The 227950-nt window shown below is 40.9% G+C and overlaps 7 protein-coding genes, 1 long non-coding RNA gene and 2 other non-coding genes across 12 annotated transcripts; 7 read left to right on the top strand and 3 right to left on the bottom strand.

Annotated features, from left to right (window-relative positions):
• The first annotated feature begins 3238 nt into the window (after nucleotides 1-3238).
• On the top strand, nucleotides 3239-5796 carry LOC133140138 (uncharacterized). Its single transcript, XR_009709991.1, has 2 exons — nucleotides 3239-3416; nucleotides 4512-5796. It is a non-coding gene; the product is annotated as an uncharacterized LOC133140138 (long non-coding RNA).
• A 16132-nt stretch (nucleotides 5797-21928) lies between these two features.
• Nucleotides 21929-33671, top strand: ark2cb (arkadia (RNF111) C-terminal like ring finger ubiquitin ligase 2Cb; the record flags this gene model as incomplete). The annotated part of the gene is made up of 8 exons (XM_061260531.1): nucleotides 21929-21938; nucleotides 24227-24536; nucleotides 27027-27152; nucleotides 27931-28060; nucleotides 28486-28590; nucleotides 29602-29697; nucleotides 32085-32188; nucleotides 33304-33671. Coding segments are annotated over 8 exons (999 nt in total), but the record flags the coding sequence as incomplete, so codon positions are not given.
• Nucleotides 33672-40311: 6640 nt separating this feature from the next.
• Nucleotides 40312-91539, bottom strand: loxhd1b (lipoxygenase homology PLAT domains 1b). Its single transcript, XM_061260532.1, has 42 exons — nucleotides 90759-91539; nucleotides 87991-88105; nucleotides 84021-84101; nucleotides 83243-83427; nucleotides 81339-81437; nucleotides 80739-80887; nucleotides 77333-77456; nucleotides 76696-76946; nucleotides 75009-75144; nucleotides 73564-73724; nucleotides 73381-73467; nucleotides 73007-73142; nucleotides 71886-72040; nucleotides 71162-71322; nucleotides 70208-70284; nucleotides 69770-69966; nucleotides 69488-69680; nucleotides 68516-68676; nucleotides 66659-66775; nucleotides 66448-66523; nucleotides 64370-64521; nucleotides 62128-62261; nucleotides 61109-61254; nucleotides 60686-60790; nucleotides 60198-60326; nucleotides 57387-57551; nucleotides 56671-56852; nucleotides 56184-56300; nucleotides 54427-54589; nucleotides 53694-53848; nucleotides 51880-52089; nucleotides 51573-51684; nucleotides 50673-50881; nucleotides 48515-48700; nucleotides 47770-47897; nucleotides 47347-47464; nucleotides 47029-47206; nucleotides 44088-44273; nucleotides 43401-43571; nucleotides 42066-42204; nucleotides 41604-41759; nucleotides 40312-40792 (listed from the first exon to the last, which is right to left on the bottom strand). The coding sequence occupies exons 1-42, from the start codon at nucleotides 91537-91539 to the stop codon at nucleotides 40312-40314; spliced, it is 7164 nt and encodes a 2387-aa protein (XP_061116516.1).
• Nucleotides 91540-99055: 7516 nt separating this feature from the next.
• On the bottom strand, nucleotides 99056-108698 carry LOC133141106 (alpha-2,8-sialyltransferase 8E-like). The gene is made up of 7 exons (XM_061261508.1): nucleotides 108240-108698; nucleotides 105870-105962; nucleotides 104824-104910; nucleotides 104296-104440; nucleotides 103026-103138; nucleotides 102099-102191; nucleotides 99056-101392 (listed from the first exon to the last, which is right to left on the bottom strand). Exons 1-7 carry the CDS (start codon nucleotides 108365-108367, stop codon nucleotides 100930-100932), a joined length of 1122 nt encoding a protein of 373 aa, XP_061117492.1. The 5' UTR covers nucleotides 108368-108698; the 3' UTR covers nucleotides 99056-100929.
• Nucleotides 108699-108709: 11 nt separating this feature from the next.
• Nucleotides 108710-113171, top strand: LOC133141108 (large ribosomal subunit protein eL37). 2 transcript variants are annotated; one of them, XM_061261509.1, is made up of 5 exons: nucleotides 108710-108753; nucleotides 110265-110361; nucleotides 111202-111337; nucleotides 111641-111725; nucleotides 112915-113171. In XM_061261509.1, exons 1-5 carry the CDS (start codon nucleotides 108725-108727, stop codon nucleotides 112982-112984), a joined length of 417 nt encoding a protein of 138 aa, XP_061117493.1. In that variant the 5' UTR covers nucleotides 108710-108724; the 3' UTR covers nucleotides 112985-113171. The 2 variants fall into 2 exon arrangements, with proteins under 2 accessions (XP_061117493.1, XP_061117494.1); XM_061261510.1 differs by lacking the exon at nucleotides 108710-108753 and adding an exon at nucleotides 110100-110134.
• On the top strand, nucleotides 111040-111119 carry LOC133141360 (small nucleolar RNA SNORD72). The gene has a single exon (XR_009710084.1). It is a non-coding gene; the product is annotated as a small nucleolar RNA SNORD72 (small nucleolar RNA).
• LOC133141361 (small nucleolar RNA SNORD72) lies at nucleotides 112449-112530 on the top strand. The gene has a single exon (XR_009710085.1). It is a non-coding gene; the product is annotated as a small nucleolar RNA SNORD72 (small nucleolar RNA).
• A 909-nt stretch (nucleotides 113172-114080) lies between the features above and the next one.
• Nucleotides 114081-123316, top strand: LOC133140192 (5'-AMP-activated protein kinase catalytic subunit alpha-1-like). The gene is made up of 9 exons (XM_061259841.1): nucleotides 114081-114285; nucleotides 115521-115662; nucleotides 116044-116137; nucleotides 116674-116818; nucleotides 117641-117728; nucleotides 118224-118448; nucleotides 119033-119528; nucleotides 120399-120525; nucleotides 120950-123316. The coding sequence occupies exons 1-9, from the start codon at nucleotides 114189-114191 to the stop codon at nucleotides 121210-121212; spliced, it is 1677 nt and encodes a 558-aa protein (XP_061115825.1). The 5' UTR covers nucleotides 114081-114188; the 3' UTR covers nucleotides 121213-123316.
• Nucleotides 123317-141735: 18419 nt separating this feature from the next.
• Nucleotides 141736-145705, bottom strand: LOC133141179 (prostaglandin E2 receptor EP4 subtype-like). 2 transcript variants are annotated; one of them, XM_061261613.1, is made up of 3 exons: nucleotides 145565-145705; nucleotides 144623-144791; nucleotides 141736-142977 (listed from the first exon to the last, which is right to left on the bottom strand). In XM_061261613.1, exons 1-3 carry the CDS (start codon nucleotides 145594-145596, stop codon nucleotides 142405-142407), a joined length of 774 nt encoding a protein of 257 aa, XP_061117597.1. In that variant the 5' UTR covers nucleotides 145597-145705; the 3' UTR covers nucleotides 141736-142404. The 2 variants fall into 2 exon arrangements, with proteins under 2 accessions (XP_061117597.1, XP_061117596.1); XM_061261612.1 differs by having other exon boundaries at nucleotides 144623-145705.
• Nucleotides 145706-181351: 35646 nt separating this feature from the next.
• LOC133139852 (microtubule-associated protein 1B-like) lies at nucleotides 181352-201341 on the top strand. Its single transcript, XM_061259289.1, has 7 exons — nucleotides 181352-181564; nucleotides 186082-186183; nucleotides 191407-191489; nucleotides 192260-192400; nucleotides 192576-197217; nucleotides 197388-197626; nucleotides 198156-201341. Exons 1-7 carry the CDS (start codon nucleotides 181384-181386, stop codon nucleotides 198309-198311), a joined length of 5544 nt encoding a protein of 1847 aa, XP_061115273.1. The 5' UTR covers nucleotides 181352-181383; the 3' UTR covers nucleotides 198312-201341.
• The last annotated feature ends 26609 nt before the right edge of the window (nucleotides 201342-227950 follow it).

The raw sequence follows: 227950 nt of genomic DNA on the forward strand, positions 1-227950 counted from the left end.
CGGCAGTGCTACCCACTGCACCATCCGTGCCGCCCCTTCCCTTAATAATAAAAACCTTAATTTAAAAACTGCATTTTGTGTTTACTTGTGTTGTCTGACTAATATTTAAATTTGTTTGATGATCTGAAACATTTAAGTGTGACAAACCACAGGAAGGGGGCAAACACTTTTTCACACCACTGTATATAGGCTATGAGCGTATTCAGGAAACAGTTGTATTTTAAAACACAAGCTTGCTTGAGTAGCCATACCAAAGCATATAAACAACCAATTTCATTAATTTCTTTTAGCTAGCTTGCAGGGCTAACACCACCCATACTGACTACAGAGGAATGATTTATGGAAACTCTGGTATTGTAGCGGTGGTCATTGTATGCATTTTTATCAGTAGTGCTTCTACTTCTTGTCAAGAGTTTAGCCAATGTTGATAACATTAGCTAGGTATGATAATGGTTTATAATAAGTTTTTTCATTTTTGCAACGTAACAAAATAGTAACAGTATTGGTTGTAATCTGTAACATATTCGTAATACCATTCCATGCATAGGCATGTCCTTACCAAATTAGAGACAAATGTCTCACTTTCTACTCAAGCAAACAAACCGTTGAAATAAAACAATCACTATGTGGAAGTGCAGTTTTTACATCCATATTGGGTGACCCATGTTGGAATTACAGCCTCCCCAATTTTAGGGGACCATAGGCAATTGAAAAATGAACATACACTGAAATAAAATATATTTATTATTCAATATTTCATTGCAAAGTATTTGCACTGAATGACTGCCTGAAGTCTCCAACCCATAGACATCACCAGATGCTGGGTATCTTCCCTGGTGATGCTCTACCCTTATCAGCAACTGCTTGTTTTGGCGAATATTTGCCTTTGATCTGGTCTTCAGCAAGTGAAATGCATGAAATGCAATGGGGCGACCTGTAGTGTAGTGGTTAAGGTAAATGACTGGGACCCACAAGGTTAGTGGTTTGATCCCAGAGCCACAAGATCCGCAGAGCCGTTGGGCTCTTGAGCAAGGCCCTTAACCCTGCATTGCTCCAGGGGAGGATTGTCTCCTGCTTAGTCTAATCAACTGTACGTCCTTCTGGATAAGAGCCTCTGCCAAATGCTATTAATGTAATGTAACGTAATGTAATGTAATGCATACTCAATTGGGTTGAGGTGAAGTGATTGACTTGGCCAATGAAGGACATTCTACTTTTTGGCACAGAAAAAATCCTTGGTTGCTTGGGTGGATGTTTTGGATCATTGGCATGCTGCATGAGGAAGAGTCATCCAAGGTTTTGAGGAATTTGCTTGGATCTGAGCAGACAGGATGTTTCTGTATATTTTGGCATTTGTCCTGCTGCTGCTCATCAGGGACATCATCAGTGAACACAAGTCAACCAGTGGCAGCCAAACATGTTTGACAGATTATGTGCTATGCTTTGGATCATGAACTGTTCCTTTTTTTCCTCCACACTTACCTCTTTGCATCATTCTGGTACAGGTTGATCTTTGTTCCAGAACTCCAGAACTGTAACCTGGCCATTCTGTTCTTGAGGCTTGCCAGGGGTTTGCATCTTGTGGTGAACCCTCTGAGGTTATGCTGGTGTAGTCGTCCCTTGATGGTTCTTGTTCTTGATCTTGATCGGTTGAGTTACAAAGGGATTTTTCTTCACCATTTGAAGGACTATTCTGTCATCCACTACACTGGTCTTCTGTGGTCTACCAGGTTATTTGCCATATTCTGATTTCTGATGCAATTTAAATTATGATTGACTGAAGGTGCTGTGGTCAGATGAAACCAAAATTTAACTTTTTGGTCAGATATTCATTTTTTTGTGGATTGCCAGCAGGGGGGGTCAACAATACTGGAGCCCAGTGTATTCAACCCATGTGTTCCCTTGAAAACCAATAGGCCTACTAATAGTAAATTCTAAATCTAACTTGAAGCCAGAGTAGGAATTTCATTACTAAGGTACTGTGATCCAGATTGGGTCTTTGTCAACAACCTGACTACTAGTCTACATTTTGTACCAGCTGCAGTTTTTTAATGGCACGATTGAGGAGGTGAGAATTGAAACATTGCTATGCAGGTATTTTAGTGATGATAAAACAATTTTCATACTTGGCTCTTGAGTTTTATTTCAAGATCACCTCAATCTTTCAGACCTCAGACAAAGTTTGAAATTCTATGAACCTGATACATGCAAAACAGTTACCTCGATGTTTTTATAGCATAAAAGCATTTGGTTACAACCCTGAATGAAGGGTTCATTTACTTTGCTTCACCATAGCTATAGAAAACTCACCAAGACCAACAAACAGTTTTCAATCACATAATAAAGATTCAAACTATTTCAAGAAATGTCAGATAAACCAACCCTGTTTTTTGCTGCTGGGGTATGTGGTCCACTATATCAAAAGCAGCGCTTCGGTCTAAAATAATAAAAGAATGTGAAAACTAAGATGGCAGCATATGCATGAAGCTGCCAGTCTTTACTCTTTTGGATATTACCAGTCTTTAATTTGACAGGAATAAAAAACAAGGCATTTTGGAGCTATAAAGACCACATTAGATCTGCTAGTTTATAGATCCACAAGATGGCACTCGCACTCGCTCGCTTGAAGAGAGGATTGTTATACAGAAAAGGCGCTGCTACTACAAATTGGGACCGGTGGGACCATGTCATTATGACATTCGGAAGACTTGTTCCAATATTGTTCTTGCTGTAGCAGGGAATTAACTGCCGTTTATTCACCGGAATAAATTCTCAAATTAAAATCAAAGTCCATTGCTGTCTTAATGAGCGAATGCCAAATGATATATTCACGTAGAAACCTTCTTTCAGAGATAAACTGGGCATTGCGAACTGGAGCGAGACGAAACCTTGAAGCGATGAAACCTTTTTGGAAAAATATGAGTTTAAAATACGTTCTTACGGATTTTAACAAATTGTGCTTAATAAAAGGTTTGGTGTTTGTGCGAATATTTGTGGAAATGTAACCTATTCAAATTCGAACACTTTTGTACGCGTTAAATTATTTTATTTTGAAAATATAAAAAAATGTATCAAATTAACTGGGGAAATGTTTTAATCATTGTAGGGTACATTTTAATACAGTTAATTATTGGCGTGAGTACAGGCTTCATACCTGGGATTTTGATCTCGTAGTACCGTCTTTCCTAGGACCGGAAGTTAATGCTTAGTGTGCGATTGGTTGGTTCTGTCTTTGTCCGTGAGGCAGCTGTATGATCTGCCCCACATTTGAATATATAGGAGATTGGAAGGGATCATTTTTCATGGGCCATATATAACAGTGGAGAAGGCTGCGGTACTATCAAAGGTTACCAGAATGGTTCTAGTGCATGTTGGATATCTGGTTCTTCCTGTTTTTGGCTCTGTAAGACATAGAGGTATTGTAAAATTATTTTTATTTTCTTGGAAAAAACTGCATATCTATATAGGATACAGTATTGTTAGCTATTCTTTATAAAAAAGGAAACAAGGCGACAATCGCGTCTGGGTTTGTTCCTGGTTTTACGCTTTGCTAACGTTAGCTGTTAGCTACCCAGTTAATCATGAAAATGCGAATTTGATCATTTACGAGCTAACTAATATTAAAACCATCACACCTGGTTGTTCTCGCCCATAATCTTGCTAGAAAGCAAGCGAATGTTGGCCAGTTTGCTTCTGTTATACATAATTAACTAACGGCTTTAACCAGCTAAAGTTAGCATTGCAATTTTATTTGCTGATGAGACGGCTATGTTGATACATTAGCTAGCTAAGTTAGCCAGCGACAAGACAAAAATATATCTAGCTATGTTACCGTTGCTAGCTAGCGCTTAGTTCAACAGAATTATCGGGACTTGGTTAGCTAGCTAACTAGCTAGCTAACTAGCTAGCTAAGCTAGGCTTGCTACCATGAGCCAATCGGTTGAAACGCCACTTGTGTTTTGTCTGCAAATCTGGTGTTTACTGCTACAGTGGCTGGCTATCAAGTAGTGGCTGGCTATGATTTTTTGGGCTAACATTGGTTCATACAAAATTGGAATTGGTTTAACGTTACATTAGAATTCAAAGCCTGGTATAGCTGGCTAGGTTGTTAGCACAAGCTAATTTAGAACGGTATCCAGTAATCAACATGATTTTCAAGTAGCTAACGTTAGCTGGTGTATCAATAATAGCTATTAGCTTAGAGCTAGCTGATAACTGGTTTACGTAGCTACATCCCGTGGACACGGCTAGCCCAACACTAGAGTAAAAGGTGTCATGCAAAACGCAGCTAATCTGACTGCATAGCATTTCCTGTTGTCTGGTAAACCAAGGTAACATCTTAATTTTAGCTATAATTTTCAGACTGTTCTCCTTTTTAGTGAACCATAGCTAGATAGTATTCCTGTAGATTATATAATACTAGCTAGAAAGAAATGACGTGCCTCTTGATATACAGTGGCATCAACAATTTCATTGTGCTTTATTTCTGTTCTTTTTTCCCCGTTTCATAGTATGGAGGCTGGCTCTACATTCTGCATTTATCAGATCTTTGTCGTCCCCCTCCATTGTGTAGCTAATGACCATCTGCTGCTGTGTGGTGTGGCCTCTGCCTGTACTCTGCATTTAGCTGTATTGTGAATCCCTTCTTCCTCATTTCCTCTTTCCATCAGAAGACGACATTGGTATTTAAAAAAAATATATTTTAATAATAAATTATCCTCTTGTGGAAGTCTAAAATATAACATCTTCTCTAGAAAACTGTCTTTTTCTGTCAAATTGATGTACAGTTAATAACCCATTGTAGAACTAGAAGTTAAAACAAATGTCATTGTGTACCCCCATCCAGTCTTAGGTAGACCACATTATACTGTAAATCCCTGTAAAGTGGATACATTTTGTGTAGATTCGATTACAGCGCTGCTTGATCGAACACCAGGATTTGTCTCATTTTCGTTTTCATTTTTTTCTTTTTTCAAAAAAGGTGCATTGTACCGAGCCTCACGTATAGCCAAATTTGTCCATTTTGAAATTGGCGTCGCGTAATATCAGTTAAGTTCAATGTAGAATCTGTTGGTATTTTCTATTAAAGGGGTATGATGTCGCAACGGTATTTGCTTCACCTCTTTTTATTGTCTAGCATTTTCAATTATTTTAATCGAAACCGGCTGTCTGAAACGGTTTCAGTGGAAAAATGCGATGGTACACTGCACCTATGTCAACTGTTAAATGGCCAGTCATAATCCTGTCCGTGTGTGTAGCCCTTTGTTCCTTTTGAAATGTGTGCTCATGAAACCCGTGTACATTTATAGCTATAACCGGCTTGCCAAGCCCAAACGATTTACTAATTCTAAACATTTCCCTGGTGATTCATTGCTGTGCAAATTCTATACTTATTTTCAAAGCACAAAATGCTATCCATTCCACAGGGATAATTATATAGATATTCCTGCACTGCTATAGATCCTCAGAATAAAAATGTCTTTATTCTTTGGTTGTGGTTTTCTACCTTTTTTTGTTCTTGTATTAGAATTTAAAAGCATGGTCATATTTTATTCTTATTTTGTTTTTACATTGAATAGTAAATTCCAATGTAATCTTCCTGTAGAAAATATGTACCCTGCTGTACTGTAATGTGCTATAGCATACACATCTGCTCATTGGATGCGGCTTTTGTTCTGTTAACCCTATACGAAGCATGGTGGGCCTTGTCTTTGGTTGTTTTTGCATGTAATTATTATTATTACACAATTCCACATTTACTAATATTTTCAATAAAGAATATAGTATTTTTCCTAACCTTCAGTGTGCTTCTTGCTGAGATCCATTTATTGTCTTACCCCAACACCCCTCCCTGCTGTGACGGATTGACTGTTCCCTTGCTTTTTCCATCACGAGGCCAGAGTGAGTTTTATCAGCAGTCATCTATGTCGTAATTGTACGGAGACACTTGAAGGTGCGGTGCTGTCCTGATGTTAAATTCGCAGGATGAAAAAAAAACAAAACAAAAAAACGGCTGTTTGACCGTGAAATTGACTGTGAATTAAGAGGTAGCCTACACGTCAGTCAATGAAAGGTTTCTGCTTGTTGCCACCCAGTCAATCACCTGGGTCGCCATGCATTCTTTTTATATGCTGTGGATGCCTTCACTCTGATTACTTGAAGTGAGCGTACTTCTTTTGAATATTTATGAAATTGAACCAGTCGTGTTGATGCTGATGTGTTAAAACGCAGGCAACAGATAGCTACGTGTTTTTGAATATAAATTGGGTGTATTCCTAAATCGACCAAATTGATTGCGAATAATGTGCTAGAAAGGAAATGCGTTCAACTGCACCTTTAAGTCTCTACTTGACAATGTTAATACTGATCAAAATGCAATGTAGGCTTGCCTGTTCCTTCTAGGTTTTAAGGGGTTAGTCGTTTTAACCATGGCCTAGAGCAATCTCCCTACTTCCTCCATCAGTTACATTACATTCTCTCTGTTTCAGGGCAAAATGAATATTCTACAAATTGGAATCGTAACATTGCAATTGGCTGTTGGAATAGCAAGTTTAGAGTGTTCAAGGACTGCTTTCTATGTCTGCATTACCCAGAAAGCTTTAATCGGAACCATCTTATGTTTTCTTGAAAGCAAACTACTTCACAAGAGTACCTGGCTAATGTGTGAACCATTAACACCCCTTTTACAAGTGTTATTTGTAGGGATGTTATCAGAGTTCACATAATGGATGCATTGATGTTTATCATTGGGCTAAATCAGATATGCAGATGCTCTTGTTTGGTGATTGGATGAAAATACATGCTGGGCGTCTTTCCAGTTGCTTTGGCATTGCTGTGGGGGGCCTTTAGTATCATATTGACTGTAGAGCTTAAGGGCAGTTCATAAATCCTACAGGAAGTCATTCATAAAAGCATTCAGAACTTTTCTGTCCTCTTAAAACCAAGGTAAGAGCCAAGGCCAGACTCTCAGGAGGACTCCCAACTGTCTTGGTGTAATAAGAGGTCTCACAAAAACAACATTTCCTTTGTCTTGAAAGTAATTTTTTTATTTTATTTTTTTTAAGCATTTTTGCATTAGCATTAGCATTTTTAGCATTATTGTGAGGTCTGAAAATCTACCGACTTGCTTGTATTTATAGTATTTTGATTTAAGGACAATTCTGATACGGTGTATTCTTATTACTGAAGTAATAAGATAAGTAAGACCATATATATATTAAATAAAATGGTGTGATAGTAGTTAAAATGTATTTACGAAATGAACACTCAGTGATCACTTTATTAGGTAGACCTGTACACCAGCTTGTTAATGCAAATATTGAATCAGCCAATATTGTGGCAGCAACTATGCATAAAAGCATGCAGACATTAGTTATTTTGCTGATGGTTTTATCCAAAGCAACTTACAGGTGACTAGACTAAGCAGGCGCCAATCCTCCCTGGAGCAATGTCGGGTTAAGAGCCTTGCTCAAGGGCCCTTATTGTGGCTGCACCGGGGCTTAAACCACCAATCTTCTGGGTCCCAGACAAGCACCTTAGCCACTAGGCTACAGGCTGCCATAATCCTGTTTTTCTGACCAAATATGAGAATGGGGAAGAAATTACTTTGACCATGGAACGATTGTTGCTATCAGACAGGGTGGTTTGAGTATCTCAGAAAAGGGTGGAAAACAAAACAAACAAAATAAATCCAGTGAGAAGCAGTTCTGGGGCCAGAAAAGCATTGTTAATGGGGGAGGTCAGAGGAGAAGGGCCAGACTAGTTGAAGGTGACAGTAACACAAATAACCATGCATTACAACAGTGCTATGCAGAAGAGCATCTCTGAACACACAACACCTAAAACATCTTAAGTGGATACGATACAGCAGCAATAAGTAAAAAAAAAGAAGTCATAAATACCTAATAAAGTGCTCACTGAATGTATATGTATATTCTATATTATAATTATATACTATATTATATACTACAACTAAGGAACAGTAAGTGGTAGCCTTGTTTACAGTTAGTCCCTGGCTGCTTTCATGGTTTTGGAACAAACATTGCCGGCGGTAATCTGACCAGTCATTAGTAAGCATAATTTTACAGAAAAGAACAGGACAATCACCACACTGGGGCATTGTATACACTTCTGTGAGGACATAAATGCTGTCTTAAGGTAATGAAGTATAAAGGGGATGCGTGCAAGCTTATGATGGACTTCCGGTCATTTTATATAATTAATGAATGCGCTATTGTTTCTTATGTCAAGGGCATGTTAATGAGCTGTGCTTCTATTAAGCCAATGCAATATTGTAACATTTTCTGTATCCCAGGATTGAGCATATCACTGTATGAAATTCTCACTGCAATGACCCGGTGTGTTTCCTCACTTACAGACACATAGAATAATGTCACCTGAACAACTGTCAGACAGTGGCAGCATCATTTTCAATATGGATCATTAATCCATAGTTTAACTGATGCGAAACTCCAAAAGTGATAGCACTTTGCCACACATCCGGCAAAAGGCAGTGTCAGATCAACACTGATCAACTTAAAATTACAGACTAACAGAAGAGCTATTGTTCCACTCAGTGGAGAGCTCCAGTTAGGAGATATTTTTACATTGTGGGGTAGGCTCGTGCGTGCTATGTCTTGTTAAATTACTTTCCAATACCGTTTCCTGCTATTTTCCCCAACACTTGCATGTTGAACTAGAACGTAGCACATGTAGCAGTTGAAATTGTACTTCCCTCTAGGGTCTTTCAGCGCGCTTATCCCTGGTTATGGGTATGTACTTTGTTGTACGTCGCTCTGGATAAGAGCGTCTGCCAAATGGCATTAATGTAATGTAATGTAATAACATGCAGTGTTCATGCAGTACTATATTATGGCGAAGACACACTCTTTTGAAAGTTTTCGTTCTGTAGATGTACTTTTCCATCACAATTTTGAATGCAGACCCCTTGTGTTTGTTGACCTTTCCCATCCGTGAGTTCTCCCCTCTGGAGAGTCCAACGCCCTTCAAAACGCATGCATCCAACTGCTGTTTCCACTCTCTCTGCTCTCTCTGCTGTCTGCCAGCAGTGAAGGGTGGCCATTACTCTGGGAGAATGTTGCATAGTAGCTAAAGTACATGATTGGGACCCACAAGGTTGGCAGTTCAATCTCTGGTGTAGCCACAATAAGATCCCCACAGCCGTTGGGCCCTTGAGCGAGGCCCTTAACCCTGCACCAGGGGAGGATTGTCTCCTGCTTAGTCTAATCAACTGTAAGCTTTGCTCGCTTTGGATGAAAGCGTCACCCAAGTGACATGTCATGACATGTAATGTAATGTAATGCTTGCTGGCTCAGGCAGATTTCCATTGCCCAAGTAACCAGAGGAGGTGCTATTGCACAATGAAGCGGGAATATTGTGCTGACCCAAAGTCCCTGGTTGATCAGTGCTAATGGCCTAGGACAGGGGTCTTAAACTACTTTCCCAGAAGGTTTCTCTGTCTGCAGGTTTTTCTGGTCTTGCTTGGCTCAATCAGCTGGCAACGAAGGCCTTGCCAATAAGGCTTGTTGATTTGTTTGCCACTAGTGTTGAGAGCACCCCCCCCCCCCCCAGAACTGAAATCTGACACCTGTGGCCTAGGAGGTCATTAGGTTTCTACCAATCATTTTAATTCTGTCAACTGTCCCGAAAACCAGCAGACAATGCGACCAGAGGGAATTGAAATCTGATGCCTGTGGCCGAGGTCATTAGGTTTCTGGCAGTCATTTTAATTCTGTCAGCTGTCCATGCTAATTACAGATTTGAGTAATTAAAATCATGTTCAAATATTTTTACGGGTTCTCATCATTATACATCAGTTCATAGAGCATGTAATTTTGAGTGATACACAATAGTTTATAAAACAACAAAAATGTGAAACTTAATATAATATCATCAAGATAATTAATCAATTAAAATGACATAAGAGAACAATTTAATGTCGGGCAATAAAAGCCATTTATGTGATTTCCACAAATTATAAAGCCTATTATTGTGAATGTCTTCAAATGTAGTCAAAAGCATTTTTCTAATAATAATAATAATAATAATAATAATAATAATAATAAACTTTATTTATATAACACCTTTCATGCAGCCCATACAGGCCAGTGTTTTATTATAGATTTATTAGACATTTTTTAAAGGTATTTATACATGTTTATTTATTTATTAAGTCTTCTACTGCTGTAGCCTATCCACTTAGAGGTGTGATACATTGTGTGTTCAGCGTTACTCTTCTAATGTGTGGTTATTTGCGTTACTGTCACCTTCCTGTCTTCCTATTAGCTTTGACCAGCTGCCCTTCTTCTCTGACCTCTCTCATTAAGTAATGACAGGTTTTTGCCCGCAGAACTGCTGTTCACTGGATGTTTCTGCAAATTCTCTGCAAACCATTCTCTGCAAACCATGGTCAAAGTCACATACATCACATTTCTTCCCCATTCTGAAAAACAGCTGAACCTCTTGACTATGTCTGCATGCTTTTGTGTATTTAGTTGCTGCCACATGATCGGCTGATTAAATATTTGCATTAACAAGCTGGTGTATAGGTCTACCTAATAAAGTGCTCACTGAGTGTCAATTACAAAAGTAGAGATTGACATAAAAATATGCATTAAGAACAGTTCAAAATTAAAAAAAATAAAATCCATATTCAAATTCAAATCATGTTGACACAATAACATGATATGTATAACACTAAGATTAATGATTGATACAGTGTATTAATAATAAATAAATAAATAATCAGTTAGATAAACGCTAAACTAAAAATAGAGTCTTTAGCTGGTGCCTAAAAGCTCAGTTTGCCTGTCTAGTGGGTGTGCCTCAGTCTTGGGGCAAACTCTACAAAGGCTGCTTCACCCATCATTTTTTGTGCTGTGGTATTTTGAGTCCAGCAAGCCGGCATCAGTTATCCTCAGGGCTCAGTTAACCAGGGAATCTGCAATATATACAGGGCTGAAACCATTAAGTGCTTTGTAGACAAGTAGATGCCCTGCTGAAAAAAAACTGCTGGTTGACCAGTTCAGACCAGCTCCCAGCTCTACATGGTTTAGCTGGTTGACCAGTTCAGACTAGCTCCCAGCTCTCCATGGTTTAGCTGGTTGACCAGTTCAGACCAGCTCCCAGCTCAACATGGTTTAGCTGGTTGACCAGTTCAGACCAGCTGCCAGCTCTCCATGGTTTAGCTGGTTGACCAGTTCAGACCAGCTCCCAGTGCTCCATGGTTTAGCTCATTGACAATGTAGGGAACCTAAAACTGGACTGATATGCTTCATTTTCTTTGTTGTGAGTTGTAACCCATGCAAAGAGTTTTTAGGAAGCTCAGTTAAAATAGTATTGCAGTAAATCCTGGATGTCACAGGACTACATGGCCTTGGAACTGTATAATAGATGTAATTGTACACCATACGCACCACACCCATAAGTTTTACTTTCTAACCACAAAGGATAGAGTACAATGTTATTGTAGAATATACCTTCTTCCCCAGTGCACATTCTAAAAGGTTTTACATGTATTGCAGTACAGATTCTGTGATGGTTGAGTGTTGCAGGGATCATGCAAAAAATGGTTAATCTGAGGCTTAAAGCAGAATTTAGCCAGTCAGCCCAAACCATGTCATATTGATATTTTCAGATTTTTTGTTTAGCGGCTAATCCTATTCCTCTCATTGTAACTGCTCTGTATTCTATTGTATGTACTATTTTCCCCAGTGTCATGGCTAAATTCCCGACCCGACTCTCTGAACCTGCCAGCTAATCACCCCCCAGTTTAATTAGCTAAAAAATCTCTCTCCCTCTCCACCTCAGCTGGTGTGTGGTGAGCATTCTGTAGTGCAAAATGGCTGCCGTGTATCACCCAGGCAGGTACTACACATTGGTGGTGACGAGGAGATTCCCCCTACTCGGTGTAAAGTGCCGCATCAGGACAACATCAATTGCTGCACGTCAGCAAGGTTTATACCGTTGCGCAGGGGCCCCGTGCTGTGCTGTAATTTCTGCTGGAGTGCGAGCCGCAGTCGTATTATATGAAAGGGGCTTGAGTTCGACAGTGCGGAGGAGAGAGTTCCCATCAGGGCAGTGAGAGAAGGCGCTCTGCAGTGCTGCAGTAGTGTATGTTATTCACTGGGAAGCAGAGAGCTGAGATCTAGAGAACTCCCTAAGGAACCTGCCATTGACAGATGATGTCAGAGGGGAAGGAGAGGTGCGTTCGGAATGCACTTAAACTGAAGGATTGTGGGGGGAGTGGTGTGGACTGTATTTCTTATTTATTTCTCAAGCTGATAGCTGCTAGCTGATGAAATCACCCCCGAGGCCACTTTTACCTCCAGTCTGGGAATGCGAAAGGCCCGATTAGTTTGAAAATGCTGTCTAGGGGAGACAGAGCCGCGTCCGAAGAAGGTCACGGTCTAATATATCTGTAGCCATGCATTTTATTTTCTTTCTTTCTGCAGATTGGGTGTACTGCAGTGAAGCGTATGTCTGAATTTGTGTTGGTACATGCAGGCTCCAGCACCTATTAATTCAGATGAAGACATATGGAATGTGTCTTGTACTGTACATTTCGGCAGGGCAAATCGATGCCGAAACACAAGTTGTAATTTGTACGGCACCAATATGTCTTAATGAAGCCACAGTCACTAAGCTGATTGTCTGTCCATCGCAGAGAGCCTATACTCTTCCTGATTGCAGTTTGACACTGTGTACATCTGCCTGGAAGAAAGACTGGCTGAGAAAAAATGGAAACGTGTTGCTAATTATCTGCTCTGGCCTTAAATCAATGTGTGCCTTTTGAAATATCGCACCACAATGATATTTCAGCAGAAAATATCAGTACTCAATATTTGGTTGAAATTCAAATGGTGAATTTGCCGTTTTTTTGGCCTATGGCATAAAGGCAAGCGTTATTTGTCAATGCAAAAAAAAAAAAATATTATTATGAGTCAAGGCTAAGCTCAGAGTTGATGAAACCTTACCCATTGTGATATCCATGTACAGTGCCGTGAAAAATTAATATAAATATATATTCCTTATTTCCTCTATTACTGCATATTTGTCACACTGAATGGGTGACAAAACGTAATATTAGACAAAAGGAACCTGGGTAAACACAAAACACATTTTTAAAATGATGATTTCATTTACTTTATGAAAAAATGACCCCTGTGAAGAAACAATTGCCCCCTTAAATATAATAACTGGTTTAACAGTAGGTGCAGTAATTGTAGCCAAACAATTTCCATAATTTGATATCAGTCTTTCACATCACTGTGGATTCATTTTGGCCCACTATTCTTTGCAGAACTGCTTACAATCAGACAAATTATGAAGTTTTGAAGCATGATCTGCTCATGAATCTTCCAGGAGTGGCCGGCCAGGCAAAATTTATCCAAGAGCACAGCAACAAATGATCCAGGAAGTAAACAAAAGATCCTAGAAGAACATCCAAAGGCCCCTCTAGTCTCAGCTAAGGTCTGCAGGCCTCTCTAGTCTCAGCTAAGGTCAGTGTTCATGAAGAATGAGACTTGGCAAAGATGGGGCTCATGGGAGAGCAGCAAGGCAGAAACCATGCACAGCTAACCGAGAGAAACATCAATGTTTGTCCCACCCCTTTTGGGATAATGTTCTATGTACAAATGAGTCAAAAGTGGAACTTTTTGGATGACACATGTCTCATCATGTCTTGTATAAAGCAAATACAGCATTTCATCGTACGAACATCATTCCAAAAGTCAAACAGGCTGGTGGTAGTGTGATGGTGTGGTGATGCCCTGGGATCTGGGCGACTTGCCATTATTGAAAGAACCATTATTTCTGGACCAGAAGACTCTTAAAGAGAATGTCCGGTCATCTGTCTGTGATCTGAAGCTGTGTAATTGGGTTATGCAGCCATGCAGGGTTATCCAAAACACAAAGGCAATTCCACATCTGAATGGCTGAAAAGAAATGAAGTGAAAGTTTTGGAGTGCCGTGTCATGTCCTGACTTGAACCCAACAGAGATTCTGTGACAGGAACTGAAACGGTCAGTACACGCTCGAAAACCAACCAATTTGTCTGAATTAAATCATTTCTGCAAAGGAGAATGGGCCAACATTCCTCCAGAGCAATGTGAGAGATTGATATCAAATTATAGGAAACATTTGGGGGGCGGCACGGATGGCGCAGTGGGTAGCACTGCCGCCTCACAGCAAGGAGGTCCTGGGTTCGAGTCCCCGTCGGCCGGGGCCTCTCTGTGTGGAGTTTGCATGTTCTCCCCGTGTTTGCGTGGGTTTCCTCTGGGTACTCCGGTTTCCGCAGTCCAAAGACATGCACGTTAGGCTGATCGGAGAGTCTAAATTGCCCGTAGGTATGAGTGTGTGAGTGAATGGTGTGTGTGCCCTGCGATGGACTGGTGACCTGTCCAGGGTGTATTCCTGCCTTTCGCCCAATGTATGCTGGGATAGGCTCCAGCCCCCCTGCGACCCTGTTCAGGATAAGCGGGTTAAGATGATGGATGGATGGATGGATGGAAACATTTGGTTGCCATTATTGGTGCTAATGGTGGGCAGAGGTGATTTTGGTGTTTGATTTACTTTATTAATTAAATAAAGGAAACTGTTTTACAAATATGCTCTGTTTACTCAGGCACCCTTTGTCCAACATCACATTCTGTCTAAAGTCATGAACCCATTCAGTGTGACAAATATGCAGTAATGGAGTAAATCAGGAAGGGGGCAAATGCTTTCACAGTACTGTTCACTGAGGCTGATTTCCGCTGCGCAGGCCAACAGAGGCAACACACCATGAGAGAAACAGTGTATGTACATGTGCCCTCAGTAGACACCATATATCTCTTTTATTGATGCTGAGAATTGCTGACAAAATCACATTGATCACGTTGACTTCTGACAGTTCTAGACTGAAATTATTTTTGAAGCTCAATATAGCAGTAATGACAGTTCTGCTACAGCAGGTGATCTTCTTGTCTGATCACATCCATTGCCTCATATTTTGTCGCATCCATCAATTCAGTGACATGACAGATCCCACTATGCAGTTTATTTGACAGCCTCAGAGAATTGCAGGAAAATGTAATGTTTTTAATGGCAGAGTTTGTTTACTATCGATGCTAGGAATGAATGTTTTGATATTTTCAGAAGACAATAGAATGACAATAGAAGGCTTTAGCTCTGATCAAATAATTGTAAGCAGTTAATCAGTACGATATTTTCTGTTGCTGAACATGAATCTAATAAAAATGTAAGTAGCTTCTACATACAAATAACTTAATAATCAGAACACAAAAAGTAAGGACATACAGTGGGCTCCATAATTATAAATAAATATGCACAAAAGTGCTGTGAACTAAAACATAATACTGTTATTGACATAAGCTTTATTTTTCAACAGGTGTAAAGTAGTGCTCTTTATTAATGGTTCAGTGGAAAGTCTCAAAGTCTTACATAAAAAATAAATAAATATATATACATATATTTCTCCAAAAAATTGCAAACTCCCCTGACAAAGATAACAGCCATGAGTCTTAGTCTGAGATAAGGTTAGAGAACACATTTGGAGGGATCTTTGACCATTCCTCTATGCAGAATCTTTCAGAAACATTGATATCCTTGGTATATACACCCCTCTTTAATTCAGGCCACAGGTTTTTCCATGGGATTTAAGTCTTTCCTGTATGTTTGAACATTAAATATAGATCATTATTACATTATTACATTACATTATTGGCATTTGGCAGACACTCTTATCCAGAGCGACATACAGTTGATTAGACTAAGCAGGAGACAATCCTCCCCTGGAGCAATGCAGGGTTAAGGGCCTTGCTCAAGGGCCCAATGGCTGTGCGGCTCTTATTGTGGCTACACCGGGATTAGAACCACAGACCTTGTGTGTCCCAGTCATTTACCTTAACCATTACACGACAGGCCACCCCTGCGTTGTTTATTATTGCAGCCTTTTTTCTCCATTTTTATTGACGGTGCCAATAATACCAGAGCCCACTGTACAGTCCCCTCAAAAAGTATTGGAACAGCAAGGCTAATTCCATTTTTTTTGCAGTACACTGAATACATTTGGTATCAGACCAAGCAAAAGTATTGGAACAGAGAGTATTTAAGTAAATTACACTTAATATTTGGTAGCATATCCCTTGCTTGCAATAACTGCATCAAGCGTGCGACCCATTGACATTTTGTGATGCTTTTCCAGGCTTTACTGCACTCTCTTTCAGTTGTTGTTTGTCTCAGAGGGGTTTTCCCTTCAATCTCCTCTTCAGGATGTGAAATGCATGCTCAATTAGGTTAAGGTCTGGTGATTGACTTGGCCAGTCTAAAACCTTCCACTTTTTCTCCCTAATGGAGTCCTTTGTTGTGTTAGCAGTATGTTTTGTCATAGTCATAGTCATAGTCTTACTACATGATGAAGTTCCTCCCAAAATGGCAAAACCAGAGGTACAGTCAGGTCCATGAATATTGGGACATCGACACAATTCTCATGTTTTTGGCTCTATACACCACCACAATGGATTTGAAATGAAACGAACAAGACATGCTTTAACTGCAGACTTTCAGCTTTAATTTGAGGATATTTACATCCAAATCAGGTGAACGATGTAGGAATTACAACAGTTTGTATATGTGCCTCCCACTTTTTAAGGGACCAAAAGTAATGGGACAAACTAACAATAAATCAAACTTTTACTTTTTAATACTTGGTTGCAAATCCTTTGCAGTCAATTACAGCCTGAAGTCTGGAACGCATAGACATTACCAGACGCTGGGTTTCATCCCTGGTGATGCTCTGCCAGGCCTCTACTGCAACTGTCTTCAGTTCCTGCTTGTTCTTGGGGCATTTTCCCTTCAGTTTTGTCTTCAGCAAGTGAAATGCATGTTCAATCAGATTCAGGTCAGGTGATTGCCATTGCATAACATTCCACTTCTTTGCCTTAAAAAACTCTTTGGTTGCTTTCGCAGTATGCTTTGGGTCTTTGTCCATCTGCACTGTGAAGCGCCGTCCAATGAGTTCTGAAGCATTTGGCTGAATATGAGCAGATAATATTGCCCGAAACACTTCAGAATTCATCCTGCTGCCTTTGTCAGCAGTCACATCATCAATAAATACAAGGGAACCAGTTCCATTGGCAGCCATACATGCCCATGCCATGACACTACCACCGCCATGCTTCACTGATGAGGTGGTATGTTTTGGATCATGAGCAGTTCCTTTCCTTCTCCATACTCTTCTCTTCCCATCATTCTGGTACAAGTTGATCTTTGTCTCATCTGTCCATAGGATGTTGTTCCAGAACTGTAAAGGCTTTTTTAGATGTTGTTTGGCAAACTCTAATCTGGTCTTCCTGTTTTTGAGGCTCACCAATGGTTTACATCTTGTGGTGAACCCTCTGTATTCACTCTGGTGAAGTCTTCTCTTGATTGTTGACTTTGACACACATACACCTACCTCCTGGAGAGTGTTCTTGATCTGGCCAACTGTTGTGAAGGGGTTTTTCTTCACCAGGGAAAGAATTCTTCTGTCATCCACCACAGTTGTTTTCCATTGTCTTCCGGGTCTTTTGGTGTTGCTGAGCTCACCGGTGCGTTCTTTCTTTTAAGAATGTTCCAAACAGTTGATTTGGCCACACCTAATGTTTTTGCTATCTCTCTGATGGGTTTGTTTTGATTTTTCAGCCTAATGATGGCTTGCTTCACTGATAGTGACAGCTATTTGGATCTCATATTGAGAGTTGACAGCAACAGATTCCAAATGCAAATAGCACACTTGAAATGAACTAATGAGGGAATAACACACACCTGGCCATGGAACAGCTGAGCAGCCAATTGTCCCATTACTTTTGGTCCCTTAAAAAGTGGGAGGCACATATAGAAACTGTTGTAATTCCTACACCGTTCACCTGATTTGGATGTAAATACCCTCAAATTAAAGCTGGAAGTCTGCAGTTAAAGCATATCTTGTTCGTTTAATTTCAAATCCATTGTGGTGGTGTATAGAGCAAAAAAGAGGAGAATTGTGTCGATGTCCCAATATTTATGGACCTGACTGTATATCTAATTGTTCATTACAGCAGATCAGTAGTCAATGTATACATGCAATTTCCCTCATTCTTTTGTTTTTATGACTAGGGAATTCAAAGAATCTCAGATGACCAGCCTATATACAGATAATATCACTATCATATTTCGTCCTTTGACAATCCTAAATACAATGTATCCATGTCCCGTAAAATATATATATATATATATATATATTAAATCGTATTGATTTGGAAATTCTTATTCACAATTTACATCAAACATCATCAATTTGTGTCTGAATGTGGTCCATAATCCACGATGCTACCGCTGGCTCTGTGTGCTTTTATGCAATAACATAATATGTAGCCACATACTCTTGGGTTTCCAATCTACAAATCACTGACCTGTCCTGTTATTGTTGTCTCACCTTTGAATCACTGTCTGTTCTGCTACAGTGGTAGTTTTATCTCACTGACATGAAAAATGACCTATTTGCAATTTTCTCCATGTAGCTTTGAAATTATCTGACACTTAGGCAATTTTATCCACAAAGTAACATCCCATTGTGCAATGGTGTATGGGCTAGACAGTGGAATCCTTTGAAATGCTAAATTAGTTCATGCTCAGGGCTACACAGGGCCCAAAGCATTTGAGTGCATGTTGGAGTCATCAGCGGACGTTATGTTGTCCTTTAGTCACACCATTTGAAGGCAAACTCTGAAAAGTTCTCACTACATTTACAAAATGTGGTGTACATCCATATCTTTTCTCTTTCTTCTATAATATAATCCCTAGTATGCTAGACCTTAGCTAATACTCTGCCGTTTGCAAACGAATGGGACAAAACATTACATTCAAATAGATTGATTGTCAAATTACTGAAATTCCTCAATGTGTCAATGTACTTGAATCATTACTGCACTCACTATGTACTGCCATCATTAACAGTCGTGGAATAATCTATAAAGGACATGTTATAATTTAGAGATTGTTCATTCCATTATCATTAACACCATGTGTAGGGTACAGTTTACGCTAAATTAATATTTTCTATAAAGAAATGTACAACAAATGTATGACATAAAGGTCTGAAAAACCCAAGAACTTACACTTACACAATCTTAGAGGAAATGTGTTAAACTATTACACATTAACCCACTGACCTGTGAGTATACACAGTGCTTGCTTTGTGAGTGTACTAAGGCAAACTGGTCTGGCCCACAGGTACTGGGTCAATTATGTCAATGGTTCAATGTACAGACATTTTATAACATGCAATTTAGTCTATGTCAATAAGTTACATTACATTACATTACATTACATTACAAGGCATTTAGAAGACACTCTTGTCCAGGGTGACGTACAACGAAGTGCAGATCGAACACAAGAACAAGTGTGAAGAGGACCGCGCAGTTCCGAGTCCTAGCGTGACCAAACAGATACAATTGGAACCCTTAAAGAATACATCAATTTATGAATTAGCATACGACAGTTGGCAGCTAAAATACCCCAAGTACAACAATACAATATCTAATACAATACAAACATAAAAAGTTACACGCCATCTTAAATTATGCTACTTTAGAACCAGCTAAATTAGACTTTTACATGGATTCCTATGATTCATTATAATGTGTTTACTATTTTTGAGTTTAAAAAAGCAACAGAATTTATAGACACTATAGACACTGTTCAAGCTATGCCTTCTATTATACCTTATATTTTTCTAATTTGTAATTTTTAATTATCCACACTTTTTTAGGAAATATGACAACAACAATTCTATTATACTATTTATAATATAACACAATATGTACAGTAATTGAATATACTGTATAATGCTTCTGTGCACAACATTTAATGACATGCCATTATCAGAATCACAGTCTTACCCTTTCTGCAAATCTCACTCTGAATATATTCATGTCTTTCCCATACTAGGACAATATATGGTGTATTTGATGTGCAATGATAAAGTCATATCTGAAAAAAATATGGCAGCGATCAGCCAATTTAAATTCAGCAGTCATTAAGCGACAGTAATTTGCCAACCTTCTGAGTGCTTCAACACATGTACAGTGGGCTCCAGAATTATTGGCACCCTTTGAAATAAATTTAGAAAAAAGGCTGCATATAATGAGCAACGTGGATAATGATCTAAATTTCAAGTTCAAATACACGGGAAAACTCTCTATGTTTCAATGTTTATTAATTATAAATCTTATTTCTTCTGAAGTAAGAAAGTATCTACTGAAAAGTACTCTAGTTATTTTTGGCTATAGGATCTGATTTAATATTCAATAGAACAAGCAGTGCAATGGCTACAGAACAGCAGAAGCACAGCCTGATACACTGCACTCCATACATACAGTAAGATCAACATAATTAAATCCAAAATATAACATTTAAATGTGCACTTCCAATGAGATAGTAATAAAGGAAATATTAAATAGCCATGGGCAAATTAAAACAGGGACTCAATCAAATACCATTATAATAAAACAATACACAACAATAAATTAAGATGTAGACAATTCTCGGTACTTGAGTACTTTTTTCAGTAGATACTTTCTTACTCTCACTCAAGTAGTCTTTTGGATGACTACTTTTAGTCTTACTTGAGTAATTATTATTTTAAAGTAACTGTACTCTTAATTGAGTGCAATTTTTGGGTACTCTACCCACCTCTGTGTATTTATATTATATATTGCTGGCTAGACATACAATTGTATGTACTGTGGTGGCAGGAAGGGAAAGTAGGGTGTGTCCACCAGGTGGCAGCACCAGCCCTGCATGCAGGTATGGCCACAGCCGTGATTCATTGCAATCACTGTAGCTAGTCCTTGGCTCTTCCTTTCCCTGTTGATGACTTTTGTACAAAGTACTAACAGGTTTTGATTGCCTTTTCTGTTACTTTTTCTTTAATAAATGGCAACAAGGCAATTTTTCTTTGCCTTTCTGTGTCTGTTCACCACATGGTGCCAAGGCCCTACCCAGCCCAGCGTTACACTGTCTATAGGGTACCACCCCAGCGACAAGTATTTGTACCTTTTTATGCACTTTTTGTACAATTATTTCTGAGAGTGAATATTAGTCAGCTGAATGTACATACTGTACATGTTTCCTACAAAATATTCACTACAGTGTATTCAAGAGCCTCTGCTGAGTGAATGGATTATAATGCTTTGTAGCTTTAGTTTCAGCTTGAATTTAATAAAACACTATTCTGGTCTTATAAAACAATAATAGAACAGACATTTGAGCCAGAGGACAGCACGTTATATTCCACACAGGCCCATGGTTATTATTAAAGCGTAACTACACCCTCGATCAAACTTTCTTAGCTCTAAACATGTTTGTATACCGACTTTAAAGTGAAACATTTCATTTATCCATGCCAGAGTGAAACATTTAATAATCCATGCCATTATTTCAACAGTTATGAAATGATATCATTTTGACTTGACTGGTCTGAATATGTGTTCTGCTGCAAATAAAATTAGAAAAATGTGATCTTCCGTGCATTCTGGCCCTGCCTGAATCGTGACATCAGTGTACCCTTTTCAGGGTACGATGACACAATATATAGATTGGATATCCAGTTGGAAAATTGTTGACAGCCAATTAAGGATTTGTCCGTTTAATTTAACAACTCGTTTTCAAAGTCGGCAAACTAACTGTTATTAATCACTACCAAAACAGAACAGTGCCGGCACCTGATTGATTAGAGAATACTTTCTGCAAATGAGATGGTCACACCTACTCTACCCGCCCCAGAATGCTTTTTTTCTAAATTGTTCAGCAGGCGGAGCCAGGCAGAAATAGAGCAGCTAACTGACTCTGTCTAAGAGGGCTCAGTGCTATATGATATTTGTGACCTTCACGACGAGGTATGTGTGTGTGTGTCAGTACGTGCATGTATGCGTATTTGTGAAAGATAGAGGCTGTGTGGGAGAATCATATTTTCATGGTCTGGGTGGTGGAATAACAGATGTTGGTCTGACAAGCAGAATATATGTGCATTCAAATCCATGAATTGGGCGGAAAATAATTCTTAGTAATGGAATGGGGCATAATTAGTTGTATTTAAACTGTATGTAAGCACAATTTGGTTCTATGGTTTCTCTTTAGTGAATGCAGATTATTCCTACAGCCAAAATACTCACAAAATACTCATTGCGTTATATTGTATCTCTGAATCTATACCAACATATTCAGCTCCTTTTATACATTTAATGTTATAATGAAACACTACATTAAAAGGCTGTAGGGGCAGCCTGTAGCCTAGTGCTGAATGTACATGACTGGGACCTGGTGTAGCCATGATAAGATCCACACAGCTGTTAGACCCTTGAGAAAGGCTATTAACCCCGCATTGCTCCAGGGGGGGATTGTCCCCTGCTGAGTTTAATCAACTGTACGTCACTTTGGATAAAGAGCGTCAGCTAAATACGAAAATATTTATTTATTTGAAACAATTTAATAAGCAAACAGCAGTCAAGTATCAGTTTTCCATATCCCATATCCTGTATAATTTTTTATCATCTTGGATATTTAATTTTGCAATATCAGGCTGTTCTATTGACATATCAATACTACTTCTGCCACCATCACCACCAACACTTGGCCTGCTGGTGTTGTGCCCCTGTCATTAATTAAAGCTGGACTACAGCTGCAACTTGCTTTTATTTATACATAAGCACTCAGATTCTTTTTAGATATCCATGCCTGACTGATCTCATTATATTATTATTGTTACCAGCCTAAGTAAAGTCTCAAATAATTGAAGCATGCTCAATGAATTACACACCGGCACGGCCCTGATTTCCATCTGGTAGATGCCAGAGACTTACACAGTGAGGGAAATGCCTCTGATCTACTGCTGAGGTGAGGAGCTTACACCGAGACCAAAACGTGACATACTGTACCACTGACACCAATCCACTCCACATGACGTACTATACCACTGAAACCAATCCACTCCACATGACGTACTGTACCACTGACACCAATCCACTCCACATGACGTACTATACCACTGAAACCAATCCACTCCACATGACGTACTGTTCCACTGACACCAATCCACTCCACATGACATACTGTACCACTGACACAAATCCAATCCATGTGACGTACTGTACCACTGACACCAATCCACTCCACATTACGTACTGTACCACTGACACCAATCTAATCTACATGATGAACTGCACCACTGACACAAATCCAATCCACATGACATACTGTACCACTGACACAAATCAAATCCATGTGATGTACTGTACCACTGACACCAATCCAATTCACGTGACTTACTGTACCACTGACACAAGTCAAATCCACGTGACATTCTGTACCACTGAAACTGATCCAATTCACGTGACGTACTGTACCACTGACACAAGTCCAATCCACATGACGTACTGTACCACTGAAACCGATCCAATCCATGTGACGTACTGTACCACTGACACCAATCCAATCCACGTGACGTACTGTACCACTGACACCAATCCAATCCATGTGATGTACTGTACCACTGACACCAATCCAATCTACGTGATGTACTGTACCACTAACAGCAATCCAATCCACATGACGTACTGTACCACTAACAGCAATCCAATCCACATGACATACTGTACCACTGATGCAAATCCAATCCACATGACGTACTGTACCACTGACACTGACCCAATCCACTTGACATACTGTACCACTGACACTGATCCAATCCATGTGATGTACTGTACCACTGACACCAATCCAATCCACGTGACGTAATGTACCACTGACACCAATCCATGTGACGTACTGTACCACTGACACGAATCCAATCCACATAACGTACTGTACCACTGACACAAATCCAATCCACGTGACGTACTGTACCTCTAATTCACTCCACGCATACATATATGACATGCATCTCATTAATTATTCATACGTACCTCAGCAGAAAGCCTTGCTAATTTCACATAAATGCAGTGCCATAAAAGTTTCAAGAGTATCCCCAGTCGCCACCACTCATAAACCTACCATCATAATGAATTACTAGCAATAGCCCCAGCCGCATCGGGTAAAACACTGACACAAACCTGAGATAGAGACAGAAAGAGAGGCAGGGCCTTTCTGTGCCGTTGGACTGACCGCCCCCACGCCTTTGTTCCTGCAGGGGCTCATTTCAACAGGCATCAGCACAGTCACGCTACCTCCTGCCGGCACTTCCACCTGGGTCCCCAAGCCCCGATGTCCGCTGATTTCCCCCTGCCCCACCCGGGCCAGTCCCAGCCGGGCATGGCCCCCCACCTGCCCGCGGCCCACCAGCACGCCGCTCAGCTCCACCAGTCCCTTGCTCCCCTGCCGGGCCCGCAGCTCCAGGAGGTCCCGGGGCCCCCGTTCCTCACTCAGGCTTTCCAGCAGCAGTACCTCATCCAGCAGCAGCTCCTGGAGGCCCACCACCGGAGGATCCTCCCTCACTCCAGGTGAGCCCCTCTGCTAGGCCTGTAGCCTTGGGGCTAAACTACATGAGTGGGACCCCGCATATGCCACTTGTATCACATTTTTATGAAAACGGAAGGAATTATACTTTACACACACACAAAAGCCAAAGCTGATCTGGAAGTAATTTTTCGTCATGAAAGATGCACTGTTCAGAAAATGGTGAGTGTACGTTGCATGAATAGGACCCTGAAGGTTGGTGGTTTGAGCCCCGGTAATTCCACGATACAATCTGCACAGCTGTTGGGCCCTTAACCCCCCATTGCTCCAAAGGGGAATTTGTCCCCTGCTTAGTCTAATCAACTGTAAGTAGCTTTGGGTAAAAAGTGTCAGCTAAATGATTAATTATTTTCTCAGTGTGCAGCTCAAAGGGTCAATGTACTGTACTTTCTGTTCCATCAATCAAGGGCCTATATCACAAAGCAGGATTACTGAGTTAGCTGGATAACTGCACTGAGTAAAACCCTCTGGACTGAAGTAAAAACATTTTTACCCAGTGCAGCTATCCAGCTAACTAATCCTGCTTTATGATACAGGCTCCTGTTCTATTGGCCTAAGTCAGGGGTCTCTAACTCGTTACGACATAGGGCTGTGTGTATGCAGATTATCATCCCAGCCAATTAATTCTGCCTTAATTCATTCCAATAACTCATTCAGCCATATGCATTTAACTGCATTAAAGCACATAATATAAGCAGCAGTCGTTGTTCAGACAACACAAATAGCACATGTCACTTTATATAGTCAGGTCCATAAATATTGGGACATCGACACCATTCTCATCTTTTTGGCTCTATACACCACCACAATGGATTTTCACCATTCAAATCAGGTGCATGGTGTAGGAATTACAACAGTTTCTATATGTGCTTCCCACTTTTTAAGGGCCCAAAAGTAATGGGACAATCGGCTGCTCAGCTGTTCCATGGCCAGGTGTGTGTTATTCCCTCATTATCTCATTTACAAGGAGCAGATACAAGGTCTAGAGTTAATTTCAAGTGTGCTATTTGCATTTGGAATCTGTTGCTGTCAACTCTCAATATGAGATCTAAAGAGCTGTCACTATCAGTGAAGCAAGCCATCATTAGGCTGAAAAATCAAAACAAACCCATCAGAGAGATAGCAAAAACATTAGGTGTGGCCAAATCAACTGTTCGGAACATTCTTAAAAGAAAGAACGCACCGGTGAGCTCAGCAACACCAAAAGACCCGGAAGACTACGGAAAACAACTGTGGTGGATGACAGAAGAATTCTTTCCCTGGTGAAGAAAAACCCCTTCACAACAGTTGGCCAGATCAAGAACACTCTCCAGAAGGTAGGTGTATGTGTGTTAAAGTCAACAATCAAGAGAAGACTTCACCAGTGTGAATACAGAGGGTTCACCACAAGATGTAAACCATTGGTGAGCCTCAAAAACAGGAAGACCAGATTAGAGTTTGCCAAACTACATCTAAAAAAACCTTTACAGTTCTGGAACAACATCCTATGGACAGATGAGACAAAGATCAACTTGTACCAGAATGATGGGAAGAGAAGAGTATGGAGAAGGAAAGGAACTGCTCATGATCCAAAACATACCACCTCATCAGTGAAGCATGGTGGAGGTAGTGTCATGGCATGGGCATGTATGGCTGCCAATGGAACTGGTTCCCTTGTATTTATTGATGATGTGACTGCTGACAAAGGCAGCAGGATGAATTCTGAAGTGTTTCGGGCAATATTATCTGCTCATATTGAGCCAAATGCTTCAGAACTCATTGGACGGCGCTTCACAGTGCAGATGGACAATGACCCAAAGCCTACTGCGAAAGCAACTAAAGATTTTTTTTCGCCAAATAAGTGGAATGTTATGCAATGGCCAAGTCAATCACCTGACCTGAATCCGATTGAACATGCATTTCACTTGCTGAAGACAAAACTGAAGGGAAAATGCCCCAAGAACAAGCACAAACTGAAGAAAGTTGCAGTAGAGGCCTGGCAGAGCATCACCAGGGATGAAACCCAGCGTCTGGTAATGTCTATGCGTTCCAGACTTCAGGCTGTAATTGACTGCAAAGGATTTGCAACCAAGTATTAAAAAGTGAAAGTTTGATTTATGATTGTTAATTTGTCCCATTACTTTTGGTCCCTTAAAAAGTGGGAGGCACATATAGAAACTGTTGTAATTCCTACACCGTTCACCTGATTTGGATGTGAATACCCTCAAATTAAAGCACATCTTGTTCGTTTCATTTCAAATCCATTGTGGTGGTGTATTGAGCCAAAAAGATGAGAATTGTGTCGATGTCCCAATACTTATGGACCTGGCTGTACATGATGTGCAAACCTACAGCCCTAATTCAGCAAATAATTGAAGTAATTATATAATAAATGTCTGAGGCTGGATTAAAAACCAGCGTACACACGACCTGTTTGAAAGCACTGGGCTACGTGACGGTAATGAAAGCTTTCGATGTGTGGCGTGTCTGCACAGACGTGCCCAGGAGCGTGTGCCCCTGAACCCACACCGGCTGCGTGGAGGCTACGACTACATCCCCTCGCTGCACCTCCCTCAGCCAATCACGCAGCAGCCCCGCTACCTGGCAGAAGGCACTGACTGGTAATTTTGACTTCAGAATGCTTCCATCAAAACTTCACTTTCAATTACACTTCCAATACACTACAATTGCAAATATACAGTGCAGTCCATATGCATTTGGACAGGACAATGTCTGTTATTTTGGCTCTGTAGTCCAGCACATTGGAGACTCTCCCCTTTAGTTTGGGGGTAATTATATCCATAAGGGGTGATCTGTAGGAATTACCAACTGTCCAAATACGAGCACTGCTGGACTGTATCTTACTGTAAATCATAACAAAGAGGAAGTGCTGATGGTTTTTTTGGGTCAATATTTACACAATAAAATGTGTCTATACATGAAATGCACACACAGACACACATGCAACACATGTATACCTACTCAAGAAGATGAGCAAGATTTTTGGAGAGATAATCAAATCATTCAATAAAAACTGTTGTTAGCACTTGTCAGAAACATATGGATCTAATGTATATCGCTAACCCATTCTAGAATATACTTGGCCAATGATATTGGATATAATCCAAAGGTAATCAGATATGATTATACTTTTTGAGTAATCTAAAAGATTACAGAACTAACTATATTTTTTCTCAATCCGTACTAGATATATCATAGCCTGTATATATACATTCAAAAGTTAGAAATGCAGCATTATGCTATATGACATGTGTATAACGTATTTTTTTAAAGGATATGCATGTTTTTGTATCATTGCATTTGCTATGATTGTGCCAAAGTCACAGACAGAAATCAGAAATCAGATAGAGAAAAGTGTGGCTTGTGCTCTCTCCGCAGGGATCTCAGTGTGGACACAAGCCTCTCTCACCACCAGTATCACCTCCGACAGCTCCCCCAGCACTATCAGCATTACCTGGCATCTCCCAGGTTGCATCACTTCCCTAGGAATACATCTTCAGCACAGGTGGTGAGTTTATCTGTTTATTTTCTTCCTGAAGGAGAAATTCTTCCTGTTCTAATTCACCCTAACAATACAAATGCTCAGCTGTGTTGAGAAGTATAGCCAAAAAAAAAACTTTAATCTTTCTCGGTTGAAATATGGGGAGGGATTCTGCCGTTCTTACAATGGTAGGCAGGTCATTCCACCACTGAGGAACCAAAACAGAGAACAAGTGTGAACATGCAGCCTAACCCCCTGGTGCTTGTAATGAGGTGACCACAAGGTGACCAAAGCAGACCGGAGTGGTCTTGCTGGGGTGTAAGACTTGGGTGTAAGAGAGGGAGTCTGGATGTAAGGTGGGGCAGTCTCCTTAGCAGCCTGAAAGACAGACAGAAATGTAAAACCCAGCCCCATACTACCACTTAATCAGAATGTTTGTATCTTTTTCACAGGTTGTCCATGAAATCAGAAACTACCCCTACCCCCAGCTACACCTTTTGGCTCTTCAGAGTCTCAACCCTTCTCGTCATGCGACTGCTGTTCGGGAGAGCTATGAGGTACCGTCAGATCACTTTTCATCTCCGCCATGCCTGTCCTCTCAAATGTTCTGCTCGCTCTGTGACCATGAATGGTTTGGGAGTGAGCTGGGTGCTTCTCTGCCGTCCCCTCATCCATTAGGGCCCTGTCTGCATGCTTATCGTTCTGGGCGTTGGTCAGTTGTCTTGTTTTTATTTCTTTGTTTCTGTTTATCTCCATTTGTCCTGCTTCCCATCGTGCAGTAGTGGTGTCAGGGCGCATGTGAAAGTGTCATGGTTTGTGCTAGAATTTCCGAGTGCCTATTATGATAGACTGGTGAACCTGAAAGAGAAAATAAAGATACATTGAAAACCATGATATTTCTGGCAGCTGCAACAAGGCTGCCTGGCGTATATAAGTGGGATCTATTATGAGGTGTGTTGTGTGGTTCCAGCTGGTCTGTCAGAACAAGCTCCTTGCAACTACACAGTAAAATGTCCAGTAAAATCAGCTCTCCAAAAATCTGAGTCCATATGCGCCCTGTTGGACTCGTGTGTGAGTTCTGTTAGAGTTGAATGAACACTGGGCATTTTACTGTGTGTACGGCAGGATGTGTTGAATTGATTTAGTGTAATCCTAGCCTACTGTGAAGCTCTTGGCTATATTTCCGTGACCTGATTTGCTTCTCTGGAGCTGCTTTACTGACTCAGCGGATATACTGGAATGTTCACAGATGTGCTTCTCATTATACTCCCTGCTGAAAAAAACCAGCTCAAGCTTGGTTTTGAAACAGCTGGTAGCTGGTTGACCAGTTCAGACCAGCTCCATACCCAACATAGTTTAGCTGGGTGACCAGTTCAGGCCAGCTCCATGCTCAACATAGTTTAGCTGGTTGACCAGTTCAGACCAGCTCCATACTCAACATGGTTTAGCTGGTTGATCAGTCCAGACCAGCTCATAGCTCGACATGGTTTGACCAGCTCATACCCAGCTGGACCATGTTGTGACCAGCTCGATATTACAGCAGGGCTTCCGTGTGCTTCTCCCTGCAGGAGCTGCTCCAGCTGGAGGACCGGCTGGGCAGTGTGAATCGAGGAGCGGTGCAGACCACCATAGAGAGGTACACCTTCCCTCACAAATACAAGAAGGTGAGAAATTCCTCCTCTGGCATGCTATTGCTGCTAGTCGCTTATCAGTGCTATATGAGGTTTACAATTGAGAATGAAACCCATGAGCCTTTCATTTGAGGTAGTTTACATCCATATCAGGTGATGCAAATAGGAATAGGAATAGGAATACATTCTGAAAAGTCAGATGTATTCAACTGCTTTCTTAGTGCAGGTATGAGCAAGCTTTCCGTATCTAGTTTTGATTCTAGGCTTTTGATTGCCTTTGGAGTCTGTTATTGCCGTTTGTCAACATGAGGACCAGAGTTGTACCAATGACAGTCAAGAAAGCCATTATGAGGCTGGGAAATAAGAAGAAAACAGTCAGAGAACTAAACAATCAGCTGATATGGATATAAATAGCCTGAAATTAAAGGGGACAGCCTGCACTTAAAACTCACATTTACAAATCCTTTACTTAAACCTCACATTTACAAGTACTCCAGAGCCAAAAGAGCAGAAATTGTACCAACTGTCCAAATCCATACAAACTGCACTGCATGTCAATATGCATGTGTACTTGGCATGGCAATATATCTAGGATAAAATTAAAGACATTAATCTTGTTATTCGTGATAGTTGCAGTGTTGTTACGCTCCAGCAAGGAGGAGTGACATTTTAATTCTTGGGAAATCATGTAAGCCTCCTGTTCATCCCTGAGAGAGAACAAACATTGAATTTAATTTAGTCTGAGTCGACCAAAGCTCACACTGACAGCCTATACGGGTCTTGTCCACAGACAGAATATTTGAGTGCAGGTAATAAAATATCCAGTCCTGGGGATTTTGGCTTGACTTTTAAGAGGCTGTAAAGGGAATTATTGTGCCCCCCTTCCTCGAGGTAGGCTAATCAAAAGGTTTCTAAGAGATAACGAGAGTGCCCCAGTTGTAATCAAAGAATGCTTCTCAAACCCTGTTCACCAGGGAAACAGAAAAGAGATGCTGAAATCTTTCTGTGCTTTAATTAAAAGCAGGGATTGAGGTTTATCCGGCTCTGAATGCAGCAGTTCGACAAATTCATGGGGTAAAAAAAATGAGGGGAACACTGGACAGCTTTCGCGGATAATATTTATTCTCTACTGGGTACAGTACATCTTTATAAACAGCACCAAATGCTGTGGTAGAGGCACATTTTTGTCATTAGTGCAAGGCTACAGGAAACAGGAAAGAGGCTTAAGCATTTGGATTTCCAAAGGATTCTCTTGTCATGGTACACTCCAGCCAAAGCCAGAGTGTGTGTGTGTGTGTGTGTGTGCGTCCTTGTGTGTGTGTGTGTGTGCGTGTGTGTGTGCGTCCATGTGTGTGTGTGTGCGTCCTTGTGTGTGTATGTGTGTGTGTGCGTCCATATGTGTGTGTGTGTGTGCACGTGTGTGTGTGTGTGCACGTGTGTGTGTATGCGGGTCTGCGTGTGTGTGCACTCTTTACAGAATGTTCCTGTGTGTGTGTGTGTGTGTGTGTGTGCAAGCATGTGCATCGATGTGTGTGTGGGTGTGCACATGTGTATGTGTGTATGCGTGTGTGTGTGTGTTCCTGTGTTTGTGCACTCTTTACAGAATGTTCCTGTGTGTGTGCGTGTGTGCAAGCATGTGCCTCCATATGTATGCACACAAGTGTATGTGTGCATGTGTGTGCATCCATGTGTGTGTGCATGTCTGTGTGTGTGCTTATTTGCGTGTGAGTGTGTGTGCATGCATGCATGTGTGTGTGCATGTCTGTGTGTGCACTCTTCACAGAATATTCCTGTGTGTGTATGCAAGCATATGCCTCCATGTGTGTGCGCACAAGTGTGTGTGTGCATGTGTGTGCATCCATGTGTGTGTGCATGTCTGTGTGTGTGCTTATCTGCGTGTGAGTGTGTGTGCATGCATGCATGTGTGTGTGCATGTCTGTGTGTGCACTCTTCACAGAATATTCCTGTGTGTGTATGCAAGCATGTGCCTCCATGTGTGTGCGCACAAGTGTGTGTGTGCATGTGTGTGCATCCATGTGTGTGTGCGTGTCTGTGTGTGTGCTTATCTGTGTGTGAGTACGTGTCTGTGCATGCGTGCATGTGTGTGTTTCTGTGTGTGTGCGTGCACGCAGGCCTGTGTGCACTCTTTCCAGAATGTTCCTGGAGGTGAGCCGGGGCACATGGCTCTCCTCACCCAATTTAATCAACAGACGAGGCATTTACATAACCGGGTCTGCATTACTCAAAATGAGCCTGCATTTGCTGATGACCCAGGTGCCATCTTCATGTTTCCAATACCGGAGTACTGAAACATTTATTCACTCATTTCCTTCATTAGACAGAGCACTTAACTCATGTTCCTGTCCCATTGTAAGTAGCGGACTAGAGCCTAGCGACTGATTTATATGCTTCTATCTCAGAGAAAGCCAGTGGACATGAAGATATCAATGGATGAAGAGGAGTCGGACATTGATGAGAAATGCACAATTTGCCTATCGATGCTGGAAGACGGCGAGGATGTGAGGTAATTCACCCGTGTCCCAGAAGCACGTGTGCAGTGTTTATGTTATCGCCTGTTCCGTCTGACTGCTTTATCAACTCTGTTGATATTTGTTGTCTGTTCTGCATAAAAACTGTATATTCAATATTCAGGGACTGGGTGACAAAACATTAGTGTTATAGTTCGAAAATATCAGTGATTCATTGGTGTTCATATCATATAATGTTTATGGGTGAGCTTTGGAGTCAAAGTAGCTTCAAATGTGTCACACGAGTCGGGAGTCTCCAGATAGGGCTGGCCGCCCTGCCGTAGCGCTGACTTGGCGGTTAATGTAGCGGTAATGCAATAACAGGGTGTGTGCGTGTGCGTGTGCGTGTGCGTGTGCGGGTCGGGTCCAGTAGCCCCGCCAGCTCTGCATGTGAGCTCTCCGTCTCCCTTCCCCCCAGCTGTCTCTGGGCCAGAGCATGCAGACGTCTCTGGTGACCTTGTGTGACACAGAGGGAGAGAGGGAGGGGAGAGGAGGGGGGGAGGGAGGAGGGGAGAGGGGAGAGGAGCCAGATGCAGAGAGGCCCTAGGTTCTGTCATGCAGTAGGAGGAATACGCAGAATTTTAATAGCCTCCACATTTAGCATCCTCCCTCTGGGTATTTTGTTTTTTTTCCTTTTTTAGATACTGTCGGCTCACAAATTAACCCTGTATGACGACTGAAAGGAGGTTCAGGACTGAAGGACCACTTATATTGATGTTTGATAAGGCTACATTTGTGAGGCTTTTTGGCAGACATTACAATTATTTAGCTGACACTTCTATTCAAAGCAACTTACAGTTGATTAGACTAAGCAGGGGGCAATCCCCCTGGAGCAATGTGGGGTTAAGGGCCTTGCCCAAGGGCCCAATAGCTCCTCTGATCTTATTGTGGCTACACTGGGGTTTGAACCAACCACCAACCTTCTGGGTCCCAGTCAAGCAACTTAGCCACTAGACTAGGCTGCCCGCAGACTTCGCATATTTCTAAATGGGATTGTAAAGTTTCACTTAAATTGAAATTGAATTGATGTGTACTGACTTGTGCACACTAATATCAAGGCGTATTCAGTCTTGTGTGAATTCATTGTTCTTGTCGTTGTTTCTTTTTGCAGGAGGTTACCCTGCATGCACCTCTTCCACCAGGCCTGTGTGGACCAATGGCTGGCCACCAGCAGGAAGTGCCCCATATGTCGGGTGGACATCGAGACCCAGCTGACGCCGGACAGCTGATGCCCGCGGGAGCCTGGAGGTTCGGCCAGCCGCTCCTCACCCCCCTACCACACCCCCACCCCCCCGCCCCCACCTCCCTCAGGTCCTCCGCCAAACGTCTCCTGCCTTCACCTCCGCTTCCGACCCTGCCTTCCGGGCCGCCGAAGACCACTGGAGGAGAAGCTGCAGGCTCAAAAAGAGAAAAGCACACTCACAGAAAACAGAAGAGGAGGAGTACGAAGAGGGAAAGGGCTTTCGTCATGGACTGGGAAAAGATGGGAATCTCAGTCGCTGTTGCAAAGACCGGGGGACATCGGGCGGTTGTTTCGTGGAAGAGGTGGGGGCTGGTTTTCCCTGTAGATTTTTTTTGGGGGGGGGGGGGGGGATGGGGTGGCAGCTCACAGTCTTTTAATAATGATGGTAATGAACAAATGCTGCACAGCATGCTGTCCTTAGTCCAGGACGTGTAGGAGAAAGCAGGTTTAGAAGAGAGAACTAGCTTGAGGCCGTATTTGTGTCAGTGGTGGTATGTATAGTATCCTGGACCAGGATTTTGCTTTTAGAAGCCTCCGGTCTTATCGACGAGAGAGATTATTTAAATCTATACGATCGTGTATTTCAGGATTACGGGATGCTGTACTTTCCTGGAAACAAGTCTGAACTTTGTGGAGATAAAGATTTAAAAAAAAAGATCTAAGAAGGGGTCACGTATTAGATGGGGTTGCGTATTACGAGTAAACTATAATGTGGTATACAAGGTAGCTTAATCCCAAAGCCAAATGCATCTCCTCTGCCAGAAAACATAGGTCTCTCTGTCTCTCTGGTTATTGTGCATAGTACCAGTGGCAGAGTGGTTACTTTGTGACTGTACATGTCCTTGGTGAACGCATGGCCATCCAAGCTTGTACAAATCAGTATCTTGTTCTAGTGCCCCCTAACCCCCCTTCCCATTCCCCCTTCATATACTAGCCACTTCAGAATTTGTCTATCAGTGTTGGCATGGGCTGTTTGTTGAGTCTGAGAAGGAGAGGGGTTGTATACGCATGTGATAGCTATCAGAGCATTGTGACTTCCTTTTACACACTAACAAATGCTACGAAGAATTCCACCCCGACAGGACGGTGGAAACCGACGTTAAGAAACGTGACTTCATCCTGTTGCTTCAGTGGCCACCGGTGGAACTCCATTGTAACATTAACCTTACTGCCTAAAAAAAAAAAACAAGCACATGTGATTTTTTTATGACTGTTTCAATATATATATAAAAAAAATCATAATAACAGCCGGTGTTTGCAGAGAATAAGCAAACGTGTTTCTTGTATTTCGGTGTATTGGATTGCCCATGTGGTTGTTAGCCTGTATTGCTCTAACAATGAACACTGCGCTGTGATAGTGGCCGTAGTTTCCATGTAACGCGCATGAACGGTTTGGGTGCTTTTCAGCCGCTGAGACGTGAGAGGGGGAAAAAAAGCCATCTGTTTGAGAAAAACCAAACGACATCCCTTGTCTGTCTAACCCGCTGCTAGGTGACCTCTTGGACATTTGTCTTCATGCTTCCTTTATGTCTGTCTGTTTGTCTGAATGTCTCGTTTTAAAACTGGACGTTGGACAGGTCCATGTCCGTTTCAAATCAATTTGAAATAATAGCCGCAAAGCTGCTGTTCTATTTATTGCTTTTTTTCTTTTTTTTGTAATGCACTATAATCTTACGTTGCCTCAAATTGATTTGATCCAGAGAGTATTTCCTCGTAACTGCTTGTGCGTTTGCACCCGGTGGTGTTTTATTTACTGTAAATCCGTCCCAGTGCATGCTGGGAAAAGCAGTGCTTTATGATTCTTTGTTACTCCTGCATGGTTTTCCTCATCCCAAAAATATGAATGAGAAAGTCTAGGGCTGGTCATCAAGCTAACCTGGCTCACAGCTCTGTTTTCACAGTATCGAAAACATTCTTTGCTGAGAGCCCTCGTTCAGCCTAGAGCAGCAGGAAAAACAAACTACCAACTTATTTTTTTCAAGGGAAAAATGAAACTATTTAGTGGACTGTATTACCACAGACCGTGGATATTTCATTAGGGCTGTTCGAATATTTAAAAAGCCATTGCATTAATGCAGCAGTTCTCTGTTAAATAGGCAAGACATGGATACTATATATAAAAATGTGACATTAATTGTCCTTATGCTTGAAGAATATGAGCCGGGCACGTTAGTTGAGTTGAGCTGTGAATCGGCCATCTCCCCCAAATTTATTGGGAGGGTGTGGTGTCTAAACTTGACATTCTTTAAAAGCAGCATTTCTAAGATCATTTTACAACTCGTCAGTCACACAAAGGGTACTGTATCTGTGTTTGGTAGAGCAACTGTGGAGGTAACAAACTTTTACATACTGCACAGTGTTGTGAGTTGAAAATGCCTTAAATATTACACAATCATGATTTATTACTAACTGTAGATATGCATTTGGGCATGCATTTATTTTTTTATAGTTTTGCAATTTTAATCATTTAATTTAATTAGCAGCAACACAAGGTATTAGCATTTTGAAAAACCTCCTTGTATTGCTTATTTGGGATGCTTTGCATGCAGTTGTATTTTTCAGAAAAAAAATAAAAAATAAAAACAAAAATAGCTAAAATATTTAATTTGACCTGATCAGGGTATGTTTATTAGTTTATGTATGTGGTGCTGTTAATATTGGTTACATTCCATTAAATGCAATTTCTATTATTTCCTATGCTGTGATCTTGTGCATAAACTGCAATAGAGTGGGAATGGTTTTAGTACGTATGTCCGATTTTGCACTCTTTTGTTAAACATAGTCAACCATTTAATGGAATTAACTCTGTTGTTCTCTCAGCATCTATATTTACTGTCCCGTGTGTGTGCTCAAACGCCATTTCTTCCACATTATGTATTTCATCCATACACTGCAAAAAAATTTCTGTCTTTACAAGTATTTTTAATCTTGTAATGAGACTTAAGATCTTATTTTCTTTTCTCTCAATAGAAGCTATTAGCATGTTTTAAGTTACTGCTGGCTTGACAAGCCAGATGTTCTGATTCCATTGGCAAATCTTTAAATGAGTCAAAACCTCTTACCTCACCTTATTTAGTAAAATAAATAAGATTTTAAGTCATAATATAACTACTGAAATACTTGTTGAGATTGAATTTTATTTTTTTTGCAGTATAGGTTCTGACACCACACCACCAGACAAGACAAACTCTAAGTGCCTCAACTTGAGTGGCAACAAGTGATCCATACTGTACATACTGTTCTGTACGTATATAACTGACAATATTCCTGGATAGGCATCCTTTTGAAAATCCTTGAAATCTCTGAAAGAGATTTAAAACCATACAGGGATAAATGACATTTACAGGATTTTAGGGCACTACCAGGAACATTATTTTATTTACGAACCAAATGAAGAATAGTAGACACACTTTAATTTCATTTCATTTGTCTTACTTTAATTTGTGTCGTTCACACTTTATTTAGTTCACCGGCTTCCTGCTTTTGTTTTAGATGTGGATGAATTTTGTTTCCTCATCTACTACAATGATAAGTATATAATAATATTAAACAATACCTCTTTGCCCAAGGGGAGTATAGTGTAATCATAGAATCTGGTTTTGATTGTTATAAAGCTCCAGTTGTAATCCCCAATAACAAATTAATACCTAAAATATGTTTTTCTTGATTTATTAAGAATGATTTGTTTCCAACAGGCTTATTTTGACTGTGGTTAAGTCATCAAAATTATTAATTAATTTCCCATGGATATGTGGGAACCAGATGTGTCCACAAACCAAACAGAGGTTAGCGGAGTTAACAAAATGGTGTGCTATACTTTGAAGTCTCCCTGCACACAAAGGATACTGGGAAATCTTTCAAGTGCACCATTGAAATATACGACCAAATTGTCCCTATACTTACTTTATCACTCAGTGCAATAAAATAAAAACATTTCACAATTTAAAATGCATTAGTGATGTATGACAAAAATACATTATACAACTCTACAAGGAACTAAAGTAGATAAGCAAACACAAATAAAAGTTAACATGAACCCTCAGTTAAACCTAATTCCAGAATTGTTTCTTTCAAACATTCAGTGAGCAAGCTGTGCTGTTTTGTTTTTACGGAAGGTTTTGAGTTTGACTATTATTGAAAAAAATCCATCAGTTGCTGACATTTCACTTTAAAAACGAAGTGATTTAGGGTGAGGCTGAGTAGAGGATCTGAGTCACATGTCCCTTGTTCATCAGCGCTAGTTCATAACCTTCACTTTGCTTTTGGCTTGATTTCGCCATCTATCCTTTTCCATATTCAAATGTCAAATCACCACACTGAACCATAGCATTATGTCATTGTACAAACCCAGTAGCCTATGAACAGTATCTTGAAGCACAAGCTATTTAGGTGTACAGTATGTTGTTCTCAGGTTTTAATATATACATGATAATAGATGCATTGAAATTGTTGCAGCTATACCTTGAATATTACCGATGTTAATTTGCTGCTGTTGATGCTGAAAATGCTGAATCGCCTGCCAGTAAAAGAGATGCGGCCCTCTTTCTCTCCTTTGTACGAGATTCTGCTGTTTGCTGTTATTGCGCAATGTTTTACCATATGACATATTTTACAAATAAACATAGAAATTTCTATCATTAATATGAAAGCAATAGCTCATTAATGATGATGGTTACCATTACGCAGAGTATCTAGACAAATGAAAAACGTGTAAAATCTTAGATTCGCATTTGTTGGATTTTGTACTGTATTTATATCTAATAAGAATGACTTAAAGAAGAAACTGCATCGCTAAACCCAAACTGTTCTGTTCTTTTTTTAATTTTAAGGCTTGTACATGATTCTTTTGTATGTGGTTTTCAAATAAATCGTCTGAAACAAGCAACCAATCTTCCTCGTTATTTGGCAACATGAAACTATTCCAAGTACACAATATGCAATTTAATATCATACTTATTTCTGACAGTCTCTCTCACCACTTGACATTTTTTCACTATTCTGGCTCAGAAAAGTGATCCCATATCCTGTAATTCACTCTTGTGGAACATGCAAATAATGTTTTCCAAAAACATTTTTTATTGACATTTTTTATTGTCATTTTATTTCTGTAGGTCACTGTAAGTCACTGGTTTTGTTCAAAGGCCTCAGTCTGTGGCACTGATCCCAAAAGCAGTGTTCAACAAACTCAGTAAGCCAAAACTGAATTTTGAACTTATTTATAAAATACCTGCTTTGACATACTTATTATTTGTAAATTATTCATCACCAGTGTAACAGCCAAATTCCTACAGGCATCTACATGTGATCATATTTAACCAACAAATGAATTGTTACACTAAATGATACTCATAATGATTGTTTCCATGGCTCTTTGGAGGCAATTTCAACAATATATTAATAAATATTGGTGATCTTCAACACATTATTGCATTAATTTAACCACAAGTATTTATTCACCCAGGACATCTGATGACCCATATTTCACTGACATAATCTACATTCTAGTTTTGGATTAGCAGGCGGAGTGTAAATGTGTCACATACCTGATAGAGTGGGGATAAACTTGCATTAGGTGAAAGCTTCATGATTAAATATACAGTATTTGAGTTGTGGGCTGTGGCTAAATTATACTGCAGACCAAATATTTGTATCTAAGTTCACCCTTAGTGTAAACCGGACACTGAAATATTTACAATATTTATATGAAATAAGGATTCCACTTGCTGAGTGAATCTCCATAAAGACAATATGAACATTTTGAAATTATTTGTAAAAAAGGAACATTTCACTTAATTATGTTTCTTGGTCAGTAATGACATCTTAAAATTCCCAATCCTTTCCTACCTTAGTGTAAATGAATTATGTAAAACAGATCAGATTATCCCATACATCAATCAACTACTGAAGTGCAATTAGCATATTCATGCAGAATTTCTCATTAAGCCATATTGTTCCCTGTGACAAAAATCAGGAGTCAGGGTTCAGATAAACGTGAAGGCACATCTGGGTATATGATCAGGCAAACAAACATGGGCCTAAATCATAACAGGTTCCTTTGAGAGCATTCAATGTAAAAAACACACAAAGAAGAAAATTTAGCAAAATGGGAATTCAAAATAAAAGTCCTCTTACAAACAATAGAATGCAATCAAAATACTTCCCAGTGGTCCTGGACTAATGAGGCTATTACTGAGCCAGTGTTTCTCATTTTGACAGACGCCCAGCATCCATGAGTTCCAGGAAACATGAGTCTTTCTTACAGGAGCAGAAATTGATTTTTTTATATGCTCAAGTTCTTTTTTAATACCTTGAAAAACTTCATCAAAAATCATACTGGTTCGTCCACAATAAATATAGGAACATTTCACTCAAAAAAGGTATTCCAAGGAACATGGCCTTCAGCAGATAAAAAAGTAAACAAAGCAAAACACTGATCTTAGAAGCTCTCTGGCGGGCAGTACCAAAGTCTGAACTGGTATGCAGCTGGCCTCTAAGGCCGATGCAGAGAGGCGGTCAGGATTTGGGGTAGATCAGTACTTGGGGTAGATCAGTATTTTGGGTAGATCAATACTTGGGGTAGATCAGTATTCGGGGTAGATCAGTATTTGGGGTAGATCAATACTTGGGGTAGATCAGTATTTGGGGTAGGGGTAGATCAGTACGTGGGGTAGATCAGTATTTGGGGTAGATCAGTACTTGGGGTAGATCAGTATTTGGGGTAGATCAGTACTTGGGGTAGATCAGTATTTGGGGTAGATCAGTATTTGGGGTAAATCAGTATTTGGGGTAGATCAGTATTTGGGGTAAATCAGTATTTAGGGTAGATCAGTATTTGGGGTAAATCAGTATTTGGGGTAGATCAGTATTTGGGGTAGATCAGTATTTGGGGTAGATGAGTCTCTGGACCTGTCCGTCAGCCCGCTCCGTGTCCAGCCACTTCCCGCACAGGAAGACGGTGGTCACCCCGTTGGCCGTGTTGGTGACCTCCACCCGCTCCAGCAGCCAGCCGCAGGAGGAGCTGGAGTTGTCGTGCTCCATCTTCACCCTCTGCAGCTCGCCCAGGTCCAGCATCTCCAGCAGGAAGCGGTCGGTGCGGCCGCGCTCGAACAGGTTGCGGAACTTCTGCTGGAGAGCGCGCTTGCCGGAGTCCCCGTTGGAGCCGTATATGGTGATGAAGACGTTGGCGTCGGTGCCGGCCCCCTTCTGGTCCGCCGTGACCACGATGATCTCGTACTTGACCGGGACCAGGCTGCGGACCTTGCTGGCGAAGCTCTCCTGGGACTTGGTGCACTCGAAGGTTAGGGCGTCGTCCTTCTTGGCCGAAAGAGGGATCTCCGCGTCACAGCGGAATATAAACCTGGGTGGGTGCGGTGGAAAGAGGTGTCAAAAAGTGAAATATGCCATAGAAAAATTTAACAAAAAAAAAAAGGACTGAATGTAATTTCTACATGCGTTGTGAAAACAGGTACTTAAAACAAATAATTCATTAATAATGAGATTTTTACAGTTTTCTCCAAATTTTGTAGCCAATTATACCCTATCTATTCCAACTGCCCATGTGTTAGCAAGGAATACACAGGCTACTCCCCATCCCTCGATGGCCTGGATGGATCAGGTAATCCTGAGAACGTCAGAACTTCTCCAAGCTGCATTGTCCCGCCCGTGACCGTGATTCCGAGGCGCCCGGGGTGCTGTTGTACGCGGCAATCTCACTAACCCCCCCCTTTGCTGAGTCCTCCCCCCGCCCTCGGGGCGGCAAGCCAATTATGCCGCTCCATGTGATCTAGCCAAACTCAGCTTTGGCAGGACCGGCCTGTATCAAGGTCCATGAGCCGTGTGCCATGGCAGCTCAGGAAAACAGGTTCTTTCAACAAGGCACTCAAACAACTGTATCTGATCAAGGAAGAACCTTGTGAATCCCTTTGTGCGCCTTTCAGAGCACAACACAAGAACTGGAATTTAAGAGAAGACGAAACAACAAATGAGCAAGGCTTCACTAGCAAAATGGGAAAATGATAAATGCTGGGAACCTCAAGGTTCAAAACAAAGTAAATATCATAGGAATTGGCCCAAACAGTTCTTGTCCCGGATCTGTACTGTTGATAATATTGTGATTTAACTCCAGAGGCCCGTTGTTGATAAAGTATATCTGCCCAAGCTTCACTCACTTGTTTCCCAACTCTTGCTCTGTAACAACCACCTCCAGCACATGCCAGGATGATTCAGTCTTCACTTTCTTGCCATCTTTTGGAGCATGCCCCAGACAGATACTGGCGATTTCACCAATATTTTTGCAAGAAAATTCAAATGTGTCTGTAGCTCCACTGTTGGAAAGAAATAAAATATATATTATATTTTATATTATTATATAAAACAGGCACGGCAATATTCACATTTCGCAAATCTGTGATTTCATAACCAATGTTCTATAATGTCTAGGAACTAGCATTCTTATTTAATTTAGCTAAATTGGAATTAAATTACAACAAGAAGTTGGAAATATAGCATATTAAACATCACAAAAAGCCCTGAAATTAGTGAAATCTCCAGTGATATCCTCAACAATCCGCTTTATTCCTCAACATTTACAGAAGAAACCATTGTTGCCTGAAAGATAAATAAATAAATACCGTTGGAACTTCTTTTTCTTTGAGGAATTTTCCATCACAAATTCCTTCGAACGTGCCTTCCTCCCTTCCAGCACAATCCACACATTCTCTTTTGTATCCGCATCAGCTGTGTCGGCTGTTGTGGTGGCAATTTCATATTCTTTGAAGGCAAATACAGAACACATGCATTTCAGCATTGTAATACAGCTTGAAGAGTTCGCACATAAACCCCTGAACTTCAAAACACGCATACTTTAACTGTCAACAGTTGTATCCCTCATAAAGTCACAATAGGACAGATGAGCCAGATGTTCAAAGGCTGTTCATGAAAACACACAAACAGTGAGTGGATGCCAAGAATTATAACATCTCAGAAGGTGTTTGTTCAATCAACTTCCAGTATTTTGACACAGACACACTTAATCTTTCAACATGGTTGCTTAATTATTCTCAAAATGTCAATTCACAATGTACTCGCTGATACCAATACCGTCCCTCATGCAACATTTATCTTCATTTATAGCGAAGTATTGGTAGGCAGGCAGTACCGATGGCTTTGGCCATTTTCTTATGAGAATTTTCTGTCAGCGGAAATAACAGACTGTCTGTCAGTTATTTCTGCTTGAGAGGTCTTTTATTGCACAAGACATGACCCTGTCTTTCTGGACAGATTTAAAGCTTAGTGAGGATCTTTTTAAGAGCTGGGCAAATCTATATTTAAAGTACTACTGGGACCAACACATTAAATCAACCTTGTCTGTTTCTTTTACTGCATTTCAATATAGACTCTCGAGGATGTCTGCCTGCCAAACATTCATGAAATCTTCTAATATGTTTCAATATTGTGGATAAATCTATTGAGGACACAATCATACTGTGGATAGTGAATTGTCCCATGGAATCTTTAATTCAGTAAAGGTTTCAGTAATACATTACATTAAGATGCTGCTAATGAAGTGTTCATACATACGTGACCTGCTCTATCAAAATCTGTTGTATTGACCCCAAAATGTATTTTGAGTTTTAGAAACTCATTTAGAAAGCATTTATATAGCGCTTTAACCCAAAGCACTTTTGCAATTGATGCCTCTCATTCACCCATTCGCACACACCAACAGTGACTGTTTGCCATGCAAGGCACCAACCAGTTCATTGGGAGCAACTGGGTGTCTTGCTCAATGACACTTCGACACACCCAGGGCAGGGGACTGAACTGGCTACCCTCCGACTGCCAGACAACCACTCTTACCTCCTGAGATAATGTCGCCCGTTAGAAAATGACTGAATACATTGTAAACTGTAAACGATCCCCGGTGTTTGATAGCACTCTGCTAGAATCCTAGCTACGAGACATACTCGTCTTCTCATTGAGGTCCAGGAAGTCATGGTTGGCACAGGGCAGCTCCCGCATGATCTGACCGTCGTCCTCGTTCTTGGCCAGCCAGCGGTCGCAGGGGAAGCGGAACGTCTCGTCCATAGCTTCGTCCTTCACGTCGATGAACTCCAAGTGCCAACCTGCGGCAAGACCTAATGTCCAGAAACAGTTACAAGTGTTACATTGCCGCTCTGGTAACTTTGAGTTTATGGATAGCGTCTATTTACTTAATTTAGTATGTGGCCTGTGCTGTTAAATATTTCTGCTTCTTCAAGCATATAATTATTTAGTTATTCATCCATCACTTTACATAGCTGTTGTTGTTTTTTCTTGAAAAGAGTACATCAACTTTGGGCTTATCTGCTTGGCCCTTACCTATCGATCAACACAAAAACAGGAAACACTGATGCTTTTTACCTCGGTGTCTTTTGACATTTCTGTGTATATCACCATTCACAGCATTCATTAATAGGACACCCAAGTCAACCACAATTAATCAATCAATGTTTATGGTTACATGCATCCATGGTACAGAAAGACTTCCACTGTGGGTGTTTTTGGAAAAACTCTGGTCATACAACACTACTTTAGATGAAACACATGACTGTACAAGGCATGAGCGCGTATGCAGTTGAAGGTTATGAGCGTTTTGTGAGAGTCTGTCCCACCTTTGTTATCATGCCACACTCGAAGCTTGGACAGCTCCCCCAGGCTAAGCATCTCGGGGAAGCGGAAAACGTCCAACTGCTTGCGCTCGAACTTGTTGGTGTTGCCGCTCACTTTCAGCGCCATGGTTCCCGTATCCCCGTTTTCTCCAAACAGGATGAGGGACACATTGGCATCTGTGCCTGCCGCTGTGGGAAGGGCAAACAAGGACAAACAAAGACACGCACATGAATAACGTTATTTTCAGATAATCTGCACACCGCAGTATGGGCTGCAGCAGTCAAATGCAAAGGGGCTCTCGTAGTGGGACGAAACAGTCAAAGGAAGGCTGCTCTGTCAGGTTGAATTTATAGAAATTGTGTCTTGGAGGTCTGTTGCTGTAATCCAAAATTAGGTAATCCTATTTTCCACTAAATAGGCTGGGTCAGGGACGCAGTCTGACACTGAAAGTCTGGACAATTGAAGACATATAAACTAAACCTTTTCTAGCTACAATTTCTGTTGGATTGTTTCCCTTAGAATGAAAGCTAATTGGCTAGGAGTGCTAAAGAGCAATCAGTCTTAGTTGTAGACAAGTGTATCAAAGTTGGGAAAAAGCAGAAACACATGAACTAAACCAAAATCACATGTTGCAAGTCATTAATCTTTCAAGTAAGGGACTGCTGGATAGTCAAGTAGAGACAGTTATTTGACTGTTTGCTGTTAAAGGTTTACATGAACACACACACACACACACACACACACAAACACAAACACAGACTAGTAAAGTTGATTAACTTTGATTCTTTAATGCCCTAAAATTAAAGGGGACAGTCAGCACTTTAACCTCATATTCATTGTTTCATTTCAAATCCAATGTGTTGGACTACAGGGCCAAAAGAACAGACATTGTACCACTGTCCAAATACTTATGGACACAGTTATTAAAAAGTAAATTTAGGCTCATTAATCTCACACACTAGAAAAATTATTAACAAGAAAAACCAACATTATAACTTTTAATTTACTTGTAAATTAAGTATAAACCCTATCGTTTTTATACAAATTTTTATGGCTGTTCAAATAATTGTTTTGTTGCTGATGAAACATTCCTGATTGTATGCTACATTGGTTTTATACCTCATCATTGTATTAGTTCTTGTTTGAGTTTAGTATTGTATTATTTCTTGTTTCACCAAAATGACAGTCGCAGTGATGCAAAATCATTTTCAAGCAAATGTTGTTCTTAAAGTTTTGACTTGTGAGTCTCAAGTGGGAAATAGGAAGCTGGCTACAAAGGCAGACATTTTCCATTATATCATCGCTGAGGGTTTCAGAGCTCTCATTACTGTTCCCTTTCATCTACCTTTGCTGCTGTTGTTTATAACAAATGGTATTGTTGCCATATTTGTTTACTTTAAATTTGCAATAATGTCCTGAAGTCAGCCAGGCTGCAAATAAGACTGCATAACAGAACAAGTAATCCACAATCCTCTGGCTGTGTAAAACTCTTACAGAGTACATACTTTATCAGCTTGTAAGCCCCTAGAACTTCTATTTAATAAAAGTTTGATTAATTCTTACCCCCGCAACTTGAGTTTATTGTCCCCTGAGCTTTTACTGGAGAGAAAGGCCAGGACAACAGACTGCTAGTTTTAGTGCTTTATTGCATTCAGTGAGTAGAGGTGCTGGCATTTAAGTATTGCCCCCTTTTCTTGAAGCTTGAAAACAACATGTCCAAAATATGTTTCAACCCTTTTGACTAAAGGTAAAGGTTGAAAGGGAAGCCTTGGAAGTCTGTTATCCTAGAGTCAGAATTACTCCAAATATTACAGAAACAAAGTTAGACAAGCACGGTAGAAGTGGAAGACTTGTTTTTTTCACCTAAAATATTTTTTGTGTTTGAGTGGACACACTGAAATGCTTAGAAACACAAACAACAACAGCCACAACACTGGACAAATCCCCTTTCAAATCTGATGACAAGATCACCATTGCATTTTGCATTGCTTTTTCTAAGCTATGTGTAGGCAGGATTCCAAAAAGGCAATTTGGAGATTCCAAAAGGACACATGGTAACTAAATTATATTATAGGTATGTACAATTACGCCAATTTATGAGGTCTAAAATACTATATATTATATCCTAAAATTATTCTGGAAGAAGTTTCCAGAAATACACCTGAAAAAAGTTCTTCCCCATCTCAGCCCTCCTCTCTGTGTTCTCCCCTCTGGCAGCAGCAGGTCCACACATACTACAGTATAGTATAGTATACTAATATATAGACTGAGGTCCGTTGATTGACATATTTGCCAAAACCATCATCAACAAGTTAAGCATCCCAACAATTTCACATGCCATTTATTATTCAAAAGCAAGCCTGCACCGTATCTACTACAATATGCATATTGGATAATCATAAAATATTTTGAGAATGTAGATACATGCTCACCAATATAAAATGGGGACAAGTCACTGAAAATGCCCTCTAATGTCAACGCATTTTCACTGTCCTCCTCAGAAATATTCACTCAAAATCATGGTTTGCTTACACAGGTGAAAAAATGTGTGATGTTTTATGCAAGCCGTACAAGCTATAGACTGTTGGAAACCTTCAAATTAATTTAATTCCTTAAAATCATCACTGCAATACCATTCTCCCAACTGACTCAACTGTATGCAGAGGGGCATTGCCTATAAGATGTGACTACTTTACTGGTACACAGGCCAGAGAACCTCATAGTTGGGCTGATCCTGTTCCAGAGAGCCTATACAAAACATAGATAAAAGTATTCCTATGTACAAGTACTTTTTTACAAGTATGCAATGGCATAACGGAAAAAAAAAGATAATTCCAGAGAAACTGTAAGTAAACAATGGACATTCTATCGATGTTTCGATTCACTGCCGTGAAAGCAGGCCTGAATGGCGAAACATCAGACCCGTCTCCATGCAGCACTGACCTCCAACGTCACTGGTCTTCACGTTGATGGTGTACGTTGTGGTCTCCACCATCTCCTCCTCGTCCACCACGGCAGCCAGTTCGCAGATCTTGGTCCTTTTGGGCCCTTTCGTTTTGGAGAGCCACTGCTCGTAGGTGAACACGCACACCTCTTCTGTGGTCATGTTCCTCATGATCATCTGGGGGTCACAGCAGCCGAAATCACACCAACTGCTGTTAGTACAGCATGGTCACCACATTAAAGCAAGCGGATGATTAGATGGGTACCTACTGGGAAGCCCACGTACTCTTTATGCAACAAAACACTCAATGTTCTAACCTTGTCCAGGAACCAATCAGGACGGCTTCCAGACCCATCAATGCGAACCCTCATCTTTTTCAAAGGAGCAATGTCATCCATCTCCAAATTGAATGTGTCCTCCTGGTCTCTCTCAAACCTGCAAAGCAGGGAAATGAAAGTAGTTCTGTCATGCTGAGCGGACCCCCAGGAAATCTATGCATATTCGCATACATTTACATATGCATTAGTTGCTGAATTAAAAAATAACTCATAACACATTTAGTATTTCCAGCTACAATTTCTTTGTAAAAGTAATTCGCTGGAAATATGATAGATGCACAAAAAATAGCATTTTAATGTTTGTTTAATCTGTAAAGATCCCTGAGAGACATTTGTCCATGCTGCATCCCTTTCAGAGTCATTGTTTACTCCGGTGGAATGAAATGTACTGGAGCTGGGCACCTGTCCGCCATTTTCTCCAGTAGAATTTCCTCTGTGGTCCCATTGGCTCCAAAGACCGTGATGTAGATCTTGGTGTCAGTGCCCGCATTCTGAACGTCACCCGTAGCAACAGTGACCTCATAGATGATCTGGAAAAGGAAGCGAGATTCTGAAGATATTCCTCTGGACCATTATCTTGAGAATGCTAACTGCAGTCACAATACACTGTTCATTTCATAATACTAAATCTGACTGATTAATAGTATGCAGAATATTGCAAGAAGTAATGAGAAGCACAAGAACAAGTATTAATTGGCATACAGGTGGCAGGGATTGTATTTTTTTTAATGTTCAAAGCCTTTCTCAAAGTGTCAGGGACATATTTTTGACAAAATTAAACTTTTTAGCATAAAGGCAGCAGTTTCCCCAAATGAACAGCTGAACAATAGAAGCCTTAGTTTGAAGTGGAGTTGCGTATCTAAGAAAAAGGTAATTAAATTTGTGTCATGAAATGATTTTAATTAGGGACTGGAATGAGCATCACTTCAATGTAAAATGTGAATAAATAATTTCCCATTAGAAAGCAAAAAACAACTTATTGGAACTTAGGAACAGGGTTACATGAACTGCAGTGTTTGAGGAGGAGGGATTCAAGTCATGCGTCAGTGCTCACTCAGGTGATACCACAGTGAATTATGGATGAACTACATAGGAAACCTGGCTCGTCGCTGAACAGGCTGTGTGTGTAGGATTACATCTCCCTCACCTTGTGTGCAATGCCAATACAGTCCGCGTCCAGCACGTTGAACACCCTCGCCGTGAGACCGTCGCCGCGATCTTTGGCCAACCAGCACTTGCACTGGAAGACAAACTCCACCCCTTTGGTGGGCGCGGCGACAGACAGCTCGTCTACCAGCCAGCAGCTTTCAGGCGTGGCCCCGTCGTGCCCAAGCTGAAAGGAAATCCCAGAGTTACAAAACAAAATGGAGGCCGACGTCGGCTTTCACCCACCGGTGTCCTCGTCCACCGACAGCAACAAACATTTTTGTTTTGTTGAGGATCTAAAAACAAACCCCTGAGGAACAACAAATGGGATGATTGAGTCTGGTGCACCATCAGTAGTTGACTCGCTGTGTGATTACAGACAATGTAAGGTGCATAACACGCCATCAACAGATATTTTGACTGAGCAAAAAATCTTTCAATCTCTCTCAATTCAATGAAATAGGATACAATACTGCTACCCCTGTGGTATTATACCGCTCTCTTGAGCAGACAGTATTGGTCACAATTATGCTGTAGTAGCCACATTATTACACCAGCACCTCTTAACCACCGCCCACCAGGCTATCAGATCAACGATATGCATCCACTGTCTGATACAGCGATGTGACAAACACAGCGCTCAGACCGTCTGGGAATTCACAGTCGAAATTACCCTACCCTTTTTCCCAGACAGCCACGAAGATACCTTTGACACCCTGCTGAAACGTTGCCAGGAAAAGAACAACACAAAAGCAAAAGCTTGGTTGACTCTCCATTATTCTCATCCTGGAGGCTTTCCAAATCCTTTCAGAGAGAACAAGGGCCAACCAGACCTCCCACACCCTGGGAGTGAACGGAGCAGAGACGGGTACCAACGAAAAGGCACCGTGGCTGCCGGTTCTCCGCAGATCACCTCCCCCACACAGGCGGAGATTGACAGGGGTTTCCTGCAGGCTGTGACGCAAGGCACTGCAGCTATGTGTGGGCGTGCAAAACCCCCGGCTCGACGAGGCTCTTTGACAACAGGCACATATGAAAGCTGCAAATCACTCACATTCACTCAGTCACTCAGGAGCACCACCTCCTGTGGCTCTATAAATACCTGGTGCCCACGCTTGAAGTATATTAAGCAACCGCAGCCTTTATGTGAGCTAGCCGTCACATCTAACCTGTTCTTTCAGGGAAGTGAAGAAAGCAAAAGTTTCTCCTTTACACAAACTTTTTTTTTAACGACTTTATGATTAATAAACCTATATTTGACATTTGATTTTCTTTCTTATTCTACCCACGGCTGTTTTCTCTGCTTCCGATTTATGCCGTTTCAGTTTCCTTTGTTCGGCATTATTTCTAAGAGGCTATGAAGGTGCGGATTTACGGATTCTGCTGACTTGAGATTGTCCTCTTTAAGCAACAAATACTTTAACCTCTCCAGATGTTGTTTGAACCTCACATCCTGGTGGAATATTGTGTTTCAACAATGGAATGGTTTCCATATAAAATGTTATTTTTTCTCCATAAGAGGATAGTCATGGGTGTCACTTGAATTTAAATGTGAGTTTGGGGAGGTTTTCAGAGGAACTAAGGGAGCCTGAACTGATAAATTAAGTCACCTCTGTATGTGAAATAATCAGTTATAGGAAAAAGCTCACAAATAAAGTGGGATTCTCCAGGTGCATGTAACAGCTCTCAAATGACTTCATTGATTTAATTTTTCAGCTGCATGTAATTGGGGCACTAAAACCCAGATTATTCTGTGCCACTGTTTTGTACTCATGTTGGCATAGTGTCCTTGTTCATACATCTGCGTTAGCAATTGTTCTGTATAAAGTGCTTAGTAGTCAAGCTATTGGGTTCATGTACAACAAACACTAAAATCCCTAGAGTAAGTAAAGGGCTATTTTCCTTGGTGCATCCTTATAGGCTACTGGTTCAGATATAAAAACCAACATAATATAACAAATGCTTTCAGAAAAATGACTGATATAAAACAGGAAAGCACATTCCCCCACTTACTTGAACCATTATTGATGCTTTTTCATCTTCATTAAAAATTATAATGACTATAATGAATGACTATAATAATCATATAAATCATAATCTCCCTTCCGCTATACGCAAACAGCTAGAGGAAAGCTTCCTCCATTCTCTACCACACTGACCTCCACTTTCTTGATCTCCCCAACGTCGGTGCCGTAGCACTGGAAGTTCTCCATGGTTCCGGCGCGGAAGCACTTCTTCCCGTCCGGCAGCTCCAGCCAGAGACGCTCGGTCTCCACCGGGCTGGGCCCGATGATGATGACGTAGACGCGGCTCGCCGTGCCGGCGTCCCGCTCCATCCCCGTGGACACAGTGATGTGGTACGGGATGGCTAGACAAATCACGGACGTCATCGATGAGTTATCCCGCGGGGCCGATGATCAGCCAGTACAGTGCATGTCAGTGGTCTACAACTCCACGGAGTGTCATGGAGGTTTGTGTATATGCTGGTTTTTATACAGTACTGAAGGGAGACATAAGCGCAGATATACTCTATAGCGTAGTTCAGTGTCAATAATAATGATATTAATGAGAGTGAAGACATAACTGGTTTCATATAAATCTGTGGTCTCAAACTCAGTGCCTGTGTGTCTGCTGGTTTTTATCCAGCCTCAGATCTTGATTATATAATATAATTATTTGTTGAGTTAGGCGGTAGATTTGCACATAATGTACTGTATATAAACTGTAATGTGTTATTTGAATTGTCTAAATAACAACTGTTACTTATATTATGTACTTAATGCAGTGCATACACATGGCTGAATGAGTGTTTGGAATCAATTAAGGCAGCATTAATTTGTTGGGTTGAAAACCTGCATACACATGGCCCACCGGGGCAATGAGTTTGAGACCAGTGGTTTTTGTGTTTTAATACTTATAACTGGCTCTGCATTTACAATTGAAGCATCAAACGCAATAGCTACAACAAGCTGACCGCTAACAGTGCTTGGGTTTTGAGGAAGTAGTGATTCCTGATGATGTTAAATATGTGTTGAAAAGTGCAGGCGCAGGATCAGTACTGGGGCCTTCCTCGATGACCTCCTCCTTCTTCTTCTTCTTCTTGTTCATGTTGTTGTCTAAACTCTTCATTGTCTTCTTTGCACTCAAGTTATTCCTATCTCCTTCATAACCCTTCAAAAAAAAAGAAGAAAGTTTTGAGTCAGTTCCCATTAAGAAGGACATCTGTGTTACGTTGGACGTCACTTGTCCAAGCTGAGGTTCAGATATTTCAGATATTTCTTGATGTTGAAATATGTTGAAACCTTGAGAAATCTGTTCATTACAAACAATCCAGACTGTACAGCAAAATGGCCCCCACCGCAATACCTTGACAAAGAAAATTCTCTCAATCCGTCGATCCTCCTTCTTTTTGGAGAGCCAGCGCTCACACAGGAACAGGTAAATCTCGTCCGTTTCCATGTCGACGATCTCCACCTGATCAAGGTACCAGTCGGCCCCGATCATGGTGTTGTCATGGCGAATCTTGATCTTGAAGATCTCGCCCAAGTCCACTGCTTCTATGCTGAATTTGTCCACCTGGGAGAAAGGAGCAGCTCTTTAGTTCAGCACTAGACGCTTACTTCAGACAATGCAAGATGAATGAAACAAAATCCCCACATGAAATAGAAATGTGTGTATGTTTTCCAAAACAACATTTACAGTCTCACTGTTTCATACTTTGAAAGGACAGCTACTACAGACAGGGCTTAAATTCCTAGGCCTGAGACACAATTATATTATTATTATATTCCTGAACCCATTACATTACATTGCATTAATCATGATTCCTCCTGTGTTATCCGCTTCCTTTAATGCAGCATTCCTTCGAGGCACCCCACTAGTGTAGAAATGTGGATTGGAAAAGGAACAGCACAGCTGCCGAACGGCTGCTCACTCTTGAGGCAGAGAGAGGGAGAGGGACTCCTCGAGTCAGAAGCCAATGAATGCCGTCCCAGCTTGACTCTGGCACCAAGAGAATTCATCCTCACACTGCAGCACACATAATCATTTTGCTGTTTTGCTATAGTCCGCCTTTTAGTCCCCAGTGTCCTGGTAAAATCATACGGAAATGGCATGCGTTTTTAAAATTGGCAGCTACGAGCCAGAGCCAGACTGTGAGGTTGAAAGGAGGGGGGAGAGTGAGAATCTGCCATTCCCACATGCACAGTAAAATATCCAGTGTTAATTCCAACAGGGACGGTACATTCAGTGACCACTTTATTAGGTAGACCTGTACACCAGCTTGTTAATGCAAACATTTACTCAGCCAACCATGTGGTAGCTAAATGCATACAAATATGCAGATGTGGTCAAGAGGTTCGGCTGTTTTTTAGTCCGAATGGGGAAGAAATGTGATCTAAGTGACTTTGACCTTGGAATGATTGTTGGTGCCAGACAGGGTGATTTGAGTATCTCAGAAACAGTCTGCAGAGAGTAGTGTGAAAAACAAAAAGCATCCAGTTATTAATGAGAGGTCAGAGGAGAAGGGCCAGACTGGTCAAATCCGACAGGAAGGTGACAGTAACGCAAATAACCAGAATTACAACAGTGGTATGCAGAAAAGAATCTCTGAACACACAACGTCAAACCTCTAAGTGAATAGGCTACAGCAGCAGAAGACATCAAAAAAATAAGTCTGATGAATACATAATACAGTGCTCCCTGAGTGTAAGTACTTGATTCAACACTGATTGTTTTGCTGTATAGAGTATGACGTCCTTCCAGTGAACACTTTAGAGCTTGACTTCACGACCACAGGATGTTGCTATCTCAGAGATCAGAATCTCCTGGAGCACACACTGTCTCTCTACAGGGGCAGTCAGACCTCAGAATTCATCAAGTGCCCCTTCTTGTACACGTGTAAGCAGTGACACAGTACCAGACTAGTTTAAAAGAAAAATGTGTTGTTAGAAAAGTTGTATTGATCAGTTCACATTTAATTGATAAGAACACAACCAAACCATCCTTTCTGACAATCTCATGACAGGCAAAGGTAGATTTGTCACAGACAAACACCAAACACATTCCAGCATTCTCAAGATAAAGGGAGCAGCAACGACTCAATGGTCAGCACATAGAGAATACTATCCAGTATTACATTTCTTCAAACAGAACACTGTGAGAAATATCATGAGACTTACCGCTCCTCTCTCGAACTTGTTTTTGTTGGTCTCTGACTTGCTGAGCTTGCGGTCCCCCGTGTCTCCCATATTTCCGTAGATGGTGAGGAACACGTTGGCATCGGTGCCGGCCCCTGACTCAGTGCCCGTTGTTACAGTCACCTTGTATGTGTGAGCTGAGTGGAAACACGTACGTTGTTTGTGTTTGTGCACGATAGTGGAGTTCAGTGTCAATAATAATGATATTAATGAGAGTGAACACATAACTGGTTGCTTTTAAACCAGTGGTCTAAAACTCAGTGCCATAGAGGGCTGTTTACATTGTTTAAAAGAATATATAATCAGATCAATTATTTGCTGAGTTAGGGAAGTAGGTTTGCACATAATGTGTATAAAGTCAAATGTATTATTTGTGTTGTCTAATTATCCACTGTTGCTTATATTCTATGCTTTACTACAGTTAAATACATATGGCTTAATGAGTAATTGGAATTAATTAAGGCAGCATTAATTGGTTGTAATGACCTGCACACATCCAGCCCTCCGTGGCAACAAGACCACTGACTTAAAGTTCAATTGAAAACTCGTTCACAGGGTAAAAGAAAAAGGTAAATCATGAACGTCTCGGACATTAAACATTTTGAAAAAAGTGATCATTTTCATCATGCATGGATCCAGTACATAACAGCCATTAGCTCAGATTTGCATAAAACGCATGAAAGCAGTAGCTCTGTGTATCGGCAGAGTGACCTACTCTCCAGGGCGTCCTCGACCTCCGTCTCCGTGTGCTTCAGGGTCCCGTCCCTCAGCAGCTTCTCCTGGATGATGTCGGACGGCACCAGCTCCCTCACCGTCTCCCCGTCATCCTCTGATTTCGCCAGCCACCGCTCGCAGGGGAAGATGGTGGTCTCAGACCCCTGTCAGACGAGACCAGAGGAGACCAGTTCACTCAGCAATGAGCATTAAACCCCTTTCAGAAGAGTGCAGAGGAGACCAGTTCACTCAGCAATGAGCGTCAAACCCCTTTCAGAAGAGTGCAGAGGAGAAGATGGTGGTTTCAGACCCTTTTCACAAGAGCACAGAGGTGACCAGTTCACTCAGCAATGTGCGTCAGACCCCTTGTGCAGAGGGGGAAGATGGTGCAGATGGTGGTGAGGAGACCAGTTCACTGAGCAATCTCAGGAAGAAAGTGTAGGCTGTAATATTCATATAATCATATAACATATAATGCTCAACTCAGATACAATGGCTTGCTTTTAACTGTTTTTGGTTCAATAAATGCAAGAACCCCATGCAAGAAATGCAATAAACCAGGAAACTGCTGCGAATGCACGTATGACAAAATATTTTTTGCTGTTCATCTTGATGTTAATTTGGCTTAGCAGAATCATTGAAATAGCCTCAGACAATGCTTATGCAATTTTCTTCTGTCTCCTGCTATTTTTCATTGTGTGACTGACTTAGTAAGCTCAAGGCACACTGGACTCTGATTGGCCTAACCACTCCACGTTATGTATTTGACACAATCAGTGTTGAATACACATTTAGGCTCAATTTTTGGCAGCTAGGGGTAAGTGGTGACAAGTCCAATTAAATCAGGAAATGCCAAAGAGGCACAGTTTATTCTGCATTTGGCACCGTGCTGCTTACACCAAAAAGTCCAAATCTAATTAGCCTCATATTGCTTAAATTTCCCTCAGGTTAAGTAAATAAAAATCTAATTTATTCTACAGAGGGCTGTATCAGTACTTATTTTCTAATTACATAAGCCCTTATTTAACCAGGGGGGTCAATTGAGAACAAATTATCATTTACGATGATGACCTGACATCCATAGCCCCTCAGCTATAATTAGCGGGAGCTAAGTGAGATACCTTATCTCCTCTAAATAATTTACGCACCAATTTGGGTTTGACTCTAGTAAACATCTGTCATTAGAGTTGCAATGAACTTCTTAATTAGAGCATATCCTGTTTTCCGTCGCTATATATTTGTAATCAATCATCTCCGAGCCTTTTCAGAATGGCAAGCATTTGGCTAGCGTTATTATTATTATTTGTTCTTTCATTGTTAATTTCATTAAAACATACAGCTCTAGTGGCTAGTGCGCAAAACGGGTTGTGTCATTGTGGTGGCAGAAGGGAAAGAGTAAGGTGTTGTCCACCAGGAGACGGATTATAATCACTGTAGCTGTGGCCACTTTCCTCATTATTAGGCTATAAAAGAGGCCTGGGCTCCTCCAGTTAAGACAGTTTGGGTTTGGGAGACGGTTCAATGTCCTTCTGCATGAGTTGAGTTTTGGGCGAGTATTTTTGTGATTTCTTCTCTGTTTGGGTTGCCAGTTTTGCACCGTTTTGTTTTTATTAACTTTTGTTATATTTTTGGACAAATAAAGGGCCAATAATAAGCCAACCCTTCCTTTGAGTTTCTCTGTCTGTTCACCACATGGCATTGGCCACCCCCAGCCCTGCATTGATGTTTCCTGACCCGGGGCAGTAGAATATGCAGTACCTTCCCCTTTCTCAGAAGCCTTCTAATTTCCACTCGGTCCAGATGCCAGCCGGGATTCGTGCCCTGGTTGTCGTGTCCAATTCGGATCTTTTCTATCACATCGCCCACATCTGCCAGCTGGAGACAACACAGGCATATGTTACAAAAGGCCCAACTGTAACTTTATACGTACACTTTATACTCACGTCTAGTCTTCAACCAATATGTTTTCAGAAATTTCAAAATACTACAAATTAAGTTAACCTGAGTTTTTATTTAAATTCTTTACCCTGAATTTTTTAACCTGAGAATCAATAATGAGCTGCCTGTCACTGAGTTGAACTAAAACTACCTAAGAATCTAGGAAAACTGTGTTTGTTCTTATATTATAATAGCTAATGGGTTTTGTTCTCATGAATTAATGTTTTTATTATGGTTTAAGAAAGTCCACACATTAATATTGTAATTTATGGTTTAACTGTGTTTCAAGGTGTAAGCATTCATTCACCTCCACAATGAACTTGTCTTCAGAGTTTCTCTCGAAAAACAGACGCCTCTCCCGTTTGTTCACACACAGATACTTCTGCTGGGTGCAGAATCCCTTCCGTCCGTAAAGCACTATGAACACGTCCGCGTCGGTCCCAGCGCCGAAGATATCACTCGTAACCGTGGTAATCTCATAAGGTACAACTGCAAGAATAAGCCAAAGGTTCTTTTCATTTCATTTCTTCAAACTTTTGAAAGCATAGATTGGCGAGTTATGCAAAGCCTATGACAGGCATCAGAAGTAGAAGCTACCAAGCGACACCTAAACATTATTGAGGCATGAAAGAAGAGATAGGAGAGCTTCCAAAACAAGGTCAGAAACCTACGTAAAGCTAAAGAGATCTCAATCAAATATGTCTGATTCTGTCAGGAACGGGCTTGGCCATCAACATTTTAGTGAGTGATTTAAATATTAACATATGGCGGTTCTTAAATGCATCCCATGTGAAAATATAGTGTACTTAGCATACTTGATATAAAATTTGATATAAATGTATACTTCCAGTATTCTAAAGTATAAAATTTTGTACCAAAGGACTATGTCGTCAGCATCCAATTCATCACATGGGAAGGAAGCAGGCCCGAATATGAGCCCATTTTAGCTCTACGAAAGCTAATATACCTTATAGTATTATGGTTCAGATTTGGTACAGGGGTAAGGGGGGAGGGGGGTCTCACATGGGGTATACAGCTCAGTCTGCAGATCAGCAGGGTACAGGTCTCTGACAATCAGCCCGTCGTCCTCCGCCTTGTCCAGCCAACGGCCGCAGGGGAAGCGCAGTTTCTCCCCCATGGAGGGGGCATCGATCTCCACCCAGTCCAGAAACCAGCCAGAGGATCCCCCTTAAACGGAGTAAGTGAGTAAGGTATGGTTAATCAGCTAAGGGGTAAGGTACGGTTAATCAGCTAAGGGGTAAGGTACGGTTAATCAGGGTAAGGGGTAAGGTACGGTTAATCAGGGTAACAGGTAATGTACAGTTAATCAGAGTAAGGGGTAAGGTATGGTTAATCAGGGTAAGGGGCAGTTAATCAGGGTAAAGGGTAATGCACGGTTAATTAGAGTAAGGGGTAAGGTATGGTTAATCAGGGTAAGGGGTAAGGGGTAAGGTATGGTTAATCAGAGTAAGGGGTAAGGGGTAAGGTATGGTTAATCAGGGTGAGGGCCGGTTAATCTGGGTAAGGGGTAAGGTAAGTTAATCAGAGGTCTCATGAAAGGGAGAAAAGTGAGGGGTCCCAGCAGGAAGATTGAATAGCCAAGCCATGGTCCTGGACAGCCACAAGCTCTGCTGGTTTTTGTTTTCATCTTAAAATCACCCAATTCAGACCTAAGTAATCAGGTGAGGTGAGTTAACTGAGCTAATTATCTGCTCTAATTGATCTATAAGTCCAGAGTAACAACGAAGAACAGGCTTTGCAGCACCAAGCCTGTCCCCCTGCCTGACAGTGCCACCCATAATAGTTCCTGCCATCCCTCTACATGACCGGAGTCATCTCCACTTGGACTTAATTCATTCGGATCGGACATGTATGAACTACAATTCCTCTGTTTATATTTACAACATTTGTAGAACAAACCAGTGTCAACCAGGGGCAGGTGGGTTCCCCCACTGAGTCAGGTACTGCTCAAGGTTTCTTCCTGTTAGCCAGGGAGTTTTTTCTTTTTTCACTGTTGACCTAGACCAGGGGTCGGCAACCCTGGTCCTGGAGAGCCGCAGGGTGTGCTGGCTTTTGTCTCCACCTTAAAATAAGCAACCGATTCAGATCCAAGAAACCAGGGCCCTCATTTATAAACGTTGCGTATGCACAAAAGAATGCGTACGCCACTTTCTAAGCAAACTTTGGCATTTATAAAAAACGAACTTGACAGGAAAATGTGCGGTCCTCCACGGAAACTCTGACCCATGCGTATGCACATTAACGGGAGAAATGAGAAACTGCGACTCCGATGGCAATGGGATGAAACGCGAGAAATGGTGTGAAATTGATACCACGGTGTAAAATAAATTGAAATATTACCTCTCACGTATCATATATGAAGAGTTAATTTGCAAAAACGGATAAAAGCCTCTCCTACAACGAATAAACAAACAGCTGTTTGATTGATGTTCCCTGGAGTGCCCAAAAAATATGATTTAGGATGATAAATATAAACGGAGATGTTGTTGTAAAAGAATCCCTCAAATATGTAGACGAATTGTTAAACAATACTTCATGTTATTAAATGTATTCTCATAAATAATATGGTGAACAGTTGGACAAATTACGCTGCACTGATGCCGTTTACAATGCGTCAGTCGGGCAGATAGGAGTGCATAGTTTCATATATTGTTATCATATTCATATATTATGTTTTATAATGTGTTTATTGTTATGGATTTTTGTTCGTTTTGTCTCTTAATTTTGTAACTGTCATTTACAATCAATCAGGATAATTCCCACACCTGTAGCTTTTCAGAGGCAATCAAATGGCTGAAATCCCTTTTCTTGGCCTTCTTTTCAGTGTTTGCCATTGTCGTCTTTGTGAAATGCATATTCATTAGGGGTGTTTCACTGCCTATTTATAGGCAACTGTGGGCGGGACATGAAGCTGGCAAAGGTACGCCACATTTAGAGTTGATTGTGACTTATAAAGGAAAACTGGCATGGGACGTGCGTGTGCACTGTTTTATAAATCAGAATATTTTTGTGTGTACGCCCGTCCTGGGTTTCATGCGTACGCAGCCTTTTGACGTGAATCCTACGCACAGTTTTATAAATGAGGCCCCAGGTGAGGTGAGTTAACTGTGTAATCAACGGCTTTCATTGATCAATTAATGCCAAGTAACAACGAAAGCCAGCACACCCTGCGGCTCTCCAGGACCAGGGTTGCCGACCCCTGACCTAGACATACTCTTTGCTTTGTGACAAAGCCTCTGAGTTAAAAGCGCTGAACAAATAAAGATTGATTGATTGATTGATTGATTGATTGATTGATTGATTGATTGATTGAAAACCAGCAGAGCCTGTGGCTCTCCTGGACCAGGGTTGCAGACTGTTGGCCCAAGCAGATGCCATGCCATTAATCTCCTCCTCCGATCTTTATTTCCAAATTGTGTTCATATCAATAGTGATTAGGCTGTTTATCAGCCTTTGTCAGCATTTTCGGCATGTTGATGAATATTCCTGGCCTTCAGTCTCCTCACTCTAAACTAATGGGTCTGCTCTGTAATGTACTTCAAGTTTGCTTTTGCACAAAGTATAATCTCTTAATGCATGGCTAATGCATGTCTGAAAATATCTTGCAATTACTTGTATACAGCCTTGAGTCTCACAGATCTTTCCAACATTTAGCGAGTGCTTTGGATAGATTTAATGCACAGGGTTATATGCTTGCCATTGTAGATCATTTGGAATCACAGACATACTGTATATACAAGCTGAACTCAGACTGAACTATGCCTGAACTATTCCATGTGTTTGTGTGGACCGATCTATGAACTGCCAGCTCACCTGAGTTGTCATGTCCGATGCGTAATTTGTTCAATGTACCAATGTCCACCGCCTCCACTGTGAACTCATCGATCATCGCCTGCTCAAACTTATTCTTGTGTGACTTGCAGGCCCTCAGGTTTATTATTCCTATAGGGAGGGGGTTTTCAAAGACAAATCTCACTGAGAGGAATCTAAGACATTTATAAAAAAAATATTAGTCTTTGCAAATATGTCATGCTGTCCTACAACCACAGGGTTCAGATTTGTAATGTTAAAAGGTAGAAATTATTATACATTGATTTACCCAATTACTAAATTAGTAAATGCTGTTTTAGATTATGCAGAACTAAAATTAAACTAAATAATAAATTCACAAAATAAGAGAGCAAATATTAATATTTTACAAATTGCTTTCTTCACTTGATCAATCATTGAGAAAATAAATCTCAATACCTCATTTTTCATTTTTGTATTGCTATATTCCATACCTCTTGCTTATACCATACCTGTGTCATCATTTTCTCCAAAGAGAACAGCAAACACATTGGCATCTGTTCCAGAATATTTCTTATCACCTGTCTTAATTCTGAGTGAATAGGTTCGTGACATGGCTGTAAAAATGGGAAATAATCACAACTTACAATTATATGCAATATATGGAAATAAAGTGCACAAATGTATGGTTACCTCTTTGAAATTAAAAAACAGAAATACTGTAAAATGTAATTTTGAAAGTATGTATTTATAAACTATATTCTCTAAGTGACTAAAACCAAACAAACTGTTCCTTTGGTTTCCATGGTTGTGAAATGGTGGACCATGGATGTGAAATGGTGGACCATGGTTGTAAAATGGTGGACCATGGTTGTAAAATGGCGGACCATGGTTGTAAAATGGCGGACCTGCCCTGTCTGCCACCCCTTTCTCACCCTTCTGCTCCAGCCCCAGTGTGGCACTTGTGCCCTCCTCGTCGTCGTCTTTCTTCATGAAGGCCTCATCCACTGGGACCAGCTCCCTGGCGATCTGGCCATCGTCCTCATCGACAGCCAGCCAGCGCTGGCAGGGAAAGTAATAACTACACAGGGGAAGAGTCACAGCCATTTAACTCTAATAATCTTTTACTGTGCATATGCGTGGCATAATGCTTTAAGACCGTAGTCTTCACTCCTGGTCCTGGTGCTGGAGAGTCGCTGGGCACTTTATGCATGTTATTGAAGTGACAACTGAAAATGACATTATGTTTCCAACAGTGTATAGTTTGTTAGGCTTGCATAAAACAACACTCCATTTTTTCATCTACATAATGAAACCATTGCTTTTTCAATAAGACTGTTCCACTTCGAAAAAACTGTTCTTAAGATTTTACGCCAAAAAAGGTCAACGTTTTACGACAAAATAATTGTTTTATGATGCCTACGTTAAATAAAGGACTTCCAAGGAATCTCTCGTCTCAGTGAATATTTCCGAGGAAGACAGTGAAAACGCCTTTGACTAGATAGAGGGCATTTTCAGTGACGTGACCCCATTTTACATAAGGTGAGCAACATAGTACATTCTCAAACTATTGTATTATTCAGTAAGCGTATAAATAAGGAGCCAGCCTGCTTTTGAATAATAAATAGCATGTGTCTGTATTTATTTATCATAAGGCTATTATGGTCCTAAGGTCCTCACATTTGAAATTTATTCTCCAGCATAGCAGTCGGTCATATCTGTTGATTTGTTTCTGACCACAGATATGCTGTTCTCCAAGTTTGATGCAAAACTGTGATCCATGGGAACCTTATTGATTATAAAATGTGTTTTATAAAGTCTTATCTTGTGTTCAAAAAATATATATATAATTCCTGTGAAGAAAAGCTACTGGGCCTAAATTCTCTGAACATCTAGAACCCCCATCACTCTGATTCCCTCTTATCTGCTATCTCCCTGTTCCAGGGATACTCACATGGTGTCATCCTTGCCATCCACAATCTCCACGCGATCCAGAAACCAGGCTGACTGGGCCTGCGAGTTGTCATGCCGAATTCTCAGCTTCTTCAATGTGCCCAGGTCAACTGCAGTGAGGGTGAAAATGTCCTCCTGCACGTTGCACCAAAACAATGGGAAGTAAGTCTCCAAACAACAAGCACTCCTTCAAACTGTCATCTACTCTTGTCAGCCACATTATATATACACAAGGCTCATCATTGTTGGTATTAACCGATTTCCCCTGAACAATTCCCGGATTTTTAAAAAAGGACAGTTCAGATTAAATGATTTCCACCTGAATTTTTGATTTTCTTATTGACGTTTCTCCACCATTTAAATGTTTTTGGAATTAAACTCTATTATGGATTTGGTTCTCCGGACCATTGCCATTGTTGGCAAATGAGGATGTGCAGCTTTAAGAGTGGGAATCACGGGGATTGTTGTTTTGTTTCTGTTTTTGAGTGTTCCGATTGGTCCATGTGTGTTTGTGAGGCCGCTGGGAATGGCTGTGTGTGAGTGAGTGGAGTTTTTGGTTGTTGTGTGTGCATTTTGAAAGAGAGCATGGTCGCAGAGAAAACCCGGTAGTACAAGGGAGTTTCTTCGGTGCATTAAAGGAAAATTATACCAATTTTAGCCTGATTCATGTACATAGAATTGCTAGTTTTATTGTTTTTGCTGTTAAAAAGGATTCAACGCATTCTGGCCATGTGGCTTAAGGGATTAAACAGGCTTCCTTAATAATTTGTATTAGAATGACTTAATCATTATTACGGCAATGTTTGGCCTATTTCTTGTACATGGCACTGTGCAAACATCATTTCATGTGCAATTTAAATAGCAGGTACAACAAATCCAATCTTCTGGAATGTGCACTATGATTGTTCCATTAACCAAAAAATCCCCCAAATCATTGTTCCACAAAAAGTCTCCCCAAAATGTATAAAATAAAAAATAAAAAATGATGAGCCTTATATACACATTATATGCATCTATACACAGAACATCTGAGTCTTGTTTAATAACAGCGGAGTCCTGTGAGCTCAAAATTGGTCAGGTACAATACTTTCCTTTAACACTCAGAGAACTAAGAATATTTTGCCTGAATTTTATAACACACAGCCAACACATAATGTGTTTCAAGGCTTTTTTATTCATATTTCAGTCACCCCAAGGTCTTAGCATGAGAAAACAACCTAAAAAGACATCACACATCACAGAAAAAGATACAATATTTATATAATTATATGCAGAAATTGAAAAACAAAAAACAATGCTTTGCATTGGTAGACTTATGGTAAACCGCACCCCCATTTACAAACCTAAAGGACTGGCTTGCTTTATGAGGAAAAAAACGTGATAGTGTAAAAATCGGCTCCGCAAGAATCTTAGCTTAGCATGATTTTCACGGATTGAAAATGCATTAAGAAACAATGGTTTTAGTAAAGTTTGATTAGGAGAGTATTAGGAGGGCATTAATGCCATCGGCAACCCGACAGGTCTCAGTGGGTTAAACCAATCATTGATTTCAACCTTTTCTTTCATTTTTATTGAGTAGTTGACTGGAGTAGGGTGGGGAGTGGATCCGGTTTTTGCATTCATTCTTTTTTTCACAGTGCAATTTTCAATCAGTACGAAAACAGGTTGAGATAGATGATTCGTTCAAAGGAAAGTTTTGTGTAATTTTGAGCTCAGGACATGCCATAGTATTATAAGCCTTCTTTCATGTAGATGCGCCAAATCATGCAATGAATTGGACAACCTGTATCAACCTTTTAAATACATACCTAATTATAGCTATTATTCCTTGCCTTTGGAACACCATTTGTTTAATAATATATATTTTTTAAACTAATATGTTTTTGATGCATTTCCAATTTTATGAAATGTGATAAGTTGTTTTGAAAGCAATAACCTGTGCAGATTATTGTGCCACTGAACAGGGTTTGTTAATACTAGACACTATGAGTTCAAACAACAAATTGAGGGTGAATAATTCAAGAATTGCTTTCATTGTATACGGTCACACAAGCATAGCATTAATGTTCCTGTATGAATGATTGATGTGGTAACATTAACAGATGAGTAAAAGTATACCCGTATGACTATCATGATCAGGTTCTCCTGGGCCCAGACACAGGAACCTGGCAGCCCTGACTGTGCTATAGTAATTATTCACACAGCTACCGGGCGGAAGTGCACGTAACCCGACCACACTCTACCTGTCCATTTTCAAACTTATTGAGCTGGTTGGACTTCCTCAACCAGCGCTCTCCCGTGTCTCCGTTTTCTCCATAAATATTAATATAAACGTTGGCGTCGGATCCAGCTCCCCACACTCGTCCCGTGTAGACGTAAACTTCATATGTGTTTACTGGGGGGGGGGGGGGCATAAAAAATGCACACACATTATGTCATTGCAAAGTTTGTGTTAAAGGCCTGCTAAATGCCTGATAAACCATCATCACGACTATTTTTCCACAATTTCTTTCAAATTGTAACCTTTTAATTATTTCAGTGATGTAATAAGTAAAGCAGCCAAGTTGCAAATGTTGTGGTTAACAACAAAATGAGAAATGAGCGGCTTGTAGCGTAGTGGTTAAGGTAAATGACTGGGACACGCAAGGTCAGTGGTTCTAATCCCGGTCTAGCCACAATAAGATCCGCACAGCCGTTGGGCCCTTGAGCAAGGCCCTTAACCCTGCATTGCTCCAGGGGAGGATTGTCTCCTGCTTAGTCTAATCAACTGTACGTCGCTCTGGATAAGAGCGTCTGCCAAATGCCAATAATGTAATGTAATGTAATGTAAAATGAGAAACGCTGCACAAAATGTAAAGGCTTGACAGTTTGTGCGGCATTGTTTGGGCCACAGTTCCGATGTTACATTACATTACATTGCAGTTATTTAGCAGACGCTCTTGTCCAGAGCGACGTATAATACAGTGCAATTCAGAACCAGGGACAAGTGCGTTGAAGACCCTAGAGGAAAGTACAGTTCCAAGTCCTAGAGTGATCACATCGATAAAACTTGAACCCTTGAAGAATAAATCAACTTTCCAACAAGCATACCATGGTTGGCAGCTGGAATACCCTGATTACTAAAATAATTATACACAACTGCAAATAAGCTAATTATAGCAGTGAGGCAGGGAGGGAAAGGTCTGAAGAGGTGAGTTTTCAATCAGCACATGAAAGTGGTCAAAGTTTATTTGGAAAACTTTATTTGGAAAGGCAAACGTCCCAGAATTACACTAGAAACCGTGCAATGTGAAAAGTCAACTGGAGGGCTGCCCCTCCCTAATTTTATTTTTGGTCTTTTATCTTATGCCTAGTTTCACCATTCACTCACACACTCATACACTCATACCTACGGCAATTTAAACTCTCCAATCAGCCTAACATGCATGTCTTTGGACTGTGGGAGGAAACCAGATTCCGGAGGAAACCCACGCAGACACGGGGAGAACATGCAAACTCCGCACAGAGAGGCCCCGGCCGACGGGGATTCGAACCCAGGACCTCCTTGCTGTGAGGCGGCAGTGCTACCCACTGCACCATCCGTGCCGCCCAGTAAGATTTCATTTCAACCCTAATTTGACACACCTGATTCTGTTAATTAGCAGCCCCTCTAGAGGCGTGCATTGTTAGGGTTGTAATGAAAGCCTACAGGACAGTAGGTCTCCAAGAACAGATCTAACACTTTCTGTCTTATTTTTAATATTTTACTTTTCTTTTCATAAAAAAGCCTAACTAGGGACGGGAGTTGGAAACTAGCAATAGCTATAATCTCTGTATGCAGAACATCAGCTACATGAGCCTGGGGTAAACTGGCAGTAATGATGCTATGTCTCTTGGCATTGTCCCTACTCAAATAAACATCCGTCCATCCATCCATCCATTATCTTAACCTGCTTATCCTGAACAGGGTCGCAGGGGGCAGGAGTCTATCCCAGCATACATTGGGTGAAAGGCAGGAATACACCCTGGACAGGGCACACACACCATTCACTCACACACTCATACCTATGGGCAATTTAGACTCTCCAATCAGCCTAACCTGCATGTCTTTGGACTGTGGGAGGAAACCGGAGTACCCAGAGGAAACCCACGCAAACACGGGGAGAACATGCAAACTCCACACAGCGAGGCCCCGGCCAACCGGGATTCGCACCCAGGACCTCCTTGCGGTGAGGCGGCAGAGCTACCCACTGCACCATCCGTGCTGCCCACATCAAATAAACATTAAATTAAAAAATAAATAACACGTTTGGGCAGCCCTTGCTCTAGAGTAGTCCCTCACCTTCCAGCTCTTCGTTGTCCTCAGGGAGAAGCTCCACCACCAGCTCGCTGTCCTCCTCATCTCGGGCCAGCCAGCGCTGGCAGGGGAAGGCGTACATCAGCACGATGGGCTGCGGCTGGTCCGAGGCCTCGTCCTCCTCCTCTTCCTCGCCCTTCTTCTTTTTCTTCTTCTTCTTGTCCTTTTTGTCCTCCTTCTTTGGCTCCTTCGGGACCATGCCCATGATCAAGTGCTTGATGCAGACCGACTCCAGGAACCAGCCGCTGCCCAGGCCTGCCCCGTCGTGCCCGATCCGGATCTTGAAGATCTTGCCCACGTCTTTGACCTCTATCTGTGACGTTCATGTTTTGGGGTTTTGATAATGATAAAAAGAAAACACATCAATGTACAGTGAATGGTCACCCTTGTTGTGAGCAAACACTAGTTTAACCCCAGGATGTCCTGTTTATTTTTTATTTAAACAATTGTTTTTGTTTCTATTATGTTTTATTTTTGTATAGCCTAAACCTAGTAGTGAAAGGGTTGACTATTATGTAAATAGAGTAGGTATAATAAGCTAAAGCTTTAGCCTACACTTTTTCGGTCAATATCGTTAGTTATTGGGGTGTCTCGGTGGTGCAGCCTGTTGAGCACCATCCATGTACTCATCACGAGTCACAACCTTAGCGGTTTGAATCCAGCTGTCTGACATTTGCCGCATGTCTTCCCCACTCTCTACACTTTCTATCCAATAAAGCTGAAAAAGCATTAAAAAATATATGTATATTGTTATTCATTATTTCTCTGTGCATTCATTCTGTAAAAATTGTTAATAAGGACCGAAATAAATTACTACTACTACTACTACAACTACTACTATTGTTTATTTGGTTGTTTGGTTCCATCAGCTGTTGCCAAGGCAACCTGTAATGTCATGTTTATGCATTAGTGGTAAACTGCATTCATGGGGGATAAAAGAACCCTGCTTCTTTATTCTGGTCAGTGAGATGTTTTCTCAAATATTCGCAGGGTGCTATTATGTCCACACTATGAACAAGAACCCGACTCGAAAGCATATAATATATCACTTGTACACTGCTCCTTCTGAACGTTCAGAAGCTGGGTGCTTAGCATGGCTCCAGTCTTGGACTCAATTATTATTATTTTTTATATACCTTGTTTTTGGTAAAATTAAAAAATAATGAATTAAACTTCTGCTTCTGAATATTGAAAAAAATATTACAAAGAGCACACTGTCTAGCAGTTTTATAAGAAAATCAACTGTTAAGTTGTTCCAAATATATTGGGGAACAATTAATCTGCAGATTTGCTTGCTCCTGGCTCTGCAGGCAATCCCAGACAGCCTTGATCAAGTTTGTATCTGAAAAGTGGTCTATTATGATATGTTACTTTTTTTAATGAAATACAAAAAAATCAGTATACCATTATATTTTGGGGAAAATACATTATTTTCTACTGACACATGAGTGCAGAAAAAATAAACATATATGACTAAATTCATATGATTTATGTAAAAGACAAAGGATTTTCCTCTTCGGAGAACAAATTACATTTTACAGCGATATCTATTAATACCGGATTAGTATGAGTTTAAGACCTCGGAGTTTGACTGAAAAACAGTAGGTAATTTGGGTTGGAATTTTTACTCTTCCTATCTGCAAAAATATGGACATAGAAGATTCATGCAGGAATCACAGGAATAACAATGAATTAAAATCATAAGGTTAATGGGTATTAATTAACGTACAATTAACTATTACAGTAATTACAGGATGCACTGGGGTAAGACTAGTCCTCTGGAAATAAGGCTTATGTCAATATTGCTCACATAAAGGATGGTCTGAGGTAACAGAATAGGCTGATGCCATTATTTATTTTTTGCAATTTAGTTGCAAATGAGTTCACTATTTCTTCTTCTAAACAATAATTCAACTCGAGTGAATGAATTCAGCTCTGTTGTTATATAACCAGATGCTTGGCTCCAATACATAATTCCACCCTATTACGATTCAGTGCAGGGAGAACTAATTATCTCACCCCAGGAATCGAGCCTAATTAAGAGGATGGCTACCTTGAATATCTCAGTGGTTCCTCTCTCAAAGTTATTTGATCGGCTCTTCAGGGTGGTCACATCGGTTTTTCCGAGGTCCCCGTAAATCTGGATGAAAATGTTGGCGTTGGTGCCCGCTGCGCGCACATCGCCGGTGACAACCGTGACCTCATAATTCACCACTGGAACATCAGAGGAAGACACCATTACAGGAACTCCATAAATGAAGTGAGTTTGTGTTTATGTTGACTTCCAATATCCAATATGTTAAATATTTTATTTAAAAATTCACTTTTACAAGTTTTCTGAAACGCTGCTATTAATTAACTTTCAGTTATGAATTTGTAACATACTACATACGCTCAGTGATCACTTTATTAATGCAAGTATTGAATCAGTCAATCATGTAGCAACAAATAAATCCATAAAAGCATGCAGACATGGTCAGCTGTTTATCAGACCAAATGTCAGAATGGGGAAGAAATGTGAGTTTGGAATTATTGTTTGTGGCAGACAGGGTGGATTTATTAACTCAGAAACTTCTGATCTCCTGAGATTTCCAAGCACAACAGTCTCTAGGGTTTGCAGAGAAAAAAAAAAAAAAACCTCCAGTGAGCAGCAGTTCTGCAGGCAGCAACACCTTAATGTGAGAGGTCAGGCTGGTCTAAACTGACAGGAAGGTGACAGTAATGTAAATAACCACACATTACACCAGTGGTATGCAGAAGAGCATCTCTGAACACACTCATTAAACCTCTAAGCGGATAGGCTGCAGCAGCAGAAGACTTAATAAGTCTAAAAAATAAGTGTAATAAATACCTAATAAAGAGCTCACTGAGTGTATATGGCATATCAGATGGGGTCAACCATTCAGCCCTTCATTATATTCAATCTGTCAACACTTCATTAAATGCAGCGCTTGGTTATCATTATTACATCATTATTGCTTTTAAAGGAGACATTTAACACAGTTATTTGAGTGTGTTTTCCTACTTTTTTCAATTTCCAAAACCTCACTGGGGTAGATCTCCACCTCCACCTTCCCATCTGCCTCATCCTTGCACAGCCAGCGGTGGCTTGGGAACATGTACTGCTTTCTATGGACGGGAACCGTAATCTGCACACTGTCCAGGAACCAGCCAGCCCTTAGGCCTTCATTGGTATGTCCAATCAGGAGACGATTGATCTATCATGGAAGAACATAGAGAAATTCTTTTTTGGTATTTGACTGACACACACGGTTTTCATTATATTAACCAAATTAAGATGGCGTACTTGTCCTATATCGAAGGTATCAATGGTGAAGACATCAATGCGTCCGGTCTCAAAGTAGTTGCTCAGGTTGTTGTCAGAGACAACCAGCATCATCTTGCTGGAGTCTCCCTGGTCTCCATACAGTTTGACGAAGACCTTGGAGTCAGAACTGGCACCACTGATGTTGCCTGTCTTGACTGAAATGTGGTAGCTTGTGGCTGCAAGAGTATTAGCAAACACAAAATGAGTCACCTTGGAAATGCGTCAGAAAAAAAGAACAGTAAATCAGTTAATAAAGTGCTATACTCTATACTTACAGCACCAATACACCCCCATACAAAAACTTGTGGCTCTGTATATCTTTTAAGCAACCTTCTGAACTCTGAGTAAGTGCAGCTGGTGGTTTGTGATCTAGCTTTCATTTAAGGTTAATTGGGTGAAGTGTTGTTCTGTGCTTACTGTAAAGACTCTGTCCATCTGCAGTTGGCACTAACTCTCGAACTATTTGTCCATCATCCTCGTTTCCATCGAGCCACCTGGAAAAAGAAGCACATCTTTAAAACCGGATTGCCACACAGACCTGGACAAAGTTTGTTTCCAGAGAGCAATGGCCAGGAAAGGAGAAATCTTTAGGTGAAAAAGTGTAAAGCTGTAAAATGTTTGTGCAAATCTCCTGAAAACTTTGGAAAGAATATAACACATATAGTGGTTTATATTCAGAAGTATTCAGACCACTTCACTTTTTGCACATTTGCGTTGTAGATTCAATTGGATAAAATTATTTTTCCCCATCAATCTACACTCAATAACCCATAATGACAAATTGAAAACATGTTATTAGAAGTTTTTGCAAACGTATTAAAAATCAATGGAGACCTCATTTATATAAGTATTCAGACACTTAATTGAGTACTTTGTAGTAGCTTTGAGTCTTCTATCACAGGGGTCTACAGAGAGTTCCGTGGACTTCATGGCTTGGTTTTTGTCCTGACATGCAATTGTGAATTATAGAACCTTATATACACCAATTTGCCAGAGGCAGACCCCAATCAAGTTCTAGACACATCTGAAGGATGATTGAAGTAAACAAGATGCACCTGACCACAATTTGGAGTGCCACTGCAAAGGGTCTGAATACTTATGTAAATAAGAGATTTCAGTTTTTTGTTTTTAATATATTTTCAAAACATTCTAAAAACATGTTTTCATTCTGGGTTATCGAGTGTAGATGGGCAAAAATATTTATCCATTTAAAATTAAATCTACAATACAATAAAGTGTGCAAAAGTGGAGTACTTTCTGAAGCCACTGTATATGCAATATAGATTTCCATAGCTCATTTAGCATTTGTCATGGTAAATCCTGATGGCGTTTGTCGTGAATGCTTTGTGTGAGCAGGTGTGAGCAGCTTGCCTGTCACATGGGAACTCGATAGCCTCGTTCTCGGTCTTCCCCTCCTCCCTCACCACCACCTTGTCCAGGTACCAGCCAGCACCTCCGCCTTGGCCGTCGTGACCAATCCTCACTCTCTGAATCTTCCCCAGGGAAACGGCCTCAATCATGAACTCGTCCATCTGCAAAAGAAGTGCGGTAACAGCATGTACATTCATATTTAATTTGATTTCTTTTGGCTGACAGACAGCCAAAATGAATTTTACAAGAAATCTTACAACAGTATAACACTTTCTATCAAATGCTGCGTTGCTGGGCGAGCATATCTTTCTGACTAACATGGACAATAAACATCACTATTAAAGCATAATGAAGTTTAATACATCATAATGTCTTCTGTTCACTTCTAAGAAATCAATCTTGAAGGACTGAGTGTAGCAAGGCATTCATTTAAAATCAGTTTGGTTAGTACCTATTTTATTTTGATAGGTTGACAGCAAAATTACACAGAGCAAGTATTTCCACTTTTAATAATGCTGTGAAAAACTATCTTTCTAACAGGACTTGATCAGTTTTGTTAAGTCAGTAAACATTAACAAACTGTCTGTATAGCAGACATCATTATTCTGGCTCTTCAGTTATATTTATATTTACAAAAATACTATAAGTGGCAGAAATGTATTTATTTTCAATATTCAGCTACTGTACATGTCCATAGCTTTGAAAACGGGAGGCTGGGACTCACGTTCCCCTTCTCAAACTTGTTGACGTTGTTCTTGCAGTTGAGCAGGGTGCGGTCGCCGGTGTCTCCCTTGCTGCCGATAAGGCAGATGAAGACGGTGGCATCAGTGCCGCTGCCGCTGACGTTCGCTGTGTGGACCGTAACCCGGAACTTCACAACTGGCAAACAAGACATTACATTACATTACATGGCATTTAGCAGACGCTCTTATCCAGAGCGACGTACAACAAAGTGCAAATTACAAGAACAAGTGCAAAGAGGACCTGAGAGGACATATAGTTCCGAGTCCTAGTGTAAACATGCAGAAAATCAGAACCCTTTAAGAGTGCAATCAACTTTCAAACTAGCATACCACAATTGCAGCTAGAATTTAAAAAAATCTGTTCAAGATGAGCCTCGCATTCTTCAGCAAAACACAATTATGACTGAATATGTATCATACGAAAAAAGCCGGCTCGGTGGCAGTAAATATGTGTTTTCCTCCAGTGAGTAAAAAGGTCACGCAGCAATACAAATATATCACATTTAAGGCTCTGTGTTTTGTCACTTCTTTGAGGATATCAAGCTCTATTTCTTAGCATTGTGTATATACCCATTAAATTAGTTTTTGTGCTGCAATGTGTGCCGTCATAATGACCTTCTGTGTACCAAGTACCTGTATCGGAAATGCCTCCGATACAGGCCAAAATGCTGGATTGGGTATCGCCGAGTACGCAAATCTATGCACCGATTGCAATGTCATTTATCACGTGATAATAGCTCATTTACGCTACACAGGCTAACAACTACTTGTGCGGTGCTCGTGGAGAGTGTAACGTTAGTCAGAGCTAGCAAAATGTCAGCAATTTAGCAATATTTTACACTGGAAATTATTCCCACATGTATTTATTTTTGTTCTTTTCAAACTAGATACTAAAAGGAAATTCTATGGCATTCATATTCTGTATGTATTTGTTCATACCAGTGTGTTTTTTTACGCGCTGGCATCGGATCGGAATTCGGTATCGGTCGATACGCAAGTTCGGGTATCGGAATCGCTATCGAGCAGGAAACAATGGTATCGGAATGGTATCTCTAGAAAAAACATGCAGAAAAACTGAATAGCTGAAGGCTGGTGGTCCTACGTGGCAGAGGCGAAGCGATAAGTTCCCCTGTGGCAGGAAGTTCCCGGATAATCTCGTTGTCATCCTCGTTGATATCCAACCAGCGGGCACATAGGAATGTGTACTTCTCCTTTGTCAACGTCTTCATTAAAGTGAGCTTCATCAAGACACAGAGGATGACATGGGAGACAGCTTTCTTACTTTTCTTTCTAACACATGTATATGCATGTACACATGTAAATATCTTAAATATTTCAAATATGCAGTTAAGTATGATGAAATAGGCAATAGTGTTGCAGGCCAGAACAACAACAATGTGTATTATCTGGTTAAAGAATAAAATAATAAAAAAAGAGGATAAAATTCTTACGTAAGATTTTTATTTTCATTCTCACCTTGTCTAAATGCCAGCCTGCAAAGGGGTGTCGCTTTTCATGCCAAATACGGACTTTCAAAATCTTCCCCAATTCAGCCAGTTCAATCTGCATGTGTCCATTACAAATAGAAAGCCAACAACAGGATTACAAGAGAATGGGACCCACGTGTGCCAACGGTTTCTGCAGACACAATAGACCTACCATGAACTTATCTAACTGAGCCTGTTCAAAGTTGTCGGAGTTGTTGTTCAGCACGATTTCATCCGACTTCCCTTTCTCCCCGTAAATCTGCAGGCTGATGGGGGCATCTGTCCCTGCCCCTTTCACATCCGAGGTCCAGATCCACAGGGACCAAGGGTGCTCTGGGCAGGACAGGGGGACAAAGGTCAAAGGTGAGGAGCTTCTGAATAGACCTCAGTCCATTGCTGGGTGCTAAGACTCAAACCTTCACCAACACTGGTGATAAGCACTCTCGTTTGGCAGGGACACTATTTGGCAGAATACCAAATGGGATTGAGTTCTGGTTCAGGTGACAGAAGATTCCCAGAAATGGGAACACCAAAGATGGCTTAAAACCTGTCAAATGGTCATTTGATAGTGGAAACAAGTGGACAGACGGATAGTGGAAACTACAAGATTAATAAATGAATACATATTTGCAGAACATGTTTGGCCTGTGAGGATCTTTAAACATCCAGTAATACAGGAATAAATCATGGCCAATCTATTATCACTTGGGACATACAATGAGAGTGTGAGTCAGATTGAAGTTGCCTACACAAGGGAACAAGATACTGTTGTTGAAGGAAGTTAAATTGCTTTTACTGAAATTTCAATGGCTCCCAGCTCAACATGGTTTGACCAGTTTTGAAATAGCTGGTTGACCAGCTCAGACAAGCTACCAGCACTTGCAGATTAACCAGCTCACACCCAGCTAGACCGGCCTCATGACCATGTCCACAACAGCATTCAACATGGTGTGACTAGCTATGCACATAATTATAGAAATACTCTGCTACATCAGCTTGTGCACAAACCAAGGCAAAGTTTAGTTTCAGTCTGCAATATCAATGACTTTGTCTCTCTCCCTAGTTATAAGGAGCAATATTCAAGGGTATTTGTTGAAGCGTGCATACACAGCAAAATATATGAATGCTTTTATAAGGGAATTGTTGAAATGGGAGCGTGTCTATGTTCCCACAGCCCTATGTTCAGTTGACTTCACACTCAGCAGGCTGCTTGCATGGGACCTGAAGAAATCCAGTGTATGTTTGTGCAATTTAGACACAGTACACGTTCAATTATCTATACGTTTTTAATGAACAAGCAAACAAGCGAAATAAGAAAAAAAAAATACACTATTTATGCAGTTCACTTAAAACTGGAAAGGGCTCTACATCAGTACTTTTCAACCTTTTATGTGCCAGGAACAGGCATCTGCAAGTGCTGTCCTTTGAGGACTATTTTGACATCTAAATATATAAAGTTCAGTTTACACGATCAATAATAAACATTTAATTTTGAAAAAAAATTAAATCTTAGAAATGTGGGAACATAGGGCTGTGGGAACATAGGGATGACCCCGTTGAGGGAGAAATAGAATGGGTGAATATGTGAGAGAAACCGCTACTGGATAAACCACCCACTCTTCTGCCTCTTCTGACGCAGGGAGACCATCTCGTAGAGCTCCCTCTCGATCAGTCCGTCCCCCTCTTTCTCGTCCAACCACCGGCTGCACAGGAAGGTCTGCTCAATCCCCGTGAAGGGGCAATATATCACCACCTGGAACAGAGAGGGTAGAGCAAACACTGCCTTCCCCTGCTGACAATCAAACAGTTCAAGCAATATCCCATCGAAGGCTAAAAGTCCTATTTCGCACACCATAAGACACTCAACTCTGCTGTGAAACTTGACAAAATTCTTGGGATCATGGGATATAGTTAGGGAGGCTGAACGTTGGGAATAAATCATTTTTAAATAAAGATGTGAAATGAATAAGCCAATTACAATTAATGTAGAAGGTAGAAGGCGCTTATAATGATAATTAGGGTATAATAAAGACAAAAAGAAGCTAATTATTGACAATAGAAAATATTGGTTGAGTTGTCCCCACAGGGGTGGTTGGTAAGGGTTTGGGGAAGGAGGAGGAGAAGGGCAGAGAGAAATAACAACAACAGCAAAAACAAAAAAAACGTTCAAGCTAGGTTACCCGCAGTTGCTGGTTGACCAGTTAAAACCAGCTCCCAGCTTGACATGGCTTGACCAACTTAAGCTATGTTTTGAAATAGCTGGTTGACCAGCTACCAGGTCAGACAAGCTACCAGCACTAGCTGGTTGACCAGCTCACACCCAGCTAGAACAGCTTATGACTAGCTTAGCCATGCTGGTTGACCAGCTCATATCCAGCTAGACCAGCTTATGACCAGCTTGACCAGCACAATTTCCATACTGGTCAAGGTGGCATAGCTGGATTTTACAGCAGGGATCCTTTGCCCTCACATGACTGCAGGACTGCCACAAACTTGCCCTAACACTACCTCAAACACTGCCTCAAAGATATCCTAACAAAGCTTTGGTACAGTCTGAGCATGGTAAAAACATACACTCTGATATTTCCTTAACACTCCCTCAACATGGTACTGACACTGACCTAGCATTGACCTAACTCCGCCACATTGCAGACTCAGCACTGCCCCTGTAGCTCTAGATCATTAATTTGAAAATGGCCATTAGAGTCTTTACTACCCCATGTCACACTGTGATTTAGTATAATTATCATAATACAATCACATTCAATTTCTTATTGACAAGCATTCAATTTAAAATCTCATAAACGAAGTCACAGTGCAATATATATAATAATACCAACATATATTAACCAGACATTACAGACGGATGACAACATTAAAAGGGGCTTAGTAAGGTGTTGGGCTACCACGAGCCAGCTGAAGTGGAAGTTAGAGCAGCACTAGCTTCCGCATATGATGCACACAGGAGTGAAACAGATCTTTTGGGGGAATATTTGAAGGGCAGGGAGACGATTTGACTGACGTCAAATGAGGAGGGGGACGTTAAATGAGGATGTTCGCCGCTGGGTGAAAAGGACACTGATTTGAGGGGAACTGAAAATTGACAGACATTTCATCAACATACGCACCCACGGGTCGCGATTATCTAAAATCTTGTTTCCCAGGAATATATCCTGGTATATCTACTTTAGGATGCGTTTGTACGGTTATGAAGAATTGACTGAATTGAGGAAAAAGTTAATTTTGTCTTGAGCTTGTCTTTAAGCAAAGGGAAGTAAAACATACAAAATGGACGCCAGCCCACCTTCTCGCAGAACCACCCGGCGCTCACGCCGCCGTTGTCGTGGCCGATGGTGACGCGGCTGAGGGGGCTGAGCAGGGCGGAGATCTCCACCTTGAAGATGTCAGTGAGGCCCCGCTCGAACTTGCCGCCCTCCAGGAAGATCTTCCCGCTGTTCTTCAAACCCTTGGAGCCGTGCATGAGCATGTGAATCTTGGAGTTGGTCCCGGCGCCCCTTTGGTTGCCAGTTACCACATGGACGTTGTACACAATGCCTGCGGAGTGTGGTTACACGGCACCACAGTCAGCTACTCTCAGCTCTGGCAGCTAGGCCTCACTGTGTGAGCCAGCACAGATTAGCTAACCTTTAAATAATGTAGCAGCGGGAAAGATTATGATCTGTTATAATGTAATCAAAACAAAATCTGGCAGTTGAAAACTGAGCCGTGACCCAAACGCCTCTGTGACTTATATCTCAGGATGTTAAAGTAACCCGTAACATATTCGAAATGCACAGTAGCTACATAACTGAGATAAGTCAGGTAAAACAATCAATTATGCATCAGATTACACAGGACAACTGTGCTGGCTTTTGAAGGCTGTGTAGTGTAGTTGTGTTCCCAGGAGTTTTAGGGTTAGTGGTATCTCTCCGAGATCTCACCTGTGGGCTGACTGCCCCCCACCAGTATATCTCTCTGGATCTTCCCGTCATCCTCGTCCAAGGCAAACCAGCGGTTCACTGGGAACTCGTACAGAGACTTGTTCCCCATGTCGTCTACCAGCACCTGGAGAAAGGGCAGGAGAGGCAATAACAACCAAGCCTCTGGTTCAGAACCTGAGAATGTATCAAGCTTATTGCAAAGACTACTTTTCTTGTAATTCACGGGATTTCACAAATAAAAAGTATTATTCTTCTGTAGGCCTACCTGCAATCCTTTTAAATATGCATTAAATGCGTAGATTAGTGCCTGGATTAGTGTCTGGAACAATCGATTTGAATTGATTGAGGGCTGAAGGTAAAGAACCTGTCTTGCTGCACTTTTTTTCCATGAAATCAATCTCTCATTTAATATATAATCAGCATTATTTTCAGACCAATTTCCACTATGTACCATGGTAATGCCAGATATAGGAATTACAACATGGAGTCAAACTAAGTTGAATTCTAAGGACTAACTACTTTTTCACTTTTTATTTGGATGGATTGAGGTATCCATTTTTTTTTTTTAAGTTAATTTTAAGTCTATGCAAGTAAGGAGGCATCACAACTTTGTTTTAGGTGCCATGTACAATCTATGAAGATGTTAGATAGATCTTATGAGGGGCCATGTATAGGAAGTGTATTATAAAGATATATACGTGCTTTAGTCTCCAAAAGCCTTCAAAAGAGAAAAAATATAATCTGTGCACTATTTGAGCAACATACAGTGGTGGCCAAAATTATTAGAAAATATTGACCTTTTCTTGCCTCCAAAACATGATTTCATTTCATAATGTTCATGAAACATGTAGATGGTTGCTTTGAGCACAACAAATATCAGATGAATTGAGTCCTACTGTTTTTATCCACTTTTAACTTTAATATTTGGTATGTCCACCTTTTGCAGCAATTACAGCAGCACATCTCTCTGGAATAGTGTCAATATATTTCCTGAGAACTTCAACACTAATGTTATCCCATGCCTTCTGCAACTCAAGCCAAAGGCTTTCCTTTCAAGGTACAATAGATCTGTTCAGTTTATTGTCCAACTCGCCCCAAATTTGCTCGATGGGGTTGAGGTCCGGACTTTGAGGGGGCCAGTCCATCATTCCAGTAGATTCCTTCTGTCGCAGGTAGTTCCGCCAATAGTTAGAAGAATGTTTAGGGTCATTGTGCTCTTGGAAAATAAATCCAGGCTCAATAAGACGACTCCCAGATGGTACTCCGTGCCTCACCAGAATGTTGTGGTATACTTTCTTATCCATGATGCCATCAATTTTCACTAAGTCACCTGAAATGGCACCCCACACCATAATACTACCCCCTCCGTGTTTAACTATTGGCAAGACACACTCATTTTTATATCTCTCCCCCTCCCTCCGTCGAACATATACTCTTCGCTTGTTGCCAAACCGTTCAAACTTGGACTCATCAGTCCACAACACTTTATACCAATCTTCCTTTGTCCATTTCTTGTGTTCTTTTGCAAATTTCTGGCGTTTCACTATATTTTTCTCTCTCAGTAATGGTTTCTTTGCTGCTATTCTGCCAACAAGTCCTTCTTCTCCCAGTTTCCGACGCACAGTTCTTGAAGACACTGTTGCACCATTAGTCATTGTGGTGTTGATCTCGTCACGCAGTTCTCGTGAGGTCTTTCTTCGGTCCTTAAGACTGAGAATTTTGAGATGCTTCACTTGTCTGTCTGAAAGTTTCTTTTTTCTACCTCTCCCCTTTCGGTTCTGGTGTGAATTGGTGGCATCATGGCGGTCTAAAGTGTACTTTACAGTGCTTGGACTGCATCTCAAGTCCTTGGCTATGGGCCGGTAACTCCAGCCAGCATCAAAAAGGGCCTTTATTCCAACCCGTTGCTCACTCGTTAGCTCCTTCTTCACCTTAGCCATGTTCAAAGAGCAAAATGTGCTTCAAGACTACTTCTAGAGGCTTTGAATTTATACCAATTGGTGGTGTGGCCTCAGTGACAAAACCCTGATGTTACCAATCACTTAATGAGCAGGATAGGCCTTGTACATTCAAAAGAATCACACAGCTGTGTCCTAAGACTCTTGCATCACCATCAATTTAACCACGATCACACCTGACAGTGATTACATTGGTAATTTGGCTTCTTCTGTGAAGGAACATGATTGTGTGACATTGACAGTGAAAATAGGCTTGTTTTTTGTATGGAAAATGATGTAAATCTCCTTATGATGGCTCTATTCTATGGTTTATAGAGCATAATGATGACTTTGTAGATATTTGATTTGTTTTATGGGTATTTTAATGGCCAATTCAACAAAAACAATTGAAACCTCTTAAATATGCCAAGTGTTCTAATAATTTTGGCCACCACTGTATTTCAGAAACATTTTACTAAATATAGGTTCAATGACTTACATAGGATAAGTTCAATTAGATCATTTAAAAAAACCTAGTTGGAGTGCTGGTATAATTCAAAGAATAACCATTACATGCTCTGTATAATGATTAGCTTGAGTAAAACCAATCTGGTAATGAAGCCTGGTGCTTCATCACAGGTGGAATAGAATGACTGTTATGGCCAGATGACCTCATCTCATTATTGCATTCATGATTTAGTGAAGGGGTGGGGCAACCTCCTAATAGGGTGTGTATGTGTGTGTGTGTGTGTGTGTGTGTGTGTGTGTGTGTGTGTCAGAGGAGTTGTGGGCACATAGCTTGCATACCTGCCAGACCTTCCACATCTCATGTTTCACAAGTGTCACTATCAAATAACGTTACCTGCAGTTACATGTTCATGAAAGTACCTTGTCAGCCTAAGACTTGTTTACACAATGTACTTATTATACAAGAACACTGGTGCTGTCTGTCTCCAATCCCACTCTACCTCCTTATTCTCAGTTAAACTTCCACGTCAATTATTTCAACCAGCCCAGAGTAATCATCATTTTTATTCTCAAAAGAAAGGCTGGATTCAGCCAATGTTGAACCACAATGTCCGTAACTTTTCTAATTTAGCAAATTGACATTTTCCTCCATGGCAAAATAAATTCAATGTCTGCATTTAATTGTGAATGAAATGAAAAATGTGATTGAAACCGGGCCTAATACTGAGATCAGACAGATAGAAACCAACATCAAAACCACAATATTGGCCTTGAGGCTTAAAACCATCTAAAGAGCCTTGGGGCCCGATTTACTAAGACCTTCAGCTCAGCATGCGCAAAACCTGTTAGCACCCACAAAGCTAGTAACACAACCAATGATTGGCGCAAAGCAATACCATGACCAGTCATTGGTCGTGTTATTGGTTTTGCGTGGGCTAAACGGTTTTGCTCAGGCCTGAGTAAACCAGGCCCCTGGGATTCAGGCTGGGAGACCTCAGTACCTTTTCCACAAACCAGCCTGCAGAAGTGCCCTTGTTGTTGTGACCGATGGTGATCTTCCTGATTTTGCCCAAGTTTGGAGCCTCAAGGGTGAACTTGTCTTCAGACGCACGCTCAAAGTTGTCTTTGTCATTGTCCAGCCTCCTCTCCCCTTCACGGTCGGTTGTTAAGAGAAATACGTGTCAGCGGAATGATGGTCCGTAATAAATTTGTGTGGCAAGAATGAGTATGCACCACTTTAGGTACACCAGTACACCAGCTCATTAATGTAAATATCTGATAAGCCATTCATGTGACAGCAACTGAATGCATAAAAGCATGCAGACATAGTCAATAGGTAGCATTGTTCTTCAGAACAAACATCAGAATGGGGAAGAAATGTGATCAAAGGGACTTTGACCGTGGGATGATTGTTGGTGCCAGACTGCCTCATGCTATCATGTCAACAAGGTATGCTGTTCTGGGGCAAAGGGAGGCACTTCCCAGTACCTAATAAAATGATCACTGAGTGTATATATTGGATATATAAACAGAAGACAAAGATATAGATATAATGTAGAAATATTCCAAACAGACTAGTGTCTGTGAAATACAAGGCTGACCTGTATCACCATTTTCTCCAAAAATATTAATGAAGACATCAGCATCGGTTCCACTGCCCTTCACATCCGGAGTGAAGACGCTCACAATGTATTTGTTGTCTGTGGATTGAAAAATACATTATGGATAACACAGCTATTCTCTATTCTCTCCCAACCTTGTGAATTACAAGCTCTATGTAGTCAAGATTTGAGTCACATACAGCATGTGACTGAGCATGTTTGCACGTTTGTCTTACTTTCGGCCCATGAACTAAGCTCCCATACCATGGCTATCCAATGCAAAATAACTGAATATCCGCATAGCAGGTAACCATGTTAAAATTTCATGCTATTTGTATCCCATTCAATGTTACATTAGATTGCTCCATTAAACAGGAGGGTTTGGAATTACAGTGAAGATGTCTATCACCCTCTGTAGCCATTTGCTTCAAGGAACATTAATCTAAATGCTTCAATGCACAACTGCTAGTGGAGGCAATTGAGCAGAGATCGAATCACTGCACACATTAATTCAATTTCCATCAAAACATCTTGTAACTCTGCTCGTGTGGAGTTACTGTTCAGAAGAAAGACAAAAAAACTGTTGTGCTCATTGAAAACGAGACAGCACTCAGTTTAGTGACTCACGGTGACATTGTCTTTTAAGACCATTTTCTCTTTCTGAACATAAAGGACTTTTGCAACAACACTTCTTCTTTTGAAGGTAGCCTTCAGTCTGACACTAAGGAGCCTTTGTCTTTAACTGTGTGGGAAGGGCGGCCTGTAGCGTAGTGGCTAAGGTACAGTACTGTGCAGAAGTCTTAGGCACCCTAGACTTTATTATATGTTGGTTTATTTTTTGTGTTAGTATAAAAGAACACATTTGAGATTTCCAAATATTCATTTTACAAAAGATTTAATTTTACAGAGACATTTTTGTATTTAATTTTAAAAAGTAACATATTACTGTAAGCAATTGACTACTTTTTACATACTTGATCAAGGCTGTCTGAGATCAGAAGGCAGGAGTCAACCTAAGTCTGCAGAAGAACTGCTGATTGTCTTATAGAACTGCAGGACAGCGTTGGCTATCATAGAGAAGTGATGCAGTTTTAACGCCGAAGGGTGGTCACAAAAAATATTGATTTGATTCAGTTTTTAACTATTCTGCCGAATTAATAAAATGTAATGTAAAACGTTTATTTAGGATCTTTCATTGTATTATTTCTGAAAGAAACTTATCTGTACAGAATGTTATACAGGTGCCGAAGACTTTTGCACAGTACTGTACGTGAGTGGGACCCGGTTGGTGGTGGTCTGAGCCCCGGTGTAGCCACAATAAGATCTGTGCAGCTGTTGGGGCTATGAGCCAGGCCCTTCACCCCACATTGTTCCAGGGGGGATTTTACCCTGCTTAGTCTAATGAACTGTAAATCGCTTTTGATAAAAGTGTCAGCTAATTAGCTGTAATGTAGCATGTGAAGTAAAGCAGGGCCCTGGAGTGGCTCAATAAGGAAAGGCTCTCAATAAGAGCACAGATACATATATTTTGAGTTCAAGATCAGGTATCGGGTTGCCAGACAGTAACGATTCCTGCTGACTTCCTCCTTAGCCCGGGGTGGTAGTACCACCAATTATGTGTTGCCCTGCATGGCTAGCATTTACCGTTGGCACAAGCATGCTGGGAATTTGGTTCTGGGCCATGGGGCCAACCCATGCAATAAAAAGGAAACAGAGCCTTTACTGGGTGAGTCACCCAGTAATCAATCCAGGTTGAAGTTAAACACTTTTGAGTGATGTTTATTTAGGGGTTAACAACACTTTGGTTGGCCTGGACTCACATTATAATGTACAATAACTTTGTTTCGAAATGGCTAAAAGCGGTACTGTGTTCTGTGAAGCTCCGCTTTACGTAATCCACCTACATTTTGGCATATCCATGGGGTCCAGGGTGCCCAGCAGGTCACGCACGAAAAGGCAATCGCCTTCTTCTTTGCTCAGCCAGTTGTTACAGGAGAAGTAGAAGCGCAGATGGGGCCGGCTCATGTCCGTCACCACCACCCGGTCCAGGAACCATCCGGAACTCATCCCTGTGTTATCGTGTCCAATCCTGCGGGAGACGGGAACCACGTGACATGACATCACCAGCTTGCATCAGAATGAATGCTGCCGTGTGGGCATTGTGCAACCAATGACAGTGCACAACTGGCTATATATGCATGCCTAGCGATTTCAGTAAGCTAATATTTAACCAGAAGATCCAAAACCAAAAAAATATCTCTAAAGAAACAAGTTTCTTAATTGGAAATCCTTTTGAATCTAGACATTCGCATTCAACAACTTTTTGTCTTTTCAGGATTGAAAGTTCTGTCTCTCCTAATTAAGGAAAAATAATTCCATGCTGATTTAACCTAGGCCTGTGCATGAATATCAAAATACTAAACATAGGCGATATTTGTTATATCCCCCGACACCCAGCGGAAAAAAGTATTCACATTTTTGACACATTACATGTGTCTTGGATAAGAAAACCATGTTTCAGTTATTTTTTATATTCTTGAATTCATTTGTATTTAATGTTATAATATTGTAGGGTAGGTCTTATCATAGTCCTCTTGAGAAGACCAGAGACTCAAAAATGACTTGCTGGGTCTTGGGAGGATATATTCACTTTAGAAGTCAAACATTCTCTGAGCAGCATACCTTATTTTATAGATTGGTCCAACATTATTTGTTTTGACTCTGAAAACATCAGTTTTATTTTTCTCAAATGCCGTTCTGTTTCTGAAATGAGAAATATGTAATTAATGGTTTGTAAAGAGATTTCTTTTTCACCCAAAACAGATATGGATCACCCAGAAAATGCACAGGATCTTAATACAGAGGAATACTGAGCTAGCTTCATCATTAGTGATTCTATAACCAAAGCATAATGTGCTATGAATGGCATTACCCTTCTGCAACTTCTTATAGGGAAACCCTCTACACAGTGTACAGGCTCTGAATAAAATATGCAGCCTCAACAAAGATTGGTAAGCTGAAGTTTGCCATTCGCACTGACTCACATTTAAACCTATTATTTGCTGCTTAATACTTACAGGCAACTGGTGCTCAGTCAGACAACTCACAATGAATTAAGCGATGTTTATTGAGGTTAATAAATATTGCCAAACAGCATGCCAACGAGCACTGCAGCAGCATGCAGAATGAGTCAGGCAGGGCAATAGCAACATGCAGAATGAGTCAGGCAGGGCAATGGCAACATGCAGAATGAGTCAGGCAGGGTAATGGCCACATGCAGAATGAGTCAGGCAGGGCAATAGCAACAAGCAGGATGAGTCAGGCAGGGTAATGGCCACATGCAGAATGAGTCAGGCAGGGTAATGGCCACATGCAGAATGAGTCAGGCAGGGCAATAGCAGCAGAATGAGTCAGGCAGGGCAATGGCAGCAGAATGAGTCAGGCAGGGCAATAGCAGCAGAATGAGTGAGGCAGGGCAATAGCAGCAGAATGAGTGAGGCAGGGCAATAGCAGCATGCAGAATGAGTCAGGCAGGGCAATAGCAGCAGAATGAGTGAGGCAGGGCAATAGCAGCAGAATGAGTGAGGCAGGGCAATAGCAGCAGAATGAGTGAGGCAGGGCAATAGCAGCATGCAGAATGAGTCAGGCAGGGCAATGGCAGCAGAATGAGTCAGGCAGGGCAATAGCAGCAGAATGAGTCAGGCAGGGCAATAGCAACATGCAGAATGAGTCAGGCAGGGCAATAGCAGCATGCAGAATGAGTCAGGCAGGGCAATGGCAGCAGAATGAGTCAGGCAGGGCAATAGCAGCAGAATGAGTCAGGCAGGGCAATAGCAACATGCAGAATGAGTCAGGCAGGGCAACAGCAGCAGAATGAGTCAGGCAGGGTAATGGCCACATGCAGAATGAGTCAAGCAGGGCAATAGCAGCAGAATGAGTCAGGCCGGGCAATGGCAGCAACATGCAGATGAGTTGGTTTAAATAGCCCCTCCCATTAAGACGTAAGCATCATGTGAGTGGACGGTGCTTCTTGAGTTGTCTGCCTGAACTAGCTCCATAGGCTTCACATCATAAACAGATAAAACCCAGGGAAAATGTTTGGTTGCATGTATTATGGATTCCTAACACAATCTGTGGGTCAGTTATAACCTAACATGTTGGAAGAAACACATTTAATGAGTTTCGTTTTACAGTATGCCTCCCCCTTGTTAACGCTCTCCCTGAAGTCATAAATATGACTGCGCTCCAATATATTTTCCTGCACACAGGTTGGGAGGCACTGTTTTAATTTTATTATGCTGCTCCCCAAAAACTTGCAACATTTTTCCAGCGCAGCTATATTTAATGGACCCCCAACAAGCGTTACTCATTAAGGAGGAGGTATATATTTTCTATAGATCACTTCATATAATTTCAAACATAGTTTACACAAGCATGATACATGTGTAGACTGTAATGTGTAGACTTATATTGCTAGTAAAATAAGTATATAAAAATGTACATAAAGCACTGTTATAGAAATGTACAGATGACAACAAAGATGTGAAATGTATGATTAAAAAGTGTGATAAACCCACAAGCAAACTTTGGAAATAATGCAATTTAGACACAAGTGTGTCTCAAAATCCATTTCAATTCCAAAATGTTGCATTATTGTCAATCACCATCCTGAGGGATTGTACTAGACACAAAAAACACACAACTGAAACTTACCTTATTGAAATTATTTACTTAATTAAATATCCTTTCAGAATCAGTTGTCCCCAACACAGTAATAACTGATATTGTTTTCTTTCTGACTAAAGAGCCATTTTGAGTGACAACCTATGGGTGTCTACATTTCCAATTTACCTTATATCAAAGGAGAACAAAGTCGATTGGTGGCACACTGAAAAAATGTGAACTTTTTTCCTGTTTACAATGAATATGGTGTTAAGAGCTTCACAGTGAGACAACAAAAATCTGGAAAAGGTTCTGGTTCAAAAATTGCATACGAAGCAGAACTGGAGCATAGTCTTAATGCCATAATAAACTGGAGGAAAAGTTCACATATTTTATTCCCGTGACATTTGAATTGCATACACCAAAAACTACACATACCATTCCATTCTTTTGTCAATGGCATAGGAAATGGGAAAGCCAGTATGGAATGCTATGCATAGTAGACTCATTTAAATCGTTTAGTTCCCAAATTATAAAAACCTTACTGGAAGCAGCATGATATTGTATAACTGTTTTTAATAATGGAAGATCTACTATGTTATGCATTTCCATACAGCCACGGGCAACACATTGCATTCATCACTTAGCCGCGTGTTCATGCTTGCTCTGTAATTTTACCATGTTGCTCATTATTCATTTCAATACGCAGACTCTGTGGTTTCCTTCTTTTCCTTACATAATTGACAGACCAGTTCCCAGTATGATTGATCCTTTATTGACAATGCTTTGGATTCTAATTTATTACATTTAAAAGTGAATTCAAAATTGCACTGTAATATATGCAAATTACATTTTCATAGCTTTTATTTAATTTTGTCTCAATGTTTGGTTTATTAAGTTGCTTTCCTTCCAAAAAACAGCTTATCCTACAGCATTATTCCTCATAACATAAGCTATCGTTTGTGAAGCCAGTCTTTATTGCAGTTTAGATTTGTTTTTCTCTGCTTTCAGATAGACTGTGCACTTTTTGATTTGTACACTGATGGTTGGATAAATCACTGTCACTGTGGCAAAGTAGTATGTAAATCATGATGCAGGCAAGTTTCAATTTAAGCAAAGTGTGTAGCTAAATGTTATAGAGTTTGCTAAGAGAACATCTGTCAAAACCCTATATTGGTTATTTAGTTTCTGATAGCAAATATATTACATCAGAGATACCACACCAAGCAAACCAGACAACTGCATTGTATTTCCATAGTGCAATGTCATAGATAGCGCCATAAAGCATTTCATGAAAATGCATGCAGTTGGTTGGTAGCTTGCTAGCAAAAGCCCCAGACAGCTATCTAGGAAGAGCTACAAATGTGACCATGGTAAAATGTTCTAGAATAGCATGCATGCTAGCACCATTCAAAACGCAGGGTGGGGTAAGTATAGCCCTGTTTTAATACCACCTCTACTGTGTAGTAAGTGGAAAACCAGTACCTCTTTTCAGTGCTGTTGGATTGGAGAGAAATGCAGAGTATCGAGTTAAATTAACCATAATTGTCATTTCCCCAAACAGTATTTAATGTGAATTTCAGTTAAAACAAAGAATTAGTTAAATTATATAAAACCATTCAATGGCATATAGTAATAGAACATTTGAATCTTAAGCATTAAGATAAATTGTATTAAACTACATCAGAATCTCTGGTAACACAATATAGCCTATGTGTTATATCAAGTACACCTATTCATTAGGAGGATTAGGGTGAATTTTTGTGGCTAGAGACAATGGCTAAGTGATACCTTTGTGCTTAATTAAAACTAATCTAGGTGTATATATTTGAATTACAGTTTCTGTTTTCCTTTGGATGTTACACCCAGAGATTGGCCTGTTTTGCATATGAGATTATATTATCCTTCAAATCTATCATCTTCAGATATAGCACACTGAAGGTAATGCACGGTGCTGTAAGTGCCATATGAAACCTATGAAGAGACTCACTTGCTGGCCAGGTGCACCTTGGGCGTGATGCCATAGTCTCCAAAGAAAGTGACAAACACATTGGCGTCTGTACCTGCCCCTCTTTCATCTCCAGTGATGGTGACCACCTCATACACTGCGGGTGTATGAGGCGACCGAGAGAAAGAGAGAGAGACAGTGAGAGACACGGAGACAGACTGGCATTCAGAGATGGGCACGGGCTGCCGTGGAAGGGCATGTTGTGGCCAATGGGCAGCTGTGTTGTTTGCTCATCACCAGAGAGCCGTGATGTTTGCGCACCCGTATGTGGCGATCCATTGCGTACCCAATACCCAGCACGCACGGCTGCTTACAACACCGCCCCATTGCACTGCCCCCCTGCGGACATCCGCACACCATCCTGTACCCCAGATCACAATTTTCGTTGTAGACTGCTTTGACAACATGGTCATATTATGCCTGAAAAGAACCTTGAATTATAGAGTATAGAAATAAGGGCAGAGATAGAGGGAAAGAGGGTGATAGAAAAAGGAAAGACAGGGAGAGAGGTAGAGTTTAATTTGAGGCACAGGAAAAAGAGAAAATGAGATGCAAAGATTCATGTTAAGGACAAGTAAACTGATAATCCCAAGTTTCATTCAGCAGCTGTAGTCGCGAAGATCTCCCTGAAGAAGGTAATACTGCATCATTTCTGCACTATTTTTTGTTTAACTAATATATTCAGCATGAATGCATTGGTTTTGTATTTTGAGAGGTTAGAAATCCAATTCCAGTTGGAAACCTAGGCTATTGCTCATATTCTATTATAAAATGGATTTGTTGTTCAAGATCATTCATAGCTTCCTTCACAAACTGGATAATCTTACAATCTATCATATAATTCGATACCCCTTTAAATTACAGCCCGCTAATTACACAGAAATTACTTGGTAATGACAAATAATTACAGTCAAAATACTGCAGTATTACAGTAATTGCAGAGTAATTACTGGAAATTAAATACAGAGTAATGACTGGTCATTACTAATTACCAGTAATTACTTCATATTTCCTGTGTTCCAGCTTCTTTTACTTGCATATTGAACACTAATTGCCAGTCATTACTCTGTAATTACAGTCATTACAAAGTAATCACCAGCCATTACTTTGTCATTACAAGTCATTACTTCCATGTTACCAAGTAATTACTCTTGAATTACAGTCATTACCAAGTACATTATTTTAATTTTAGCTCTTTTTATTTGTATTATAGTGCTTTATATGATAATACTTACTCAGTGTACAATAATTATTTCAATGAATGGCCTACAAATGTTCCTTAATAAATTGATTTGCTAATATCATCTAACAAGGCAAAACACAATGGGCCTCATTTCCTTACTTTTCAAAACTGCATAAGCCCCTACTTTCGCTGTAAATAAAATTAAAACTTAAGTTACAATATAATCATTATATTGCTTGAATTTATTTATTCATAGTAAATTAGGTATGAATTATCCAAATGCCCGGAGGCTTAAGCATATTGTTTTGGTTTCCAGGAGGGCCCACCCCCCAGGTGCTATTGATGGAGAACATTGTGTAAAGTAGATTCAGTGGTTTGCTACCTTGCCTGTTAAAGTTATACACTGGGACACAGGCTTCTTTGAATGGCATGAAAAAATGGAGGCACGCAGTAGACCACATTGTCTACAGTCTTCCATTGCTGAGACTAAGCTCCCTTAACTGCTGCTGGTATGAGCTGAACATAGCGGAACATGCAGTCATCTCTCATATACCACATAGCTAAGGCTTCTATAGCCATTTTCGGAACTTAATTAAATTATCATCTCACAAGTAATAGATACCAGCGAATAAACAGATTTCACAAACACCCCAGTTAATTCCTGAGATCTCAAAGAGATTTCCACATCCCCTCCTATCCTATGACCAGGCGTGTTTTCAGCAAGTATCCATAAATACTGTAATAATAATAAACTGTTTTTAAACATCTTGTTTATCTGATGTCTTGGCCATAAGCTCTGAAGCTGGCTCTCTCAATCTTGCCTAGATGGTTGAAATGACTGAATTAATGCAGATAAAACTGCTAAGTTAGCAGGATTCTATTTTTCATAATTTAAAAAAGAAATGTTTTTCAGGCATGCTTGGCCAGTTTTAAAACCCCTCATAAGGTCACAAAATGCATGATTTAGATTTGAATACATACTTCTTCGCATACTATACAGTACACCATTAATACTCATACTAGTAATAGTTTTGTTTTTTTGTGTTAGAAACAGAAACTGATAGAATGCACATAATGATAGAATGATAGAACAAGGGAAACACTTATTTGGACTTGAAACCTCTCAAAATTCAGTTTTCTTCAAAACAAAAGCAGAGAATCAAAGCCTTTCCATATAATACGCAAAAACCCCACTGCATTCACAACGAGTTTCTTTAGCACTGATAGCATCGATTATCGGGCATCATTTTGTACTACCTACTTGAGAAAAACATTACCAGTGAACTAAACTAGTTTATGCTTTGTCAACTTTAGAAAAAAAAAAAAAAAACTCTGGTATGACCTATAAACAGTCAATTATTGATATGCAACTTAACATCATGACTCACCATTTCCATCTACTCAAAAATAATGAGGCTTGCATGACAACAACAAAACATAATTCTGCTCCACTAAATAAATAGATGCTATCGAAACCAAAACAGGCTTAATTGTGTGCTACTCATATGAAACACTAGACTCATCCAGCATATCCTGGTACGGGGGAACTAAATCACTGAGACCATACCTTTCTTCTTGTGGTACTCATCCTCATATCCCTCTGTCGTTTCCACATAATTCTTCAGCTCGTTCTCATAGATTTCTACGTAGTTCTCTTGCTTTGTTTTGGACTTCTTGCCTTTACCTTTCTTGTTGTCCTCTTCGCTGTCTTTTTTACCCTTCTTTCCCTTTTTCTTTTTGTCGCTGTCCTCCTCCTCTTCCTCCGGGACCTCCTCCTCATCCGACTCCTTCTTGGACTTTTTGCCCTTCTTGTCTTTGGCCATGATGTCCTCCTGGTTTCTCTCAGTAGATGACTTTTTCTTCCTGATCTTTTTGGTGATCTGGTTCACTTCTTCATCATCCTCATCTCTCTCCTTCTTGTGCCTAGTCTTGGAGTCATTTCTGTTGCGCTGTTTCTGGCTATCTGAGTCTTCACTAGACACCTCATCATACTCTCCTTCCTCCTCTTCTGAGTTTTTCTTATTTTTTCCCTTTAGCTTCCCATTGGCATCCCCTTTTCTTTTTTTCTTGGGTTCAGGGGTCTCTGGCTCTGAGTCTTCTCCCGAGTCTTTCTTCTTCTTCTTCTTCTTCTCCTTTAGCTTCCTGTCAGTATCCTCCTTTTTTCTGCTTCCTTTCTCGTTGTATTCTTGTGTCTCCGATTCAGAGTCTTCCTCTCTGGAGTTCCTCTTCTTCTTCTCTTTGGCAACTGATTTGCTCCTGCGCTTGGGTTTCGACCGAGGCTCATCCACATCATCATCCGCCTCTTCGGTTTCCTCTGTCCTTGTGGTTTTTTTCTTTTTCGAGGGCATGTTTTATTCATTCGGCGCCCGGTAACTTTAACCGATTTCCTTGATTCGGGATGAAACGCAATTAATCTGACCTGTGACGCCAGGGCAACCTGCCACCCATGAGGAGTCAACAGGCGCGCGTGGGACACTGGGTACTGGCTTGGCACTACAAGCGGTCGCTGACACTCACCTCCCCAAGCTACTCACTGCAGGCTCATGAAAAATTACTGCTGCATCCTGAGTCATGTGACCAGAAGAGAAAGCCAAGTGAAAAATGAGACTTTCAGGGAAAACTTTATCTTAAAGTCTGTGGAGCCGTACATTATTTAAAGCTTGGGGGTCACCTTACAGACAGGGATGTCTTACATGCACTTTAGCACTAGCAGAGGTGATGGCAGAAGGCTTAGACTTGACAAGACAACACACAATGTCTGTATAAACTGTTGTCATGTCGATGTAAGGGGGATCTGGTAATACTATTCTCTCTCTCCCCGCTCACTGTGTATCATCAAATATTTTCATGTCTGCCTGTTTTTTTTTCTTATTTGTCAGCCTCACAATGGCTTCATTGACTGTCACTGGCACAACTATGGGACTCATTTTGACAAACACAAATAACAGACTCCAAAGGCAATCAAATAGGTCAACAAACTGAAAGCTTTCTTATACCTGCACTAAGGAAGCAATTGAGTACACCTGACTCATCAGAAACAGCTGAGAAGCTGAAGGGAATGTATAAAAGGGGATGTAATTCCAACATGAATCATATTAGTGAAACAAATGTTACTTTTGACATTCATTTCATTTTTGACATTTGATTTTAGCATTTTCGTGAGGTTACTGACACAACATTCAAATGTTTTTTAGTGTTTCTGTAACATTCTCATCTGAGCCAGTGAGCTGGGCTAGGAAGTGATTTGTACCCACAGAGTCTGGTCACATCTTAAAATTCTGGCCCATCGACATTTGAGCGGAACTAGAAGAAAACCAAAAAACGGGAGCAACATTTTTTGAGGCGAAATGGGCAAAATAATCTTGTGTTGGTCGTAGCCTGTGTTGAAACTCCAGCCCATTGCCTGGTGAATACACTACTAGCTACATTTCCTCTCCAAGGAATCGCCACCTTAACGTGGTGGAGGGGTTTGTGTGTCCCGGTGATCCTGGGAGCTATGTTGTCAGGGGCACTAGCTAGCCCCCAGTAGGGTCTCCCAAGGCAAATTTGTCCTGGGGGAGGGGCCAGACTAAGAGCGATTCAAGGACTCCATGATACGGTCACATGAGAACCCAGTTACCTCGTCTGGAAAAGGGAAACTGGGGCCCCCTTCTGGAGCCAGACCCGGGAGGGGAGCTCGTCGGCGTGCGTCTGGCACAGCCCGAATTGGTCACGTGGGGCCACCGCCCTGTGGGATCACCACCTGCAGGGGTCGGCATCGGAGTCGGGTGCTTTGCCCAACGGGCAGTAGGCAAAGGCAGGGATCCGGGCGTGCTGATCCTCGGGGTCACAGACTAGTTCTGGGTACGTGGAACATAACCTCTTTGGTGGGGAAGGAACCGGAGCTAGTGCGTGAGGCAGAGCGGTACCAACTAAATATAGTTGGGCTCACCTCTACGCACAGCACTGGTTCCGGAACCAAACTCCTGGAGAGGGGCTGGACTCTGTTCTTTTCTGGAGTTTCTCAGGGTGAGAGGTGCCGGGCGGGTGTGGGGATACTCACAAGCCACCGGCTGAGTGGGCCATGTTCAAAGCCTCCATTACAGAAGCGACAAGCAGGCGCTGTGGCCAGAAGGTCATCGGTGCCTGTCGGGGCGGCAACCCAAGAACCCGCTGGTGGACACCAGTGGTGAGGGACACCGTCAAACTGAAGCCTTTCGGGCTTGGCTGGCCCAGGGGTCCCCTGAAGCAGCAGACAGGTACCGGGTGGCCAGAAGGGCCGCGGCTTCGGCAGTCGCTGAATCAAAAACCCGGGTATGGGAGGAGTTCGGGGAGGCTATGGAGAAGGACTTTCGGTTGGCCTCGAGGAAGTTCTGGCAAACCAACCAACGACAGCAGGGCTTGTCTCGGGCTGTTTTCAGCACGGGAGGAGAACTGCTGATCCGGACTGGGGATGTTGTCGGGCGGTGGAAAGAGCACTTCGAGGAGCTCCTGAACCCGAACAACACGTCCTCTGTGGAAGAGGCAGAGCCCGAAGACTCGGGGCAGTCTGCACCTATATCCCTGGCGGAAGTTGCTGAGGTAGTCAAAAAGCTCCTCAGCGGCAAGTCGCCAGGTGTGGATGAGATTCGCCCTGAGATGCTGAAGGTTCTGGACATTGTTGGGCTGCCTTGGCTGACACGCCTCTTCAGTGTCGCGTGGAGGTCGAGGACAGTACCTGCAGAGTGGCAGACTGGGGTGCTGGTCCCCATTTTCAAGAAGGGGGACCGGAGGGTGTGCTCCAATTATCGGGGTATCACACTCCTCAGCCTCCCCGGGAAAGCTTACTCTAGGGTGCTGGAAAGGAGGCTCTGACCGATGGTCAAACCTTGGATTCAGGAGGAGCAGTGTTATCTGCCGGAAAATGGTTGCTCTCTCTGGGTTGGGAACGAGTCATTGCCCCAAGTGAAGGAGTTCAAGTATCTCGGGGTCTTGTTCACGAGTGAGGGTAGAAGGGAGCGTGAGATTGACAGGCAGATCGGTGCATTACATTTTTTACATTATTGGCATTTGGCAGACGCTCTTATCCAGAGCGATGTACAACAAAGTGCATATCCATAACCAGGGATAAGTTCGCTGAAAGACCCTAGAGGGAAGTACAATTTGAACTGCTACCTGTACAACAAAGGTAAGGACGAGGGCCAATTTTTTTTTTATTTTTTTTTCTTTTAAACAAGAAACAAACAAACAGAGCAAAAGTGACCAAAGTTAACTATCAAAACACTGCTTACCTAGCCAACTAAAAAATACCGATACACAAAGCAAGTCACAGAGACAACAATTAAGGTTCACAGGGAGGTAGGGAGGGATGGGGAGAGGTGCTGCTTGAAGAGGTGTGTCTTCAGCTTGCGTTTGAAGGTGGGGAGAGATTCTACAGTTCTGACCTCAATGGGGAGTTTGTTCCACCACCGTGGAGCCAGAACAGACAGCAGTCGTGAGCGTGAGGCGGAGGTTCGGAGAGGGGGAGGTGCCAAGCGGCCTGTGGAGGCTGAACAAAGAGGTCTGGCAGGGGTGTAGGGTCTGATGATTTTTTGTAGATAAGCTGGGGAAGACCCCTTAACTGCTTGGAAGGCTAGCACCAATGTTTTGAATTTGATGCGAGCCATGACAGGCAGCCAGTGGAGGGTAGTAAGCAGGGGGGTGACGTGCGAGTATTTGGGAAGGTTGAAGACCAGACGAGCTGCTGCATTCTGGATAAGTTGGAGGGGTCTGATGGCGGATGCTGGGAGGCCAGCCAAGAGGGAATTGCAGTAGTCCAGGCGGGACAGAACCATCGCTTGGACCAGGAGCTGGGTCAAGTAGGGGGTGAGAAAGGGGCGGATTCTCCGTATGTTGTATAGGAAGAACCTGCAAGACCGGGTCACCGCCGCAATGTTCTCGGAAAGGGACAGTCTGCTGTCCATCACCACGCCGAGGTTCCTTGCATTGGATGACGGCGTGAGTGTGGTATCCCCGAGGGAAATGGAGAGATCCAGATGGGGAGAGGTATTAGCAGGGATGAATATCATTTCAGTCTTGCCTGGGTTGAGCTTTAGATGGTGGTTGTCAATCCAGCTTTGGATGTCCCTCAGGCAAGCAGAGATACGGGCTGAAACCTGCGTATCAGACGGCGGGAACGAGACAAAGAGTTGGGTATCGTCCACGTAGCAGTGATAGGATAGCCCATGTGCTGTGATCACAGGGCCAAGGGAGCGAGTGTAAAGAGAAAAAAGAAGCGGTTCAGCGTCAGCAGTAATGCGGGCGTTGCACCGGACCGCTGTGGTGAAGAGGGTCGATTTACCGGTCGATCTACATCCCAACCCTCACCTATGGTCACGAGCTTTGGGTAGTGACCGAAAGAACGAGATCGCATATACAAGCGGCCAAAATGAGCTTCCTCCGTAGGGTGGCCGGGCTCAGCCTTAGAGATAGGACATCCGGAGGGAGCTTTGAGTAGAGCCACTGCTCCTTCGTGTCGAAAGGAGCCAATTGAGGTGGTTCGGCTATCTGATCAGGATGCCTCCTGGGTGCCTCCCTTTGGAGGTTTTCTGGGCTTGTCCAACTGGGCACAGACCCCGAGGTAGACCCAGAACCCGCTGGAGAGATTATATATCTCTCCTGGCCTGGGAACGCCTCTGGATCTGGAATGCGTTGCTGGGGAGAGGGACGCCTGGAATACCCAGCTTAGCTTACTGCCACCGTGACCCGACTCCGGATAAGCGGCTGATAATGGAATAATGCTTCATCAGAGAGCTGGCCTAGTTAGCCACATTAGCTAACTACTTAGGCTACATGTTAGAATTTCTTCTGCCTGCCTACTGCAACAATTGAAAATAAATTGTACATATATATATATATATATATATATATATATATATAACTTGTAGTACTTTGACTACATCACATTAGCCTGAAACGGGGGAACATGACTTTGGAGTGATGTGGAGAACTATAAGCGTATGGTCCCTGGTTTTTGATGTTGAGAGACTGCCATCTCCAGTTACTGAAGAATGTCCGCACTCCTTCCGGTCTTGGTTGCCATCTCGTAAAATAGGCTTTCTACTGTCTACCTTTTCACCTCCATAGAACTATGTTCAGTTCATTTTGTTTATCAAAGTTTTTTATCACATATTCCTTTTAGTTTCTGTTTACCTTTTGAAGCGCGATTGTCCTATTTGAGTAGTTTCTGATCTTGCCGCATGTTTCCATTTTTCATTTGCTCTGGTATTTTGCAGTGCGTTTCTTCTCTTGCACCACGTATTTGCTTTAGCTTTTCCACGAGTTTTGAAATTTGCATCGTTTCCTGATTTGGAAGGCATTTCCTAAAATGTGTATGCTTTTGTTTTTTAAGCGGCCTGTAGCATAGTGGTTAACCTACATGACTGGGACATGCAAGGTTGGTGGTTTGATCCCCGGTGTAGCCACAATAAGATCTGCACAGCCGTTGGGCCCTTGAGCAAGGCCCTTAACTCTGCATTGCTCCGGGAGAGGATTGTCTCCTGCTTAGTCTAATCAACTGTACGTCGCTCTGGATAAGAGCGTCTGCCAAATGCCATTAATGTAATGTAATTTAAGTGCTATCGTCGTTGTGGGCCACCGTACTATTGGCACAGACACACAATCCATAAAGCATTCACAAATAATCACCTGATGTCAGTCTAGTTTAAGTGGAACAAAACAGAAAAAACAGCACACCCTGCGAAGAGAAAGAACTAGATCATCCCTCTTCCAGGAAATTAACTTCGGTAAATGAGCAAAGGGAGATTTGAGCAGAACATCAGTACTCCTGTAGTACGGTTGCCTTTTCCGGGTTTAGATGTTAAAATCAGCAGTTCATGCCGAGAGACAGGCTTTAGCACATCGCCACCTGCTGTTACATTAATGTCATAACACCCAGATCTGTTCAGAGAAAACATCTGATACAATAATAATGTAATAATGTTGCACGCCTTTTGTTGTTACCTTGATTATTTAATCAAGTAAGGTCAATAGTTTAATATAGCAACAATAATAACTGATTGAGCTCATTCTGTGAGGGAGCAGGGGCGGGAGACCAAGAGCGACCGGGAAGGGATCACAAAGTTACCAACGATAAGTTGGAAAATAACAGAAAAAGGGCACAAAACTCGCCGGCGATCCGCCAACCGAAAATACCGCGGCAGAAACAAGAAACAAAACTAGGGAAGGTTCTGAAGAGCCAACCAACCCAAAGGAAAACAAGAAAAGACCCTAAACTTGTCTATTTCTAACTGAAATAAATTCAGTATAGGAACAGCTCTCTCTCTCTCTCTCTCTCTCTCTCCATCCATCCATACTGTTTGGATGGATACTATTTTTTTATTTGCCTCTATTCTCCATAATCTTAGATTTGTAATCAAACAGTTCACAGCTAGTCACAGCACAGTAGCATGCCTTTCAGTAGCGTGGGTGGAAAGAGGATGAGGCTGGCCAGGATGAGAGAGGCTGGGATAGGCTCCAGCTCCCCCAGGAATAAGTGGTTTCGAAAATGGAAGAGTTGCAAAGACTGGCCAGTGCCTTGCAAGTTCAGAGATGATAACTCAAGACTACCATTGAGATGTATTATATACCATGCATTGTTCAAAAAGTTAAATGTCTTTATGCATGGCTGTATATTTTCTCAGCAGGATGACTTTCCCCTGGCCAACAGGAAGGCCTGATAGTGTTTGTAATATTAAAATAAATGGTAATACTTTTTATGACTGGTTTGTCAAAGAGCTACATAACTCCTTCACAAGCAGAGCTTGGACACTCAAGCATTGACACATGCTTATGTCAATGATGAAGTTGTTTGTTCTGTCACCATTATTATTATTAATAATAATAACAATAATAATAATAATAATAATAATAATAATAATAATAATAATAATAATAATAATAATAATAATAATAATAATAATAATAGGGCGGCACGGATGGTGCAGTGGGTAGCACTGCCGCCTCACAGCAAGGAGGTCCTGGGTTCGAATCCCCGTCGGCCGGGGCCTCTCTGTGCGGAGTTTGCATGTTCTCCCCGTGTCTGCGTGGGTTTCCTCCGGGTACTCTGGTTTCCTCCCACAGTCCAAAGACATGCATGTTAGGCTGATTGGAGAGTCTAAATTGCCCGTAGGTATGAGTGAATGGTGTGTGTGCCCTGTGATGGACTGGCGACCCGTCCAGGGTGTATTCCTGCCTTTCGCCCAATGTATGCTGGGATAGGCTCCAGCCCCCCTGCGACCCTGTTCAGGATAAGCGGGTTCAGATAATGGATGGATGGATGGATAATAATAATAATAGGTGCAGTGGGTAGCACTGCCGCCTCACAGCAAGGAGGTCCTGGGTTAGAATCCCGGTTGGCCGGGGCCTCTCTTTGTGGAGTTTGCATGTTCTCCCCGTGTTTGCGTGGGTTTCCTCCGGGTACTCCGGTTTCCTCCCACAGTTCAAAGACATGCAGGTTAGACTGATTGGTGAGTCTAAATTACCCATGGGTATGAGTTTGTGAATGAATGGTGTGTGTGCCCTGTGATGGACTGGCGACCTGTCCAGGGTGTATTCCTGCCTTTCGCCCAATGTATGCTGGGACCCCCCTGCGACCCTGTTCAGGATAAGCGGATTAAGATAATGGATGGATGGATGGATGGATGGATGGATGGATAATAATAATAATAATATCGATAAACATCTTAATATTGAAAACTCCTATTGATATTCATGGTAAATATATTGCTTATATATTATATATTAGCTGAGTTTGCTTCAGTAGTAAGCTACAGACACTGCAGTGCATTCTAATTTCTGGGACTGCAGATACTGTCAGTGTGGATGTAGCAACCTGAAAAATAACCATTAGAAGCATTCAATAAGAGCGATGATACACTGCACTTTATTTTTAAAACAAAGTTAAACAGTATTCGAAAATTAATTATTAAAATAATTGAATAGAAAAGAATGTAACATATCTTGTAAAAAATTATTTTATTTGGAGATATTATATTTCTGTAGAATAACCAAGATGTTTATTTGGCAGATGCAACAAATAGGCAGTAGTTCAATTACCAAAGCACATCCAGGCTATTTGCATATGTTTTATAAACAGCATATAAACATACAGACTTGATATACTTCATATACTTGATGAATAAACAGACAAATATACATACTGTATGTTGGCACAACTGTTTTAGGGACCAAAACATTCCTGTTCATGAAATTAGTATAAATAAATACATTAAAAAAATAAGCAAACTTTGTGGAATGATCATCTCTTACCTATAACTCACTGAATTACAGGAGAACACCTGAGAGCATAACTATTCAACCAGAAATCTACTCTTCTCCAGTTACCTCTCCACACAGAAAGTGCACGTAAAACAATTGTTCAACAATTCATCAGGAACATATTTCTACTGTTTATCACATAACAAAATGACAGTTAGAATATGCATTTTGATACAATTTCTTGGCAACAGAAGACTAATCACTAGTCACAGAAACAGATTACTCCTGGTTGAATTCTGTGTCATTGCAGGTTGCAGATTTTCGGCAAATTAATTTTCCCGCCAGAATTCCACATTTCCCCGTAGAATTTGGAACTGCTTTTGCAATGCATGATTTTTATCTACCTTAAATAGAGGAGGCATGGCCGTTTCTCTCGTGTCAGTATGTTTTCTGTAGACACATGTTCAGTTGGTGACACTCAAACCACTGTAATGTAGCTGACCCATCTAGGCCTATTATTCTCTGTAAGTGTTAGCTTGACCCCGCTTATTTACGACAATACAATCATTACAGAATTTTATTCCAGAAGTTCTACTTCCAATTTCAAAAGAAAGATGCATCTTTGCTTTTGGATAAACACAGAAACATCATGTGCGCTACCTAGCTACAGTCAGTGGTCATCTGGGAATATCCAGCAAAGCTGCCAGTTATGGACATTAGAGAAAATTACTAAAGAATCCACAGGTTTATTAACAAGCACCTTGAAGAACAAGACTGAAGCTGAGAGACTGACAGCAAGTAGCTAGATAATGTTTTTATACTGTATATACCTAATTTTAGTGTCATATTACATTAATTATAAATAATAAAATTGCTTTATGTTTTCATATTGGTGAAAAGATATTACTACAGCAATAGCTGTAGGTATAGCTTTTCTACCCATATTACCTAGTTATCTGGAGATACAAGATATTGCTACTATATACATGTGATATATTATGCTCAAATGGTGAATGAATGAAGCTTTAACTTACTAAGTTCTTGCATTGCCATGGTGTTTACACATTATTTAAAAACAGAATATTTCATATGTGATTGCAAATTATTAATTTTAATTAAACAAATAAAAGAAATATGAACAGAATACCTCCAGGAGTAAATTATCAAAAGTTGTCAATAAGCATTGATAGTAGACATATCACAAAAGCAGCATTCCGGTTGTAATGCATAACACAGTTATATAACAAGAATGTGCCATTGTTTTATTGCTTTTTGTACAGGAAACATAGGTTTTTACAAACCTATGCTACCATCAACATAAAATACAGGTGAACAGGTGAAACTTTACCAAAGGAACCCCTTTTCCCTTTCTTTGGAAGCTGTGCAAAAAAACACATTCGTTCCAAAACCCCCCCCAAAACAAACGCACGTCAAATCAAAACATCTCGGTTGAACCTAAATCACAACAGATCTGAACAGATCCAAAATGAATTCCCGAGTCAGCGGCCGTCTGGCGACGGCCATCACCTGCAGGGGTTGGTGTGGACGTTCAGGATCCCTCTGCTGTGGAGGTGCAGGAAGGTGAAGATCTCGCTGGGCATGGCGTGGAACCCCGGCCGGGGCTTGATGTTGTCGTAGTAATGGTGCATGATGAAGATTCCGGAAGGGTTCATGGAGAAGGCCCAGAAGCCATAGAGGTGCACCTCCTCGCAGAGCTCCAGGGCGGCGGAGGCCAGCATGACGCCGCTGGTCAGCCTCTTGGCCCGCACGCCCTGCAGGGCCCAGAAACGCTGCACGCTCAGCAGGTACTGCGGGTTGAAGAAGTACACGTCCCTGCGCGAGCCGAAGTCGTCCATCATGTACTTGACGCGGAAGGAGACGTCGGTGTTGTGCGTGTTGTAGAAGGCCGGCAGCACCACCGAGCTGTTCTTGTAGGTCTGGAGCACCTGGAAGAAGGGCTTCCTCCACCTCTCCAGCTTCTGGAATCTCCCGTCGGGACACAACCAGTTACAATCGGTTAGTGTCAGAGAATGTAAAACCTTTGAGCTGCACCTGGCCTTTGTACATACACTTTATTAGGTATTTATTAGACTTAATTTTTACTTAGTCTTCTGCTGCAGTAGCCTATCGACTTTTGACACGTTGTGTGTTCAGAGATGCTCTTCTGAATACCACTGTTGTAATGTGTGGTTATTTGCGTTACTGTCACCTTCCTGTCAGCTTTGACCAGCCTGGCCATTCTCCCTTGACCTCTCTCATCAACAAGGCATTTCCGTCCACAGAACTGCTGCTCACTGGATGTTTTTTGTTTTTCGCACCATTCTAAGAGTAAACTCGAGAGGATTCTGGTCTGGCACCAACAATCGTGCTAATAGATAATCGCATGAATAAGTCGGTGTACAGATGTTCCAAATAAAGTGCTCAGTGTGTGTATAGCTTGCCTTATCAAAACTGGTCTTAATTACCATATGACTTCAGTTCATCTTACTTCTTCCATAAATGCAGCTCTGTGGTCACACACTCTCTCACCCTGCAGTTTAATTTAGATCTTTTTAAATACCTGCATGATTATGACATTAAAAATGGCAGATTAATTGGCATACTAGCTTTATACTGGGCACTGAGCGCAGAATAATGTCAAACATTACATCGCTATCTATGAGAGCATAAAAGAGGCCTAAGCTTATATTACCTTTCTATGATAATACTCGGATTTACAGTCACCATATCGGTCTTGGAACCCACATCCACAACATACTTTTCAGAGATGGGAGGAATGTTACACCTTTGAATTGAAACAAAAAATACAGTTAAAATATGATAAATGCGAGCACATTTACAATTGCAATTAATTCAAAGAAGGACATAGCAATGCAGTGTTTTCTGGAATTGGCAAAACAACCTAACAGGAACTATCCACAGACCCACTGTTTTTTCCACAATTTGGAATCGTATTGCCAAACCTCCAATCAAATCTCCATCTGCACAAACAGGAAGATCCTTTCATGTGCAGCTCAACAGGATGACTTATGGGCACCCCATCAACTAGGGATCACTGGTGCATGATGGGAAGCTGTCCTTCCAGCTGGACTAAACTGTCCTATTGTTAAAGACAAGCTGAAACGGATGTTGTTAGAGCAGCACTAGTCCACGATGTGACATATACAAGAGTGAAACGTATCTTTCAGGGCATTATTGAAGTCGATTTGACTGATTTCAAATGAGGAGGGGGACATAATGAGGATGCTCGCCACTGTGAAAATGATATTGATCGCAGGGGAACAGAAAATTGACAGACATATCACAATGATGTGAAATATCGTAAAATCTCCTTTTCCAGGAGGTGGATGAAAAAAAAAACTTTGGTGTGAAAATACAGTTTTATCCATTTTTTTGGAATGTATACTTTAAGACATATTCGTATGGTTATGAAGAATTGACTACATTGAGGAAAAAGTTCATTTTTATTTAACCATTTCTTTACTGTAAGCGACACAAGAGCAAATTCTGTAGCCCACCCATTCACTTCAGCTGTGCCTTAATATGATGAGCCAGCCAGCAGTCATAAGTGACTGAGTCCTAACTTGACTGAAGAATTAGCTTAATCTGCAGTGATTACCTAAATACGAAATCTGCAGAATCAATCTCTTTCCCACACTTGCTATTCTTGATGATTCCTCCATTGCCGACCACTGCGCATTTCCTGAACTGGGACCTGGTGTGTGGCATGTCCTTCAGGAGAGAGAAGAGTAACGTTAGTTATGTCAATGAAGCATAGCATAATTGGCTGAGATAAATGATTCCAAAATTGGTTAAACATTTTTTTAATTGAGCCCAAGTTAAGGATAAATGCTGGTTTTATCCATGCTAACTTGACTTAGAATCAGGACAGTTTTGTCAATGCTAATGCATGCAGCCACGCAGCATTTCTTTTTCAGCACTGAAAACTGAATTTGACATTACCCTGTATAGGCTGCAACTGCAGTCTGCTCAAAGGAGCTATCAGCTGCAGTGGAGCTCGAGTGGAAGTGTTCATATCTCCCCAGGGCTAACTAAAAGCACACACCTAGCACAAAGAATGAACTCCCCCAATGTAGAGGCCTATTTGCGCTGTCAATCAAAAACAGGCATGTTCCCAACTGACTCAGCGTTAACCCTGATTAAAAGCTTGATTATATAAATCAATAACACAAAACCCCCTTGTGGTAAATGCTGTAGGTTTACTCCTTACTCTTTAATAAATAAGTCAGTTTATTGCAGGCGTGTAGCAATCAGAACAGAAATGCATTCCAACCACAAAGCTGAATAATACAACCCTCACTAATTAAATACAAGCCTTGAAGTGGAAAGCCCTTTTTTAAAGGGTAGAATGGTCTATATTCACAAATCGAAATGCCCCTCAGCATAATTCACAATAATGACTGCAATATTCTGTTCTTTTTTTAATGTTAATGTATCGTAATAACGTATCAATGTATCAACCTCACAACATGACAGGACAGGACAGAAGTAATAATAATCAGCTATATTACGAATGTGAACACTGGAGAGCCCTAAATAGTTTACAATTTAGTAGGCTAATACAATGTGTAATCCTAAAGGTTCAGCTGCTCTAAATAGAGTAAAACAAAACATTTTGTTCTCCTGCATTAATTAAGTACTAAAATCTGTAGAGAAATTTAGATCCACATTTAAGATCACTTTTTAAGATATATCACAATTCATCCTCTGAAAATGACCATCCAGGGGTGTCCACTCTATAACGAAAAGGGCCGGTGTGGGTGCATTATATATACCGCCACACAGGATAATCTCATCCAAATCATATCATACAACTGCACAAAAACTGATGTAACAGACAGCTGGAGCAACATAGCCCGCAGACTCACGTTTGGGAACATCTTGAAAATCTCTGAGGTGATGGGCAGGGTGCTGCTGGTGTCCACCTCGTATCTCAGTTTGGTCCCGGAGGGCGTGTTCTTCTTGGTGGTGAAGAGGAACGAGGGAGCGTTGCAGCAGCGGGACAGTAAATTTCTGCAAGAGAGGCAAAGCGGAAACTGCAATATAAGACAACACTCCCCTCAGTGCTGGGCACAGCTAGGAGACTCAGCAATGAGCAATTATGTACATTTCTGCAGGCTCTGTTGTTGGAGGGCAATACCCAATGCAACACGTGCACTTTATTCAGATTTGGGAATTACGTAGGTATGCATGTATGTAGGAAGGTATGTTTGCACGGTAAAGTGTATTTGAATGACTAATGTTTTGTTGGTGTTTTCAACAATGTACATGTATGTATCTTTGTCTGACGGGCTGCACTAAGACTAATTCCTCTGAACTGGCAATAAAGTCTTGTATTGTACTGTAATTTAACCTGAGTTAGTTGCTGGAGGCCGCCGATAATCACAAGCGCTCACCTGAAGGCATTGGCTTCGGACTTACTCTGTTCCCATCTGCACATTTGCAGGCTCCTCCATCGATCAAAGAGATCGGTTGTCTTGATCCTGGAGGGAGCAGTGAGAATGAGCAGTGAAGACATAGTGGGCATACATACACATCAAACACAGCGAAAAGTGAGGTTAAATTTCATTTAAAAGTTAATTTAACTCACAGAACAACTGGAACTAGATGTATAGCTAAAACCGAACAGAGTTGAATTAGCTCAGAACAGTTCCGACTGTCATGTCAGCTAAATGTGCAATATCAGTTGTGCTGTCATTACGGGAAGCTTCAGACGTAAATAAACAATGAGGTGCCAACGAGTATTTATATTGGCAGTCCACAGTTTTCTCCATAGCATAAGAGACACTTCACTACGGCCTCAACTCTGGATACACACTACAAGATTACGTTTACAACACTGTTTCAAATTATCACTATGGGTGACTGTACCACTGGCTGCACGCTGTAATAAATATGGAAAGCAGCAAGCCACTTACTTAATGAAAATAATGAAAATACGTGTGTGCCTTGACCCTCTGGGACATACATCTCTTTTAATGACAGCCATTGCATAAATCTGGCTACTGTGACAGAATGAAGAAGAAGGATTTCTAAATAGTACCTTGCTGAAGACCAGTACCGTTTACAAACATTACATAAACCTTGAGAGGAACACTTTTAAATTAAAATGAAAGCTAACAAAAGGAGAACATAAGTTAAAGGATGAATGAAGAACACAATCAGGGACACATAAACCAATCCATACAGCAGGGAGAAATAAAAAACACCTTGCACAATACAGTAAATGGCTTTTTGACAACATGAAGGGCGGATGTATGGATCACCGACTGAGAAACTGATGTCTGTGTTGTGAAAGGTAACAGGTCTGCCTTTAAAGGTGGCTTTGAGTTGCGATGATTAGTTTTTGATTAGTTTCGTCAGGTGGAACACATCAAATACTTGGACCGGCTGGGGGTACTAGAGGAGAGCTTTGGGAACCACTGTTCTAGAGGATACTCACATGGAGAGGACCTTCACGCCCATAATATCCTGCCTGAGTTTCTTGCACGTGGTGCAGTTGAATTCATAAGGGCTGTCATGTGGCTCAAAATACCTGCAGAGAATGCATTGAGTCTTAATGTATGCAGCTGTTCATTCGACATCCAGCTTTTAAATCCAAAACATCCTATTGGTATTCAAAGCAAAGAGTATATATACACTCAGTGAGCATTTTGTTAGGTAGACCAGTACACAAATACATGCAAATATTTAATCAGCCAATTATGTGGCATAATGACCGTATCTCAGAATCTGTTGATTTCCTGTGATTTTCACGCAAAACAGTCCCTAGAGTTTGCAGAGAATGGTGCGAAAAACAAAAAATATCCAGTGAGCAGCAGTTCTGAGGGAAAAAATGCAGTGGCTGTTTTGTCTGGTGTTCGCAACCACAAGCTCTCTCAATGTTTCAAACTACCTATTTCCACTATCAGAAACATTATTAGAAAATGGAAGATAAATGGAACAGATGAAGTCAAGGCGAGGTCTGGAAGACCAAGAAAGATTTCAGATAGAATGGCCCGAGATCAGGTGAGAAATGCTGAGATGAAAACCCACACATCACTGCAACAAAAAAGATTTGCCAGAAAGAATGACCTCAACACAACACATCAGAAGTACGCAAAAGAAAATATAGAGAAGCCTGAAGCCTTTTGGAACAATGTGGTTTGGATTGACAAAAACTACATTTTTGGCCACCACCAAAAAAGGTATGTTTGGAGACCAAAGGGTGAAGCCTTTGTAGAGAAGAATGGTAAATGGTAGGCATTTATATAGCGCCTTTATCCAAAGTGCTGTACAATTGATGCTTCTCATTCACCCATTCGTACACACACTCACACACCAACGGCGATTGGCTGGCATGCAAGGTGCCGACCAGCTCGTGAGGAGCATATGGGGGTTAGGTGTCTTGCTCAGGGACACTGCCCGGGCGGGGGATCGAACCGGCAAGCCTCCGACTGCCAGACGACTGTTCTTACTGCCTGAGCCATGTCGCCCCCGAACACCTTGCCAATTGTGAAGCACAGAGGTGGATCCATTATGCTTTGGCCTTGTGTGGCAGCTGGGGGCACAGGAAATATTGTGCGAGTGGAAGTAAGAAGAATGGATTCCACCAAATATCCACCAAGAAATTCTAGAGGCTAATGTTCAAAGGTCAGTCCAGACATTGAAGTTGAAGAGAGGTTGGATAGTCCAGCAAACAGTGATCCAAAGCATACCTCAAAATCAACCATGAATTACCTCCAGGAAAGACAGATGAAAGTTTTTTAATATTATTGAAAATCTGTGGAGAGATCTCAAACATGCTGTACAAGCAAGGAGGCCGGGACAAATGGGGGGAAAATCCAAAAGCGAGAATTGAAAGACTTAACTGGCTACAGGAAGCGTTTACAAGCTGTTACTGTACAGTTGCCCGGGGAAGCGTTACAAACTAACATACTAACTGACAGGTTCCTTTTCTTTTTCCTTGTTTTATTATTGTTAAAGTGAAGAACTAATGTTTACAATAGCTGGTTGTTTCCGTCATTATTCTGAATTGTTTCTCTTGAATCTGAATATGGTTCAACCTGGTTCATGTGATTATATCATTTTACAATGTGTCACCTAAATTGAAAATGTGTATAGAATGCCTGGAACAAAGAAACAGAGCTTACATACAACATATCTGTTCTGAAATAATTGCAACCCATCTTATCTGGCATTGCATTGGACTCAGGAGATATTAAAAATAATCATGAATATTAATGATAGGCCTGCAACACATGTCAACAGGAAACCATAAAATCACATTAATGATTCTTTGCTGAATTTGGTTCCTATTTACAGGTGCCTCACTATCGACAGTTTTCCACAGATATAAAACCATGAATACAATTATTTATGTTAAACTTGAGTAAGAAAGAAAATGGCACCTGAGTTGCAGTCATGAAAGCCCGCAGAGTAGGCAATTAACTAATTCAATAAAATTGAATACATACGAGAGATATGTGATAAAAGGCTACATTCAGTGGCATTATTATGCAAACATTCAAAAGCAATAAATGATAAATGCAAAGAGAATGTCCCATAAGAATAACCTTTATGAATGCTAACTTTAAGAAACGTTCTAACTTGCCATGTCATGAAGCATTTTATTCCAATATAAGATGCATGACCTCAACCAAGGAGGTTTAGGGTACATAAGCTATATTCAGCATCCTCCTTTCATAAACCAACGTGATCCATTTATATACGTACATAACAGTACACTACGGACTGTTGTAGCCTACATTGGCTAATTGTGCAGTAATTATTTGGCTTGTCGCCGATAAAAGATACACGTCAAAACGCTTACCGTTTAATGTTGGTTTTTCCGTAAAGAATCTGCTGTAACAGAGAGACCAATCCAAAAACACAAATGAACATAAAACAAATAGATTTATTTCCGAGCAGATCTCTGCCCGAAGGGTCGTAAGTTCCCATTCTGTAGCGTAGCCAGGGTGCGACGTTTTGTGAAGACCAACCTACTAAATACGGATTTCTTGTGCGTTTGCCCTGGGAATAATTCTGAAGGGCATAGCCTTTATTCTATATGAAATATCTCACACTTCAACAGCAATGGCAAGACGTGTCTCGTCTTCTCGGCAATATATCCGTTTTGTCATAAGAAGCTGATATTGTCCTAAATGTAAAATTATGAAACATCTATGCTTGAAACGTATTCTTGAAAATTCCTCTTTACGTCCCTGACATCTATACTAACGGCATGTGCGGGCATCCCTGAAGAGACTAGCGTCGGCAGTCCGCTCGTCTACTAGGCTGGCTCATCACTACCACAATATGCTACTTGATGTGTGGTATCTTGTTGGGTTAAAAAAAAAAAAAAAAACTACAAACATACGTCTCCTTTAAGAATAAATAGATTATGTGTAGATTGGATTCGCTATAGCCTACATATGCTAGCCTAATCATTTATAATGTTTGGTCAATGAACCCGAGACCAGTCGGTTGGAATTGCAAGGTCACTTTTTATCCTTGAAGGTTATAGGCTATTCAGGTTTCGCTCCTGTGTTTATTATAGTAAGAACTGATTTCTAGGCCTACGGATAATGTTATGTTGTGATTATTGCGCCACTTACACATAACACACACGCATGTAATTCTTAATTATTTATGCAGATAACTTTCCATGACAAAATGTTGATGTTTCTGTTGGCACACTCTTTCCAGGCGTTCTTTTTTCAGTGACATTTTCCAAAAGGAAATGTTCTTCTAGTTGCCGACTGCCACCACAGGCAGAAGTTAACCTTTCAGGCATTGCTACAATGTGATTAATTGAACCAAATTGTATTGCATGCTCATATTTTAATGTTGGCTGGGACTATTGCATGCATCATATCCTGTGTAATCATTCATTGTATTTTACTAAACTGAGGCATCACAGCTAGTCTCAGTGAGAGAAGTATTGTATGCATTGTATAGTATGTGTTATTAATTGACTAAATGCAGCTCTACCCAACTTTATAATGTTAACATATTTTAACATGCTTTTTTGGGGGGGGGAAATATTCTGAATGTGACCAAATATAAGGGGTATAAATAAAATAAACCAGACCGGTCTCAGCATATAGACACGCAACACGGAGAGAAACACTTGAGCTGGGAAACAATATCTCCTGCAAGCTTTGTCTCAATTCACGTAAACAACATTGTTGTTTTAGTGAAAAGGTGATCAGATAACAGAGCCCCTGTATTTGAGTGCATGAGCAGCCACTGCAGAGAAGAAGGGAAAGAAGGAAGAGTATGGGTGGACTGGAGATGCGGAGTATTTCACAATGGACACTTCAGTCTTACGGATAGACTTGCGGATACTAGGCTACCTTATACTATCATTCCTTTTTGAGGAAAAGTGCATGAGATGAACAGTGTGCATTCCTAAATAGATTATGGGCAATACTGCCCTTTTTTATAATTAATCTATTATCCTCCATAGTAGTTAAACAGCATGAATTAATTAATTAATGAACAACAAACAAATTGGAATAATTAATTGGACAGATTAACTTATTTCTGCATGTCATTTTGTTGGAAGGTGGCTTTTAATCAGTTTACCCCAATAATTTGTGCGACAGTTGCAACACAACACCAGCTGATTAAAGTATATGGTGTTACACATAAAACAGAATATATTGCCTAGTTTGTATGCTCCATAAATTCTGCAGAAATTACAATGTTTTGCAACTTAGCAAGGTAAATGGTTTTAAAAGTTTGACATTTTTATTACGTGAAATCTTACAGCTTATTTATCTTTCTGTATAATAGTTTATTATCCATTTTCTAGCAGTAGGCCTATATGGCATAATATTCTTATTTTTCTCAGTTTCGGACGCCATTTCTGTACGGCACCGGAAGACCTTACTTATTGCAACACCACACTCTCTTCCGGTCTCTATCGTGTCCGCTTCAGGAGGAAGATGGTGAGTTTTTGAATGCTGCCAAACCAAAATCTTGAATCATCTATTATATCTGGTTTTCAATGCCATCGGCAGTATAACAGTTAGTAAGCCCGAAGCATCCTTTAATTATATACCCCGATATTGACAATGATCAAGTGAATTTCTTTTTAAATTAATCCCAAAGACGCACTGTTCCATCCTAGTCCATTCAAAACACAGGTAAACTGGCGTGTTCGCTAAATGCAGAATTTAGCTAGCACGCTTCTTCGCATAATTGCGAATTATGTTATTTATGTATAGTGTTTTTTATTTTTTTAAAACGAATACCACGAATATTATCTATATAAGTTGGCGTTCTTGAATGCTAGCTAGCTAGCTACATTAGCATTTAGTAATGAACGTAAACACGCTGCAAGTTAACGTTTCTGTCTAAATGACATTAAAGATTGAAAATGGTAATCATATTTAACACGTTATTAGTAATGTGTTAAATATACAGGTACCGAGGTGTAACTGCTTGTACATTTTCCAAGACCGCTCGCCCGCAATAGACTAGGTAGCAACTTAACATTACTTGGAAGTTGTTTAGCTAAGACGAAATGCTTTTGGTAACTGGCATGGAAAGTACTTCAGTAATGTATCGTTGCTTGCACCCCATCAATGCACTTTCAGCACAGCAACTGCTAGTCGCTTTTAAGGGTCTTGTCAATGATGTAACAAATACAAATGTCTGAACATATGAATTCTATTGATTCAAAGTTTTTTTCCTGAGATAAGACCCTATCTTGCGAAACTTGGCAAGCTGTTCCACGAGGAACGATTTCGATGGCATGGTTCTGATGTGGTCTAATTTGTGTTTAGACGAAAGGAACGTCATCCTTTGGAAAGCGTCGGAATAAGACGCACACACTGTGCCGTCGGTGTGGCTCCAAGGCGTACCACCTTCAGAAGTCAACCTGTGGGAAGTGTGGATACCCCTCCAAACGCAAGAGAAAGTGTGAGTTGAAATAATAAATGTGTATAATGTCATGTAATGTGAAGGCAACTGCAGTCTAAATTGGCTTTGAAGCACATACTGTCTAAGTACAGTTGGTTTTGTGTAATTGAGCAAATTTCTGAGAGGGCTTGGGGAACCCTATTCAAAATGTTGCTCCTTTTAAATGGAAAAGTTGCATCAAATCGATTTTGATTGCAAAGCTCACAGTAATTCTCAGTCTGTCTCGATGGGAAGTGTAAATTGCCGGGTCAGTAGCCTTTGATTTCACTCATACTAACTGTCTCTTATTGTTCCCATTTCCAGACAATTGGAGTGCCAAGGCCAAGAGGCGTAGCACCACTGGAACGGGGCGCATGAGGCACCTGAAGGTTGTCTACCGCAGATTCAGGTAAGCACAAACCTCTCATTTGTAGAAAGTGATGCCACAGAGTCGCTTGGTTACAGTAGTGACTTGATCACAGAATTGAGGTCTCTGCTGAAAAAGCAATTTGCACCTGCCCCTGGAGCAATGTGGGGTTAAGGGCCCAATAGCTATGCAAGTCTCATCATTGGCTACACAAGCTTGAACCACCGACTAGGCCACAGGCTAGAAGTGACCTAAAAGTGTTCAGTTGATTGTCTTATGTTTTGTTTCACTGTGCTTGTGATTTACATCTACATGTAGATAAACTTAGTTTTCTTTTTTTGAAAAGTGCAAACTGCAGTCATTGGAATAATCATTTCACTCTAGCTCATCTCCTTTAAAGATGATGCCCTAACAGTTTTTCTGAAAGTACATCACACCACAGTGGTTTGGGTTGTGCATTGCGAAAATCTGTCAGCAATATAAGTTGCCGTACTTGTATGCTAGCTAGCTACATTAGCTTTTAGTAGCTAATCAAAGTAAACACACTGCAAGTTAATGTTTCTATCTAAATTACATTAGAGTAAAAATGGTAATCATATTGAACATGTTATTAGTTGTGCTCGCCAGCAATAGGCTAGGTAGCCAATTTAGAAGTTGCATGCACATCTAGCTAAATGCCTGGCCTGGAAATGTTAATTCAGTGATGTTTTGTTGCTTGCTACCCATCAATGCATTTGACACAGCAGCTGCTAGTCACCTTTAAGGGTCTTGTCAATGATGTTAAAATTACAAATGTCTGAACATATGAATTCTATTGATTCAAAGTTTTTTTTTCCTGAGATAAGACCCTAAGGCTGTTCCAGGCTGTTCAACAAAGAACAGTGTTGATGGCATGGTTCTGATACCATCTAATTTGTGTTTAGGCAAAGGGAACGCGTTTATGTATTTATGCACTGTCCATTGCTGAAGAGTCTAAGCATAGGAAGTCCTGGGTCACAATTGTTTTCAATATTTGCAGCAGGTGATCACGAAGCAATAACTTCCAGAAATCTTGTTAAAAGAATTGTCAAGCTGTGTATCATTCCCTGAAATATGTCCAGACATGATCACTTCAAATAATAAACTTAAGTTGTTCTTTGTTTACAAATCCTCCTTGTCTGACACTAGGAACATGTTCTACATTGTTGAATGCAAGGTGCGATTCTGAAGCCTCCTGTGTTTTTTCTTTCAGAAATGGGTTCCGTGAAGGAACAACGCCCAAGCCGAAAAGAGCAGCAGTGGCGGCCTCCAGCTCTTCTTAGGCTGGCTTTAAAATAAACGTGCGATTAAAAGTGAACTTGGTGTGCACGTAATTGGTTTCAAGTGTTATGGAAATCTGACACCCTGCAGGAGAGGAATAAACCTGATGCAAATTCTGTGACACCCAACTGGGCCGGAGTGTACATTCCTCAATTGTTGCATATTTGCTAAATAAAGCAGTGCGTTTTACACTTTGTTTCCATCAGCCTCACTCAGCTATGCATGACACATGCCATGAGTTTTTGTGGAAAGGTTTCTTACCTTTTATGAGCTTATTGTCAGGCAGATTTTAGCCTTTAAAGTTTGTCACTGAGGCATGGCCTTTGTTAATTTATGGTTAAAGATGATGGGAAAAGTTTAAACCATCAGACTTCATGTGATGTGGCTAAAAACAATGCACTGGACTTAAGTGCTTGTGTGTGTGTGTGTGTGTGTGTGTGTGTGCGCGCGCGCGCGCGCCAATCAGGTTTCAGTCAACGCATCTTTGCACAACATCTGGCTTGCCAGTTTGCTGGCTTCCCAGGTAATCTAAACTGGATTCTTTTATTTCCCTGATAAATAGTATGGTGGCTTGATGAAGGCTTTCAACTTGCGCCCTTGCAAAATAAGTAAAATGCATACAGTATGTATTAAGCTTGATTTTGAGAAGCGCTACATGTAAACGAGCATTATGTAACCACCGTTACACCTTTAACTTGTCTAGTTGGTGTTTTCTAGATGCTCGACTGTCTAATATCTCAATTGATGCTGAATTGGTCTTTAAAAAAAAAAAATCTAGATTTTCTGGTCTTTACAGAAGGGGAATGCTGCTTACAAACTACACACTGGAATGAGTAGAATGTCTATATATATATATAATATATATATTATATATATTTTATATATATTTTATATATATTATATATATTTTATATATAATATATATTATATATATATTATATATATATATTATATATATTATATATATATATATTATATATATATATATATATATATGTGTGTGTGTGTTTTTATATTGTAGTTGCAAGAGGGTGGGAGTGAATAGGTGTGTGTGAAGAAATGTACTGTTCAAGACAGTTTCCCTGTGAAATGCAGCCGGCTAGTCAGCCAGTTAAGGAACTTGTGTTCCGCAAGGAGAATCATGAGGGTTTTTACGTTGAAGGGGGAAGATAGCGAGCGCTTGCTACACAGCGCTTTCGTGGGAAGATGGCGACGGATAAGCAGAAGCATGAAGGCAGGGTGAAAATTGGACATTATATTCTAGGAGATACTCTTGGAGTGGGAACATTTGGGAAAGTAAAGGGTAAGTAAGGCTTTAGATGATAAGTAACGTAAGACTTGAATTTGTTAAATTAAGATTGCTTTTGTCGTATCTGGCTAGCTAAGTCAGGACAGGAGTTGTCTACCCAGCAGAGATCGACAAGTGAAACCGCTGATGATATAACGTTAGGTGGCTAATCAGGCGCTAATGAACGTCAGCCAAGCACAATTCAATTGTGCCATTTCTCCTACTGTTAATTAATTTAGACCTGTCTGATAATTCGGAAATCCGTTAGCTATGCTAGCTAGCTAGCTAAATTATAGTCTCGTCTGATAATGACTTGAAGTATGCCGTGTGGTGAACTGATAACATTACAGCGTATATATAGGCGTGGTTGCTGGATAGCATTTAACGTTAGATAAAATAACAACAACAAAAAAACTTGCTGTAACTCTTTATCTAGCAGTAACATGCCTAGCTAGCTAGGTCCGAGTTTCCTAGCCAACTAAAGTTGACGTTAAGGAATGACGCGTAGGGAATGAGGGAGTAACTTCGCTAGCGAGCTAGCTACCAGCTAACTTAGCTAGTTAATAAGCAAGCTAGCTAACTATTAAAATGGGTTTGCTGTACTTCTATAGCCTACACGAGCAAACCTAGCTATTCTGTATATTTGCAACAGCTAGCTAATACTGAAGCTCCTCGCTCAAACATTACGTTAGCTAGCTAACGTAAGCTACGAAATAACACTGCGCCGCTTTCGAAACCGTTTAAACTTGCACTGCATGGATTATTCTATAATATTTCATCATCCACATCTGCTAGTTAGTGAGTAGTATAGTTGAGGTAAATTATGTTCTGTAAAGCTCTCCTGTATACTGCCCTAAGAAAGCAATGAGTTGCCAAGACAACTAAATTAACGTTAGTGTTTTGGATGAACCATCTGTAGAAATGTCTGTTTGTAAGAGTTAGGTGCCACTGAAATGTTTGGGTTGTGATCGCTGTTGTGCTTTGAAGTGACATAGCTAGCTACAGCAGCAGTCAGGCCAGGCCAGTTGTCGCAGCAATCATCGCTATGATGTAAATTATATGTGATAATTCATCACTTGCTGGCTTAGATTCATTGAACACACTTGCTGGTAAAGATTAATTGAACACAGTTTCTGTTAAACCGTCTGAATACATGATACAGAACCTTATTGATCTGGACAGTGCTGTGCTGCAGTTCTTTTAAATATATTTGCTATAATAACCTAACGGGCACTGTCTCCCTCTCTTAGTTGGTCAGCATGAATTGACTCAACACCAAGTAGCTGTGAAGATCTTGAACAGACAGAAGATTCGCAGCCTTGATGTTGTGGGAAAGATTCGCAGAGAAATTCAGAACTTAAAGCTCTTCAGACATCCACATATTATTAAACTGTAAGTTTTAAATTGGGTTATTTTATATTTAACGAGTTACAATAAGCTGCAAAAATGTGTTTGTGTGTAATTGTAACTGTGTAACGTTCCAACCAAGGATATGTTCAACAATTTCTGCTAAAATCAGTTGAGTACATTGCAAACATTGTTTTCCTATAGTTTCATATGTTTTTCTATAAGTTAAAAGTATGTTTTTGGGCACTATACAAAGTGTTTTGAATCTGATCAGAAAAGTCTAAAAATGTAATGGCTCTAAAAACACGCAAACAGTCTGTATGGGAAAACGATTATTGTATTGTGCAGTGTTTTAGGTTTCTTTTAGTTTGTTTCAATACTAAATAGGAGGCTAGTATCATCTTGACAATATTTGTCTTGGTACAGGTATCAGGTGATAAGCACTCCAACAGATATCTTCATGGTGATGGAATATGTCTCTGGTGGAGAACTGTTTGACTATATCTGTAAAAATGGGAAGGTAAGCATGGTTATAAAATATTTTTCCTTCTAACCCCTCTCAGTGTCAATAAAGGCTCTTTCTGAGCATTTCGTTGTAGGGAGAGGTTTTGTGAACCCTAAAATGGGCAGGGCTGTTATGTTGACTTTGACTCGCTGTTAGGAATCAGTTGGGGTTTCTGTAGGGAAGCAACACTTTTGTCTGGTTCACAAGTCGATGATTGAGCAAGACGCTGTGGAAATGTCTTCAGCCCTGACCTCACGCCCTCTTCTTGGGGCCTGTTTCACAAAGCAGTATTCCTGAGTTTGCTGGATAACTGCCCTGAGGCAAACCTGAAACCCTCCCAAATGTGGGACATTGCCTTAAGTAAAAAGAGCTGTTCTGGGTTTTACTCTATACAATTATCCAGCTAGCTGCTTTGTGATACAGGCCCCAGGTTTCCTTCAGGTAGTATGATAACCCTTCCTAGTACACGGGTCACAGCTCTGCCTCTGTAGTACGTTTACCGCTGTAATGTTTTGAATGAAACGGCTATGTTCTGGTCCTGTGTTTGTCAGCTGGATGAGAAGGAGAGCAGGCGTCTGTTCCAGCAGATTATCTCTGCACTGGACTACTGCCACAGGCACATGGTGGTGCACAGAGACCTCAAGCCAGAAAACGTTCTGCTGGACGCTCAGATGAATGCCAAGATAGCCGACTTCGGTGAGCACAAGATTTCCTCTTGGAGATCATAGCACTTCCTTGTTCCTGTAAAGCACACTCTTCTTATGGATCCACTCAGCTTATATCCACATCAGTGAAGAGCCATTTGCTAGTTGAGAACAATTGTAATCGCTTTCTGTTGTCCTGTCCCACTTTGCCAATTTAGTTTGTTGTTTATTGAGCACATTCTTTTTTATTGTTATTGCATAAATATCAAGGGGGAATTTCTCCATACGGAAGCACTGCAACTAGCAATCTCTACTCACTAAACTAGTGTGAAAACATAGTGATTTATTTGCAAAGCTTATTTTGGAATACTGACTTCCTAGGGGCTTCTATTTCAAGAGCAATCAATATTGAATGGAAAAATCTTTTAATGAGAGATCAATTTTTCCATTCAATGTAAGGCTCTCCGGGCAATCAAATGCTAGCTCACCATATGTATTATTTCATAATAAAGCTACAGTTCCCTACTGACAGTCATGTCATACAAAGTTAAAAAATTGTCACACATTTAATCCCCACTATATCTGGAATTATTTACCCTCCTCTATTCCTGCATGTATTTGTAATCCGCATACTGCATAGAAGGGTCATCTTCCAATTTCTTCCAATGCAAAAGAAGTTTAAAGATACAGTTGAAACCAGTTCACTGCGCACAATTGTATATTAAAGAGCACAGCCGACTAAAATTATTCCTTTGCAGATTAAGTGCAGAAGTCTGTTAATCGCTAAATCCCCACTAGTGAATGACCAGAAAGCGGGATGTGGCGGGAGCTCACAGAAGTCAGTCTTTTAATGTGTTTTCCCTCGTTTCCCCAGGCTTGTCCAACATGATGTCAGACGGGGAATTTCTACGAACGAGCTGCGGCTCTCCAAACTACGCTGCCCCCGAGGTCATCTCGGGAAGGTGTTTTTATTGTTTGTTCTTTGAGCTTTTTCATTTCTAGCACTTGTCGTATCGTGTAGGTTAAACATTTCATTGAGCTGGCTTTTGCACATTGCATACCGTTCAAAGATTTTAAAATGGAGTCCACAAAGCTTGACTTGATAATGTTGTTGATAAGGGTTGATAATTAAGCTCTGTCAGTAACTGCTGATGTTCTAGCGAGCCCCTCTAGCCATCCCAGCTTTATCCTCACTTAGAGGTAGAACCCTTTTATCGTCATCATTATGTCTGTTGTGATGTGCAATATGACTCATGTAGATTATGGGTATGCACTTTGCACTTTGTTGTACATTGCTCTGGATAAGAGCGTCTGCCAAATGCCATTAATGTAATGTAATATAATGTAATGTACTGTAGGAGGAGTAATGTATGTATAGCATTTCTTGTGGCCTAGAATACATCTTTATTATCTGTAAAAGCGGACCATTAGCTCATTTCTACCCCCCATGCACGCAGGTTATACGCTGGTCCAGAGGTGGACATTTGGAGCAGTGGCGTAATCCTGTACGCCTTGCTGTGCGGGACGCTCCCCTTCGACGACGACCACGTGCCCACGCTGTTCAAGAAGATCTGCGACGGCATCTTTTACACTCCGCAGCACCTGAACCCCTCCGTGACCAGCCTCCTGAAGCGCATGCTGCAGGTGGACCCCATGAAGAGGGCCACCATCAAGGACATCCGGTGGGCTTCAGAGTCAGAAACGCACTGTTTTTAGATGCTCATTACTTTAAAAACATATGCACTTCCATTGGTTGGCTTGCCGTTTCGTGGCGGACGGCAGGTTGTAAGGCTCTTGCATGTACAGTAGCATAGGTTTTATGGGATTTCTTCTGCGACATGCTTCAAAATGGCTGCCCGTGGGGTGGATGGGAAGCTTTTGCTGACCCATGTGTGCTCTCGTGTCTGTAGGAGAAGGAAATGAAGCCTCACTGCAGCTGTGTTGCATACCCGGGAAGCTAATCTTGCTCAGTGCTCACAGAATGTAGCATGCTTTTGTTTTCGTGGCTCATTTCCTTCTACCAAGGTGAATTGTGCAAATATGTTAAAATGCTAAATTCACAGAACTCAAAACGTACAATTTTGTGTAGTTCAAATATAATGACAGCAGTATCACATTCAGCAAAATGGACAATTAAGACTTAATTCAGAATCCATTAAAATGCCACTGAAAGCTTGAATGAATTGCATTGGGCGTAATTTTCCGTGTTAATTTGCATCTGAAAATATCACCGTCGTTCTGTAACTCTCCCCTTCTGTCCCCTCAGAGAGGACGAATGGTTCCAGCAGGACCTGTCCAAGTACCTCTTCCCAGACGAGTCGTCCCACAGCTCGGCCGTGATCGACGACGAGGCCCTGAAGGAGGTGTGCGAGAAGTTTGAGTGCTCGGAAGACGAGGTCCTGACCTGCCTGTACGACCACAACCACCAGGACCCGCTGGCCGTGGCCTACCACCTCATCATCGACAACCGCCGCATCATGAACGAGGCCAAGGACTTCTACCTGGCCAGCAGCCCCCCGGAGGCCTTCCTGGACGATCACCATCAGCCCGCGGTCAAGCCCCACCCGGAGCGCGTGCCCTTCCTGGTGACCGAGGCGGCCCCCCGCCCACGCCACACGCTGGACGAGCTGAACCCCCAGAAGGCCAAGCACCCGGGCGTGCGCCGGGCCAAGTGGCACCTGGGCATCCGCAGCCAGAGCCGGCCCAACGACATCATGACCGAGGTGTGCCGGGCCATGAAGCAGCTGGGCTACGAGTGGAAGGTGAGCCTTTCCCCGCTTACAGGGACCAGGAGCACGGGCTGGTGGAGGGAGGACCACTGGGGGGTTTTCAACACCAGGTGCTGTTTGAGATGCTGTTTAGCTTTTAGGCAAATTAAACAGCAGGTACACTTCAGTGGGAGGGAGAGGCGAGCTGGGCCTGTTCTCGTCGTTATGTTGTGCTAAGCCCTGTTATGCTAAGCCATGTTATGCTAAGCCATGTTATGCTAAGCCATGTTGTGCTAAGCCATGTTGTGCTAAGCCATGTTGTGCTAAGCCATGTTATGCTAAGCCATGTTGTGCTAAACCATGTTATGCTAAACCATGTTATGCTAAACCATGTTATGCTAAGGGGCGGCACGGATGGTGCAGTGGGTAGCACTGCCGCCTCACAGCAAGGAGGTCCTGGGTTCGAATCCCCGTCGGCCGGGGCCTCTCTGTGCGGAGTTTGCATGTTCTCCCCGTGTCTGCGTGGGTTTCCTCCGGGTACTCCGGTTTCCTCCCACAGTCCAAAGACATGCAGGTTAGGCCGATTGGAGAGTCTAAATTGCCCGTAGGCATGAGTGTGTGAGTGAATGGTGCGTGTGCCCTGCGATGGACTGGCGACCTGTCCAGGGTGTATTCCTGCCTTTCGCCCAATGTATGCTGGGATAGGCTCCAGCCCCCCTGCGACCCTGATCGGGATAAGCGGGTTCAGATAATGGATGGATGGATGGATGTTATGCTAAGCCATGTTATGCTAAGCCATGTTGTGCTAAGCCATGTTGTTACCGGACTGGGAGATTTTTTTTTGCTGTCTCAAACACAGGACTGGGGGTGGTTTATTTGCTATGGAAATGAATGAATGTCGTTTGTGCTCTCTGTATTGCTCAGGTTGTGAATCCGTATTATTTGCGTGTGCGGAGGAAGAATCCAGTGACAGGGCTTCTGGCCAAGCTGAGCCTGCAGCTCTACCAGGTTGACAGCAGGACTTATCTTCTGGACTTTCGTAGCATTGATGGTATGTTGAAATGGGAACAACGGCTCACTGAAAATCATGATCCATATCCATAAAAGCACGCAGACCTGGTCAAGAGATACAGCTGTGTTTCAGACCACAGAAGAGAATGGCCAGACTGGTCAAAGCTGACAGGAAGGTGACAGTAAAGCAAATAACCACACATTACAACAGTGGTATGCAGAAGATCATCTCTGAACACATAACGCAGCAAACCTATAAGTGGATAGGCTACAGCAGCAGTAAATACCCAATAAAGTGTTCAGTGAGTGTATATAGGCTGAAAGACACTAATGAAATGAATACATACGGTATTAACACAAAGTGTGTATGGTAGTTTAGCCCACTTGTCTGCACATTCAGCACTGTCTTAGTGTCAGTTTAGTGCGGTTTCTGATGCCAGTGTTGTGTTCACCTCGCGTTTCAGATGAAACGTTGGAGTCAAAGTCGGGCACCGCCACCCCTAACCGCTCAGGCTCGTTCGGGAGCCACCGAGCGACCCCCAAGACGGAGGCCGTGGGAGAGGAAGCCAAGGCCGACGCCCCGGCCAAGGGTTCGGACGGCTCGCTGGCCTCCTCCCTGACCTCCTCCGTGGATTCGGCCAGCGGGGACGCCGTCACCAGGGGGGGGAGCCACGCCATCGAGTTCTTCGAGATGTGCGCCAACCTCATCAAAATGCTCGCCCGATAACCTTTCGGCGCCAGCCTTCTTTTCCCGCTGCGTTTCCATAGCAATAAGAGCGCGAGCGTTTCCCCCCCCCAGCTTGGCGTGTCCTGTTGCGGGCGGAGTCGCTGTTGCGGGCGCTGATGGGGTTTTCGCCCTCCGTAACTGAGGGGACTCAGGGTGGGAATGTTATCGAAATAACTGCCAAGCCACTTTATAATCACAACAAGCATTTTTTCTGCCATTGTCACCGTGGTTTAAAAAAATAAGAAAATGTGTAGAACACATTCACATTATGTATCCCAGCTTTTTTTTGTCACATTCCTTCATATTTAAGAAAATGGCAAGATATGCCCATATAACAATATATAACTCCCGATCCAAACACGCTTATCCAAGTCACAGTGCAGGTGTTGTATAATGAGCAGCACAAACTAAAGGAAATTCAAATGGGACCATTTTTGTCAAGGGGGTATGATAGTTACTGTATTTATACAGATGATTTTTATCCCAGTTTTATATGTAAATAATAATAAAAAACTAGATCTATTTAACCAAACTTTATGTGGGGATTTTAGATTTTATTAAAAAATAATTTATTATGTGTGTAGACTTTGATTGTACCTTTTTTGCAGTTTCATGGCATACGATTTCATTCTGTTGAATTTGCACTTCGTTTTCGTTAAACCCTGTGAGTTGTACTGTATGTACGTTTATTCCTGCAGTTGTGACTGTACAAGTGTGATGCAGAGTTGATCATTAATGGTCAGTTACGTGAGTGTAACTGGTCAACACACTGTTTTTATTCTCTTTTTTTCATGAGAAAATGAAGCAACTTACATGAGGCAGACCTGGTTGTGGAACGTGTTTATCGTCAGTTTGGGACCATTCAGCTTGACTGACTTGCCGAAAGAACAGAGATTTACATGTAAGGGTGGATTTCATTTGATGAAATTAAAAATCCTGAAAGTAAGTAAGGATTGGGAAGCCATACTGCCTTTTTGTTGTTAAATTTGTGCAATTTTTTAAATTTGGTTTATTGTCCATAGAATAACCTCTTTATTCCCAACTCTTGTTATTGAGGAATAGGCACTGGTTTAGACAAAAATTAGATTTAAATAAATTTTTACATGATTAACCAAATCACTAAAGCCCTTAGAATATCATATCCCTTCATTCTTAACCTTTTATTGAATTTTCATGAAACTTCACATCATTTTAAATGATGAAGTTAAGAAATTAAAATGAATAAAATGATGAATTGGTGTTCGGTAATTTTAATGCATGTACTGTACATACGATTATGACAATATGGAGGGTTCTTTAAAGTTCTCTGTTTATTATTGCATGTCAAACTGTCATCTGTGCCAGTATGTGCATTTTAATTGCAGTGTCTCCTTTTGGAGAGATAAATTAGGCTGTTACATTAAGTTCACTCTGCTCACCCTGTATAGCACATGCTTCCATTATTCATTCCTTGGGCAGATATTACTGTACAATTCACCAAACGCAGTCTGCATTTCTTGTAGAACCTAAAGAATGTTCTCTGTTAAATGTATTTGATTTATAATATACTTAACTATACATTTTTTTAACCGCTGATTGGGCTATAGAATCTGAATGGTAGCATTTTTGTGTAGCTTTCCAAGGGGAAGCCTTTGGTTTGTCAAGGGAAAAAAAGCGTTTTGATTGTTTTGATATTCCCAAACTTAGCCTAAGATAAGTTTTTAGAACATTTTATTGCGTTACGTATGCATACTTTGATTTTTAGAAATTATACTACTTTCACTTTTTATAACATGTTTTCTAATGAGCTTGGCTGGAAAATATAGGCAAGGAGGATTTTCACTGATTATTTGTTTAAACTGGACTGTATGTGTGACGCAGCAGAATAGCACTTGATATGATGGTTGTGGGTTTGAATCACACTTGGGGAAACTGCTTTCCCCCAACTGTTTCCCTCCAGGGAGTTGCTCGATTGCTTGAGTGCAGTTGAATCAATGGGAAAAGGAATGTGTTTGAAATTGTAAGCACTAAAATGTAGGTAAAGGGGAAAAGTATGGTATATCTGTACTTTTTCAGTGTCTTAATGTGCCTACACAGAACTGCCTAATAAACACATCGTACCAAACGTCTCTGAATCTTGTCATTCTTTTAAAGCATGACAGTTGGTTGCAGTTGTTTACAAACTTGGTTTTTATGCCAAAACTTGTAATGCAATCAATTTAATTGTTTATGGCATTCGTTCAGCAGGTAAGAGCAGACATCTGGCAGTTGGAGAGCTGCTGGTTCAATCCCGCCCTGGCTGTATCGAAGTGTCCCTGAGCAAGACACCTAACCCCCAATTGCTCTTGACAAGGTGGTTGGTGCCTTGCATCGTAGCCAATTGCCATTGTTGTGTGAGTGTGTGTGTGTGTGAATGGGTGAATGAGAAGCATTAATTGTACAGTGCTTTGGATAAATGCCCTGAATAAATGCAGACCATTTACCATTGATGTAAATATATTTGGTTGGTTGGCTAGATATGATCATGAGTGTGTGAGCTGGGACAGTAAATGGAAGATATTTGAACAGTGAGGGAAACGGTAGTGAAATGAAGAAGATGGATTTGATAAGGTAGCTGATGTACGCTTCACGCATAAGAATGTACGTATGTCGTGTGATCATTACCCAGTTACAGAGAGTTAAACTATTTCCTAATAATTGCATATCTAAGGGCTTTTTTCCTTTGAATTATAGAGAAATTTGCTGACGCCTCATACCTTAGTGTGTTCACATGAATTATGCTGCTTTCCTTCATGAGGACACAAATGCTGTGGACTTGTGTTTCCAGGAGGGGGCGACATTGCAGTTCATATTTTCAAGTCTGCATGGAGTAGCAAAGAAACATGTGGAATGCTTGTATTCAGTTAAAGCTGACAACAAATAAGCTGAAAGCATTGTTTTGAGGGTAGGTCTCTGAACTATTTTATTTGAGTATGTGTAGCGGCTGGCTACAGGATTGTGCAAATCGAAGGGGAGAGTCCAATAATTGTTTTTGTTCAGTAGCTGTCATTTTCACAGCATGAAACGAGTTTATCCACAGTATAGTGTGCATTTAATGTAAATTCTATACACTGAGTACATTCAGTCACTGTAGACTGTAGATTTAAAAACGAACCTGCCTATTTCTTTTTAATGCAAACTATGAACGTGTTTTTGTTTTTGCTTATGAACAGAAAATCTTGCCAGGTGGTCTTGACTGTAATGACTGCCATAAATGAATTATTCTGCTTTAATAGTCATTGTTATCACACTGACTTGGACAAAACATTTATTTACATAAAAGTACTTTCTTGTATTTTACAAACTACCTTTCTAACAAATTACGACATGAAATCCTTGTTTATCTTATTCTACCTTTAAAAAGTTTGCAATATATACAAATACTGTGTATGCATGTATGTATATATCTGAAAGGGGGGCTCGTTACCCTGCCAAAACTATGTAGCAAAAGCATATGAATATGAAAATATGTTTGACAAATAACATGACTGTTGTACATACAGTACACAAGCACAGAGAGAGACACTAATGAACTGATTTAATAATTTAAGTTCCCCTTGAGTCATTTCTCAATCTCCAATTCTACCGTGTTGTACATGATAGTAAGTGCTAATGACAGGGACAAGCCACAGTAACAGAAATGAGTCATTGTGTCTTTTCTGACCAGTATGGATGTTTTCCAGTGTGCCATTAAAAACACTTATACCTGCCAATAAGCTCATTGCCATTTCAAAATATTAGGATTTTCCTTGACAAACTTTATATGACTCATAATTAATGTTTGTAGTGAATGGATAGAAATATGGACAGAAATGACTGAGCAGGGGGAAAATCTGACTGGAAAAGAGTGCATTTCTTCTTCTCAGCCAATATTTTAAATGGCAAAATCTTTAACTACTTTTTCCATGGTTTCGTCTGGAATACAGTCTATCTATGGTGTATTCAACTGGACCATTGATTGCAGAATAGTTCACCATGTATAGTGCTCCAGAATTATTGGCACCCTTATATGCACAAAAATACTGTAAACTAAAAAAAGAATACAATTATAGACATAAGTTTTAAGGGCGGCACAGATAGTGCAGTGGGTAGCACCGCTGCCTCACAGCAAGGAGGTCCTCTCTGTGTGGAGTTTGCATGTTCTCCCCGTGTCTGTGTGGGTTTCCTCCGGGTACTCCAGTCCAAAGACATGCAGGTTAGGCTGATAGGAGAGTCTAAATTGCCTGTGAGTATGAGTGTGTGAGTGAATGGTGTGTGTGCCCTGTGATGGACTGGTGACCTGTCCAGGGTGTATTCCTGCCTTTCACCCAATGTAACCCTGTTCAGGATGGATGGATGGACATAAGCTTTAGGTTCCATCAAGTGTTAAGTTGTATGCTTTATCAATGATACAATGGAATCAACCAAAGCCATTTTTAAGTTGGTATGGAGGAGCCAATTTATAGCTCTTTTTGAGACTTAGTGATCCCAAGATGCCACCAATCTCTGCAGTTCTTAAACCATGATCTTTATGGCCATAACGTCCACTTGCATCCTCTTCCTGGCATGTTTGCAACCATCCATACATTTAGAATTTTTTATTATTGCCCTTACATGTATGCATTTCTTTGTACTCGATTACCAAACTTGTGACAATACACTACCATCAGTCTCTTCTGAATAGACAATTCTCTGCCTTTTCCCATGCTTATGGTTGACAAATGGATGCTTGCCTAATTTTTATACTCTAGCAAAATAGTGATGGAATGATACAGTATAGTTCTTATTTACTGAGATTAACCAAATCTGATAGTAGATGGAAAACATATGACTTCAATTTAGTGGGCCTGATAATATAAGTTTTACATGTTTACAGCAAGCTGGAAAAAATACCTTTATAAACAATACATTTTACTATTTATGTATTTGAAATTTCCTTCTTTCCTAATGGTCACCAAAAGCATAATCACTGGAAATATTTTACTTTATATATTTTATATTTTAATGATAATATTGTATATAATATTTTACCACTGGAAATGTTTACAGCATTTAGCCTACATTGTGAAATAGTTATTTCCGGGTGTGCTTTGTAGAAAGGAAAGAAAATAAAAGCGGTTAGGAAGGGCAACAAATAGCCTTAACATGATCGTGCATTTCCCCCACAATTGACATGCCACAATGATGGAACAACAATATCCTGTCTTTGTGCACCGGCATCATGGCGGAGACAGAAACACAGATCGGGTCTCCAAAACGGAACGCATGGTAAACCAATGAAATTCGATCAGTCTGCACAGCTTTGACTAATGCCAAGGGGAAAAAATGTACAGCGCCAGACGCACGGATGCGTGGGGGTAATTTAAAGATCTTTACCCAGTATAATTGCACGACTGACTGGGGTCAAAGAAAGCAATCATTTCTGGGCACCGCCTGTCTACTGACACCAGGCCGTACCTCCCCCCATTTTTGTTTTCAAGAGGACATGCAGAGCCTTCAGATTTTCCCCTCAAACATCCTGCTCATGTATTTGCTGTATAAATAATGGCTCCTGTGTGATTTAACCATGTGGTCATCTGAAGAAATGTCATTAAAGTGTCACTACAATGGGCTGGTGCATTTGTGCCCTGGCATTCATTTATTACAATGCAATCTACTCCTATCAAAATCTTGAGCAAGACACAAAAGATTAATTGTAAATATAGATTGTATATTTTATGTATTAATTCTATATTATAGCGGTGCTGACCTCATTCAGATGGAGCTACAGCATCATGTTGTCAACATTGTTGGCTTAAGTCTGATTCACATTTGCTGGCGGAGGGTCCATACGGAGCAAAAATGGAGACCAGTAACCATACGATTGTCAAAGAAGGCTATTTTATTGTCTCTGCAGCATGCTGCTGCTGTCCGGAACAATCTGAAATGATTGTAACTATGAGGGCAACCCCTCCATACGGAGGCTTTAGAAACCATAACTGACTCCCACAGCAAGTTTGGTCTGGACCAGTCACGGCTGGCATAACTCACATCCATTGCTGTGCCTTGTACAGCTAGCTGATCACTGTACTCCAAGCCCACTTTATGATGATAAACCATTTCTGTTGTTTTACATTGGCCTAGCAAATTAATCACTACAACAAATCATTAGTGATGACCATTTATACTGATGAATTTATACTCCCACACGCCTGTACTAAGCTGGGGTCCCCGCATACAAATCCAAATGTTTCAGAAATGCAGGTTTTTGTTATTTAATTGGTCCATCCACCCATAATATTGTCAAATTTCGTAATTTATATCTTAATAATTTTCTGGATTTGTCCCAAATTTTGGGAAAAAACAGACTGACTGAGGTAGGCCTATTTTGCAACAGGAAAGGACAACTCACTTTCTCACTTTCTCTAAAGAGCTAGTTTCCAAAATTTCCAAAAACATAAACACGAGGTATAGGTGAGGATTTCAGATTTTTTCCCCGGACGTTCAGGGACATGACATTGTAGCCTGGGGTCTGGAGCGTAGTGGTTAAGGTAAAGGACTGGGACACGCAAGGTCGGTGGTTTAATCCCTGGTGTAGCCACAATAAGATTCGCACAGCTGCTGGGCCTTTGAGCAACCCTGGATTGCATCTGGATAAGATAGTCTGCCAAATGCCATTAAATGTAATCTAATGTAAATACCCTCAAATTAAAGGTAACAGTACACACATTAACCTCATATTCAAAGTTCAATGTCAAATAAAATGTCAAATGTGCTGGAGTACAGAGCCAAAATAACAGAAATTGTACCACTGTCCAAATACTTACACACCTTGCACTGTATGTCAAGGTGTGGTGAGAAATGCAGAACAGAATATTTCATTGCCAGATCCTTTCACCATGCTTAATTTCCTGTTGCATGTTTGCCCAATGGCTGCCTATCACAGTTCTGTTTCATGTGTTATCTGTGTGGTAGTTGCGTCTGAAACGGCATTGATCAATCTTCCAGAGCTTATCTCCGCTTACGTGCCATGTAGGTGGAGTAGGTCCGACTGCAGACTGAACACCCACATTGTTCTGCAGAGGCACACAATTCATTTGAAAACCTTATTATTTTCTCCCTGTATAAGTGGAGTAAATGTGGTCAGTGTTACCATATAATTTTAATTACGCATTAGATGCATAATTCCAAAATGATTCCAGTCCTATTTTAGTTGCTCCTTACCTGTTTCATGCAAGTGCTCTCCTACTGTTTCAGAAGTGTCATCCTAAAATCTGAAAAATAAATGCTACATTTTGTATTTAAAACAGTTAAATACAGTGCAATACAGTGATATCAGGTGTTGTATGCATGAACATATTTATTCGCAATTATAAACATAAATATCAGTATTACTTAAGCAGTGCAAGCTGTTCACTCCCAAGGGTCCTTGTGGCAATGTTGATACAGGGAGTCATGCCACAATTTCTTTGAGTTCAGCACTTTCAGGTTGCCTTCACTGAAACAGTTATAAAATGAAAATAAGATTAACGATTATTGTTTGAAGAATATGGTAATATACACACATAACATCTGGCATCATAATAAGCTGCTCTGTAGTTACTTGAAGTGTGTCTTCTAGCTTTAGACCACATGGAATGCCCCAATGCCAAGCAGGTCAAAAGAAAACCAATTGAAAACATGAACTATGAAATAATATAAAAACTAATATACAACATTCACTTTAAATGGCTACTGAAATAGCTGTTGATTTTTATCTTCAGAAATGTGAAATACTTTAAAGAAAACAAATCAAGTTTGTTTTAACAGAAGATGGCATACAGCAGACATGATTGAGGAAGGAAAGTCTTAAGTGCTTTTTAGTCGGTGTTGGAAGAAAGTGAGTGATAATTCAATTTTGACAGATATGGGTTCATTCCATCACAATGGAGTTTTGGTATGTGCCACCGTAAAGGGTAAGAGTAGCCAGCAGTGGAGGTTTCCAGCAGTGCAGAAGTGTAGGGTCAGATGATGGATGTGCAACCCCTTTTAGCCCAGCCAGCTACTTTAGTGTTAGGATCAAAATGTGATGTGAGCAGAGGCAAGAACAAGCTTGCTGCTTTACTTTGGGGGATTGAAGGCTAATCTTTCCAGGGCATTCTGAATCATTTTACGTGGTCGTGCAGCATGGATAAGTCCGCCAAATTCAGCAGTTCAGCCATCCAAGCAGGAGGGTTTTAGGGACTAAACACGGAACAGGGTAGAGAAGGTGCCGTCAAAGAAAACCTATAAGCCTAGATCATCAAAGCACTCTTTGAAATTGAGAACTTGAAGGTAAAATTCATGTTCTTTGTGGAAACTGAGAGATCTTGGCGAAATGAGGAACTAGTTAGCAAGTTGAATGAGACTTCTTTGGAAATAATCTTATCATTATTTTCACATATTCACTTGCACACTATTTCCACATGAGCTGATAGATTTTTTGCAAGACCATAGTTTTTTACATTTCATCATGTTTGGGCAACCAGTTAAGACAACACTGAGAAAAAAATGTGCGGCCTTGCGTTTGTCAGGTGTAGAGCTAAATCAATCACAAAAAAACATGTTTAAGTTAAATGTTTGCATTTTCTGAAAGCCTCAAAAGACAGGAAATTAAATTGATCAGTCCTAACGCTAACATCAGCCTGCTTCCCATCAAGGTATCAGCACAGATCTCTGCATATGTTGCTATGTGCAATGTTTACTCTGGGTCAAACAATATGTGCTCACCACTGAGCCGATTGTTTGCGATTCAAACCACTCAATGACCTCATAATCTTAGAGTAGGGTAATGTAAAGTGTATTGGCATATTAAAGTTAGAGGCAATATATGTACTCTTTCAACATAGCTTGCCCACAAAAATTTTTGCTAGTGTGAATAATTGATAGTGTCACCTACAAACCACTTTGATTCTCACTGTAGGAATAAGTTATAATGTTGTATTTAATACATACAATTTATGTTATCTGGTGAATTTATCAAAATAATAATATGCTGCCATGTTAATTCTATGCATATAATTATGTATAAATAAGTCTTGTTCTGCACAAATTGAATATAAACTACAGGATTGTAGCATGTTGTCAAAGATACCTTAATAGAGAGCAGGTTGATGTTAGTGCTAGGGCTGATCAATTTAATATCCTGTCTTTTGAGGCTTTCAGCAAAACATTTGACTTAAAATATAGTTTAATCATGCATAATTAAGCATGATTTAAAAGTATAGCTAGCATCATTGTTTTCCATTTCAACAATAATTCTGCTGTCTGAAACATATTTCTAGAGTCAAATCTTAGATGCCATTTTTCTGCCATCAACACGGTATTTGCATATTATCTTGCTAGCGATATTGCATGTTCTCTCATTGTTATGTCTAATGAGAAATATCATAGATCAGCCAGTCAGGGAGCTAGCAAGGTAGATTGTAGTAGACCTGCAAAATTACATTGAGATTTCAAAGTTTTGAAACAGGTGAGATATTGAGGTTCAAAATCTGCTGCTTTGAATGGAAGTGCCAACCAACGCAAACATGAAGTGAGCTATAATTTATTGAAGCAAATGTTTCTGGATGCCCTGTGTGAAGAGTCAGATATGTTAAGTTTATGAGTTGGTTGTATGCATATCTTGTTACCTTGTTATGACAACCACTAGAATTCCTCTTGACAATGCACACTGCACACCATTACGCAGTCAGACATCATACTTCTGATCAGAGGATTCTTCCAAAGGAATGAAAACCTGCGAAAAGAAAGAGGAAGTTGCCTGACCTAGAATTCATGGCCTTCTGTTAATGAAGATGATTGACATATCATTTATGAAACATCTTTCACCGCCGCCCACTGCATTGCTGCTTTGCAATTCTGCAAGCCCGGACACAGTCCCTAGGAGGAAATGCTTTTTTTCAGGAAATGGGTGCCGACTCCATTTGAATCATCCTTGAGTATTGTTTGAATTTAGTTGACATAATGCCAAGTAGGTTAACTGGAAAACAGCAATATTCACTGGGTTTAGTTGGATAGTCAACATATCTGACCACCCAACTAAAGCCAGTTTCACTGATAAGATGTTAGACAGTTAGACTGATAAGATGGCAATTCAATTCTAAATTCAGTAGGAATAAGAGGCCCATAGGTAAAACTTCAGAAAGATTTCCATTTAAAAGTATAATAACATAATTCTACAAACAATTGATTGACAGATATGAATCTCCCATGCTGTAAATAAAACAAGGTGGAGTGGAATGGTGTAATGTTTTCAATTTTCAATGACAAACAGTATTACTTTCCTTTGGTGGATTAAATCAATTCGGTGTGTAACTGCAGAATTGTAATTACACATTACCAAAATTATTCTGGTCCTATTTCAGTTGTTCCTCACCTCTGTTTGATACAGCCAGCCACTGAAAGGCAATTTTAAAGTTGACAGGTGCTGTCAACCAAAGCTCCAATAAGTGACTATGATTGAATGGAAAACCATCCCTTCACAGTTGAATGATCTGTTTAAGCAGTCAAGATCTGTCCTCAACTTATTTCTACCTTTAAAGCTTTCAATAGAATGCTGAGTTCAAATCCACAAAATAGATACCACCCATCATTAAAGGATTAGTGCTGGATATTCTAATATATTGCTTATATGTAAGTTTGGCTCTTCGAAGACGTGGTATGTTGGAAAGAAGCAATAAAACAGGCCAATGAAAAAGCTACTCTTTTTATCACTTTTTTTATACACTACCCTGTTTTTAAATTACCCAATATTCAGTCAAATACGCTTTGAAGACAAATGCAATTCCGTCAAACAATACTTTCTTAGAATCAATCACCCCAACCATCCAAGAAAATGGTTGCCTGAAATTGTGATGATTGTAAAAATATGCAATTCCCACAGAAAAAAACAAAACAAAAAAAACACCATACACCATACTAAAAGAAAAAAGTTTAATTGAAGTAGTTGTAGCCACTAACATTTGGCCGTTATGATTTGAGAAATTTATTTTTACAATGACTAGGAAAGAAACACACAAGTAAGTAAAAAATATTTTTCATAACAATAGAATCAAAAAAAATGTTTTGGGCTAGAGTACAGAGCAAAGAGTTATAGAGTATTCAATCCAGTTACAGTCTCCATTGCCCCATTTTAGGGATGTAAAATATGGGACACATTTTTTGGGGGTTTTTGAAACGCATATAGGACTCAAAGCCACAAATACAATTTGACCTACTGTGACCTTTGTGAACAGAGGCTCTGCTCATTAGTATCCTGAGGTTGTGCTTTTGGAATTCATGACTGGACCAGAAAACGAGTGATGGAGTGTATATTCATGCAGAAGGCTTTCGATCAACAACTTGTCTAAACCAATCAAAATGCTCTCCACAGCAAAACAGAAAATCATTTTACATTACATTACATTATTGGCATTTGGCAGACGCTCTTATCCAGAGCGACGTACAACAAAGTGCATACCCATAACCAGGGATAAGTTCGCTGAAAGACCCTAGAGGGAAGTACAATTTCAATTTCAACCTGTACAGCAAAGATAAGGACGAGGGCCCTTTTTTATTTTTATTTTTTATTTTTTTGAGAACAAAGAAACAAACAAACAGAGCAAAAGTGACCAAAGTTAACTATCCAAACACTGCTTACCTAGCCAACTAAGAATACCGATACACAAAGCAAGTCACAGAGACAACAATTAAGGTTCACAGGGAGGGGTGGGGAGAGGTGCTGCTTGAAGAGGTGTGTCTTCAGCTTGCGCTTGAAGGTGGGGAGAGATTCTATAGTTCTGACCTCAACGGGGAGTTCGTTCCACCACCGTGGAGCCAGAACAGACAGTAGTCGTGAGCGTGATGTGGAGGTTCGGAGAGGGGGAGGTGCCAAGCGGCCTGTGGAGGCTGAACGAAGAGGTCTGGCAGGGGTGTAGGGTCTGATGATTTTTTGTAGATAAGCTGGGGAAGACCCTTTAACTGCTTGGAAGGCTAGCACCAATCTTTTGAATTTGATGCGAGCCATGACAGGCAGCCAGTGGAGGGAAGTAAGCAGGGGGGTGACGTGTGAGTATTTGGGAAGGTTGAAGACCAGGCGAGCTGCTGCATTCTGGATGAGTTGGAGGGGTCTGATGGCAGACGCTGGGAGGCCAGCCAAGAGGGAATTGCAGTAGTCCAGGCGGGACAGAACCATCGCTTGGACCAGGAGCTGGGTCGAGTAGGGGGTGAGAAAGGGGCGGATTCTCCGTATGTTGTATAGGAAGAACCTGCATGACCGGGTCACCGCCACAATGTTCTCGGAGAGGGACAGTCTGCTGTCCATCACCACACCGAGGTTCCTTGCACTGGGTGACGGCGTGAGTGTGGTATCCCCGAGGGAAATGGAGAGATCCAGATGGGGAGAGGTTTTAGCAGGGATGAATATCATTTCAGTCTTGCCTGGGTTGAGCTTTAGATGGTGGTTGTCCATCCAGCTCTGGATGTCCCTCAGGCAAGCAGAGATACGGGCTGAAACCTGCGTATCAGACGGCGGGAACGAGACGAAGAGTTGGGTATCGTCCGCGTAGCAGTGGTAGGATAGCCCATGTGCAGTGATCACAGGGCCAAGGGAGCGAGTGTAAAGAGAAAAAAGAAGCGGGCCTAGGACTGAGCCCTGGGGAACTCCTGTGGCGAGGGGCCGAGGTGTCAATACCGAACCAGCCCAGGCAACCTGGAAGGAGCGACCAGAGAGGTAGGACTCAATCCAGTCCAGGGCTGTGCCACAGATGCCCGTTGCTGACAGGGCAGACAGGAGGATGGAGTGATCCACAGTGTCGAAGGCAGCAGAGAGATCTAGGAGAATGAGGACAGAGGAGAGGGAGGCTGCTCGTGCGGCATGGAGTGACTCACTGACGGAGAGGAGCGCAGTCTCTGTCGAGTGGCCCGATCTGAAGCCAGACTGATGGGGGTCTAGCAGGTTGTTGTTAGAAAAGAAAGAAGAAAGTTGAGTAGAAGCGGCTCGTTCTATGGTTTTAGAAAGGAATGGAAGAAGAGATACCGGGCGGTAGTTCAGGATGATGGAGGGATCCAGAGTAGGCTTTTTTAGCAGCAGAGTGATGTGGGCCCTCTTGGAGGATGCCGGAAAACAGCCGGAAGACAGGGAGGAGTTGACAAGGGTTGGTTGAAATCAATGGTTGAAATCAATGAGCCAGACAGTGTACAAAAGCTCTGTCCTGCATTGGTTGCATAAAGCTTTATTTTGCCATTATTATTATTATTATAACAATAACCTATACAGTTGCTGCTATCACTAGGATTGCAGACTCATGGGGTACTCTACAGCCTTCAGTGCACCACCCAAACAGCTTTTGCATCAGATTATAGTTTTTCTTGCATTATCATGAAGCTAGTTACAAAATGCCATTTTCACCCCTGTACACGCCTGCCAAAAATCTATAGACGGTTCAGGGGTGTTCTACGAGCAAAACAGGTCTTAGATCTTGTAGTACCTGTCTCAATTATATAAACGTCAAACATTCAACCGATATCCTTTCTCGTTGTGCAATACTTTCCACAATCATTTAGATAGATTCCAGGCTCCACCTGGAATCAAAACACAGTGCCTGCACCAAAGTAAACAATGTGGAAGTTCATATCAATGCAGTTGAAATTGAAGGTTTTTCCAGCTTTAAAGGAACTGAAGATGTGGCCCGTGCTTAAATGGGGCACACTCACGACCATTAGCCTGTAACTGTATGTTTTTTGGTCTATGAAATCCCAATACCTGTTTCATCAATGTTACCATTCACTAGTTTGACGAAGGTAAGCACACATCAAAGCCATATTTCAACATGCTTGAAAATGCATACATTTTTATGGGGAGAGCGAAAGTACCTCAGACTTGCATAATTGTTTCCGTTCTACTGAAAATGAACCCCCCCCCTCCACCCAAGTACCTTACTCAGCTCTATAATGGCACTGTTCCACCTAGAAGAATAAACGTGCAATCTTTCACTCTCTATCCATCTGCACATCCCTTTCGTTACGTCACACCATGAATAAAAAGTAGATTTACTCGCTGAACTTATAAGCCGATTGGTTTTTTGTGCCATCATCATTGTGCCATGAACATGAGTCATACGTTTGGATTTATTCGTTAAGATTTAATTCCTTACCTGCTGTCGTAAGTGCTTGTTCAGGACACCTAGGCCCTGAGGCCTAATAGGATCCTAGAAATGTACTGTACTAGGGGCAGGCCTGAACCTGCAGGAGTGTGAAACTACTGTAACTTTTCAACTGATTCCTGAAGCCTGAGCACCAACCTGTAACTACTGACTATGAATTAGCCCTGAAAACGGACAAATTAGCTCTGAAAACTGACAAATCAGCTCTGAAAACTGACCTTTCTACGACTAAGACTTAAAAAGTAATTCTTATACTGGAGAAACCTGAATGTCTGTCTGCATATGGGCCATACCCTGGTGAAAAAAACTGCTCAAGCTACGTTTTGAACAGGCGGTAGCCGGTTGACCAGTTCAGACCAGCTCCATACTCAACATGGTTTAGCTGATTGACCAGTTCAGACCAGCTCCATGCTCAACATGGTTTGACCAGCTCAAGCTACATTTTGAAATAGCTGGTGGCTGGTCATTTCAAGCTGTTCTTAGTTGGCTTTTACAGCAAGGTAGTTAAGTATCCATAGGTGTATCCATTGTATTTAATTCATTGAGCTATCGTTATGCAGTTTGAATTACAACAGATAAGATAAGAGCCTGTTCTTAACACTCACTATTAAATGCAGGACAAATATAGTTTTTACAGTCTAGTGATAACCAAAATTGACTCTCCAAACAGAAACTTTTTAAAGTTTAAATTGAGGACAAATGCTGGTTAAATCCAGGCCAGTGTCCTGTGTGTTATTCAGACACACAGGTCTCTACCCGTATCTCCGCCAGCCTGAGAGACATCCAGTGCTGGATGGGCAACCACCATCTAAAGCTCAACCCAGGTAAGACGGAGGTAATCTTCATCCCTGCTTTAACCTCTCCCTTCTCTGATTTCTCCATCTCACTAGGGGATACCACAGTGACCTCATCCCCTAGTGCAAGAAACCTTGGAGTGGTGATGGACAACAGGCTATCCTTCTCCGAGAACATCGCTACGGTGACCGGGGCGTGCAGGTTCTTCCTGTACAACATCCGGAGAATCCGACCCTTTCTCACCACCTACTCCACTCAGCTCCTTGTTCAAGCAATGGTCCTGTCCCGCCTGGACTATTGCAATTCTCTGCTGGCTGGCCTTCCAGCATCTGCCATCAGACCCCTACAACTCATCCAGAATGCTGCCGCCCATCTGGTATTCAATGTTCCCAGACATTCACGTCACCCCCCTGCTCAGCGACCTCCACTGGCTGCCTGTTATGGCTCGCATTCCAGGCAGTTAAAGGATCAGCCCCTGTGCATATTCAATCCCTTATCAAGACCTATACACCAACAAGACCCCTCCGTTCTGCCACTTCGTGCCGTCTGGCGCCTCCCCCTCGCCACACCTGCACTTCACGCTCACGACTGCTGTCTGTCCTGGTCCCACGGTGGTGGAATGACCTCCCGGTGGATGTCAGAACGGCAGAGTCTCTGACCTCCTTCAAGCACAGACTGAAGACCCATCTCTTCAGGCTACACCTTTCCCTCCCCAACTCACCACCATGATTAGCCTTAGACTGTAATGGCACTTATGTATAGATATTGTTACTTGTATAGGTATTGTTGTTTTTATTGGCTGTTGTATTGTTGTATTCTAGCTGCCAACTGTGGTATGCTAGTTTGAAAGTTGATTGTACTCTTCAAGGGTTCTGATTTTCTGTATGTTTACACTAGGACTCGGAACTGTACTGTCCTCTCAGGTCCTCTTTGCACTTGTTCTTGTGTTTGATTTGCACTTTGTTGTACGTCGCGCTGGATAAGAGCATCTGCTAAATGCCATGTAATGTAATGTAATGTAATTTTACATCCTTCTTCCTACTATACAGTTTTGTGACCATTGGAAATTATAAACTGACCTGCAAAAGAGTATATGCTAATACTGCAACAATATGGGGATCTGTCTCTCCCTCTAAATTCACCAATGAGTGTATCTGTGATATTGAAACATTGTGTTATCAGCTAATAACTGAGGATCTTATTCCATTACAAATGTCCCCAAATGCAACAATTGCTTTGATGTGAGTGGCGGCCATAATGAGTTTTGCACCACAACTAAGCTGAAAATAGCTTCTTTTGTGTTTGTGTAAATAGATCTTCAGAGCCCTTTATGAATTCATCTGTATTTAATTTTTTCATTATACGATACAATGGTCATGATTCGGCATGTTTGAAGACAGGGAAAGCTGATTGAAAATTCTCCACAGAGAGTGCTCTTCCTGTAAATCATGTCATGAGAAGTATTCATAGAGAAAAATAGAAGAAAATTATGGAAACTTGGAGAGCTTTGATTGCATCTTTTTCTTGGCTCAGCTTTAATTTGAAGGTCTTTCTTGCACATATGTTGCTTCTATGAGGTGACATCTGTGTTATATCTTGTGCTTCAGTGAGCTCATGTGTTACTCATTCAAGGTGCTGTTTAAATAATTATGCATTACTGCTCCTTTCTGCCACTAACATTTAGTTGGGCTACTGAAGCCAGCAGTGGATAGCTTTCCATAGCCAGGTTTCAGTCTATCAAATGTAGTCTTAATGAATCCATCTACAAAGAAGGATTACTGAGTTAGATACTTTGTGAGATAACTGCAGAAAGTAAAACCTGGAACAGTTCTTTTTACTTCAATCTATGATCCAGATTTGGGAGGGTTTAGGTTTTTACTCAATTGTCCAGTTAACTCAGTAATTCTGCTTTGTGGTTTACGCCCCAGGTTTCCTCCGACAACCCAAGAATGTGTTCGGAGATGCTTTCTGTCACCTTCCTGTCAGCTTTCTGCCTGAAGTACTGCTGCTTACTGGATGTTTTTTTTCTTTTTTTGCACCATTCTCAGCAAACTCTAGAGACTGTTGTGCATGAAAATCCCAGGAGATCAGCCGTTTCTGAGACACTCAAACCATCCTGTCTGGCACCAACAATCATTCCACAGTTAGACCACATTTCTTCCACATTCTGACATTTGGTCTGAAAAACAACTGAACCTCTTAACCACGTTTGCATGCTTTTATGCATTTAGTTGCTGCCACATGATTGGCTTATTATTATTATTTCGTTAACAAGCCGGTGCAGAGGTCTACCGAATAATGCGCTCACTGAGTATATCGTCCTGCTATATTCAGGATGAAAATTGTCATTGGGTTTCTAGCTCAATCTATCAGCACTGGCAATCCAGTATATTGATCAAACTGCAGAATAACACAACATTTATTTGGCCTTACTGTAATTGGAAGGCAGTTCTGTTGTGAGACACAGCCATAGAATCTGTCAAAAGAGCTGCATATTCCGTTACATTTTTTATTAAATACATGAACTAATCAAACTGTATATCATGTCCAAAAGCAATGAATGATCTAATGGGAACAGTATGTATTTAATTATATTGTGTGTTTGTGTAGATTTCAAGATAGTTTATATCAGAGAAATATATCAGAGAGTCTGCCAATGTTAACTTTAACTTCGGGTAAATCAAAACCATCAGTGTTAATCTTGGCTAAGTCAGACACTTTCCATTGGGTCCTCCGGCAGCTACTTAGGAGGAAACTTGATTGCTGCATAATTAAACTTTGCTCCCAAAATCCTGCTGCAGCCATACGACAAAATATGACGCCTTTCGGGGACCGCGGATCTCCGTGGCGATTTCCTGATTCGCACAGACGCCTCGGTGAGAAAGCGCGGTCCACCATGTTTCCTCTCTTTATTTTGTAAGAGTCTGTTGGGTAGAGCTGCCCTGTGCATTTCCTCCTCAGGGGCCAGTGCATTGTGTGCAATGCTGCGAGATGTGTATGACAAAATAATTTCACTGGGAAACTGTTTACTGTGCTCTCATGGTAAACGGATCTCCCCAGAGGGGGTACACTTGGTTCAGTGTGATCCCAGGCCTGCTTCAGGGACTGAGACAGTAATGGCTAAAGAATGTCTGTAAACCATCGAAGTGTGGGAGATGTGACAGAGGGCCAAAGTGGTCGCTGATGATAGATCGTATAATTTCATACGTAATTTGATTTTCTATTCTTTATTTTTTCAGTATGCTTTCAGCGGAGGAACAGCTTATGTTATGTGACACGGGTCTTCGGCACCAAAGCAACATTAAGAGCAGCTGGAGACGGGGAAGGTTGATGTTTGAAGTTGTGATGACAGTATGTTTTTGGAATGGAATTTCCTGGAAGCAGGAACAGATTACTGTACGTATACATTTCATGAGGCCTATATGGTCCTAGAAAAGTTCTAACTTATAAAGCTGGGATTTGTGGTTATTTGCAGTCGCGTGATCAAAGAAATGCAAAAACACATGCAAATCAGCTAAACTAATTTGCTTTATTCTGCTTGCTCAGAGGTTCATAAGTCTTTCATGCAGTATTTGGGGATAATACAATAATATTTGCGATGGCAAAGAAGTAGTACATGATAGCTAATAAATGCAATACTGTAAATGGTTGCAATTGTGTGTGTGTGTGTGTGGGTGTGTGTGTCTTTCAGCGCACTTATCCCTGGTTATAGGTATGTGCACCTTGCACTTTGATGTACGTTGCTCTGGATATGAGTGTCTGCCAAATGCCAATAATGTAATGTAATGTAATGTAATACATTGGCATACATTGTACAACTAGGGAAGGTGTGGCTTAATAAAATGTTATTCAAACAGTTAACGATATCACTGGAGGAGAGCACAGAGCCTTTGGGTGCTAACTGAAAGTGTGTTGGGGAATTTCACATTCTTTAATAACAATAGAAGAACAATGATTGCCAAGTCACTTCCTGCAACTATTCAATTGTGTGAAATCATGATGACAATACAGTTTTAAAAAGTAGAAAATATACTTTCTCTCAGCTCAAATGTAAAATGCCATGTTAAATTTGACAAACTGAATTAAACACAAGCTCTGTCTTTGAAGAAGAAATGCGTCATTAAAATGCTTTCGGCTTCTGTAGGATCAGCTGCCATTGACATCAGCTCAACGAGCATGTTTATTTTGTTAACAATGCTGAAGGGTAGGAAGTAGGGGTTGGGGATAGAATGTGTTCTCTCTTTCCCTGCCAGTGGTAGCACCACTCAAACAGTCCGACTACTTCATGATGATTATTTGTATACATTGACCGACTGCATCAATTTGTGTGGACTCTGTCACCATGAGTTCTGATTTCAGGGGGAAAAGCTCACAGTTCTAACAGTTCTGCTCCCATTATATGATTATTGACAGTTTGAAACAAAATAATGCAAGCTTTGTGGCCATAGTGATAAACCTCCGATCAGGTTAGATGATTAGTTGTCATATTAGGAGTGCAATTGCAGCACATGCCAGCACGGATGGTGCAATGGGTAGCACTGCCGCCTCACAGCAAGGAGGTCCTGGGTTCGAATCCCTGTCGGCCGGGGCCTCTCTATGTGGAGTTTGCATGTTCTCCTTGTGTTTGCGTGGGTTTCCTCCGGGTACTCTGGTTTCCTCCCACAGTCCAAAGACATGCAGGTTAGGCTGATTGGAGAGTCTAAATTGCCTGTGGGTAATGAGTGAGTGAATGGTGTGTGTGCCCTGTGATGGACTGGCGAGCTGTCCTTTCGCCCAATGTATGCTGGGATAGGCTCCAGCCCCCCTGCGACCCTGTTCAGGATACATGGGTTCAGATAATGGATGGATGGATGGAATTGCAGCACATATTTGTCACTCAAACTTAGTCAAATCACATTAAAATTCATGAACAGACCTCATATTTACATTACACACAAGTTTCTTCAACATATATTCACATTTACTGGCACAGAATAATATTTATCAGGGAAACCTTGTGTGGTTTGTCCTTAACTTGGAGGAACGTGGAGAAACAAATTCAAGAAAGTATTCAATTTTTTTGTTATGAAGACAAAATTGTGTTCAGCGATTGCAGAAATTGAAATAACAGAAATCTGTACATGAAAATGCTACACTTGCTTCAAAGACAAAGATCAATCCATTGTAGACCAAGTTGAATCCCAAATGCTGGACAAAGGCTGCTACTGGATGTATAGGGTATGGATCCACAACAATAATTTACTTTACCTACTGTGTACATTTATGTGTGACAGACTGTAAATGAATGATAATTGAAAACAGAATTAAACAACCCTTCTTTTCTATAGTAAAAATGTAACAGAAATCTGCACTGATAAGAACATGTTCTGTATCAGCAAGGAGAGAATAATTTAAACCAACTTTTACCTTTCTTCAGGGTTTTTTTATAATCCCAATTTCTTTCTAGTTAATAATGATCTTATTTATAAACTTCATAATGTCTTTTCCAATTTCATTGAACAGTTTCTCAATCATTATTTTACGAACCGTTTCACTGATAGTAAGAGCAAATAAAGAAACAACATGTAAAACAAATATGTATATATTCATGTTAAATGGTAAATAGTACTTTTAATTGCCCAAATAATCTAGGGATGGTTCAAACAATTCAAGAACAAAATATGGCAAATACATGAAAAAAGACATGTAAATCACAAAAATAACATTGCCTAAAGCAATTTTTACAAAAGCACTTTGTGCTTTGATTCCATCAACAGTTTAGAACTTCTCATAGAGAAGACATAAGTTAATGTAAAAGAAATTACAACACTGGAGAAAAACAATTCACAACCAAAAATGATTTTTTTAAAAAATTGTCATATGTATTTTTGCTAGAAGCAATCTCTCCAGACAATCAAACAACGAATATTTCTCTTTCATGTGCCAGAAATGTATTTTTCTTGCAACACAGAAATTTTCATTTCGGTCACATTTACTAAAACACAAAACACAAGTCCTCAATGAAAGGTTTGAAATGAAAAAGCGGTATGTGGATGTGTGCTATATTCACAGGGCAAAATTGCAGCAATGTACTGCACATATAACACAAAAGTGACAGAGCAAACGTGTAAGAAAACATTCAAATCACATTTTAGCTATTTTCGAAAAAACATAGCGACCCATCAATAAATACTGCTCTGTATAAGCCTTCAGTGTTGTCCCGTGGGACCGCCAATGCCCGTTCTTCTAAGCGTCCAGGAAGTCACCATTTAACCCAGAGCTAAATGTGTTTCTCCTGCAGGTCTGGCCCTTCGTCCGTGAAGGTCACGTGGAGAGACGGATCTTTTGGGAACGAGAGGCTGACGCTCACTCTCGACCCCAGGAAAGTCCTGCCTCCTGCATTGCACTCGTTCAGTGAGTCCGACCGTCTCAGCCCCTCGAGAGCGGGGGTTCCGGCGGATGAGTTCACCCCCGTCTGCCCCGAGCGATGTCCGTCGGGGAGTCCCTCACGTTTCTCGGGCTGGTAGAGGAACGTCTGGGAGGAGCTGGTGACCTCCCTCAGCTCCCAGGACGCCGTGGCATAGGGGGACTCGTGGGAGGCCACTGAAGAGAAGCGTGGCTCGTCCATGCAGTGGAAGTTCCCCGAGTGCTGCGGAGTCCGGCCCCCCATCTTACAGAAGAGGCACTTGATTTTCTCCAGGACCTTCAGGAGAACCTCCTTCCGCAGGAGGATGTAGATCCAGGGGTCCAGGATGGGGTTGACGGAGGCGATTCTGATGGCCTGGAGGTCAGGGTTCTTGTCGAACCTGGCCTCCACTGGAGTCCTGTACAGCTGGTTCACAAACACCTGCACCTGACGAGACAGGGACACACGGGGGAAATAAGCCCACACAAAATCGACTGTTGCACCTCAGGGAAACTCAAAACTGTGAACTGAAGTGCATAGAACCCTAGATTAAATTCAATTCAATTCAATGCATTTCGTACAGCACTTCTCGTACAGGACCTACAAAGATGCTTTACAGAGTGAGTTAAACATATCAGCCCTAAGCCCCCAATAGCATATGAGGTAAACGACTCCCTTAGGGGAGAAAAACCCTCAAACAGTCACAAGAAAAATTTCCCCGATGGGAATAAACCTCAGAATGCATGCCCATCCTCCACTGGCCTAAAGGCTTACTGTATGAGACTAAAGTCCACATGGAGTAACAGCAAGTAAGGAGCCGTGTGAATGAATAACTTACAATTTCCCCCCTTAGCAAAGGCTTAGTGAAGTCTGCCAGCCCATTAAACTTGTTTGTTGTTCTTTTCTTTCAAACATGTTTACTTTAAAGCAGGGGTGCACAACAAGGGCCGATCCTTTTCAAGATTTTGTGCCAACTTCTGGTTTTAATTATTTAATTGCCTCAATCATATCTAATCTGATGTGTACGAGTGCTGGCTACAGCTGCAGGCTGCAAATATATCCTAATGATTTTACAGTGCTGAAGTACAGGCTTGAACCAGGGTCATTTATAGAGTTGTCAGCTAATGAAAAAAAACAAGGCAATTGGTTGGAACAAAAAGCAGCACGCAGACCGGCCCTAGAGGACCGGAGTTATGCACCCCTGCATTAAAGAGGTCAATGGCAAGGTTGCATATACTCTCCCAGATGATGTAGAGTATTTGCAACTGCAAATGACAGCAACTGAACTGAAATTGGACCAAAAGGTATATCACTTTTGCAATTCCAAATGAGGTTTTTCATATACTGTACTTCAAATAGTGAGTTAAGACTCCACCTGTTTTTCATTCCAAACTACCAGGAGCAAGCTGTATCTGATAATGCAGTAAAACTGGACAAGGGGCAGACATACAGCTACACAGTGTCTGGCTTTTTGCAAACATTGGAAACTTGCTCTCAGCAGGAGAAATCGGCCATGACAATTGTATCATATCCACAAGAACACACTTTTGATGCTTTGTATGCATGATCGCACTTTGGAAGGAAACTGAGATTTTTTTTCTCCGGCTTGTCCTGAAGCTTCTATAAACTGGACCTCATTTCAGCCAATGTGCATATTAAAATACAGGAAATAATCCCATTCTGAAAGAAATCAGTACCATATGATTTTATACAACAACTGCATTATTTACTATAGATTTGGATTTGAAATAGTTCCTTCTTATATAATGAGATTTACTACAGACCAAATGAGTTGTCCCTCCATTAAGATTTCAGTAAGACATAAGATGCAGTCTACTAAATATATCGTGATTTTAACGTTTAAAAATGCTCAGTTGAATATACCTTCAATAGCAAGGCGGATCAATTACATAGGGACTATGGCATACCGATTAATAAAGACAAAGACATTAGTAAGACTTTATTTAGTCTTTTTGAATCCAAATATTCTGTTTCATGCTTTAAAACGACAATTAAAGGGTTTCAATTCAACTGTAATTAAGACGTAGACGACAAAGACAAAACAGATGAATGAAGAAAAGTGCAAACTTACCACTAGTGGTATTGAACAAATGAGGACCACGGCTGAAGTAGCGATGAGTAAAATAACCATTTGAATCTCTGCACCGGTCGTACGTCCAAAACTCCGTCTTCTTCTGAGCTCGGTAATCCTTCCTTGGCCAGTGCCAAGGGATGTCCTTCGCATAAAGCGTCTGTGCATTCTGATCAAAGCACCGCACACAAGTACATTACAAATAACAGTGGACAGGATGAGAAAGGAACTGAATCCCGCATACATGTAGGAGAATGCTGCGTGCTTATTCTCGTTACTTCTCCAGTCAATGAAACACCAAGTTTGCGGATATTGTTTCTTCACTTGGCCAAGCCCCATGCTCGGCAGGGCACAGAAAAGAATGTTTGAAATATAAATGGCAAAAAGAGTTAACCCCGCAATCTTCTGATCAATAAAATGGTTGTAGAAGTAAGCGTGATTAATAGCCATGTACCTCTCGATTGACATGGCACATATTATACTGAGACCAGCTAAGGAAAAAAACAGGAGGATGAATCCGGAAAATTCGCACAACGGGTCCCCACCTGGCCATTTTCCTTTCACATAGGTGGCGATAGTGACCGGGCTTGCAAGCAGAGTTCCCAAAAGGTCCGTCACAGCAAGTCCGCAAACCAGGGTGTAAAATGTTGTTTCTTTCTGCTCCTTTCTTGATTTGCAAAGCACGACTATGGCAATCATGTTACCAACCACCCCGAATATGAACATTATAACAGGGATAGTTGGGTCCATTGTCATGATTGGGTAAGTGCTATTAGTCATTGTTATTTTAGTATTTTACTGTATATCTTATACGTGAACAACATTGCAAGTTCCACAAAAGCTTTTATAACGACGTGTTGTTAATTCAAAAAATACTATTCCAATGTACATCCCCGTCAGTAAAAAAATTAAGTTAAACTAAAATAGAAATCAAGTACTTACGTAAGTAAAGTAACTCCTACGCAAAATGCCATTGTCTTTTTCCTATATTCGGGCTCTCTGCCCCATACTAAATGAAACGGAGGTGAATCAGTTCTGAGTTTACACTGTTCCTTTTAAACCTATTGCTTCTACCAGTTTGGTCCCGATTGCCTCATATTATTAGGGGAATAGAAGGTCCTCCTCAAAGCCTGTGTGAATCTCCACCCCTTTGGTTTTGTCAGCCAGTCATAACGCCCCTACGATGGCTGTGAACTGGTGGTTGGCTGCAGTTTTAACTGTTGAGCCGTGGACACCACAAGCATTCCTTGTAGAGAAGCTCACATTATTTCTAAGTCAATTCGTAAAAACGAACAGTCCCTACGCATTGTACAGTTGTTATGTAACAAATTCAGGCAATGTAAGAAAGGTCGACTAATTTTTGGTTGCTAATTCAATTCACTTAAATGTCTGACATTTCAATGAACACATGGTAGGCTGGATTAACCAAAAAAAGGTTTAAGATTACATGAACAAATATGACATATTTTGTTGCCAAAGGATTTATTTTTCAAAAGCACATTAATAAACAATGCAAGTAACTACATTAAGACGAGCGTCACTCGGCTGTCACATAACCTTATGGTCCAATGAGGAGGCTGCCCAGGTTGAAACTGATACCTACCTACATTACGTGAGTGTGATTTGTTAAAGTCTATGAAACCAAAGAAATCTATATGTGCTTATGTATGAGACGCTCCATTCGGACACATTAATGACATGATTAATAACTCAAACATAACAGAGGAAATCAGGAAGGGGGAAAATACTTCATGTATGTATGGATGGCCCATGGATGTAAATGTCACAGGCAGACACTGTAAACCAAACCATAATCATTAAATGGAATCTGTTTGTAATTTTATCATTGTAAACAATGTATCAAAATATTAGCATTGATGTGTAACACCATTACTCCATGCCTTTTTTCTTGTATTGGTATTTGATATCATCTTAAAGTAAAGTACATTGTCCCTGCCTATGAATAAATCAACTGATGCTAGTATCTCAGCCGGTTTCACATATATGGGTTTCAACATAGAATTGCTGCACTACTAAATTCTGAGAGAAGAAACATTGCTTGCTTTTTACCAGCAAATATCTCTCTCATTTGGCAGCGATGGGCCTCTCAGTAAAGACTTTCCCGGCACAACAGTCTTTAGGGAGGTCTCTGCAGCATGACTTAGGGGGAAAAAAACTTCATTTGCTGAAGTTCGAGTCATCAGCACTCCCTAAAAAACATATTCAATATCTTTTCCAACTTGGCTATGTATCATTGCAGCCTGACAAAGATCCCCACAAAATCTCCTGGGGAGTTTCATTGCAGTACACAAATTAAGACAGTTTTGTACTATTTTTAAAGGTCCAGGAAGCTGTGGCGGGTAGAGTTGAGACAGACAGACCAGCTCCATGTCGCTCTTTCTTTGCCTCTGAGGAAAACAGAAAAGGAGCTTCTGGCACTAGCCTGCGAGAAGAATGAGAGAGGCCAAAGCCAGCTTGACTGGAATCAAACAGAACAGATTGTGATGAGTGAAAACGGGAAGCGGTTTTGAAAGGAATAAGCAGAAATATGAATGAAGAGGTGTAAGCATGTCGTTTCCCCACCATGGTGAAAAGCCCCCAAGTCAAGTTCCACTACCTGACATCTGCTTTTCATTTGCCACAGTGTTATGGTCCAAGGGCAGACCTTAAGAAAGAGAAGATTGCATTTGCCATAATCTGAAATTAAGTATGTGTTATTTATTGTCAGTTTCGTCCCATTAACTATAGTTAAAAATTATACAGAAAAATACTTCAGTATCATCTTTGAAATTAAAGCATAGTTCATACATAGTGGTTTGTCCTAGTAGTAATTTTAATGGGAAACGCTAAGGATCTCAGGAAAAAGAATATATGGTACATAGGATTACTGTAGGTGTCAATGTGTGGGGGAAAAAAAGAACTGAAATGACTGTAAAAATCTTCCATACTTAAAAATGCATCTTAGAAACAATGGATTAGAGTGATGGCAGTACTAGACAATTGATTACTGACCATTTTAACACATCCTGTTGTCGAGGAGAGTATTGATTTCTTGCTTTGGTAGCACAAAAATGGCAAAATCAATCAATAGCTAACTGAGTAATTAACTCAGACAGCATACTGCTTTGTGGATCTCCTCATTACATGTTATTAGGTAATGAACCCTGAAGTGGAAAAGTAAACTACAGTGAGGACCATAATTCAATGGAAAGTGACACATATTTTTTGGTTCTGTACTCTAGTATTTTGAGTTTGAAAGGATACAATGACCATATTGAAGTTGAAGGTTGAAGTGCAGACTGTCAGCTTTAATTTGAGGGTATTTTCATCCATATTCGATCTGTCGTTTATAAATTGTATAACCTTTTGTTCACCCTTTTTTTGGGAATCTCCGGGAGTCTTTTGACATAATTGAGTTAACCAGTTGTTTTTCTCTTGTTAATAAGGAACCAAACATCTTCTGCTTAGCTTGCTTATTTTTGCAAGAATTGTTACTGGAATTTAGTCACCAATTTTATTTGGAGCAAATCCTCTGTTTAAATCATTTCATTAAATTAATTGTCAGCTCAGAACAATTTGAGCATTCTTGACTTAATACCCCATTTTATCCACAGGAAAGAACATTCCGGCAGGGAGCGTAATGGCAATGACAGGACAGATTCAGACTTTAACACATTCTCTTCTCATTTCTTGATAAAATGAGAAGATGGCAAAAACCATCAAAGCCATCCATCCATAAATGCGTTTGAAATTAAGTATCATATATTCTTCTCAGGGAATAAATTTGATCTTTTAAACTTTTTGAACTTTTTTTATGGCCCTTAATGAAAACAGCATGGCACAATATTGAGTATAAAATCTACTTTTTCAACTCTGGTTGGTGATATTAACCCCCAACTGGATAAATACTTTTACAACTGAGTTAATGGTCAGAATTGGTTCAATACATAATGCTGAGAATGTTTCTCCTTAATTTCTCATCTAAACAACAGCAAAAATGCAAGTATAAGCATGATATATAAAACAGTGCCACACACAAACATTATTAGAGGCTGGTGTCTGGGCATTGGAGTGCTGAAGGTCAATTTTGAAAGAACACTTACTTGGTTTGTCACAAAGGAGGATCTTGTTTCAAAATGTACATTATGCCTACGGTAAAACAGTATCACAATGAAATATAATACTAAGTAAGACATTGCCGCATTAAACCATTAACTTGTTTAAATACATTAAAGGTTATTCAATCTTCTAATGAGTCATATATGCATGCTAGGCATTGTGGTTATTTTACCCTAGACATCCCCAAGTCATTATAAATTTGAAAAAGATAGCTAGCTCTGGCAACAGTTGGTAATACAAACTGTCCCATGAATAAAATACATTCCATGGATTCACACACATACTGGGTGAGGATAAGACAGGGGAAAGAAGGCATTGAATGTGATAAAGTATTATTTAGCTAGCTACTGCAGCTCCAGATGAGGCAATGAGGAGGGAGATGATATTTTATTTTTATGATCATTTTCCTGATCAACAAACTCATCGAACTGTGTTTGTATAAAACACATACTGTTGCTTCATTAAACTCTGGTTTAAAGTTAAGGACACATGTGAATTGGATACATGTCTACGCCTGTGTTGCATGATGAAGCAGGAGTTTTAAAATGGCCGCCGCCCCCAGCTGTGGCATAATGTACACTGCTGCTGAACGATGACTCATTGCTGTTGAATGCTTGTGCTCCTTTTCCCGATTTCTCCAGAGGTCTTCAAACAATTTCACGGTGTGTGAACAAATAAACAGAAATCCTTGCATAAATGTGTGTCTCCGCCTCTTTCCCAGACTGAGTACACACCATGACTTCAAGCACCCGAGGAGATAAACAAAATCTTTTATTCAGCGTCACAAGGAATTTGCTGAGCATAGCAGAATTTTATCAATATCCCTGGATTATATCCTGCACAAACCTGAACCCTTTTCATTTTTAATGTTGGTTTAAATTTAATTTCAGCGACTTCAATTTTTTTTAGCTCCAGGTCCTTCGACATAAAAACAAAAAAGTGAAAAAACACAATCACACTCTTTATGAGCCTATAAATACACATCTGCCCGCTAAAGTGCCCAATGAAAGTTCACTGTCTATCACAGTCTTTTTTACTTCAGGCTATTCTTGTATAAATGCATTGGCACATTCATTTTCAGATAGAAATGGAAAGCACTGTGCTGATATGCACTGATGAGCAGAAGCAAAAAAACATGAGTGAAATGGCTGAAATGCTTAGGATTGCTTGAAGGGGAGAATGATTGAAATACTGTATTGCTTAGTTTAAAAAAGTGTCTCTTCCGGATTATGAGTTTTTGGGAATTCCCCCAAAATCGTTGTGCCTACCTGCTGTGAACGTAAAGCTGTTTCAACATGAGTCAGAAAATAGTGAGACAAAGTAGTGCACTTTGTGCACATGCATTACTGTTAGTAGCTACTGAAGCAGAGCATACAGAGCACACAGTATGTATAACCCCATTTGTGGATAACTGAATAATGTCCCTAAAACTTGACCTGACATTCATATTTGTTTCCAAAGGAACTTAATTACCAAAGCTCGCATTACACTGGGTTATTAGTCTCTGATCTTTACTGTGTCTGGAGGGATTGCAGACGTATGGTAATGTCCTGTGTTCTCTGCTTGAAAACAATTGCCCAGCTTCAATAAACATCATTCGCTACCTCGCAAAAGTCCGATTTAATTAGACAACACTGCCACTGTGCACGGTGTGATGTAGAAATGCGATTGTAAAGGTTACAATGCCACTACTACCTCACTTCCAGACAGGAATTCATTTTATTTTATATTTTATGTCATTTTATGGATGGGGGTAGTGTAGTAAAAAAATGGTGAATGTTTTTCCTTCTGAGAACCACAGAAAACAAGCAACTGGTAAACATGTTGTTCCCCGCTCCCGTGCACCATTATTTGACGCCTGAAGTTGCTAATATTAATGCAGTTAAGCTACACTTTTCATGGATAAACAGCTAAACTTGTAGCGGTGAACTAAAATTAAACAACATGGAAAAAAGCTAGTTTATTTCACAGCTAATGTCATTACCAGCGTGTAAGCAGGGAATAAAACACCGGGGAGGTATCGTGAAGTAGAATTATCGATTTTGCTGGTTAATTCAGAGTGAAACTAGGAACAGCTGTTTTTACACTGACCACACATCAGGAAACCATGGAAACATGGAATGTGTATCAATGGCCAGCCTCTGCCTCACCTTCTCATAATTACATAAGTATTACCAGCTGCATTGGAATGTGTGCCCAAGGCAAAATATCACCATCAAAATTGATCTGAACACGCCTACTGTCTCCATCAAAATCACATGGTCCAGCTAGGGTTCTTACTCCTGTGACAATAACTCAGTTCCAGTAATGGATTTGAGTCATGCTTTCCTGGTTAGCATCAAATTACTGGGTCTGAATACTGTTAGTATGAGCTCTTTTAAACTGTTCTTCATTTCTGCCATTACAAATGACCATTACATAATACAAATGGGACATTCTGCAGACTAGACATTGATTATACACTTTTCCATCTTGCGCAAATTATTCTTATTGAGACTAAATTAAATTCAAAACCTATGAAAAAAATCCATCATCCCATATAATCATCATATAAATTCATCATCTGAATTAACCCATCATTAACATTAACAATAACCCTTAATTCTATTAACCTCAACAGAAATAGTAATGTACCTCTCGCAGTGAAATATTAATACTTTGGGATGCCTGGCACCTCTCCCTCGCTGCACCTGAACTTCTTAGTCACGACTGCTGTCTGTTCTGGCCCCATGGTGGTGGAATGACCTTCCTGTGGATGTCAGAAGTCTTTGACCACTTTCAAGCGCGGACTGAAGACTCTTCAGGCTGCACGTTTCTCTCCCTACCTCACCATCATGATTAGCCTTGTGCATGCCATAGATTACACTGGCACGTATATATAGTTATATATATAGTACTGTTGTACTTGCGGTATTCTAGCTGCCAACCGTGGTATACTAGTTGGTAGTTGATGGTAAGTTGATGTATTCTTCAAGGGTTCAAATTGTATCTATGTGGTCACACTAGAACCGTACTGTCCTCTACGGGTCCTCTTCCTGTGTTCGATCTGCACTCGGTTGTACGTCGCTCTGGATAAGAGCATCTGCCAAACGCCTGTAATGTAATGTAACGTAACGTAATGTAATGTAATGTAATGTAACGTAATAGCTGGCCTTTGTCTCAAAATGTAGGCCGAAAACAACGAGTGATAAAGTGTTAAAAACATTCAAATCACAATAATGTATTTTACCAAAGTTCTGCCACTTCTTTTGTATTGGATGCGTCCATTACATTACATTATTGGCACTTGGCAGATGCTCTTATCCAGAGTGATGTACAATTGATTAGACTAAGCAGGAGGCAATCCTCCCCTGGAGCAATGCAGGGTTAAGGGCCTTGCTCAAGGGCCCAACGACTGTACGGATCTTATTGTGGCAACACCGGGATTAGAACCACAAATCTTGCAGGTCCCAATCATTTACCTTAACCACTACGCTACAGGCCACCCAATAAACTACATGTGGTTATTTGTATAGGATGTTCAAAATCGATTTTTCTTTTTTCTTTGAAATCCCAAAAAGGGAAATTATCCCTTAGGAAAATGTTACCTTCTTATGATCACAAAATGCGCATTCCTCTGGCTGAAACATGCAGCATGCCTTAATCACAGGGCAGATCATTCCTGTGTTGTAATATTTTCAGATTTATGCATGAGATACATAAATATTTGCTTTCCTTCTGGAAATGGACTCTTCCAAGAAGGATCAAAAATTACAACATTACAACCTCAAATGTTAAAAATATTTGTGACATTGCTTTATGGATTAACATCTCCCACCTTTCTAAACACTAATGCTTCATAAAAAGTTGGAATTGATTTATTTATGAACAGACTGGCACACCAGCTGGGAAATTATTCTTAAAGACAGAACCACTTGTCTGAGACTCATTATCATTATCTAGGCATTATCTAACATCAGTTAATTTCTAAAGGTTGGGATATTATGAGAAGAAATTTGCTTCATAACATTAGATCCAAACTTATATCTTGCCCAGACTACATTGTCTAGTGGACTGATTTTGAATAACAATTTTGTTCACAACCTTAACTTTTCAATATAATTTCTAGTTATCAAGTATATAATTATGAGTTCTTCCGACCTGACTGCTAAATAATTTTGCTAGCCCTTCCCATGTCCACATGGGATTCGTAAGTATTCACCATGTATCATTAAACACACCCATATCATTTCCATGTTAATACGGTAATGTTTTTGAAACGAAAAGCTCTAGCCATTCTCTCTGCAGGAAACTGCATGTCGCTGGCATTCTTTTCATGCTTTCTCTTGTTTTTGTTGGTCCAGAACTAGGAACCATCCTTTGAAGAATGGTTCACAGGATAAACAGGCTATTTGGGAGTTGTTTAACTGTGTATTTTGGAACTGCCTGCAATAACTAATGTTGAAGGCAGTCTCTTATTGTTAACTATGGATGGGTGCGTAATACACTACAGTTGGAATCATAGACGTAGTTGTACAGATTAAGACAAATTGCACTGCAACAGATTAGTAACATGACGTATTTACTGTAATATGACACATGACATTTTGAGTATAGAACAAACTTCTGCAGGAAGGCCATAATGCCAAACACTCAGCTGCATCGCTGTGGATATATATGTTGTACGAGTTAAGTCTCTTACATGAAATAGTGGTGAACCTACATAGTAGGCATTGTATTTATTGCACAGTCTGGCTCAAACTGATCATAACTCAAATTGAATGACTATATATATATATATAAATGTAATAATAACAAAAATAAACAATTTACTGTCAGATGACTTTTTAGTAATTAGATTTGAGCTATGAGCAGATTGACCTCCACTGTATGATTATATAACAATCTGACAGTAAATTAAAGGCCCATCATGCACTACTAAGTTTTGGCAGGAAATCTACCACCAACAGCTTGCAGTAAGTAGCCACTGGGGAGACAGTGTGAATTACTGCTAATATAAAGTTAATAAATGGCTTATTCTAGCAGTTAATATGGACAAAAAGCTATGGAGTCATACTTTATTTAGTTTAGCTTTAGGCTTACTGCACCTGTAAGAAAACTGAAAATTCTATTCAAATTCGATCAGCCATATTTGCACCATCCTTCACAACACATAGTACAACAGTTATGATTCAATACAACTTGTTTGCACCGTACTTTTTTATTAAAGCCCATAACAGCTTTGAGAGTCATGGTTGGCATATTAACGGGTGCAATTTATGTCCTAGGTTTTACATTTAATATAATATTTTAGAGTATGTACTATAATAGACTTTACTATAAACTTTACTGCGAAAGCACAATATATCACACAAATCCCAGGACGTAAAAAAGAAAAGCTGAACCCCTCATCTTTCTGGCTGCCAGCTGAGATGACGACAAGCACTTCCTGCCACAGAGGAGACCTGCACCCTGCTGTTGCGTGCATGTCATCAGTGACGTCATCAGGCCTTGGCTGGTGGACGGTCCACCTGTTCATTTTCACATGCACCCTGTAATCTCACTGTAGAAGTACATACAAAAGCCATATGTCAAAGGACAATATCCTCTGAGCGGGAATACATACAAATGCGAGTAGCAAAAGCTATAGCTAATAAATGTTAAAATTTCAGTAAGAGGTCAAGTTTTATTGAAAATGAGTGGCCTGCTTCATCGAAATATTTTGAAAATGGAGAATGTAAGCGCTCTAAAGCTTGTCTCTCTTCTCCAGATATCAAGGGACTTCCCTTTCATATGCAGCATATCCATGGCCCTTCCCAGAATCTAGATGTCTATAGGGATGGAAATCTAGGGTTCACATAAACGGACTAGGCTAACCCCAACTGGTTTTGCCCAAATATAGCCTGGCTACTTCCTAGTCAGAGAGTTTTCACATGCAGACTTTTCACCATAAAAATGTTCACTGCACTGTTCCTGTCCTGAGATGTTGCATGCATGACATTCAGCTAGACCAAACATGCTGTTGACTTGAATAGCCATATTGATATTTAGTACCATAATGTTTTTAATTACAACAATGCATTACTAAGACCAGCTGTAACTTTCAATATAAAATTAATCCTAGGTATTTGCCTACTGCCTAACCTAGGTCGTAGTCAACTAAGATAACATTATTACCCCATTTAACTGAGAAAGCTATAGCTACCGAGGTAACATGGAATCTAAACTAGCCTACTATAGAAAACAACGATTAGCTGACGTTATAATAAATTATTTCTCAGATAAAACATAATAAGCAACCGAGCTAAATAAGGTTTGCAACAGCAAACTCAATAGCTAGCAAATATTCCCATTTTATCTGTTAACCGAGCTACCTGTGGGCTACCGGAAAAAAATTATTGCAGTGTTCAAATTAAAACTGCTATGTAATTTTAAATGAGACACTGATATTTTTTTACTGCAATCTCCACTGTTGTATGAATTGCTAGCTAGCATGTTCTTGAAGTGTAAGCCGACTCGCTATGACTGTTTGCTCTGGCATCTTTTTACAGTTTCCAGAAACTTCCATGCCAGAACCTACGTTGTACATACTGCGTAAGGCTTCTCGCAACAAGGTACATCAGTCAGTGAGAGACTAAGTGGATTATAATTATGATTTGGTGTAAATTATAGAATATAACAGCTACGCTTTCATAAACGGACCTGGATAATGTAATTCAGTAACCGGATCAATTAATAAACAAACAAATATGGTGTCAATCTCTGGAAACAAACGAGGAGAAGGCACAAAGGATGATAGTTTAATGTGTGCCTGTGAACAGCACCACCGCAGGACACCTCTGTTTGATTAACAGAACGGCCTCTCAGCATTTGGACCAGGCCACTGGTAGCAGTGCACACGGCAGCACAGGAGGGTGGCAGTTGGCGGTTGCTAGCGGCAGCTGGCCTCTGTCCATCCACACAGCGCTGCACAGACCAGGCTGCTCAGGGTGACAGTCTTCAGAGGTGACCGCGTCATCGACGCTGAGCGGACCATATGGGTGCAGACATCCGACTGGCACATTCAAGAGTCATCGCTGGAAGTCCCGTTTTTACGAAACGGCAATAGAAACGACATGTTCTTCCCGAAATATGTGTGACATAGGTTTATGGATTAACTTCTCCCACCAAACATTAATGCCTCATCAAAAGTTGTGGAGTTGATTTATTTTTGTACAGAATGGCACACCATATTGGAGGATCACAGCTGGGAAATTATTCTTAAACGTCGTCATGTTCCACTGCCACATTAAAATGTTCTGTTTTTAACGAGACGTTTAATCAAATTAAAATCTTGTGATGGAAGCTACGATTTGTTGTTCAGTTCACATAAAGCCATTTCTGATGGCATATGTTGGACATCAAATTAAACTGATTAATGTTTTATGAATTGATCTTTCAAAGAGCTTTGTAACTGGTCAAAGGTCTCTTCCTCTTTAATCCTCATATTACCAATAACCAGTAATTAATGTTCAGCCACATCTAACATGAATGATGACGAACATTAATGATTGCAGTTGTCTTTAAGTCGGTTCGACAGATTGTTATTTGAGGAAATGTATTGTAGTCAGAAACATCATGTGTGCCTGAAAGAAGCAATAGATCATTTTCTTTCTGAGCTTGTATTTGATTCTGTGCAAACAGTGTGGTTTTCCAATGGATACGTCTGATGTTTAGTATTGGGACAATATTTTGATCATGTCTTTAGAAGAACTATTCACCAGATAGAAAATAACTGGACAAAATAAGTGGACAAAACACAGACTGCCACTGAAATGTTAACTCCCATATGTTACAAACATCAAAAATGCTGCAATGCTAAATACATTAGCTGCACTACCAAATCTAATCAGTGTGGCAATAGATAGCCCATGGAATGAATCCAAGAAATGTAGTCCAGGTTTGTTTGTTATATTCCTACCAAAATGGTTCAAAAAAAGAATGAAAATTTGATTGATAGAAAACCTTAAAAACATATAAGATATGGTGGAATTTCACTCAGTATGGGAATCCTTGTGATTGATGAAGCAAGCAGTCAAGATTCTTAAGAATATCTTCAGCCATCCTGTATCACCAAGCACCTACAGTAATACAGAGATAGTGTGGGACTTCACAGGCACTGTTATTCTTTGGAGATTGTGAAAATGTGTTCATGGATAAACTGAAAGTTAGCTCAGCAAAAACTCAGAGGCTGACCTGTACAGTAGATGAAGTGAGAAAAACAGGCGGGATTTACACCTGCTTCTCTCCGAGAGCTGATAAGGCCTTGGCGAGGGATACGTCAGGTCGGCAGTGGGACAGCTGTGTAATGTCTTTCCCACCCATGCTATGAGGCAGTTAGGCTCGAAATTCCTCACTTCCAGTGACGTCGCTGGGTGGAAGCACAGTCGTTCATCACCGGGGCATCGTAACCCTGTCTCCTCCAGGCTCTCAGACTCTATCCGGATGTTTTCAGAGATATGGACACGGTGGGGTTGCACCAGTAGAGGAATTTTTCACAAAGCACAGAGACATATTTCATCTGTAGTGTACATGGGAGAGAATGACCTCACTATTATTTCATGGCTGAGTGCTTACTATAACTCCTCAAATAGTATCACAGGTAGTGTTGTTAATGTATTAAACAATAGATGTAAGCATTATGTAAAATTACATTATAATTTTATATCTTTTTATTTTCAATTATTTTCAATTATTTTAAAAGCATACAAATTGAGGTTAACCTGTGAGGACAATGTGTATTTGACAGATTATTGCATGTACAGATATTGCACGGAAAATTACTACAGCCATTTTTGACATGAACAAACGGCTAAAATAACAGTCACACAAGACTGTTGGTCCTATTTTCTATGAATTTACTTGTATACAATATCACTGTCAGGACATGTGCTTTTATTTACTAAATGTTACTATTTTGGACTAGATTACTCTACTCTGTGATGTGCAGAAATGGAAACCAGAGCGCAAACAGATGGGATAAAGAACAAAGTTTGAATATGAAACTTTATTGCATCAGTGGTCAAAACCAGGTAGGCAGTCCAAGAAAACAAACAAAACCAAAGGGGCAGTCCACAGGCACAGGTCGAACACAGGATGACTTAGCAAACAGTATATACATCGAGATCCAGAGGAGTAGTCAAGAAACAGCCAAAAAACAAAAAACCATCCAAAACACCAAATACAAATCACAAAACCAAGCAGCGAAATCCAGGGGCGAAATAGTCAAGAGCAGGCAAGGAGGAACAAACAGAAAGTGGGAACAAAACTGAGAAAAGCTGAGATGATTTAGCCATCATTTTTCATTCATTTTTCAGGGGAAGACGAAAAAGATGAACAGAATCAGGAAGTCCCAGGACAAACCGGGAATCAGGAAGCCCCAGGACAGACCAGGAATCAGGAAGTCCCAGGACAGACCGGGAATCAGGAAGTCCCAGGACAGACCGGGAATCAGGAAGTCCCAGGACAGACCGGGAATCAGGAACTCCCAGGGTGGACCATGACATACTCTTCTTTCTAGACATATTTTGACCAATGAAACAACCTGATCTTGATATTGCCAATGTATCAGGTTTTGCAGAAGAGCTGGACACCCAGTGCATGTGAACTGTGCATGTCTCTATTCCTCACTGGTACAGTAGGTTGAGATAGGGCCATGTTTAGAGGCAGTCTCAATAAGCATGGATGGTCTTTGCTATTGTTAACCTAAAATGGTTCTGCTTTTTCAAATAGATATGCAGCCCCCAGTTCCTAATCCAGCTTGCATGTGTGGCATAGTTGTAACAAAGCCCGTTATCCTTTTTTGGGACGCATTAACTTGTAATGTATCATCATTTTCAAATTTACCTTCCCTTGCTTTTACTCCTTTATTTATTAAACTCCAGGGAGGCTCAGGGATGGTCAGTATGTTCTAAGTACCCTGATAAGTTGTAGAATGGCAATAAATAGTCCTCTCTGGAGACTTGGAGCTGATCCTGGCCTTCCAAGCAAAACAAATCTCATCACATCCTTCAGTATCTGCACAGTTCATCGATTTAAAAGAACAGACACTGAACAGAGGGGAATAAACCACAGCCTTCTTGTAACCAGCTGCTCAGTATATTCTGTTCCTCCCTTTTTCATTCTAAATTAGATTAGATGTTTAAATGTGAAATAGAATGAAGCAACATCCAGTGTGTATCTTGCACAATAATTTCTGAATAGCACCAAGAAAATATCATAGATATTTTATGACACACAATTGCACATGGCCTACACTATTATCAACTGTAATTTTCATTCTAGGAGTTTAACATAAATAGGCCAAGAATGGGCCAGGTGCAATGTTACTTTTGTCCCTGCCGAGCGGGATGAGAGTAACACAGGAGTTAGTCATAACAGTAAACAGTGCACAATGTGTGTCGCATCTCAGCTTTTCGGGTTTGTAATTCTCTTCACTTTCAACACATGTACTATAAGACATAATTTAAAGTTTGTATCGATTCAATAAATACCACGGATTTGAAATGAAAATTAACCGTGCGTAAACATCGCAACGTTGCGCAACCAATAAAATGTTTTGCGATCCAAAATTAATTGGACTGAAATTCATTACTTGGGCTTAATAGCTACTTTAGATCCTCAAATAAAATGTATTTATTAAACCTGTCAATACATGTAGGCTATATTGTGAGTTTGTGATGTTTTTAGACTCATTTTCAAACATTATGTCAGTTGATTTTGGCAACAGTGACCCTCGAAGCGTACGCTAACGTTTTATTAAACCTGTAGATAAATATTTGTTATGAGTAACAAAAAGAAAATGCAATATGAGTCATTGTAAAAAATCAAGAGATGAAAGTATTAATGTTACTTTTGTCCCTCCATCTGTCTGTAGCCTAGAGACAATTTTACAATAAGTTCTCTGCGTAGTTCAGCTTGACATAACCAGAAGCAAAATTATATTGCCAAGCTAGTCTCAGTTTATTAGCAAAGGACACCCGTCATACTAATTTCCTGAATAACATTTTATTATTTTGGAAGCTGGCCTACAAGCACCAATACATCTGTTGAGTGTTTTTTGATATCAAGCAGATTTATTTTGTGCCTGTGAGCAGATGTTCCTGGTTAAATAGTTTTTTCTAAATTTGACTGATGAATACTAGCCAAAATGTGACACAGTCTAAATATATGAATTTGGGGGGAATCTCTTTTTTAAAATAATTATTTGACTATCTGCCCTCCAATCATTCAACCCCTTTGACTATTCATAATCCCACACAAGGTATGTCCAAAGATGAAGCAATATTTTTTTATACAGACCAAAGATTAACCCCTTGAGTATCATCCCTTTTCTTGACACAAGCTTGAAAATTACTTACCCAAAATAAAATCGTTACTATTCTTGAACCCTTTTGACTACAGGCATATCTTCTGAAACGTAACCCTCTGGGGTGCGTTTTCCAAGAATTAGAATTACTGTACGTCTTACTAAAACAAAGTTACAGAAGCTCAAACATAGTGGAAGTTGAGGATGGAACACTGGACAAATACCCTTTCAAATTTGATGAAAATATCTCCAAAATTAGCATTCTGCGTTATGTATACAAAACTTTTAATCCTGAAATAGTAATTCACCTCACCTGTTACCCTCCTTCTCCCTCTCCTTGTGCTTTCCTGAGGCAGAAACAGGTCAAGAAGATTGTAAGAAATAAGTACAATAATCACAATAACAACATCTTGTATACTAATATATTCATTGAAGTCCATTGATTGAAGTTTTTGTTAAATACACAACCTCCACCTACAAGTCAAACATATGCCACAATTTCACATGCTATTTATTATTCAAAAGCAGGCATGTTATTTATAAGCATACTGAAGAATAATAAAATATTTTGAGAATATACACTCACCGACCACTTTATTGGGTATTTATTAGACTTATTTTTTAGACCTCTACTGCTGTCGCCTATCCACTTAGAGTTATGATGCATTTTGTGTTCAGAGATGCTCTTCTGCATACCACTGTTGTAATCTGTGGTTATTTGCATTACTGTCACCTTCCTGTCAGCTTTGACGAGCCTGGCCATTCTCTTCTGACCTCTCTCATTAACAAGGCGATTCTTTCTGCAGAACTGCTGTTTCCTGGATTTTTTTTGTTTTTTGCACCATTCTTTGCAAACTCTAGAGGCTTGTGTGCGTGAAAATCCCAAGAGATCAGCAGTTTCTGAGATACTCAAACCACCCTGTCTGCCAACAATCATTCCACGGTCAAAGTCACATTTTTAGATCACATTTTTTCCCCATTCTGATGATTGATGTGAACGATAACTGAAGCTCCTGACCCGTATCTACATGACTGTATGCATTGCACTGCTGCCACACAATTGGCTGATTAGATAATCGCATGAATCAGTAGGTGTAATGACGTAAAAAATTCCAAATAAAGTGCTCGGTGTATGAATTTAGATGCTCACTGATATAAAATGAGTTCATGTCAATGAAAATGCCCTCTATATTAGAGCCAAAGGTTTTTTCACAGTCTTACTCAGAAATATTAACTTGAGAATACTCCAACGGAGGTCCTCTATTTAGACGCAGGCATTGCAAAAAAAATGTTTTGTCTTTTTGGCCATTGGCTCAGACAGTAAGAGCAGCCGTCTCATTGGCTCAGGCAGTAAGAGCAGTCATCTCATTGGCTCAGGCAGTAAGAGCAGTTATCTGGCAGTGGGAGGGTTGCCGGTTCAATTCCGCCCTGGGTGTGTCGAAGTGTCCCTGAGCAAGACGCCTAACCCCCACATGCTCCTGATGAGCTGGTTGGTGCCTTGCATGGCAGCCAATGATGTGTGTATGAATGTTGAATGGATGAATGAGAAGTATCAATTGTACAGCGCTTTGGATAAATGCCAACCATTTACACTTACAGCATTGTATTGCGTGCAGAAACAACAGAACGCCTGGAAAAGAGAGTTGTTAAAACAGCATTAAGCATTAGCTGTGCATGAATAGAGTCTTACAGAAAAACTGAAATGCTTCTCATATTGAATAAAGTCCACTCATTTCATTTAACTCATTTCTGGTTAACGCTAAAGTAAAATAAACAATGACCTTCATTTTATCATATGACAAAATGTAATTTCACAGAATCACAGCCTGAATACAATACATGCATAGTGAAGCTCAAAAGCATGCATTTTTGAAGATCACTTTCTCATTTGTTGTGATGTCTTTTTTTGCAAGAAGCATTTTCTTATCTTTATCAGTAGATATACTGCAGCTCCCAGAAGACGAAACAGATTAAAAAAGAGAGATTTCCCATCACAGATCTGCAAACAAATGTCACATGAGGTCACCTCTAGCATGCTCAGTAACCTTAGACCATAGAACAGCCATCTCTGACCCACAGTATGAAACATACCATATCCAGGGAATTACATTTTCTTCATCTTTAAGGCACACCTTGATTTCAAAATTCAGCTTCCTCACTCAACAGTAAATGCACAATAACATTTTCCAACAATCAAAAATGATATTTCTGTCAAAGATAAGTTACCTCAGGCTGTATTATTCAAATGAAACCGGCGAGTCACGGGAATAGAAACCATGCTTCACTAGGGATCGGCCTCTTTCTCTCCCGTTTCCTTCACCCCTTCTCCCCCAGCGCACTGAACCGCCTGATTATCTGCTCCGTGCTGTGGTAGCCCCCTGCTCTTATCTGTTACCCAGGTAAACTCTCATTAAAAGCTGCTTTTGCACTGTGGTCAGGGTCACTCAAAGGGCAGGGTCACAACCTTGCAAACGTGTATTTAATAAGAATAAGAATGAAAAACGTCAAATGTTTGAGTTTTCTGACTGAAATGATCAATTATGGAAAGGGGTTGTAAGGTCCTGTCAGACAGCTGGGGAGGATGACAGTATGGTGCAGGAGCTGCATCGTAAGCATTTTTCACAACAGAAAAGAACATTTGTGGTCAAATATTCAGTTAAAGTGAATGATAAATACTGATTAATATGTTGCACAAGTTGTGCATTTCACATGTTGTACGTAGCGTAGAAAGATACGGAGAGATTAAAACATCAATAGGGTGTAAATTATTCATTTACATTTTCCGAAAAGAAAATAACATTTGTGGTCAGATATTCCGTTAAAGTGAGTAATAAATGCTGATTAATATGTTGCACAAGTTGTGAATTTCACATGTTGTACTTAGCGTAGAAGGATATGGAGTGATTAAAACATCAATAGGGTGTACATTATTAATTAACTGTCTTAATGCCACAATTTAATTTTTATATAAACAAACATACCGCATTGAAACCACAGATATTATTTGTCAAAATATTTGCAGGGATTTGCAGCATACTACAAATAAGAAAATAGCACCAACCAGAAGTATGCATTTGCATGCTTCAATGAATGTGCTGTTGTGACTATGGCTTCTTCTTTAGCAACCTTGTTTGCTTTTGTTTTTATTTATACCAAACACTGTTTAATTCCCCATTTTTCTTGTCATAGCAGACCAGACCAGATGGTTGCATCTGGAATGGCATACTAGCATACTATAGTATATATTATATAGCATAGTACTCCAAAATAGGATGTGAACATTTTTAGCATGTTTGAAAGCATTGTATGCATCAAATAGTATGTACAATTTACCCCAGTGGCATATTACATCTTGTGAAATATCACAGTAATCAAACCCTGGGCACTAGACAGGCATGAATTGGGGCCGACATTGGCTCAGGGGGTAAGAGCCGTCGTCGTCGTCGTCGTCGTGTGGGCGGGTGTTGTTCTCTCCACTCCCCCAGGCTATCCTTTTACCCCCCCGAGGGGGGGGGGGGGTTCACCCGGGCTATATTTCGGGACACACCCCCAGCAGCCATGCCACTGAGTCGTCATCCAGAACCGTCAGACCATGCATCCCGTTGGGTGCCCGATAGATTGGGCAGTACAGGATGACATGGTCTGCGGTTTGTTCCTCTGCGCCACACTCACAAACCGCACTGGAAGCCAAGCCCCATCTGTGCATTGATGAGCGGAAACGCCTGACGCCGGTCCGGAGGCGGTTAAGCCTCACCCATGCCAGTCTGGGCAGGTCCACCCCGATAGGGGGGAAATCGACGTCGGGGATGAAGCCACGGAGTCTGGAGGTGTTCTCCTCCCACTCCGTGCTCCAATTGTAGTCCGCCCATCGTGCCGCACTGATGTTAAGATCTCTACATTGCTGCAGGAGTTCCTGTGCGGCAGGCACAAATGGGTGTCTCGACTTGAGGCGCCGGGGAGGCTCAGCTGTTACAGCGAGCCTTTCATGGAGTAGATGGTTTGGCTCCATGGCCCGGCACGCGAGACGTGCTGTGGCCTCAGCGCGGCGAAGCCCAGCGGGCTGGATGCCTGCAAGGATGGGAAGGTTGTCCACAGGGGTGGAACGCAGGCATCCTGTCACAATGCGCAAGGCTTCGTTGATAGGCGTATCGACGAGGCGAGTGTGGGCACTGCGACACCATGCTGGTGCGCAGTATTCACTAGTCGAGTACACGAGAGCCAGGGCTGCCGTACGCAATGTTCTTGCGCCGGCGCCCCAGCCTGACCCGACTAGTCGCCTCATCAATGCCACTCGAGATGTTAGTTTCTTGCGCAGTGACTCAAGGTGTCGGCGAAACGTGAGCGACCTGTCCAATGTCACGCCGAGGTAGGTTGGCTCGGCGCAGCATGGCAGGGGTGTTCCGCCGATATGTACTCGGAGCTCACGTTTGGCCTCCCTGTTGTTAAGATGGAAGGCCGCCGACACCGTCTTTGCCTCGCTGAGCTTCAATCTCCATTTCTGGAGGTAGGCCGCTAGTGTCTGCATGTCCTGGCTCAGAGTCCCCTCCACAGACTGCCAGTCTCCAGCTCAACCTTTCGTGGACAAACGTAGCGAGGCCATGCTTCCTGCTCAGGAAGGACCCAGCTAGAGCGAAGTTGGGTAGCGCTAGCTTGTCTGCTAATATGCATTGGGTCTCCTGGAGGAGGATGACGAGGGCCTTGGTGGTATAGGCCAGCTGCTCGATGACGCTGATCTTGCTGGCGGTGAGTCCTTCGGTGTTCAGCTGCAGTATTCTGGGTTGGAAGCCAGCAGAGCAAGCACCGCCGGCTCTCCCCCCCGACTGCAGCCGAACACCAGCCCGGGTGAGGGCCCTTTGGTGGCAGACTTTGTTTCCCCCATTTCGGTCGTGGGGTACTTGCGGGGGGCACCACGGGAAGGTGTCTGCCATGCCCCCATGGTAAGAGCGATCGTCTGCCAGTCGGAGGGTTGCCGGTTCGATCCCACCCTGGGTGTGTCAAAGTATCTCTGAGCAAGACACCTAACCCCCTAATGCTCCTGGCCAGCTGGCCTTGCTTGGTGCCTTGCATGGCAACCAATCACCAATAGTTTGTGAGTGTGTGTGTATGAATAGGTGAATGAGAAGCATCAATTGTACAGAGCTATATACAAATACCCCACAATGCTCTGAGTGACCAGACATCAACTAATGTGGTGGTGGGTGGTTCAGGCCAAACTGGTGGAAGAGTTGAACAATTTAAATCTATTTTATTTCACATTGCTTAGCAATAGTTAAAACCAATGGATATATTGTGAGCTCCAGAACTATTGGCACCCTTGATAGATATATCTGACAGTCCTGTGAATAATATCCCATTTCACGGCACTGTAACACCTGTCATGCATCAGGTCTGGTTCATTTCACATTTCAAATCTCTGTTTCTGCTGTGGGAAATGCCTCTGCATATTTTCTCATCTTTATCAGTAGATCGCTACCAAAAAGAGAAACAGATTAAAAAAAGAGAGATTTCCCATCACAGATCTGCAAACAACATCATATGAGGTCAACTCTAGTTTGCCTAGTAACCTTAGACCACAGAAACTGAGCGGTCATCTCTGACCCAGAGTATGAAACGTTATGAGAGACCACAGCTGCTGCCCCTTACCCTTATATTGTCATATTTATTTTAATACACTGCATATAATAGGGCTAACATGTACTGTTCCATATACAATACAACCCCATGCAACTCAGCTTGTGTTGTAAATATACTGTATTTCCTTTGGTGCAGAGAGTGAACACACAAATCTGAGTATGGCCATTTTCAGACCTGGATAGATTGCAACATTTAAATGTGCAACTGCCGCTTTCAATTAGTGTGAAGCTGTCTGTGAAAAGAAAATATTTGTATTGTTTCTGCTACATTCTGTACAGAACAAGGTGATGCTCTCTGAGCAGGGATGTCCGATAAATGCCTGGCACGTCAAGCCAAACCTTTTCCCGGATTGATGTTTTTTTCAGAGCCCTACTGTAAGTTCCCATTAACCTTTTAAAAAGGGCTCGTTTGGTAAACGGACAGTATTAGTGAGATGTACGTGCTCAGCGAAGGGAATCTGAATGCCTCCTGACATTTCACAGCCATCCAGCCATAAACTGTGTACACACCTGGGAGGTATTAGACCCATGGTGGCAAAACCATCCAGGTGGCAAAACAAAAGGATGAAACACCAGTTTTGGGAACTGAACTAAGGGTTCTTTAAGGGTCCTTAGTCACAAGGATACTGAATCACATCATATTTGTCTTTATTTGGTATTGTAGACTTGCATCCTATAAGTTCAAACAAACTAGGTCAAAATCCAAGTCCATCCTCTCAGTGTGAGCATTTTCTAATCATGGGTTAATGACACTGCTCTCCATATTGCATTGAGCTGTAGAATAGAGCACTCCCCATCGGACTTGGGTCAAATACATAATTGGTTTATGCTCTGTGCTTGATTGATCTTGCCTGGTACAACTGAGCCGACCAAGGAGGACCAGGAGGTGGGTTTGGACTATTTGGCAGTTTTTCACAGGTTCCAATGCATCAGACAGGCTCAATAAAGTGTAGTAAATCCAAAACAACTACGTATTTTACCCAGGTCTACTCTGCATGTAAATAACAATCACATCTTCAGTCCCACTAGAGGTTACACAGTACAGTAGTAGTCATGAAAGAAAGGCAACAAGAATAACAGATATTTCACTTTTCCTTGAAATAAGAAAATGCACGTGCAGTATTTCTTAGCTCTGACTGAACTGTATAAGCTACTGTATAAGCCAAATGGGTTCTTTGGATTACCGCCTTGAAACCTCCTTTGTTTCTGCTTCTGTTATGGCAGTGCTATTTGTGTGCATTTACTTTATTTATTTATTACTATTTATTTATTATTTATTTATTTATAACTTTCAATCCCAGAATTCCTCTCCATTGTGATATGATAATCCCTGATAACAGTAAACTTAAAGTTGTGTCAAACTCTAGTGAACAATGGATCATGTTACACAATTATTCAACAACAGTAACTGATAGTGCAGCCATTTTACTGAACACCCTACTTAAATACTACTGTAAGTACTGGATTTTTCTCAAGACACTACATAAGTATGTCATCATATGTAATCTTTTGTTATGTGTTGATATTCCTCATGCATGTTATATGAATTGTTCTACAAACAGAAAAATAAAATTCCCTCTATGATAAATGGTTGGCATTTATATAGCACCTTTATCCAAAGCGCTGCACAATTGATGCTTCTCATTCACCCATTCATACACACACTCACACACCGACGGCGATTGGCTGCAATGCAAGGCGCCGACCAGCTCGTCAGGAGCATTTGGGGGTTAGGTGTCTTGCTCAGGGACACTTCGACACAGCCCGGGCGGGGGATCGAACAAGCAACCCTCCAACTGCCAGACAACTGTTCTTACTGCCTGAGCCATGTCGCATGATATAACTGTTATACGAATCCTAGCTTAATATGCCATTGTTATTGTATTTATTATTCTCCTTTTCATAATAAATGAGGTTTCAATAATGGCAGTCACAAGTGTTTGCATTCTGGAAGCCAGGGTGTGAAGTGGAGAAGGACAGAGAGAGGTCAATTTGGGGATAAAATGTACTTCCTGTAAATCTCTCAGGGGGAAATGTTTAATGATTGTTAGGGAACAGCAGCAGTAAAGTGTCAAACCTGACAGTTACTGCCAATGCGCAAATAAAGGGCCCGTTTCCTTGGGTAAATAGAAATGTGGGTCAGTGACTGCACTCCAATGGCGAACCGGCAGTGCCAAGGCTTCCTCTGGTATACAGCGGCAGTTCGGGTCTTCCTCTCTCAGCAGATCAAATCTCCATGATCTGGACCAGAAATCAATAGTGTTTCATGCGGTTGCCCAAAGATAAGGAAGAAATGGTACCATTCGGAAGTGCGCTATAAGTAAGCACGGCTAGCCTTCAAAAATACATCCCTGCACCAACCGGGGGTGTGTTTAGATTTCACGTATTTCCGAAAAGCGCCGTTCACGCAAAACAATCCTGCCCCAATTCACTGCATAGTGCTCACTGTTTTTGTAGGGAAACCTGCGTCAGGAGCAACATGTCTTGTTCAGCAAACACTGCCACCCCTTGGACATTGCATGCATCACCATCCTGGAGATCGTACCTAAGACCATTGTTCAGAAATGGAATTAGCATGTTCATGTGTATGAATATGGGCGGCACGGATGGTGCAGTGGGTAGCACTGCAGCCTCACAGCAAGGAGGTCCTGGGTTTGAATCCCGATCGGCTGGGGCCTCTCTGTGTGGAGTTTGCCTGTTCTCCCCGTGTTTGCGTGGATTTCCTCCTGGTACTCCGGTTTCCTCCCACAGTCCAAAGACATTCAGGTTAGGCTGATTGGAGAGTCTAAATTGCCCGTGGGAATGAGCGTGTGAGTGAATGGTGTGTGTGCCCTGCGATGGACTGGTGACCTGTCCAGCGTGTATTCCTGCCTTTCGCCCAATGTATGCTGGGATAGGCTCCAGCCCCCCTGTGACCCTGTTCAGGATAAGTGGGTTAAGATAATGGATGAATTAATGTGTATGAATATGTTTCTTATGTTAGTAACAAAACAGCTGTCTAAAATAGGTTTCCTAAAGCTGGGTCTGTATTGGTAAATTACTTCAGAGAGGGAGAACACATCAATGATCAGGTTTCCCTGTTCCCATATGCTCACCATTAAACACTCAAAGCTGAAGCTGATGCAGCAGAGCTCGTTCTTACTTTGTTCTGAACTTGAGAGGCATCATGAATATAGTCAATGGCTTATAAGAAATGTAATGTAAAATGTAAATATTAATACTCCATGCATAACAAAATAGGCATTGACTAATTTAGATTAATTGTACAAGATGTCACAAGTGTGATGTTATGACTACTGAGCACTTTAATCTTCATCACTAGTCTACACAACATCGCTTGGTAACTGTGGCTGACAACCTGTAACACATTTTATCATAAAAAAGAAAAAAGATTGAAATACTTTGGATGAATCAGTAATCCTTGTAAATATATGTATTCAACAATTCTGACCTAATAATTACACCTCCGAATGCTTGCTTTTGTTAGCCGTAATAAAATAAAGTCTTCATTGTCACCATTGATTCAGTTATAGTGCTTGCAATATATATTACACCACAAGAGGGAAGTATATAACCATTGACTGCCCTGGGCTCAGCTGATTTCCTGTTGGTCAACCCCATTGCTTCAATATTAGAAATTGAATTATTAATTATTAATTTAATTTACACATGAAAATACACTATAATCATCCATTGGGGTGCTAATTATTATTGTTATTATTATTACTTCTATTATTATTATTATTATTATTATTATTATTGTTTTTAATATTATTGTTGTTATTATTATTATTACTATTGATTTGTTGTTGTTGTGGTTGTTGTTGTTGTTGTTATATAACCAATAATTCCAACCAATGGTAAATGAAAATATCTTTACCACTCACACTGCTGGACATACTAAGTCAGACTCATACTGCAGCAGAGTATGCTGTTAGGACATACTGTACATAGGACATAAGAGATTGGTCAGCAGAAAAAATACCCGCTTCTTGCACAAACGCACAAGGAAAGGGGGGCACTATATGTTATTTAACTCTTCCTCACCGAAGAAGATCCTTTCCTCTGCAGTTCTCTGGTAAAATCCACTTACTGCAATATGCCTGAGCGCAGCAAGTCAATAATAATTAGAAAATATTGAATTCAGTCACATCACTCAGGCTCTGCAAGTAATTATTTTAAAATACATGAAAAACAATTACTGTACTGTAATTACTGCGATCATGCAGCATGCTTCTGAACAGCACCTGACAAATACTGCACGTAATTAATATTTCAGTTTGAAATAAAAAAATGTAAAGCATAGTTACAAATAACCCCAGAACATGTATTTGATTCAGCAATCTTATACCTTGCTGAAAAAAACAGCTCATGCTAGGTTGATCAGTTACACCAGCTCCATCCTCAACATGGTTTGACCAGCTCAAGCTATGTTTTGAAACAGCTGGTAGCCGGTAATTTAAAGCTGGTCATAGCTGGATTTTACACCAGGGTAGTCTATTGGTTCTACATATGCCTGAAAGACTTCTTCGTCAACATTCATACTTATTTGTCTGCGTTACTAAGGTCATTACTGTAACTTATTTGTTAATGCTCTAAAACAGCTGTGCTCTTTTGAAGCACAGATTAGCAAGCACACGGACATAATAACACAATAACAGGCTTTGTATATTCACCTGAAAAATTGTCTGACAGGAACATTTTGACCTGCAGTGTGTCTCTAATAGCAGTTAATGCCTCATTGTGAGGAAGCAAGATTGTGCCTAGTTAAACCCTCATGGTCTCCACTTAAAGATGCAGAACACTGTAATATGGCTTTTAGTATTCTCCCCTCTGACTGGGCCAGCATACTAACAGAACCTGTTCTCTGGTTCAGATTCACTCTGGCCATGAAGCATTCTAATTGAAGATCAACCTTGGCATATTCTTGGTTCCCTGCCTAAAAAGCTATTTGGACCTGTATGAAAGCTTTTACCTTTTATAAGATATTGATGTTGGCTTGATCACGGCTTACCAAGGAAACAAATGACAAATGAAAACTTTTCAGAATGGACAATGCAACCTTTGACTGTAGAAACATTATTTATAACTTTCACATTTCCATGCACTAAATGTATTGTATGCATACAGTATATACTATACTGCATGTCCTATCTACTCCAATATCTCATGGTTAATAATAATATTCTTATAATAATATAATATATATGTGTATTTAAATGTTGCCAACATCAATTTGTCCATCTAGGAAACTTATATTGTAACATTAATCTAAAATCAGTGTATCAGGAATAAATCTCCCTTCACTTTCACACTTACATATTTTGCAGTTTTACATGGATTTCATGTTTGGGTCACCTTGAACTGCATTGAAAGGCAGAAATTAATTGAAACCCAAACGAATGTGCAACACCTACGTGGGCATGGCAACTATTTTGTGCCAGGATTTTCACCAAGTAGGTGGAGAGGTGGCTAGATTGGGAAAGCCTTGGGGGGAGTCTCCAGTTCTGAGAGAAGAGCCATGATACAGAGCTCTCGAAGACCAGTGACTGAGAGATGTACTGAGAGGTTATCACAAATTCAAGAAAGACTGCACAAACGCAACTAAACAAAGCATTTAAAATGTATTTATACGATATTCATGTTTCTAATGCAGCTAAGTGAATGCAGCAGATGCAGGAGAGGAGTCGGCCCCACCCAGCCGGCCTGGGAATCCCCAGTGCGCTCTCTCTCCTCGCCCTGGCGTCCCCCTGCTGCCCGAGCGAATGCCAGGGAAATGCCAGGCGGTGGCCATGACAACGGTGCCCTCGTCATTCTAAAAGAGTCCTTAATGAGTCATGCCGACAGCGGTGGTCTCCAGGGATACGGGGGAAAGTCACAGCTTCCGTTGGCAAGACCAACTCCTCTGTACCCGCCAATTTACAGTGTCCGGTGCTTCTGGAGTTTACCTACATTGCGCTGCATATCAGAGAAGCACATTGTTGTTAAATTATATCATTCTAAATACTTTCAAACTGCTATATTACATACTACAATAAATAAATAAAGATTTTGTTATTTTGCTGATGCTTTCATGCAAAGCGACTTACAGTTGATTAGACTAAAGGGGGAAATTCCCTGCTGGGGCAATGTGGGGTTACAGTCCCAACAGCTGTGCTGATCTCATCGTGGGGCTTGAACCTTCCAAGTCCCAGTCATGTACCTTAGCCACAAGGCTACAAGCTGCCCATAAACTCCCTTTGCATGGTAAAATCAATGATATCAATATTATATGAATTACCCTTAATAATGCCATCAACTGACAGCTCTCAGCCTTGCCATCATTCATTCATCCCCTTATCTCCTCAACCGTCTTTGCCTTTAAATGAATCAGATTCTGAACCAAATACAGTAACCATCAGCTGTCAGCGATATCAAGTGTTTGTTTTTTGCCTGAAATATATTAAGTGTGAAACACTACGCTGTGTAGCTCCTTTTTCCTCACAAAACAAACTATTCAAACTATACAAGGTGATTCATGAACCTGCTGTGCACAGGAGAAAAGGGCATTACTCACTCTCACTGCAGAGACTGTATTTGGGTCAAGCTGCCGCAGAGAGTCAGTGTGGGGAACACAAAGGAAATGAAGTCGTGGCTAGCCTGCTAATAGGCCACCGCTATTGGACCAGTGCACTAGTTCAACTCCGACACTCAACCAAATGCCCTTAAACTCAGTGAACAGCACTTCATCCAACAGGAAGACAATGATCCCAAACATATGCTCAAAATAAAAAAGGGCACCTGCGGTTAAGTTGGACTAAATAGCTGCAGGCAAAAGGGCATTTCTGCTGCCTCAGGGCAGGCAATGTCAATGTGCTATTCAATATTTTCCATTTTTAATTTCCATTTTAATTTCAGTTTTAAAGTGCTTTTTATAGCAGACTGTCCCAAAGACACTCTACATAGTAACAGAAGAGATGAAAATCTTGAAATATCAGCCCTGAGACCCCAAATAGCTAGAGGTATACAACGGCCTTAGGGGAGAAAAACCCTCAAACAGTGGCGAGAAAAAACTGGAGAGGAACCCGGCTACAGGGATCCTCCGCTGGCCTATAGGTTGAGATGGTTGAGGTATGAATCTAGCAGGTAAACTAGAAAGTCCACATCGATGGACGTACTGTGAAGTATGCTGTTCAGAGGGGAGAGGGATGAATCTGTAATATTACAATTACCTGATTGCAATTGCCATGGCAATAACCACTATACTCCACTATGACCAATAAACAAGCCTCACACAAAGCTTCTGTTTTAATGGAACAAACTGATGGGACAGATCTGTATTTTGTCTTTGCTTAAATTACATCGACTCAGTTGGAGGTTAGACTTTATACTTTTTATTTTTCACAGTCCGTCATCATAAGGAACAACCACCATGGCTTTAGCCCAATTACCCAGCAGTAGTGCACAAGATGTACCTCATTCTTCTCCATTAATAGGATACCGTGTCAAGAGCATTTTATTGTCTCTGCTAATGGATCCAATCATATTACTTAAAGGATAATAAACAGTGATGAAATACCCCAGTTCTCAATAAATCATTTTAAAGAGACTGGATCCCTTGCAAATGAGATACAGGAAGAGGCACATGCTAGTCTGCATTCTCTAAATTTGATGAAGGACGTTTCAGTGATGAGAGAGGCTAGCAATTATGATTGCCTAGTCCAAAAAATAAAAATAAAAATAAAAATAATCCAGTGAGCAGCAGTTCTGCAGACAGAAACGCCTTGTTAATGAGAGACGTGAGAGGAGAATGGCCAGACTGGTCAAAGCTTACAGGAAGGTGACAGTAATGCAAATAACCACAGATTACAGTGGTATGCAGAAGAGCATCTCTGAACACACAACGCATCATAACCCTAAGTGGACAGCTACAGCAGTAGAAGTCTAAAAAAGACCTAATAAAGTGTTCAGTGAGTGTAGGCATGTAACCTAGCCCTTCAATACAGAAAGAGGTTTGTACATTTCCCAGCTACATCCGAACCTGCCTTTCCATGCAGTGATGGCGCGTATCCCAGGAGACACTGCAGCATCCGCAACGTGTCAGGGGCAGCTGCTCAGCATGTCCAGTCCGCCGCAGTCATGTGATTCAACCCCGCGTGGGAGCGTCCCTGCAGAGGGCTGACCGCCAACGCACCGACGTGATGAAATGAACGTGCCGCTACGAAGCGATTCGTGACTGATTATCAACAGCTCCTTCATCGATAATCCCCTGACCTGGCTTTTACTGATGGCCTGATTCATCACTTATGTTTCGGGAAGAAGCTTCAGCAGAATCTAACTCAACAGCCGCTGAGCTCGACCGTAATGCTTACCATGTTGCGTGTCACGCTGAGCTCAGTGCTGGTTCTCCACAACTGAAAAACAAAAGCAACCAATGTGTCAGAGTTGGTCTACTTTAATTCATTAATTTGCATTAATATAATTACTTTAAGCAAATTCAATTTAAAGCTCAATAACTTTTCTTTTTTTTTGTCTTTAAATAGTGGCATGAATGATGTGAAGAAATTCTGGTCGTTATTTGTTTTTAACCATGGTGTTTTCTTTAATGTGGCAGCTGCACTACGATGCGAAATACCGCAGAATATGTCCCGCTCGTTGCAAGAATATTAATTAGAGCTATCGGAGAGCAGTGCAAAAGTTAATTGGGAGACATAAAACATCCTTAATGTCAATCGATAGGACACCTACTGCGTCCCATCTCCAATGCAGTGGCCCCCCCAACCCCCTCCCCCCCAAGTCAACGAAGTGTACTTATGCTCCACTGAGCAACACATCTTTAATTGGAGAGGCCAAGGCATGCCTAACCCAGATACTCCGCGAGGATTTCAGCCAGACAGAGTTTGTATTTGTCATCTACTGAGCGTCCAAGGCAGTGACGTGTCTGGAACAAAAAGGCAGTGAAGTAATCTGGATGTCATAATTTCAGATTCAGGATGACGGACCAGGTTTTTACTTATATATCAATCGATTTGAATGATCCTGATACTGTGTCAAATGTGTGTGACAATTCGTTTTTGAACTGCTGTTGACTGTTCATGGTTGTTGATCTGAGGGGAAAGGCAATACACGTCACCACATATTGATAAAGCATCCTGATAAAACGACTGGTTTAACTGACAGGGCCTCAAGTCGAGACCTTAATGGATGAATGGACAAACACAGCTGTTGCTGATTTTACAAATATTAACACATTATTATATCATTATGCAAATTATAGATTAAAGTGTTATTATTCACGTTTAAAAATGTCAATAAATGCAGTTGTTAGAAGGAATAAACAAAGAGTCAACACACTAAAAAATGTGTATATAGTAGTAGAAACTGATTTGTTGTGTGTTTAATTTTGTTAGAAACCACACCTACAAACCACATATCCGGACCATATCATGGTCCTTGCATTGCCTGTTCACTATATTCTATCCTCTCTTCATTTGTGGCAAAAGCAGGCCAGCTCAGCACGACGCCATTTTAACGTATAATTCTGTCATTCTTTCCCTGCTGTGAGTGATAAATGAATTATGCGTCCTGTCACATTTCGTTTATCAAGGTTCTATGAACAACTCTGTTCTGTGGCTGTGCGGACAGATTTTAACAGCTACCTAAATAAATGCTGAAGTCACTAAAATATTTAGGTCTGGATCCTGAAAAAATTATAACCATATATACACTGCTGGGAATAAGTGAGTGTTGTAATGATTATTAAAATCTACTAGGCAACACACTGAACAACAGCATAATTATCCCATTATAAAGTTATGCCATTCCTTTATGCTATGCAAAGGGGGGGGGGGGGATTTGTAATTCCTGGCAACACTGGGTTGAGGGCACAGCCAAATTAATTTATATATTTTGCTGACTGTATCTTGAAAAAGACTCTGCTTCTGCTGTTTAAAGTGGCAAATGTATAATGAGTAAGTGAGTTATAAAATATATGGACTCTTTGGCCTGTTTTCTAGTGGCTACCCGCTTTCAGTTCAGATCATTCACACTGACACACCAGGCTGTGAATGACACTTCCTATTCTCATCTTCAGACTGTGATGATTACCTCATCCTCTCCGACCAGACATCCTTTCAGCATACACAGGCAGGATGTCTGGTGAGGCAGCCTGCAGCCTAGTGGCTCAGGTTCATGACTGGGGACCCGGAAGGTTGGTGGTTCAAGCCACAATAATATCCATGCAGCTGTCAGGCAGTCGGAGGGTTGTCAGTTCGATCCCGACCCTGAGCAAGACATCTAACCTCCAATTGCTCCTGACGAGCTGGTCGGTGCCTTGCAGGGCAGCCAATTGCCGTTGGTGTGTGAGTGTGGGAGTGTGTGGGTGAATGGGTGAATGAGAAGCATTTACCATTTAACCCCACATTGCTCCGGGGGGGGATTGGCTCCGTTTAGTCTAATCAACTGGAAGTGGCTTTAGATAAAAGTGTCAGCTAATTAAGTGTAATGTAATGCACTCCTCTCAGCATCCTCTTGCCAGCTGGCTGCCCCGTCTCTTTGAGTACCCGCCAACTCCTTCTGGTGGCCCCAGATTTTCCCTGTCCTTGTCCCCTTATGATGAAGCAGCCTTCAGTTTCTATTTAATTAAAAATACATTTTGAAAAATTGAACCTTTATCTCACAGGTCTGGAGCTATCCACGGTGATGGTGCCACTTGATTTCAAACAATCAATACCATAACCATGCTTGCAAAGTAAACTCTGTGTCTTAGAAAGAGAGGGATGTCGAGCAGACTGCAACAAGCATCTGCTAACAAGACAGAGGACTAACTGAACTGCCTAATAGCCCATTACCCCGGTGTAAAATCCAGCTATGACCAGCTTGAAATACCAGCTACCAGCTGTTTCAAAACACGGCCTGAGCTGGTCAAACCATGTTTAGTATGGAGCTGGTCTAACTGGTCAGCCAGCTACCAGCTGTTTCAAAACATATCTTGAGCTGGTCAAACCATGTTTAGTATGGAGCTGGTCTAACTGGTCAGCCAGCTACCAGCTGTTTCATAACCTAGCTTGAGCTGTTTTTTTCAGCAGGGCAGAAACAGTATGCTCCTGCTTAACTATATGGGAGGTCATTGAGCACTGAGGGAATTATTGGAGAGCTGATTGAGTGCCAATATTCACCACACAGACATTTTAGGATGAGTCAAGCTCGCCATTTTAGTTCAAAGCAAATTGTCATAAGTGAAAGGAGGACTCCCTCCTTTTGTTTTGAACTCTGTGATGTAAAACCATGAAAGTGGTTCACATTATCTTTTGCTTGTCAGTTTGGGTGAACAAAATGGTCTCCTCTTTAGCAGTGCGTACTGTATTTGTCATATGGAACTTCAGAGAATATCTTGTAGTTGCAGCTCTCAAATGACTTTTTCTACAATGGCTTTTTCAAGGGACTATCTTAACTATAGCAATATGCAACACATACATGTTTTGTTTTTATGGAGGAAACATGAATAATGGTTCACCTGGCAGAAGTGTTACTGATGGCATCTTTAAATACAGCCATATTTTATGTTCTAGGTGCTAGGTCACTGTCTCAGGTGGCAGACAAGACAAAATAATTGTGAAATTGCCATTTCCTTTGTATGCCCCTTCACAGCATGGAAACAAAGCATACATAACCAACCTTTGTGTGCTTGAATTGATTGAATTCCCCTTAAAAGCAGCTTTTTTTCTCAAAACTTTTCTTGAACCACTGACATATTTTAATTGCTTATTTTAGTTAACATCAAAAAGGCCAGACTTTGGGTTTTCTTTATTATAATTCTGTTAGCATAGCATACTGTCAGGCTGGGCAGGCAGGAGTGTCTGTTGCCAGGAGGCTGAAATATTATTGGAGTGGAAAGAAGAATGAATATTTGTATGTGTATTATCAATGTTCTATGTGGTGAGTCTTGTGGCATGGCTGTTTCTAATATCCTGCCTTGTTGCTATTTTATGCTGTATGGAAAGCTAATGTGTTCATATGTATTTCTGTCTCAAAGTAATTTCTGTTACTGTATGAATTCATGAAAATAACCTTGTACAGAATATCATCTATATGATGGGTAATTAAATGATAATAATCAAAATGATAAAGAAATGTAATTTGCCGTCCTAGTTTCCTAACGATGCATATCAAAGGAGGAAATTAGTTCTTCAATGTGTATCTGCACAAAATATATATTGATACACAAAACACTCATTTTCGGCAGTGGTAGTACCTTCATTGTGATTGAAATTGCAGCCAATGAATATTTTAAAATGTGATGTGATAACAAAGGCTGACCGACTAAAGCCCAGTTAAATTGAGAGTGTCCTATGCCTCATTTGACATTAATTTAAACACAACACACAGATGAAAAAAAACAAACTTCATACAGGAGAGAGAGGGCAAGGTGACTGAAAGTGGCTTCCTAAAATGGCAACTTAAATAATGCACGTCCCCTTGACGAGGACAAAAAAGCATTTGCGGTTCCAAACCCTGCCAAGGGCTTCCCAGAGGGACATTTTTATAATGCATTTTCACCTTTGAATAAAGCTAAAAGGCTCCCCGTCTACTCAGCTGAGAGACATCCTGCATGCTGTACATCTCTGCTGGCACCAGAACTTGGCAATACCCAACAGTGCAAGGATAGACTCAGAGTAAGCTCTTTTTCTTGATCCTTCTTGTGCATTAATTGTGTAGTTAATAGTTTCATGTGACTTTCTTCTGCCATCACCCTCTGTATTGTATTTGGTGCCTTGAATGGCAGCCTATAACCATTGGTGTGTGAGTGATTGTGTGTGTGTGTGTGAATGAGAGGCATCAGTTCTAAATCACCTTGTATAAAAGCGCTATATAAATGCTATCCATTTACCATTTATTTACCCAAACAATGCAAGGAAAATGCACCCACACCATTACAGAACCGCTGGACTCGTTCAGTGGTGGAATACAGTTGCTTTTGGTCACTCCCTATACCTCTATATATCATACAGCTAATATGGATACAGTAATATTTGAAGTGCCAGGAAAGGGTGGGACAAGTGAAAGTGCTCCTCCTGGACTGAGGGGGCGCTGTTCGTTCAGGCCCTCAGGTGTTTCTGCAGTGTGGGAGGCCTGCAGGACCGTGGACAGCGTCAGGCCCACTCATGCTCATGTGCAGGCTCCCAGCTCTGGCTTTTTGCCAAACAAGGCAACTGCTCCCCTTTGCCGAAAGCAATGGGTTATATAAAGGCTGGCGAGAAAGAGACCATTGCTACATGGCCACTGTGCCACTGTGTGTGTGTGTGTGTGTGTGTGTGTGTGTGCACTGTTGATAGTTGGTTTGTTGCTTATTTAGTCTTGCCATATTTTTAACTGTCATTGTTTATTTATGGACATTTTCTTTGGTTTTGTGAACTCAGTTCTGGACGAGTTGCCTTTTCACCTTAAGGAGTAACTGAAACACTGTGCCACAATGTATAATAAAGTTTAATTATTATTGTTATTATGTTGTGTAGTCATTTGGCTGAAACATTCATTCAGGACTACTCTGCACAATGAACTGTCATTTCCTGCTACATGAATCTAGATAATGTTGGTCATTTTTACTGAGGTGGTAAAAGCAGTCTATAAAATAAAAATGTGCTATATATTTTTAAAACAAACATCTTGTGAATACCGATCACTGTAGATTGGTTTAGGTACTGTGATATACTGTGAGGGATTAAGGGAAGACATCACAGTTTCTCAGCCTAAAAAATCCAATAGAATAAGTCCATAGTATCAGTCTTTCAAAACATACTTATTTGATTTTCTCGGGTATTTTATCCGGAAACCCCCAATGAGATCAAAATCTATTTTTACCGACAGGGCCCTGATATAAAAACAAAGTTACAAAGACAAAGAGTGATCAATCAAAATGACAATTACATTGAAGTAATATACAGTCGTGTTAACGGGACAAGGAACTGCAGAGATTAAAAGCAGGATAACCCTTCCAGCAGTGGTCTGAATGTCCTAACTCAGTACATTTGTGGTCTCTGCAGAGACTACTAATTATGTTCGTGGATGATCTCATTACAGTAGTATTCCCCCTGTCCATCTGGCCAGTTGATTTGTGTATGGGTTGTGCACTTGGTGCAGTTGTAATGACTTGCATACGCACACAGCTGCTATGTGCTGCCATAACCGCCATCTTGGATCCTGAATCAACGAGGATTTGCTTCACCAGTCATGCCATCTCTCTCGAGATTCTACACCGGTGAAAAAACAGCCACTCTAACTTTGTTCAAAAGGGTCTACAGTCCACACATGTCCATATTGTAGCCAAGTGCATTTCAATAGTGCTATTTCACTATTTCAACATGCTACACTCCTCATCCATTACAAGTCAGGGTTGCTGGTAAAAATGTGTATCCAATTTTTTTTCTGCAACTTCCCCTGTGCACCCCAGCTACTGCTTGACAACCTCTGCTCTTGAAAACAGTGTTATATTTTAGGACAGTGTTGTACCAGCATATTGGGATATTCCTGGCCCATCTTTTGCCTCCTTAGCTAACCATAGTGCAACGAAATGACCAGTGTTAGTTCAACTTCCAGTAGGGATTATGTACTCTGCAAGAGTTGATTTAACACTGAACATTTTACTGTGACCCACTCCTGTAAGGCACACTCCCTGAGTCATGTATTGTATATGTACTCTAACACTGTAGAAAATGTTTCATTTCATAAACTGAAAATTATAACAACTTTTTTACACCTAGATGTTTACAGATTTAGAGAAAGAAAATAGGTATATTTGAGTCTCCACTTAAGATGTTCAGAACATATTAGGTTTTTGTATCAGATAAATGGATATGCCCTGTGAGAAGACAGTGCTGCAAATAATGGATCAACCACAGTGACACTCCTGTCACTCTTGTCTCAGTTGTGATGGCAGTCTTCATTGAACCGGGACCAGAGGCCCTTCATCCCCACCATGCATCAGAATAATTCTTGGTTGTGACCCAGTTCTGCTGTGAAGGGCAGTCACATTTCTACCGGGGGGGCTCAATTCGAAGGTGATCAAAGTTTTAATCCCTAGTAGGTATTTGCTCCTAATTTGCTCCTAATAGCTCACTACATATAGTGTATACATATAGACTCTTCTACATATATAGGCCACCATATCAAAATAACTGAGAACTGAATAAAACACTCAGGGCTTTGTAAATCACTACTGAGGTAAATATAGTTCGGTAAAACACATTTTGTAAGGGTGATAAATAAAACAATATTTTCCACACAACACTAATAATTTGGTACATATAGAACCATTCATAATCAGTTTAAAGTTTGTATACAGGTTGCATTCGTCTATAATTGAGTTCTCTATTATACTCCACATAAAGCTACGGATGAGCATCAAACCTGTTGATAAAGGCCTCTCCAAAACAAAAACAAAATTATTTCGTTACTATTTGAGAAACAAAATTAGTATTTATCTTTTTCGCCCTCCTGCTTTTGCTTCCGTTTGGTTTGATTCGCCACAGATGACATCAGCTGAGAGCAAGACCACCTTGATATCAAGTGCGTTCATTCTTCCCTGGGTCCTGCCATGACACAATGTCTAGGGGTATAAAAAAAGCGAACCACTCCTTCCTAGCCTAGTCCACGCCCGGTGGTCACCGTTTAGATTCCAAGCTAAACATACAGTCAAGGGTCTAAGGATGGCGACGTTGCTGGAATCGGCAGTTACTGAGTCTATATGTAATAGCAATTCAATGCTAACCCCTGAAGCTTCCAGTCTTTCACACCGATTTGTTGACAACAAATTTTATCTGCTTGTGGTTATTGGAGAAATTGTTTCAGAAGACCATTTGAAGTGTGCCGTGGCAGACATTGAAAAGGGTAAGTACGTAGCGTGCTCAGTTTGGATACTATTTTGCTACAGCCTTTGTTATCAGAGCATCGATGCATTTATGAATACAAATATGTCGTGTTAAGAACTTGAATCAGTTCATGAGAAAATTATGCCTGTGAAATCCTGGGTCTGGAGTCCTGCCTATGATTTTAACTGGCCTTGTAATTCCATATGCGAAACAATAAAAGTGAAACTTTCTGTTTAATGTTTCACCATGGTTTCCTTGTTCTCTATCTGGAGATGGAAAACCGCTGCACAGCCCCTCCCTTTTGATAACCGTAAACCTAGGGGTATAATAAATGAAATAGCTTTGCATCTGTGCTCAGTTTTAAAACTGTTTCCCTAAAATTGTGCAGCTTGTTGACCAATTTTGAAGGAGGAGTAATATCTGAAGGATTATGGCGTTTTTTGTGTATGGATGTTACGAAGTTTTACTCTTGTGTAATTTGTCACGCAGCCTCTTTTATTGCCAATGCGTCAGAGGTGTAAAAACAATTCGTTGGTCCCAGCATCGAATGATCTCAGTGAATACCTCAGTCTGTACCTTTGCTTGGATTTTTCAGGGTCCTTTGTTGTGTTTGCCATTATATAAGTGCTGTGCAGAAACGAACAACTGATGCAATATTTTCCCCGTTCCCCTGAGATGCCAACACAATACAGCATCACCTGCAAACTGGAATGCAGCTCCATGCGAAACGTTGATCATTCTTATGAGTAATAACGGTTTTCCCGATAAATTAGTCATGTTAAAGTACAAAGGCTTTTTTCTAGGATTTATATTTTACGATTACATGTAATTAACACAGTCTAGTCACAAGGAAAATGGTAAACATATTCAATAAAAAAGAAAACGGCCCATTCACTGGATTGTGTAAGGCTTTTAATTGGATCTGCGCAGAATTTGCGCAGATTCACTGAGCTATAAATCATCGGGATGCCTCCCAGTTATTGAGTCTATTGTACAAGATGGTTCCATGTTTGATAAGGTTTTGCGAATAATCTGCATAAAATCCCTCAAGACAAATGAGCAAATAATTGTTATATATAAGATAAAAGAAATCTCCTTCACTTCACTCTCCGCCACATCTCAGATCCTCTCATCCGATACCGGCACGTGGGCGTGGTCCAGTCCGCACTGCGGTCCCTACGGAAGCTCAGACAGGACCGCCGAGCTATGAGCGTTTTAGAGAGGCAGACATGGATCCCGTGCGCTTGACATTGCCTACTTATTATTGCTAAAATGTGTTCAAACGAAATAATATTCAGTTGGATTAATACAGTTTTTTATTTAAGCTGCAATAGTGTTCGCTGTGAACCTCGAATGGTATCCGGTTGGTTATTTCTACCGTTTAGGCTCTTTGTGTACGAATGAACTAGATAAATAATACGAAACGCACTTGTTACTCCTACATAAGAATACTGAGCTTCAAAACTATAATGTCTCCTTGGGACTACTCTGAAGGGAAAATTATGATATAAACATGTAATTTGTAACTTTATATATTCATATGTGTGTGTTCCTTTGTGTGATATGTTCATCAATGGCCTTGTTCTGAAATATGCATGCGTTAAGTATCTATCCATAATTTAATTTTAAAAAATGAAAAATACCAGATTTTAACATGGAGAAAGGGGGAGATAAGGCAAAGAGCCCATATGTTGTTGTTCTGTGTGCTATATATCTGTATATTAAACAGATATCTAAAAAAATATCCATCTTAACATAACAGCTTCTGTGTGGAAAAACATGTTGGGTTTAAATATGCTTCGATGTACTGTATGAGTTTTGTATTCCTTACATTGTGCGCTTAGAATTTATCAATCCACGAAGGGGAACTCAGCCATCACAATCATCACAAAAGTATTCAGGCTGCATACCTATAGCATACAGTATGAACATATAGATATATTTACATACATATATATGCAAACATATATTTAATGATGAGAACAGAATGTCCAGTGCATCTGGAAAACATCTGGGTTGCGCATCCTGCGATCTGATTGATGCCTGCAGATTTCTGATCATGGATTTGATTGGACGCGGCAGTTTTTTCATCTCACACACCCAACCCCTGAGACTCTGCCCATCCCTGCACACAAAGGGCACTTCTGTATTGATCCTCCCTACTTGACGTAACTGGCGTCAGTGGATGATCGTGACCTTGCGTGTGGCTTAGGAAGACAACTTTCAGATGTTTTAATCTAGTGTTACAGAGGTTTGCAATATTTAGCATTTCTCCATTTAAGCTATTGGAAGCTTCTTTGTTTGAAATCTTTTATTTCAAATTGATATCTTACCTATTGATATAAAACCAGGCCTACATTATGCATTTAGTTGTCAGATAATTATCTAGTAGTGACCAGACAATGGTATATGCCTGTGGCACAAAGTTGATGTTTAACATAACATAACAACGCATTAAATTAAGTTAATATTCAAAGTCTTGTCTCTATAAAACAAAACAGAGGCAGAGAGGGAAGGTTTTTAAAGGCGGTTCAGATGGTTATAGAGAAGGAAACAGGCAGTTGTTATGTTCCAAACAGTCGAGACACAGGAGACTGTGCCTTTACAACTGGTCTAATGAAGGCAGTAGGGAATAACTGAGTTGATTGCTTATTAGGTTTAGATGAGCCTGCCTGTGTGCTAGGCTGCTGCTGTCCAAGGTCCTGTAGTGCGCACTGTTTATGGGAGAGAACAGGAACCACTGACAGAAGCCAAAGACGGTAATGGTGAATGGGCTGCATTTATATAGCACGGTTATTCAAAGTGCTTTACAATTGATGCCTCTCATTCACTCATTCACCCATTCACCCATTCACACACTCACGTGCTAACGGTGAAAGGCTGCCATGCAAGGCACCAAGGACACTTTGACACACCCAGGGGGGTGGGGGATCGAAACCGGCAGTCCTCTGACTCTTACCTCCTAATGGCTAATGTCACCCAAAGAGGAGGAGCGACCCTGTGTGCACCCCTCTTTCTCATTCCGCTCCACCCAGAGTCACAATGCCATTTCCTGAAGTCTAAGTCCCTTCATTCAAGGGGAAGGGTTTGGCAGCTGCACCTTGCATCAAAGCACAGACTTAGATTAAGGTATTGCTAAAGGACAAACTTTGTTTCCATTAAAAAAGGAGGAAAGTGTTGTATGCTCTGGTGTTTTACTAGTGTCAGGGTGGTATGGCTGTCACATGGTAGGTTCAGTGCTACGCTAGCATCTAGCAGACATTCTTCATTCTTGCCTAGCTAAGTACTGGCAGGCTTTCCAGGCCAAGTACACGTTATGGTAGCTGGATATGTCCAAGCCTAGCAAGTATGGCTAGTGTGTACATAAACTACCGGAGCACTGCTGGAGAATGTTCCGGATTTTAATCACTGGACTCCCACCTACACAAGATAAATAGTCCTGACTGGGCTGTAAGCAAATGACATCCATGAGGTTATTGGGGGCATGTTGCCAAGTTGGAAAGAGAAGTTCATCAGGTTCATAGTAATGACTCTCACAAATTAGGATGTACCAGTTTTCATAAGAGGAACACAAGTGTCTATACACAACAAAATGGTCGGTGTTTGAGGGAACCCTGAGTGTAGGTCGTAGATAAATAAATGAGGTTAGCTACCTGGGCATCAGGCAGACAGCACACAGTATGTAATTATTGTCCATCTGGGCACACTACTTTGGTCACGCCTCTAATAAATGAATCCCGGCACTATCACACGTCCTTTTCCTGGAGAATGTGGCCTCCTGGGGCAGGAGGCTCATAAATCCATGTATCTACAGAAGGTGACCCAGATTCTGGGAGAAGACTCTCCCCGACAACAGGCATAATCTTTTTTCATAATATTATAACATGCAGTCACCCAGCTGCCTCTGCCTAACTGAACCAAGGTCCACACCACAACTTGGCCAAGCCCAAAAAGGATGAACCAGTTTTCATAGGAGGAACACTACAGTATGTGCCTATACACAACAAAATGGTCGGTGTTTGAGGGAACCCTGGGTGTAAGTTGTAGATAGATAGTACATTTGATCCTGCTCGGACTCAAGTTTGTTCCAATTGAAGGAACACCAAACATTTTGTGTAGAAATCCAGAAAATAACTGTAGTTGAGGACAACCATATGAAAAATGGAGTCTTGTTTGTTTCATTTAAAATGACCATACTATAGCAATCAAATAAGCACCCATATTCATTGAGCTAAATGTCCCGTAAATATTGTTATTGTAAATATTTACAATAATGATACTGTCATTGCTGGTATGGCACATATGACACATGCATCTCTGTTTCTGTGAAGAAAATGACACAAATTACATAGAAAAACCTTCAAAGCAAACATATAAATATATATAAAACTTTATTTGACTAGGAAGTCACATTGAGATTAAAACCTCTTTTACAAATGTACATTTTAAGAAAACATAATGGGATCATACCACATGTTGCTTAATCAGCAGTACAGAGTTACTTTAGCTTGAATCTCCTCTCTGGCTCTTTCACAGGCATCCGCACATGGGACACGAATCTGATCGACTGCAACTTGGACCAGGAGCTGAAACTCTTTGTATCCCGGCACTCTGCTCGGTTTTCCCCAGACGTACGAGGTAAGCGCACAGCGCCCACTTTCCAGAGTCACCGTTTGGACCTCGATATATGCTGGACAGCTTTGATGTACTGTGAACATTTCTGTACTATGCTCAAGAACATTTGAACACATGGAACATTCACAAAAGGCGAAACTGTATAACTGCTGCATTTCAAGATTGGACATTCACTAAAACAGTCTTCTGAGGAAACAGAATTTTTTTGCAAGTCATATTCACAATTTAAGAGCAAAAATACAATATTATGAATTGCCCCAACAGAAATTCTTGGCTACTTCTGAGGGGAACAGTTTTCTGTCAAATGATACTGATGAGCTATTGTTTCAAAGTTGCAGTATGTAATTCGTAATACCGTACCAATTATAAACAAAATGTTTTTGGCCTTGAGGAACATCTGATTGCTGAAGTCAATTCATAATAGAATTTCTTCCCTTTTATTGAACTTCACATTACTGAAATTATTTTTATGCTTGAATGTTCATTATGAACCAGCCTTTGGGATTCAACTATGTTTAACAAGAATGCCAATTTTCATAATTTTGGGAATGTTCAACATGAAATGTCCATTGCCTTAACTACCTGTGCTCCCTTCCCTTGTTATAGGTGAGGGAAAAGGCACTTCATTAAAACAGAAAGTAATCACAGAAAGTAATTGAGACAAGAATGAGGTCTACCATTATGTAGTTTGCCCTTGAATGTCATCGGCTGCAGATCCAACCCGCAATCCTACTGTTTCATGTCATGTCAACTGCTGTGGATGTTGTACATGTCATACATAGTCAAAATAAATGACAGCATCAAAGGCTTGATTATTAATAAGCCAGCTTCAATATTTTACAGACAGTTAATTGTTTCCATGTGCTTTTTAATGAAAACATACAATGATGTCACATAGAGAAAGTCCTATGTCTGACTGCACATACTATCTCATAACTTATCTATGTTGTGAATCAGGTGAATGCAAAATAGCTTTTCCTGTCAGGTGTTTTGTAATCACTTTATCATTCAAATTTTGAATTTTGAAAGTGAGCCACGTGAACAGATAGAGGTGTTAAAGATGTGGATGCCAAGTTCTTGCATAGTTTGGGATATTGCCAATGGCATACTGAGATTATACATTTAACAGATCAGCATGGTTTTGCAACTTGAAGACAAATTAAAACTTTCATGGTTAAAGGCAACATGACAGATGAATATTTACAAGCATAGGGCCAGCATATTTACCATTTTTGTTTTATAATACCTTTTAATAATGGACATTCTGTCCATAAATATTATTGTTTGCCCTATGGACAAAATACCCCAAAAATACCAGTCAGATAAGCGTACATTTATGTTTGAATTTGTGGATTGGTACATGGTACAAGTTTCAAAGCTGTATGAACAAATTCATTTTATTTTCTATATTATCACCCCATTTCAACCTGCTATTAACCTACTTTCAACAAAATACACAGGTGATGAAAATGCTACAATCTGATTTGCATATAGTATATTTGCAAGCCAGGAGAAAAAAAACAAACATATTACAGCCACGTATGAGTGAAAGAAAATGAAGACCAAATCTGCTCTGTGAGATTATCTCATCTGCAGCAAACAAAAGCAGGTTAAAGCATGTGTGCTCTTGCTATTATGATGACCAGCCTCACATCTCAAATCCTCCATTGCTGCAGACGGGTTTTGGTGGTAGGTGGCATTCAGTTACAGTATTGGCATTTGGCAGACGCTCTTATCCAGAGCGACATACAGTTGATTAGACCAAGCAGGAGACAATCCTCCCCTGGAGCAATGCAGGGTTAAGGGCCTTGCTCAAGGGCCCAACGGCTGTGCGGATCTTATTGTGGCTACACAATAGAACCACCGACCTTGCGAGTCCCAGTCATTTACCTTAACCACTACGCCACAGGGCGGCCAACCCAGTTCAGTTTCACAGCATTTCTGAAAGGTCTGGTGGCCTACTGCATGTCCTTCAGACCTCCTTGAGCCTCTGCTGCTACAGCGAGGCCAGGGTAATGAGGGGGAAAGGCCCACTGTGCCAGTGGGAATGACATGAATGTTAAAACTGTTAATGCTATTTTATTTCTAAGAGCAATTCATCATCTATGATTTTTCACCATCTTCACTGTTCCCGTTTTGATGAAAGTTTAGCCATTGGGGCTGGTCTTGCCCCTTCTCTGAATGTAAAATGAAATATGACCCAGGTGAAGCCCCAGGTGTGTTTACTACAGAGGAATGCATTAGTGTGCTCCCTTTGAAAGGAGGTTAGGAGGTACATGCTGAATTTGAGTGTTTTTAAATAAAAATAATGGTGTGCACTTTTATAAAGGGAAACTTCATTAGTGTACACATGGGAGTGATTTAGTGCTTCAGTTAATGTTTGTAGCATTCATTAAAGTGACTGTAAAGTGTCTGGAATTTTTTCAAATAACCATGAATTATAACAGAGGGATTATATCCACTACAAATATCAATCCATATTGTGAATAACTATAATAATCGACAATTCAAGTCTAAAATCTGCACTGAAAACAATTTCAGGATTGTATGGGCATGGTCTGGACTGCCACACAACCCCACCTCCTTCCTCAACTCCTCCCAAAATGTGCCACAAACAAGTACATTGTGTTGGAGAAGGAAGGAGACTGGGAGGGGGATAAGGTCGGAAGAGGGATTAAGCGCTGAAAAATAGCAAGATGCATACTCCACACAGAAAGGCCCCCCGGTCGAGATTCCAAGCCTGGATGTTGTTGTGAGGAAACAATGTTATCCACCATGCCACCATGTCACCGCATAGCTCATGCTGCAGATCTCTCTATGAAAAACCTCATGTAGAAATCTCATGAAACTGTGGGAGGAGATAGGCAATGAGACGATTGGCCATTAGGTCAGGGAATTCTTTTTTTTTTTAAAGATTTTTTTTAGGCCTTTTTCAGCTTTATTGGACAGCATATAGTATAGAGAGACAGGAAGAATGGGAGCGAGAGAGAGGGGAAGACATGCGACAAATGTCGGACGGTCGGATTCGAACCGTCGACGTCACGGCTCGCAATGAGCATGCGGTCAGTACTCTACAGGCTGCGCCACCGAGACACCCCAGGTCAGGGAATTCTTGATGTCATCAAGGACCCTGACCTAATAGCTCAGAGTCTGGTAATAAGATGAGCTCCACCCATACAATCCCCACATAGGAATAGATAGAAGTGTTTAGACTGATATAAGTTGATATTGCAATGCATTTGATTTCTCTAATTTTGCTGATGCTTAATGCATACCATAATAATGCCAGTCAAGTAGTCTGAAGTCATTCACAGATTTACCTTTACAGTCACTTTACAAATTTCTAGCACAAATTGTTTACCTGGTGTAAAACAAAAGAGACCATGTCCTTGGCTATACAAGTCAGACACTGTATGCAAAAAACGGAAAGAACGAAGCTTACACAGAACTGAACCAGCATTATAAATAAAAAAATCTATATTCTATTCAACATATAATAATAATAATATAATATAATAATTCAATGATTCAGCCAAATAATATTTTGTATCATGTCTTTGGGGCATTATGTTACTGCATTCTTGGCACAGACAGGATTGTGGATTAGAATGCTAGCTGTAGGCTATTGATTTGTGAGTCTGAGCATTTTAGATAGGTTGGTGAAATGGCAGAATGGGTATGCCCAGGCCATAAAAAAACAATTATAAATGGATTGATTTACAGAACAGGAAGGCTATGAAGAGATTGAAAGGGGGCAATGGACTGAAGCACCTCAATAAATCAGCTTATTTCATTTTCATAAAGAGTCCCAAGAGTTCACTGCCACCTGTGTTGTGCAGAGACTGTGCCCATTTACAAACCATGAGGGATTCAAATGTTTTCAGCAAGGCAGATTATATGCAAGGCATACCCATGTTCATTTAGTTTGAATAATGTGCACCCCATTTTGTTTAAATAATGTGCACAAAACGCACATACACAAAACGCATATGCATGTATACACATACACACAGGCCTAAATATGTAAAGAATGAACTAAACTATACAATATTTTAGTAAATAACATCTATTCATGAATCTAGTTAAAAAGCAGTCCCTCGAGTGCAATCTGCAGCAGACTCATTTACTACAACAAGTCGACATCATTGCAGTCCAACTGACAAATTACAGGGCATCCATCATCATGTGCCAGACCATCTGAAAATGCACTGGAATTCAGGGGTTACATCCAGCCTACAAGCTACCCATGTAATCAAATAAAGAGACCCAAAAGTGCATTGCTGTGTATAAATCCATTACTAAATGAATGTGCTTTATAGCATTGTATTGAAGCAGTTGGATTTCCTGCTTACTGGACTGATTGAAAGGGGAGCTGAGACTACATATTCCAGCTCAAGATGTAGCACTCAATTATGTTTTTCAAATGAAATTCCACGATGTGTAGATCCTATATTAGTTCAATGTTGCTTTAGTTTTAAATTACAACCCCATTCCGTGCACATCACAGTCTTATTGACATACAGACTGGCATTGGTATTTGGACTGCAACCCGTAACAGCAAAGCCGTGTTAAATCGATGATGCTTTTTTAGAAAATGATGTGACTCTCAAAATAATTAAAGGTAATTAACCAACATATTTTCAAAATAAGTTTGTTTTATATTATGTTGGTGTTGTTTGGAAGGTAAAGGCTGCTTCCATGGATAATAAAAACAAGCAAGCCACACAAATTTGCTGAGCGAAATATACATGAATAATGATAATATACTGCTAATAAAGCCTTTCTATATGAACAGATTTAGATTGAGTGTTCCCCACTAAGCTACAGTGTGTCAGATTGCTTATTAATTGGGATAGCCCATGTGCTGTTCAGTCCTATAGAAGCCAGTCACTAAAGATCAGGTTTCTTTGTATAACATTGACGTATGATGTCCAGAAGTCATGGTACGGTGTGTTCTGCAAAAGGTCAAAAGAAAAACTCAACTAAATTGGTATTTTGTTATGATTGTAAAGTTTTCATTGACATGTAGCAAATGATTTAGAACAATATTGTATTAAGTGGCACTGATGCAAGGTTCTTTGCCAACAAAATGTAGTAAACATGTTATGTAAATGTTTACTATCACTGGCGAGACATTGTTTTGTCTGGCGAATGAAATGAAAGTATTAAGTACTGCCTGCACAAATACTGCGCTCCGTTGCTCACGTCCTGTCTCTCTGATTTTAGGTCAAAGAATCCTGCACCACAAAAGCAATGTTTTGGAGACAGTGGTGCTCATTAACCCGTCTGATGAGGCTGTCTCCACTGAGGTAAATTTCTCAAAAAATAAAAACGTCTGCTCCCTTTCAGTTAAAAAGTAAATAATACTGAAGCATTTGAAAGCATTTATGATTTTAACTTTTTTATTTGATTTTGTTTACGCTGTAATGTGTTGTCTCTTGTTCATAATATCACATGCTAAATAAGATTTGCCAGGACTCATTAAAGGCTCATAATTTGTGCAAATTTGCTATTTTATACTTATTTCTGTGAATCCAGACTGTCTGCGTGGCAGTGCTTCACTGAAATGGGTTGATGTAAATTGAATTTGGCATTGCAGACTTGGCTAAGAGCTATTTATTTTTATAAATTGTTTTCCTTCTTTCTTGTGAATCAAACATTGAGTTTTCACTTGCCAAATGTAGGAAGATTGTCAAGTCTATGTGATCGGTATTGGCTCATTAGCTAATGTCATTCCACAGACCACAACAATCATAACAGATCCAGGGTATGAATATGTAAATGAATGAGGAGAGTGAGTGTTCATTAATTAGATATTTTTTCAACAAATGATAACAATTACATCACTTCCGAATGCAAATGCACCTAAACCGCACCTAAACCGCACCTAAACAGCCTCTTAACAAAATATTAATAAAATACAACAGCTCCATAGAAATGAAAGCAAAGAAAAGTAATCATCTGCTAACATAACATGAGCAATGCAGCAACCCATTTTATTATTTAACTGATGTACTGAAGCTGAAATAAGCTTTCCATATGCTCGGCTTTAATTTTTAAAATATATTTTTGTCTTTAGGTTCGGTTGATGGTCTCAGATACTGCCAGGCACAAATTGCTGGTACTTTCAGGACAATGTTTCGAAAATACAGGGGAGCTCATTCTTCAGTCTGGGTCCTTCTCTTTCCCGGATTTCATCGATATCTTCACTGATCAAGAGGTGACTGGCACTTAGGAAATATTTGTTTATAGGCATAATTTCCTGATAAAGCAACTGACCCTTGATACTGTAAGTTTTACAAGACATTGGGGCATTTGATGTGTGATTTTTTGAGCAATGCTTCTGAAAATTCAATTAAATAAAATAGAAATGAATAATATTTCTACTTCAATAGATTGGGGAACTACTCAGCAACACACATCCAGCGAACAAAGCAAGTATAACCTTGTTCTGCCCTGAAGAAGGTGACTGGAAGAACTCAAACCTGGACAAACACAACCTACAGGACTTCATAAACATGAAGTTAAACTCTACCGTTATACTGCCAGAAATGGAAGGCCTCTCTGAGTTCACCGAGTACCTGGCAGAGTCCGTGGAGATCCCATCACCGTTCGACATGCTGGAGCCTCCGACCTCTGGGGGATTTCTCAAGCTGTCGAAGCCCTGCTGCTACATCTTCCCAGGGGGCCGTGGAGACTCCGCCCTGTTCGCAGTCAACGGGTTCAACATGTTGATCAATGGGGGCTCGGATCGCAAGTCCTGCTTCTGGAAGCTGGTCCGACATCTGGACCGGGTGGACTCGATATTGCTCACTCACATTGGAGACGACAACCTGCCTGGGATAAACAGCGTGCTACAGCGGAAAATAGCCGAATTGGAAGAGGATCAGTCACAGTGCTCCACTGCTAACAGCGAGGTGGTGAAAAATCTGATATCCCCGGATCTGGGAGTCGTGTTTCTGAATGTCCCTGAAGATATCAAAAACACAGAGCCAAACTACAGGGTGAGAAGGACCATTGAGGAGGTGTCCCACACACTGCAATACCTAAACAAACTGTCCTTGAAGCCAGAGCCTCTTTATAGGCAGACTAAAAACTCTGCAGAGCCTATCATACTCTTTCAGAAAATGGGTGTAGGGAAGTTAGAGATGTATGTGCTGAACCCAACTAAAAACAGCAAAGACCTCAATTCCTTCATGAAGCAATGGACTGGTAGTGAGAAGGATAGCGCTTCTGTGTTGCTTCCAAATGGCAAAAAGTCTGAGATGCCACTAAGCTATTTGACCTCAGTTTCATCACTGATAGTGTGGCATCCTGCAAACCCTTCTGAGAAGATAGTACGAGTGTTGTTCCCTGGCAATGCCACACAACATAATATACTAGAGGGTTTGGAAAAGCTTAAGCACTTAGACTTCTTGAAATATCCTGTGGTCACTCAGAAAGAGTTGTCTTCAAATGTGGCACCAGCACTGAAGCAAGCAAAATTGAAGCATAAAACTGATAGTAAAGAAAGTTTGAAGTCCACCTCGAAGCTTTCATCCAGCCAGACATCCAAGAAAGAAGCAAAGGAAGAGACTCCAGAGAAAGCAAAAGCAGATGAATCCAAAGCGACCCAGGAAAAGGCTAAGAAATCTGAGAAGAAAGAGAAAATTCTGGTGAAAAAGGAAAAACCGCAGACAACAGAAAGCGAGGTCAAGGCAAAATCAGATCAGACATCTAAAAATGAAACCCCAGAGAAAAAGAAACTAGAGCCTAAAAAAATAAAAACACCCAAAGAAGTATCAAAAAAAGAAATCAAGGTAAGTGAAAGGAATAAGGAGGGAAATGAAGTCAAAAAGGAAACTGTGAAGAAGGATGAGAAGTTAGCTGCAAAGAAAGAGGAAAAGGCTAAGAAGGATGAAAAGGTAAAAAGGGAAGAGACTAAGAAAGAGTTCAAAAAAGAAATCAAAAGGGATACAAGGAAAGACTCTCCAGTGAAGGAGACTAAGAAGGAAGAGAGGAAGGAGCTTAAGAAAGAGGAAAGAGGAGACATGAAGAAGCTCTCTAAGGACTCAAAGAAATCAACTGCACTTGTGGGAGATGCCAAAAAACCTGTGCCAAAACCAAAACTGCAAAAGAAAGAAGATGCGTCAAAGAAGAGTACAGGGAGCCCTGCAAAACAGAAAGAGAAAGGCAAAATCAAAAGTACCAAAAAGGAAAGTAAATCCAGTGAAGACAAACTTGGCCCTGCCGCTGTTGGAGTAGCTGTTTGCGTGGCTGCGGCTGCTGGCATCGCGGAGGCACTTGAAACTGAGAGATCTATAATGTCTTCTCCGGAAGATCTCACAAAGGATTTTGAGGAGCTGAAAGCACAGAAGAAAGATAACGACTCGCTAGTCATAATACGTCACGATGAGACTGCGCTCCCGAAAAAATCCCCGGAAGCAGATGAACACGCTGAATCTCTGGATGAGGGAATTACCACGACTGAGCCTGAAGGCGAGTCTGGAGCTTCTCCAGAAGAACCGGAGGGTAAAGGAAAACTCAGCGGTGACACCAACGACAAATTTGAAGATGAGGGGACTGGGCTGGAGGAGTCATCAGAAGCTGGGGACTATGAAGAGAAGGGTGAGAGCGACAGGGATGATGAGCAAGATTATCTTGATGGGAAGAAAGGCACACAGTATTCAGAAAGCTACAGGGAGGGTAAAGGAAATGGAAACGATCACCGCAAGGACAGCGGAGCACATCTGAACATCTCTGCCCCTCGTTCTCCCATAACTTCTGTTCAGGATGAAGAAAACTGCAACAAACCCCTGCAGGAATATACAGTAGTTTTAGGCCACACACAGTTCACCACCAATATTTTCACCCGTGCGTCAGCGCCAATGGAGCATATGCCAAAACCAAGGGGTTTTATAAGTGATGAATCTAAGGAGTTTGTGATGGGTAGCTATGATCGAGGAAAGCCATCCTCCCCTCCTGATAGCCCCGACTCTGACCATTCAAAGAGTGAGGTCACTGAGGGACGGGACTATCACCCTTCAGCCTCTACTATATCTCCAGCATCATCACTGGAGGAGGACAGATATTGCAAGCGGTTCACTGATGAACTTGCCTCCCCCAAAGAGAAGACACTTGAGCATAACTTACCCTTGGGAATTCCAGAGAAAATGACTGCTACTTCAACAAAACTTAGCCCAGCTACTCTCTCGCCACTCGTAAAGACTCCTACAAGTGACTGTAGTGTCAATTCTGATTTGACACCAACTGCCGTTGCAGCACCTGTTGATTCGCAGTCTGACAGCACAGGCTATGCATCTTATTACAATTCACCTGCAGATGAAAAAGCAAGCAGGCAACCTTCTGAGACTCCTGGAAAATCCCAAGGTGACGGCAAAGTAGATGCCGCAAGTCTGAAAATGGAAAAGTCAGAGGGATCGATAAAAACTACCAGGGATCTCTCGCCTGTAGATTCCAGCTTGCTTGGAGCACTTAAAGAGGACAGTAAAATGTCCATCTCAGAAGGAACCACATCTGACAAATCAGCCACACCAGTTGATGAGGTTGTAGCAGAGGACACTTATTCCCATATAGCATCTGCCTCAACTGCCTCTCTTGCCACTAGTTCACTCCCAGAGCCAACAGCCGATGATGTCTCCCCGTCGTTGCATGCTGAGGTAGGCTCCCCTCAGTCAACAGAAGTGGACGACTCCCTCTCTGTATCTGTGGTCCAGACTCCTACAACCTTCCAAGAAACTGAGATGTCACCGTCCAGAGACGAGTGTCCCCGACCAATGTCAATTTCGCCAGATTACTCACCAAAAACAGCCAAGTCAAACACACCTCAGCAGGAACCGAAGTCTCCAGAGCAGGCTACCATGTCAGTTGAATTTAGCCAGGAGTCACCCGATCACTCCTTGGCCCTAGATTTCAGCAAACAGTCTCCAGAGCACCCGGCACTAGGAACAAATTTTCACATTGCATCAAACGGCCCCACTGAGGTGGACTGTAGTCCTCCAGGACCTGCAGGTTCTGCATTTTCAATGGGTAGCTTGCCTACGGCAGAGAAACCAATGCTTTTCAAAGACACAGATTCAACTAATGCGGCTGCAGTCTCTCCTTCAGATGGCTCTACCCCATCCATTAATACGCCCTCACAGACAGCCTCTCCAGTGAAGGGGGACCCACTTGTCAAAGCTGCAGCCCCCAGAGAAATGTCACCAGGTGCATCGCTGCTATTTGAAAGTTCCCAGAACAATGACTCACTCCGGAGTATGACATTTTCACAAAATGAACACAGCTCCTATCAAAAGCTGACAGAAGAGACCCAGAAGAGTGCCGGTGTCTCTGGGGTACCCAACGACTCTAAAACCTGCCTCTCGCCACAGTCTCGAAGCAATGTCGATTTATGCCTGGTTAGCTCTTGTGAGTACCGCCACCCGAAAACAGAGCTTTCTCCATCGTTCATAAACCCAAACCCTCTGGAGTACTTTGCCAATGCCCAAGAAGAGGAGAAGCCTTTAGCTAAGTCTGGAGGAAGGCCTCCCCCATCTGGTGGGAAGCAGCACCTGAAACAATGTGAAGAAACTCCAGCAACCTCTACCAGTGAATCCGCTCCCTCCCAAACTGATTCTGATGTCCCCCCGGGAACAGAGGAGTGCCCCTCCATCACCGCTGATGCAAATATCGACTCGGAGGATGACTCTGAAACTCTCCCGACAGACAGGACCCTAACACACAGGCATGCTGATCCTCCTCCTGCCCCGATCAGAGACTCCGCTCCTTCCCCACCTCGCCCCGACGTCTGCATGGTTGACCCAGAAGCCGTGCCAGCCACTGACAGTCTAGAAAACCCCTCCAAGAAAGAGGCAAGTGACCAGACCACCCAGAAAAAGCAAGAAAGTAAGACAAAGTCAGCAGCAATGAAAACTAGCACTCCTAAAAAGAAAGACCCCTCTGTGTCCAAGTCAAAGTCTGATGTAAAAGAGGCTGGGGGTAAAGATGCTAAAAATGCAACAAACGCCAATGCTTCAAGGGGCCCAAAAAGTACAACAGGTAAACTCTTGCAACAGTCATAATATGAGATTAAATATTCCTTTTTTCATTTCTGTATTCCTGCTGGACTGAAATCAGATAAAAATATATTTTTAAATTTTGAGGCAAGACTACTGTATGTGGCTGGTTGATTAGTTGAAATGATTATTTTATTCTGCTGTATGTTGAAGGGTCAGGCAGTGGTAAAGCAGCGGGAGGAAGCAGTGCACCTAACTGTCCCCCTGCATACCTGGACCTGGTTTACATCCCAAACCACTGCAACGCCAAGAATGTTGATGCCGATTTCTTTAAGTGTGTGAGGTCATCTTACTACGTTGTGAGTGGTAATGACCTGGCAGCTGAGGAACCCAGCAGAGCCGTCTTAGACTCCCTCCTGGAGGGGAAATCTCAGTGGGGCAACAACATGCAGGTTAGTCTAATCAGCTTCCCTGATTTTCAGTAGAATAATTTTCAATTGTGCCCTGTGCTGTGTGTTTGCAGTACACCTAAGAGGGCTTCTGAGGAGAACTGTGGATCACCAGTACATAGTGTGTGAATTGGACATTCCAATTTCGGGTGGGATTGGAGATACCAGTATTGGATATGTCAAAAATACGATAATGCTAAACATAGCATTATAGATGTCACTTTGAAGTGATAGGTGTTCACTGAGACATCTTTCCAGAGTGGAGTTTACAAGAGCTCTTGTAAACTACACAATATGTATATGCTATCCTGTGTTTCAAAGTTGTGAATATTGAATGGATAGAACAGAACATCCCTTTTTTGGCAGGAGGTAATATCAGTTATATAGCAGCATAAGAATGTATAATGACAGAATGGGCTTATGATGTATTCTAGGCCTGTCATTTGTTGTGAATTCTTACATGTTGCTTGGTAAAACAGCTTGTTCTGGTAGTCTGAAACACTTTGTTAACACTGACTCTTGTGAATGATAGGTCACTCTCATCCCGACCCATGACTCAGAGGTCATGAGGGAGTGGTACCACGAGACCCACGAGAAGCAGCAAGATCTCAACATCACAGTTCTGGCCAGCAGCAGCACAGTGGTCATGCAAGATGAGTCCTTCCCTGCTTGCAAGATTGAGCTGTGATCCCCAGACACCCACTACCATGCCTTCAGTCTCACGTTCCTTTGTGAAAATGTCAGTGTAAAAAAAAAAAAAAAACAGATTGGTAAAATAATGCTACAGTAATTTCTGTATTGATTCACGTAGACTATGCCAAAATAATATTTAAAAGGCATGTAGCCTGAACCCATCTAAATAACAGAACAATTCCCGAAGAGATTCCTAGCTCACTAAATGTATGAGGAAGCCCACTGCCAAAACAACAGAGGTAAATGGTAAAGTCCCATTGTAAGGTGTGTCTGTGGACACAGAATTATTATGATTGTACTGGGTACTGACTCCTGTTTGCTCAAGGGCAACATGTACTAATTTATTATGCAGACCACATATTTAAGGCATGCTTGCAGTGAAGATGGCCACCACAACTAGTTTTCACCATAGTGCCGCAGTGTCATTGTTTTCTTAGGAAACCTGCATGCCATGGGTCCTAATTATCTGGGTATAAATGATCATAAATTTCGGCTTTTACCCTCAAGCATACACCAAAGGATGAAGGAGAATAAATTTGAAATGCCTTAGAAAGTGACTTGAATGTAAAAGAGCACTACGCTTTTCCGTGCGAAAGAGGAGGAGAAAGCTTTAGGGATGAAAACAGAAAGAGTGCAGAATGTTCCCATCGCCTGCTGTGTAAAAGGACCTGTGATTAGATGCTAGACAGAATGAGCTTGTTTATTATGTGTGTACCTCTATGATCCAACTTGGAGAACTCTTTGACTGATCCTATGCAGAACTTCAGCAAACAAATGTTAATGAAATACATTTTCATACAATCTTCATTCCTGGTCCTGGTGGACCGCAGGTTTGCTGGTGTGCTGGTTTTTGTTTATGCCTTAATTTCAGCAACAATTTAGACACAAGAGAACAGGTGAGGTGAGTTAATTTTGTAGGAGACTGCTTTAATTGCTCAATTAAGCACCGAATAACAAAAAACCGGCACATCTCGCAGCCCATCACGACCAAGAATGAACATCCCTGGACCACACAATTGTCATCGTAACTATTTTCTTTACTTACTTACAGGCTAGAATATGATAAAGAATGGATTCATCTTTTGTCCTTATCTTCGTAGTGGTAGCTTACCAAACCCAGATTGCATAGTTCAGCAATAACCAAAATGATCTTTCCAAACTGTTTATGAAGCATTTGTTTGTAAATCAGAGTTAAGGACAAATGTTCATTAAATCAGGGTCTACATCCCAGGAAATAGTACATGGTAGAGATGGAGTTAATATCATCCTGTAATTTTTATTTTAAGATAAACATTTAGCTTCAATGGTTTTCATAAGTACTGCTATATTTGGGTAGCTATTTTAGCAGTATGTGAGAAATAAAAATGCTTCAATTAGTTATTTTCCTCACTAGTTATTTTTAAGCACTGGTACAGACTCTAACATGTTTGTGTTTGACTGGAACATATAATATCCCAATATTTACATATATAATGAAGACAAAATTAAGTTAAAACTGATCTATTTAGAGGTGGATAAACTTGTGAAAACATAATGAAATGGCAATATTGCCTCAGAATTTCATTGCTCATATCAAATAGGAACATTTTTAAATTTCAAAATCAATTTGTCACATTTTCTTACAGTTTAATACTTTAAAGTTTTCTGGTATTCATTCTTTCTGGTGGTTTTCTCTTTCTTATCTGGAATAGGGGAGATTTTAGGATTGGATTTTAGGAATTCCTGATTTCCATGACTGGGTCATGTAAAAGAAAGATTTTTAAATATATGGTTGACACTAAGCCCGTTTCCCAATGCCTTAACCACACTGAGGAATTATTTGTTATTTAAAGGTGTTCTACAAGCTGAAGCCACTTACTTCTTCTACAGTTTCATGCTCAATGTCAGAAACGCACTCAAATATTTACTTTTATTTAGTTGATAATGTGAGAGGGAGGATATGTTGACTTTTAAGTATTTTTAACACTGAATTAATTGAACAACATAAGATCAATACTGTGAATATTAATATTAAATGGCCTTTGAGTTTCTACAACTGTTCTTTACAACAGGCCATAGGAAGTTTTGATTCTGGTGCAATTATCAGTTTGTGAAAAATTCTGAAACATTTTCCTTTTTTTTTTACTGTACTGTAATTACTGACACCCTTGTGGTGGGGTGAATGGTTTAGAGAAATGTGCATGTGTTATGTAGTATATCTGATTTCTTTGAGAGGGATAATTACATCAGCGAGCGCAAGTCCATTAAGTAATATGAAAAACATAAATCAAGCACCGGGCATTGAAATACCAACAGTGTTGGCCCTTGGGTAGATTTTGAATGCGTTTAAATAAAATGGTGATCACATTTAAAGGAAAAGAGGCTCAAATATTGTTGAGGTTTAATGGCAAAACTCACATTTTACCCACCTTAACTGGAGATATGTGACACTCACTTCAGGATGTGTGCATTGCTACGTGTTAGGCTTGCTAGTTTTACATTAAGATAATGTTGATGTATGCAGGGGAAAGAGCTCTGCTGCAAAGCCATGGTAATGCCAACCATTTTGATACACGACAATCTTTCACTTCCAGAAATATTTTTAAATGTGAATCCCAGGGTAATACGGTATATTGTGTTTGAGAGCAAACCTGCCAGTTGTAATAATAAACCTCCTCGAGCAGACCGTACCGTAGGTGTTATATTTTCACTCGAGCTTGCAGCTGCTCCTGCATGAACATCCTCGCTTGTCACTGCAAACGGACTTAAGACAACAGTCTTAAGTCTTAAGTCTGAGGGCTTTCCTCGCGCTATCCTCTCTCTCTCGTTCAGTAACTGTTAATGTCTGTCTGCAGCCGTGTACAGTGTCACGTAGTCTTGCATCCTCCCTGGCCTTCTGAACCAGATCCAAGGCAGGGACTAGTTTTAAGTGAATATATTGGCATAGTGCTTTTCTGATGTGTGTGCAAAAAATCTTCCTGAAATCTTCGTCCTGCGGCATTTGATGTTATGGGAACGAGTATTAAAGAATACAATCTGCTGTAAATGAAGTTGTGGGCTTTCATTTTTCTGGTGTCTGAATTTTTGGTTTTTCAAGTGGGCAGCATCAGTGTACTTGCTATATATCCGGTTATAATGCTGTCGGTTGTTTCAATCAAACTTCACAATCGCACAGAGAAAGTGCAGGGCATTCAAAGTAAATAAGTGAGGAAACATTCAGGCAAATATCCAAGCTTGTAATCTTACATGCTTCACTTTAATGAACAGGGAAGATTCAGTGCACTATTGATAGCATACTGATCGTATTGGTTACTAAACATAACATTAACCACATGATGACAGGCTTTTCTGAACATGTCGTGTTCCTCGTTTATTTGGTTCCTGCAGTCAGTACTAGTGCTGAATCCTATACTGTTAATAAACTGCAGCGAAAAATGTCAGCCATAATAAAAAATAAATAGACATACTGATGTCTCAAAACAGTGTCTGAACCAAACTTATGAAGAGAAGTCGGGGAACAGAGCTTGGAAAATAAGCAAGATATGCTAATTAAATTGTCACTCACTCGATGACTGCAGGATCCATAATTGCACAGTGTCCTCGTTAACTGTAATTATGTTGAAACTGTCTTGGCACTAAGCTAAGTGTTCCACTAAATAATAAGGCCTGCAATAAAGTGCTCAAACATCCATGCTGTCAGCCGCGTCCTCCTGTGTCCTGTTTGGTCCAGGGTGGGGCTGAGGTGAGTTCTATTTAAGTCCAGTTAGGAAGTGAACTAAAATCCAGATCATCATGACATCATCATGATCATCATCATAAAATCCCATGTTGCAGCAGTCGAGTGATGCAATACATAAGTATAATTATGTGCAACCAGAAACACAATACAATCTTTTTTCCACCAATTCACTTCATGCACTTCAGAGCTGAGTTCAGAGGTAAATTCACACAGGCCGATACACGGTGTCATGTTACTGAATAATATCTATTATACAGTAGCATCAGCATTGATCTCATGGCCATACCAAGCTCCAATTGCCTTTTAACAGCAACACATGTAATATTAATGCATAGCTGCAGGAAAGAAATGTTTATTTGTTTGTCACTATGATATGAGACATTATACAACATTTAGTTTTAGTTATTAGAATTATATGAGCTATTAACTGTAATGATCTCGTGTTGCTAGGTAACTCTACTGTATAAGCAAATGCAAAGATTAGCCAGCTAACTAGCCAGTCTTTGCATTTGTCTAATGGAATTCTGAAGGAACTATTTTTTGTTGACGCCAAATAAAGTCAGCCTATTGTCTCAAATTACCGTTACTCTATGAATGCCTTTCTGTAGAGCTGTTGTATGAAAGCAATATCACACTCCGGGTCATGTTATTGTACTGTATATCATCATGGCTGTGATTATCTTCAGTACTTGGCCTGCGACCATGACAATATACAGTACAACAGCACTCCCTCTCGTGTAATATTGCTGAAATTTAACGCTACTTTATGGCCAATGCTTTGACCTATGTGAAGACTGTATATAATATAATGGTATATAATGCTATAGTGCTGTTATAGATCATTGTTAGCACTCTGTGTACACTTACATGTGTTGTATGTTGCGGAGATAACATTGTAAGTGGCATCTGGACAAGATCTTATGCCAAGTAAATACTATATCTTCTGGGCTTCCAACAGTGCAGTTGTCATAGGCAATAGAAGGCAGAAGGTGGAGCCTGTAGGCATGACAACAGTGGCAGTTAATTTATGTGGCAACCTTTTGAATTGTTGCTAGTGCCTGAAATAGACAAGACAGGGCAGAGAATGTGGTGGTCTGGGTGCCAGCACGGAGATGCCATAATCCATACATTTGGAGAAAAAAAGATAGTTATAAGACACCTTAGATGAGAGCGTAATGAATAATAAAAAACAAATCCCGTTATATAATTAATCTAATTCTTTACAGTAATTGATTTTGTACCTGTATAATAGAACTGGGAATTATCTGACTGTCTGTAGCTGGGGGATTTTTTTAAATCGATCCAGCAAATAGCCTGAAATCAATAGTGTGCTGTTCCCAGCCTCTCTCACACACATACACAAACACACACACACACCACACGTTCTCCAATGCTACTTAACTTGTTTAATTGAGAGCGTGCAAGAAATACTGCAATTTCATTTCGGATTTGATGACATTTTCTGAAGAAGGAAGTCCGGCGGTGTTCCCGGATGCACAGCCAGTCAGGAGGAAGGAGGTGAACGGGTTCATTCCAGCATACGCTGCTTTTCATGGAGCGGCTGGCCGCTGAGATTTTCCGCAACTTTGCTTTAGTATGTGAGGATAAATCTGTCAGGCAGCAGAGAAGGTGCATGTGGACATGAGCCAGAACGGAGAGGAGGTAAGAAAGAAGAATTATACACTCACTGAGCACTTTATTAGGTAGACCTGTACACCAGCTTGTTAAATGCACATTTAGCCAATTATGTGGCAGCAAGTAAATGCATAAAAGAATGTAGATGTAGTCAAGAGGTGCAGCTGTTTTTCAGACCGAATATCAGAATAGGGAAGAACTGTGAACGAAGACCAAGGAATGATTGTTGGTGCTAGACAGGGTGGTTTAGTATCTCAGAAATTGCTCACAATACAATCTCACACACAGTAGTCTCTAAAATTTGCAGAGAATTGTGTGGAAAAACTAAAAAACATCCAGTGAGCAGCAGTTCTGCAGGCAAAAATGTGTTGTTAAAGAGAGAGGTCAGAGGAGAATGGCCAAACTGATCAAAGCTGACAGGAAGGTGACAGTAACGCAAATAACCACACATAACAACAGTGGTATGCAGAAGAACATCTCTGAACACACAATGTATCAAACCAAAGTGGATAGACTACAGCAGCAGAATACCAATAAGTCTAATAAATACCCAATAAAGTGCTCACTGAGCTATCAAAAGAGTGGGGGCTTCAGCAAGGAGCAAATATCACAGACAAGGGGAGAGTCAATAGTCCAGAGATTATTGGCAGGAGTTAAAACATTCACATAAAATAATGACAAGACAAAGGCTTAAATCCTCTTAGAACAATTGTAAATTATTGCCCAACTAAAATGATTTACAAATAATTTGAAAACCAACTCTCCAAGGGTGAGCCAAAGAAAGCAATTGACTGTAGCTGAATATTTTATGCCAAAATAGCCAGCATTTGCTCATTATATCATAATTACGACATACTATGGGCAGGCATAGCTTGGCAGCATTTGGCAAAAACATCAGAAAAACCCAGAGGTGGAAATTGTGCCATAATTTAGTAGCATTTCAGTATAAGATATTACATTTTAAGGATCACAATGCAGTTTTTTTTTTTTATTGTATTATGCTTATTTGCATAATATGGATGAAAGGGCTTGCATAAAGGGTGAACAGCTGAAGCCAATCACTGCATTGATGCCCCTGTGATGTGGAAATAATGCACGGAAGGATTTTCCCCGCCTCATTGCACCATAGTGAATGGCATCGTCACAGAATCCTGCAGAGTCATAAAGTCCTTTAGTTCCAGTCTTCAGTCTCCTGAATTGGTCGGTGACTTTGCAATAGTCGTTAGGCAAAATGGGTGTTCCAATTTTGAGAGATAAACAAAAAATGTGTATAAAGTGCTCAATTAAAACACAGACGCAGTTTGCAGATTACATTATTGTTGTTTCATGGCTTTAGTTCAACATCCCAGCTACTGTGCATTCCAGGCTAAAACAAATGCATCCCTGAATGGTTGCAATCGCATATTCACATGAACACATAACACTTCCTTTTATTCTTAACATCTCGGTGGCAAAGTCTTTCTTGCTGACAAATGGCGTAAAATGCCAAAGTAGACCGTAACGGCTGCTAATTATCCAGACCTTTCATCAAATTTCAGTAATCAGGGATGAACTATTGAACTTGTGTCTTATGTTCCCAGGCTGTCAGATGAAAATCAACACCAAGCTTCTCACAGGCTCACAAGGTGAAATAATCCAGATTTTTTGACCGACTACAAAATAATAATACTATTTTACGTCTCTGTCCATGCTCATTACTCCAGAGCGCTTCAACTACAGTTTCACGAACCGGAAAGTGCGAAGAAATCTAATGAGGCTTTAAACAGGACGCATTAGTCTCCAGAAAATACTTCTATTGATTCAGAATTACTGAAGCCTGATGCTGTGAGGCCGAGATTGTTTTCCGTGAATCATATTTCAAACACCGAATAATGCAGATGAAAGTTTATCTTCAAAAGAGGTAGTGGGTTAAAAGGGAAGCATTCTACTCTAATATTTTCACGAGTGAACACATTGTTCGTAATCAAGGACTTTCTGAAACCGTGAGAGGTCAGATCTCCTCTCATAATTCTTCTTTCTTCCAACAAGGTAATCTTGAGAATACTGAAAGCAGTTTAACAGAAGATTAATCATATAGCACAGCTTGCCTGTTTCTCTAAAGAAGCGCTACTCCACGGGCTGCAGTGTCTGCTGGCATTTGTTTCAACCGTGCGCTACACCACGTGATTTCACCAATTAACTTATTATCTGAACCAAGCAGGTAAAATAATTAGTGAAATTAGGTAGTGTGGTGCATGGCTGGAGCAAATACCTGCAGCCAGAGGCCTGCAGGACCTGGAGTTGAGTAGCGTTGCTCTAAAACAGGCATGCACAATAATCCGTTTCAGGATTTTGTGCCAGCTTCTGGTCTTAAGTATTTAATTGACTCAATCATATCTTATCTGACATGTGTATGAGTACCGGCTACAGCTGCAGACTGCAAGTGTATCATAATGATTTTACGCTGCTCAAGTAGAGGCTTTAACCAGGGTAATGTATAGAGCTGTCAGCAAATTAAAAACAAGGAAAATTGGTTGGAACAAAAACCAGTACACAGAACGGCCCTCAAGGACCAAAGCTGTGCACCCCTGCTTTAAAGTAATGAGAGAAAGGAATGGAGTATAAGACATTTTGTATCTTCTTACTACCCTTCACGGTTAGTTTAACTGGTTTTGCAGTGGAGGAACACATCAGGCAAACAGACTGATGATCTCATTTCTCTTCCAGTTTTGTATCAAATCCTATCAGCAAACAAGGAGCCAAAAGGATTGCTTCAAAAGACCAAGATGATAAAAACCTCAACAAAATATGAAATGCATTTTCGAGTGGTTCCAGCATGACTGAACAACCATTATTAATATAAATATATTTTAGCTGCTTTAAAAATATAATAAAGAGTGCATACTTCTTCCTGTAACATGCTGACAAGGGTATCTGATATAATAATATTAAAAAACAAATGTAGATACTTCTTTGTTTCAAAATAGGTTGTTTGATCTCATCAAGGGAGTAGCAGGTCTAAGTACAGATCAACAAGAACTGATAACTGAGGTGAATGGACATTGCCATGAATTACATTATTGGCATTTGGCAGACGCTCTTATCCAGAGCAACATACAGTTGACTAGATTAACAGGAGACTATTCTCCCCTGGAGCAATGCAGGGTTAAGGGCCTTGCTCAAGGGCCCAACGGTTGTGCAGATCTTATTGTGGCTACACCAGGGATTCAAACCACCGACCTTGCATGTCCCAGTCATTTACCTTAACCACTACGCTACAGGCCACCCATGAATGAAATTACATCACAGGAAGAGTGATTAGATCTGGTCTGGGGAGAAACAAAGTGTGGGGAATTGGACTGGGGGGGGGGGGATATGGCACAGAGGTCCTGTTTACAGAAGTACACTTGACTGGATTAGGGGCTAGACAGGGTGGTGATTGGCCCAGTACACACTGAGATACTGAGATACTGGGGGGGGGGGACTGGACTGGGCTCCCGTGTTCATTCACTCCATACCTCAATTTAACCTGTACAAATAGTACTGAGGAGATTAGAAACTGATTTTGTTTTATCATACCTCCATACAAAGGACTAATTGTATAATCTACCATAATTACACATCATACCGTACATCAGGCTCAGGCTCCAAAACCTAAATTATAACTTGCAGTAAAGCTTCACATCGTGTGCATGTGGGAAGTTACTGTTTTCAGAACGAATCAACCGAAATAACGTTTCACTGGACTGCACTGTGGACGATCATTGGCTACCGTGAGTATTACATGACTGCAGTTAAATCATTAGCCCTTAGCTTAGTCAAACACTACATAAAAGTTTGTACTGGTGACTCATAAAGACACGTATTAACGCTCACAACCTAAATGTCTGTCAAAGATAAAAGCAAATCCTGGACATCTAGCGACTGGGTCTATGAAGTGAATGCCATACGAATTGGAGCATGACAGAGGGGGTCTGTGTTCATATTATCATTTAATCCTCTCTTTAGCACATGTACACAGTCAGCCTCCTCGCTAATTGCTCTCAATTATACGGTGCGCTGAATTACGGTACATGGTCACAGTGGGCGTTCGACAGATCTGAATTGAGATCTGCTACTTATCGACCTTTAACGCGCCGTGTTATGGCAAAAAAATGGGATTAAACGGCACAAATTGCAACACATAACCCCATTGACTTGTATGACCTGCTGTAGAGGATATGGAGTATATGTCTGCGATCGTGTCATGTGTGATTGTGATAGAAAACATTATTTATGCAATTCAAGTTTTTTTGTGCCAGATTCTGCTTTACATATTATAAAATACAACTATAGTTGTATTGATAACATTATTGTTGTGTTTTATTACTAGACACTGTATTACTGTACATTTTTTCATGGATGTTCAGTGATTGTCTCTTGAACTTTCTGTCGATATTATAATTTCGATTAATATTAATACTTTTAGAAATTGTTTTACGAGGTAAATCCGAGGCTCAAAATGAACATTTTCACTTGACAAAAGAGCTATGTTAGACCAATTTTTCATGAGGGCCACATGCAGGAAGAACAAAACCCAAGAGGCATACAAACTGTTGTTTAGATGTGTTTGTGTCCAGCAAGAACACAACACGGTGGGGTCATGAAAAGGACAAATGGTGCTTTAATCTGGCTTTGATACGTTTATACGTAAATGCCGTAGCGAAGTCGCATTTTGCATTATGTGTTACTTTTGATATTTTGTATTCAAAACAAAGAAAGAACAGGTCGTTCGCAGGCTTGGAGCGAGTCCTTTAGCTTGGAGGCTTACATATCTCCCCTGGCAATTATGTCTGAGCTGGTGAAAGTCAGGCCGGATGACGTCGTCTGAAAACAAACAGAGGATCAAAGATACTTTGCTGAAGAAAGTCAGCAGAGAGTCGCTATAAATAATTAGCGGAACATTTACCCCTGCCCAATCACCCCTGTGGCTTTCATCTTCTAAGTAGGAATCTATCGATATATTAAAAGTCAGCTCATTTGCCAAAAGCGGCAAAAAAGCAATACTACACCCGCAGTAAGAAGTCATCTTGGATTAATGCATCACGTGAAAATAAATTAAATTATGTTGATTTCATTCGATTCTTAATATGTTAGGGAGTTTAGTGGGTAATCCCATTGATGGCTTCATCTGCACAGTTAATCCCTTAAACACGGTGGGGGCAATCACTGGCTATCAGTAACATTAGTATTTTCAGCATTAGAGCAAGTGCAGGAAAATATTCTGAGTATTCTAAGTACTGAATAATAGGCAATCAAATTTACATTTTACAAATATATCCCGTTACAATGTTACGTTTGCAGTGAGTGAGCAGTTACACGCAGTCATGTACGTCTCTAGCAGCTCTGTCGATAGCCCAGCCAAGGGCCTGTCACCCTTGGGCAATGCATATGAGCCGATGCTGCAGTTCCTCCGCAGCCCAGAGTGAAAGAACCTGCCTCTGCAATCACGAGACATGCAACCGCTGTAACATATGCAGACAACCATCTCCTTTCGGCACCCGACCGTATTAACAATAAAATCACGCAAAAGTAAACGCATCGCGTTACATATGATTGCCGTTTCATTACAATCCTTGAGTTTGCAATGAATACGCACATCTATAAGCAACATAGCAGTAGGTACAACCTTTATTTCTGAGCTATGTAACATTCTATCTTTAACTGGCCATTATGTGTGGGTCAGTGTGGGCAGTACGGGCTAAAAATTCGGTTGCGCACCGCCAGGAATACAGCAGGCGTGCTCCACAGGCTCGTGCGCATTAAAATGCTGCGTGCGGATCCTGCGTAGAGGCTCAGCAGCAGGGCTCGGCTCTTATGAAACCAAGGGCTCGCAGCGCCGCGTCAGCAGAATTTAAATTCACACGTTATGTACACCCGCCTATGTACAGTCTGACCCCAACATTCCTTATCCTATTGACTATCATCCAGCCAGCACACACTGCACCCACTATACACACCCACCCAATCCTGAATACTTATTATTGTTATCTAGCTCTATTGTATTTGACTCCCATTTGCTGTATCATTGAATTTGATTTGGAAAAGCGAGGAAAATGTTCAATTCCAACGAAGAAAATGCATGCGCATCTAAATGAACTCATCAAAACCAAACCAAAAATAAAAGCGCCCGTTTGGCAGTGATGCACGTAACGCCAACAACAAAATCAATCGTCAAGCAGTGAAGGTATAAATTACAAGCCTCATTTCTGCAACATAAAATGAGACCAGTGCTGTAAACAGCAGAAGGTAGATTTATTAAATCACAGCACGAAATTCCATCAAAGGAATGTGAATGTCAGACTGCCATGGTGCATGTGAAGCCGCGATTTAATACAGTTCAATCCTAATTACATTTCTTTAAACTTTTGTGTTGTTTTCTCAACAGTGTGCTGTTCCTAAATGAAGCTGTGTGATAGTAGATATACGGGCAACTTGACCTGCTGAAAGGTCCTGTAACAGCAAATTGTTGTTACATGGTATTAATCCCACAATGCCTGTTCAGCGAGTGTGTGCTGTTACTGACGTCAGATGCCAAGTACAATGAAACATATCAGTAACCCAAAATATTGGGCCCAAAATGAAAGCCTGTGATTTTCCAGGCCTCTGCATGCAGAACACTGGGACCTGATAGGAAGCTTTTCTCACACTCCCTGGTCCTGCCCAATGGGAATGCTAATTCAGCAGGGAAGAAACTACAGTGAGCAGATAGTCAACAATAAAGAGATTACAACACAGCATTTTAACATTTTAGCTACTGCATGTAAGCACAGACTAGAGCTCCAAACTTTTCAAAATAAAAAAGCACTGCAAAAGTTCTGAAAGCACTGCAAGTATTTTATCACCAATATCCCACGAGGTGGGCAAAAGGGAAATGCAGTTCAGGCATATATTACAGTTCCTTTCCTTTCTATTGGACAACATGAAAATGAAAACACCCATATACATTAAGGTGGGTATAATCTGCTCGTGCTCTATCAGTATACTGAATGTATCCACAAAGGCCCGGCTCAGGCATCAGCTACCCAGAGATAAGGACTTCCAGTCAGGCCTCCCACCCAATCAATGAACCTCATCCAACGCTGCAGAGTATCCGTGTCCGCTAATCGAGAGAGCGAAACGTCCGCGCTCGCGCCCGGATCGGATTACACGCACAACAAAGAGCTTCTGCCCGCAAGGCAGCCCGGGCCGAGCGAAGATCTGTGGCCACGGCTCAAGAGGATGTGGCGGCTTTAAGACAGCATGCATCAATCACCGAGCCTTTGAAACACTGCAGAATAACAGCCACAGATCCTGTCCTTGCAGGTGACCGCTTCAGGAACAGACTGTCCCCACCAGAGAGATGCGGCTCACATTTCCATGGCTGTTAGGCGTTTTCTTTCCTGTTGTAGAATATGTGATTTGTTGTTGGTCCTGCTCTCTCAGGGCTGTTATGCTACACTGTTTTGCTACTGGAGTAGACAGGTGCAGATGACAATGACTGGACCATCCTCAATATGTTTTAATTTCTGTGAGACATTCCTAAAATATACTTGCATCCGCAAATAGCCTCAGTTCTTTGATAATGTTGGTGAACTGACCCACTCCACAATTATAATAAGATCATTTGCAATGGACAAGATTTTAGATATACCTGTGCTATGCGTTTGGTCCTGAATCTGCTCGTATTCTCAGAATCTCAAACCTATTTTCTAAATCCATCCATCCTAACCCGCTTATCCTGAACAGGGTTGCTGGAGCCTATCCCAGCATACATTGGGCGAAAGGCAGGAATATACCCTGGATAGGTCGCCAGTCCATCACAGGGCACACACACCATTCACTCACACACTCATACCTACGGGCAATTTAGACTCTCCAATCAGCCTAACCTGCATGTCTTTGGACTGTGGGAGGAAACCGGAGTACCCGGAGGAAACCCACGCAAACAAGGGGAGAACATGTAAACTCCACAGAGAGGCCCCGGCAGACCGGGATTCAAAACCAGGACCTCCTTGCTGTAAGGCGGCAGTGCTACCCACTGCACCATCCGTGCCACCCTTTATTTTCTAAATCACCTTGAAAATGAGGCTGATAAAAAAAATATTTTGGGATTTTTCATTTTCATGTTCATTCTATTTATTGGGGGGGGTGACATAAATTCTTCTGTAGTTTTATGAAAAAGAAAGTGTTCCATATCATATTCCATCACTACAGTATGTATAATTTACTTAATTTAAATGTGAGACATGACTTATTCTACAATTGTGTATCAGTAAAACACCTAGGTCATTATTTCCCCCCCAAGATACAAGATTCTGAAAAACTTCCTATTAGTTAGTTAGCTATTGTTTAGTTAGCTATTCGTTAGTGAGTTAGTGAATAACAATTATAATTCAAGCAAGACTCGTTTCCACATGCTGTAAAATGTCAATGGCCCCATTAAGATAAATAATTATCTCCAGTCTCTTTTGGCAGACATGTCCCGAGGCAAACTATTACTTTCACACCAACTTCATACGAATGAGCAGAAGGAACCTGCCAGAATAGCCAGTACTGAGGTGTGTGGTAAAAATAAGAAATAGCTGTATGTTTTGTTAGATTTTTTTCAGGTTTCAGTAAGTCAAAACCTGTGCAATGCTGCTCTCTGCAGTTATAGTCTGGCCATGACCCCTTCACAAGAAAATGAATAAAAATACATCATTTAGCAATGCTAAAATGGTTTATTTACAGATCCTTCCAGTGACGTACATTGGAACATGAAACATGTTGTATTGTTGGGTATAATGATTAATGTATATTTGTATCTATGCACGATTTTAGCATGTATTGTATATTCAACCTGTATTTGTATTCATTGTATTAGTGTTTGTGTTGCCCAGCGCAGGGACTGGAGATAGAAATGAGCTAGTCACTAAATCTAGTATAATGCATCTTGTCTCCTTGTGTGAGATTAATGTTTTTGTATATGGTCCCTGACAAATAAATGTAATAAACTAAAACAGATTAAAGTTTGAAAGATGTGCTGTGTTCATGTTTTCATAACTGCAGGCAGATGAGTACATGTTCTCTTAATCAAGCACAGCAATACCGTGATGCTGAAGGGTAATGCTGATTAATATACGACATGACACCTTTAGTATGCATCGCACACAACAGTGCAGTGGAGAAAGGGCTTTGCATATGCATATACTGTACTTGCTATCAGAAGCATGACAATATGGGGCTAAGCTAATTCTGCATGCTTTACAAAATATTATGAACATACTCATTTTATAACAGTTTGTTTATATATATATACACCAAGCACTTTATTAGGAACATTTTTCATTACACCTACTTATTCATGCGATTATCTAATCAGCTTAATGTGTGGCAGCAGTGCAATGCAAACAATCACGTAGATACAGGTCAGGAGCTTCAGTTAATATTCACATCAACTGGTGGCAGACAGGGTGGTTTGAGTATCTTAAAAACTAGTGATCTCCTGTGGATTGCAGATTTTAACGCATACTAGTCTAGAGTTTGCAAAGAATGGTGCAAAAAACGAAAAAAATACAGTGAGCAGCAGTTCTGCAGCCTTCTTAATGAGAGATGTCAGAGGAGAATGGCCAGACTGGTCAAAGCTGACAGGAAGGTGACAGTAATGCAAATAACCACAGATTACAACAGTGGTATGTAAAAGAGCATCTCTGAACACACAATGCAACATAATTCCAAGATAGGCTACAGCAGTAGAAGTCTAAAAAATAAGTCTAATAAATACCTAATAAAGTGTGATTGAATTGTAATGAATTGTGCACTTAAATTGGCAGAAGTTTTTAACCAGCTACTTTACATTATGCATTGGACCTGAATCTGATCCGGCTGAGAGTGAAAGCTCAAGAATAAGATTCCTGGAAAATGAAGGTAGTTTGGAAACCAAGAAACACTTGGCAAACCTATGGTGAGTATTTCAGTTGTGCATATTGGCAGTTAATTGGCATCTCAGTTAAGGTACTGTAACACTGCCTTTTCATTACGTTTCTGACCAATGAAATGTACCGATATGAGCAACTCCCTCCGCCCCCAACCTTTTTTCTTGACAGAAATGTGAACTTCACTAAATGTATTTTTGCTTAAGGCTGCCATGTCACATTTAAACAGCAGAGGTCACTGTTGTAATGGCAAGTATTGTAATACTCTACAGCAGGGGTATTCGACGTCGGTCCAGGGGGGGTATGCTGGTTTTTGTTCTAACCACAATTGCATTCGCAGAATTTTTAACAAGCTGTTCATTTTTTTAAATTGGTGGTTATCATGTTTAGAGAGATTCTTTACCCTCTTAAGCCATATTATGTCAGAAATAGCTATGCATGCCATGAAGTCCCACGTTCACATTGTGCTCATTGTGCTATATGGGCAACAACTGCATAAAAAGCGGTCACAAAAATATGAAACTGATTGAATTCAGGACTGAATATACTGCTAACTGGGTGGTCAAGTACATGCATTTAACTTCTTTCACAGGCTAATTTGTATCCCTTAACACAATGCAGGTTTGGCACTTTATCATTTGCTCTATCTTTGAAGTGTTAATTATCTACCAAATGAATAGTGTTAGTGGCCACGTGTCCACACCTTCACCAATTAGGAGTCTATTGATTCACCTCAGGGTGTTAAAGTTTCGGGATTGCAATTGTGGTTGGAACAAAAACCAGCATATACAGGGGGCCCCAGTACCAATGTTGAATACCCCTGCTCTACAGTATATTCTGAATATGAACATAGGGTTAGGTTTAGGGTTCAGGTGTTTTTATTATGATTATTATTTTTAATAAAAAAAGTATTGATCTTTATTATGCAATTTTAGTTTTTTTTAAATAAAAAAATGTGTTTTAATGTTTATTTTTATAAGGTTATGTCTTTATTTTATTATTATTATTTACATTTTTTACATTTGTGGCAACGTAGCAACTACCATATTACAGTATTAAGACTTCTTGTATTAACACTTATCAGTGGAGTAATTTTAAACATGTCATTGGATAAGGTGAATATTTAAATATGAGTTTCATGTGATATCTTTTTTTATACATTTTATTCTGTCAAATATGTTTTACTACTGTTATGTACAGAAAGTAAGAATACAAAAAAACTGTTAAGCAATAACTAACCCTAATTCTTGCTCCTGAAAATAACCAAAATCCTACCTCAAACTTGGCACCATATTGTACTCTAACCTTAACTTGACTTGCCTATTTTAACCTGAACCCTAACACATTTATATAAAATTCCTGCCATTCCAACAGATTCCACTGGAATTTTTAAACACCTGACATCATCAACTGTGAGCGTCAATTGCTACTTTTTCTAGAAATGCCTGCAATTCTATGAAATTAAACTGGAGGTTCCCATTACGTTTTTTTATCTTTGTAATTCCAACAATTTCCACTGGAGGTCCAAATTCCCTGTCAGTAATTGAATTGTCATTCTGACCAATACTACCGTTAGGGCTACAGTTTGCATTCAGATTATGAGTTTCAGGATAGGGTCAGGATTATGAGTGAGTTTTAGGATAGGGTCAGGATTATGAGTTGATGAGGTTTATACAAGGTCATTAATAACATCCAGTCACAGAAACATTTTCATTAGGAAATGTTCATTATATCAGTCTAATATAATCAATCTGTGTCCACTAGAAAAATCAAACTACAATCTTAAAACCAAGAGTTTCCCTAGGTTTGATGCCAATTTTCTATTTTTGCTAAAGCTCACTGTCCCTCCAAAGAGAATAATTATAGCAGAGGGAAACGAAGAGCAGTTGAACTACATGAAAGAGCAAATAAAAAAACAAACTTATTACTGTCTCATATCTTTTCATTTCTATCCAAATGTAAAACACGCACAGATAGTATTAGCATTCTATGAGCATTATTAACATGAGCTGCCTGCAACAGGTCAAACCCGAGGGAGGCTCTGCGTGTTCCCGCACCACAGCCCGCCAAACGATACTACGGGTAAACCGAAGGCAGCTGGAAAAGCAGTGGCAGGTTTTCAACGTCCTTTTGCTCCGTTCTCAGCCCGTGCCTCCAGTCTAACCAAAACGTCTGTTTGACTATTTTTGAAACTGCTTTCCATATTCAAATGGCAAAGTGGAAAAAGTGATGGTCAGCGTGGGAGGGTCAATGGCGTAAGCAGAACCCAAGCTGCAGCTGAACTTCTATCCCCTGCGCGGTGCTAGCTGCCACATTAAACAGCCCGCTGCCAGATAATACCAACCACTGGTGGCGATGTGCTGAGCAAAGGGTGAATTCTACAAACCACCAAGGGAAAATGTGTTCACAGAAATACATTGTAGGCATTTTGTTCTTGAACGTTAACAGACCTTGTAAGAAAAATATATAGAGCGGGTCCATTTCACAGTTGAATCTCTCGTTCTCGTAGACTGGATTGGAACAGTGGTGTAGGTGACCTCAGTGTAGTATGGAGACGTGTACTTTAGCTTTATAACTGGAGCACTTACCTGCCACCTTGCTGGTTCCTGCTCTGCACATGCCAACATAAACTCCTGCACCTTATTTAGTCATCATCGCCCCCCTCTGACCAGACTGAGAACACCATCGCAATAAGCCTGTAGGACACAGTGTAACCACAAGGGGGCAGCATATCACCATGCTACATCTTTAGTTGGGTGGAATACAAGACCAGGGGCCTCGTTATAGAAATGTTCATGGATTTAAACTTAAATGCAGTCTCAAGTTTCTGATAAAATCTAATAAAAAACTGAGACCAAAATGTACATACTTTGCTTTAAAGAGGTGTATCTGTGTCTTACACACCTGTGCTATAGAAATCTGAAATGACCTTCAATTTATTCTTCAATAATCCATCCATCCATTATCTGAACCCGCTTATCCTGAACAGGGTCACAGGGGGGCTGGAGCCTATCCCAGCATACATTGGGCGAAAGTGAGACATTCCTAAAATATACTTGCATCCGCAAATAACCTCAGTTCTTTGATAATGAACTGACCCACTCCACAATTATAATAAGATCATTTGCAATGGACAAGATTTTAGATATACCTGTGCTATGCGTTTGGTCCTGAATCTGCTCGTATTCTCAGAATCTCAAACCTATTTTCTAAATCCATCCATCCATTATCCTAACCCGCTTATCCTGAACAGGGTTGCTGGAGCCTATCACAGCATACATTGGGCGAAAGGCAGGAATACACCCTGGATAGGTCGCCAGTCCATCACAGGGCACACACACCATTCACTCACACACTCATACCTACGGGCAATTTAGACTCTCCAATCAGCCTAACCTGCATGTCTTTGGACTGTGGGAGGAAACCGGAGTACCTGGAGGAAACCCATGCAAACACGGGGAGAACATGCAAACTCTGCACAGAGGGGCCCCGGCCGACGGGGATTCGAACCCAGGACCTCCTTGCTGTGAGGCAGCAGTGCTACCCACTGCACCATCCGTGCCGCCCTTCTTCAATAATACCACAATCAAATAATAGTTTTCTCGAATAGCACACAATTCAAGACTATTATCGTGTTTCAAATAAATCACACCTGTGAACGATCATGATTCTTGCACTCTTCGTTCCTAAGATTGATTGTTAATGTTAAAGAAATGTTATTCTTAAAGTCTGCACACCACTTCCACTTCGTGGATTTGTGCTCGGTCCAAGGTAAATAACTGACATCTAGTGTAAACTTTAGATAGAAAAGTCCACGTCAAAATGGGTTCTTATAAATAACGTATTCATGGTTTTCTGCGTAGGCCACTATTTAAGATCATAAGACCAGGGCCGGATAGAGAAGGGGGGACTGGGACTCGTTGTCCTGGGCCAAGGCTTGCAGGGGGCCCAGGCTACAGGGCGTAAGTACTTGCTACAAAATTATTGGGGGAGCCTCCCAATACATTTTATCCCAGACCTGAGAATTCATAGCTGAGGCCCTGCGTGCGACCATTTTAGAAATGAGAACTGAACTGCGTGCTAGTGTATATGATGACAAAATACATTTATATTTAGAACTTGCAGAATAAGGTTACCAGAACTTTATACAGAATTTAAACATTGCATTCAACAGAATATCTTGTCCACAATTTCATCATTGTCGCTATTAAAATGTTAACATTCGAAATACCCACTGAACACCACCCTTCATGAATTATTTGCTTTCCTGCAAATGAGCCAGCTGCTTTTCACAGCACTGTTAACCAGCAGAGCTGCTCATCTATAACAGCACAGCGGTGCGCCTCAGACTTGCGGTTCCAGTTGACTTGGGTTGCATCTCCTGCAGTGAGGCCAAAAGTCCATATCGATTGAAACTCTACAGCCCTGGGAGCCGCTATGGCTCCATGGGAGTCCCAGCCACGGTTCAGTTGCATTCTAGACCATGGGTTTTGCCACCCAACCAGACAGCTTGCTCGATGGGATATCATGTACTGTCATCAGAGTGAAACATGTGTCTTGCAATGTGAACTTCTTTTGTAGAGCATAAGTCGGTAAAAGAGCACATTTTGTACCACGTATTACACATTATTCCTGGGTATGGGAACCATCCACAATACCATTACCAACTAATTTTCACCGTTGATGTTCTTCTGAATTGAGGAAATACATAAGCTAATGGGATCTACACTCTGTGAGCACTTTATTCAGTATTTATTAGACTTCTTTTTTAGACTTATGACGACTTCTGATGCTGTAGCCTATACACTTAAAGGTTTGACGTGTTGTGTGTTCAGAGATGCTGTTCTGCATACCACTGTTGTAATTTACATGGTTATTTGCATTATTGTCACCTTCCTGTCAGCTTAGATTAGTCTGGCCCTTCTCTGCCCTCTCATTAACAAGCCGTTTTCGTGCTTGAAAATCCCAGGAGTTCAGCAGTTTCTCAAACCACCCTGTCTGCCACCAACAATCATTCCACGATCAAAGTCACTTACATCACATTTCTTCCCCTTTCTGACATTTGATCTGAACAACAGCTGAACCTCTTGACCAGATCTGCAGGCTTTTATGCCTTTAGTTGCTGCCACATGATTTAATATTTGCATTAATAAGCTGGTGTCCAGGTCTACTTAATAAAGTGATCACTGAGTGTATATTTATTTGTGTGTAAAGATGTGATAACTGATTAAACCGGATCTACTCTTATTATGTGTGTGCCAATAGGGTGTTGCCCAGGTGGTTTTACCTAATCCCATTAATTGGATTCACAGCTAGGCTAATACCTAAACAGTGAGTAACCATGGTAACATACTCAGGTCTTCACCCTACGCAGGTACCTAGCACAGGATGCTGGATGTTCCAGAGAATAAGACTGAGTCAGCAATCTCACCATCTCACCAACAGGAATCAGGAAGAAAATACCTCATTGTTTTCACGGAAGTGGAATGCGTGGGATATTACTTATGTACTTATCCAATTGTATCAGTATGGTCACGCTAGGACTCGGAACCGTACTGTCTCTAGGGTCCTCTTCACACTTGTTCCTGTGTTCGATCTGCACTTTGTTGTACGTCGCTCTGGATAAGAGTGTCTGCTAAATTCTTTGTAATGTAATATATGATATTGTTTTCATTGTTGTTGTGTGGAACAGAATGTGCTTTAGTGGTTTCAGGACTTCTTTTTCTGAAATTTCTGAAATACTTTACCTTCTAGGTGGCATGACATGCTTATGTAATGTCAAAATTCACTCGTCACCCTTTGCCTTCACACCCTCCTCTTGTACTCAACCGAAGTGTTAGTGAAAGGAGTAGTCATCATTTATACATTTCATTTTCCCACATCTATGTGCCTCTGAAATACCAATTGAATTCTTTTTTTTTGTTTTTGAATATATATTTTAGAGTGATATAGCATGCTGCCAAGACGTAATTAGCAGCTGAAAATGTTAGGGGAGCCGAAGTTGTCTGTTGACATACTCAGCTGGCTGGTTAATACTGGTTTATTAAGTATGTCTATCGGCCTAGCCATTAAGCTGACTTTAAATTCACAATCAATATTTAAGACTACATTGCTTATTTCAGCTCAGTAAAATAGAATAATTTATGAATTTTACATACCAAATTAGGGATGGTATTGGCAATGGTAACTGTTACTATAGTAGTAATTGTATCATGCAATGATTCATTCATTTGGTTCATCTTTTGGTGTGACCAGCTGCTTCTTTTTACACAAGACTACAGCCCAGAGTTGTAGAAGGCATGTGGGTGTGTAAATGCGTTTTTACAGTATATGGGTGTGTAAGCGTGTGTTTGTACAGTATGTGGGTGTGTAAGCATGTTTGTACAGTATGTGGGTGTGTAAGCGTGTGTTTGTACAGTATGTGGGTGTGTAAGCGTGTGTTTGTACAGTATGTGGGTGTGTAAGCATGTGTTTGCACAGTATGTGGGTGTGTAAGTTTGTATGTGGGTGTGTAAGCATGTGTTTGCATGTGGGTGTGTAAGCATGCATTTGTGCAGTATATGGGTGTGTAAGCGTGCGTTTTGTGTGGGTGTGTAAGGGTGTGTTTGTATAGTATGTGGGTGTGTAAGCGTGCGTTTTGTGTGGGTGTGTGTGGGTGTGTTTGTATAGTATGTGGGTGTGTAAGCGTGTGTTTGTACAGTACGTGGGTTCATAGGTGTGTGTTTGCGTGTGGGTGTGTGTTTGTTTACTAAATCCCCTCCATGCGGCTCTCGGCCAGCTCATGTTATTTCTGTGTTTTTCTTTTTTCTCCAGGAATGTAATGTCAACAGAGTAGCGGCACGCCTCATAGCTGCAGAATCTTCTCCAGGATACAGAGGAATCTTTTCATCAGGACTTTGCCAGCATCTTTGTCTGAAGAGCAGGCCTATTGAGGGGGGATTCCATGGAAACTGGGAGCGATCAGACCTCAGTTTCTAGGTATCCTGGTGCTGAGAATTCCCAACCCTTCAAAGCAGCTTCAGAGAGGCTAAGATAGAGGGTCCCACTCTGTGTAAAGGCGTCTCTGTCTCTTTGATTGATGGGGAGGAACACAGAAGAGCCTTTTTCACGGAACTTTCACAAGGAATTTAAACAGAGCCCAGAGGAGCACGGATGTGAGCATGCCCAGTTCACACGCACAAGTGTTTTCAGCCTCTTGAGTGACAGTGGGGGGGGGGGGGGGGGCATACCCCACTCTGCCACATGCTGATAGCTAAGCGTCATTACCTCTTAATGAAAACAAACAAACATAAATACATTATTTATGATTCCTTTCACAGTTGCTTTCATTGTCCCTTTAATGTAACAAGTTGACTGAGGACTTAAGTGGATGTCTGAAAAATGGAAGTATGTTGGGATTACGAGGGTTTTTGTAGCCAGTGAAATGTAGGGGGTAGTTGGATGGCCAGATCAGAGAGCCAGCCTCATGAGAATTCGGCCAGGACTGTGGGAGTTCACACCCCTGGTCCTGTCATTATGGCCCTGGGGCCTTAATTGACTATAGCGGGTCAGGACCTCAGTTTAGCTTCCAGCGACAGTACACTGCGCCCTGTCACCCCAATCCTGGCCACACCAACGCATCGCCCAGAGGCAGCATAGTTTTCCCTGGAGATGTCCTCGCCGAATGCCCACAGCGACGTAGCTTTAGCGGTTGACACGAGAAGAGTTAGGGTTAGTTTCCATGAGGGTCACACTCAGTTTTTATCTAAAAGCATAGAAGCATTATCTACATTTACACAACATTACAACCCGTATACAGTATGCACACACAGCTCACTTTGATAGTAGCATGCTCACGCACTGAAATAATCACCTTCACTTTGAGTGTGTTATACACACTTACATTTTCAGTGAGAAGCAGTTGTTCCTGAATTGATTAAGATAAATGAACAGTTAGTTAAAGTTCTGGGATTGCAGTTGCGGTTGGAATAAAAAACGGTTTGGGAATCAATGGTGTAAGGGCATGTATTAGTCCAAGTTCTTCAATGTACTCTGTCAGACTAAAATTAACTATCAAAATTGAAAAAAAGTAATATTATACTTTGTATTACCGCAATAATGACACCCATTAATTATTTTACAAAGAACATCTCAGTGGAAGGCTTGCTTTCCGTAGCCATCTGTAGAACGGCCAATGGCCAAAGAATGGGATGGTAATCATGATATGCTGTGGGTAGTGAGGGGAGGGGCCTGGAACTGGTGAGGGGAGGGGTCTGCCTGTGTGTGGCTGTCAGGTCATTGAGTTCATCTGCATAGTTTTCATTTTGTCAGTGTATTCAGGAGGTTCCCTGCCAGTGTTTTCCTGCATAAGCGCATCCCCCTCCCTGACCTTGCCCCGCTCAAAGTTCCTCTCAACTAGAGTTTACATCACACGAGGAGTTTACCTGAAATTAAACAATAACACAAACTGTATGACCTAGAGTACATTGTTATTTATTGTTCCTACGCTGCGGATAATATGGGGGCGCACTAACCACGCACAACACTAAAATGCAGTGTGCAAAATACCCTACGACAATCGGGGGATTCCGTCTGACTCCCCCGCACCCGCACAAAAAAAACCCCCGTCGTCTCCAAACAGTCACTCACGCACACACCCAACGGTAGCGTACTCATCGTGAAACTTTTCGATACGGTCAGCAGCATCAAAAAATATGCCAATTAAACGTTGAATTTTATCCGAAGCCTAAAGTGGATTTGTGTTTACACTAACTAAATCAATTTTGTCAGAAGTGTTCGGTGCAACCTAATAGTCGGTGCACGCGTCATTATCAACGTGCATGTACTGACATTTTACAATATTTATGTTGATTTCCGGAAATTGTTTTTATACCTCCAGTCAAAACATCATAGCTTTCCCAGGCCCATCTTCCATTCGTGCATTTGGTTTTGAGCCCAACTGCTAGCAGGTCACTGGCGCCGGCAGGATTTACAGCTGCCCAGTTGAACGACTCACCCTGCACCTCAGTTCCTCCACATTTTCTGAGTCGTTCCTTACCTTTTCAGTGATTGTGGCGTTGCTTGTTTTCGTTTCGACATTTAACACAACGTACTACTCCAATTGGCTGTACACTAGGCTGCTGATACTAGTTAGAGTTTAGACACCAATACATCCACCGCATTGAAATGGTAAATAAACGCGCTCTCTCTTCATGTTGTTGCGAGTGGAAACTAGACTGAATTGGTAATTTTAAATTTGGGATACATTTATCAAGGAAATAATATTATAGCATACATAGTAAAAAAAAGAAAAAAGTACAGCTTAACTAACACTGCACAACACAAACACTGTACAACACTAACTAAATAATAGATTAGTGGGTACTGAGTAGCTGAAATATGGCACCTTTGCCAAAAGCTTTTACAGTAATTTAATATTTGAATGTATTAACCATCATGTATCAATGTTGACCCAGTGAATATATTTGTGGAGAAAAGTCGATGAAAAGTTGGTGAAACGCCATCCAGGCGTTCAAATTCAAACCTGGCTGCACTCAGTTGAAAAGTGAAAGTTTTCTAGCTGACTAGGACCTAGCCAGGCTATAGAAAAACCAAAACTATATTGGGGTTAACCTAGTCTGTGTCAAAGCGTCTCTCAACCTAGATTTCCACCCATCTAGACATGTATATTCTGTCTTTTGCCCCCCCCCGTTTCAGCAAAAGCTTGTGCATGTATCAGGTGACACCCCGAGTCCTTCTGGCTGTGTCATCATTGGATAAAGATGGGTGACATCAGCACAAGTCTGTTTTTAGCCCCGCAGAAAAGGTGACACAAATTTGACCCAGTTCATAAGAAGGAAAGATTCATTTTACAGTTGCAGTGTCTGGACCATAAGGGTGTGTTACAGTAAGACAGTGTATACACGTTACAATGGAAACCGCTACGTTCCTAAATGCGGTGACCCAGGAGAGAGAGATTAGTGCGCTGCGACAGAGGGAGGGCATGTCAGTTCATGTTCGTAATTAGGGTATTGTATTAGAACATGGCTGCACACTCTCTCCGGTGCCCATTCGAGTCTCATCTGGACTGCAGCTTAACAGGAACCTGCCTGTTCATCAGAGTTAGTGGTAGCAGCGGTGGTCTGGTTCCTACATGGCATCTTTCCCTAAGGTCTCTTGCATCCATTCACACCTGTTAGTGTACATGCTCAGAATAAATGGTTATTTGGTTTGTCTCCATTGCAGAAGCCTTTTTACTTCTTCATGGAACCCTCTGTCATAGATTCATGGAACCCTCTGCAGTGAGTGTTATCCTGACTGAGAGCGTCAGATCAGCAAATCTGCTGGGAAGTTTGAGAGGCACAGTTTTCAGTTAAAACTTGTACTAGTGTACACATATTTTTACCAGAAACTATTAAGTTGTCCATTGAACTTTAGTTTTAGAATATACTGCTATACTGTTTATTAGTAATCTTACATTCAGTAAGAAAAATTCAAATGAGCTGTTCATAAAAACATAACCAGTTTCACTTTGTACTGGTTTTCAAAATGTATTAATTGTAGGGAGCAGCAGGAGGTCTTTTTTATTTTTTTATTTCTCAGTCAATTGAGTCAGGAATGAATGGCAGCTTGATCCCCAGAACTGTGTCTGGTATTTGTGTCTGAAGTAGGTATGTAAAAAGAATTCACAAATCCATGCCGAATGTTCAGCACTGCAAGGGCAATCGCCAGAGTGCCAGATCCATCAGTAAATATTCTGCACTTTTAGGCTCGGTGTCTCTCACTCGTGTTTGCTATAAGCCAACATGTCTTTTTCTGTGAAATATTGACAACATTGTTGGGCATTTTACATAAGTGTGCCTCTCTACAGACCCCCAAAAGGAAACAGGCTGTGTTTTCCATGTTGACACAGGGTCAGCAAGGTTTGAGGAAGAGACAGCTCACCAACACAGGACTATTGCTCCCATCATTGCACTGCCTTTGCACAATTCTGCCACCTCAGTGGATTGCTCCCAGAACTGTTGAGTTGAAATAACACTGTATATGCCATGGGTTTTCTACATACAGTGTTTGGTGTCTTTTGAGAGATAATGTTGTTGGGTACAGTTTGGTGTCATTGGTGGTGTAGTACACTGGGTGCTGAATTAAGATCTTGAAATACTATTTAGAAATAAAGCACAGATAATGCAAGTTACCTGTGAGTCAGCAGCTGGCTGTACTACAAATTTTTGGTTTGTTAGATGTACAGAGATGACATCAACAGGAACTTTATTTGATGATTTGTTGTTTTTCTGTAAATGCTGGGTTATATAGAGGTAAATGTGGAATGATTTGAGGAGACTTGCTAATACGACCTCCTGCACGCCATTTGCGTATAGCCATTCATATTACACCTTTCCACATTGGCTTTCTAATTCTGCATTACACATTGTTTAATAAATGATATTCATTTTAACTGGCATCCTTTTGACTCGCACTACTGCACACCTAGCAGTTTAGAGTCCTATCAGACCTGCATCCTGTAGGCACTTGCCTATACACTAGTGCCGTCACAAGATACATAATTATATGATTGTAGGCTATACAGGCGGGAGGCTATCTACACAGATAGATAGTGATCGTATAGAGCCACACTATTGGCGGACGTTTGCGGTTCCTTTTGTTGAACTGTTAGACCGGAGGAGTTAACCGAGAAGCATTAAATTACCCCAGTTCCAGAGGCGCCTGGTAAGACTACACACGTTTCCTTTGCCTCTCAGATACTTCTGTTTTTCAGTGTATTTGGTGGGTTTCTACAATATGACAGGATGAACTCTGCCCAACTCATTGCAACTGCTCAGTTCACTGTATCACTGTAACTGCCCAGTTCACTGTTACTGTCATTGTAACTGCCCAGTTCACTGTAACTCTGCTCAGTTCACTGTATCACTGTAACTGCCCAGTTCACTGTAACTCTGCTCAGTTCACTGTATCACTGTAACTGCCCAGTTCACTGTAACACTGTAACTGCTCAGTTCACTGTATCACTGTAACTGCCCAGTTCACTGTTACTGTCATTGTAACTGCCCAGTTCACTGTAACTCTGCTCAGTTCACTGCAACACTGTAACTGCCCAGTTCACTGTTACTGTAGCGACTTTTTGATCAGACAAAGGTCGCCGAGAGGCTTAGGTTGGCTCGTGGCTGTCTCACTCGTTCCATTGAATTCATGTCCAGTCGAAAGTAAAGTTGATGGTGTTTATTACGATTGAAGTCAAACGATATTAAACTTGATGAAACTTATTCAAACAAACAAAACGAAAACATGACGTGGCGTACGTCATGAAAATATCAGAACCCAACTAAAATAGAAACAGAAAATATCCCAAAAATATCCCAACCCAACTAACCCCCTCTCTCTCTGTGCTTCTATCTAAGGCCCTCCCCCCACCTATGTAGGTAAAACCACATCCACACAAACGATTAGGACCCCAATCAAATAATTATTAGACAATAAGCAAAGGAAGGTATACAGGCTCATAAGCAATAAATATAAACATACAAACAAAATAAACATTATGAATATTATGGCTCATACAGTTACTGTCACTGTAACTGTTGAGCCCACAGTAGTCACTATGTTAACTTTAACTTTGCTCAGCTCACTAATACTGTAATTGCCCAGTTTACTGTAACTGCCCACCTCACAATAACTTTGCTCAGCTTACTGTAACTGAAATGCGTTTCCACATTTGTGGTTTTGTTTTCTTGCTAACATATTGTTCCCGGTTAGTAATAAGGAAATATTTCAGCAAAGAGGAAGTGCTTATCGACAATAAGCTGGAAATATGTCGTTTTTTTGCTTTTTTTTTACTGCCAGCCACTAGTGGGAAGATAACCGGTGGTTATTCTGTGGAAATATGCCAACTGAATGAGTGTGAGACCAAAACCACATACTCCACTTGGTATGTCACTGAACTTTAGTAACCCTCTTTAAGGTGAGGCCATACATTTTTCAGCCAATCAGAGGCAACACCAGAATCAGGCAGTCCCCCTAAGCCAATCAAAGCTGGTTTATCATCTAAGCTGTTTGAAATACTATTTCATGAGTAATTTAACACCCAGTGGCAGAAAGTGTTTTTAATTTAGCCTTCCATTGTGTCAGTGTTCATTGGGTTTCATTTCTGATATTTCCACCTACATAATTTTAACTTACAGTCCAAGGCTAATTACAGTTATGCGCAGAATATGTTCACTTTATATAACCAGACGAAAGTATGTACGGCAGCCAAAAAAGTCTGAAAATGTGGGATATGTTATTTCTGCAGGCTTCCCAGTCTCATAGGAATGATGTAATGGCAGGTACTTCTGCTCTTTCTCAATTGAAATATCCTGTATTAACCTCCTTCTAAATGTGACATTTAATATGCTTCCTATTTCATAAGTGGCATGGAATTACAATGAGACTGAGATGAACTTGTTGAGGCGTGTGGGGTACTGTCCAATGGCGCAGTGCACTGAAGCACAGAGATCATTTTACATTTTACATACATAATGATTCTATTTTTGTGGGAAAGTATAACTTCCACTTTAATTACTAAGTTGTGAGCATCTGAACGTGGTCTTTTGAGAGAATTAATAAGGGCTATGTATGCCGCCCGTATTCAATACATTCCATTCTGTGTATTAGTCACACAGTATGTGTTGTCAGGATGGAGTGACAGCATGTTAAAGAAATTCTAAAAATTAATGTAAAACCCAATACGATTTTACAGCAGATAAACGGATATTTTGATACAGAAGAGATGGAATGTAATTGAATGGATGTGTGTCAGACAGGTGGGTGTCTGACTGGTTCGTCTTGATGAATGACACTAAACGGATGTGGGCGGGGACCAACTGCTGCATCTTTGTTCTATTCAGGTTTTTATGGCGAGAACAAACATTTCTTTTTCTGGAGGTGCCCTCTCAGATTAGAAAAGTTGCCATGTAAATATTGTTTTGTTTATTTTAACTCTATGTTTAAATAATTATTTTTTGCTGCACGCTTCTTCTTGCGGTTCTTACAATTCGCACTTTGTTTTTCCTAACGCAACATCATAATAAGCCACTTTGGAGAAGTTTCCACTAATAAATAAAGCACTCAAACCGCTAGTTAGCCACAAAAACAGGATGGCCAGGTTAGAGTTTGTTAAGAAGCACTTAAAAGAGCCTATAGTCTTGGAACCTGGTCTGTGGTCTTGTGGACACATGAGTCCAAATCAGTGATGACAAAAGCAAAGTATGGAGGCTAAAAGGAACTGACCAAATACCAATGCACCCCCCTACCCTAATCTGTGAAACATGGTGGTGGGGGTGTTATAGTTTGTGCACGTGTGGCTGTCACACGCACTAGCTCACTGGTCTTCAT

The sequence above is a fragment of the Conger conger genome, chromosome 11 (genome assembly GCF_963514075.1).
Source record: "Conger conger chromosome 11, fConCon1.1, whole genome shotgun sequence".
Taxonomy (NCBI): Eukaryota; Metazoa; Chordata; class Actinopteri; order Anguilliformes; family Congridae; genus Conger; species Conger conger.

Bases quoted from the DNA above. Each gene is read 5' to 3' on its own strand.
- loxhd1b (XM_061260532.1), bottom strand. From the start codon at position 91,539: ATGCCCTCGAAAAAGAAAAAAACCACAAGGACAGAGGAAACCGAAGAG. The intron at 72,041-73,006 runs GTAGGACCACCA...CTTGTTTGCCAG, and splicing joins TATCGCTTCGCCTCTGCCAC to TTGTGAAGTTCCGGGTTACG. The intron at 60,327-60,685 runs GTATGGTATAAG...CCCTCCCTATAG, and splicing joins TGGAGAAAATGATGACACAG to GAATAATAAACCTGAGGGCC.
- LOC133141106 (XM_061261508.1), bottom strand. From the start codon at position 108,367: ATGGGAACTTACGACCCTTCGGGCAGAGATCTGCTCGGAAATAAATCT. The intron at 104,441-104,823 runs GTGAGCGCTTGT...CCTCTCTTGCAG, and splicing joins TCCGAAGCCAATGCCTTCAG to AAATTTACTGTCCCGCTGCT. The intron at 101,393-102,098 runs GTAATATAAGCT...TCCCGACGGGAG, and splicing joins CCGAGTATTATCATAGAAAG to ATTCCAGAAGCTGGAGAGGT.
- LOC133141108 (XM_061261509.1), top strand. From the start codon at position 108,725: ATGCTACTTGATGTGTGGTATCTTGTTGG. The intron at 108,754-110,264 runs GTTAAAAAAAAA...TATTTTTCTCAG, and splicing joins GATGTGTGGTATCTTGTTGG to TTTCGGACGCCATTTCTGTA. The intron at 111,338-111,640 runs GTGAGTTGAAAT...TCCCATTTCCAG, and splicing joins CTCCAAACGCAAGAGAAAGT to ACAATTGGAGTGCCAAGGCC.
- LOC133140192 (XM_061259841.1), top strand. From the start codon at position 114,189: ATGGCGACGGATAAGCAGAAGCATGAAGGCAGGGTGAAAATTGGACAT. The intron at 116,819-117,640 runs GTGAGCACAAGA...TCGTTTCCCCAG, and splicing joins TGCCAAGATAGCCGACTTCG to GCTTGTCCAACATGATGTCA. The intron at 117,729-118,223 runs GTGTTTTTATTG...CCATGCACGCAG, and splicing joins CCCGAGGTCATCTCGGGAAG to GTTATACGCTGGTCCAGAGG.
- LOC133141179 (XM_061261612.1), bottom strand. From the start codon at position 145,402: ATGACTAATAGCACTTACCCAATCATGACAATGGACCCAACTATCCCT. The intron at 142,978-144,622 runs GTAAGTTTGCAC...CTGTCTCGTCAG, and splicing joins TTTGTTCAATACCACTAGTG to GTGCAGGTGTTTGTGAACCA.
- LOC133139852 (XM_061259289.1), top strand. From the start codon at position 181,384: ATGGCGACGTTGCTGGAATCGGCAGTTACTGAGTCTATATGTAATAGC. The intron at 181,565-186,081 runs GTAAGTACGTAG...GCTCTTTCACAG, and splicing joins CGTGGCAGACATTGAAAAGG to GCATCCGCACATGGGACACG. The intron at 197,218-197,387 runs GTAAACTCTTGC...TGTATGTTGAAG, and splicing joins GGGCCCAAAAAGTACAACAG to GGTCAGGCAGTGGTAAAGCA.